Genomic DNA, 269944 nt, shown 5'->3' on the forward strand with positions numbered 1-269944 from the left:
TTTGATTAAATAAAAATTTAAAAATAAAAGGTGACTTTGGTAGCCAGGAGGAGGATGAACGCAGGCAATGAGCTTAGCGGCGAGGGGGCCAGGGGAGGCAGGGGAGGTGTGGGGAGAGGGCTCAAGGGGGCACTGAGCGAGGAGCTGCAGGTCTGGGTTCCCAAAGACTCAAGCTCTGGGGACCGAGGGGTCAGCTGAGGACAGCAACACCACACGGCAGAAGAGGCAGGCGTCCTGGGCTGGCCGCGAGTGGGACGTGGGTGTGGACGCTCAGTGCCGCCCTGGCTGTGGCAGCTGAGCCCCTCCAAGGTCTCCCTGACCGTCCCTCAGGCACCTTCGTGACAGCTGGGGGAGGGCTCCAGGTTTCCATGGCAACAGGGCAAAGAATTCCAGGAAAGAAGAAAGAAAACCACAAAATCGAAATCTGGCTCTGAAATAAAAATAGCCAATAGTTGAGATTTTTAAGAAAGAGGAAAAACAAAAACAGCGTTTGGTGCATGAGTCACACTGACTTCTCCCAGTTACCAGCTTTTCGGCTCCAAATAAAGCTTCCGACCTTGGCATGTCCGTGGTGGTGAGGACACCGAGCTCCCACCCCTCCTGCCAGCCTCACGTCTGGCTCTCTCCTGTGGAAACAGTCACCTCCCTGCTGGAGCTGCATGCCTCCTCTGGCACATGGAGCCAGGAGAGCTGGCCCAAGGGGCGTCCCCTTGGCCTCAGTTTCCTCCTCTGCAAAGTGAGCAGGCCGGCCTGACTTCCTGCTTTGACACGTCTGTCGTGCTCTGGTGTGAGAAAAGTGTCAAAGGTCGCTATGCCCTCCCCCTGACACTCAGGCCATCTTGTTAGATGTTTCTCAACAGACTACAGACAGAGCGCTGGACCCTGGCAGGCGCTCCCATTCAGAAGATGAGGTTGCAGTTTTGACTTGGGAAACTCGTGCATGCTAGGAGTTCGGAGGAAGAGAGAATGCCGTCTGTGGGCAGGGGCTGGGCTGGGAGGCTTCTTGAGGAGGAGGCTTCGAGCTTGGAAAGTAGGATGGATGACCACCTGCTGGGGGGGGGGTTCGGGAGAGGGTGCCCAGATGCAGGGAGATGGACCAGATGACCCCTACAGAACTCCTTGTCCTGTCCATGACTTCAGGACAAGCTTGGTAGCAACTTTCCCCACATATGGGTCTGAGTCACCTTGCTACATCCACAAGTGCCCTTTCTCTGTAATGTGGCTGCTTCCTAACTTCCAAGAACATTCTGATGACTGGCCATAGGTGAGAACTCGTGTGGTGCAGGGGCACTGTGGCCCTCATTTCACTCAAAGAGTACTCAGCTGGGACTGAGGGTAAGATGAGTGGCAGGAATCTCCCAGACCTTTGGCCGTCTCTGGCCATCCTGCGGAGCTGAGCACGCCTGGTATGTAAAGTCACAGATGCCACTCTCCCAGAAACACTGCCCTCAGGGCCCGGGCCCTGCAGGCTTCCATTCTGCAGAGCTGTGTGCAGAGACCCTGATGCATGCAGGCCAGGGGTCACTGGTCCTTGCTGACAAGGGGCACAGGCATGTGGCTGAGAGGCTCCTGGCAGCCAAGAGACGGACCGCCAGGATTTGAATCCTGCCTCTGCCTCTTACCAGATGAGTGAGGGTGAGCAGGGTCCTGCAGGGAACAGATGTTCGAGCAGAATTTGCAGAAGGGGCTACTGACAGAGGGGTGTGCAGAGGCGCGAGGACCCACAAGGGATGGGGCAGCCCCAGGGACTGCTACAGAGGGGACCCGAGGGGTGGGAGCCTGTGAGGGAAGTGGTGATGGTTGGAGCCCTGGGAGAGGGGCTGAGGAGGGTACCTGTGGCCAGAGGAAGAAGAAGGCAGTCCTGTCCTCCTACCAGTGCCCCCGTGGGCTGAGTCCAGCTGGGAGCCAGAGGACAAGGGAGCAGGTAAATCTGCTTGGAGAGCTCAGCCCCCTGGACATAGAGCAGGGGGCAGAAAGGTCAAGGGTGGCTCTGGAGGGCAAATACCTTTCTGTGCCTCAGTTTGAGAGGGTAAAGACCTTTCTGTGCCTCAGTTTCTTCATTTTTAAAATGGTGATGATATTAAAACCTATGGCATAGGGTTATTGTCAGAACAAAATGAGTAAATCTATCCACCCATCCACCCATCCATCATCCATCCATCCATCCACCCATCCATCCATCCACCCATCCATCATCCACCCATCTATCCATCCATCCACCCATCGACCCATCCATCCATCCATCCATCCATCCATCCATCCATCATCCATCCATCCACCCATCCATCCATCCATCCATCCACCCATCCATCCATCCACCCATCCATCATCCACCCATCTATCCATCCATCCACCCATCGACCCATCCATCCATCCATCCATCCATCCACCCATCCATCCATCCACCCATCCATCATCCACCAATCCATCCACCCATCCATCCATCCACCCATCCATCATCCACCCATCCATCCATCCATCCACCCATCGACCCATCCATCCATCCACCCATCCATCCATCCATCCATCCACCCATCCATCCATCCACCCATCCATCATCCACCCATCCATCCATCCATCCACCCATCGACCCATCCATCCATCCATCCATCCATCCATCCATCCATCATCCATCCATCCACCCATCCATCCATCCATCCACCCATCGACCCATCCATCCATCCATCCATCCATCCATCCATCCATCCATCATCCATCCATCCACCCATCCATCCATCCATCCACCCATCCATCATCCACCCATCCATCCATCCATCCACCCATCGACCCATCCATCCATCCATCCATCCATCCATCCATCCATCCATCATCCATCCATCCACCCATCCATCCATCCATCCACCCATCGACCCATCCATCCATCCATCCATCCATCCATCCATCCATCCATCATCCATCCATCCACCTATCCATCCATCCAGTGTCTGGAGCAGTGCCTGGCACACAGGCGTGGTACATAAATGTTTGCACTCACTCATGTTATCACCACGCTCCCACACACGTGTGTTCCTTTCCTCTAGGCACCCAAGTCTCTTTTCTCTCTTTTATTCCAATCTGCTCCCAGCTAGCCAGCTCTTGGGAAGGGCTGAGTCATCAGTCCTCACTAGGGTGCGTGTAACTGACAATGGTTTCGGGAGCTACCTCCGCCCATGCACTTGCGCTGTGGAGAAACGCTGCGTCCTCCAGAGGGTCGGAGCTCAGGCCCGCACAGCCTCTTCTTCCTGCACTGCGAGGAATGACCAGCGGGGAAGAGGATGGGGAGCCGGGGTCTTCCTCTGGCCCCTGCCTGGGTACCGAGCACCTGACAGGAGAGGTGGCCAAGCTCTGCCAGTCTACTACTTGCCATTTCTGGAGAAGCCAGCTCTGCCCCTGAGCCTCTGTGTGAGGCCCCTCAAAGCCAGGCAGGGCACCTTCAGTGCCCAGCAGCGGGGTGCCCAGACAGAGATGGCCCAGCCCCAGGCTCCCCAGGAGGTTGGTGGTGAGTCTGAGATTTGAACCAAGAGGCCTAACCCCCAGGCCAGGGTCCTTTCTTCATTCTCCCCTGTCTACTCGGAAGTGCACACCCTTGAGTGGCCGGAGACATCCCTGGGTGGACGTCTGACCTCACCAGTTGGCCCTGGAGCCGCTCAGCCTTTCAGCCAGAGGGAAATGTGTGACCCAGGGAGGGTTCAAGTGTGACTCAAGCTGAGATGTGGACTCTGTGGGATGCTTAAGCCCCTCCTGTTCTCGGCTCTGTCCCGCAGCTGTGGCCCCCTGTCCTGGGCCGGGTGGCCTTGGCCATGACCCTCTCCCCTGTCCCCACCTATGGAGGTTCCCCCCAAGTGAGGCTTTAGCTGACCTCAAAATGCCCTTGCCTCCACCCCATGGCCTGAGCCCCCCCTCCAGGTCATTGGTCATATGCTCTGGGACACACATGTGAGCTGATTGTTTATAGAGTGTTTGTTCACAATGGCAACAAGCACCCCGTCTTCTGCAGCCCTTTGATGGCAAGATGCTGTCACACTAGGAGGGGCTACGAAGTAGCTGGCAGCAGAAAGCATCCAAAACACAAGCTCAGGCTCATGAAAGCATCTGGAAAACAAGCTCAGACTCCAGAAAGTATTTAAAAAAATAGCAAGCTCAGGCTCAAGCCCTGTCCCCAGCGCATGACTCATTTGCACAAATAGGCTTTGCTCTGTGGTGTCAGGGTCATCCCCTCTGCCACATCTCAGCCTCGTGAACCTTCACGACCCCTGACACAGCACCGCTCACGGCCCAGGTGCCCCGGGTTTCAAGGCTGAGAGGCAGAGGCTGTGGGGCATCAAGGATCTTACAAATATAAATGAAATCTTGGGACATTAAAGTTGAGAGCTTCTTGATTTTGCATGAATATGCAGTTTTTTTGTGTTTTTTTTTTTTGTGGCCTGAGTTTTCATCGGATTCCAAAGGGCCGGGTATTAGCCAGTGCAGACAGGGGTGCTGTGACAACAAACAGCCCCAGACTCTCAGTGGCTGACTCGGTGGTGAACTTTGAGAGCCACTGGTTGGAGTCAATTTCCTGTCCCTGTTCTCCTTCCTTGACATCCAGCCGACCATCTAGATAAGAACAAACTGAACAACAAGAGCCTAACATAACCGAATGCTGTATCAGGTTACCCCTGTGCGGTGAGTGCACAAAGAGCCAGGAGTTTTACGAAGCAGCACCTCATTTGCTCTTGTGAGGCAAAGGATGGAACTAAGGGTCACAGAGGGGAGCGACTTGTCCTGAGTCACCTGGCTAATTGTGCGGTCAGAAGTGGGCTGAGATTTGAACTCAAGCCCACCCCAGTGGCTACAGGGACTGAACCCAACCACATGCATCATTTCCAACCACGTCGTTACTAAGTTCTAGTATTTGTATTGGGCTTTCAAGTTCATGCAGCATTTCCATCCATTTGGCAAATATTTGTTGAGCTCCTCCCGTGTGCTGGCCACTGTTCTAGATGCTTCTTTGGTTCAGGGCCCAGGGAAGGGTGGAGGATGAATTGGGAGCGGTAAAGAGAGAATCGCTGCACCAGGGACTGGTGGAGGATGAAGCTTTAGCTGGATGGAATGGCCCCACTGGGGGATTAAGGCTTTGCAGCAGATTGGCCAGGCCACTCTGGAGCCCTCCCCAGCAGACCCAGCGACCTTGCCTCCCAGGCAGGGCTGCAGCTGAGCCACTGAGTCTGGGCTGCATTTTTTTAAACTGTGGAATAATATTCACCATAATTGTCTCCAAGAGCATGGGATCTGGTTCAGAGAAGATGTTCCCTGGATGTTTATGGAATGGATGGGATAGGGGGTGAATGGATGGACGGATGGATGGATGAATGGTGACTGAGGGTGGGCAATGCCCTTCTACTCTCTGGGCCTCAGTTTCCTCATCTATCCACCAAGGTGATGTCTAAGGGCCCATTCCCCGCTGCCATCTGGTGACTAGTGTGCCAGCAGTGTGTGGTTGGAAACTATGCTGGCCACGTCTGCCCAGACAGAGCCCGTGTGGCCGTCCGCGGAGCTGACTTCTGCATGGTCTCGGTGATTTCGCCCCAGAGACAGCTGCTCACACTGTCCGAGTGGGGATCGGTTCCAGCAGCGTTGTGGCCGCGTCTCGGGGGATTTTGCAGGGCCAGGGTCGTTGGGCTTTAAGACTCTGTGGCCAGGCAGGGTTCAGAGTCAGACGCAGGCAGGTGTGACTCTGGGAGCACAGACGGGAAATGCTTTTCCCCAAATGCCGCTTCTGCGGCTGCCACATGGGATTTATTCCGCCGGGTTCGGCATTGCCCCTTCCTTTTGGGGGCCCTCTGGATCAATGCCAAAAACCTTGGCAGAGTGACGGAGCTTGTAAATACAACTCAATTCTTGATGGCCTTGTGTGTGCCAACCTCTGCACAGAGCCACTGGGGTAGATACAAAAATAATAATAGGGAGATTGGTGTAACTACCGTTTTTAAAACTTTTAAAAATTATTGTATTGATACACAATAGATGTACATATTTTCAGAATATGTGTTATATTTTGGTACATTCACATAGTGTGTAAAGATCAAGTCAGATTCATCAGAATATCCATCACCTTAAACATTTCTTTTCTTTATGCCAGGAACATTCGAATTATTCTCTTCTATTTTGAAATGCACAGTAGATTAACATTAATTATAATCACCCTTCTCATCAATCAAACACCAGGTCTTATTTCTTCTAAGTGCATATTTGAACCCATTAATTAACCTCTCTTCATCCTGTCCTCCCCCCTCCCCTTCCTGGCCTCTGGTAACCACCGATCCACTCTCTATTTTCATGAAATCCACCTTTTAGCTCTCACGTATGAGAACATGCAACATTTGCCTTTCTGTGCTTGGCTTGTTTCACCTAACATAATGACCTCCAGTTCCATCCCGTTGCTGCAGATGACAGGATTTCATCCTTTTTATGGCTGAATAGTATTCCACTGTGTATATATACTACATTTCTTTATCCTTCACCCACTGGTGAGCACTTAGCTGGAGTCTGTAAGTACTGTTTATTGAGCATTCACTATGTAACACTCTCTGCATACACTGCCTACTTGAGCCCTTACCCCAACCCTAGGAGATACGTATTTTTTGCTTCATTTTACAGATGAGGAAATAGAGCTGGACAGGCTGAGACATTTGCCCAGTGTGACATCATTGGCTCTCTCCTGCCTGCACAACCACTGCGCTACAACCCCTGGCTCCTGGTGGCTTCTGTCTAGTGGGAAGAAAGACATGGCGGCTGCACAGAATTGATTAAGGGGAGGCAAAAGCGGTGGGCCCACGGGGGGCCAGGCGCGGGTGATCCGGAAGGCTGAGGAGATCTCATCCCAGCTGGCTCTCGAAGGCTGAGAAGGATTTTCTATACTGAGAAGCAAAGAGGGCAGCAAAGCCCGGGAAAGTGACTGGAGCCACGCCACATGCAGGCTGTGTGTTGGCATCGGGGTGGGAGAAGGGTGCAGGAAACGGAAGGTGAGGCGTGACCAGTGTGGCAGGTCCTGGGAGGCGACGGGGAGCCAGTGAAGTGTCTGCAGTGAGAATCCGCGAGGTCTGTTTTGGAGCATTTCCCCTCCTGAAAAACTGTCACAGGCCAGAGGGAGCTAAGGAGACAGGATAAGTCAGTGTAATAAGGCATCCTGGATGGATTCTGGAACAGAAAAAGGACACGAGGAGCAAAGCTAATGGCATCCTAATAGGTGTGGAGTTTAGCTGAAAGTAATGTACCAATGTTGGTTCAGTAGTCGTGACAAATATATCGAAGCACGTTAACAACACGGGAAGCCGGGAGAAGTGTCTATGGGAAATCTCTGTACCATCTTCGGGACTTTTCTGTAAATCTAAAACTATTCTCAAATAAAAAAGTTAATTTAAATAAAAAGTAAATTTAAGTAAAAAAAATAATCGGCTCCCTCTGCAGGAAGCATGGAGGATGGAGTTGAGTGGCGGGTCCGGCTGTGGGGAGGGTGTGCAGGAACTCACTGGCATCTGCCAGTGGCAGAGGGGCCGGGCCGGGGGCCTGGGGCCAGAAATGGGGGACACACAGACAGCGGATGAGACAGGACTTGGCAACTGGTTGGATGTGAGGGCACTTCTGTCCCCAACCCAGTGACAGGCATGGAGGAGACTTCTTGAAGGGAGAGATGAGGTTGCCACAGACCAGCCTGCGCCCCAGGTCCCACACCCCTCTGAGCATGCCCGTGTTCTGCTCATGATGCTGTTTATTGGGCAGCTAGATTCCTCACAGTGATGCCGCCCCAGCTATTGGCAGTGAAGGACCGGGATTTTGGATTTTGGTCTTAAATGTGTTTCCAGTCCAGTGAAGATCAGTATTTTGCTCTGCACCCTGTTCAATGAGACAAGGCCATGGAGCATGTGCTTGGATGTCGGGCATTTCCAAAGTGCTGTAAAAGCTTCTGAATGCCTACTTCTCATTTCCATCTTTATCTCACTGCAGACCAGTAAACACCAGTAGTTTATGGACCGCAGGCACTCTCTACTTTAAACCTCATAACTATTCAAGAGTTAAGGACTATGATTCTCAACTTGCAGATGAGAACACTGAGACTCGAGGTCTATAAGCTATCCGAGAGCTCACAAGACGGTAAGTTGCAGAGAGCAGGAGTTTAACCCGCGGCCTGTCTGCCCCTAGCAGCGACGCTCCTGCTCCCCCCATGAGCCCCGGGCATGCAGGCAGCCCTGTCGCCTGGCCTCCCACCTCTCGCCCTGCAGGTTGTTTCCAAACTGCTCTTCCCTCCTCTTCCCTGGAGGCTGAATCATGGGTTGCTCTGACTCAAGGAGAGGAGGAAGCAGAGGGGAGTGCCTGGAATAGCCTTTGCCAATGGTGACCTCAGGGCCTGTCTCCCCGGGGCCCACGGGCCGGAGCATGCAAGTAGCTCTAGCCTTGGAGACCTCGCAGAGTGGCCAGGAGCACTGGCCCTCACCCTGGCATCATTCCCAGTCTCTGCTACTGACAGATTGGAAAGGGAGGGTGGGTCACGCAGGGTCCCATCCAAGGACAGCCCGTCAGTGAAGCCAGGCAGCACTTAGCAGCAGCTACTAATAGCAGCGATGGGAAGATTGGAGCAGCCATCACATGCGGACAAAGGGCTAAGTGCAGGGATATTCATCTGTGCTCTCTCTTGCTCTGCGAAGAGTCAGGCGGATGAGTTCTCCTCCACTCTGAGACCAAAGCTGGGCTTTGGGGCCTCTCCAAAGGGAAGGGAAGTGGGTTCGAAGCAAGCTCCTTTTCAGGCTCCTGAGGCAGCCTAAGCTTGTGGAGAGGATGGTGCCGGAGAAAGGGACAGGCAGTGCCTCTGGCAGGCCCGCGGTGACATGGGCTGGGAGACTCCCCCGCCTGGGGAAAGGGCTGGACATCTGTGGTTTTGTGAGTCGGGGAACCCTCCCTGGGATCCACTCCCCGGGCAACGGCTGTGCCATGTGCCCAGGGAGGCTTCCAGCCTCTTCAAAGATTTAGTCATCAAACAGTCACCAAAACCCCACCGTGTGCCTGCACCCACCTAGGTTCTGGGGGTACAGAGATAAACAAGGCAGACTTCTAGAAAACAACACCACATTTCTTGCACACTTCACAGAGGCAGAGTCTACCTTCTGGCTCCTGGCTGTGATTGTCCCTCTTTCTCCAAATTTGCCCATTCAACCTCTGCTTGCATGGCCTGTTTCACAGCAGAGACACTCTCTTGCCCAAAACTTTGATATTCAGCGGCTCCATTTCAGCCAAGGATAGAGTGCATACTCCCTGCCAGAGCACGCAAGGCCACTAGCGTAGCAGGATCGGTGTCACTAGCGCTGGCACACACTCCCAGCCCGGCAGGTGCACATCCTAGCCCGTTGCACACTCTCCCAGGTGCACCTGGGAGAGTGTGCAACGTGTTCCCCTCGCTCTTGGGGCCAGGCTCAGCTCCGGCCCTGCCAGGCCCACCAGCACACACGTTCCGCCTGCCTCTGCCCGGGCAGCGCACGCCACTGCTTACCTTCCAGTCTCTGCTCCTTTCCTCGTGCTGTTTCCTCTGCCACAGATGAGCTTTGGATTTTCCATTTCTCCGCGTGTTGAAATCTTACTAATCACTCAAAGCCCAGGTCACCTGTCACCTCCACTGGGGACCTACTCTGATTTCCATGGTCAGTGGAATGCCTACCTACCCTCCATTCCCTGCCAACCGGCTTACACACACTCATTGTAATCGCCTAACCTCTAGCCAACACCTTCCGTTTCTTCTACTAAGTGCACTGCTGGTAGCCTGCCCTCTAGTCAGCCCTCACACTCTGTTCCCACCAATGTGGAGTCTGTTTATCAAGGCAGGATATTATCGTTCTCCAGAGAAACAGAACCAGTAGGGTTGATTGATTGATTGATTGATTGATTATGGGGAATTGGCTTACACAATTTCGGAGGCTGAGAAGGGACACAATCTGCTGTCTGCAAGCTGGAGACCCAGGAAAGTGGTGTATAGCTCAGCCCAAGTCCAACGGCCTGAGAACTGGGGGAGCCAATAGTGTAACTCTCAGTCCAAGAGGCAGAGAAGATGAGATGGGATGTCCCAGCTCGACAAGCAGGCAAGGAGCAAAAGGGGCAAACGCCTCCTTCCTTCAGGCCCTCGACAGATTGGACAGTGCCCACCCACACTGGGCAGGGCAATCCGCTTTACCACGTCCACTGGTTCAAATGCTAATCTCATCCCGAAACACTCACAGACAGGTTCGAATATAATATTGAATCTGGGCACCCTTGGCCAGTCAAGCTGGCACATAAAATTAACCGTCATGTGCAGTTGTTCTCAAACTTGTTTATTTGGGTTGTTCTTGTTGGTGCCCAGGATGACAGAGCTAGACAGGCTTAACACATAGCCAGTTCAGATTGGAGCAGGAGGACAGAAGACTTCAAAGGGGATGGCTCCAGGACAGAGGAGCTGAAGCTTACACAGTGTATTTCAATCAATAGAGAAATGTTTATTGTTCTAGCCAAAAGTCAGGGGCTGAATTCATCATAGGTTCATAGAAAGTAAGCAAATGAAAGGGAAAAGTAATTATTAACTCCTGAAACAAAAAACAAAAGCTGTTCAACGCAAAGACTATATAATCATAGTACATTAGGTGGTCAGCTGTGAATAATATTTATTAATCATAATCATGTCAATAGAGAATGGAGATTTAAGTAAAAATTTCCATGCAATCCTATCGAAAGGATAGGAGTTTGGGAAATGTGTGTGTGTATGTTATGATCAGGGGAGAAGTGTAAGACAGCTGAATTGTCATCTTTCATAGCTAATGGCTAATGTCTAAAATGGAAAAATCAAGAACCGATGCCGAAGAGATGCCTGCACTCCCATGTTCAATACAGCTTTACTCACAGTAGCCAAGAGAGGGTGAAGGGGAGAAGATATAATTTGTTTTCTTTCCTTCATAGATTCTTAGCTGAGACACTCTCCTGACAAACAAAAGTCAGACCAACAAGGAGAAAACAGACAGAGGTTTACTGATGCCCACTGTCCCCGCCACCCCGGAGAGGCCTCACTTCAACAGTGTTTCTCCCTCTGGGCCGTGGCTGGGGGCCTTGCTTAAATGGTATTTTAACAAAGGGCCATAAATCCTACAGTGAGGGACGAGACCAAGAAGAGAGCGTCTTTAGCCTCCAAAGGGTGGGAGAAGCTGGGAAGGTAAATCTATGGGAAGAGCAGAGCCTGCTCTTAGCTGTCCTGGTGCGGATGTCTCTGAGCCGATTAGTGAGCAGCATAAAGAACCTGCCACTGGGCAGGAAAAGGCGGAGAGGAGGGCAGGAAGACCTCCTGTCCTTACAAGCCACTGTCCTGCCCTCAGGCAAGTGAGGGAGGGGCAGAGTGTCCCCCTGTGTTTTAACCTTCACCAGCCCAACAATCCTCAGTATTTTAGAGAGGAATATGTTGGTTTCCTTTGATGGAATCAACCTAAGTGTCCATCAATGGATGAATGGATGAAGAAAATGTCGCATATATACACAATGGAATACTATACAGCCTTGAAAAAGAGGGAGAGCCTGTCATTTGCAACAACATGGATGAACCTGGAGGACGTTATGTACCAGCCAGGCACAGAAAGACAAATACTGCATGGTCTCACACGTGAAATCTAAGAAAAGTCCAATTCATAGAAACAGAGATTAAAATGGTGGTTACCAGAGGCAAGGGGGTGGGAAGATTGGGGACACATTTGTCAAAGGACACAACATTTCAGTTAGGAGAAATAAGTTCAAGAGATCTATTGTACATCATGGTGACTACAGTTAGTAATAATATACCGTATACTTGGAAATTGCTAACAGAGTAGATTTTAAGTGTTCTCATCACAAAAATATAAGTTTGTGGGATAATGCATATGTTAAACAGCTTGACTTGGCCATTCCACAATGTGTACATATATAAAAATCATGTTGTATACCATAAATACATGTATTTTTTACTAGTCAGTTAAAAAATAAATAAACAGAACAAAAGAAAAATCAAAAATCAGAATTATGAGCTTGGTATGTAGAAACACGCAGGTAAATACAATCCGAAAAATGGTTGTCCCAGGGGGATGGGAGGGGTGGGTCTGGAGACTGCTGTTTTTGTTGTAAACTTCATGTTGGTATTTGACATTTTGAAACTAAGCCTATAGCATTACTTTATTGGGATCAAAATTAAAATTAAAAAATTTAGAGATAGATAAAAGACAAGGTGGCCGCTGTCCCTCCTGGGTCCCGCCAGGAAGCAGGGCTGGAGCTCCGCCCCGGCCACCCATCCCCAGGGAGGGCATCTGAGCGCCCGCTCCAACACAGCTGCTGCGTGTGGCGGTGTTTTATTTTCACGTCTCAGAAGCACAGGGTAAACTAGCTCCTCATTAAAGGCGACTCGTCTCATGTTAGGTGGGGCGGTGGAAGGCATTGGGCGGAAGGATGTTTGGGAAACACTTGCAGCACGGGGTGAGGGTGTTTGTTTTTCCTCTGAGACCCAGACACTTCTGGTAACCATTGTTCCCAAGTGTGGTTTTTTGAAAACTCATTCTTTGCAAATTCCACAGGCAGCCCAGACTGATTCGTCCGTCTAGGAATTTGAGGGGCCAAGAGCAGAAATAACATTTTATAGGAGAAGGGGGATCAAAGCCAACAGGCTCTTTGCAGAATCCACCCAGGTCTAGCACTTTCGGGATCACACCTCGTTAAGGGCGGCCCAAGACTCACCAGGTTGGTTTTTAATAAGCTGCCCTTCAGTGTGCTCTGGCTCTTTGTCAACATTTTCCAGGCAAACTGCTGTTTGTCCTGGAGCTGGGAGAAGTCTCCGGTGAGCCCAAGCAGGACCCGCCACAAGAGGTCTTCTGCTTCGCCTGCCCACATACACGGCTCCTCTCTCCCGATGTCCTTCTCTCCCTCTGTCAACTGCTTCGATTTCCCTAACACTTTGCAGTTCATAAAGGACCTCGTTCAACCTACTTAATATCAATGTGGGATGGACAAGGATTGTTGACTCCATTTTGCAGGTGGAGAAACTGAAGCTCCCAGAGGTTTACGGACTTATCACGCAGCTAGAAAGCGCAGAGTTGGAAATTAAACCCGGGTTTCCAAGGGCTCAGCCAGTCCTCTTCCTCAACACCAGACTTCGGAAGGTGCCAGCCCCGATCCCGACGCCATGGCCATGCACGTTCACCCTGGCACAGCACCTGGGCGAGATCGCCTGCCTGCCGGCCTTAGGTGGAGCCGGGTGTCCAGGCCTCTCATGCTCTTGTCCTCTCCCAACCTTGACCTCTTTTCTAGAGCCTGAGTTTCAGCTATAACTATCAGACGGACAGAGTCTGAAGCTAAGTCACTCTAGAGCATGAATGAATGTCACTCAGTCCCCCGCAGGTCAGAGCAGACAGAGCCCTAGATTCGACGTCAGGTACAGATCCCAGCTCTGCAACTCGACAGCTATGGCCTTGGCAAACCTTAAGGCACGCTGGGCCTCAGTGTCCTGCCTTTGAAACGAGGGCAGTAACTCCCACCTTCATCGTAGCATCTTTATAGATCAGATAACCAAAATGACGGCTCAACTGTACCAAAGGAAGAGGTTCCTAATATCAGCAACACTAATACCGTCGACCCCACACCTTTCCTGTGAACGATGTGTCATTCTGCTCAGAAAGCCAATTACTGAGACAACAAGGACAGCCAAGGAAGAGAGGCAGTTTATTGCAGATGACGTCACCTGGGCAGGAGGCAGAAGAAATGCCTCGAATCCATCACCTCGACCAACTGCAGGGAGGGGCTTTCATAAGGGGCTCAGGAGGGTGGTTACGCGTGCCGGGCAGGTCGTGTTGAAAGCAGCGTGTGCGGGAGGTCTAATTCGGGAGTCGCAGGTTGGTGATGGGTGGTGAGTCTGGGCACTGTTATCCTGGGAAGAGTCCGCTGTTGCTGGCAGACAACTTGAAAGGTAAAAGGATTGGTTAAACAGAAAGATTATAATGTTCTGGTCATTGAGGGCTACAGGCCTGGGAACCCAGCACATGAAAAAGCTACAGGAAACATAGACGGGTGCGGGAGGCGTTCTGTGTTTGTTCGTGGAGCCAATCACACAGGGCTACGCAGTGACTTGGTGGAAGGGTCAGGTCTAGCTCTTAGCTCTGCTTGTTCCAAGTTCAATGTTCTTCCATTTGTCAGAGTCAAATATTTGCCTCCTCGTGTAAATACCCATCGAGTGCCTGGGTCGGTCCTTAGCTCTGAGCCTTCAGAGAGTAGCCAATAAATTCTGTCATTAAAAACTTGTATTTCTTAGGATGTTTTTGGCTGCAGGTAACCATACATATCTAAGACATGAGGAAAATGTATGGCATCACACAACAAGCAGTCCAGTCCCTAGAATCAGTGAATTCAGCAGCGGCAGGATGGCTGCAGCAGTCCCAGGGGATTCGTGTCCGCAGGACCGAGCTCAGAGAAGAAGAGGGGCTTTTCCTGCCGTGTGTGTCTTCTTATTAGTGAGGAAGCTTTTCCAGGAGCCAGCCCCTTCCACCAGCAGAACTCCCCTTAAGTCTCCTGTATCACGCGCCCAGATTAAACCCATCACTGGCAAAGGGTAAAGAATGACCAAGATTGTTTAGTCTAATCAACATCCACTCCTAGGGTGGGCCTGGGGCTGGGCGTCACCTTCCAGAACACATGGGAAGGTGAGCACCTGAGCAAAATAAGTGCTCTGGCAACAATCTAGAGCAGAGATACCCAGTAGAACTTTCTGCAATGACGCAAAAGTTCTATATCTGTCCTGCACAGTGGAGAGTAATACGCCTACTCTCTTGGGTATTGCCGGTCTAGAGGGTGTGTATTTGCGTGTGCATGTCTGTCTATTGTGTAGGTAACCGAGTGTCTGCTGCAGAGTTAATTGAGCTCTACCTTCCTGGCAATACTCATATTCTGGACAGGGAAAAATATCTTAAAGGAAAAGATGGAAGATCTAACAGAGACTTCTGGGCTGGGGCGTGGGGATGAGAGGCGGGGGAAAGAGCTGTGGAGAGAACCATCCACCCGAGGACAGCTGCTGCTCTGGGGCAGCTGTTCCTGACTTGAAATTGCCTCTCTCTGAGCGCTTCCCAAGTGTCTGCGAGCCGGGAGTCCCGGCAGGGCCTACTCAGCTCTTGGGAAGGAGGAGTGACTTCATCAGAATTCTTTCCAGTTTCTGGTCTTTACTGTATTTTTAAGGGCAAAATGCCATCATGCAGATCCTATCCATAGGTCCAGATAGCTTTGAAACGGGACAGAAAGGGGCTTCTGCTCTCCAGGAAAATCCTCTATCCCAAGTCGTAAACAGCCCGGGTAACCCTACCCCAGCGCGCCCGGGCTGTGAATGCTGGCTTTGTTCCGGACGGGCCTGCTGGAGGCATTAAGGCTGAGGGAGTGACTGCTCCCTCTCCTGGGTGCTGCATGGCGGGGGCGCCAGTGATCCTGTGCCGAGCAGTGCAGCCCACCCAGGTGGCAGCGCACGGGGCTGTGAAGCCCACGGGCCCCGAGTTCACAGAGACGGGGCGCTGGTGAGCTCAGCCAAAGCCAGAGGGTTTCATCGTAAACACCCTGTTCTGCTACCAGGCAGCCCACCTCTCTGAGCAAACTCTTCTAGGCTCCTGGGGGTCTCTGCTGGCCACTGCGAGTTCCTCCCCTGCTCCTTCCTCGCTCCGCTCTTGTCCCAGCACTGACCCTCCTCTGGTGACAGCTAGGACCCCCTTACTTACCTCTTTGCCTCTGATTAAAACGTCTCCACCTCATCTACCCACATGGCTCTATCAAGGTCCAAGTCAAAAACGACCTCTTACTCGGAGCCCTTCCAGATTTCCACCCGAACTGAGCAATTTCCCCTTTGTCTCTGGCGACCCATGTGATAGGTTTGTTACACTAAATCATAGTGTAACAAACTCTTGCTGCAGAGTCCACAGTGAGTGTCTGCTATCCCGCCCGTGTGTCTGTGGGTCTGTCCCTTCTTCCTGCACCCCCACCCACTGCCAGGCACAGCGTCCTGTTAGAACAGGGAACTCAGCCCCTCAGCAAAGACTCACTGTCTTTCACGTTTTGCATCAGCGTAATACTGATAGCTAGCAATACGAATCACGTATTATATTTCTGGCCAGAGTCTGAGTATTTTTTTTTTTTTTTGAGACAGAGTCTCACTTTGTTGCCCAGGCTAGAGTGAGTACCGTGGCGTCAGCCTAGCTCACAGCAACCTCAATCTCCGGGGCTCAGCGATCCTACTGCCTCAGCCTCCCGAGTAGCTGGGACTACAGGCATGCGCCACCATGCCCGGCTAATTTTTTGTATATATATTTTTAGTTGGTCAATTAATTTCTTTCTATTTTTGGTAGAGACGGGGTCTCACTCAGGCTGGTTTCGAACTCCTGACCTTGAGCAATCCGCCCGCCTTGGCCTCCCAAAGTGCTAGGATTACAGGCGTGAGCCACCACGCCCGGCCTAGAGTCTGAGTATTTTATGGGCATTAATTCATGCACCCTCGTAATGGCCCTATGAAGTAGGCACTAAAACCGCTCCGTCTTACCAATGAGGGAATGAAGGCACGGAGCCATTAAGTGACCTGCTTACAGCCAGCAACTGGCAGAGCCCAGATTTAACTCCGGACAGCCCGGGTCAGGGCCTGTGCCCTTTAGCATCCACCCCCCTCTCCAGGTGTTTGTGAACTTGAGGTCTGACGTCTGAGGTTCAAGTCGGGGTTGTACCTTCCCTGGCCATGTGACTGTGATGGGGTTACCTGACTCTCTGTGCCCCAGCTTCCTCATGTGAAATACAGGTGATAACAGCACGTACCAGCATGGCAGCACAGTCGTGTGATCCAGTGCCGACGTGTGCAAAAAGGCTTTGCACGGCGCCTGACACGTAGAAACTGTGCTCAAGGGAGTGCACCGTACTTACTATTCCTGCTGTGACACTTGGCTTCAGAATGGCCCCAGCCAGTGGGTTGCAGCCCAGGCGCTGAGAGCTGATCCCAGGGAAGTGCCTGGCAAAGTGGCATGGAGCAAGCCCACAGGAAAGGGTCATCCCTGCACAGGACGCCAGCAGGACGTTGTGTGTCATGGGGTGGGGGGCGGTCCCAGCAGCGCCCGTCCTCCCCATCTCAGCTCTCCAGAAACACCCACCCTCATTGCCACACAGCTGTAGGGCAGGATCCCAATACCAGAAAACAAGCAAAGCGTCCCAAACACCCAGCACACAACAGTAGGGCTGCATCTGGGGCCCAGAGTGACAAGATTTCTTCCTGTTGTTTATGAAAGGAATCAGCCACACCCTGCCCAGGTGGACCGTGGTCTCTCAAGGTCTTCCCCGAGGCAAGAGAATTGAACTAGCATCTGTAACTGCCTCAAAAGATGTATGTGGGAGCACAAGGCCTAGAGACAACAAGCAGGAGTAAAAAGAGTTGCTGTGTTAGGCTAGTGGCATGGTGATGGGGGTGCTTCTAGAACATTCTTTAATGGTGTCGTTAGATCACCATAATTGAGCTGATATACTTAGAGCCAATGCAAGCACTACGTGTGCTGGTTATCAATGTCTGTTATCAGCAGTGAGCTGGCTTCCCGCCATTGCAACTGGAAGAGTCCTCGCTGCTCTGTGGTCTTCTAAGGCCGGTGTGGGGAAAGGCTGGACAGTTGGCTCTGCCAGGATGGAACTATCCACAGGGCCAGATCCTGTGGCCACCATCCCTCAGACCCCAGTACCCGTAACATGGGCCAAGTCTGACCCAGACAGTGTGCCTTCTAGGCTCCCCACTCTGCAGGCAAGGACTGGAACTAGCTGCCCTGCAGGGTGCAGGGTCCTGCTGAGCCTGGACACAGAGGCACCCACTCACCCGGCCTCAGCTTCTTTCTTCCTTGACCCATTGGCCTCACTTGGAAGACGGCCACTGACTCACAGTCCTGGCCGGCCTCGTAGTGCCCTGTGCAATCAGCGCCTGCCTCGCCCAGCAGTGGACTCTGTCCATGCACTCTGGGCTTGCTCCAAGCAGCTGGACCTTCCAGAACCTACAAAAACCTGATACCTTTTTACCAAAGAAAACCCCCAGGGGTGCCAAAACTGAGAGCGTGGCACTGTTGGTTATAGTAACAGCCACTCTGTATTGAGCACAGGACAGGAGTTCCTTGACCACTGAGGGGTGACATGAATTTGAGCCCCAGCGAGGAAAATGCTCCACCCACTCAGCCAGGGCCCTCAATCCGCAGGGGCCACTGCCATTGGACAGGAACAGAGCCCAGACCCGGGGCTCTTTCTCCCCAGCCACCCCGCAGTCCTGTCAGCACCGCCTCCCCTCCTCGCCTCTCTCCCTCCCTGCTGCGGCTGAATGTGAGGTCCCGACAAACCCAGAGCCCTGCGTTAGCTCTGTGTTGCTGCATAGCAAGGTGCCCCAGAACTTGAGCAGCCTAAAACAGCAAACAGTTATTGTGTCACCAGTTTCTGAGGGGCAGGAATCTGGGGGCGGCTGCACTGGTGGCTGGACTCGGGGGCTGTCACAGGGCAGGCTGCCATCTGCGGGCTGCAGCTTCCCCACGGCCGGGCTGCGGCTGGAGCTGCTCTGGTGTCTTGTGGGGTCAGCTCCTCCTGCCCCGTAGGGCCACTCGCAATGTGGCAACTGGCTTTCCCCGGAGTGGGATGACCAAGACAGACGGACAGAGTGACAGAGAGGCAGGGAGAGAGGGAGGGCCACTGGGACAGAAGCTGTGGTGTGTTGGAGGTGGTCCACTGTCCCTTCCACCATCTTCTCTTTTCACACAGACTGACCCAGGTAGCGCCTGGCAGTGGGAGGAGACCACAGTGACTGCGACTGTCGGAAGGCGGGTCATCGGGCCATCGGGCCAGCTTGGAGGACGGCTGCCACGAGGCCAGGAGGGTTTGGAGTTGGAAGAGAGGCAAGGGAAGAGTAGAACTGAGAGGCGTGAGAACTGTGCATGGTGACGTAGTATTTACACCTGACTGGAGGCTCCCTCAAGAGACTTATTTGAATAAGGCAATGGGATCACAGCTCCTTGACGTCTACAGGAACAGGTGAGGAGCGTGAGTTTGCGCTGAGCAGATGAGGGTGGGGGTGTCTGGGCACCAGGACAAACAGCATCTGTAGATTTGAGTGGCGTGGGCTGGCCCTGCAGCCTCCTCAGTGGCGCCGGCCACGCAAGTCCTGGGCTGCCTCTGCTCACGCAGCGACTCACTCCCAGGGTGCCCGTGGGGTCTGGGGAAGTGAGGCCGGTCTTCTTGCAAAAGGGGGTAGCTTTGGAGCAGCGCCTTGCATGGGGGGAGGATTTGGCCAGAGACAGCGAGGACAGCGGAGCGGAGGGAACTGCAGAAAGGCTCGGAGAAGGGGAGACAGCAGGCAGCCTTCGGGACACTGCTCTGCTGTGCAGGCCCTGTTCCCGCACCCACTGCCTCCATGCACCGTCCCTCGTCACTCCGCCCCTCCAAACTGTAGGTTTCGGCACATTGCCAGCAGGCTTTTTATTTATCTTTTCCAGGTGGATGTTAACGTCTACTCTGGGCTCTGGAGCCGTTCCAGGCCTCGGAGGCTTTGCCCAACCCCCACCTAGTTCACTCCTTGACCCACCCACTCCCCACCCCTCCCGTTCATCCGCAGCTGCCCCACATCTGGCCTGGCTCTGCTGGAAACTCTGTCCCCAGGGAAGAAGCGGGAGCGGCTGCTGCAGCCAGCAAATTCCTGAAGCGTGAACAGGTTGGTTTTCATCAAAAGATCTGAAAGTCCTGGACAGCCAGACACCTCTCTTTGGGGTAATGACATTTGCAGGCCCCGAGGCTGTCTTCCAGCTCCCGTGTGCGGCAGCCCTCTGCCTTCCGACCCCGACACCTCAGAGTCCCCGGATCCCCACGCCAGGCTCTCTGAGGCCCTTCCCACCCTCCTAGAGACCTCCAGGGCCTAGGGGCTTAATAGATGAGACAGAATCAAGTTCCTATAAAATAGCCAAGAAGTGCCAGCAGGTCCCAGGCTCAGATCCCAAGCAAATGAAGCCCAGCCGCAGGCCAGGTTCTCCAGATACAGCCGGTATCCCACTTCACTCTCTGCCTCCCATGACAACACACCCATGGCCTTCCCTCCTGCCAGGCTGGCCAGCAAGCTCTGCCCCTTGGGGTCAGTAATGCTTGATTTCATGTGTCAACTTGACTAGGCCACGAGATGCCTGATGTCTCCATCTATTTTCTGTTGTTATAACAGAGTACCTGAGATTGTGTGATTTATAAAGAAAAGAAGTTGATTTAGGTCATGGTTCTAGGGACTGGGAAGTCCACGAGCATGCCTTCCTGCTACATCGTAACATGGCGAGAGGGCAAGTGCAAGAGAGCCAGAGACAGCTCACTTTGATGACAAAGCCACTGCTGAGATAACAAAGCCACTCCTTTGATAGTGAAATTAATCCCTTCACAAGGGCAGAAGGAATAAGTTTCTAACCCGTGAACTTTTCGGGGACACTTTCAAATCATGGCATGAGAGATATCTGGCTAAATGTTATTTTGGGGTGAGTCTGCAAGGGTGTTTCCAGAAGAGATTCACATTTGAATTGTTGGACTGAGTAAAGCGGATGGCCCTCCCCAGTGTGGGTGGGCATCATCCAACCCATTGAGAACTTGAGAACAGAAAAGTGGAGGAAGGTTGAATTATCTCTTTCTGCCAGATTGCTTGGGCTGAGACTCAGAGCTGAGCCCTTGGATTAGGACGTACCCTGTTGGTGCTGGTTTTCAGGCCTTCTGGCTTGGACTGGAATTCACACCAGTGGCTTTCCTGGGTCTCCAGCTTGCAGATGGCAGATCATGGGATTATTCAGCTTTCATAATTGTGTGAGTTAATTCTTCTAATTATCTATCTATCTATCCATCTATCTATCTATCTTACTGGTTCTGTTTCTCTGGAGATCACTGACTACTCCAGTGTCCCTTGCAAGGGTAAGCAAATAGGACCTAGGAGATCAGAGTTCAGTTCTACCTCTGACTTGTGAGCCAACTTCTAGCAAGTCAGCTCACTTCCTGCTCCTGGGGCTCCCTGCATGCGATCCTGCCCTCCTACCTCACAAGGTTGGTGAGAAAATGTAACAGAGAGAATGGCCTGAAAAAAGGTAGAAATTTTTTTGTCTCTTCAAAACCCCCTCATCCTTTTTGAGAACTAAAACCTGCATCCCTGTCTCAGGCCATGGTCGGGAGGGCCAGGGGAGTGTCCTTTGTTCTTTGTGTCACAGGCGATGGCTCAAGGGAATTCTCCGGGTAGAGGTCATGAGATTGTCTTAGCCAGAGGTGGGATGAATCAGAACCATCAACTATAGCTGAACAGCAGTAGCCTGAAGCTGAAAAATGCCCCTGTAAAAGCTCTGTATTCCTGCTCGTAGGCAGGACGTTGGCACTTTAAAAGGGGGGCCTGCCAACCTCCTCATTTGCTGGCAAATTAATAAGCTTCTCTTTCCTTCCCCTCAAACCACTTGTCCTTGTTCTTCTGATATGGCCACAGGGACAAGTGCCAAACTTTTGGTAACAAAAATGAGTCGATGAGATTATATAACTGTAAGTATCCACCTCCTGCACCAACTATTTGCAGGACTTTGTTCTTCCTTGGTCCAAGACTCCCCACGATGCCAGCATTTGCACAAAATTCAGTGCAGGCCACACTTTCAGTTCCTCCCGCCAGTAATTTGAAGGGGATGATGCTTTTAGATCAAGAGGAATAATCAGTCTCGTTGACATTTGCAGCGTCATGAAGGAAGTCCAAACCCCTTCATGCAAACCCATTTAAAAAGTTGACACTTACATGGGACAGGCTGCCTTCCCCCTTGTTCTAAATGTCACTTTCACTCCCTACAGGTGACATCAATGAGAGTAACTCGTGGTTTCTAAATGAGAACCAGGTAAAAGGGATCTGCATTTCCCCACGTTTCTCTCCTACCACGTTTCATGCCAACCCCACCTCTGAAGCTAGTGAGGAATCTTTCCTCTGAGAAGCCAGATGACTGTTTTGGGGTGCTGAGGTGCAGCCTTTCCGTTCACCCCTCAATAGTGAGCCTGTGCAGCTCTGATAATATTATAGAAGCCGCACAGGGCTCCCTGTGCCAGCGGCCTGGCCGCCTGGCAGGGTCTACAGCGCCGGCTGCAGGCTCCAAGTGAGTGTGCAGGTGGGCCGGTTTGGGATGGCCATGCAGCACTGGCCTTTGCAGCCCCTGCTCCTGGGTTGCTGCCGGGCGGGACTGGGTTGAAATCACAGGAGTTGCGCTCTGTGACCACTACTGTCTACTCTTGCAAATGAAGACTCTGTGGTGTTAAGTGGGTGTGATCTGGCGGATCTACCAGGTCTGGGCAGTCAGATCCCTGAGGTCACTAAGGCAAGAAGCAGCAAGCAGGGACAGTAGGTGCAGCAGTATGCCCGCATTCACTCATTCAGAACGTATCTTATGTACTCTACACCAGGCCCTGGATGCACAATGGCGAGTGTGACTGCTGGTCCTGCTGTCGCAGAGCTTACATTCTGCTAGGTGAGATGGGCAGTGGACCGGCAGTCGCAGCACAGTGTGACAAGCACTGATGTGCTGTGGGATCCCATGGAAACGGGCACTGTTATGGGTGGAATCGTGTCCCCCAAAAGATATGTTGAAGTCCTGATCCCTGGTACCTGTGAATATGTCGTTATCCGGAAACAAAGTCTTTGCAGAAGTAATCAAAGTAAGATGAGGTCATTAGGGTGGACCTGAATCCAATGTGACCAGAGTCCTTAAAAGAAGAGGAGAAGAGACACACACAGAACTCAGGGAGAAGATCCGTTATGCGGGAGGCAGAGATCACAGTGGTGTGCCTACCAACCAAGGAGCACCAAGAAATGGCAGCAACGCTAGAAGCTGAAAGACATGGAACGGATTCTTCTCTGAAGACTTCAGAAAGCACGGCCCGCCAACACCCTGATTTCACTCTTCCGGCCTCCATAACTGTGAAAGAACAAATTTATTTGCCTTAAAGCCATCCCCAGTTTGTGGTGTTTTGTTACATTAGCCCTAGAAAACCAATATAAGCACTGACCCCAGAGTGATGCGTCAGGGAAGGCTTCTTGGAAGAAGTGACATTTAAGAGGAGATCTAGAAGGTGCTGTTTTAATTGAGGCCTTTTGTTTGTATGAACAGTTCTTCAAATTAAATCAAATAAAAGGGTTGGTGATGAGGGTGGGGACTTAAAAGGATATAGGGCATCTCGTGGAACTGAGCACAGAAAGAGCGGCTGGGTCTCACCGCACCTGAAGCCCACAGTAGGAAGGCCATGGTTTGCACTGGTCAGGGGTGTGTGACTTCTCTGTCCTCCACTTCCCTTTTTCTTTCCACCTCCTGTTTCTCTTTGTGGTCGCTCCACCTTCTTCTCCCTCCCTGCCATCTGGCTTCTTCCACTTTGTAGGTCCGAGTGTCCGGGTGACCCGCAGAAGGGCTTCCGTAACCACACTGGGCAAGTGGCCCCTGGCTGCTCCATCCCACCCCCCTGCTTATCTTATTTATAATACCTAGCAAAAGCCACAGGTATCGTGTCGGTTTATTTGTAAATTCATTTTTCATCCACCTTTCCCATGAAATTAGAATAGTGGTCCACAGATGTAGCCAATCACACACAAAAAAAAAAAAAATAGAATAGTGCCCGCAGAAGAATTCAGACATCTTCCTAAGAGTAAGGAGTGATGCGACCTGAATTGTGGTTTTTAGAGATCCAGGGCTGCAGGTGGAGGATGGGGGAGGCCAGGGTGAGACCCGCACACGCGAGGCACAGGGTCAGTGTGAGCACCGAGTCTGCAGGCCCGGGAGGAGTCCAGTCGAGAGGGGATGGACGGAGGGCAGCTGGCGACCCTGAGACACTCAGGAAGAAGAATGGAGGGGCGTGGTGCCTGAGTAGATGTGGGGAAGACGCTTGGGGGAGAAAGCAGGAGGGGCTCCGAGGTTTGCGGAGTGGCAGTGGGGTGGCTGGCGGAGGAGAGACGGCTGCGGTCCTGGAAGGGGCGTCTGAGACATGGGGGGGGCGCGGGTGGCAGAGTGAGATGTCGGTGAACAGCTGTCACATCTGTGCCATGTTTCCCCGAAAATAAGACAGGGTCTTATATTTATTTTTCCTCAATAAGACACCCTAGGGCTTATTTTCAGGGGATGTGTTATTTTTTTTAAGTATGGTACAACAATCTACATTTTTTCAAATACAGTTGTCTTCTTCTGGAACATCATCATAAGTCTCCAAACCCCGAATTCCATCCTGAAATTCTTGCGACTCTATTCCTTTAGAACCGTTGGCCCCAATGTCTCATGTCCAGCAACAGAGCTCTCATGGGGCAGATGAGAAGGGCTGCTCATCTTTGTCACCTGTCCACGATGAAAGGCATGGGTTATGCAGATGCGCTGCGTAGCCACGCCCATCACTAGGGCTGATTTCGGGGTAGGGCTTCTATTGTGCAAATGCTTAGAAATCCTGCTAGGGTTTATTTTATGGGTAGGTCTTATTTTTGAGGAAACACAGTAGTTGGCCTGGAGTTCCAGAGGGGGTCTGTCTGGGATCCTGCTGTAAAAGTCTGCCTGGAAGGAGTGACAAGGCCCCGGAGGTGGCTCCCAGGGAGCTCGTTCCTGCAGGGAGAGGAGCCAACGGTCTGGGACGGCAGCCTGAGGAACGTCAAGCGGCAAGGACCCAGGGGAGGAAGAGGAGCCGCAGAGGGGACGGGGAGCCGAGGCTGGAGACGGAGGGAAACCACAAGGGGGTTCAGGGAGCAAGCATGGAGAACCTGACAGGAGGACGTGGCCAGCGGTGTCAAATGCAGTCTGGGGGCCAAGTGAGATGTCTTCCCAGAAACGGGGCTGGGGTGGCAGGGGAGGGGTTCACAGCTGGGGAGGAATGAGGACTGAGGGGCCGGTACGTTTGTGCTGGAGATGCAGTGACACGAGCACGTCACAGGCCAACAGAATAGAGAGCAGAGGCCGGGCTCTCGGGCTCTCGGGAGAGGCAGAAGCACAGGTGCGGGGCTTGAGCCCGCGCCCGCAGGAGGAGGTGCCCCCAGAAAAGAAGAAGGGACAGAGGAGCAGAGTGGGGGGGTAGCTTTTCTGGGGAAGGTCCTCCGCCCAGCAGTGGGGACAGACCTGTGTGCACACGATCCCACCACAGCAGCTCGGGGTGGAGGGGAGGGGGCGAAGGGCGTGGGAGCGCAGGGGCTGGATTCTCGCAGCCCAGGGGCCCTGCGCATGTCCCCTCGTCCTCCAGACATCTGCGCTAGTCCGCACCCTCAGGGAAGCCGTCCTGAGCCTCCTGCAACATACTCGCCAAGCACGCCTCGCTGCCCGCCGCCACCAAACACTCTTGCATAAAAGCCAGCCGCAGAGAGTGAAGCGCGCTAGCCCCACCAGCGTCCGCCTGCCACGGTCTCTCACAGGGCCTCCGCCCCGGCGCGTTTAATCCGTGCTGTCTTCAGTTGCGTGGGAAACACGCAGTGCTCTTCCGTGTGTGTGTGCTTTTAGTGGACACAAGCGTTACCGTGTGTTAGCTCTCACATCTGACACTTTTCTCTCGAAGCCGAGTTTTGAAACATCTGTCCCTATTGCTCTGTGAGCCGCACCCACCTATCACACAGATCCCACTGTGCACATCAACCACAGTCAGCTTAGAAGGCTAAGATTTCTGCCAGAGTTCTGCTGCTGCCAGCACTTCTGGGGCAAACATCCTCGTCCATCTTCCTTGCGGACTGGCGAGACGGTTTCTCTAGCTTGTATGCACAGAGGTGGGGCTGGTGGCCCATGAGCAAGGCAAAAAATTCTTTCCCTAAGTACTGCCAGGGCATCTTCAGAGTAGATGCTCCCTGTCTATGGGCCCCCAGCAGGACCCGAGTTCCCCCACTTCTCTAACAGTGTTTGATATTATCCAGGTTTCCAGGTTTTCCAGTAGTTTGGGTGTAAAGAGGCATGCCATTCTGTCTGAAGTTGCATTTCCCTGAGGGCCAGGGGCTCACACATCCCTTCAAACACTTATTAGCCATTTGGCATTTTTCTTCCGTGAATTGCTTATGCCTCTCCTTTGCCAATGTCTTGATTGGCATTGGGTTGTGTCGTCTTCACTTGTGGATGTGCAGAAGTTCCTTAGGTCTTTTTCTATATCTACTTTGTTTTGGTCATTGAAACTGTTTTCCCCCTAGTTGTTATTTGTTTAATTTGCACATTGTGTTATTTATTGAACACAAATTAATAACTTCAGTGTAGATAAATCACCACTTTATCCTTTTAAGGTTTGTGCATTTGGAGCCCTGTATGCAAAATCCCTCCCTATCCGCCAGTCACAGATACTCTTAAACTGTCTTACTATTCTTAGCATGTCTTTTATAAGTTTTTTAGATTTACCTTTTGCATCCAGCTGGCATTTGTCCTTGTTATAAAGTTTTACAACTGGATCCACAAATGTTTTGTTAACTTTATACTTCCCTAGATAATTTATAAATTTGTTGCTACTGTGACTAGACATTTATTTCCTACATTTTCTAACTTACTGTTATTTTAGTAGAGTACTAATGAATTTTGTAGGTTGATCTTGCATCCAACTATCTTGAAGAATTATTTATTTTAGTTGTATTAGTTTGTATGCTGATTGTTAGTTTTTATTTGTAGATAATCAGATTGTCCACAATTGATAGTTTTATCTCTTCCATTATAATAATGATATTATAATTTCTTTTTTCCTATGTTATTGCATTGGTCAGGCCCTTCATTACTATGTTGAATAATAATAGTCACCCCTGTCTTGTACCTAAACACAGGAAGAATGTGTTTACAAATTTAAACATTTTCTTAAGTATATTTGCTATAGGATTTTAACACAGAGCCATTCTCAAGTTAAAGAAGTCCTTTTTATTTTTAGTATCTGAAAATTTTTATCATAAAGAGATGTCGAACTTTTCAAATACTTTTTTATTTTGCATCAATTGAGGTATTGTGATTTTTTTCTTCCTTAGTTTATTAATGTGCTGAAATACATGGATAGATTTCTTGGCACTGGATCATCCTTAAATTGCTGGAATTAACCCTTCCTAGTCATGATGTGCTAATTTAAAAAGTAATTTACTAATATTTTATGAAGCATTAAAAGTAGGGTAATAAGTGAAATCATTTATAATTTTCTTTTCTTGTATTGTCCTTATAAGGTTTCTTGGCTCTTGTAAAGCATGTAATTGTTACTATGAAAGAAAATAGAAAAATTGTAATCATTCTTCTATTTTCTTCAACTAATATCAAATTGCCATCTGCTGCCTCTTACTATGCCTTTCTGTGTGTACAGTATATTTTTGTTTCAATGTCAAATCATAGTTGTTGCTTTTAAAAGAACTTTAAATAGCAAGTCAGCTGAATGCATATGATACAGACAATGCAAAAACAATGCACAGAGGTGCCAGTGACGTGAACAGCCATGACCAGGCTCCTGCACGTACAACTGCATCACAGCAGCCACCAGCCGACAGCAATCATGGGGCTCCATTGATTATAAACACATCCTGGTTACAGAAATGTTAAAATGTGCTTCTTACAATAGATGAAATACGGTAATATAAAGAAGGAGGCAATTATTGTCCAACAGAAGTGAAGCACCAAACTGCCCAGTACTAGGTACTACTTACACTCATGCTTGCAGAGATGACCTTGGGCCCCCCCCACCCAGCAGGCTCATGGAGGTCTGAGTGTTCTGCAGGGAATTTGCCCTGGGCGGATGCACCTGTCGCCTCTTACTTGTACAACCAATGGCACATGCTCGAGATCTGGCTGTTCTAGGGTCACTAGAACATCCAGGGTGCAATAAGTCACTCTGGGGCTGAGGTCAGAGGTCAGTCTGTGGTCAGTGAGTGGTTAGTTCATGGCAGTTAGGGGTGGCCCTTGAGGGTTGGGGTGAATATTGAAGTATGGTTCATGCTCAGATCAGTCTCTAGGGGGATTAACTCTGCAACTGGTTTGTGGTCAGCCTGTGACTGAGGTTTGGAGCCGGTTTGTGTCTGGTTTTAAGAGTTTATGTGTGGCCGGGGTTGAGGTCCATGGCCAGTGTCAGGAGTCAGCGTGTGGCTGGAGCCATGGGTCAGAGAGCAGCCCAAGTGGGGCCTGAAGCTGGCCTTGGCCCCGTGAGCAGCTCTCACTACACCATACGCTGCAGGGAGCCCGTGTGGCAAAGCAGCATCTGATCTGGGAGTCTGTGCAGCATGTACCGTGGCCAGACCTTCCTAGCACCCTGGGCCATGGCAAACCTTGGCACCCCCCCTCACAGGGGCTCTGCTCAGACCTCTGGGGCTGCCCACCACTCTGCTTGCAAGGTGGTAGCCCTGCTGGGAGTCAGCACCGCCCAGCTCACCCGGAGCCAGGCGCCCCAGCCTTCCTCCCCAGAGAGGCTGGGGGCTAGGCTAGGAAGACAGCAGTGGCCACCGAGGAAACGTGGCTATTTGGGGCAAACCTGAAGGTACCCGAAGGTGCTAGCCATAGCCCTCATGGCAGGGCTATGAGGAGGCATGGGACCTGGGTTCAAGTGCTGCTTTTCCCACCACAGAGTGAGCAATCTTTGGTAAGTCATTTGCCTTCTCTGAACTTCAGGTTTTTGGTCTGTAAAATAGGAATCAGAATTTCTGTGATGATGAAGTGACATAAAATGCTGAAATGTATTGTGAAAACTGTAGAGTGCTGTTACAAAGTAGGGGATGGTTGTGATGACAATGATGATGGTGATGATGATGATGATGATGACAACTACGAAGGGTACTCATTACGGAGCGCTCGATCTCACAAGGGAGCTGGGAAATGTCCTTCTACTGGGAACTCAGGCAGAGGAAATGGCACAGCGAACACATGGCCTTGTCTCAGCCACGGAAAATATCATCATCTCCATTTTACAGATGAGGATGCTTAGACTTGAAGACTGTATGATTCACCCAAGGTTGTATGACTCAGAGCTTCTTTGACTCCTGTTGTAGGACTTGTGCCATGACACCCCGGCCTCAGTTTGGAGTGTTTCTGATCGCTGCTTCTTCCTTGCTTTCTCCAGGAACATTCTCCCGTTGTCCACATCCCGGCACGATGAGGCACAAGACAGCAACAGGGGGCTGAGCACTCGCCATTGGCCATGCACCGTGCCAAGCTCTTTAGACAAACCGCTTCATCTCGTCTTCATGACAACCTTTCAAAATGGGGTCGATTGAGGCCTAAAGTTCCTAGAAGAAGTTGTTACAGAGGAGGAAACTGAGGCTGAGAGTAGGAGTGACTTACCCGTAAGTGGCTGATCCAAGACCTAATCTCAGACCTCTCTGGCCCCAAAGCCCACACGCATGCCACCACCGTGTGACCCTGAAACTTTGCCTGAGTTCTGGGCCTCAGTCAGCCTGCTAGTGACCTTCTCTGTGTAACTTTGGACTTGTTCATTTTCATTTATAGAAAATGAAAATGCCCACCAAGCCTCCTTCCGGGGGTAGTTGAGGATCAGATGAATGGGAGAACATATTAAAAAGGTCAAGAAGCTGCATAAATGGAAGGGATTTTTAATATCCTCAAAGCTCTGCTTCTCTCCACTCCTTCCCCCCAGTATCCCCACTCCTCCTCAGTAACAGAGTCAGGACACAAGCCATGATTATTTTGAGGGGCACAAGCAGGGTCTGTCCCTTGGAGGGGCCTCCCCTCCCAGCCTTTGGGGGTTTTTTCCAGTTTTTAGGCTGTTTCCAATGACCCCAAGAAGACAGCCACTGTCTCCCTGCACAGCAGTGGAAATAATTAGCTCCATTCTTCCTGTTTGAATAGTCATGCCTAGTTGGGCTCTTAAATATGATCTTCGCGGGCGCATTTGCAAACCCTCCCAGGTTCTATTTTTACTTCTCTTGCTGGAGGAATGCTGTGGAAGGCCATTCCAGCACAAAGAGCCCTAATTAATTTCCCCTGCCTTTAAATATTTTTTCAAAGTGTGCGTTTGAAAAGGACATTTGAAAAATAAATCCCGTGACTCTGGAGGTGGCTTCCAACATGTTTCTCAGTGCTGTCCACTTGGAAAGCAGCCTCCCCTGCGCCCGGTGGCCTGGCCGGCGCGGTGTGGCAGCTGGGCAGCGCTCCCCGCTCCTCCTCCAGTCACCTCGAGGACAGCGGAGGGCCACCACTCGGGCCACAAACCGCCTTACGTTTCAGAGTCTGAGGGCCCCGGGAGAAGACGGTCCGGACAAAGGCCCGCAAAGGTGAGAAGGGGGAGAAGGGAGCTTCCGAGGGCCGGAATCACGAAAACACAGCACTGGGGCCATCGGAAAAACCATTAGGGGAGATTCCTTTGCCCTGAATCCCAATTCCCAGAATGGCCGCAGAGCCAAACCATACATGCTGCACGGTGGTGATTTATTGTCAATCTGGCTGTCCTGGCTTGGAAATGGTAGTTCTCAAACTGCCTGTGTCCTCATAAGGCCAGGGGCAGTCTGAGCCCAAGATCCCAGGGTAAGAGAGAAGCTTTCGTGATCTAGAACACAGGGCTGGGGGCAGGTGGCTTTATCCTTGGGGAGTAATTCTGCTTTTTAAGGCCCTCATTGAAGAAAGAAGTTGTTTTGAAAGAGCAGATGCTTCTGGAAAACACACAAGAAAAGTTTCTCCCGTTTCCATCTCTCAGCTGCCAGCGGGTAGGCTCTGGCTCCCTGGAACGCATCCTCATCCTAGAGGGGAAGTTAGAGGCCTCCAGGACGCCAGCCGAGGGGCGGTGCCCGCACCTGGGAGCCCTGCGCCTGAAATCCCATCTGTAGTGCTTCATGCCTTAGCGTTCTAGGCATCCCTGGCAAGATGTAAACCGTCTCTAGGCAGCACGCGAGAGGCGTGAGTGGCAGGAAGGAGGAACAAGTGCCTCTGCCCTCCTCCTCTTCTCTTCTCCTCCCTCCCCTCCCCTGTCTTGGAGATTGTATGATTTACTCAAGGTCCTCTCCCCTCTTCTCCCCTCCTCTCCCCATCCTCATCTGCTACCCCTCTGACTTGCCCACTCCCACCCCCTTTTCTGCTCCCTCCCCATTTCCATCTCCAGCCTTTCTCTCTTCTGCCTAGTCTCTTCTCTCCTCTTCCCTGTGCCCCCCTACCCCTGCATCCAGTCTCTTTCCTACAAGGTGAGTCCAACCAGCAGCACTGCAGTCTTGCTGCTAGAATTGCGGCCTTCTGGGCACAGTTGTTCTCAGCTGTGGCTGGAGAAACACCCTTGGGCTCCCAGGGGCCCCCTGGTAAAGCTGTGATGTCCTCTCCTGCTCATTTCTCATGGAGTGGGGATGGGGCACTCCTGGAGGAAGGAGAGGCCTTGACTTTATAGCCATAAACACTGAGCAAGACACAGACCAAGCCAGCTGTGCCTGGTCCTTCAGACCCCAGGCCTCCAGACCCCTAGCTCAGCACCCCGGAAAGACCACCAGTGCAGGAGGAGGAGCCTGGTCTCGGCTCTGCTCTGCAGCCGCTGACTTCAGGTAACATGCACCAGCTGCCCAGCTCCAGCCCCAGGCTCATGTATGTGGGGGCACAGGCAGAGCATTCAGAGACCGGGCAGCCCCTCACCCTGCGGGCCCTGACCTTGATGCGCGCTCCCGGACACGTGCACAGGAGCCCTTGCCGCAGACCTGCTCCGCTGAGGCTGAGCCACACCCCGGACAAAAGCATCCTGCAGGGCACCTCGGGAGAAACCCAGTCCCAGTAGCCTGCCGAGAATGTGGCCAGGACAGACAAGGGCTCAGAACACTGACTCTCCAGAAATGTGCAAATGCACACAAGCACACGTCCATAGCATATGTGGTCTAGAGTCACAGAAGGAGAAAAGGAAATAAGAGGAAATAGGGCAAAAGCCATATTTGAAAAGACAATAGCCAAGGATTTACCAAAACTGTCAGGCAGGTTCATTGTACATTATTATAGGTAATTCTATCCTAATATTTCTATTGTAAACTCCAAAGACCTAGGCAGTCTGATTTCAGAGGGTACAGTCTTATCATTTTGATATAAATTTTGTATAAATTCATTTTATATAAATTCATTATGAATATTTAGCTTTCCATTACTGGTACTGATCATTTGTGCTCTTTCTCTGTGTTCCTCGATTAGTCTTTCTAGAGGTTTCTCAATTTCATTAGTCTTTCAAACAACCAACTCTCTACTTTGTTGATTTTTCTTTATTGTTTATAGTCTATTTCATTAATATCTTCTCTTTTTTCCATTATTTCCTTCCCACTGTTTTCTTTGAGTATAATTTGCTATTCTTTTCTAATTTCTTGAGATAGATAGATACTTACGTAAGTGATTTTCAGCATTTCCTCTTTTCTTTTTTTTTTTTTTTTTTTTTTTTTTGAGACAGAGTCTCGCTTTGTTGCCCAGGCTAGAGTGAGTGCCATGGCGTCAGCCTAGCTCACAGCAACCTCAAACTCCTGGCTCAAGCAATCCTGCTGCCTCAGCCTCCCAAGTAGCTGGGACTACAGGCATTCGCCACCATGCCCGGCTAATTTTTTGTATATATATTAGTTGGCCAATTAATTTCTTTCTATTTATAGTAGAGACGGGGTCTCACTCTTGCTCAGGCTGGTTTCGAACTCCTGACCTCGAGCAATCCGCCCGCCTCAGCCTCCCAGAGAGCTAGGATTACAGGCGTGAGCCACCGCGCCCGGCTCATTTCCTCTTTTCTAATACATGAATTTAAGGCTTTACATATCTCTCTAAGCATAGCTTTAGCTATATCTTCTGATGAATATTAAATAAATTGATTCCAGCCTTTAATTTTCTCTAATATATTGTGAATATTTAAAGTTATAGATTTTGATATATAATATTTATCATACCATTCAGTTCAAACTATTTTCTAATTTCTATTGTGATTTTTTTTAAATCCATGTATTACATGAAGCATAATGCTTAAGTTTCGAACATTTGGTTATTTTCCAGTTATTTTTTTCATTATTGATTTCTAAATTTAGTCTGCTATGGTCAAAGAATACATTTGAATGATTTCTTCCATTTGAAATTTGTTGAGATCTGCTTTATGGGTTAGCATGTGGTCAATGTTGAAAAATGTTTCATGTCCATAAGAGATGAATGTGTTTTCTATTGATGTTAGGTGCAGGTGCTGTGTATGCAATTGAGTGAATTTTGTTACTTACATTATTAATATTTGTGTCCTTACAGATTTCTTTTTAATCGCTGTTTCATCAGTTACTGAAAGAGGTATAGCAGAATCTCTCTTTATAATTGTGATTTTTGTCTATTTCTCCTATTCTGTTAATTTTTGCTTTATATATAATAATTTGAAGCTATGGCATTAGGTACATACAAATTTAGGAGAATTGTATCCTCCTGATGGATTAACACTTTCATTCTTATGAAATGTCTCTCTTGGACTCCAGAAATGCCTCTTGACTTAAACTCTACTTTCTCTTGGTTACTGTTTACATAGTATATTTTTCTAGCCATTTACATTCAGCCTCACTATGCCCTTATTTTAAGTTGAACCATATGAAACTGCTCTTTTTGTAAGTCAAAAATGGTTGAATATTGGCACATTCATGTGGTTCAACTTAGTATTTAAGCTAAGTGTCTTGTAAGCAGCATAGTTTTTTTTTTAAATTCTAGTCTGAAAAGCTTTGCCTTTTAAAAGGAATATTTAGTCCATTTACATGTAATTGAAATTTTAGTTCTTTGGTTGGTATAGTTGGTTTTATATCTACCATCTTTACTATTCATTTTATATTTTTCCTATCTGTTTTATGTTCATTTTTCTTGCTTTCTTTTGGATTAATATTTTTCATTATTCTATCTCCCCTGTTAGTTTGTCAATTTTATATTTTTTTACTATTATTTTAGAGATTGCCCTAGATTACTTTATTTACTAGGGTCTAACACAAAGTGGTACCTTTCTAAGTTCTAGACAATGCTAAAAACTTGGAACATTTTATCTCCATTTATTCCCCCTTTTTGTGTTGTTATTGTCATTCACTTTAGTTCCATGTATGTTTTGAACTTCACAATACATTATCGTCTTATGAAGTCAATATTTATTTGGATGTACCCATGTATTTACCCTTTCTGTTCTTCATTCCTTCCTACATTTCCTTGTTTTCAATCTGGGATCATTTTACTCCTGCCTGAAGAACTCACTTTAGCTTTTATGTTAATGTAAGTCTACTGGTGCTGAATTATCTTGGTTCTTTTCTGTATGGAAATAATTTTATTTTGCCTATACTTTGGAAAATACTTTCACTGGGTATAGAATTCTAGGATGTAAACTATTTTTATTTTATAAATGTGAAGATATTATTCCTTTGTCCTCTGGCTTTCATCTTTTTATTGTGCTTTTGAAGGTATGCATCTTTTTACCATGGACTCCTTTGAAGAATATTTTCTTTATCTTTGGTGTTCAAAGATTCACTATAATATTACTAGGTGTGATTTCTTTCCATTTATCTGCTTGGACTTTGTAGCACTTCTTGAATCTCTAGCTTGATGTTTTGACATTGTTGGAAAATTCTTGGTCATCATTTCCATATTTCTTTAAATACCATTTCTCCACTTCTCTTGTCCCCTTCTGAGACTTCAATTGTATATATATTTGAACTTTTTACCATGTGCTGTAGGTCTCTTATATACTTTCTAAGTACAACTTAACTAATCCTCTTCAGTGTGCCAATCTGTTGCACCATCTATTGAATTCTTAATTTCATGAATTACAGTCTTTTTTAGTTTTAGAATTTCTGTTTGATTTTTTTTATAGATTGTATTTCTCAAGTAAAATAGTCCCTCTTGTTATATCTTTTTATGAACATACTGTCATAGTTATTTTAAAGTTAATATCTAATAACACCAATATCTAGGTCACCTGTGGATTTGTTTTCATAGTCTGTTTTTTCCTCTTGATTGTGTAATTTGGTATACCTAGTATTTTTCATTTAATATTGGGAAGTTTATATTAAAACTTTGGATGATATGATCATCTTCTGTAGAGGATTCACCTATTCTCTGGCAAGCAGCTAGAGTAGGAGCTGTCTCTCTATCTCATTTCTATCAAGGCTGAACTGACTTGAAGCTTGGTTTTGTCTTTGTAAGATTTGCTCTTCCTGTGGTCAGTCTTTCCTCCCAGAGTGTAGTCCTCCAGTGGTCCCTGGTCCACGAGTGTTTCTTAGGTCCCTCATTCTTAGAAAACAGTAAATTCAAATTTTTTCTCCCAGGGACTATGGAATTTTTTCAGCCACCTTTTGCTTCTTAACCTCCCACCCCGCACAGCTAAGAGCTGACAAATACTACACCTCAAAGAGAAGGATGCCAACTGTCAGGCGTACTTCTCTGTGCCACTGTTGTCTCTTGGGCCTTGCTCCTCAAGTTCTAGCTACCTTGCAAGCCTACCAGGGGTGGGGACCTTCGGCCTTAAGACCACATGTGGCCCTCCAGATCCCCAAGTGTGGCCCCTTGACCAAATCCAAACTTCACAGAACAAATCCGTTTATTAAAAGGATTTGTTTTGTAAAATTTAGATTCAGTCAAAAGGCCACACCCAAGGATCCAGAAGGCCACATAGGCCCCCAAGGCCACCGGTTCCTCACTCTGCTCCCTGCCTCTTTGTGGGTAACCTCTGCCAGGCCCCTCGCCCTCTTGTCCTACACCAAATGTCCCAAAAAGAGAAGCGATGGCCAAGTGTTAGGATCTTTCAAAAAGCTTTCTTTTTTTCTCCCAAATCTTGTCCCCTTGAATAGTGGCTGCCTTGGGAGTACTACAACTCTTCAAAGAGATTTTTAAAAAATATTTTATCCAGCTTTTTAATTTGATCTCAATGAAAACTTCGGTCTGACACAAGTTACTCCATCATAGCCAGAAGTCTAACTCTTTGTGTTTTAAAATGTTATTTTAATGATTTTCAAGTTAATAGAATCTATTATTTACCCTAATCTGTTTTTGAGGAAATAAATCATAAATACTTTTGTGTACTTTTTGCTGAGGTTTATCTCCCCAATCATAGTCTAATAATTGAATTTGTAAATTGTAAATTACAAATGTAATTTGTAAGTTACAAATGTAAACAAATTTACAATTTTGTTGCATTTATGTTTTAAAAAGTGCCATCCAAAGCACTATCTTCTTTGAACCTCACCCCAACCCTATGGAGTAATGCAAATGAAGACACTGAAGTTCATTAAAATTTATTTAACAAAGAAGTTAAGTAAATTCTTCCAATGCTGGTAATTAAATAGAGGAACCCTAACTAAAATGTAGCTCTTATGGCTGAAAGTCTAGCTGCCATTCATGCTTCTTTTTCATTGTAGGCTTTCCGGAGCTAGAACTTTTTTCTGAATCCTCCACAGAGCTCACTAAAATCCAAGCATACAGTAGATGCTCTGGTAATACTCGCTGAATTGATTTATTTTGTGCAGCAGCAGCTAATCAGACGCGGTGGAGCTAGCCTGACACTGGCCTTTAACTGTTGCATCAGATTTTATTTAAAAAGGAACAGAGAATAATAAATCAAATTCTGGTGCCAAAAGGAACCCACAGGAATTTATGAGAAATACAACATAAATTCGCTAAAACTCTTACTCAGTATTTATTCTCCTCTGTCTTATATTTAGGCACATCTGGGTATAAGTAAATCAGACAAATCTCCAGCAGGCAGCTTAAACCCCCTCCCCTCCCCGTCAACCACCGCCCCCAAAACAAAAATAAAGCAAACTGACATCATATAACAGTTGATGGGGCCTATTATGGTCTAAAATGACAGGCATGGAAATTGAAACCATTTCTGAAATAAGTCACTCAAAATTCCAGGAGTGGGAATATAACCTTTATTTTCAAAGTAAATTCTGAAGCATTTTGAAAAGAATAGAAGAGCTGCCCGTGGAACGCTGCTGCAAAAGTCAGGAAGAACTGCAGATGTTTTGAAGCAAATTACTGGTGAGCTTGTCAAAGTTTGGAAAAGGACGGCTTCCCTCCTTCTGGGTCACGGGAGGCCTCAGCGAGGCTTTGTAAGTTACCCCGCTGAGACCAACTCAACTCTTGACAGAGCCTTTTGCAGGGTTGGGGAAAATATTTTTCATTTGTTAAAAAGCGCAAATGCAATTTCTCTTACTTGCTCACTCAATAAAAATATCCAGACTCCTGTCACAAATTCAGCCTAATTCCCATGTGTTGCCAGCACAGAAACCGAAAAATCTGAAGAGGGTCAAAATTATCAATGTTGTTTATAGAATGAGCTGCTGGCAGAGAGAGTCAAACTGGGTGGCTGGATTTTTTTAAAAATTGTTTTAATCCATTTTTATTAACTTTAGTGAGGTATAATTTGTGCATGTGTGTGTACACGCAGGAAGATATACCCATTTAAAGCTTACAGAGCAATGAGTTTTAACAAATGTATACAATCATGTACAACCTCAAAATCAAGGTATGGGACACTTCTGCACCTCCGTAAATTTGCATATGCTCTGTCCCAGTGAGCACTCTGGCAACCGGCCCTAGGGAACCAGTGATCAGTTGTTTTTTGTTTGTTCGTTTCACTGTAACATAGATTTGTTTCTGGAGTTTCAGACAAATGGAACCGCACGTGTGTATTCTTTTGTACTTGGCTTCTTTCATTCAACGTAATATTTTGAGATTCATCCATGTGGCTGCACATATCAATAGTCATTTCTTTTTATTACTGAACAATATTCCATTATATGCATGTACCATAATTTATTTATCTACTCACCATTTATGCACATTTTGGTTATTTTTAGTTTTGGGTTTTTATGAAGCTGTTATGAACATTTATGTATGGGTCTTTGTTTAGATATATGTTTTCATTTCTCTTGGGTAAATGCCTAGGGGTAGAATTGCTGGGTCATGTCATAAATGTAGACTTAACTTTATAAGAAACTTCCAGAATTTTCTGAAAGAGTTATAACATTTTCACTGTCACCGACAATGCTCCACATCCATCCCATTCTTGTGTTGTCAGCTTTTAAATATTAACCATCCTAATGGGTTTGTAGTTATATCTCCTTTTGGCTTTAAATTTTCATTTCCATAATGACTGATGATGTTGAGCATCATATTTATTGGTCATTCATACATCTTTTGTGAAGTGTCTCTTTGGATGTATTGAACATTTTTTTGTTACTTTTGAGTTCTAAGAGCTCTTTATAAATTGAGGGTGTACGTCCTTTTTCAGATATATGTAAAATGAATATTTTCTCCCAGCCTGTGGCTTGGTCTTTTCATTTACTGAAGATGGTTTTCAAAAAGCAGAAGTTTTTAATTTTGATGAAGGCTGTTTTGGACAGAACTGTGTCCCCCTAAAATTCATATGTTGAAGCCCTAGTCCCCAATATGGCTGTGTTTGGAGGTAGGGCCTTTAAGGTGGTGACTGGGATTAAACGAGGTCATGAGGATGGAGCTCTAATTCAATAGGATTGATGTTCCCTCAAAAAGAGGAGACACCAAGGATGTGGGTGCATGGAGAAAAGGCCGTGTGAGGGCACAGTGAGGAGGTATCTGTCCACAAGCCAAGGAGAGAGGCCTCGGGAGAAACCGAACCTTGATCTTGGACTTCCAGCCTCCAAAATTGTGAGAAAATAAATTTGTTGTAAGTCACCCAGTCTGTGGTATTCTGTTAGGGCAGCCCTAGCAGACTGATAGAAAGACCAAGTTATGATTTTTTTCTTTTGTGGCTTTTGATTTCTCTTTTTCAGCTAGGAAATCCCTATCTATCCCAAAGTTGTAAAGATTTTCTCCTGTTTTTTTAAATAGGTTGTATAGTATTATCTTCTACCTTTATGATTCTTACCCAGTTTGGGTTAATTTTTATGTGTGATTTTCAGTGGTGATTGGGGGTCATTCTTTCCATATGGATATCTAGTTATTCCAGTGCCATTTGTTAAAAGATTGTCCTTTCCTTTATTGAAATATGTTGAAAATCAATCGACCATGTATCTGCAAGTCTATTTTTGACCCTTTATTCTGTTCCACTGAGCAATATGATTACTTTGATGCCAGTACCGTACTCTCTTGGTTACTGTATTAAGTATGGAAATCAGGTAATATGAGTCCTCCAACTTTGTTTTACTTTTTCAAATTTGTTGTGGGTTTTCCAAGTCATTTGCATATGTAGTTTAGAATGAGATTGTCAATTGCTTTTTTTAAAAAGCCTTCTGGGATTTTATTGGTATTTCTTTGACTATTGGTCAATATGGAGTGGATCATCATTTCAGCAGTATTTCAACTGTGAGCAGACTATAGCTCCCCATTTATTTAGGTCTTCTTTAACTTCTCTCAGAAATGTTTTGTAGTTTTTTAAAAGTACATGCCTTACCTATATTTTGCCAAATTTATGCCTAAGTATTTCCTATTATTTGATGCTACTGTAAATGATATTTGCTAAAATCACTAAGTCACTTACTAGTTCTTATATCTTTCAAAAAATATATTCCTGAGGATTCTCTATGTACATATTCATATTGTGTGTTAATGAACACAGTTTTTCTTCTCTGTTTCCAATTCAGATGCCATTTATTTCTTTTTCTTGCCTTATTGCACTGAATAAGCTCACTAGGACAATATTGAATAGACGAATAAAAGCAGACATTTTGTCTTATTTCTGACATTAAAAGGAAAGTATACAGTCTTTTTTTCATTTACTGACCCTCTTTATTAGGTTGTAGGTCTTTCACGGATTCTCTTTATCAGGTTGAGGAAGTTCCCTTCTATTCCTAGTTTATTGAGAATTTTAATCACAAATTACTGCTGAAAAATTTCAAATACTTTTTCTACATCTATTGGAATAGATATATGAATTTTATCCTTCATCCTATTAATGTGGTTAATTACATTGATTAATTTTTGAATGTTAAAACAACCTTGCATTCCTGGGATAAGCCCTACTTTTGCATGGCATATTATCTCTTAAAATATTGCTAGTTCTATTTTCTTACATTTTGCAAGGATTTTTGAGTATATATTCATGGGTCATATTAATCTATAGTTTTCTTTTATTGTAACATCTTTAGGTAGTATTAGATTTGGGGTATGATGGCCTCATAAAGAATTGGGACACATTCCTTCCTCCTCCTTTTTCTGAAAGAGGATTTTTAATTTTTTTAAAACTGGTATTATTTTTTTCTTAAATGTTTGTTGGAATTCACTAGTGAAGCCATCTGGATCTAGAGTATTTAGTTTTGTTGTTTTGTTTTGTTTTGTTTTGAGGGGGGAGAGTTTTAAATTATGAATTCCATTTTTTTAAAAAAAATATGCTTTGTGTTTGAGTTTCTAATTTAAGTTTTAATTTCAGTTATACTCAGATTTTAGCAGAAACAGAACTGAAAAACTGTACAAATTACTTTATTAAGCATTTATTAATTCAAGCACTTATGTTCTTTAAAAGCTAAGTGGCTAAAGCCAACTTGAAAGTAGAAATGGGGTATACAACCTGAATCCCTGAATTAGTCTTTCTCTCTGCCTCAACCACTGCTAGATGTCCTCTGACCTCTGTACAACTCACGCACAGGGAGCCAAGGACATGAGTTGCTCTGTGGAAAGTGGCTTGATGGTTGTGTGACATGCTGGCTGCGCTTTTATTCCCTGGCTCTCTGTGGGTGTGCCCTTACTGTGACTAGTCAGGAGATGCAGTGTTTTTCATTAGCATGCTTCAACATTTAATCTCATGGAAAGCATAACTCTATTTACTGCTTTTTATGCTACATGTGCTTATCTATTTAGGAGTAAGTAGCCAAAGCATTGTATTTGCTCATGTTCTTTGCAAATCATCAGTCAAAGCAGATCACAGCATGTAATGCCAACAACCCTAAGGATGAGATACCATTGACAGAGTTCAAGAAACACATTCATAACACGCATGAGGCTATTTAGGTTTTTCTCTTTCTTCTTGAGTCAGTTGTGCCCTCTAGAAATTGTCCATTTCATCCAGGTTGTTGATTTTATTGGCATAAAGTTGTTCATTGCTTTTCTTTACTAGGCCGTTATTTTCTCTCACATCCGTGATTATTAGGCCTTCTCTTTCATTCGTTTTATTAGTGTGCTCTCTCACACGCTCTCTCAGATAAACCTCTCACAAGTTTTTCAATGTATTGATCTTTCAAGTCAGCCTTTGGTTTTGTTGAGTTTCTCAGCTGTTTGTCCATTTTCTATTTCATTGATTTCTGCTCCTTATTATTTCTTTAATTCTATTTACTTTGGGTGTAGTTTACTCTTCTTTTTCTAGATTCTCAAGATGGAAGCTTAGAATATTGATAAAAAAAAATTTCTTCTTGCCTAAATGAAACACTTAAAGACAGATATTTTCCATTAAGCACTACCTTACCAGTATCCCCCAAATTTTGTTATGTTGAATTTTCACTTTCATTTAGTTGAAATATTTTTAAATTCTCCTCATGATTTACTCTTGGAATCAGGATTATTTGGAAGCATATTGTTTAATTTCTACATATTCTGGGGTCTTAGATATCTTTATGTTATTGATTTGTGGTTTAATTCCATTTTGGTCAGAAAACATACTTTGTTTTCAATCCTTTAAAATACATTGGGAATTGTTTATGGCATAGAAAATGACCTATCTTGATACATGTTCCCTGTGTGCTTGAAAATAATGTGCATTCTTGCACATTATTGTACTTGAAAATAATATGGCTGTTGTTGTGTAGATATTCAATAAGTGTCAATTAGGTCAAATTGATAATATTGCTCAAGTCTTCTCTATCTTTGATGATTTACCCACCTACTTGTTCTAGCAATAATTAAGAAGGATATTGAAATCTTCAACAATAATTTTGGATCTGTCTACTTATCCTTGTACTTATATAAGTTTTCCTTCATGTATTTTGAAGCTGTATCAGTAGGGATATACATATTTAGGATTTTTGTGTCCTCTTGATGCATTGTATGCTTTATTATAACTAAATATTTATTTTTATCTCTGGTAATATTCCTTTTTATAAATGGTACTTTTTTATACTAATATAGTTAAACCAGTTTTCTTGTGATTATTGTTTCCAAGTTATATTTGATTCTATCCTTTTACATGCAAACTATTCCTGTCTTTATAGTTAAAGCAGGTTTCTTGTAGACAGCATATAATTGTATCTGCCTTTTTATTCTAGCTGACAATCTGTGACATTTATTTATTTATTTATTTATTTATTTATTTTAGTAGAGAGTAGCAAGTCTCGTTCTTGCTCAGGCTGGTCTCAAACTCCTGACCTTGAGCAATCTGCCCACCTCAGCCTCCCAGAGTGCTAGGATTACAGGTGTGAGCCACCACGCCCAGCCCAATCTATGACTTTTAAATTTGATGTTTAGACCATTTGTAGTTAATGTAACTTTTAAATTTATAATTAACACATAATAATTGTACATACTTATGGGGTACAATGTGACATCTCAATGCATGCATACATAGTATAATGATCAAATTGGGATCCTTACCATATCCATCACTTTAAATAATTATCATTTATTTGTGGTGACAACATTCAGAATCTTCTCTTCTTACTATCTTGAAATATACACTACATTATTATTTGCAATAGTTACCTTAATGTGTAATAGAACACCAAAACTTATTCTTCTTGTCTAACTATAACTTTGTACCCATTGACCTACCTCTCTCATTCCTCCTTTCTCCACCCCCTAGCCTCTGGCAATCAGTAGTCTACTCTCAAATTCTATGAAATAAACATTTTTTAGATGCCACATATGAGTGAGATCATGTGTGTTTGTCTTTTTGTGCCTGGCATATTTCACTTAACATAATGTCCTCTGGGCTTATCTATGTTGTCTCAAATGGCAGGATTTCATTCTGCTTTATGGCTAAATAGTATTCCATTATGTGTGTGTGTTTTGTGTTGTGTGTGTGTGTGTGCACAAGCTCACAGTTGTGTGTGTGTACAAATTATATAAAACATTTTGTTTATCCATTCATCATTAGATGTGAATTTATGTTGATTCCATACCTTGGCTATTATGAATAGCACTGCAATAAACATGAGTGTACATATGTCTCTTCAACATACTGGTTTCATTTTCTTTGGATATATACTCAGCAATGGGATTTCTGGATCGTATGTTCTATTTTTTGATTTGAGGAACCTCCATTCTATTTTCCATAATGGCTTTACTAATTTACATTTCCACCAATAGCATATAAGAGTTCCTTTTTCTCTGAGTCTTTGTCAACCAATGTAATATTTGGTATAAATCTTGTTGCTTGTTTCCTGTTTGTCCCATTTACTCTTTGCTCCTTTTTTTTCTTTGCTTTATTTTTTGGTGATTGCTCCATGGCTTACAACATATATCTTTAGCTCATTATAGTTTACGTATAAATAAAATTATACACTTTTACATAAAATCTAGGACCCTTAAAGTACTATACTTTCATTTTCTCCTTGCCATTTGTTGCTCAATTATTATCATACATGTATTCCATTGTCTTTTTTTAAACTTTCAAAATAAGAAAAATTATTTTATATTTACTAACATAGTTACTATTTTGGTGCTCTTTATTCCTTTCAATAGACTCAAGTTTCCATATAGTATCATTTTATTTCTGCCTGAAGAATTTCCTTTAACCTTTCTTATACTAGAGGTCTGCTGGGATTAGATTCTAGCAACTTTTGTTCATCTGAAAAAGTTTTCAATTTGTCTTTGTTTTTGAAGAACATTTTCACTGAATATAGAATTCTAGGTTGACAGGGTGTTTTTTTTTTTCTTTCAGCACTTTAAAAATTTATGTCATTGTTTCCTAATATGCATCGTTTATGACAAAAAGTTTGTGGTATTATTGTCTTTTTTTCCTCTGACATAGAGTATCCTCTAATTCTCTAGCTGCTTTTAAAAGTTCTGTCACTAATTTTCAACAATGTGATCATCACGTACCTTTGTATTTTGTTAAAGTTTTTGTTTTTGTTTTGTTTGGGATTCATTGAGGTTCTTGGATCTCATCAAATTTGGAAAAATTTTACCCAATATTTCTTTAAATATTTCTGTCTTTTCTCCTCTCCTCTAGGACTTTAGCTACATATATATTAGACTGCTTGATGCTGTCCCATAGGCTCCCACCACCTCTGCCAAAATCACCCTACCTAGCAGATTTCTTTTTTCTCATCTTTCTAGATCCAGCCCAACATCTCCACCTTATTGTTTGGCCTTTTTTATTTCTGTGTTTCACTGTAGATACTTGCTATTGCTTTGTCTTCAACTTAACCAATGTATTCTTCTAATCTGTTCTTAACCCCATCCAGTGAATTTTTCATTTTACATATTGTATTTTTTACCTCTAGAAATTCCCTATTGTTCTTTTTTCATATATTTTCATATCTTCTATTTTTCCTTATTGCATTCATAATTTATTTAAGTTCTTGGACTAATGAGCATATTTACAGTAGCCGTTTTAGAGACCTTGTTTCCTGATTTTGGCATCTCTGTCATTTCACTTTCTGCTTCTACTGACTGATTTTTCTCTTGGTTTTAAGTCTCCTTATCCTGATTCTTGCAGTGTCTAGTAATTTTTACTTAAACTTTAACTTCAATGTGAATATTATGCTGTTGAGTATATGCTGTTGTCTATTTGTAAAGAGTGTTGAGAATTTTATATCAGGAGGTTAAATTGCCAAAGAATTAGCCTCCTTCTTGCAATGCTTGTTCAAACCCTTGTTAGGGGAGACCTAGTGAATGCCCTGGGTGATCAGTAAGAACTTTTCACTCTGTCTGTTGGAGCCTAAACATCTCCTCACCTGTATTAACTCTAGGAACTATCCAACTTTAAATTCCACAATTGTTCTTTGCCTCAATTCATGGAGTTTCAGCCTCCACAAGCATGGCTTATAAATTCAGCAAAGATCCAAAAGGAATGTTATGCAATTTTGGGGGGGATCTTTTTCTGCATAATATTCCTTTCTCCAGAACTCTAGCCACATTTCCTGCTACTTCAGCATCTCTGAACATTGACTTCTGTCTCCTCAACTCAGCAAAACCGCTGTGCTCTACTTGATATTTCTTGCTTACATTGCCACCCAGAATGTGCCTCTAGACACAAATTCACAAGGACCACTTGGCTCATCTTTTTGTTTCCATTGTCTCAGGATCATACTCCAAAAATACCTGTTAATCAATCTCTGAAAACAGTTTTTAATTTGTTTGGATCAGTTTACTTACTTATTATGATGGAAAAGTGTGAACTCTGTTGGTCTATCATGACCAGAAGTGGAAATCCTGTGTGCTGAATTTAATTCAGAAACTCTCAACTAGTCTGAGGAGAGCAGGGTGGATTAAAACATTTGTACATTAATCAGACATGTAACATATATTCAAAATTGTTATTTGAAAGCATGAACAAATCAACAAATAAACCTGACCAAGAGGGCCCCGGTGTAGACTCACCAATGGAGTTGATGGACTGTGGATCCAGATGTAGAACAGATGGATCATTGAGTATCAGCCAACTAGTAGTGACTGCCACTCCCTTGGGGTCAGAAGAGAGAAGTTAAACCTGGGGCTTGGCCTCCCCTGGGCAGGGGCCATGAGAGAATAGGGTCAGAGAGAGGAGTAGCCATGCCTTCCCAACCACTGTCTGAAAAGGCAGTGTCTTCAACATTTTCAAAGTTTACATTTGATGGGACAATTGTTAAAGTAATAATAACAATGTCTTAGAGTGATTGTAAAAGATACTTCATTGAAACATCTGTACCCGAAATAAAAGAGCCTAGAGAAGGTAATTAAAGAGTGGGGCCCTTTTTGTGCTCATTTTTCCACCACACCCCACACATACTTGTGCCCAGCCACCCATCTTACATCCTCACATCCAATGCCTCTCTATGGCCTACAACTGTAGTCCCCAAGCCCCGGGGACTGGTACCAGCCCGTGGCCTGTTAGGAACTGGGCCACATAGCAGGAGGTGAGTGGTGGGCGAGAAAGCTTCAGCTGTATGTACAGCTGCTCCCCATCACTGGCATCAGCACCTGAGCTCCCCTCCTGTCAGATCAGCAGCAGCATTAGATTCTCATAGGAGCACAAGCCCTAATGTAAACTGTGCACACAAGGGATCTAGGTTGCCTGCTTCTTATGAGAATCTAATGCCTGATGATCTGAGGTGGAGCTGAGGCGGTGATACTAGCTATGGGGAGCAGCTGCAAATACAGATTAGCATTAGCAGAGAGGTTTGACTGTACAATAAATGTAGTGCACTTGGATCATCCCCAAACCATCCTCCTTCCCTCCCCAGTCCATGGAAAAATTGTCTTCCATGAAACCAGTCCCTGGTGCCAAAATGTTGGGGACTGCTAAACTATAGGATAGATCCAAACGAGACCCAGTTTGGCCCTAATCTCCCCACCCTCATCCTCAGCTTCCTGACATGAGCTCTATGTCCAAGGCATGAAGTGCTCCCCATAGTCCTGCGTGCACACTGCTGCCCTTTCCCCTGGTATGTTCTCTGGCTGGAAGGGCCTCTACCACCTCTGCCTAAAACACTCCACCTAGCAGAGTTCTTTTTTCTCATCCTTCTAGATCCAACCCATCATATCCACCTCCACAAAGCCTTCTTACTTCCCACTTCTCTGTGCATGCACATAAATATTTGCACACACACATGTGCATACACACACCCTGCACACGTGTGCATACATGCATGTGCACACCCACATACGCACAGTCACACACGTGCAGCCCTTCCACAGCTACACTTATGTTTTATCTTTCCCCACCTGTTTCTCCTGTTAAAGATCTGCCTTATACATTTTTATGGTATATTGTCTCCAGACCCAGGAACGTGATAGAAGCTCAACAAGTAACTGCTGAATAATGAACTCACTTCTACCTTAGGAATTTATCTGCCAAATGGACCAGAGCACTCATGTTGGCCAGTCCAGTCATCCTCTTTTCCCTACTCACTGCCAATTAAAGATGCCAAATTACCCTTTGAAAACTCAGTGAAAGCTATAGCCTCTTTGCCAATGCCTCTGTTCTTTCTACACATTCCAGCACAATGGGTTGTGCTACGTGGTTCTCAGTTACATGGGAATGCGCTTGAGCCTTCACCCTAGGCACATTATTTAGATTTATGCCTCCCCAAGTCTCCTAGGCTGCTCACCTTTTGCCCCATTTTTAAGAAGCATCATTTCTTCAGATGGCCCCTTTCATCATTTGCCTGTTGTGAATGGGTTGTTTTGATACCAAAGGGTGGGACACCCTTTTCCTATGCTCTGTCCCAGTGCTGGAGGCATCTCCCTAAAATCAACAACCAGGATTATAAGAGTGAATCTACTACTCATAGTTGTCGGACCTTCATTAAGTTACTTAACCTTTCTGAGATTGGTGTTTTCATCTACAAAATGAGAATATTGATGACAATTAATTATAATGAAACTTCAATCATAGGGTTGCTGGGGTGATTAAATGAGATGAAGTATCTAAAGAACTTAGTATGATGCACATGGCAGGTCATTCAACAAATGTGTCCTAATCATTATTATTATTATTATGCCTTCATACACTCTCATCCTGGTCTCTCACTGGACATTTCTAGAATCTATGATGGGTTATGAAACAGTTGGAGGTACTCAGAGAGAGAGAGAGTGTGCCTGCCATGAACATCGCTCGGGTAATGTCTTGTGAATTCTAACTTGGGGACAGACACAGTCAACTTCATTTGCTAGCTTAGTGGGGAGACTTAGGAACCAGAGACCAGGAATGCAATCTACTAGGTCATCAAATATGAAATGTCTGATTTCAAATCAAAGGTTTACTTTACTATATCTCAAACAAGAAGCAGTACAATTAATCAAAGTATGCATCTAAGCTATGGACACAGTTTTGCCATCTTAATGGCAGCTTGTTCATGGAGAGTGAGTGGCATCACGAAAGGCATTTTCCGCAGCTTGTTGAGAATCGAATATTTTCCCTTGCAATTAGTGGTCCAAAGCCTGGAAGAAGTGGGAGTCAGTTGGTGCAAGGTTTGATGAATACAGTGGATGACAGAAAGTTTCCAAGTCCAGCTGCTATAGTTGGAACAGTGCTGTTTGTGCAACATGTGGTCCAGCGTTGTCTTGCAAGGCAATTAGCCTGTCTCTATTGACGAGTCCTGGCTGCTTAATCGCAAGCATCCTCATCATTGTGTCCAGTTGGTTGCAGTAGACATCTGCTGTGATCGATTGACCAGGTTTCATGAAGCTGTAGTGGGTAGTACCAGAGCTGGACCACCAAACAGACACCATTAGCTTTTTTTGATGAGTATTCAGTTTTGGACTGTGTTTCGGTACTTCATCTTTATCCAGCCATTGTGCTGAACACTTGAGATTGTCGATAAGAATCCATTTTTCATCACATGTCACGATACGGTGTAGAAATGTTTCGCCTTTATGTCGTGATAGCAAAGAAAGGCAAGCTTCAAAACAATTTCTCTTCTGATGCTCGTTTAATTCACGTGGAAGCCATCTATCCAGATTCTTTACCTTGCCGATTTGTTTCAAATGGTCTAAAATTGTTGAAATAGTAATGTCAAACCTTGCTGCTAATTCATGCGTAGGTTGAGATGGATTCGCCTCCACTACAGCTTTCAGCTCATCATTGTCCACCCTGGTCTCAGGTCGCCCACGTGGCTCATTTGCACACGAATAAAAGCACCAGAACTGAACTTCTCAAACCATCATGTACTGAGTGTTCATTAGCCACATCCTTCCCAAACACTTCGTTGATATTTCAAGCTATCTGCATAGCATTGTTTCCATGACGTAATTCATATTCGAAAATAAGACAAATTCTCAATTTATCCACGGTTGCACAAAAATTGCTCTAAAAGTATTTGAAAGATAATCACAAGCCAAACCATGAATTTGTACCTTCACAATAAAATAAAACAAGAAGTATCAGAGTGAAATGTCAGAGATATCAACTGTCAAATTTAGTACTTAATGAAAGCGGACAGTTCATACTTGATAGCCTTTCATACAAGAATTATATGGGATTCCAGAACTCAGGTCAGTTAAGAACACTGCATGATTCTGGAAACTTGGTCTGCAAGAATTGGATGGTTTATACAGAATATTAGGCTCTAGGAATCCTGCGTGATTCTAGATACAATGGCTTGAAAGAACTTTTGATGATTCTGGAACATTGGCCCATAAAAATATTATATGATTTACAATTTTGGCTTTTCATAATATTATGCCATTTTATAACCTTGTGTGTTTCTGAAAACTTGACTTGTAATAAACTTATGTGGTTCTGGAAACTTGGTTTATTAAAACATTATGTGATTCCAAAGCCTTGGCTTGAAAGAAATATGTTTGATTCCAGGATCCTAGCTGTCGGAACAGTACTATAATAACACTATGATTTCAGAAACTTGCTCTACAAGAATATTATGTGATTCTGGAAGCCTTGTCTACAAGACATTCAGTGTAATTCTGGAATCTTGATCTCCATGTACCTCGTCCTGTAGGAATCTTACATGAGTTTTAAAGCTTGTTCTGTAGGAATCTCGGAATCTCATGTGATTTGAGAAAGTTGGTTTACTGGGTTTTGTGATTTTGAATCTTGGCTTATAAGAATCTTATGAGAACCTGGAATCTTGGCCTAAAGGAGTGTTATCTCATTCTAGAACCTTGGCCAATGAGACTCTTCTGTGATTCAGAATCCTTGGCCCATAGGCACAGCATTTCAGAACTCTGGCCCATAAGAATATCATGCGAGTATGTAATACAGGCCTGTAGTAATGTGATGTCATTTCAGAGCCTGAGCCTTTATGAAGTGTGATTGTGAAACTTTGGTATGTCAAAAACCACGGGTTGCCTTTTAATATCTGTTCTTTCTTCCTTGGTTACAGACCACCTCCTTTTTAGCTGTGCACATGGCGCCCTGAAATAAAAACTAAATTTCTCATCCTCTCTTGCAGCTAAGTTTGACTAAGCTCTGGCCAATGACATGTAAACAGAAGTAGCAGAGACACTTCCTGGAAAATATCCATATATGGAGGGGCTATGCCCTTCTTCCTCCCATCCTCCGTCCTAGTGCCTAAATGTGGACCTGGCTCCTTCACCCACCTTGAACCATAAAATGACCTTGGCAGGGAAGCCACGAATGGTGGAAGATCAAGATTGCAGGAGCCTGAGCTCCTGACACTGTGGAACGCCATCCCAACCCTACCTGATAGGCGAGAGAATTAAATTGCCTCACTGGGGCACTTTCGTGTTAGATTTTGTGTCACTCACAGGCAAGCCCAATCCAGTGTTTTAATCCAAAGAACAATATGTGATTCTGAAGACTTGGTTTTTGTCATCCTGGCATCACCGCCTATGAACCTTACAGAACTACATTTCCCGGAACCCCCTTCAGTATGTTTCTGGGTTATAGTTCACCTAGGCGGATATTCGTGTAGGATTTGGAAGGTGAAGGAGGAGAGGCCATTATTTTTCAGAGATAGTCCTGGGCAATAGCACGGGTAGGCTCTGGTTGCTATGCCTTATGGTAGAGGTTAGCAAACTATAGCCCATAGGCCAAATTGGCCTGCTGCTTGTTTTTATAAATAAAGTTTTATTGGAACACAGCCATGTTTACATATTGTCTATGGCTGCTTATAAGCTACAACAACAGAGTTGAGTAGTTGCTACAGAGACCATATGTGGCAAAGCCTAAAATATTTACTATCTGGCCCTGTACAGAAGTTTGCCAACTCTTGCTATAGAGTGCATGGTTAGAGTTTCATAACTTCAATGTAATAAGTATGTATTGAGCATCAGTTGTCTGGGGTGGGGGTAGTTTATAGACTGAGTATCGTTTAGGTGGAACAATAAAGTATATCCAGGTAACAAGGTCACAAATTTACTTATGTTACCTTTAGATGTTTGGAGAAATATATAATTTTATTTTTTCTCCAATAATTGATCTGATCTCATTTAAATCTCTATCTATTGGGTAACAGAGGCAAAAAAAACCCAAAAACCTCCAAAATCCTACAATTTAATCTATCACAATAACTTTTTTCTTTTTTTTTTCTACCTCCCCCACCACACCTGGGGTATAGAGGGATGAAAGGGGAGCAGCCACAGCCTCCCAGGGGGACCATGTCTCCCAATAACTTTTAATTACATACAATAATTTATCTTTCCAAAGCTATGCTTGGTTTCATTCAGTAAAAATATATGGTGTGTGGCAGTACAGGGGAGAGATGGTTCTTCAGATTGGCACAGTCTGTGCCTTCTGGAATTGCTGACCTCGGCTTCAGAGGGGCTGGTCCCAGGTGCTCCGGAGCTAGTGACCGTGAGGAGGGCCTGGTGCTGCCCTGGTGTCCACTGCTGGAGTCGGTGGTGGCCGTACTCATGGACTGCTCTCCCTTCTGCGCTGCGTAGGCAGAGTCCACAATGTCCCGGCTGGTTTGGCCCCACTTTGATTCTTTCTGTTATTTTGATGAAAGCCTAGTCTTTAATAGGCCTTTACCTAGAGAGAAGAAACTCACAAGCTTATGCATATAACAAAACAGTCAGCTTTATTGACATCTCCCAGCCTTCCTAGACCCAGCAGGAGAGAGGAAGAGGACCCATTAGGACTTCTCACACTCGAGGTGGGCACTGAGTCCCCTAAGAAGGGAGCCAGGTTTCCCCCAGCAGCCTATAGACTCTCACGGATCTGGGGCTCACTCTGACCAGGGGAGGAGAGATGGCCAGCAGGGCCTCATTTCTAGGTCAGCTGGCTAACGTTGGGAGGTGCTGATGGTTTGGAAAACCATTAATCCTTTTGTTTCATCTCAGAATGGTGTCACACTGTTATGTTTCAGTTTTTGTGTCTAAATTCAAACATTTGCATTGTACTTGAATTGTATTAAGCTATTTAATGCCCACAGGTGTCTTAAAACAAAGGAGACAATCCAATGACCAAAGGTAGAGTCTAGTCACAATGTAAGAGAGAACACAGTAGAACTGGGAAGGAAAACCCCTTCCTTCTGCTACACCCTCTATCGACAAAATTTACCTTCCTGCCAGTTGGCAGAAGAAAAATATTTAAAGGACCCACCTCCATTTTTACAGAGCTGGCAGTGAAGGATGAATTGAGAACTAAGAGTCAATAAATCGATAACTGGAACATCTGAGGTATGTCTATCCATAATTATCGCAGAGAAACTAAAAATTTTGAAATATTTATTAATTAATTTTAAAATGAGTGCAATAAATGTATTCTGTATTAACATTTTATAAAATATCTGTATTTTTCAAAACAAAAGTAAAAAGAGTGGCATTGTTTTACATTTCTTAAAATTTCTTTGATGTTTGGCTTAATAGAAGATAGTTGGATTCTTCTATCTGCTTTTGCAGTCAATCTATTGTGATACGGTGCTTTGGTTAAAGTATATGAAGAAAATCTGGCTTCACACAAGTGTGTAGTTGGAAAAGGAAAGAAGTATTTTAACAGCTTTTCAAGATAGTTGTGAATATTTTTCTTTGACCATGCACCAAAGCTCGACAAGTGGTAGTTTCTTAAAGGTTACTTGCAATGTGGAATCTGAAATCACATCAATAAACTTTTCATGCCCTGTGACATTAAAATCCATTCATCAACCTTGTACTTTAAGTGGATCTGTGCTTATGCATTATTTTGAAACATCATGCCTTGATCATTTGGGAAACATTGATTCACTGAGTTGTAGATCTTCTGAATGTTGACATATTTCACTATACAATATCTAAAAAATACCATTCCTTAACATCACAGCCCATCACAATGTATTGGGAAGCTGTCAATCCCCAAAACCTGTATTTGCCACAGTGCCGAAAACGAGTTTTTAAAAATTCTAATTTGCACTTGAAATCTTGAATTTTATAATTGGCGACAATTATTATCCATTATTTTCCTTGAAGTAGTGGGCTCCCTTCATTTGTTTTCAAGGTAATGTCTGCCAAATACCCAAGTGTGAATAACCACTCCTTATCTTTTCCAAGTAAAAACGTTGTTCAATGAAAACAGTGCCTAGTTTAGCTAACAACTCAAACAATCGCACCAACCCCTTTTCCTCTAAACAACCGCCATACTTTTGTCTGCAGCAGAACTGCTGTTTGCAGTTTCCCTGTCTTGTCACACTGAATCAGAATATTAAAATGGCATGTACTCAAGGATCAATATTTAATAAAATGAATAATTTTTACTGCTTCATCAAGAACATTCTTAAGTAAAATTGGCTTTTTTTTACACTTCAAGTGCATGGTGGTAAGAAACACAATCCCTGACTGTCAGCACAGTGGGGCTTCATTGCCCCAATTCACGCTAAAGACCAGCAGTTGCATCTTCCTTCCCTTTTGTATCATGGGTACCAATTTCAACACAGTAAAAAGATAAAATAGTGTTTTAGGATCGTTACAAAAAACAGTTGTGACTTGTCAGATCCCCTGAAAGGTCTCAGGAACCTCCAGGGTTCTGTGGACCATACTTTGAAAATCGGTCTATTTAAACATGTTATAACTAACTATCTTGTATTCCAGGGCCCTCGTGTTCCTTTGAATGAGAGTCCTGCTGGCACCAAGTAGTATTATTTTATTTTTAAGGGCTAGTGGGACTAGCACAGAGGAGACACAGTACATAAATGATGCGTTCACACCAAATGATGTCAAAACATGTTATAGAAACCAAGATTTTCGGTAATTTGGATAGAAGAAAAAGTGATGGGAGAATTGGATCATTACACAACACAAGATATTGTAAGAATAAGCTGAACTCAAAGGAATCTATATCATTGTAGCCAGTACCATAATCATCATGCCAGTAGTGATTTGGTTTCAGCAAAACAACCTCATCTGTCCAGAGCTAATCATTTCCCACTACTAAAGCAAGACCCTCCTGAGCACTCTGCCCAGTGCCCAGTGAAGTATGAGGTTTTTCAGTCCTGCTGCATAGCAAGTGTGTTCCTGGCCCTGCATGAGCTTCTGGTACTGTTCCCTCTAACCCTTCCAGGTGCTTCTTTCCCTGCTCTGGGAGCTTCCTCACATGCAGGTGCTGCTCAGGATCCTGCCGAATAGCTGAGGGGACCCTGCGTGGCTCTTTGGAACCCTGTCCTTGCCAGCGCTGTGCCTGTGGACTCCCGCCCCCTTGGTCTCCCCAGATCGAGTTCCGTGTCCCCAACTCAGGAGTCCAGTGGGATCCACCTGTTCCCCTTCTCCCTGCACCGCGGCCTGGAGACGCCCTGGAGGCAGCAGGCTGGGCAATCACAGGACGCACCTCGCTCGTCCCTTGTGTCTCAGGAATTCCTTTATTGCTTGAGGTCTTGCATCTTCAAAGTTGTTCCATATTTTCGGTTGTTCCAGGTGGGCCAGTAAATTCAATCCCTTACTTCTTCTTGGCTGGAATCAGAAGACCCCAAATGACCCAGATCCCATCCTGCCACAAACACCCACGTATTAGGCTGACCCACCCTTAACCACTTAATCTCTGGGCTCATCTCTCGCTTGCAGAACCTCGCCAAATGCGACCACTAGCAAGCAAACACTCCTGGCTTTCTGTCTTCAAACTTCGTTCCCTAGAACAGATTCCAAGTACTCGCAGGCCCCGCCCGAAGCTTCTCCACTGCACGGAAGGCCTCTGCGGCCACCGGCTTCCTCACTGCTGCCACTGAACCCCCAGAGGACACTGCATCTTGTAGTTGCTTTCTTGTTTTGTTTGTTTCAGTGGTACCCTAATGCGAAGTACACATTTCTGCATCAGTCAGGAGAGGATAGGCCAAGCTGTGCCAACAGTGACCCCCAAATCAACAGGCGCTGACTGCTGGCTCCCGCCAGCTGTCCAACGCAGGCCGGGAAGGAGGGAGGCTGCCTCATGGTGGCCCCTCAGCGCCCGGCCCCCTGGGGCGCCATGGCAACGCCTGCTTTCACAGCTGCGAGCAGGAAGGGGACACAGCCACTTGTGTACTGGCTCTTAACGTTTCTGCTCAAAAGACTTATTCGTCACCTCTGCTCACATTGCACGAGTCAGGGCAAGTTGTCTGACTTTGCTCAACTTCCAGAGAGAGCAGAGGTGCAGGCTGCCGCCATGCGCCGAGAAGGAGGGGAGTGGGAATGTCTTTGACCCACCCCAGTGCCGGCTGTGGCTGTGCGTGCCCTCTCTTTGCTATCTCCGCTCCCTCTTTGGTCATCGGCAACCAATATGTGACTTGTTGAGTAACGCTTGGCTACCCAGACACATTTAACAAGACATGCCTTGTTCCAGAACTCCCCTGGGATGTCATAGTTTATTGAAGAACAAAAGAGACTTTTAACTACCAAGGCGACATGAGTCCAACAAGCATCAGGTTGGACGGATGGAGGCGACTTGGGAAGGCTTCCAACGGGGGGAGGCCTCGTAGAGCCAGAAGTCGCCACAAACCACGGTGACCCTGGGCTTAACGGCGGAGGGAGGCATTCTCCAGCAAGCCGCTCACTTCCTGTCTGTGCGGCCTTGAGCGAGTCGTGTCTGCTCTGTAGCCCTCGCCTTTCCCCCGTAAGAGGGGGATGATGTGAGTGGAAAGTTCCAGAACAGTGGTTGACTTGTTCCCTTCCCCCTGGCTGGGAAACGTCTCTCTCCTGGACGGAGGCCTGGGGCTGATCCAGTCTCTATCAGCGCCCGCCTCAGCCCATCAGTGCGTTGTTTATCTTGGTGTCTGAGCCCATTCCTGACATTGCAGAGACGAGAGGCTAGGAGCAGGAGGGGCGGAGGGGCCGACCCTCATCCTTCTCCCCTCTGCCCTCCTTCCGCCTCTCACGCCGGGGGGCTTGTGGGAATGACTACAATGTGACTCCAAGGCCAGCAAGGCCAATTTCCCAGGACAGATCCATGATTCCCATAGAGACCCTCCTGCTTGCTCCCAAGCAGGCTTCCCTTGCAGTGACTCTTAAATAATCAGCTTCTCTCCAGCTCCTGCGCCTGCCTCTGAGCTCAGGGCTCCATTCCTCCCCGAGACAACTGCAGACGTCTCCCCTCTGCCCTCCCTGCCCTAGTCCTCCCTCCACCCTGCTCGCCCATTCTGCCAGGGTGGCCAGCCCAGGCTTCCCAGTGAGAGCGCCCCTTCCCGCCTGCCCAGTGACGGGGTGAAGCCCCAGCAGGACCCCAGATCCTCGTCCCTCGCCGCTCCCCAACCTTCTATTCAGACCAAACAGTCTGCGGGCCAAACACTCCCGAGACTTCCTGCCTGGAAGAGCCTCCCATCCCTTTCTCTGATGATCCAAAGGGCATCTCGGACCCTGCCTTGGTGACCACCCCAGCCCGCCCAACCCTTCTTTTTCCGACAGGCAGCTGCGCAGACGAGAGATGAGAGCAGAGGTGCTCGTAGCCCACACTCCAGCTCTGCCTCTCCTGAGCAAGTGTCTCTCTCTATCTGGGGCTCAGTTTCCCCATCTGCGAAAGGGAGATTCTGATGCTGCCTTCCTCAGAGGGCTACTGGGAGGGGTGACTGAGAGACGAGGTGGAGCAATGTGCAGTGTGTGTGTGTGCACGTGTGTGTGCACGTGTGAGCCACTAGTCATCATGTAATCCCTCTACGGACCCAGCCACCCACCCCTTCGTTGCCGGGCTCTGAGCTAGATGCCCACTCCTAGATGCCCATCCCATATGTCCCCAGGACCTGGCTCATGCCCTCAAGGATCCCTCCTTCCGTGAGGGGAGAGAACCAGCTGAGCACATGTTCGGACACCGTGTGACGCGAGTGTACAGAACTGCGTCCCAGCAGTGGGAGCAGGGAGCAAGGAGTGGTCCTTCTGCCCAGGAGACCACACCTGAGCTGCGTCACCCTGGCTGCGTTCCCAGGTGGGCAAGGGGGAGGGCACCCCAGCTTGATCCTAAACTCTGAGAGGACGGGAGGATGGCGCCAGCACCCTGGTCATCTCTGTGCTCCCTGTAGCACTCGGCACAGGCCTGCACATTGCAGGAGAGCAGTGATATTTGTTGAAGGTGATGAAGCAAAGGTTAAATACCCTAATAGTTTGGTAACTTCTCTGTGCCTCATTTTCCATGTCTATAAAATGGTGGAAATAACAGTTCCTTCCTTGTGGGACTGTGACGATTGAAAGAGTCACTATGCCCTGGCACGTATCAAGTGCTTAATAAATGCATGAATGGATTCTCTCTTATTTGTACCTTCCTCAGTGGACACTCGCTGGCTCAGCAGAAGCAGCTTAGGGATGTGGAATCTGTCCAACCCCTGATGGAATTAAGCCTCATAGACCTTTGGGTTCATGGGGCCACGTAGCCCTCCTATGCTGGGAGCGTAGGACCGTGTGGAGGTCTCTGATTTAATAAATACATTGCGTCCTGGAGGGAGGCACCCCGTTCTTTCAGAGCATCTCCCCAAGCTGGGCTTCCTCTGAGCTTCGGGAGGCTGTTCCAGTATCCTGCAAGGCCAGCTGCCAGTGTGTGGAGACACATGAGATACGGCGGTAGACCCCACAGCCATGGCCACCCCTACACCTCCTTGGCTGTGACATGGGTCCACGCTGGTCACGTGCTGTGCTGGGTGGGAAGCCATGCCCGTGGGTCAGACTTTCTGCAAGTCCCAGGCAGTGGCGCCAGTTGAGGCTCTTTAGGCAAGAAAGGCAAACCTGTACCCAGCGCAGGTCTCCATCCCTGGGAGCATGAACTGCTGGACCTCCAGGATGAGGGGGTCCTGGCACAGCCAACTCAGCACCAGGTGACCGGTTGGTCTCCTCAAGGGAATAGTGCCACACCAGGACTTTGGTGTTGGCCTTGGTTGCTGACAAGTTGGACATTCAGAGGCAGCAGGAGCTAGCTCGGCCTTGGTGAGTGCGAGTCCGTTCTGTTGGTCCCATAGTAGCCCCAGGTGTCTGCCATGATGGCCATTCTGCTCCCGGGCCTGTCATGCTGGTTCTGGGGTGGCTAATGATGAAGGATGGCCAATGTTGATGGGCCAAATCATTTGTCCACGTGGCTGTTCATGCCTCTTCCATGGTGGGTATTTCCTGGTGGGCACTACTAGCCTTTCATATGGGAATCCTCATGCTGCATGCCCACTCCTAGATGCCCATCCCACATGCCACTCCCCAGGGCTCCTTGTCCTCAGTCTTTCAAGTGCTTGACCAGATAGATGGCCAGGCCATTGGCCACTGCCCAACAATCTATACAAATTCTCACTCTGGACTGCTTCTCCCACCACACAAAGTGGACCAGGTGCACTGACCACAGCTCACCCATTGGAAGGTAGTCCCTCTCCACTGCCTTCCAGGGTCACCTTGAATGTGACCATAATGCAGCCAGTGTCTCTTTTCTCTTTGCACGTATTAAACTGGCCCATCCTTGACCAAACTCAGGCTATTTCCTCCCTTTTCATCTGGTTGCTGATCTTACAGGAACAACCTCACACACACACACACACACACACACCCACACACACACGTGCACGCATAACCATAGATGCCACCTGGGGGAGGGACACTGGTACAGTTGGCAGGTGACATGGGAGTCTGGACTGCCTGCTCTTGCCACTCACTCCTGCCTCTGGGCCCCCTCAAACTTGATGTGGAGGGACTATTTCCATCTTACAGTGGACCACTCCTGGTCTGACTTTATAATTTGGAGGGTGGAACAGAACCCAGGTTGCAATGGGCAGTTGCAGACAAATGGTCACTTGGTGTCCAATGGCCAAGTGTTCCATCTCTCCCAGGCCAGCAGCAGGCGGCCAGGAGCTGTTTCACAAAGGAGTGTGGTTCTCTGCTGCGGCATGCATGCATCGCTCCGAATTCCAGGGGCCTCCGTTCTGATTCTCTCTTGGAACTCGCCGTGGAAGCCGCAGACCGCATCTTCTCCACTGTGGCTATGTCTCCAGCACGCGGATCTGCCAGCTCACGGGGCCCAAGCGGGAGGGCTCGCCAAACCGTGGCCTGGGCCTGCCGCAGGGCCCTCTCCCGCCCTGGGGCCCACTCCTCGCTGCCGTCTCAGCCGCGCAGGGGGTGGGCTGGAGCAACATTCCCCCACCTGCTGCCTACACCGCGCAAACAGCCCTACTGGGCTACGCGTCGTCCTTTGCACTAGAATGTGCAAGGTGCGGCAATCTGTCCTTTATTTTGGAGGGGCTGCCTCGGCACGTGTCCTGACCACTGACCCCCTCAAACGTCACTGAAGTGGCAGGTCCCTGAGTCTGCGCACGGCTTATCTCCCACCCTCAGGAGTCCGCGTGTCTTACCGAGGCCCCCACTGTGCTGCCGCCCCTGGCTTGTCCTGTCCAGCCAGCCCGACGTCACCGATGGGATCCAGTGTGTGAGCCGCTGGCGAGGACCAGCTGATGCAGTCGTCTTCAGACCGCGCCATGGCGGGATGGGAGGGGCCGTGCACTCAGGGGCAGGGTCGTAAACGAACGGCTCGTCTCTCCCATCTGAAGGGGGGCTGTGTCTTATCTTCTTTTCTAATTGGAACGAAAAGACATGCATTCCCCAAATCGATGGCTGCGCCGTGAGGCTGAGGTCTTGCTAAGCTGCCCTGACAGTCACCCCCCGGAGGTGCGGCAGATGGGTCAGCTGTGTCGTCCGCGGTTCGCACGCAGTCTGCGCGGCGCGTCCTCACGGCCACCGCGGGGGCGTCTGTCCGCAGGTTCACACCCGCACCCGGGCCTGTCCGGAGCCTGGCCGGGACAACACGTGCTGCGGGGAAAGCGGGCGCTGGTGGACTTCCCTCCTCAGAAGACCCTGCCGCTCAGCCCGCATGGTTCTTCCCCCTACTTTTTCAACTTGAGTGTTTAATTCATTTATTTTCACTTTTTCGTTTTTATTGCAAAGAAAGGGCATTTGGTGCCATAAATGTTAGGTCTCTAGTCTGTATGACTCCAAAGTTCATGACCTTCCTACCCTCCTTCACCTCCCCCAAACACCCGCTGCGGCCTCCGTCCTGCCGTAGGTGGTAACTTCAAGTTCTTTGACTTGAGCTGTGAATCGTGAGGCTGCTCTCCACACTGGAAAGTTCTTGGGGGAGAGAAGGGGCTCCTGGTGGCCTTCCCACCGTCCCAGAAGCTCCATGAGGCTAGGCCCAGGGCTCCCCACCAGGCCCACACCCCCCTTGGAGCCCTGCTGGACCGGGAGCAGGGGTGGTGACACTAGGGAGGGGACCCGAGCTGCAGCCAGGGCAGCATTTGAAGGAGCCAAAGAGGCCGCCCTTCCTTGGGTCCTGGCAGAAGCATTCCTTGGAAAGAAAACTGCCACTTCCAGTTCAGTGGGGTAAAGAGCCAGGGCGAGGAAGGAGGGCCTGGGGGCCAAGGGCGCCCTGCGGGCATGGCTGGGGCTGCTCCCGGGTTCAGTCCGGGCCATGCCCAGCCCAGCCCCAGGGGACGCAGGAAGCAGCAGACAGCTGCACCAGGGCCCAGAAAAGCTGTCAAGGCCAATGGCCACGCAGAGGTGTGGCCTTTCCTCCAAACGGTTCTTGTTTGCTCCTCACGGGTTCTCCTGAACCCCCAGACCCCACCTCACTCTGCTCTCCCTTTTCCCCCCAAGTCGTATCACTCATTTTCCAGGACAAAACACCAACAGTGGGTCATACTTGCCACCTTAGTTCTTTGGGTAGAAAAAGGACTCCACTCTGTGCTCTTTTCAGAACAGAAGCCCGCGGTCTTGCTGACCGTCTGCTGTATTCCAGTCCTCTCCCCTTCACGTTCGCTGCCTGGAGGTTGGTCAGACAAGGAGTCATGGAACTCATCTAAGAGACAGCGAGGGGTTTGCCCCAACACTTCCCAGCTGTTGGTTTAAGAGTCCACCACCCAACTGCAATCTTTCGTGCAGGTTGTGCGTGCAATGAGTTTCTGTACTATGAATCCTGGCTTAGCCACCCCGGGGTCTCCAGGGACCTGCAGTGGGGGCTGCCAAAGTGGGAACAACCAGCCACCTCCCGCCCAGATCGTTCAGCTGCTCCGTGCTGGTTATGGTAATTCTAGAACCTGGAGTGTCCAGATGGGCCACCAGGAGCTGCTAGTGGCCTCCTGCCTTCCCTGCCCCGTGCAGTGTATTTGCTTCCTCCCCTGCAGCCTGCCTGCCTCTGACCCAGTGCCTGGTGCTCAGTAGTTATTGAATGAATGAATGAGTGAATGTATGAATGAACTAATGTGACCTTGTTATGCTCCTGATCTTGCCCCTCTCTGGTCTTATGATGATCTTTCCCTCCACTGACTTTGGTCTTGACCTTAACCTTGACCTTGGCTAGTATTCACAACCCTCTTCCACTCCATCCTTTGGCCCTTTAGAGGAGGGGATATTCCTCTAACACCAGCTAATATTTTAGGCAAGTGCTCAGGATATTTCTCCCTCTCTCATTGGATCTCATCTTATGTACCTGATGAATTTAAAAAATAAATTAATTTATAACCAGCTTTATTCCAGAAAAGACTCAAAGCAGTTTCTAAATTAAAAAAAAAAATACAAAATGAAGTAAATTACAAAATAAATAAATACTGAAATCACAACAAGGGGAAAGTGAGGGCAAGAAAGAGAAGGTAAAACAAGGAATGAAGTAAATGCAAACTGGGAGGTCTAGTGTAATTGCTAGAGAAACGCCAAATATCTGCAGTTGAGCTTCCTAGCAGCCAATGCAAAGAGAGCAACCTGATCAGTTATAGAATTCCTTAGTGTCCATAAGATAAAGACAAATAAAGTACAGAAGCTCAACTATCCTTGGAATTATGGTTCCTCATAAAGGCACTCTGTGTGAATTAACTGCACTGATAATTATAGCCTCCATAATTATAGTAACCATAAATACAGCAAGAAAGTTTATAGCACTGTACCTTTTATTTTAAAAATACAGAAAATACAAAGACCATCACAAACACACACAACTCCACCATCTATAATGACAGTTAATATTCTTTTCAGAAACACTTTAATCAATAAAAGAAATGAAACACCCCAGATAAAGTCCTCTATCTTCTCCCTATAACCTTCCCCTCCCCAAGGGCAACTGCCATGGTGAATTGGTATTTATCATCCAGTCAATTTAAAAATTATTTTACATACAGACATGTGTTCCATAAATAATATTAAATATTGTTTTTAATCTGCATAGCCATATTCTGCATAACATCTCAGTCACTTGCTTTTTTAGCTTAAAAGTATGTTTTTTATATCAGTCCATGCTGATACACGTCTAAGTCTTTTAAGTTCTGTACACTGTTTCATAGAATAATCATGCTACATTTTATTTGCCTATTCTCCTATCAATAGACACTTAGACCAGCCAATGTTTTTCTAATAACATCAAAGCTACGAAGAACGTATTTGCAGTGGCGTGCTGGTAAATGTTTAACCATCGGCTCTCCTGAAACACTTTCTGCCATGACTGATTTCAAGCTACCAACAGGACGTCACTGAACGCAGAGTTGGGAAGGGTTCGACACTGTCAGTCTTGCAAGCTGGTACAAACAAGTCAGCTCCGGGACGCTACCACATAACATCTCCCTGTGCATCCATATGAGCCTTTCTCTAGGGATATGTCTCAAAATGAAATTGCTGCGTGCATTTTCAAATTTACTACTTCTTACCAAATTTCTCTGCAAAGTGACCTTGCTAATTTATACTCCATCCAGCAGCATATGAGAGTATTTGTGTCTCCATATCTTCCCCAATACTCAATACTTTCAGACGTTTCCATTTTTGCCAACATGAGGGAGGAATGGTACAACCGGTGAGGCTGGGAAACCTATCACATGCTCGTTGATAACTTGGATCTCCTCTTCTGCAAATTGCCTAGTCATAGTCTTAGCTCCTTTTTTTTTTTATCTTAAGTTATATATCTTTTTTTATTGATTAATAGGAGTTCTCCATATATCACAATCCTTTGTCAATTATATGAATGGCAAATATCTTTAACTTGCCAGTTTTTTCTTTATTGGTTTATGCTTTTTGTTTAAGAACCTCTTCCTCTTCTTCCTTAAATCATAAAGATACTCTACTTCTTGCTTCCTTTTTACAAATAACTTTTTTTCTTATTATGTGAGCAATATGGATTCTTTGCAGAGAAACTGGAAAACATATATAGTCAAAGAGAAGAAAAATCACTTACAATCTACTACCAGAAACAACCACTGTTAGGATATTGGTATATTACCTTCTGGTCTTCTTTCTTTAATAGCTGTTTACAGGGTCCCTCAAAGTCACAGGGCTTATTGCTATGCAGTGTGCAGCTCACTCAGAATTTGCTTTAGCACTTTTTAATTTTGTCAGTCTTTCTTCTGGGCATTTAGATCTGGGTCTTCCATGCTTGTTTTTTTGTTTTTGTTTCTTTGTTTTGTTTTGTTTTTTGTCTTTTTATTGGTTGTCTGGTTATTTTAATGTTTCTGTTCTTGCAGCACCAAAACCTGCTACTGTCTTGAGCGTGGACTTCTAGCTCCTTCCCGCCTGCTCCCACTTTGGTCCTTGGCTAACTCCTGGCTGAACCAACTCAGGCCTTCTTTCGGGGCAGGATGAGGGGGCCACGGGAAAGATGGAATGGGAAAAGCCTCAAGCTGGTCATTGGGTCACTCCATTCCAGTCCCGGCCACTCCGTAAAATTGCGGTGACAGTGAACAAGCCACTAAGCTTCTCTCCACCTTGGCAAGCTCTGGGAAGGATAAGACAACTCCATCCTGGGTGCTCATCTGCCTTGTTGAATTCTAATTAACCCCAGCTCCAGGAATGCCTCTAAGATTTCCTGCCTTTAGGTCAAAGCAACCTTGACCATAAATCCTGCCCTTAGGCAGATTCCCATTGCATTCTTGCCTTTCCGTGAGGGGTCAACTTCAATTGTCTCATATTCCTTCCCTATGGCATGGGGGGGGGGCATGTAACAGGAAGGGAATCTGCCATCTCCTCTCGCTACTGCCCAAGACGTGGCTGCTGTTCTTCTGTTTATAATGTTACCGCCCAGCCAGGTTCTATTGCCAGCTGCACAGAGGGACGCCGATACACTGAGTCAGCAGGTGTCGCAGCAGAGAAAGAATTTAATATTGCAGGGCACTGAGTGAGGAGATGGAATTTCTGAAATCTGTCTCCCTGAGAATTTGGGAGCCAGGGTTTTGTTTTCTTTTTTGCTGTTATTATTGTTTTTATATAAGCCATTCAGTCTATGGCAGAGGCCAGGGTTCTTAAAGGTAGTTTGGTGGACAAAGGGCTAGGAAATTAGATCTGCTGATTGGAAGCAGAAATTGTCTTTTTGCGCTGCGAGGAGCAGCGACAGATAATTCCTGCGTAGAGAGTCACAGGACCTGTTGCGTCAGTCTGTTCCCAAGTGTGCCGGTGGTCCGGTTGGCATCAGTTGGTCCCCCTGATGCTGAGCCTGCAAGATATCTCAAAGGCCAGCCTTAGGTTTCACAATGGTGATGCTGCGTATAGACGTGATTAGAGAGGCTGTGGATCTCATGGCAGCGGGGGATGCACCGCTCCTAAGCTGTAAGCGACTGCAGGAAGGCAAGTGATGAAACAATGGCCGGCTAACCTTTAGCTTTGCCTGCACTGCTGCCGAAATCCTAACGATGTTCTTGCCGAGTGGATCTGCGTCACTTTAATATAGGCAGTTTCAGTAGGTCCCTATTAAATGTTTCCTTTTGAGAAACTGGATCCTTCAGCCTCTTTCGTTGGCCTTTCAGCTTCCTTGGCATTGGAGGGTGGGTTTGCATAGACCTGCCCACCACAGAACAAGCTCCTTTCTTCCTGCTTCCTGGGGGAACAAGCCACACTTGCAGATTTTCCAGAGCTGGGAGAAGGCAGAGCCGGAGGCACAAGGTGGATGGAGCGGGGTCAGGCCTGAGTGTGCTGGGTTCTCTGGAGAGAACCCTACTTGCCTGAGGCGGATTTGAAGCCAAGTCTTTCTTACCAGCATGAGCATGCAGAGGGGCTCAGACCCCCAAAAGCAAACTTGGAGGACCCCTCTGGAACACGATGCTCCGGCGGGTTGATTTAGGTACGTTCCCAGCTTTGTCGCTGACTTGCCGGGCAGCTTTGGCAAGTCGCTCACCCCTGGCCTCAGGACCCCTTCTGCAAGCAAGGGGGCTGGTTAGTGATAGGAACACAGCACTGAATTTCAACCACAGCCCTGACCAATTTAAGCAATTTAGCCTCTCTGAAGCTCAGTTTTATAATCTATAAAACTGGAACATGATAGCATCTGTTTCATATGGTTTATTGTAAAAAGTTAATGAAGTGACCCAAATGCAAAGTAAAAAGTGCAACGGGTACTTTCTGACCACCATTCTTGCTGTCACAGCTGAGTTCTGGGATTCTGGGGTCGCCGGAGAAGAGGTAGGTGTCCTATCCACAACGGCCAGCAGGTGGCGCTGTCTCAGAGCAAATCTCCTCGCAGACGCCTGCGGGCAGGTGGAATCCAGGAGGCCGGGCGTCCGCTTGGTGCCAGAGTACGTCTGAGATGACAGGGGCTCTGGAGAGTCCAACCCCCTCATTTCTCAGATGGGGACACTGGGGCTAAAAAGGCCATACTACTTTCCCACAGCCATGACAGAGCCAGGACTCGAACCCCCAGCTGTGGGCTACTCCCAGCCCAGGATAAGCGCAGGCTGTCCCAGAGGCCAGGACAACTGGCCTCCTGCAGCGTGCTGGGTCCGTGCCGGGCGGTTCTGTGACTCGGGGGGTTCTGTGACTCGGGGCGGACAGGTGGCCGTTTGGGAGTTCCCCACCCAGCCTTTCCCAGCGCTCATTTGCCGAGGTGGGCGGGGAGGCCTGCAGTGGGAAGACCGGAAGGCATGACTGACAGACAGCTCAGGGCGCTCGGGGCCAGGTGCTCTCAGGGGACCCATTCTTGTGAGGGCCTGACCCCCAGCCCAACCCACCAGGCACCTCGCCCTCAGGGGGCCGGAGACCAGGGCGCCCAGCAAAAGACCCCCAGGGGCACTCCTGGCAGGCCAAGGCCCGGCGGGGAGCTAGGGCTGGCTCACCTAACCCTAGATCCTTACCCTCAGAGTCTCTGGCAGAGTAGAGGGACAGAGGCACCTCGGCCCTGGCCAGCTCCGCCTCCCTCATGGCTTCCCTAGGCGCGAGTCCCAACGCTCAGACCCCACTGCCCCACAGACCTGGGCCGAGACCCGCCACCTCACACCCTCTGAAGGCCCCGTGTCGTCTCCTTCTTCCACCACAGAAGGGCAGCCCAGGTCCCCAGACCCCTGGGAGGGCCCCTGGGCAGCCAAGGAGCTGGGGAGCCAGGGCCCTCAAAGAGGGACAGAGGTCCCGGCCACCCCATTTCTTCCTTAGACCAACATATATTTTTTAAATGAAAAATGACAAATAGAGTTACAAAGACTGAAGCTTATTTTAAATGTTTATGAGTATAGCTTAATACTTTTCACATATGTGACAGTGACTCTTTATAGCTTTCTTTGGTGATGACATCCAAAGTTTAAATTTGGGGCTTTTCATGAATTTGAGGCCCTGAGCCAGGTGGCTGTCCTGCCCCCCATCCTCCCTCAAATCAAGACCTGAGGCTGCTGTAGGGCCAGGTGGGGGTGGGGTGCAGGAACCCGCGAAGCTGTCCGCTCCCTCCCTGCCCTCAGGCTCTGGAATCACAGACCGCCAGGCCCAGAGGAGGCCTTGGTCACCAGGATGCCCAAACTCTCCTCTCACAGATGGAGAAACTGAGGACCGGGGAGGGGAAATGCTCAGCAAGTGGGAGTTAGATCCAGGCCAGAGAACCAAGCAAGGCTCCTGACTCCCAGACTGTGTTCTTCTGGCTGCACTTTAGGACAAATGGAAAAGAAAAACAGCCAGGGAAGACTTAGGCCAAAACACCCCCTTGTTCCCTTCTCCTCACCTAGGCCACCTTGGGTCTCCTCTCTTCCGATGCTTAATCCATGACCCTTGACTGCGACAGTCACAAACGAACTCCTTTTCATCTGCTCACCCTTGGTATTTGGGCACAGAGGAAACCTGGTTCCATCTAAACACTGGCACAATCTAGAAAGGGCATCAAGCTCCCAAGGGGCAGAAATGGCCATAGGAGGGATGGGGGGGGGCAGGGCCTTGTTGCTGGGCAACCAGCTTCATCTGTTGCCTCGGTGACAGCCCCATCAGAGGGAGGCCGTGTGCAGAGTGCGTGCCTACGAGTCTCCAGTCTTTTTAGCACCAGCTGGCAGGAGCCACCTCCTCTCCCACGGCAGACAGACTGCCTCTTGCACATATTCTCGGGCCCTAAAACATGGTTAAGACCTTTGCTGCCTCACTTCCTGCCTTCCCCGTCGTTCTCAGCACAGAATCTCATGCTTCGTTCAGCCACCCCAAATCGTCAGCCTCTCTGATCACAACATCATTGATCCTGCCCCCAGGCCTTTGCCAGAGCAGATCTCCCAACCTCGTGCATTGCCGGGGTCACTGCCTTCTAGAGGAAGACAGGCGAGAAGGACCGTGCCCACCCGAGAAGCTTGGTGGTTGCAGAAGCTGTCCCAGAGCTGGGCTTCCTGCTGTCCGTCTTTGGGTGACTGAAGGAGCCGGAGAGATAGACATTTGCTCCTTTCACAGACATCCAGCCCACGCTACTTACACATCAGGCACCGTGCCAGTCCCCAGGAACACGGGGCACAGAGGACAGCCCAGCCCTGCGGCTGGGGCTAGCAGAAGAGTCAGACAAGCCAAAGGACATTTACACCCTGGGGGGTGTGTCCAACAAAGAGGAGATGTCAGGAGCTGTGTCAGCACAGAAGAGAGGCATCTCACGCACGCTTTGGGGGAGATGGGAGCAGTAGGGCAAATGCTCCCCCCAAAGATGTCCACGTCCTAATGCCCAGAACCTGCAGGCGTGCCTTATGTGGCGAAAGGCGCTCTGCAGATGTGACTGAGTTAAGGATCTAGGGAGGGGGAGACTATCCTGGGTTACCTGGGGGCCCTAAATGTGGTCGCGCGGCCTTTATCAGAGGGAGGCAGGAGGGTCAGAGAGAGAGATGTGAGGGCGGAAGCGAGAGGTCAGAGTGCTATGGGGAAGGGCTACGAAGCAAGGAACGAAGGTAGTCTCAGAAACCAAAAAGAGCAAGGATTGGATTCTCTCCTGAGCCCTCCAGGAGGGATGCAGCCCTGCCCACACTTTGGTCCCCAGAACACTCGTGTTTGACTTCTGACCTCCAGAGAGGTGGGAGCAGATGTCCGTGCTGTTTTAACCCACTGGGCGTGTGGCTGGTTGTCGCAGCAGCCACAGGAAACTCAACTCACACGAGGTGGAAAGCTTCTCGGAGGAGCTGATGTTTAGAAGTCTTAAAGAACCAGGAGCGAGGCCGGCAAGGAAGCAGAGGAATTGGCTTGTGCGGAGGCCGAGGTGAGACTGCTCCTGTCCTTCGGTGCCCGCCGGTGCTACGATGAGGATTTTGCTGGGGCCGGGGAGGGAAAGGAGATGAGGCAGGAGAAGAGAGCAGGGCCACTCACGGAGGCCTTACTCCTTACCTGGGGAGGAGGCTGGATGCCTCCCTAGAAGCAATGAGGAGCCATTGAAGGTTGTAAGCAAGGGTGTGGCTGAGTCTTTTGGGAATCTTAGGAAGGTCTCTGGCTTCCGCCCGGAGAAAGGATTACAGGGCCAAGAATAGATGGGGGAAACCATATTGGAGGCTGAGCAGCATTCCAGGAGGGAGATGAACATGGGGGTGACAGGCTGGAGAGGTGGTGACAGGGGCCAGGGCTGGAGGACCTCAGCAGGTGGATTGGTTGCCCTGGCACTGCCTGAATATGGGGGACAGAGGGGACAGAGCCAAGTAACACAGAGGTTTTTGTCTTTGCCAGTAGGTGGCGCCATTGGTCATATTTGGGGAGCTGGGAGGAGTGGCGGGCTGACAAGGCGACTGGATTCAGGCACCTGCTGGAAGGATCCTCCTGGGGTCCCTGGCTTGTGATTTGGGGCAGGTGGGCATACTGCTGGACAGAAATCCCATCCAAGCTCTGCTGAGGCCCCCAAGCAAAACCCTCAAGAGGCCAGGAGATGTTTACCCAGAAACCAGGGAATCCCCCCAGAGCACCTGCGGCTGCCTGGGCAGATTTCACCTCCTCCTGCGCACAGCCTCCAGCCTGGGAACCTGCCTTTTGCAGACCTAGCCAGAAGGAGGGTCCCAGAAACGTGTGCACTCTGAGATCCTATGGCCACCGTTGCTAACACTGGGGCATTGGGTTGGGTCAGGTCCTGGGAGGCACCCCTGCCCTCTGATCGCCTTTCATTCCAGACTTCCTTCTAAACACAGCAGAGAGTCAGCTCTGGTCTTGGGGCTGTGAACTTGGCCTCCCACGTCTCCCAATTCCCCCACTGTCAGGGAGAGTTGAGGGGCAAGGTGTCCTCTTCACCCCCTGTGGGCCCTGGTCTTGGGTTAGGGGCTGTGAAGTCTCCATCAGCCAATGACTAGGCAACGGACGGGAAAAGATGCTCAGCTTTATGAGAAAGCAAAGAAATGACAATGAAACTGCAGAACGTCCTTCTATCCGGCGATGGCGCGTGTTGGATGATACGCTGGGGTGCGAGTTTGTACGATGTGTCTGCAGAGCAACTTGAGACTCTGTAGCCTGCAAAATATTCATTCGCTTCCACCCAGTACTTCTTCTTCTAGGACCGTATCCTAAGGAAATTAGCAGAGATGGGAAATGAAAGATTTATGTCCAAAGATGTGTATCACGGCAGAGTTTATGACTGGGAAAATGGAAACAATCTTAACTGTTCAGCAACAGGTCCATGGTCAGAATTTAGGACCCCTCATGGAAAGGAACATTGTGGGGCACTAAAATAAAGAAGTTTGCAAAATAAATTTAATGATGCTAGAAAATGATCATACTATAAAATATTTATATAATGAAAATTTGTCCCTTATTGGTATAAACTCAACTCTGCCAAGAAAATTGCAAAGACATTTTAAGGCAATATGCCAAAATGAAATTTAATTGGCAATAAATTTGGTGCTTTGAGTGTTTTGGCTTGTTTTGGTTTTATCATTGTTTCTCTATAATTTTCTGAATTTTCCACATTTTCCACAATGTAAGTAAATTATGACTTTAATGAGCAGGAAAAAAGTTTAATTAACCAAGTCTATTTGGAAATCGAGAGCTGGCTGGTCCACTTTATAAGCCTGAGGATTTTCTAGAACAGTTGACGGTAGTCCCATCTAGGAGGGCTAGATGCTCACAGGCCCGCACCCCGTCCCCGAGGCCCAAAGGGGGGAAGTGAATGAATGGGCCAACAGTGAGAGTTGGTGATGACCATGACAAATTGGTCACCTGGGTGCTCCTGGCTCTGATAAGTCACCCCGTGCCCCGAGGGAGCGAGTTGAGCTCCACAGGCCGATTTCTCCTCCCCTGCGGAATAACAGGCATCGCTCTGCCCTGCCATTTGCTGCCCACGCCCCACGTGCCAGGCCAGCGCCAGCACTCATCTCCATCGTTGGTTTATCTTCTCACCCACTCTACGAACAGACGCTGTTCTCACTTTATAGAGAGGAAAGTGAGTAAGCTGATAGGTAAGTTGCTCAGGGTCCCATAACTGGGAAGGGGAAGAGCTAGGGCTCCTTCCCCAGTGCTCTAACTCCAGGGCCGCAGTGTCCAGGGCCGAGGTCAGACAAGGCCACCCTTGACAGCCAGCGAAAGGCAGAGTTGGGATTTGAAGCCAGTCCTGTTTAACTCCAAAATACATGACACTGAATAGAGAGGCGTGTCGACACAGAAAGGAGTGGACTGCACAATGGTGGCACTGCCAGGGCCACCCGCCGCACTGCTGGGGGCTCGGGTGGGCAGCCCCTTTCCCACACTGTCAGCCTCCGGGCAGGCCACGCTCTTCACAGGCGCCTCTCCCGGGCCTGGGGTCTCCCCGTGGCAGCCGCTGAAGACCTCGTCTCAGGAGGGCCCTGGGGCGCTGTCTGTGTGGGGGATGGACGGGCAGGACAGACTCATCCCTTCCTCCACGTTGCCCCTCCCGCCAGAGCTGGACAGGGTTCCAGCCTGGACCTTTCTTTTTGCAAATGAGCAAACACAAGGACCGAGGGAATAGATTCCCTATTCAAAGTGGCCCAAACCACTTATGGCAAAGCCACGGTCAGAGCTCACAGTCCCTAACTCCCAAATCAGTGCTCGCCCACCCTCGGGGCTGGAGGCTGGGCACCCGCTCCCGGGCAGTGGCAGCCGCAGCTGGGACTCACCTCCTTACCTGGGCTGCCGCCGTGCAGGTGTCCGGGTGCAGGTGTTTGTGGGTGCGAGATGCTGGGAGAGGGGCCCAGCTTACCTGGCTGTGGCAATAGGAGATTTCCGCTTTTCCATCTTGGTAATATTTGAATATTAAGTTGTCACAGAAGAAAACAAGAGAATGCTTTTGCTTCGCAGTTGATTTGGTCACATTCCAATGGAGAACTCTGAGAAGCCAGGAGGAGGGAGCGATGCTGCTTTGATTGCGTGTGGCAGAGCCCAGGAGGAGGGGGGGAGGGGCTGGGGTCCCCCACAAGGGTCCATGCTGAGGGCCAGGCTTCAACACGAGTGAGCTTGGTCTTAGGGGCTGGGGACAGAGAAGGGAGGGAAGTCCAGAAAAAGGAAACCCACTCATCTTAGCATCTTCTCACAGTGCCTAGTAATAACAAGTGTGCCAGGCAGGAAGAAAGATGGGGTGACAGGAGCTGGGGCCACCAGCAGAGCCCGCGTCTCTCTGAGCCCCAGCCGGTGGCAGGGGAGGAGCGTGGCAGGGCTCATCCAGGCTTCCAAAGAACAGCTGGGCGGATCGTTGCTGGGAGGCACACCCCCCTTTCCCAAACTAACTGCAGGTCCCTACTGTCCCCACTCACAGCCCCCGAGGATTCCCTCTTTTGACATAAATGGGAGCCTTTAGGGCAGTCTGCCTTCCCATCTAGAAGGACTACCATGCTCACAAGTCCTCAGATTGAAGGGTGACAAAGCCAGGACCCACAGGGCTCAGGCCAGAGATGCTGGGACCAAAAGGACGCCCACGTGCAGCCCAAGAGCTCTAGAGCTTTGTGTGTGGAGTGGGCTGCACCCCAGTCCCCGAGCTCGGGTGGCTTGTGTACTTTCTTTCTACTATGTCGTCTGCAGAGCACGTCCTGCCAGATCGGTAAGAAAGTCCCTTTGGTTGCTTGTTTTCGGTCCCCTCCGCCTCCCAAGATCCCACCAGGACTGAGGCATTTTCTTGTGACAACGGCTGCTGGCATCCTCCCAACCCTTGGGCCAAGGGGATGATCCTTGGCACGGAGCCACTTACGTCCTAGAGTGCACCTGTGGGCCCTGGCCTCTTTCCCCTTCCTTGTGACGGGGAACTCACGAGAATCTTCTCCCCTTCCCCCTTCCTCTCAGACTCAGCCCGCTCAAGACCTTGCTCAGGGACTCCCGCTCTTGGAAGACAAACCCCAAAGGGCAGGTATGGGTTTTGCTGGCAACTTCTGCTTTGGTCTGGCCATAAACATCCCCTAGGGCAGGCATCCTCAAACTACGGCCCGCGGGCCACGTGCAGGTATTTTTGCCCGTTTGTTTTTTTACTTCAAAATAAGATATGTGCAGTGTGCATAGGAATTTGTTCATAGTTTTTTTTAAACTATAGTACGGCCCTCCAACGGTCTGAGGGACAGTGAACTGGCCCCCTGCTTAAAAATTTTGAGGACCCCTGCCCTAGGGTAAGGAAACGCAAAACATAGTTGCCTCACTGCAGTGAGGCCACAGGAATATGGGAACACATCGCCCAATAAATGATCTCTCCGGCTGCATTTTCCTCCAACACTCGGAAGGGGATACATAAAGAATCACAGTGTAGGACTGAGTCCTGAACAGAACCCTCGCAGGGTCTCAGGGGAGGAGCTGAGGTTCAAGGGCTAGTCCAGCCAAGGTCACACATCTGCAGAATGGCAGTGCCGGACGGGACCCGGCCTGCCCCGGGCATGCCTGCTTTTATTGCAAAAGGAAAGCAGCCTCGAAGCCAGCGCAGCAGTGAGGGCTCGCGACAGGCTGCGCACTGTGCTGAGTGCTTCCATGTAGCCTGATGAAGTAGGTGCCATTCTTTTCACTGTTGCTTTGAAGCACAGAGAGGCTAATTGTCCAAGGTCACAGAGCTGCAAGGTGGCAAAGCCAGAACTTGAACCCAGGCAGTCTGACATCAGAGTTCGCACTGCTAACCAGGACTCCACAGGCCTTAGTCATGGTCTCTTAGGAGTTAGGCAAGGGCAGGGTGCAGGGAAGGCGGTGTCGAAGTTGCCTGGCATTACACACCATGGGGCCCTGGTCGTGTTCCATGGTAATATGTCTGTCCAGTTAGACTTCGGAAGGCCCCGAAGACATACCTTAAGATAAGTGGGGGCATCTGGGCACTGTGATGGGCCTTTGGGGTGTGCTGAAAGTTAGAGGACCCCTGGCCCAGTGGCAGGCAGGACAGCCCGGCAGGCACTCATGGGCACCTCACGGAGTGCAAAGGCATGGGCACAGAGGCTTCTGCAGGGGTGAGTAGTGCGCTGGGCTGGCCAAGGCCTGGGGAAGGGCAGATGAGGAAAGCTGACCGGGGAGGCGGGTTCCTGGACCTACTACAGGGGTACACTGTGGGACTCGGGGGACCCTATGCATAACTCATTCCTCTGCCAAGCCCGCTCTCCCGGGAAGCTGTCTGCTGCTGCCACTGCCTGGAAGGCCCAGGGGTCCTGCTGGAACCCTAAATGGCTGGGAAGGTAAGGGGGGAGGGGTACAAAACCCCCTTCCCCTGGACTCCAGACAGACGTGGTCTGTAGGATTCAAGGGGGAGTGTGGATTTGTGGCCACCACCTCCTTCCTAGGCTCTTGTCAGAGCTGCAAGAGAGGTGCAAGGAGCCAGACGGATTTTAGGGCAAATCCAGCTCTGCCTTGACTTGCTGTGTGACATCGGACAAGTTACTTCCCCTCTCTGAGCCCCAGTTCCTTCATCTCCAGGTGCTAGTACTCACCTCATGGAGGTGTGGTGAGGAATGGTGTGAGACCGTGTATGAGAAAGTGACCTGTGCAGGCCACTACGGGATGGACTTCTTTCTCTCTCGCCACCGTATCATCTTCCATCTTCGCCAGTAAATATCTACTGAGCGATGCCCACAGGCTGGACGTCCTGCTGCCTGCTCGGGAGGAAGGGTGAGCAGGTGGGGACGCCAAGACGTAGCTGGACGTTACCGGGAGAGCAGCAGCCGAAGAAGCAATCCTGACCCAGTGGCTGCTCACGGTGGCAGGGGATTTTATGAACGCTTCGGTGTAGAAATCGCCCTGTGCTGTGTTTTGCCTCCACTCAGCATTTGCAGGAGAAAATGTAATAACCCGGTAAAATTCCGGGCCCTCCGGCAGGGAGAGTGGCAGCGCCTGGGGACTTTGAGGCTGGCTTGTCCCCAGAGAACCCAAGCCCCGAGGCACCCACGCTGGCAGCGGTGGGCGATCTTCCTCGGCGTGCGCGCGGCCGGGCGGGGCGAGTGCCGGGGGCAGACGCACGGCGCTCCCGCCACCAGGGGGCAAGGTCGCCGGCGCCACGCCGCCCGCGGGACGGCCTGCAGGGACAAGCGGGAACCCGGAGGAGACAAGCTTGGTGGTGACAGGATGCAGATGCCCCCCAGCCTTTTTTATCTTCCATCCTTTCCCTCTCTGGGCCTCAGCTTCTGGCCTGGTGCGGCCGGCCGTGGCTGCGGGTGTCACGGGACCGTCTGCGGGCCCAGGCGCCCGACCGCCACGCGAGGTGCAGGTCCAGGGGCGGCCGTCAGAGGGCGAGCCGCACCCTCCCGGGGCACTCGGGCCGGCGGAGGGAGCGCGGTCGCCAGGCGCGCGTGCACACACACGCACACCCACGCACGCGCACACACACACACGCACACACGCGCACACACCACGCGCGCGCGCACACACACACGCATGCATGCACACACGCGCGCGCACACACACGCGCATGGACACGCGCACACACGCGCGCACACACACACACACACACTCGCAGGACTGTGGCTCCCTGGCGTCTGCGGCATTTTAGTAAAAAGACGTGGGAGTTTCAGGCGCGCAAGACAGTCACTGGGGTTTCACCCGGGAGCGGAAGAGGGTGGGCAGGGAGAGCTTCCGTCGGGGATGCGGGCCTGAGAAAGTCGCCAGCGCGCCGGGGGACCCTGGGCGGGGACGGCCGGCTCAGAGGTCCAGGCACTCCTCCCCTGCCGCGCTCGCTCGCCCGCCGCGGGCTGCCCGGCGGTGCCCGGGCCGGTGCAGGAGACGAAGCGCGCGCTTCTCCTTTCTGCTCCTCGCAGACCAGGCCCTCTCCACTGTCCCGCCCAGACCCTCACGGTCGCAGGGCCTAGAGGACAGGGCGCCGGGCACAAGCAGGTCTTCCTACTCACGGATTCCGCGCGAGGGAGAAGCCCGGACAGCCCGGGGCGCCCAGGGGAACGGGAGCCCCAGCCCTGCCCTCGCTGTTGTGGCACTTGTGCAGATTAGCGCCCACTCTTCCGGGTTTCCCATGGCTCATCAGAATGACCTTTCCCCCTGGCCCCCAGGGACAGGATCCAAACTGGGATGTACGAGGGGCCCCATTTCCGCCACGGGAATGGGGCACAGAGGGCGAAAGAGGCCTGGTGGTTGCTAAGGGATTTGTGCCCCAGCACAGCCTCACTCTGAGGCTGGGTCCCAGGAAAGGGAGCTCCGAGAGAGTTCTCCCTCACCCCACCCCCTTCCACCCCAGAATCAGTCAGATCTGAGGGTGCTCAGGGAGGTGAGGTGGGAGAGGGCTGGGATGGGGCCTGGCGGGCTCCTGTATGTGCCACACTGGGCTGTCCCCTCTTCCCAGCTCCTCTCAGGCACCAGGACGCCCCCTTGGCCATTTTGGAGCACTTGGGCAGCACTTCCCAGCTCCACTTCCAGGTCCAGATGGTCACCCAACCCCCCTTCCCCACTGTACCACTGCCCTCTCCCCAGCCCCCGCTCAGGCTCAGAGCAAAGGCCGAAGCTGCCTCCCAGCACCTTCTCCTTCCAGCTAACTGGTGCCCAGTAGGACAGGGAGAGGGTCCCTGATTGTCCAGGAGACCAGGCCTACCCATCCTCCCAGCCCTCCTGCAGGGAGGGAGGCAGACAGCTGGGTGGGAAGGTGGAGGCCGGACACATATCCAGATACAGATAGTAGGAGAGCATGCAGAGACACACAACACACACACACACACACACACCCCTACAGCCTGAGAGAGGTGGGCAGAGTACAAAGTTTGTTGTGACTATGATCTGTTATCACGCACAGGAGTGGGAAAGTGTAGACAAGTCTGCACGTGTGTGCAGGGCCATGTGTCTGTGTGTGGAGCATGTTTCAGTGGGTCTGAGTGTATGAGACCATGGTCATCCTGCTAGTGTGTTTGGTGACCCTGTGTGTATAGTAGTGCACAGAATGTGTATCAGTAAAGGGGTGCTTGTGAGCATGAACAGGAGTGTGTGTTCTGAGTGTGTGCACATGCATATGAATGTGGATAGGGGTGGCTGTGAGTGCCCTGTTCCCCCACAGCCCTTGTCCCCTTTCCACCCCAAAAGCAGGCCATTGGGACAAGCTCCTGCCCAAGAGGTATTGGGCCTCAGGGACCAAGGAGAAAGACATTAATGATTTTCCCCTCCAGCTGCCCTTCCCATGCCCTCATGTCGGTCTATCAGGGCAGTCTGGCTGGTCCCCAGGACTGCACAAGGGTGAACTTTGAGTGCTGGGCACTGGGTGAACCATGGGGTGGGGGTGAAGGAACCTTGGGACACCCAGGAAAGAGCAAAAGTCCTGGCACAAACACCCTTCACCTCCATGATAAGACTGTGCTGCCCCTTCCCCCAAGACTATATGCCTCCTCTACAAAGATTATATTTCCATCTTGAACTGGGAGCCTCTCTGGAATAGGTCATGGCTTTTCCCCTTAAATCAGGAGTTCCCAGAATGTGGGGCCTGTGTCTTTACATTCTTATTGGAATAGGGTTCCCAGATGAAATATAGGAGGCCCAGTTGCATTTGAATTTCAGATAATAAACAAATAATTTGTAGTATAAATGAACCCAAAATATTACATGGGAAATACTTATATCAAAAAATTACTCATTGTTTCTTGAAATTGAAATGTAACTGGGAATCCTATGCTTTTATTTGCTAAATCTGACAACCCCATACTGGATGCCCCTCAAAGACACAAATAGGTTGAAAGTGAAAGGATGGATAAAGATATTCCATGAAACTAGTAGCCAAAGTAGAGCTGAGGTACCTATACTAATATCAGTAAAAAATAGACTTTAGGTCAAAAATTATTACAAGAGATAAAGAAGAACTATATATATATATGTGTGGGGGGGTGTCAGTCTATCAAGACTATATAACAATTATAACATTTATATATATATAAATATATAAACATATATATATAAATCTATATAACAATTATATACATATCTAACAACAGAGCCCCAAAATACATAAAACAAACATTTACAACACTGAAGGAAGAAATAGACAGTTCTACAATAATGGCTTTAATAGGTTTTAATAGGTTTTATAGGTTTAATAATAGGTTTTAATACCCTACTTTCAATAATGCATAGAAAAACTAGACAGATCAATAAGAAAATAGAGGACTTGACCAACACTATAAACCAAATAGAGGTAATAGGCATCAGAACACCCCACCCAACCACAGAATATACATTCTTCTCAAGTGCATATGGAACATTCTCCAAGCAGACTGTATGTTATGCCACACAAGTCTCAATACGTTTTTGGAATTTAAATCATCCAAAATATCTTCTCTGAACACAATAGAATAAAATGAAAAACCAATCACAGGAGGAAAACTGGAAAATTCACAAATTTTCTAATGTGAAAATTAAACTATATACTCATAAAAACCAATGGGTCAAAGAAAAAAAATCACAGGAGAAATGAGAAATTATAAAATACTTTGAGACAATGAAAACAAAAATACAACATAGTAAGAACTTCTGGGACTCAGCAAAAACAGTGCTTAGAGGGAAATGTACAGCTATAAATACCTACATTATAAAAGAAGATCTCAAATCAATAATCTAACTTTACACCTTAAGGAACTAGAAAAAGAAGAGCAAACTAAATCCAAAGCAAACAGAAGGAAGAAAATAATAAAAATTAGAACAAAGGTAAACAAAATAGAGAATAGAAAAACAATAGAGAAAATTTTTTTAAAAGTTGGTTCTTTGAAAAGATCAACAAAATTGACATACCTTTTGCTAAGAAAAAGACTAAGAAAAAGAAGGAAATAAGACTCAAATCACTAAAATCAGAAATGAAACTGGGGATATTACTACCCACCTTACAGATTATGAAAGAATATGAATGATCATATGCCAACAAACTAGATAACCCAAAGGAAATCAACAAATTCCTAGAAAGACATAAACTACCAAAACTGACTCAGGAAGAAATAGAAAATACAAACATACCTATAAGAAGTAAAGAGATTCAATAAATAATCAAAAGTCTCCTGACAAAGAAGGGCCCAGGACCTAATTATTTCACTGGTGAATTCCACCAATCATTTAAAAAAGAATCAACACCAATTCTTCTGAAATTCTTCCAAAAATTAGAAGAGAAGGGAACATCCCAATTCATTCTATGAGGCTAGCATTACCCTGATATCAAATCCAGACAAAGATATTACAAGAAAAGGAAACTATAGGCCAATATCCTTTATGAACTTTAGATGGTCTAAGTTCTAAACAATTGCTATATTTATTGTTGAATGTGGGGGGAATGGAATAAGGCAAATTAACACTTTTTATTACTTATTCTTTAATAAACATTATCTTCAACATGTGAGTCAATTCAGAAAACTTCCAATTACACAGTGGGCTCTGACACACCTAGACTCAGCTGTTGTATGGGATGTTTAGAGAATAATTTCATAGCAGTGTAATATTTCAAGTTTTTTTTTTTTGCATAGTTTGCATCTTGGTAGATTCAGAATTATCAGTGATGACAGACTGTGTAAAAATGAAGAAATAGAACTTGAATTGCTCAACTTGGTTACTCCTACCAAAGCAATGGGTCAAATCATATCAGTGTTCTCCATTTTTCAGGCATTTCTCTGATTTTTGTAGAAGAAAAACTTCAGAAGCTGCCTGTCTTCCAAATAGAGTAAAAAAAAATCTTTCAGTGAAAATATTTTGTTTTATTTTTCTGGTGAGAATACTTCATTGGAAATTTTTGACTACAGAAACTTGTGAAAACTATTATAATTGATCCTAAAGAAAGACATAAACAGTATCAAAATTTCTGGAATTTTCTGTGGAGGGGAATTTTTAGAATTTCTACCAAACTTATCCTTACAGTTAAGATTGTCCTAATTATTTCTATATCTGTTGCTTCATGTGAGAGTGACTTTTCAAATTTAAAATTAATTTTAAAAGTTCTTCAATTAATTATGAGCAAAGATAGATGAACAGATATGACTTTAACTGTCTATCCAACATGAATTTGAGACCAATTTTTACATTGTCATTCATAAACTTTCACAAGCTGTAATGTTATTATTTGGTACTGTGGCAGACTAATATAGATATAAGTTTTTACCTGTTTTCAAAAACACATTAATGTAATTAAAAATGTATTACTCTATTATGATTTTCCTTCTTTGCATATTTATTTTTAAATTTTTATTCGCATGAATGTGCATATATATAGATGGAGTTCAACAAAACATTTTCTCTGCCTGCATTTCTTTTCTAGCCATTTGTTTTATTTCTTTTATTGCAAGATTATGACGGAAAATAAGTTTGTTGTATACAGGAAGGGATGAAACTACTCCAGGTGTCAGATGCACCAGGAGGGACGTGACTGGGAGAGGTGTCAGTCTCCACCTCCCCCACCCCCGCCCCCATGCTCCATGATTTCATGCTCCCTTCTGGAGCCTTCCTGCTGGGCTAATACCTGCTTGGCTCCTCTGGGGCACCCCAGCCCTCACTGATGGTGCCAAGGTTTCCCCCTCTCCCCTGGGCCTGGCTGCTTCCTCTGCCATGTGGTTCCCAACCCCCGCCAGCAGGGAGGCAGACCAGGGTGAGAGCAGAAGGGAGCCTCAGGGTGTTAATTGGTGCTAATGAATTCCTGCAGCCCCATCTTTCCTCTGCCTCTGTAGGGAGGCATCTGACAGCAAAGCCATCTTTGCACTGGCACACTCAAGTCCAGCAGCCCCCTTCCCTGTACCCTAGGTGCCCTGCCTGGATTAGGACAAGGGGCAGGGGAGAAAGAGGATGTTAGTTACAATAAAAACAGTCAGCACTGTCTCTGTGCCAGGATCCTTTCTACGCACTTTTCATATACTTACTCATTTAACCCTCATAACGCTGTAGCTCCTGCTAGAAATCCTATTGAACAGCTGAGACTCAGCTAATGCGTGTTGAGTCCTCACTTTGTGCTGATCTTGGCACCAGGCCAAGGACCTTCCCCCGTGATGTGGCTGCCACTATTACCTCCATTTGATAGAGGAGGAAACCAGGGCTCAGAGAGGCTAAATAATTAAACCAAGATCACACAGCTAGGGAGTGGGAGAGGCAGGATTTGGACTCAGATTGGCTGGTTCTAAAGCCTCATCTTCCCGATCACCACCCAAAACATCCTCTCTGAAAGGACTCCTATTTGAAATCAGGTCTCTGAGCTTATGGGTACCAAAAAAGGAGGTGCTTGCAGGGATGCTAGTGCTTCCTCTCCCCTCAGCCTTGGGTCACGCCTGCCAGGAGTCCACACACTCGGGGGCGTCTCTTCCTGGCCCCAGGTGCTTTGCTTCCCTGGGCTGCTGCCTGTCCCCTGACTGTGACCTATGCCTGCTCCACAGGTCTCCTCTGTGGTCCATGGGCAAATGAGGCTCCACGCTCCTGACTTTCCTTCCCTGGCCTGGAGTTTGGGACAAAAAGCCCTTCTGGGTGGGGAGGAAGCTTGTACTGCCAGACACCCTTGGGGTGAACTTGGCATGAGACAGGGCTCTGGAGGCCCAAGTACGGCCTTTATTGACTATTGATTTGTGGGTTCCAAGGGGAAGTGTTGATTCAACAGCACAGCATTATGTGCATCACACACACACACACACACACACACACACACACACACACTCGCCTTGACCTGACCTGCCTTACAGTAGCTCAAGAACCTGAGATGTCTGAGAAGAAGAGGCAGCAAGTCCAATAATCGACTCAGACGAGCTGATTCCCACAATCCTTCTTAGATCTGAAGTTCTCTATTCTCTGAGTTCTGAAGTTTCAGTTTTCTCCTCTGGGAAACTGGCATGACAATAGTACCTATCTCCTTGAGCTATTGTAAGAATTAAGTGAAACAGTGCATGCCACGTGCTTAAAAATAGTGCTGGCTCACCTTAAGTTGTAGGGGAGCCAGAGATCCCCTCCAAGCCCCTTTAGCTCTTAGTCACAGCTGGATCCAGAAATTGAATTGACACCAGGCAAGTAACAGGAGAAAAGCACACACATTCCATTGGTTTTACATGGAGATCTTCATATGGTTTTACATGGTTTTACACGGAGATCTTCACAGGAGTGAAGTCTGAAGTGGCCAAAGCAAGATGCTTTTATACTTTGTAGACAAAGAATGATGAGTTTGAGAAGAAATGACGGGAGAAGCGGGATCTGGCTAAGGGCAGTAAATTCCTAGGGGAGTCACTAGGAGACATATGGGGGCTGTAGAACTAGTGGAAGTTCGGTGTTACTTAGGTAAGTCTGTGTACTCAGTCCATTGCAGCCCCCAATTCTCAGTCTCTGCCGATAGGGCTGTTTTCTCAGCCCGGTGCAAGGAGGGTACTCCTCCCAGAGGAATCTTTATTGCGTGCTACATGCAGGCAGCATCAGTCAGCTAGCCCTTTCTGAAACTACAATTTCTCCAATGAAATAATCAATATACCAGTTTGGCATGTTTGCAGATGGCACAGCCTTCCTGAAGTCCTATGGAAAAGTTGGCCATGATCAGCATTTGTTGTTAGGAAGCCAGTCCTGGGTGATCTGGCAATGGGGCCACCCTGTGGGGTGCCCTGCAAGGTCAGCGGGGAGCCAGGGGGCAATGCTGGAAGTTGAGTAGAGGCCACTGAGTCTCTCAGAACCTGCTTTGCCACTGCCCAGCGGTGTGACCCAGGGCACTTACTTCTCCTCTCCCCTTCCCCACGCTCGCCCCACCCCCTGCTTCAGTTTTCCCATCTGTAAAGTCAGGGTGGCTATAAAAAATTAAGTGAGATAATGTGGATAGAGAGCTTAACCCAGCGCCTAGACGTAAGCTGTGGCTAGCATTGTCATTACCATCATTATCGACATTTACCTTCCGAAAAGCTGTCATTGGCGTGGGGGACAAAGAACAAGTATTATTATTGTGGTTTGTAGCTGAGGACAATAGGACCCCAAAAGTCAAAGTGACCCACCGGAACTCCCACTGCAGATTTCTGGCACAGCTGGGATTTGACAACATAATAGTACCAGTCCCTTATGTCAATAGACCAACCTGCCATCTACCAACCGTTTACCCCAGCCTGATACCTGGGTGTCTTTGCTCCCATTTTCTTTCATAGACTTTATTTTTTAGAGCAGTTTTCGGTCCACAAGAAATCTGAGCAGAAAGTACAGCGAGTTCCCGTATGCGCCCGGCTTCCATGCACGCACAAACTGCCCACGCGGGTGGGAGAGCGGCGCGTTTGTGACAATGGATGAACCTACACCGATGCATCGCTGTCGCCAAAGCCCACAGTCTACACTAGGGTTCACTCTTGGTGTCACACATGCTATGGGTTTGGAAAAATGTATGAGGACATGTGCCACCATCACAGTGTCCTACAGAGTGGTCTTACTGCCCTAAGAAACCATTCGTCCCTCTCTCCTGCCAACCCCTAGAAACCACCGATCTTTCCACTGTCCCATAGTTTTGCCTTTTCCAGAATGTCGTACCATTGGAATCACACGTATGTAGCCTTTTCAGACTAGCTTCTTTCACTTACTAACATGTGTTTAGGGCTCCTTTGTGCCTTGCCATAGCTTCATATCTCATTTCTTTTTGGCACTGAATAACATTCCATTGTCTGGATGTATTAATACCACAGTTTATTTATCCATTCATCTACTGAAGGACATCTCGATTGTGCCCAACTTTCAGTAATTCGTCATAAAGCTACCATAAACACCTGTGTGTAGGTTTTGTGTAGACATAAGATTTCAACTCCTTTGGGAAAACACCAGGGAGCACAATTGCTAGATCATATGGTAAGAGTATGTTTTATTTTGTAAGAAACTGCCACACTGTCTTCCAAAGTGGCTGTACCATTTTGCAGCCCCACCAGCAGTAAACAAGAGTGGCAGTTGCTCCGCATCCGTGCCAGCATTTGGTGTCGCCTGTGTTTTAGAGTTTGCCCTCGTTCTGCAGATGAGGAGTCTGGGGTGCAGAGAGCTGAAGGCCTTGCCCAGGGAGTGGCACGTGGCCCTCCCACCCCACCTTCCTCCCGCACACAGAGCCCTCACAGTGCAGACTGATGTGTGTCCCCTGGCTGAGGAGTCATTGCCCATGGGGACTTGTGGCATTCCCAGCAGACTTTGGGAAAGGTCTCACCTGCAGAGAGGCTCCTCCGGTGGGTGGCCCAGGCAATAGGCCTTCCAGAGCTGATACCGGAACAAGGGTGAAAACATCCGGGCTCTGCTGTTTCTCCAGCCTTCCGTGGGTGGCTGGGTGGAGTGGTAGGGAGAGCTGGGCTTGGGGTTGGACACGGGGTTGAATCCTGACTTTGCCACTTACAACCTGTGTGACTTCATGTGAGTCACTTAGCCTCTTCCAGCCTAAATGAGTGCAACTTCATGGGTTGCGGGAAGGAGCAAAGGAGACTGCATCCGCAACGCCTGCATGTAAACACAGCGATCTTCAGAGCTTAGACCACCTGTCTACATGCGTGAGGGTGCTAAGCCGTGGTTTTCTTTTCTTGTGATGTCTTCATCTGGATTTCGTACCAGGGTAATGCTGGCCTCATGGAATGAGTTAGGGGCCATTGCAGGTCATGACCGTGAGGTTGTAAGACATTGAGGGGAACTTCTGGGTGGTGCTCTCACAGTGAGACAAGACCAGGGGCTAAGATGTTGGGAACAAAGGTGTCCACAGGTGGGCTGGCAGGAGGAAGCCCGGACAAGAAAGCTGGATGCCTTCAGGCTCTCCCCTTGCTCTCCCCTGGGGTACAGTGAAGGCTTCGGAAGGTGCGGCTTGTCCCAGTTATGCGAGTGGAGGGTTCACACGTTCCCCTCCGGGACGGGAAGGGAAGGGCCTGTGTCCAAACAGTCAGAAGACCGTTGCGGTGCAACAGAAGGAGCCCGGCCCGGAGCCAGACAGACCCAGAGATGAATCTTGTCTCTAACACTGCGTCTCGGGATGACCTTGGGCTTCAACTCTCTGCGCCTGAATTTTCTCGTCTGTGAGATGGAGCAGAAACCCTATCTTGGGTGCGGTGAAGACAACTGAGACAGTGCACCCAAAGCAGCCAGTACAGGGAGTGCTCTGGTCACCTTTTGATTCTTCATCCTGGGCTCCTATTTTTGATGACGGCAGAAAGCACTTAATCAGGATTTTGTTATTTTGGAAGTAGTGCCCAGGACGGTTGACCTATAAATCCAGACCCCCAGGCTGTGGAAGAGTTTGGGACAGTGATATGGATGGTAAATGTCTCTTTAAAGATCATTTAAATCTGTTTCTTTGTAAGTTCCTGACATCTTCCTTTCCCACTCTGCCCCAGCCGCCTGGGCCCCCAGGTGAGTAACGATGTAGCCAGCATTAAACACTGGGTAGCAGGGAACTGCGGAGGCAAGAAGATCCATATCTCCATATGGTTTCAACACAAACAAGGTCTCTGAGTGCCATGGCATTGTGGGTATAAGCAGCATTGTCACCTTTCTCTCACGGTGGGAGAAAAGGAATTAGCCAGGAATGGCATATGTGATGAGAAAAGAACTTGAAGAGATGGTTCTTAGACCCTGCAAAGAATCTTTGTTTGCATTGTTTGGACAATAAAACAGTATGTTAGTACCTCTCTTCTCCCCATTATTCTAAACCTAAATCACAATACCTCATATGGGCCCAAAATTTTATATTACATTTTAAAATGAAATTGATTGTATAGACACAGGTGCTACACATACAAAACAATTTGCCCAAGGCCCTGTACTCTCTAAGGGCAGCTGTAACCAGGGAGATAAAACTTGTCCCTGGGAACTAGCATTTGGGGCATCTTTGAGCAGGAAGAGATTTTGGCAACCTGATCCAAAGCCTGCTTTTTCCAAATGATAGGGGACAGAAATGCAGCAATGACAGGTGCCTCCAGATATTTAGCCCCCAGGAGGAGGTGGGACATGCTGGGAGCTCAGTGCAGGGAGGGGCCAGTGTGGCTGGGGTAGTGGCTGAAGGTCCCTCTGGGATGACAGGGCTCTCTGCTGAGCCCTGGGGGAGAGCACTCCAGTGTGTGTGGGGGGGTGGCAGACACAGAAGGACAGGAGTGAGCAGGACCTAGGGGACACTGCTAGGGACTGGTCTGGCTCAGGGGACATCTGGGAAAGGGCTGCAAGTGGATCCCCAAGACCTTCCTCCTGGTCTCTGAGACTCCACCCTTGCTTTCGAGATCAAAGAGCATCTCTCGAGGCAATCAGGACACTTGTCATGCCAACACTGGGCACGGCACCTGGAGCCACTGAATAAATCCGCATATGACTTTAGGCCAAAGCATGAAACATCAAAGCTCCTGTCCCTTGCTGCAGCTGTTTCAGGCCACTTGCTCCTCGCCTTGCTTTTGCTCCCAGCAGTGCCTGGAACCTCCTGTCTTTGGTGGAGAGATTTGAAAATCCTCCAGCCCAAGTTAAAATTCAACTATGTTGTTCAACTGTGTTGCCTGAGAGACGGAAGGTGAAAAGGACTCCTTCATATCTGATTTGCATGTTTTATATGACAGGGCCTTTCCACGCCTTACCATGTAAATCAATGGTTCTCAAGCTGGGGGGGGGGGGCGTCAGATTGCCCCTCCGCCCCCAAGTTTCTGAATCCACAGGCCTAGCGCATAGCCCAAGAATTTGCATTTCTAACAAGCAGGTGCTGGTTTGGGGCCCACACTTTCAGAACCACTGACTAGGTGTTTAAGAACTGAAAAGACCTAAAAACTGGAAATCTGGTTCCCAAGTCCCAAGTGGCTCCACACGAGGGGCCGCTCACGCCCTCTGTTGGTGGTTGGCAGCATGGCAGTTTTTTCCTTCCGTGGGGCGCTGTTGACACCTCCTTAAATGTTTTCTAGTTGACAATTCTCAAGTCGATGGGCTTCTGTCAACTATGTTCATATGTGGCAAAGCTGGAGCTACAGCCCAGGTCTCCTGATTTCCCCCCACAGCCCCTCACCCTTGAGGAGCCCTAATCCACAGCACAGGGAAGTTTTGAACTTGCAGGCAATGGCGGCCAGGAGAGGCAAGGGTAGGAGGGAAATGGGCCTCTGCCCCAGCGAGGGCGGGCTGCCTCCAGGGGGAGGGAGGTCCTGGGCAGACGCTGGGGTTGTGGAACGTGCAGCAAAGGCGGAGTCGTACTTGGGCCCCGGCACACTCTGGCGTGCGTCAGCCGTGAGCCTGGGCAAGCCAGGTGGTCTCTGAGCTTCAGTTTCCTTTTCTGAGAAATGGAGGTGATGATAGTTGCTTATTCTACCCTGCCTAGAATATCCTGGAGACTGAACAAAAAGCAGAAGGCTTGGGGCAAAGGCAATATATGCAACCTAAACATTTGTACCCCCGTAATATGCTGAAATAAAAAAAATTAAAAAGAAAAAGCAGAAGAATTGAATGATGGGCACACATTGTTCACTTGCAACATTAATAACAGCAATTTATGGAGTGGATACAGTGCCCAATTCTTTTTGTTTTCTGTCATTTCTATGGAGTAATAGCTCTCTAAGGCCGGTGCTTATTATCTCTGTTTTGCAGAAGAGGAGAGGGAAGTGCAAGGAGGTTAACCAACTACTCCAATCACACAGACTGGCAACAAGTGAGGGAGGTGGGATTTGAACCTAGGTATTAAGGCTCCAGAGCCAGGCTCCTAGGCCCACAGGGAGGTCCTGTATAGAAGGGTACAGGGAGGTCCTGGGGCACATCTGCCTCTGGGCTGCACACACTCTCCCTGCAGTGATGGGGCCTATTTGCCGTCATGGCCCCAGGGAGAGCTGGGGGTGCAGAGGCTTCCCTGGGGTCCCCTCACTGAGCCAGGTCTGTGGCTCCTGCCTCCCTGGTCCATGTCTGCACACGGCACGTGGGCACACACATATCTGCACACACAGCCCCGCACACTCATGGGGTGGGGCAGGACAAAGAGCTTGCTGCTCAGCTGAGGGTGTCCCCCAGCTAAAGACACAACCCTCAGAGGCCCCAGACAAGCCCGCCCTCAAGTGGCTCATGGATCAGCCCCTCAGACACGTTTTGAAAGATGACACCCAGGCCAGGGCCCCCACCTGCCCCGGCATCCCTCAGGCCAAAGTCAGTATCCATCCTGTGTTGTGTGGGGCCGTGGAGAAAGGGCAAGAGGGACAGAGAGAGGAAGAGATCAAGAGTGAGACGAAGAGGAGAGATAGAGAGAGATGCACACAGACTGGGAGACGGAGACAAACACAGAGAGAGAGAGGGGAGACGAGAAGGAGGGCAAAACTAAGTGGCCCAGGTGGGGCGGGTGGAGAGGAAAGAGGGCAGAGGGAAACCGTGAGTGTGGGGGAGGGAGGCAGAGAAGAGAGCCCCTGCTGGCATGGGGTCTGTGAGGAGGACAAGGCGGTGGGAAGCCAGCACGGGGTGTTGGCGAGGAAGTGGGGGAGACACAGCTGGGCAGGTGAGAGGTGTGGAGGGGAATGTGGCAGAGGAACAGGCTGGGGTGGCAGCAGAGACGTGTGGCGGGGGACAGAGGCCAGGAAGACAAAAAGAGACAGAAAGGGAGGAATGGGAACAGGAGAATCGTGTGCGGGGAAGGAGGAGGCAGACGCTGACTGAGCGAGGCCCTTGTGTGCTGGAATGACCAAGAGAAAGTGCCAGTCCCTGTCCTCCAGCAAAGGGTGCCTCACTCCCGGAAGGCTGGAAACACACACACACAGACACACACACACGCACACACACACACGCAGGAAGTGTTAGAACTACGCACAAGTGCAGGGGAAGGAGGCTCGGGGGTCATGGAAAGCAGCACAGGTGCTGGGCATTAAACCGTCCTGATCATGGGCCTGGAAGGCTTCCTGGGGGAGGTGACATCTGAGGAAAGAATGAGGAAGGGTCATCTAGGTGCTCAGAGGGAGAGGAGGGCCAGGGTGTGGTGAGACAGGGAACTTGCGGGAGCAGGTCTTGCAGGATCTTGCAAGTCTCGCAGGACCCTGTTTGAGCCTCATCCTGAGGACCGAAGGCAGCCCCCGATGGGTTGCCGATCTGGGTGTGCATGAGCTGCCGGGGCGGCGGGTGGGGAGAGTGGACTGAGTGGCACAAGGTAATAGGCAGGAGGACGAGTCAGAGAGTCAGAGTGGCCCAGCGAGGGAAAATGCTGCGCTAGGGCAGTCACGGTGAGACAGAGCAGAGGGGAGAACTTGAGAGCAACAGGACAGCATGTCTACAGGGCAGGGCACCTGGGGAATCGAGTCGGCCCCAGTGTGGGCATGTCCTGGGTGGCACGAGGGACGCAGCCAGGGAGGCCAGAGGAGCACCTCTCTCTGAGGGAGCTCCACGCTGTGGGAATCTGCTCCTGCCCCCTGGGACAGTGGGGCACCCACCCACGGTCTGGAGGTCTTTCCCAGGAGAATGCAAGGATCAAACCCTCCTCACTCTGTATGGGGCACCCGAGACAGGACCTGGGCAAATGCTGGGCACAGGAGCACTCTGTGCAGGGCAGGGCCTCGTGCCGAGGGGCCCTGATGCCTTGCAGTGGGGAGTTGGGACTTGAGCCAGGGGGTTATTAAGGCAGAAGCTAAAGGTGCCCGTGACAGCCTTGTGGGATTGGCTGGGCAGTTAGCCAGCATCCCTTATGTGTCAGCCTTGTGATTAAAAAAAGAGAAAGAACACATGGTCACAGCCCTTAAAAAGAGACAGGAGCAAATGCATTTCATCATGATTATAATACAGCGTGAACCAGGCCACCATGGAGGTAGTGCCAGGAAAGCTACATAGAGGAGATGACAGCTGAGCTGGGCTTTGAAAGATGAATAGGAGTTTGCCATGCTAAGAAAGGCAGGTAAAGGCCCTGGCAGTTAAGGAAAGAGCCTGGCCTAAAGCACTGATGCAGTATCTAGTATCTAGAAGAGACCAGAGCTCATACTGCAAACTTTTCCTACTCCACAATTTGTGACACGTCCTTTCAGCCTGTCCAACCTCTCCTTTCACCTGCAGCTCAGAGGATGGTCCGAGACAGCTTGGACTGGAGCTGACAGCACCCCCGCTCCAGTAAGAACTGGAGGATTTCCCCCTTTCTGCCCCAGGACAGAAGCTGAGGGACCTGCTCTGCCCCACCAAAAGCACAGCCCTTTAGTGCACGGAGGTAGTTCCCCCAGAGGCAGCCCTCGAACAGTGGGGAAGCGGGGTGTGGATAGACATCCCTCGCCTACGACAGCCAATGCTGTACCCATCCCAGACTCTGGGGACTGAGGCCCCTCTCCTGGGTGCCTCCAGCAATCACCTTGAGAACACACACCTTTATTTTGGCTTTTTCTCCTTCCCAACCTCACTACCCATTCCCACCCCCGTCTTCCACTCCTGGGATTACCTTCCAAGTAAATCATCCGCATCCAACTCCTTTCTCAGGCTCTGCTTCGGGGAGGGAGAGATCTAAACTAGGACGGGCCATGTTGCTGGGGACCGAGGGAGGACGGTGTTGTGGTGTTGAGCATCGCATCATGGAAAACGCGCATGTTTCTGAGCATCTCCTATGGGCCAGCCCTTGACGGGGCACATGGGACCCCGAGTTCTCTGAGCAGGCTCTGGCTCTTATCTCTTATCTCTGCTCCGCCTGCAGAGATGCCAGCAGCACATGAGGGATCAGACACATTTTCTCTCTGCCTTTGCAGTGTGTCACGTGGGCTGGGGGCAGCAGATTGATGTTCCTAATTACATTTGGCGCAAGCTGATATTAAGTATTTGTCTCATTCTCAGAGCCCACAACAATGGCGGATGGCGGGAGAGGTGCCAGGAGGCATGCTGGGCAGCTCAGGATGACAATCTGGGATTTGAAATATCTGTGAGAGATAAAAGGAGGCAAGTTGCAGCCATGGGTGCCGGGTGAGTGGTGCTCTTGAGTTGCTCTGTAACAGCTTCCAGTGGGGGCCGAGGGCTGGAGGGGCCCTGGAAAAGTCTTGAGTTCTACCCTCTTGTCCAGAGGCTGGCCCAGATTGGGAAACTCACCACTTCTGATGCTGGACAGCTCGCTGATGGGCAATGCTTTCGTGGGCCTAATTTAAATTTCTCTGCTGTAGGATGAAGGTCTATTTTGCTTGATGCATTCTTGGTGGCAATCGTATTTTCTGAGCTCCTACTGTGTGGCCAGAGGTACACAGGGAGAGAAGGCAAGCCCCAGTGTTCAGAGGCTAGCTGGCTCTCCAGCTGTGTCCACGGAGAGCATGAAAGTGACACCAGGCACTCCGAAGTGAGCACAACAGGGAGAGTCGTGAGGCTGGAGTCCTCAGGTGAGGTGGCAAGGAGGTGGGTCTGGGGGAGGTGGGGGCATCCGGCCTAGTGCAGGAGAATCAGGAGGGCATTCCTGGCAAGCGAGCCATGTGGTCAAAGGCATGAGGTCCAACGTGGGGATATGCTTAGGTAGAGTCTGGCACGAAGGAGATGCCTGAGGCCTGCACCAACATCTGCTACCCCAGAGACCCAAGTCACTGGAACTCCTCTGGGGACACACAGCTGCCTACCTACCTCCTAAGACACGCTCGAAGGTCAGATAAGGCAGCAGGTATGAACCGACCCTGGAATTCACAGATTCAAAGCACAATGCTGGCCTCGACTTAAGAAAACTTCCATTCAAGTCCTGGCTCTGTCACTGTGTGATATTGGGCAAGTCCCCTCCCCTCTCTAACTCTTTTTACCCATCTGCAAAATGCGGGTGGCAATTTCTTCCTCATACTGTTGCATTTAGGGTTATCGGAGAAAATGTAAATAAAAATAGCATGATGGTCCACAGAGCACTTCCCCGAAGCTGGTCACTCTTATTATCACTCTGGTCCAGACAGTGGTCTCCACGGTGGCAGGCGTCGGATCTCTTTTCTGACCCCCCAGCACTTTCCCAAAGCAGGTGCCCATATATGATGTTGTCGTGGTCGTCCTGGTGAATTGCACCGTACACCCACCGAGGAGCGGGAAGCCAGCACTTGCGGGCTTGCCCGGAGTTCTCCAGGTGCGGAAGACCCGGCTGCCTCCATCCCTGCCAGCGCCTCCCCTCCACGGCCTCAGCCCTTCAGTATCTGCTGAAACCGGTTCTCTCCAGGTATTTGGGACACTCCTTTCTCAACACTTTTGAGGTCGCCTTCAGGTGATTGTCACTCAAATCCGTGCAGCAGCTCCGAGACACAGTGTGACCCCGGTCAGGATTAGTTCACCTCACAGGACGCACCTGTGCTGTTGCCCTAAGAGCAGCGCCGCGCACTCCAGGGTAGTGTAGACAGAATAGAGCGGGGCCTGTCCTGTCTCCAGAACGCACCTTTTAAGCACAAGGGGCTCCTTAGGCAGCTTGAGGCGAAGTGGAAAGAGCGGGCTCCAGGAGAAAGGGCTCAGCGGTGCGGTCCTGTGCCCTTGTCTAAGTCCCTATCCACTCTGGTCCTCAGTTTCCTCCTCTGCCAAACAGGCTAAGCGGGCCTTCGGGCAGGCTAATCGCTGCAGGAACTAGCTTCAAAGGAGTGCTTACACGAACCCGTCGGGCGACCCTGTGCCCGCGGCCTGCGCGAGGCGCGGTGCGGGCAGGGCTGGGCTCCGGCTGGCCGCTGCCACGCCCCTCCGGCCTGCCGCGCCACGCTCGGCCCCCGGCCGACTTTGCGCACCTCCAGGGGGCGAGCCGGGCCGTGTTCTCGGGCCGCGCGGCGCCTCGGCGTCCAGCCCGTGACTTCACCCGCATCCCCGGGCCAGCGGGGCACCCGAGAGCCAGGGCCGCCGCCCACGGCCCCCGCCGGCAGGTGCCAGGAGCCAGCGTCGCCCAGCCGCGTGGCGTCCGCGGGCCCGAAGGGGTTAAGGCCGCGGGCCCGAGCGCCTGCCCCGGGCTCGGGGAGCCGCAGCGCCCGGCCACCGGCCACCGAGTTGGGAGGCGCGGGGCACGGCGGCGGGCGGGCTGCGCTTCCTCCTCCTCCTCCCTCCGCCTCCTCCTTTGTAGCGAGTTCCCGGCCCCTCTTCCTCCCCCCGCCCCCCAGCCGGGCCCGCTCCCTCTCTCCCTTTCTTCCTGCCTCGCCTTCCTGCGGCGAAGGAGGCTCATCTATTATAAATGCACATTCGGGGCTGACATCAGCGCCGAGCGGCGGGCGAGCGCCGAGGAGCGGTCCCTGCGCGCTGCCCGCCCGGAGCGGCCCCAGCTCGGCCAGCCGCCGGCGGGGCGGGGAGCGCGCCGAGAGCGGCCGGGCCGCGAGCGCGCCAAGCCGCCCGGACCCTTCCCGCCGCCGCCGCCTCGGGCCGCAGCCGCCCCCGCACGCCGCGCCCGCGCCCCCGCAGCGCCGCGGAGTTTCTGCATGACTGTCACAAAGGTAAGCGCCGCTCGCCCGCCGCGCCGGACCTGGCGGCGTCCGCAGCCCCCGGCCTGGGCTGCGGGGGTGCGGGGTGCGGGCGTGGGGAGGGGGCGCTGGTGCGGGGAACGTGCGGCGTGCGCCGGTCTTGCTCCCCAAGTCGCTCGAGTCACTCCAGCCCCCAAGGGCTGCGGAGGCAAGGGGGAGGATGCCGCTTCGGCAGCCCTTGCGGTTTGGACAACGTCCCTGCGCGCCCGGCCCAACCCAGGGACTGCATTTTTAACCCGTGTTTGGGATGCTGCATTTTTAACCCCTGGAGAGCTGTTCTGGGCCGCTAGTTCCGTGGTGTCCGTCAGCGGAGCGCGCCGCGGGGAGCGCGCGGGCAGGGACTGCGCCGAGCAGGGGACGTGGGAATGGGCTCCCTCCCTGAGTCGCCGGGCGGAGGGGAACCTCACCCGCCCCACCTGCCGGCCTTTGCCGGGTCCCAGGAGCGCTGGCTCCAGTCCAAGGCCACTCTGGAGAAGGCGCTGCCCAGTCGCTACCTGCGAAAGGGAAGGTCGGCGGTGGCCGGTTTGAAGACATGGGTAGGGAGTGGAAGGTGGGCATCCCGGCAGCCCCCATTTTGGAGGAGGATTCTTGAGCCTTATCACCGGGGCCCAGGCATTGGAGAGACTTTGGGGGCTTCCCTGTTGTCGGGAGGCGAGAGTTCAGACGGAAGCAGGCGGGGCAGTGGAAAGTGCCTAGGGTCGAGGGACCAGGGGAGACCTGACTGAGTTCACTCCTCAGCTCCATCCCAGACACCCTGGGTGACTTTGTGTGTGTGGGAAGGGGCTTTGGGCCTCAGTTTCCTCTTTTGTACTGTGAGGATGATAATATGGGTCCTGGGTGGTGACAGGCAGCTGAAGAACCAATAAGATCAAGGGTGTGAACCAGCACTCTTCAAAGGGCTCACAGCCTGGCCTTGGCCTTGGCTTTGGGTTTGGTGATCCATGCACCCAAGGCCAGACTCCATCCTTTCCAGCTACCCAGCTGGCTCTCAGAACTGGAGAGTTGGAGGCCAAAGTGGGCAGCTTGCACATGGTCAGAGCAGCAGGGCCAGATGGAGGGTCGGGGTGCAGGTGTTGGAGGCAGGTTGGTTCTGGCTCCTGGTAAGCCAGGGGCTACCCGAGCCCCCATGAGATCTGCCAAAGGACAGCATGCTTGTTGGGGGGCCTGGGACCCAACTCCAAAGTTTGCATTGGCCCTGGTTCTGGGAGTTGGGAGCACTGTGGGAAGATGAAATTGGAGGCGGAGGGGCTACCTCGGCTCTAGCTACTCTGGCAGGACTGCTGTGGCCCACAGGGTAGGATGCTTAGTGTTATGAAATGATACAAATGCTATTCAGCTGGGAGGGATTACTATCATTAAGGTTATTAACGTCAAATATGCAGCCTGGCAGGGACGGAAGAGTAATGGATGGGCCTGGATAGAGAGACAGAGGGTATGGGATTTGTAATAATTAGCACTAAGGATTGACTCGGGGGCTCCCCTGTGTCTTTTTGTGTATGTGAAGTCCTGCCGCCTTCCCAGGAGGCCTGCGAGGAAGGTGTGTTTAGTCCCCTTTAACTGAGGAAGAAGCTGAGGCTCAGAGAGGTGAAGCGACTTGCCTAAGGTCACACAGCAAGTATGCAGCAGAGCCCTCAGGGCTGTCTCAATCTGTGGCCAGTGATCTTTGCACTGCTCTGCACTCTTGAGTACCCTGGAGGCTGGGGGCCTCCCAGGTGTAGGGGCACTGCTTGGAGGCCTGGAGGCAGGAGTGGGACAGGGAGTCCCTGAAGATGGGTACTTTTTAAGCCCACTGGCAGGCCAGGTTCTTGGTATCCAGCGATCATTCACTAACACCCCACCACCCCCACACCCAGCTCCCAGCGAATGCCTCCAGGTCTCTCACCTCCTGCTCTAGCCAGTGTGGCTTTGGCTTAAGCCAGCTCAGGGGATTAAATTAAATCCCCACCTTAACCCTATCTTCTCTCCCCTTGCCAGCCCTTCACAGACCCGCTGTGTTCCTGTGGGGGAAGTGAGCAGGAGGGAGGCAGGGGCGGGCCTGGGGACGGTCCTGCTGCCTGTGAGCCTGCTAGAAGAGGCTCCTCCAGGTGCCCTGGGGAAAACTGCCACTCTCAGAGCCTGAAGGCCTGGCCTCTAGTCCGAAATCAGCCACCAACGGGCTGCGTGACCTTGGACCAGTCATTTCCATCCTTGGGCCTCTGTTTTTCCATCTGTAAAATGCAGGAATGGGTTGATCTCTAGGGTCCCCTCTGCTGAGCCTTGGAGCAGCTCTGCTCTGGCCAGGAAGTCAGCCCTGAGGGGGTGAACGTCAGTTTTCCGTGTTCAGCCCTCTGCGTCATTCGTCATTCGTACCTGCAGCCCCCCTTGCTGTGAGGAAGAGCAGGGGGAGCTTCGCATGACGCCGGGTGGGAGGGGGGTGTGGGGTCTGGAGGAACTCCTGTCCCAACTGGCATTAGGAACTCAGAGCCACGCAGATTCTGCACTGTGACCTTCTAGCCTAATGGCATTTTTCCTGGTTATGTTGTAAGCTATATTTTACCATATGTATTTTAGTAAGCCACCCTAATTTCCATGGAAGGAGGAGGAGGAGAAGGGAAGGTGGGAGGAAGCAAGAGCAGAGAGAAGGCCCCAAAGAAGCTTCCCAGGCCATGAACATCCATGGGGTGAGGGGCTGCCTCCTCTCAGTCTTACTCCCGCTGTGCCCAGGGCAGCTCAGGGGTGAGGGAGCGAAGGCTGCCTTCCCAGTGACAGGTAGCTCCAGAAGATTTTATTCTCTTGAGTTTTGTGCCTGCCTTTTATATTATAATTTTCTATCTCTGTTCCATCTCAGTCATGCACCAGATTAGCAATGCTTCCCCACTTCTGGGTGTCCATTTCTAAACTGCCATCAACTAGACAGCAGAGGACAAAGTACGTTAAAATTGTGTGTAAAGTACAAGTCGAGGAGCTATGAGAAAAGCTTGTGTGGTGTCACGCAGGACTTTGCAACCCCATTTTTACTGCTCAGAGGCGCTTTGGAGTGATTTACTGGCTGTTGGCGGTGATGTGACGAGAGGTGGGGCTTCTATTAATAGGTAGAGGGGAGGTGGCGCGTGCTGACCGGCTCCCTGCTCTCGGGTGTGCCTTGTTAAGTTAGGCGCTAGAGACGTGAGTGCTTCTCAAGGTCCTCAGGCTGGCTCAGGGGCTCAGTGGTCCAGGAACAAAGTATCCAGAGCAGCAGAAATGCCTGCTGCGTCTCAGAACTTAGAAGGAGGAACGTGGCAAAGAGAAGACCCTGGATGCCAGCATCCTCCTCGCCACCAAGCTGTTGATCGCAGCATTGTCAGCTGTGCCCTGGCCCCTCCTTCTGCAGGCCAGCCTTCTCTCTGCTGCCTCAGTCCCAGCAGGGCTCAGCCCGCTGATGGGAGCCACTGGCCCCTGCTGCATTTGGAGGACCAGGGATGGTGTCGTCCTGCCCAGTTAATAGCAGGCCTGCATTTGCCAAAGACCCTGTGTCTCTAGGGCCCCTGCAGAGTCAGCCATAGGAGAACAGAATGCTGGCGCAGTCAAATCACCCGAGCCTTTCTCTTGGAAAATGAGGGAACTGAGGCTGGAGGGGCTGGGACCTGGGTCCCCTCGACTCCTGGTCAGTGCTCTTCCGACCTGGCCGCACTGTGAAGCGGACCTCCGGTGGCCTGAGCAGGCGCAGGTGTTCTGGTCCCATTCCGGTTACCCCACTGCTTCGCCCCTGCCTGTCCTGCTGGTGTCTGGACCTCCGCCTGCGGGGCAGCCTCTGCCCGTGGAGAGAAAGCGTGGGGCGGGGGCAAGGTACCTGGGGCCTCGCTGCACCCACAGTCAGGATGGCGGGGGCATTAGGAGGGCCCTCTGCCTCCAGTTCCCCACCCAGGAGAGGAGGCCTGGACCCCCGACACTCCTCTTTCCAGCCTGGCCCTCGCTGGGAGAGGAGGTGAGGCCGCCAGCGCCTCGCAGCGCACAGGTTAAAAGGCCGAGAGGTGCCTGCACAGACGGCTCCCAGACACTTGGGGGAGCGGCGGGGGCTCTGCCCACGCTGCCCACACCCTCGCTGTGCCTCCTCTCCCTCTCGGCCCTTCTGCCAGAGATCCACCCTTCTCGTGCTAGGCGGTGTGTGGCTAGTCATTCATGCATTCTGCCGGCGCCCGCTGAGCACCTGCTCTGGCCTGTGTTTGGCACTAGGGACACAGATGCATTAGCCACAGATCCAGGACCTGGGAGGAGACAGACATGGAGAGGATGTGCCAAAGTCCTGGGTTAGGGGTCTCGGGGTCTGGTGGGTACAGCCAGTAGAGGTCTGTCTTGCCTAAGTACTGTAAGCTGTGAGTGCTCAATAATTGCAGGCTCTTTCCTTTCCCTCTCCCTCTAGGCAAGGAAGCTCACTCTCCAGCAAAGCTCTGTCCCTCACTGGCCTCCTGCCTGTGCTCAGAGGCCCTGCGTCCTCTTGCCCAGGGCATTGCCACCCTGACACCATAGCACTCTCAGAGGCATCTGGGGAGGGTCGTGAGGCTCCTCAGGGCCGCGGGGCTACCCAACCGCTGGCCAGCCCTGTGGAGGTGGCACAGACTTGAGTGTGGCTGGTTGGGACCGTGGACGCTGGCTGGACCACTGGCCTGGCAGCGTCAGGCCCTGGCAGCCGGGCGATGGAGTGAGTTTTTCCACTTCTCTCCCGGGCAGGCTAGCTGCAGCAGACCGGGCCCCCGCCGGCGGCGGCGGTGCAGCGTCGGCTGCTGGAGCCAGGGCGGCCCGGATTCCGACTTGGATATGCCGGGCCACGGCGTGTGTCTGGTGTCCCGGAGAGGAGAGAATGTGCAGACTCCCTCTGGGCCCAGCCCTGTCTCTTCCTGCTTCTCCTGATCAGCTCCAGGGCCTCCTCTTCTGTTCCCTGTAGGCCCTGCAGGCTCAGGCCCAGGGCCCGGAGCAGCCTGCAGCCTTGGAAGCTCGGAGCAGCTGGCACGGGGCAGGCCCTGCCAGGGAGGGACAGATGCAAATCCACTGGCTTCCGCATGAAAAGAAGCTGTTTAGAATGAGCCTCTCCTTTGTGGGCCTGGAGTGTGGGGCCAGCTGCTAAGGAGGCACAAGTGGGGTGGGGGTGGGGAGCGAGGAGGAGCCACCACCCGCCTTCCTCAACCCACCCTCACCCCCGCAGAGGCCCCTGGAGGGACTTTGTAATTGCTTTCTGGCTGGCACCCTCCTTCCAATTAATTAAGGAAGTGATGAGAGGCTCTCGGATGCTCAGGCCGAGCTGCGCAGAACGCATTCATGGGTCACTGTGCCGAATCCCTTCAGCACCGCCGTGGCGGGGAGGGTCCCTCTATTTAAGGAAGAGTAAACAGTCTGAGTGGAGACAGGACCACACCCTAGCCACAGAGCGAATGTGGGTCAGAGGCGGGCTGCACACCAGACTTCTGCCTGGAGCCAGGACCGTTTCAGTCCAATCACATAATGGTCCACATCCCATGAAGATTAATCACCATCATCATGATGATTACAGTTATTAAGCAGGCATTGGGCACGCGTGATCGCATTTACTCTGTGCAACCGTGACGTGCTTTCTGTTACCAGTCCCATTTTCCAGAGGAGGAGAATGAGGCTCAGTGAGAGGAGGTGCATGGCTCGAGGTGATAGATTTAGCGGATGGGAGCAGCGGTTTGTACCTGGGCTGTCTGACTGCAGAGCACACATTCGTCTGACTTCCAAGTCTTGCATCCTGGGGCATGAGCCTACCCGGCTTCCCCCAGCCCACCCAGGCGGTGGGCCACTGTCTGCTGTGTCTGTGGCCCTGCCACTGAGGATGTGCAGGGCAAACGCTGCTTGCCTCGAGGGTGACACAGGTGTCCTGCTTACACTCACCTGTGGCCTTTGCTGGAGCTGGGAACCACGTAAATAATAAGGGGAAGGGTGCTGGGGGAGGAGGGTGCCCTGCACACCGTGTCTGACACCAGATTGGGCTGCTTGAGCAGGTGGCCAGCCGGGGCTGCCCTTTCCTGTCCCCTGAAGCTACCTTTGTTCAGGGAGTGCAGGTCCCTGGTCCAGGCCTGCAGCCCCAGCCAGAAGCAGCCTTCTCTTGAGGTGACCCCTGGCGATCAAGGGGTGCTGGTGGCTAGGCATGCCAGTTTTGAAGTCAGACAGATGGCACTCTGTTATTACTTGCTGTGTGTTCTTGGGCAAATTGCCTAACTGCTCTGAACACCTGTTTCCCCATCCATTGCTTGGGATTGATAATAGTAGCACTTAAAAGGACTGTTGTTAAGACTCAGCGAGCTGGTCCACGTGAAGCACTTGCCACAAGCCTGGCAGGTAGGGTTAGCTGTTAACATCAGAAAATTAAGGAGTGTCCTGGAGGTTGTGAAGTGAGCAGTGCAGGGAACCCTGGGAATGGCAGGGGGATCAGGAAGTCACTTCTAAGTGGAGTCATGGAGGATGAGTAGGAGGTGGCAGGTGAAAGGAGGGGAGCCGAGGGTAGCAGGCAGAAGGAACAGATGGGCACATGTCTGGAGTCAAGTCAGTTCAGCACGATCACTTCCTGCCTGCCAGGCGCTGATGAGAGCTTGGCACATGTATTAGCTCATTTAACCCTTAGGATGATGTCATGGTGCATGTTACCATTATTATCCCCACTTTACAGACGAGGACACAGGCACAGAGAGGCCAGGTCCCCCTCCCTGTCGCATGGATGGTGTTGAGGAGGGTAGCTTGACCCTGGGCCACTTCTTAGACTGACGCAGGCAGGGAGGATGCGCAGTTGCCAAGTTCAGCTGCCCAGCCGTCTGCCCCGCAGAGCCTCCCTGGCTGCCTAAGGAGGCCCTCCTGGCTCTCACGCAGCAGGGAGCGGTCATTTATTTTTCCAAAAGGAAACTTCGCTCTGGCAGGAAAATTTCTACCTTATATTTTTAGTGGGCTGAATTATGACTATTTCTGTTCTCTAAATAGTTCTTTTTATCTAGAGTGGGTTTGGGGCTTTAAAGTAAAACTATAGGGAGATTACACACACACACACACACACACACACACATATGTAGTGCTCAAAGTCCATGCCTGTAGTCCCAGCTACCTGAGAAGCTGAGACAGGAGGATGGCTTGAGTCCAGGAGTTCAAGTCTAGCCTGGGCAACATAGCAAGACCCTGTCTCTTAAAAAAAAAAAGTCCCATAGGTGTCTGAAGTTTGGTTTCTGCCCTGCATGAAATCAGAGAAGGTGAATGTTTTATGGGGTGTTTATGCCACAGGCTTGAACTTACTGCCCCCCCCATAAGTCAAATGTTAACACCCGAGGAGGCTCTGGCTGCGCAGAGATGGGGAGGGGGCTCCCTCCTGGCAGGTGCTTATGCTAATTCCTGGGAAGCCTCCAGGGTCAACGCTTAACTTCAGAGACGTCTGGGGTCATCTGGTCCAGCCCTCTGCCTTTAGGGCAGTCCACACTTTCTAAGAATATGAAAATTTAGATTAGCTTAATAAATGTTAATTTATTACTAGAGAGTTCCCAGCCTTTCACCAGGTGCTAAGTTCCTGGTGACCAAAAGACAGTAACAACAACAGCAATAATAGGAGCAGCTAAACCCTTCCAGGGTGCTTAACGTATGCTGGGCATGTTAAAAGAGTTTTATATGTATCAATCCATTTAGTCTTCATGACAACCTTTGAAGTCTGTGTTATTATTATTCTCCGTTCTATAGTTGCGGAAACAGAGGCCCAAAGAGGGGAGGGAGGTGACTTACCAAAGCGGCACAGCTGGTCAGGGGCTCTGCCTGCCTCCCAGGCCTCTTTCTTGCCACTTTGTCAGGCTCGTGGTAATGGCCCTGAAACATGTGGCCAGACAGGGGACCCAGAGGCAGGAGACCCAAGCCTTGCTCTTCTTCCCTCTACTCCTTACTGTGCAACCTCAGGCTAGTCCCTGAATGTCTCTGAGCCTCTGCTTTCTCGTTTGTGAAAGTGGAGCTAGTATCAGCCTCGCCGGGGTGCTGTAATCCGCAGTGACCTGGAAAGATGTAAGTGAGGCACTGCGTAGATGTGGCGGAAGGAGATGGTTTATTGCAATGTCTAATGTGTGCCCCTCCCCTCCCTCTCCCCACCAGTGTTTCATGGCCTTCAAATTTAGGCAGTTCCTTCCAATAGCTAGCCCACTTCTCCCCTGCTGCAGTCCTTATTCCAGAATTGATTCATGCTCTGTGGGTGGAAGAGAAAAGTTCATCTCTTCCAAACAGCCTCTATGTGTTTTTACTCTGTCAGGCTAGTTTGGTACAGATGAAAAGTTGCTTTTCTCCCTTCTTGTTCTGTCTATTTTGGCTGTTTTAATATGCTTGGGACAAATAATCTGGCTATAAAAATTTGGTGTCCTGCCTTCACTTTTGAAAAGTAAGCCAAGTGAAGCATGCAAGACTTGATCTGCACCATCTTGCCCCCCTGCAGGGCGGCCTCCCCATGGAAGGCTGGGGAAGGTGGGTCCCAGAGCTCAGTCCTGCCAGGGTCTCTAGGCAGAGAGACCAGGCCCCCATTGTCAAATGACCTTGACCTTTGCTCCAGATACATTGCGATGCCCCAGGGGCTCAGACCTGATTCTCCTCTGGGTTTATGGAAAGGAACAGCCTCTACTAGCTCAAGGCATTTACAGTAAGCCCCTTAAACACCTAGAATTTGATTTCAGAATTAACGGCTTTATAATCTGGAATCCGGTGGACTTTCCAAGACTTGGAACAGCTGATGGAAAGAAAGGTGTTGGTGGCAGGTGACAAGGGGATTTAATTCCTAAATGTTTTGTTTAACTTATGAAGAAAACGCTATTTGTGCCTGCCCTGCTGACCTCCAGGTGAAAGATCAATTTGCAGGAATGCACAGGGAAATTTGGGATTCTGAGAAATTTGGAATTCTGGGAAAGGGGATTTCTGCATACCTGAGGGGCCATCTGATAACTTGTTATTATCACAAATCTGTCTTCTAAAGGCCCTGAGTCTGCCTTCCTGCCTTAGTCATTAAAATAGCTGGGAACAAACTCAAGTGATTATGGACTGAGTCTATTTCAGGGCCTGAGTTGTCCCGTGAAACTGGCCTTTTCGGGGTCTGGATGCACATGAATTTCTCAACCTGCAGATTTCCTTTAGTCCCAGGCTGCATTGTGTACCACCTGGCAGGTGAAGACCTGACTTGTTGTGCTATTTGCTGAATATTTAGTGAGCACGATCTTTGGCATCCTAACTTAACTGTGAGCTTGCTGAGGCCAGAGATTACGTCTGATTCTTTTTAGTACCTGTCACAGCCCTTGAAAAAGCGCTATGCGGTTGGTGAGGGTGTGTTATAGATTTTTGTAATACATGATTTGGCAAGATTTGGAGCAATTCTAAAATATTCCCTGGATGTTGCTGCCTGGGCTTAATCCTTTACTCTGAGAGATCTGTGGCCCGCTAGAGCCAGTAGCGGTGCTAAAGATGTATAGGAGACTCGTCTGTTTTGCAGAGAAAACAATACCGAAGGTTTCCCCAAGGGGACACAGGGAAGACGGGGCTGAGTGGGGACTGGAGCTCCCCCAAGTTAACGGTGGGCTCAGGCTGGATGCGTTTCAATTCAGTGGGCTTTTCTAGGCTTCTCGTAGTTGCCTGATATTGGCAGGCCAAGGACTGATTCGAAGTGAGGGATGGGAGCAAGTTCCAGAAAGGAGACTTTGAGAACTTAGGTGGGAGGAGGCACCTGAGTGGGGAGGCTTGGCTCCCCGGTGACCAGCCAGAAACGCCCTGGCCTGAGGCCTGGTCACAGGGGAGGCAGAGGCGGGAGGAGCAACTGCTGGGGTCTTTCTGCCCAGCCTGCAGGCCGTGATTGGCGAGGTCTGGCTGTGTGTGCCCTTTGCGCCAGGCTGCCGCTGGCCCTTGGCCCCCACAATCTCTCCCTCCTTTGTCTCTCTGAAACCGTGAGAAGGGCCCCTGGTTGGGAGCCTGGGTTGCTAAGAGCTTTCCTCTGGCCAGACCTTATCGGCTTGAGAAGTCTCCTGGCCAAGCATTCCCTGGAACTCTGGGTTGGAGGGAGGGAGGGAGTGAGGGAGGGAGAGTGGGGGCAGGGAAGCAGAGAGGGTGCTCAGGGGCCATAAAGCCTGCCCCCAGCACCGACTACCCCCCACCCGGCCACCATAGCCCAGAGCGCTACAGCAGCCTGGGAGCCGCAGGGCCTGTGGGCCTTTGCTTTTGAAAAGCTGCAGAAACGAAGAAGCTCTCCGGAGCCTCTCCCACCCCCCTCCCCGTGCGCAGCCCTGCACAGCCCTTCTCTCGTGTACCCCTGTAACTCTACCATCCCCATTTGCCACGTGGGGAACTGAGCCTCAGAGGGGATGGCACTTGCGCTGGTTGCCCTGCCCCTCATGTGTCTGTCTGCGCAGCCTCGCACACACACTCGGAAGCGCTCGGCCACTGGCCTGGCAGCGGCCGGCTCGTGGTGCCGCGTGGTTGCCTTTTTCAGAAAGCCCTCCCACATCCCCGTTCCAGAACCCACTATAGATTCAGTTCGTTTGGGTCTTTTAGATGTTATTAAAATATAAATTCCCCTGAGAGGGATACTGATGCCTTAAGTAGTTGTCATTCTCTGGGCTCAGTCTACAGAGAGCAAGACCCTAGAGTAATGGGACTCAGGAGAGGTTGCTGAGGGGGAAACTGAGGCAGGAGAGAGAGCTTCTTACCGTGAGCGAGCCCCTTTTGCCAGGGTAATAAGGGTAGAGTGGAGAGGATGGCGGACCTTTCTCTGTGTGCCTCTCCACCCTGGCTGCCCTGGTCTCCCGGGCAGGGCACTGACCACCTTCCCCACCCCCACCCTTGTGTAAGTAAAACGAGACCCAAGATTTGTCCAGAAAACGTTTGCTGAGCCCTGTGTGCCAAGCCCTAGGATGAAGGGATCATGCGGGGATGAACCAAACCTGTCCCTCCCCCCTTGGGGATCCCAGTCTAGTGGGGTCGTAGGCCCCTCAGAAAGACACATGGCTGCGGGGTCGTTGGGGAAGGGAGGCTGGTGGCAGAGGCGTGCGCAGAACCGTGCAGCTGTGCGGGCTGGGGAGGCTTCTGGAGGAAGAGGTCTGAGGTCAGTCTTCCAGGAGGCAGATGAAGGGGCAGGAAAGGCGTTCCAGGCCGAGGGGGCAGCATGAACACGGGTGTGGAAGGGGAACATGTTTGGCTTATTCCTGCAGAGGTAAGAGTTGGGTGCTGCAGGGCGGGAAGGGGCAGGCAGTGGGTGGTTGGGAAAGGCTGGAGAGGCAGGCAGGAGCCACAAGGAGCTTTGGGTGCCAAGCCAGGGAGCCGAGCTGCACCCTGTGGTGGTGCTGGGGAGCCCAAGAGGGGTTTTAAGCAAAGGAGTGATGCGACCCCGTTTGTACTTTAGGTGGTCTGCCCCACGCCTGTTGCCCGAGTGCAGGGAGGCAGAGCCCATGTTTCCTGAAGGTCTCTCCTTGTGCCTGGGAGCTGAGTGCTGCACACGTCCCTCTCCTCTACAGAGATAGCCCTGGCCAGGACCACTCCATGGTGCAGGCCTTTCCCATCTGCCTGGGCTGCCAGAGTGGCTGGATCTGGGGGTTGAGAAGATCGGAGGGGGTAGGGGTCCAGCAGGCTCCTTCTAGGAAGATGAGATTGTAGCATGGAGACAAGAGCACTGGAATGCCAATTCGGAAGCTCCTGCCTAAACCCCAGCCCTGACACTCCCCTGGCTGTGTGATCTTGTGGTGGTTACTTGCCTTGCGTCTGGTTGGGACTCAGTTTCCCTGATTGTCTTAGGATAATATCACCTGGTTTGAGGCAGGGGATGGGAGCGAGCTCATGGTGTGAGTTTATGCCCTGTCACTGCCCGGCCTCAAGCCCTGCCCCACCCTGCTCCCTTTGCCGGCGTCCCCAGACCCTGCAGCTAGCGTCTCCCTCTGAGCCGAGCCCCCCAGCACGCACGTGCACGCCAGGCTGCCAAGGCCTGTGGGGAGTTCATGAGACTTAGAGGTTGAGGAACAGAGTTTGAGTCCTGCTGCCAGTTTGCTTTGTGACTTTGAGGAGGTCATTTATCTTGTCTCAACCTTTGTGTTCATTTCCATGTGTTTGGTGTAAATGCCAGCTCTTGGCACACATAAGGGGATTTCCTGAGTCAGCATCTTTCATGCCCCTGGGATGTACCCTATGTGTGCCCACTGCCCCTCTCTCAGTGGGAGAGCCCTTCGCTGATGAAATTCTATCCAGCTTTCAGCAGTGCCTGGGGTGGGGGTAGAGGTATGATGCTAATTAAGATAGGGCATAAGAGAACCTTCTGGAGTGATGGTTGTTACATGAATATATACATGTGTAAAAATTATACACCTGTAATAATTTATCAAGATAAACCCTTAAGACTTGTGTACTATGGGCATATTGTATATATTTTACAGCTCAATTTAAAAAATAAATGGAAAAATGATTCTCTCTAGCTTTCTGGTTCAAGCTTTACCTCTCTGCATCCATTCATGTATGTTTATTCACTCTACAAATATTTGTTTGTGCTCCACGCAGCCCAGGCATACAGGGCTGAAGGAGATGCAGGTGTGTGCACTGTCGTGGGAACTCAGAAGCAAAGAACCTTCAGTGGCTCCCCATGCCCTCGGTGGTGGTTCTCAACCCTGGCTGCAGATCACCTGGAGAGGTTTAAATGCCTGTCTCCAGGGCTGATTTCATGGGTGTCTTAGTCTGTTTTCTGCTGCTATAACAGAATACCACAGACTGGGTAATTTATAAAGAAGTCTATGTGGCTCATGGTTCTGGAGGCTGGGAAGTCCAAGAGCATGGCACCAGCATCTGGTGAGGGTCATGTCATGGCAGAAGGTGCCACGTGGCCAGTGAGTACATGAGTCAGGGAGCGGAAGCTGGGCTGAAGTCATTCAGTTATCCTTTTATCAGGAGGGTTCCTGGGATAACAGCATTAATCCATTCAAGAGGGCAGAGCTCTCATGACTAATCTTTTTTTTTAGAGACAGGGTCTGGCTCTGTCACCCAAGCTGGAGTGCAGTGGCATCATCATAGCTCACTATAACCTTCAACTCCTGGGTTCAAGCAATCCTCCTGCCTCCATCTCCTGAGTAGCTGGGACTACAGGTGTGCACCACCATGTCTGGCTAATTTTTAAATTTTTTGTAGCAATGAAGTCTCGCTATGTTGACCAGGCTGGTCTTGAACACCTGGCCTCAAGCGATCCTCCCACCTCAGCCTCTCAAAGTGCTGAAGTTACAGGCGTGAGCCACCATTCCTGGGCTCATGACCTAATCTTAAAGTCTCCACCTCTTAATACTGTTACAAAGGCAATTAAATTTCAACATATGAGTTTTGGCAGGGACGTTCAAGCCATACCAACAAGTGTGCAACCTGTGGGAAATGCTTGGTTTAATATTCTCCTGCCACTGTCTGGAACTTCTTCATAATCTTCTTAAAAGGGGACCTGCAAATTAAATATCAACAGTTGATCCTCCCTGTCCCCCTTTCCCAAAATAATAGAATCAGAATCTCTGGGAGGTGGGACCCCATCATCCTTATTTCTTAAGATGTGAGCTTCTCCTCTGGAGCGGCCAGGTCTAGATGCAGCTCTAATCCTCGGACACTTGCTGAAACAAGCTGGAACCTGGCTCTCTAGAAGCTCGTAGCTGGACTGGAAAACTGAGACCCCATGTGCAAGTGTGTCACAAGAGCAGTTCCTGGCCAGCAATGGCAGAGAGCCGTGAGGGAGCTCAGGGAGTGGGGGTATCATTGTGGGATGATCAGGAAGGGGAAGGGTGGGATGGTCAGGAAGGCTTCCTGGAGGGGGTGGCATATGAGCCATCGTGAGAAGGGCTAGAGAAGGGGAGAGGAGAAAAGACAGAGAAACAAAAAAGCATTTAGGAAAGGGAAGGAAGGACTCAGCTGGGGGAAAGGGAGGAACCGGGCTAACAGGAGAGTGACCTGAGCAGAGAGAGATGTGGTTGGGAAGGACAGGAAATGAGAGCCTGAAAAGTCAGAATCCTGTCGGCAGTGGGGAGCCATAGAATATTCTGGATCCAAGAATAATGTGCTCCATAAACGTTTGAATGAATAAACAAAAGGGGTGCGTGGGCGGTTTAGAGGGGCTTGGCCCTCGGCACTGCAAGGTTTCCAGCCAGGACTCTGGTCCTCCTGCCCTGGGAGGCTCGGCATCCTCTTCCCTACAGGCCGTGCCTATCGGTGCAGGGGCCGGCGTCCTCTGCAGTGTGGCCTCTGGGCAGCAGTGACTGAAGTGTCCCCAAGAACAGCAGACATGGAACGGACCATTTCCTTGAATTTCTAGGAACAGCAAGCAGCGTGTGTGTGTGTGGGAGGGGGTAGGTGGGGGGTGCTTCTGGCAAGATCTGAGCTCTGCTGCGTGGCTCTGGCCAGCTGTCCCCGCCCAGGTGAGCAGCCCCTGCAGGAAGGTGCTGTCTTGTGTCTTCCAGGGCTGGTGGACACTGTAATGCCTGGAGGCAGGGGGGGTTCCTGCCTAGACTAGAGGAGCCCCCATTTCCGAGTTACCAGTGGCAGATCAAAAGCAGATATGTTTGTTCCTGTCTCCTGAAATATTTATGCAGGAAGATGAGAAAGGGGCTCTGTTTATTGAACTCATGCTCCAGGGAAGAAGCCACAGGGAACGGGCCACTTCCCGAGTCTGAGAGCCAGTGAGCAGAGATGGAATCACTTTGGATTTCAAGCCAGACGGAGCTTGTGTGCTTGGAAAAGGGGGTGAGATTTCTGGAAAGCCCTCTCAACCTCCTGCCTCCAGGCCCAGAAAAGCCTTTTAGCACATACCTTCCTGTTGATTCCAACTAATAACCGAAATCTCAGCCTAGTTTCTATTCTGGGCTCTGCCTCTAGCGCGCTGTGTGACCTTGGGCAAGTTGCTGAACCTCTCTAGGTCTTTTTTTCCCAACTCTGAGAAGAGGGAGATATCAGTCTGCCTGCGCCTTGGTGGTGTTGGCGGGATCAGGTGAGGTGTGCAGTGAGATTGCCGTGCAGCAGTAACGTGGGTGCAGGAAGCGTCGCACCACGCAGAGGCCCCAGCTATGCACTGCTTACGGCCACCGCCTGAGTGGCCGGCAGCCTCAGCTGTGACTTGCGGGGCCAGGCCGGAGGGAGAGCTCCCTTGATCCAGGCCCCACCCTGCCTCAGGGGCTCCTCCTCCGGCTGAGCCCCCCTGTTCCCTGTCCCTGAGAACACTGGCAGGATTTCCTCCCAGGAAGAGGGGTGCGGGTGTGCGGTTGACACCCCCAGGATTGCAGGCACCGCAGAGCAAGGCAGCACTTCCCGGCCATGGCACAGCCTCGCCTTCAGACGCGGAAGCCTGTGGCTGCGTGCCCTGAGCCGCGTGGTGGGCCTCAGGGCACCTGCTGCCCACGCTTAGGGGGCTTCTCCCAGGGCCGGGCTCTGTTCTCAGCTCCGTGGCTGGCTCGCTGTCCCTCTTTCCCGTGGCGGAGCTTGTGCGTGGTAAAGTTAATAACAGTGATTATCATTAGGCCAATGCGAAGCTTAGCACAAACCCCCATCCATTAAGCATCTGCTCCATGCCGGGCACCGTGCTGGCTCAGGGGATTCTAAGAGGGGACCAATTTCCCGGGCCTTTAAGGAAGTTAGATTCTGCCCGGGAGGCAGACAGGCGGATGAATATAGATGAAGCGTCAGGACCAGAGCTGAATGCAAGTCCCTTGGCCCTGGGGACAGCGGGCAGGCTGGGCCGGGCTTCTGAGAGGAGGCGGGGGTGTTGGCGTTCACTCTGCAGGGGAGGCTGGGTCTGGGAGGAAGAGCAGTGGGCGTGAGGCAGCGGCAGCTGTGCTCGGACTATTCCAGAAGCACGAGGGCATCCACTGAGGCACGACTGTGGGGACGGGGCTGGGAAGGCGGCTGGCAGGGAACTGAGAGGGGCCGGGCCAGCTGTGCAGGAGCGCTGCCCCTGGGCCTGCACGCCTGCCTCAAAGACGACGGGGCGACCGAGAAGAGCCTGTAGTAGGAACAACGGGATGCGACCACGTCACTGGTTCTGGTTTCCACGACAGCAACTGTTCGCTAAGCGTGCACTGTGCCCGTGACCCTAGGTGGTGGGACACAGCCACATCGGTGAGCAAACAGAAAAGGTTCCTGCCCTTGCGGCCAGGCCCCAGACAGCAAGGAGACAGGACAGGACACAGAGACACAGATGCCGGGACACCAGGTGGCGGGCAAACACTCTTAAGGACAATACAGCGGCAGTTCTGATAAGGGGAACCCAAGTGATTGAAGGGAGGGATCTGGAAGCTCTTTCTGACTGAGAGAGCTGCAAGCTCAAGGTAGCAGGAGGGGCCACCTGCCATTTAAACCACAAGAAGCCCTGGTCTGGGGGGAGCAGGAGGGGAGCAGGCTGGAAAGGAGGTTGAAGAAGCAGTGGGGTCCTGCCTCCTGCAAGGCTGGCCCATGCTAGCTGCTCACTAATGTTTGTTGACTGACTGTTTTGGAGGACAGATAGGAGGGGATGAGGCTAGAGGCCCGGATCCCAGCAGCTGTGTTGAGGTGATGAGGGTCTGAGCCAGGGCAGAGGCAATCAATGGACACGGGGAAGACGAATCTCCAGGCCTTGGTGGGAGGAGAGGGAGATGGCACCACAGCCAGGGTGTTTGCAGAGAGCCTCAGAGAAGAAGTGGATCGCACTCTATGGGGGCGGATGGCTGGGTATTGCCACAGAGCGCTCCCCACGCCCCTCCCGCGGGCCATCTGAGCTGGCCCGGCCCCTGACCTGGGGCCTGCGGTGTGAATCTAGAGCCTCACGTCCCGCCTGCTCTCTTGGGGATGCTCCAAACCGGGCCGAGTCCTCCTGCAGGGTCAGCGGGGCTCGGTGGAAGGCCTCGGGGCTGCCCTTCCCTGCCAGCCTCTCGTCCAACCTCATTAGTATTTTGAGCAGAAGCATATTTATTTATTTTTTCTCCTGCAGGGAATTGGTGCCCTGCTCATTGCAAATTGAGTAAAACCAAAGAGCAATTAAGAGGCAGAGCCTTCTCAGGTCAAGGAGAAATGGCTGAGAGAAGTGGCTGAGCCGCTTGCCTGGCTGCCGGGCACATCTTTTGCAGGCTGGCCTGGTTTGGGGGTGGCAGGGATGGGAGATGCCTTAGGATTTAAATTCCTCAGTAACAAAATCTTAATGATTAAGATAGAACCACTAATGCTTATTCAGCACTTACTGTGTTCCAGGGACTGTGCTAAATATTTTGCATGTGTCTCACGGTCCCCTGTAGCTTGTGAAGCATCGGGAGATGGGTTATTACGTCCATTTTGTGGATGAGGAGACTGAGGCTTGGAGAAGTTAAGTAGCTGCCCAAGGTCACATGAATAACAGACTGAAATGGAACCAGGCATCTTTCATGCCCTGCAGAGTCTATGCCCTTAACTGCCTGGCTGTTTCTCCTCTCAGAAGCATTGTGCTTAGCCAATCGCTTCTTCCCAATGTCTGTGTCCCTCCCATCAAAAATATAAATAAACAAACAAATCCTCAGTTGTGTGGAACTCAGTGTTCCCCAGAGTTACTGTGGTGAACGGGGCAGAGTGAGCACAGGCAGAAGTCTAGGCTGTGGCTTCTGTCCCTGTCCCGGGGGCCTGCACCATTAGCCCCAGTGCTCGGGGCCGGCCCAGAGGCAGCTGACAAGTTAGGGGGGCACCGTGGTGGTCCCCTCATCGTAGGGAAGCAGCGTGGGCTGGAGAAGAGGGCAGGGTGCAGGGTGACTTTCTGGAAGCTGATGAGTTTATAGGGGTAGACACAAAGTAGGAGTCGTCAGTGGAAGCCGTGGCCCCTGACCACGCAGCGGAGGGCCGTGGGGCATCCGGGAGGAAGAGGTGACATTCATCGGTTGACCTTTGTTTCCGACCGAGGCTCCCTCTACCACCTGGATCATCTACCTTGCTCACAGACTGGGCTCTGAGAGAGTTTTCACTGTTGAGAAAACCAGGTCCCTCGGAGGAGGCGGACGCCGAGGGCCCTGGGCTGTGCAGGCCGCTCCTGGGGAGGAGGGCCGGCAGCGGGGCCGGAGCCAGGTGCTGGCTCCGGGGTGCTGAGCTGGGTTCCTGGCCCCAGACAAAGTGGGGTTTAGGATTTCTGCACTGCTAAACCTTTCTAGAACTGCTGTGTATGTGTGCACGTGCACACGTGTGTGGGGGAGTGGGGTGGGAGGGAACAAACTGGAAGTTTCGCTGTCTCTGCTGCTCTGTCATGCACTGTCAGTGATTTCTGCTAATAGCAACCTTCTGGAAAAAAATTGATTCAAGGACAGCAATCTAATTTTCTCTGGAGAGCAGGCCTGCTTTCTAAAAAGGCCTTGACCTTGGGGAAGCCAGGGGGACTTCAGTGGCCTGGGGAGGCCAGTCCCTGTTGAGCATGGGGCTGTCGTCTCCAGACTCTGTGCCTGCCCAGGAGCCCGCCGGCCGGCCGCCCTCTGCAGCTCCTTACATTGGACTTTTAACTCTATGGCAAACTTGCCTCTCCTGCTCCTTCCCCTCTCTTTGCTGGGCACGAGGGGCTACTCTGCCAGACTGGTCTGTGTCTAGAAATCTGGGGCTTTGTGCAGGAGCCTTGCCAGAAGAAAGTTTCTATTCCGGCCAGACCTTCCTGAGGCCTGGAAGAGTGACCCTGCTTGAGCGGGGGATGGGAACCCAGGTGTCCTGGGTCCAGGCCCAAGCTGGGCCTGGGGCTGGTGTGGATTAGTGGAGTGGGGCTGGCGGTGGACGTGGGGCATCTACCAGCCTTGTACTCCTGTGTCCTGTTGCCCCATCCTTTGGCTTTGCATTGCCCAGGCCCCTCAGCTGGACTTTCAAAGCCTTTATTCTCTGGCCACCATTTGCTTCCTTGACCCCTGCCCAGCCCGGACGCTGGTCTGTTTGCTGCCCCCAAACTCAACCTCTGCTTCTCCGTCCCTCTCTACTTGAGAGATCTCCTGATCCCCACTTTCAAAGCCCAGTCAAAATGCCACCTCCTCCATGGAGCCTCCTCTGATCTCTCCTTGCTCTAAACCCTGTCACTGCGGTGATAAGATAGTTATTTCTGAAGATGTCTTATCTTCCCCGCCAGAGGGCAAGCCCCTGCCCTGCGTGGGAGGGAGTGTGGACCCCGCAGATCTCACTGTGCGCTCCCTCTGCGCCTGGCCCTGAAGATGTTCAAGGAGAGATTTTTGAATGATATATTTGTATTTTTTGTACAGATATAAGAATCTATTCTGTGCATGTAGCAGAGCTTCAGCCATGCGATATGCATTTGTTGGCAAATCCATCGGAGGGGGCACAAGAAAGCCTCCCAACGCTGTCCCCAGAAGGACTCGGGACAGATATAGGGAGCTTATTCTTCCTTTCTCCCATCGCCCCACCCCCACCCGCTCAAATGGAGCTGGGATCCCCTGAGGAATTCTAAAGGAGGGAAAGTGCTCCCCCTGCCTCTGGGCCCTCCCGCCCAAGAGAGGCAGTGCCCTGGTGACCTCCTGACAGCAGTGTGCCCTCCCCAGGCTCTGCCTTCCCCTGGGAGGCTGCCATACGCTTTCTGGACATCCGGGTCTCATTATGCTCTGACTCAAAAATTAATCTTGTCTAATTGTGCTCGAGGCCCGAGTGAATTCAGGAACGGTTAGCCAGGCTCTGTGGGCCTGGGGTCTCCATAGCAACGCAGGATGCATCCTAATGAACTGCGTCCTGGGAGACTGGCTGGGGGGTGCCCCCCACCCCTTAGTGTGGACCGCTGCTGTCCCCGCCTAGAGAGGCCCCTCCAGAGCGGACCTGGGGCTGGGGGTAGGGGATGGAGACAGCCTCTGCCTGTAGCCGTGCAGCCCCCAGTTCGTCTCAGCGCTGCAGGGATAGAAGATGCAAATAGATGGCCCACAGGCTCATTGTTGGCCAAGGGTTTCTAACGAACAAACGATCTTTCATCTAAAATCCACGCAACACACACACACACACACACACACACACACACACACACACACACACGCAGCACAGTAGGTTAAGTGCCGCTTGTTTTGCAAATCTTTCTAAAATGTGAAACCTGTACTCGTCCATGGAGGCGTGGCTCCAGTGTCACCTCCTCCAGGAAGCCTTCCTGAATGTTTGTCTTTCTCCCACTCCTGTTCTGCCACTATGCTTGGTTTATTCTCTATTGCCCTTTTCCGGCACAGTCTGCTCAGGAGTGACTTAGAAGAAGAAAGCGGTCTTTGCTAGCAGCCTCTCCCTGACCTCAGTCCCACCCCTGGGCCCAGAGAATGGCTTCTCTGCAGATGTGGCTTCTGGGCCTCCAGAGATGCTGCTGCCTCCTATGACTATGGTGTGGCCAAGGCCAGGCACTTGGCCTTCCGGGAGGAAGAAGGGGACACCCTGAAACCAGGCCTTTGGGGAGGGAGTGAAGCAGAAGAGGAGATCTTAGGAAAGGAAATAGCCAGCCAGCCCTGGCCCGCCCAGCCTCCCGGTTGCCGGGCCCCCAGACTCTGGCCCTCCAGCCGTGGGCCTGGCCACCCCCAGGAAGACATGCAGCGTGGGAGGAGGATGAGAAGGGGGAGACGCAAACCCAGCAATTTCCCCACAGCCACCACACCTCCCGCCCTGCTGTCCTGCTGATGCTCGGGCTCTGGAAGTGGCCTGCAGAGAGCAATGAGTGTGCAGGAGGCCACCAGTCTGACTTTTAATTAAAAGGGACAGGACACCTCCCAGCTGGCCTTTCGGGCAGGGGCACTCCTGCGGGGGTGTGTCCCCACCGAGGGGATGAGGTGGTGTGCAGTGTGTGGGTGTGTGAAGGGTTGACAGGCGAAGCAGAGATTGGAAAATCTCCCCAGGAAGCTGCGTCTTCTCCTCACTCGCCCACACTCACGCCCTCAGTGCTGCACGCGTCTCCTGGCTCGAGCGCCCAGCCCTGCGCCAGGCCCTGGGGTGCAGAGATGGGCGAGACACTGCCCAGGCTCCGGGTTGGCAGGCTGGGGTGGGGCAGGGTGTGGGCACTGAGGGGTTGAGGGGCGGCGTGTTCCTGGCCTTGTTAGCCGGCGCCCTGAGCCCTGCCCACGAGCGCCATGCCGCCTTTCGGCGGCCCCCGAGATAAAGCGGTGCCTGTGGCCCAGGTCCCCGCCTGCGTGGCAGAGGTTGTGGGGGGCAGCACAGCCCCTGCCACGCAGTGCGAGGAGCGCTGGGATGAGGACAGCTAGCAGTGTCCAGAGACTCGGACGGCCTGCCCGGGACAGGGGCCTTGAAGCAGAGACCAAAAGCAGGAGGAAGGTCTGGCCGAGTGAACACTGGCAAGAGCACCCAAGGGAGGGAACCGCCGTGTGTGCGCAGAGGCCCAGGGAAGGCCAGCAAGGGCTCCAGGAGCAGAGAGAAGGCGAGCGCTGTAGCAGCTCAGCTGGGCCGCAGCAGGGCCCAGGCCGGGGAGGGTCACTGTGCGTCCATGCTGGGTTAACAAAACACCTGAGCCTGGGCAATTTATAAAGAACAGAAATTTATTTCTCACGGTTGTGGAGGCTGGAAGGTGCACGATTAAGGCGTCCCCACGTTTGGTCGTCTGGTGAGGGCTGCGTGCCCTGGAGGGGAGGAAGTCGGACCACATGTGGCAGAGGCGGAGACCAAACAGGACCAGAGGCTCCTTCATAGGGGCCTTAATCCCATTCACGGGAGAGGAGCCCTGTGGCCTAAGCTGGCCTGCAAGGCCGCGCCTCCTAATACTATCCACTGGCAACACCTGAATTTTAAAGGGGCCACCCTCAAGCCACAGCAGCCATGCCCATCCCGTTTGTGAGGACCGTGGGCTTGATCCTGAAGGTGGGGACGGAGGGAACCGTTGTCTGGCTTTATGCAGGGGAGTGACACCAGATTTATGTTTCAGAAGACCACTCGTTACGTGGGTTTTTTTATGATTAGAAAATAGAAATGTTCTAAGTTTACTTTCGCAGTTACTCTTGGTGCGGTGGAAGGCAGCAAGTAAGGAGCGGAGAGGTGTTGCCATGTTGGAGCTATTGGACCTGCGCGAGTTAGAGGCTGACCTAGATGTTTTAATTCACCTTGACATGGAAATTTTAGGCCACGAAGGGAGAGATGAGCGAAAGGGCTTTTGCTGTGCCTTTAACCACCTCTCCCTACCATGCACCCCGTAACATGGCATTCGGCTACGACAGCCCTGGTTCCCGGGGTTCTGATCAGCTGGCTGGTGGTAGCCCCACGGCTTTGCCTGCTACGGGCTTTCCGCTTCTTCTATTTCCAGGGTAGGGACGTAGATGTGAGGTGTGACTGCCAGTTCCATGGTTTCCTCTCTCCAGAGAAGAAAGTTCCATGTGACAAGCAACACCCACCTTCTTCCTCTCGGAACACCGAGAAGCGATTCCTTTCCATTCGCTAATAGAAATGTTTCGTGGAAGCTAGCCTAGTTCCTGGGCAAAGAGGGACTGCTTGTACGAATCTTGCAAACGCACGTTTGTTTCCTTTGTGGGGGCATGGGTAATTTTATTTTCTGGGAAGGGACACATAGCATTGCAATCCCTTGGGTAGAAATAGCTGCCACACTGGATTAACACCATCTGTTTCCCCTGAGCGGGAAGGTGTCAAAGAGCCCCCTGTTCAAGAAGGGGTTTCTCAAAGGTCCGTTAGGATAGGAGGTGAGAGACATTGGTAGCCTGAGGTTAGGGAGTATGACAGAAAGGGAAGGGGGTAGGTTGGCCAGAATTAGGATGCAAAATTGTCTGCTGTATCCTGTGTACCATTGAAGTCCCAGGGATAACACAGTGCCTGGCTCATAGTAGGTGCTTACTAAACTAGCTGTTGGATAACTGAGTGGCTGATCAAATAAATGAATGAATTGAATAAATGGATGAATGGGAGGGTATGCACAGTTGAGTAAAAGTTGGCCTGTATCTTCTAGATAGTCATAATCTAATTTTAAAAAGCATGCTTATTGGTGATACTGATATGAGGCATGATGGCAGGAGAGCCTTCATGGAGGGCAAGCTGTAGGAACGGTGCAAGGTCACTGACAGATATAAGGGGGTCAGTGTTGTTCATTGCAGAATTGGGTTGACATGGTGTTATGGACTGAACTGTGTCCCCCAAATTCAATATGTTTGGAAGTAGGGCCTTTGAGGAGGTAATCAAGGTTAAATGAGGTCATAATGGTGAAGTCCTAACCAAATAGGACTGATGTTCTTATAAGAGGAGAGACACCAGAGAGCCCGCTTTCTCCATGTGTGCACAGAGGAAAGGCCACGTGAGCACACAGCAAGAAGGTGGCCGTCTGCAACCCATCGAGAGAGCCCTCACCAGAAACCACCCCTGCTAGACTTCTAGCCTCCAGAGCTATGAGAAAATAAATACCCGTTGTCTAAGCCACGCAGCCTGTGGTGCTCTGCTAGGGCAGCCCCAGCACATCGGTACATGTAAGGACGCTGGATCTGAGCTGGGAGGTCAAGGCGGACAGAACTTGGGGGCAGGTACGCTGCATCCTAGAGTTGAGAAGGGCCCCTGGTCTCCTCGGGAGGCTCGTACTGGAACACGTGCACCAGGAGAGTCGGCGTAAGAGCCCGGGCCGTGGAGTCAGACTGCTGGGGTCCAGATCCTGGCCCTTTCCCCTGGCTGGCTGTGAGGGCCTGGATGTGTTTTCAACCCTTGATTTCTTCATTTATACATGGGGGTAATAATAGTAGGTACCCATAGAAGTGTTGTGAGCTCTCAGTGTATTTTATGTAGGTGAAGCTCCTGGCACAGGGCTGGGCACACAGTCAGTGCTCCGTGAGCAAGAGCTGTCCCTCGTCCCTCCTCGTCCTTATTACGTTTGCTTGTCGGCATTGTCCCTCTGGGTGCCCCTCCCCTCAGCGAGCATTCCAGGGCTCCAGCGCTGCTCAGCGTGTTTGGGGACCTTCTTGAGAGCAGCTCTCAGGACCAGCTTCCACGGTCGGGGAATTGGGTCGGCTCTCCACGGCCAGCTCCCCGCCCCAAACCGTCTTGCCCTCCACGGCAGAACAGGCTCATGCCTGAGTGGGTTTAGGTTACTAAGGAGAGGGGCGCGTTCACGAAGGGCAAAGACCTGCCGGCACTGAGGACATGCCCACGCATGCCTTGCCAGTCCCAAGTGGGATTTCATACCAGGAGTTTACAAGGCTATTATAATTATTTTCAAAAAGTTGATTTGATCTCAACAGTGCAGATAGAATATGTGCATGTCCCTGAGACGTCTCTGGAGAGGCTGGGATTCTCTCTGTGTATAAGTCGTGATTAAAAACAACTTCACTTTTGTAAATTCAGCCCCAGTTCCTCATCCTAGCATTCCAACAATCAGGAATCATACCTTCTGAGAACCTAGGGAAAGGTGGGATTATGGGTACCTTTGTTTTACTGGGTTATAGTTTTCTGTTTGCCTTTCTATAGTGTGCATTTATTACTTTGATAATTAGGAGAAAGTTAAGCAAGCTTTTAAGAAGTTTTTAAAAAGAGAGAAAAACCTCAAACTTCCAGCTGCCCAGCACTGTTCTGGGCCTTGTGGCAGCACAGTCCAAAGTTGTATAAGCCATTATCAAAGACTCATAACATAAGGTAGCATCACCCTATTGGAGGGCAGTTTGGCAACATGCATCATAAGCCATAAAAATGTCCATATCTTGTGACCTAGTAATCCCACTCTGGGAATCTGTCCAAAGGAAATGATCCAAAGGCAGGGAAGAGCTCTGTGCATCAAGATGCTCATCCTGGCATTATTTATGACAACTACAAACTGGAAGCAAAAATAAAGGTCTAACAATATGACACTGGCTAAGTAGGCAGCATGTGTTCAATGGAATATTCTGCAGCCATTAAAAATTATGATACCAAAATGAGATGGCAATATGGAAAAAGGTTCGTGCTGAGTGAGAAAGGCAGAATACAGAGTTTTGTGTACAAATGATTATCACCGTGTAAACGTTCTTTGGAAAGTACAGGTGCTCTGAGTCTGGAAAGTGAAGGGAGAATTGACAGGACCTAGAGGCGGACTGGGCAGAGTCACAGGTGGCTCTCAGGTCTGGGGCCGAGCAGCCGGGTGGGGGAAAGGCCCACTCACTGGTGGTCACGGTGGTGGAGAAGCACGTTGGGGTGTGGAGAAGATCAGTGGTCCAGTTCCCAGCGCGTCAGGTCAAAGATGTCTGCAGGAATCCAAACAGAGGGTCTGAAGTTCAGAAAAGAGACCTGGCCAGGAGCAGGAATTTCACAGCCATCAACTCACAGATGGTGTTTAAACCCCTGATCGAGGGTGACCTCAGTTAGGGAAGAGAGGGTGCTGGGTCTCAGTCAAGCACACGTGTTACAGTCACCTGGAGGTCCCTCCAAGCAGGTGAATCACACCTCTGGGGTGTGGCTGGGCATCGGCATGTATCCCAAGCTCCCCAGGTGATTCCAGTGACTCTAAAACTGCACTGACAGTCCCTGCAGTGCCCAACATGGGGCCTTACACGTGGGTGGCATGCTGTGTCTGTCCTGTTGAACTGAATGAAATAGTTCTTGATCAGTCACTTTCCTTAAAGAAAACATTTTCATACCCCAGATTCTGGCACATGGTCTGAGAGATTTTTGAGCTGCTTCTGGGTGGAAGAGGCCATGTCAAAAATGCAGTCTGGCTACAGAAACAGTGGAACGACGAGGATGTTTTGATAGCTCATGAGTATATCAGGGCAGAATATTTGAAACTGGGACAGACAGAGAAAAATCCGGAGCGTAACTGAACACGGAGTTACATTTCCTCAGATACCTTCCGTCAGCCTCTGGCGGCTGCAGGCAGAGGGTAGGTTTCTTGAGCACAGAGGGGTGGGCATGGGAGACACAGTGGCATCTCCTGGAGATGCTGGCACAGGGCAGGCACTGTGCAGGTGCTCAGTGTATCCTCCTCCCACCATGGAGTGGCTTGGAGCTGGAGAAAGGGCAACGCAGCCAGGCAGTGCCTGGGCATCTGGAGCTGGAGGACACACGAGAAGGAGCCTTCCCCAGACGTCTCGAGTCCCTCCTGCCTTTCTCCCTGGCTCCCCAGGGTCAGGGTAGATATTGGGCTCTTGAAGTAGGCAGAGGGGCTAGCAAGGGGCCTCATGGATTTCGTGGGTCAGGTGCAGAGGGGGTAGCTTGTCTGCACTCTACAATATCAAGGGTCTCCTCTAGGAAGACCCAAACGATTAGGGTGACTCAAACATCTGAGGGACTGGAATCATCTGGCAGTTTCTTCACACTGATGTGTGGTGCCTGGACTGGGATGGCTCAGAGGCCGGACTCAGATGGGGCTATTGACTGAGTCATCTGCACATACCGTCTCTGTGTGGCTTGGGCTTCCTCATGGCATGGCAGCTCAGAGCAGTCGGATGTTTTGCTCGGTGACTCAGGGCGCCAGGAGCAAGTGTTCCTACGAGCGAAGAAGATGTATGAGCTCTTTATGACTTAGCCTCGGAAGTCACATAGGGTCACTTCCACACCCAGATTCCAAGCGAGAAGATATGGAACTTGCCTCAGAGTCCTTTTCAAAAAGAGCTTCTTTGGCTCTCACTTTTAGCTCCTAAGATAGGTCAGACCAGATCTGGGGACAGATACCATCTAGTGTTCCTGTTCCTGACTTTCCCAAGATTCCAGGCCCTTTACCCTCTTTGAGTCAAAATCAGATGTCCTTGCACATGGCATCCCATGAAACGGGCTTGGGAGGAAAGGCCCACATGCCCCCGGGCTCAGCCGCAGCTACGGGAACACAGCTTTGCAAAGGGTTGTGTGGCCTGTGAAATGCCACCAGGGTGAGAGGACTTACTATACTTTCCCTGCTGCCCACCTCTGGGACAAGGTTTCCTTCCCGTGGACCTAGGCAACCCAAACCGGACCTGGTGGCCTGACCACCGCAGGCCCAGAGTCATCTTTGGAAGGGCCGGGCAGTGCCGCAGGGTGAAGGGATCGAGGTTTGGCCCCCATGGCTGGCTGCGCCTGGCCAGGCTGAGAGTGGTGGTTACCGTTTCCAGGCCTCCCGGGAGAAGGGCCAGCAAGGCAGGCTCTCCCTCCCTCTGCGCTCCGGTCCTCTGGAGGACTCTGGCCTTAAGGACAACTCCCCTGGCCGGGCCAGCCAACACAGACTGACCCGCTGGCTGGCCGGGAGCCCAGCTCTCTCCCCCAGGGAGCCCCCAGCACTTCCTGGTATTGCTGTGTGTGTGTGCACGTGCGTGAATGTGTGTGTCGGGGGACATTTCTGTTTTTCAAGGATTTGGCCGTGTGCAGTGAAGGGATTTGTTGGAGAATGATGTGAGACCTGTGGGTCAGGGAACATCCTCCCCTCTTCTTCCCAGTTCCTCCTCTCTAAGGGAGGGAGCTCCCCCGGGAACCAGAATTCCTGAGTCTTGAATGGCTGGAGCGTCATGGCTTTGTTCCCTGCCCCTGCCCTGCCGGACTCCCTCATGCCCTTTCTCAGGCTTCCCACAGCTGGCTGTGAAGAGCTGTGAGGCTGCAGGAGGGGACTTGATTCTTCATCGTTGTCTTCATCATCATCATTCCCCTCCCCCGCCCTTGCCCGCTACTCCAGGCCTCCCTCCATCCATTCAACAAGTATTTACTAAAACTCCCGCTCAGTGCCAGGAAGGGAGAGAGAGTTCAAACTCAGAGCCTCTCGGGGCAGCAGAGAGGAAATCGACTTGCAAATCGCCGCCATGTGCAGCGGGAGAGGACTGCTGAGGTCCCAGGATGCCTGCCTCGAGGTAGAACTGGGCCTCCGGGGATGGCTGGGCTCTGGGCCTGGCACTTGGGCAGGGAGAGAGAAAAGGACTGCAGGTGACAGGAACAATATGAACCTGGGGCCTTGTAAGCACTGTGGGTGGAGCTGCCGGGCAGGTGGGGGCACATCTGCTATGTCAAGAGAATCTGTCCTCATCCCCCCTTGTTCTGTCTCTCAGCCTTTTCTGGCCGAGGAGCAGAGGATCTGGTGAACTGAGTCACACGAGGCTGTTAGGAACGGTCTGACTTCTCCCGGCAGGTCCGTATCTAAGAAGGGGGCTAAGCTCCGGGACAGTGCCTCGGTTCACGGTGTACGTGAGGCATCCAGGCGTGAGCTGATGAGGGTCTGCACCAGGCTTGGGTCGATGGAGAGGAGAAGGAAGGGAAATCTCTGAGCTCTGGGCAGGGCTTGCCTCCCGAATCCGTATCTTCTTTGGAATTGGGGATCGAATGGGGTTTTCATCTCCTCTTTGCTGCCGGTCTCCCAAGCTCCCTCGCCAAGCCCCTCCCTGACTCCCCCACTGCCGCTCTTTCCCCAGAGCACCCTGTTAAACACCAAAGGTGTACAGGCTACCGACAGGAGGCTGCTACTCTGGCTGCCCAGGGTTGAGCCAGGGCCAGCTGGGGCCGTGGGCTTGGAGGGCTGCATTTCACCACAGGGCTCAAGAATGGCCCTTCTGGGCCTCCTCTCTGACTGTGATGTCAGACAGGGTGAGATGGGGTGGGGGAGCTCAACGCGGTCCGTTCAGCACAATCCTGGACCTAGAGTCTGCGTGAATCATCCAGATTGGCCAACTAGCCCATCCCTGGGGGCCCTGTAATTATGCAACCAGCCCCTCGCCTCCACCCTGTGGTTTTCTTGGTGAAATGTGGCCAGAGACTCAGGCACAGAGAGAAAATGGACACCGTGGTGATTCCATTTGTTACTCAGAATTAGCCAGGTGACTGTTGATTGAGCACCTCTTAGATGCGTGGCATTGAAGGGAGCAGAGCTCTCTGGAGGTGGGCTCTGTCCCCAGGGACCCTGCGGCCCTCTGGCCCCAGGGCCACCAGCCCACACTAAATCTCCATGCAATGCACCCAGAAAAGGAGCTCGGACATCATAGGATGGGGCTAGATCTCCCCTGCCTGGTTTACAAAGCAAGTGGTGGAGCCACTGCCTGCTCTAACGTCCTGCACTTTCCTCAAGACCCGATGGGCTCAGGGCTGGCTTAGGCTCTGGGTGCTTCTCTTCATTGCCTACCCCTGAATTTGACACCCAGGACCTCTCTGCCTGGCCCCTCCTGTCTCCCCAGGCTTGTCTTCCCACTGATCTCCAGACCCCTGTTCTGGGAACAACAGATCCTTCCTCTTTTCCTCAAGTCCTTCTCAAAAATACCCCTCCACTCCCACTCTCCCATCCCTCCCTCCCTGTCTCACCAACCCCCCTCGCCCAGCACCCTGCACCTTTAAGGTCTGTGTGGGGAGACCTGGTATCAGACAGATCCTATGTCTGTCTTCTATACCTGATGTGCGTTTCTCACAGGTCCCGTCTCCCAAGGAACTGAAGTGTTGATTTCACTTATTAAAATGGCCTGTCGCCCTTGCAGCCTAAGAGACTCTGATGCCCAGTGGAAGAATTTCAGTTTCTGTGAGGCGGGTTTGGGAGGCCAACACAGCGGCAGGCCAGCCTAGAATGTCCACATGCAGAAACAGTACCAGAGTGGAATGAACCTTCCACACCACACTGTCCCTTGGCTCCAGCTCACAGACGCAAACTGACACCCGGAGATGTCAGGTAGCACCTTCCATTCCACACCTTGGAAGCGGCCAAGGAAAGAATCCAAAGGGGAAAATAAAAGGCGTAGTTTGTACAAAGCTTTGTTTGTGTTAGCAAAAAAATTGGGAAACATTCCATGTACTGAACAACAGCTAAGCTAAGCTAAGCGGTTCATCAGCACGAGGGAATGCGCCCGCGCCACCGAGCATGACTCATGGGAACCGGCTGTCAATACGGACGGACGTGCTTGTTGGTGAGAACAGAAAGGAATGCAGAGTCCGGAGTGATATGCTCACTGTGATTCTACCTGCTGTGTTGCGTTCATTTTTACATTTATTTTTTAAAATAGCAATGTTGTAGCCGGGCGCGGTGGCTCACGCCTGTAATCCTAGCTCTCTGGGAGGCTGAGGCAGGCGGATTGCTCGAGGTCAGGAGTTCGAAACCAGCCTGAGCAAGAGCGAGACCCCGTCTCTACTATAAATAGAAAGAAATTAATTGGCCAACTAATATATATAGAAAAAATTAGCCAGGCATGGTGGCGCATGCCTGTAGTCCCAGCTACTCGGGAGGCTGAGGCAGAAGGATTGCTTGAGCCCAAGAGTTTGAGGTTGCTGTGAGCTAGGCTGACGCCACGGCACTCACTCTAGCCTGGGCAACAAAGCGCGACTCTGTCTCAAAAAAAAAAAAAAAAATAGCAATGTTGTTTTCAGATTATAAAAATGACACAGGTTAATTCTAGAAAATTTGGAAAATCAGAAAAGTATGAAGATGAAATAAAAAAAAAAATCAACCTTTATTCTACTTTCCCAAGACACCACCCTTTGTATTAATATTTTGGTGCTTTCTTTTCACTTTTTTTCCCCTAAGAGCATATATGAATATATTCTACCTTGTGCATTTAATATTACAACATTGTATCAGGGACACTTCCCCATGGCATTATTTATACCCTACTTCATTGATTTTAATATTTCACATTAGTGATCTCTGAAATTTGGATATCTCTTCAACTGATAGCTTGTCATAGTTAATCACTATCTGTTTTTACTTTCCTAGAGGAATATAAAATAATGGTCAGTGCTACAATTGATTGAATTAGATATAATAAAATATGTATGTGCTTCAAAAGCATGATTTTATGCCTATACAATAGTTTATCCTATAAACATAAACATATTTTATCAGCCTTTCTTATTTTTATTTTTAGAGACAGAGTCTTACTCTGTTGCCCTGGGCAGAGTGCAGTGGCATCATCATAGCTCACTGCAACCTCAAACTCCTGGGCTCAAGTGATCCTCTTGCCTCAGTCTCCAGAGTAGCTAGGACTACAGGTAGGTGCTATCACGCCCAACTAATTTTTGTGATAGAAACAGGGTCTTACTATAATGTCCAGGCTGGTCTCAAACTTGTGGCCTCAAACGATCCTCCTGCCTTGGCCTCCCACAGTGCTGGAATTACAGGAGTGAGCCACCATGCCCAGCCATATAAACATCTTATTATTGGGCATTTAGGTCATCCCCACTTTCTACTTTTAAGAAGCATCCCTGTACATGAAATATGTCCACATTGCTCATTTTTTTTTATTGGAGTAGTGTCTTAGTCCATTTATGGTACTAAAAAAAAATACCTGAGCTTGAGTAATTTGTAAAGAAAAGAGGTTTATTTAAGCATGGTGCCAGCATCTCCTTCTGGTAAGGGGCCTCAGGAAGCTTGCACTCATGGTGGAAGGCAGAGGGGGGCAGCATCACATGGAGAGGGGAAGGAAGCAAGAGAGTAAGGGGAAGAGGTGCCAACCTCTTTTTAGCAATAGCTCTTGCAGGAACTAACAGAGTGAGAACTCACTCATTATCAGAGGACAGCACCAAGCCATTCATGAGGGACCTGCCCCCATGACCCACGTCCCTCCCATTAGGCTCCACCTACAACATTGGGGATCAAATTTTAACATGAGATTTGACAGGGCCAAACCAACCATATCCAAACCATAGCAGGAGGATTCCCAGGAACAGATATACTGAGACAAATGAATGAAAGTCTTAAAGGCTCTGGGTACAGATGCATGTACATGTTGACAAGGACCAAACGTGAATATGTGAATACAGAAGAATAAAGGTGGTCATTACACCTATCAAGTTCTTATTTTCTATGATGTTATTTGTGTGTAGACTTTGAAATGATGATCACAAGGACAAATCAATAGTGAATGACACCGTTTATTTATGAGGATGTGTGTGTGTGTGAAAGAGAGAGAGAGGAGGGAGGAGGAGAGAAAGAGAGAAGGAAAATGAGAAATGCCCAGTACCGCAGAGGAGTCCTCACTGGAATGGATGATATGGGAGTGAGTACCCTGAGGTCTGGGGTAGAGGATGAGAGCTGAGAGCTGTTGGGGGTGAGAGGAGGTTGTTTGGTAAGATTTTGAACACTCCTGAGTTCCTGGGAGCTAGGCTGTTCTAGCAGTTGGAACACAGAACACAGAAGAGCACTGAACTGAGAGGGGCCAGGTAATCTGAGGTCAAGCCTTCGCCCACCTACGGTATGCTCTCTAACCGACCTTGAACTCATGACTTTACATCCTCACACCTCAGTTCCCTCCTTTGTAAATGAGGGAGTGGGATTGGAAGGTCTTTTGGATTCCTCTGGCTCTGCAGATCAATAGCTTGGGAATTCCCAGCATTTGGGAACAGAAAGGTGGCATTGACCCCAGCTCCCCTGCCCTTTATGGCATTTGTCCTTTGGAATTACTTTCTTGAGTCCCTTTCCCAGCTCCAGAACTTCAGAGCTATTAACTCCCCTGGGTCAGTACAGGAAATCAGTATGGCCAGGTTTAGCAGGACTTGGGACTCCCCTCTCTAACTTCGCCCAACTCCCAACGGCCCATCAGACAAACCTGCTACTCTCCTGTCTTCCCCAGGAGTTCTAGAAGAGGCAGGTGACGGGAGCAGCCTTAGTTTGTGTGCTTTTCTCTTAACTGGCTTCTCTCAAAATCAGGAGTCAGACACCCGGTCTGCCTGCCCCCACACTAAGGGTCACGGAAGGGTGAAAAATGGGAGTTAGAAACAGTGCTTTGGGGAGGACATGGCTTTGGCAGCTCTACTAAAGACCTAAAGTGGTATAAACAAAATTGAAATTAATTTTCCTCTCACATCACAGTCTAGATGGAAGGATCCAGGCTATGAAGGTGGCTTTTATTTTCAAAGTTGTTCGGGGCCCAAGTTCCTTCTCTCTTATTCTGTCATCTAAGATGATTCCCTACCATGCCCATGTTTCTACCTGTGGGAAGGGGGAAGGGAAGAAGGAGAGTGCTTCTCCTTCCTTCATGGATGACCAGGAGCTGCCACATGACACTACTGCTCACATACTATTGGTCAGAACTTTATCACGTGACCATACACTAGGTTGCAAGGGCACCTGGGAAATGTAGTCTTTTCCCCACTGAAAAACTAAGACTCCATTGCTGTGAGAGAGAATAGAACAGAATCAAGAATAGAAGAGCAGGAAATGAGCAATCTTTGCAAAAAACAGATCTTCAAACCCAGAGCTTCAGGGCTCCACATAGCTGTGATGGTAGCAGCAGCTTGTTAAAATGGATTACCAAATTGAGGCTTATCAAAATTAATTGAATCTGACTCCTGCCCCATCTCAACCCTCTCAGGCCTTCCCTCCTTTCTCTCTATGCAGCGAAATTTGAACAGCCAGTTCAGTCCCCTGGCGGGCGGCAAGGCTCTACCTGAAGGGTTGAGAACATATTTGGAATCGTAAGCCCTTCCTTGGCTTCTTAAGAGCCAACAATGGACAATTGCGTAGACTTTTTATTTTAATAACCAACAGGTGATTAGAAATATCCTCCTGCATTAAATAAGGGTTATCAGAATGGCATTTGTAAACCTAAATTAGCATATGCCTAGAGTTTATTTGGGGCCTTTAAATCAGCGTTCTGCTAAGACATCTGGCACCTTTGCAGTCCTTGGCAAATCTGTGTGTACCTGTGTGGATGGCTGTAACTCCTGAAATTCTCAGTGAGGACACTTTGCCTTTAGTGTCATCTTGAGGTTGGCTGCAAAGTCCCATTGCTGCTATTCCTGCTTTTGAATTATAAATTGCTGGGAGCTTAGCTTCATCATTATAGATTTAGTTAGCTGTGGGTTGTTTAGTTAACCACAGTGTGTGGTACCCATTTGTGTTTTTGAACCCTTTAATTTTTCATTAACCTGTGTGTCTTAAAGGGGTCATCTGTGTACCAACTGTGTTGGCATCTCTTGGGTGCTTGTTAAAATGCAGATTCCTAGGCTTTTACCTAAACCTCCTGCATCAGAATCTTGGGAGTGGGCCCCAGAATAAGTGTCTGTGTGCTCTGGACACAGCTTTAGTGTATTTTGCGGGGTGGTTAAAAAAAAAATCTCCCAGACCCTATTGTTAAAGCAGCTGTACATGTAATTCCCCAATTCTGCTTATATAGAGATGGGCTGCATGAGGATTTGTTCTATTTAAATACTTTGCAAGAGGAGGGTGCTACATTATCACATAAAATTGTGCATAGCTTCTTTTAGGAAGTACGTGGTAGGTGATTCATAATGTCCCTCTCTTATTTTTCTTTATTGTTTTCCCACTGCTGTGTGGGTACAGGTAGGTGAGGAGCTTCCGGGCCAGTCAGGATCAGAAACCACCTCCTAAGACAGCCAGGAGCATGCCAGAAACTGCTGGGGCAATGAGACCTGCTGAAGAAACTCTTTTCTGGAAGGAACATGGGGGCTAAGACAAGGAGGGGCCAGAAAGACTTCAGAGGGTCATGAGGGGAAAGCATCTAAGCCTCAAGGTCAAGGACACGGCTGAGGCTCTGCTGCAAAGTGACTGGGAGGATTTGAGGACTCCTGGGCGGCTGATCCTGCCTGTGCTCTGGGGGAGGGGCTGGCTCCGGGGCCCCAGCAGGCCCTTTATGCTGCTCTCAGCTCTGACTGGAGCGCATTGTGTCCCGGCGGTGCCCCGCACAGCCTCTTAGTGACGGGCCTGTTGTCCAAGATGGGCCCGAGGCTGGTCCGGGCCTGCGCCCATGTATTATGCAGCAGCCGAGGGACAAAGCTGCTGTGTGTGGGAGTCGGGCGGGTGGGGGCTTGCCGCCCACAGAGTCCTGTTCCTCGGGGACCAGGATGCCAGAGGGTGGGATGGTGGGGGTGCTGTGAACAGGAGGCAGGCTTTTCAATGGGGCCTCTGAGAGAGAGGTGAGGGCACTGTGGGTGCCACTGCAGGCCTTCCTGGCTGAAGCGGGAGCCATGGCTTAGTTCAAGGTCAGGGCAGCCAGGGAACCTGTCCCTCCGCCCCCCAAGGTTCTTAGGGATGCACTGTTTGGTCATTAACAGGCAGTGAGTAATTCCCCGGAGTACCTGTGGTGTGGCCTGAGGGCCTCAGGCACCCAAGACCCGGACTGATGCTGACCTTCCTAGCCGGAGTGGACCACTGGACCGGGAGTCCGTTGAGGGGTGCAGTGGTCTACTCCTCACTGCACCCCCTAACCCTGGGGCCTGCCTGCTGCAGGACAACCACACAATGGATATTTGTGTTAAAAGAGACTTCAGACCTTTTTAATGTGCCCGGTCCCCAGCTAGTGGCTGTGGCTGAGGCTCAGGCCAGAAGCAGAAGTGCTATGGTCTGCATGTGGCCCCCAAAATTCATATGTTGAAATCCTGCCCCCCGAGGTTATTAGGATGTGGGGCCTTTGGGGGTGATTAAATTCTGAGGGGTGAGCCCTCATGAATGGGATTAGTGCCCTTACATACGAGACCCCCTCGAGACCCTCACCTCTTCCACCGTGTGAGGACACAGCTAGAAAGCTCCGTCTAAGAAGCGGAGAGCCGGCCTCCCCAGACACACGTCTGCCAGTGCCTTCATGCGGGGCTCCCCAGCTCCTCCGGAACTGTGAGAAATAGATTTCTGCTGTCTAGAAGCCACCTAGTCTATGGCGTTTTGTCATGGCAGCCAGCAGGGACTAAGACCAGAAGGAAGACCACAGCCCTCCTTCCTAGATGCTTACTGCTTAACGGAGACACAAATGTCGCCCAGGTGAGGAGGGTGGAGGAGGCTGCCATTCACAGAACACCTGCGTGGGCCGGTGGTTTGCACTCGGGCCTCGCTCCCTCCTCCCAGCGGTCCTGTCCTGCACGGGGCTTCTCTCTGTCTGCGGTGGAAGAACCTGGCTCAGATCGGTTAAGTGCCCGAGGACTGACTCTGCAGCCTGTGCTTTTGTGGGAAACGGCACAATGACGGGCGTAATCGGCTGCTGTTGGGACATGGCGAATCAGAATTACCATGGGAGCCTTTTCAGAACAGTACCCCGCCTCTTCTGCACCACCCTAGATTCCCATATGCACTTGTTGGGGGGAGGAGGGTTACGAATCTTGGACAGGGTGTGTGTAGCTTTAAAAAGCTCTCCGGTCACCCTAGTTTCTTCTCAGACAGGCATTTAGCCTTATTCTTAGTCTTATTTATAGGTTTCAGAATTTTACTGTGACTCCAACAGAAGGGGAAAGCCTTGCTCAAGGTCACCCAGCCCCCACGGGGCTCTTGCTGTCTGGCCTGCTGGCCTTCTGTCATGCCACCGTGCTCCCTTAAAAGCAGGCGGCCGCCCTGGATCCGGACGCGAGCCGCCCGCCGGGCGCCGTGGGCACGCGCGCAGTCTTCCCGGCCCGGCTGAATGATTCTGACAGGCACGGCGCGGCAGTGTCAGCACGTGGGCCCCTCAAGCACGGGCCACCCCGTGCCGCCGTGGTCTGTGAGGTCTCCATGGGCGAGGGCCTGGCGTGACGGAGGGCCTGAGAGCTTGGTGTTACCTCTTGGGGGCCTGTGGTCTTGTGGGGGAGGCAGACGGGCGCACGGCTGGAGGGACTGACTGCATTGGTTCTGGAACCAACCTCACATGACAGGCTAATTCTAAAAACTGTGGATCTGAGAAGTCTTTTGGAATGAGGTTTTGTTTTATTTGGAAGAAATCTCTGAGGATGAAATAAATGGTTTTTGAGGGGCAAGGGGAAGGGAAGGAAGTAATGTTTACAAACTTATTAGGTATTTAACTTGTCTTGTCTCATCTAATTCTCCCAAGAACCATGCATGTGGAGACTAGTAACCCCAGCTACCAGGTAATGAACCAGGGCTCTTGGGGGGTTAAAAAATGGCCCAGGAATGGTTGGGACTGAGATACAGCTGGGTCTGTCTGCCGCCAAGCCTGTGCTTTTCAACAGCACCTCTCTCACCGGCTCCATGAAGCCAGGTGCCAGCCTGGCTCAGGTGGCTGGGGAGTGGCGGCTGGCTGTGGGCAGGAACCCAGAGGCAGCAGGAGAGGAGAGAGTATGTCAGCCACCGTGCCCTCTTATCTCTTCGGACCCTGGAGTTGGGCATTGACCCCACCTCTCAATCTTAAAACAGACCTTCCACGTCTTCTAAGCACTTTTCTGTTCAATGTGTCATTGTCCTCCCTTCACTTTTGGTCTGGGAGCCAAGGGACTTGGTTCTAGTAGCAGCTCTGCTATTACCTGGCCACGTGACCTCGAGCAAGTCATTTGCCCACGCTGGGCCTCCACATTCCTACCTGCAAAATGAAGAGTAGTGTGTGTGTGTGTGTGTGTGCATGTGCGTGTGTGTAAGAGTGTATATGTGTGGGTGAGTGTGAGCATGCATGTATATATATGTGTGTGTGTGTGTGTGTGTGTGTGTGTGTTCACTCTCAGCAAGCTCAGCGTGAAGAGTAGGACCAGATGGATGATTGGCCTTTCGTTGCTGTGTTCTCTCCCTGTGGGGTAGACAATGCTAGCATCAATACTCCCGTTTTAGAGAAGATGAAACTGGAATCTTAAGAGGGGGTCCTGGGAACGCAGGGGCAAAGCCATACTCTTCTCTCCCACCCACACCCAGCAACATCAACTGGAAATCCTCAGTGGGTGGCTGTCATCCCGCTGGGTGGGCTGTCATCCCGCTGGGTGGGCCCTGTGCCTGAATGGGGCCCTCGGAAGCTGTGGCCGCCCGTGGGGTTTTACAGTGGACTGTCAGGCACTGGAATGCGGATGCCTTAGTAAACAGACACGCTGTTCCCCATTACTGGATTTTTCAGTTCACTTCAACAAATGTTTATTGAGCATTTGCTGCGTGTCAGGCTCTGTACTCTAGAAAGTGCTGGGGACAGAGGTGAACCAGAGTCAGTCCCTGCCCTCCAGAAACACATATTTCAGACTTTTTTTTGACCACAACTGCCAGTAAGAAAATCATTTTGTTATGACCCAGTACACACACGTACACACACACACATGCAAAATATATGTTAGATGTACAAAACCAAATCAAAAGTCATGCCATGCACTTCACTGTTTTCTAGTCTCTTCCACTCTGCTTCATTTTTAAAAAAATGCTGGTAGCAACCTACCACTTTGATTTCATAACCTACCAGTAGGAGGTGACTCCCCAGTGTGGGAAACACCGGTTGAGTGTTGCATGTATTACACATATTGTATTGCATATGCATTATGTGCTGTGGAAAAAGAGAGCCAGGAATGGGTTGTTTTGGTGGGGGAAAATCAGGGAAGGCTCACAGTTCAAGTGGCACTTGAGCCGGGTCCAGATGTGTGATAGGATTTCAGTAAACAGAACAAGGAGAAAGGCGGCCAGACTGAAGCAAGAGCAGAGCAGGGGCCAGGGAGGGCGCGCGTGCACAGCCGACGAGCCAGCACTGGTGTGCCTGCGTGTGAGCAGTGTTCTTCCTGCATTCTCGCGTTCAGCTCCCAATAATCCTATAAGACAGGCACTGTGTTTTGCTTCATGTTACAAATGAGGAAATTGAGACTCAGAGAAGTTATGTAACTTGCCCAGGGTCACATGGCTACTAAGCGGTGGGGCCAGACATTGAATTCAGGCAGTTACATCGTGATCTAAACATGAGGTTGCTAGGGACGTGACCCTAAAGATACTTTGGGGCTAGTTCATGGGGATGTTTGAATACAAGCCTGAAAAATTTTAATTTCATTCTATAGGTAAGAGATAAACATTGTAAAATTTTGAGAATGAGAAGTGATCAAAGCTTTGCTTGGGGAAGATCAGAGTGGCATTGGCACAGGAGATGGGCCCCAAAAGAGACAGGGACACCTGTCGCGAGATGGGAGTGGCATCTTCCTAGCCAGGTCAGCAGCCCTGGAGACCATCGTTACACTATGTTTATCCTAGGGGTGCAGTTGGGGATGATGCTCTCATTATCACATACTGATAAGAATGAAGGGAGAAAGACTCATGTTTCCCTTTTTACTTGGACTACCACGAAGCTCAGAGCCCCACTCTGTGTTATTCTTCCAGGGAATATTCAAGAGCTCTAATTAGCCTTTCATATATTCATTTTGCTTTGCCTTTGTTCTCCTACCCTCACATTCCTTTAGTCCGAATTTTATCACTTAGATTTTCATCCTGCTACAATGTATACATTTTAGTACAATGTCTTAGAGCAGGCTTTAAAGAAAATGCAAATAAAACACACTGAAGCAACTGAAAAGCATTTTCCTCCCGGCAAGATTGGAAGGTATTATTAGAAGGTGGGGTTTTCTTACCATCTCCTGGGGCTTCTGTCCGGGGACTGGGTGCCAGGTGAGTGCATCACATAGATGTGAGCCTTGGACCGTTAGGTCTGGAACTGTCCTGAAGCGTCCTCTCTCCCTCGGCTTCTCAGGGGTGGTGTGGGCCACCAGTGGTGCACAAGATGGTCTCAGTGGGGCCTGCGTGCACATGGCTTGGTGTAATTGTCATATATTTATTTGATGCATATTAGAAGAAAGGATAGCTAGCACATCAAACTGGTGATGCTGTGGCCAAAGCTGCTTAGAATGAAGTTAATACAGATATTTAAATTTTAGGAAGTCAATTTAAAGAAAAATTTTAAACAAATATGGTTTGGGTGATTTGTAGGAATGGCAAGCATGCATTGGCACTAGTACTCAAATTATGAAGTTTGGAAAACACTGATTCCCTTCAACCCCTGGTTTGACAGATGACAAAACCAAGGCCCAAAAGGAAGAGCACTTGTCCTGGAGTCTTGTAGTTAATATTTTAAGCCACAGGAGTACAAAGGGCCTTCCCCTTCTAACCTTATTCAAATGCCTGAGTTTAGGGATCACCTGGCTCTGTATCTTGCTTTTGAATCATTTTTATATTTCCAAAATGCCTCCTCTGTATTGCTCACTCATTCCCCTTCATATCGGGCCTCAATAGGCAGACATAGTAGGGTTGTTATTTCTCCAAATTGCAGATAAACAAACTGATCCCCGGAGAGACGTGCTTGCCACCACTGAGCCGCCATGGCTGGACCAAGGTCAGGACGTTTCCAGGCCTTTCCACTGTGCATGTCTGGCAGGGCTGGGCGGGGGCCAGTTTCTAGGATGAAATCCCCCAACAAAGGGTAAAAAGTCTGCTGGGGTGAGCTCCACGGAGCGGCAGAGAATAGTACATGGCCCATCACACTCCCTTCCACTTCCGGGAAGTGATTACTTTCTGCGGGAGCCGCAGATGTTCTCCTCGCCTGCTTATTAATGGGCTGTGTGACCTGGCTCGGAGTGCACGGATGAGATCAGCAGTGAATATTCGCAACTCTGTGAGCCCCCCGTAAACCCTGCCAGCACTGGTGTTGAGACCCTCCAGGCCAGAAGAGGTTGAGCCACAGCATTTAGTGAGCAGGTGGGCATCTCCGAGGGTCCCGGCCCTGTGCTCATGGTCGGAGCGGAGGCATAGATGGATCAGACACTGCCCCAGCCCCAGGGGACTCACGGTCTGCGGGGGAGGGCAGACACATAAACAGCCAGCCAGAGAACAATGTCCTATGTGTTAGCAGGAGGTCTGCACAAGCATGAAGGAGGGAGCACCGAGTTCTTTCTCAGGGAGCAGAGAGGCGTCCCGGGGCAGGAGGCAGCTGCACTGTACTTGTGCCGTTTAATAGGATTTGCCAGGAGGAGAAGAGAAGGCGTTTCTGACGAGGGCACCTGCCCGGGTCCCATGCTTGCATGAACCCGAGACCAGAGCACGCTCGCCTGGGGTGGGCACGTGCTCCGCCTCCCAACTCCGCCTTTGCAGAGGGCGGCCTGGCCGGCTCCACTGGCAAGGTGGAGGGAGATCCAACGGCCTCGCTTGGGTTTAGTTGTTGGTTGGTGTGAAGGAGGCAGTGTGACTCAAGAGGGCAGGCTTTGGAGGAAGACAACCTGGGTCCAAAGCTCCACCCTGTTGCTCGACAGCCGTGTGACCTTGGGCAAGTCATTTCACCTTCTGAGCCTTGGTTTTCCATCTTTAAAATGGAAATAATAATTAAAATTTACCTGGGTGTGAGCTGACCAGGCAAGACCAGCCCTTGCTTGAGGGCTGTCGGGGGCTTGGAGGATTTGGGATGGGACCAGTCAGGCTGTCATTGACTCTGAGTTGGAAAGGACTCCCAAGTGTCACCCGGGTCAACCTGAACCTGCTATGTGAGTCCCATCTCTGACACCTGTGCCAAGTCATTTCCTAGTTTCTTTAATTGCCTTCCGTGATGGGGAGCTTACCCCCTCCCAGCATAGCCCATCCTATCACTGGACATCACCATAGAAACAAGAGCAGCTCAGCCCTATGCAGTGACTTCAGAGTCATAAGACTCATCCCCGGCCGGGCGCCGTGGCTCAAGCCTGTCATCCCAGCACTCTGGGAGGCCGAGGTGGGAGGATTGCTTGAGCTCAGGAATTTGAGACCAGCCTGAGCAAGAGCGAGACCCCGTCTCTACTAAAAATAGAAAAAAAAAAAAATTAGCCGGACACGGTGGCGCATGCATGCAATCACAGCTACTCAGGAGGCTGAGGGACGAGGATCGCTTGAGCCCAGGAGTCTGAGGTTGCTGTGAGCTAGCCTGACGCCACGGCACTCTAGCCCGGGCAACAGAGCGAGACTCTCCCAGGAAAACAAATTCACCCCCACACTCCATTCGTTCATTCATTCGTGTTTGCCGAGCACCTCTGAGCACTGCTCTGAATCCTGGGGATGCAGCAGGAGAACAAGGCAGACACAGGCTCTGTCCTCAGGGAGGTCACAGTTTTGTTCTCCTTAGCTCATGTCGCCCCAGTGAGGGAGGCAGGCGGGGATTAGGGCTGTCCCCATTCACCAGCCTGGGAACAGGACGGTGATGGGGATGGTGACGGCTAATATTTATAGATGCCGAGAGCGTGTCAGGTGCCTTGTGTACTTTGGGGAGTCTGATCTTCACATCAGCACTGTGAGGTAAGCCCTGTTAACATCATGCCCATTTTGTAGATGAGGAAATAGAGGCTCAGAGAGGTGATGTTGTTTGCTGGGGGCCGCACAGCGAGGAAAAGCTCTAGCCGTTTAGCCGGCAGCCTGTACGGCCCCTTGCTCGAGGCGCTGAGGCTTCCCGAGCAGCAGAGCAGGGCCAGGACCGAAGCTGCTGCACTCACGCCCCGCGTCCTTCGTGCCACCACTGGGAGGTCACGTGGGGGCCCCGGCAGTGTCCACACATGTGGAAGCCCGACACGAGTGACCTCCAGGCCACCCCACCCACAGCTGTGTTTACTCCGGCTCCGCACCCCCACCCCAAAGGGACAGAGCGGGTGAGGTCAGCCTCTCCCACCCTCGGTGTGAGCCGAGGCTGCCACAGGACCAGGAGTCATCTCGGGGCAGTGGGTGGACTCCTGGTGGGAGACGCCAAGGGCGGCCTTGGTCCCTTTGCTCAGGAATCCTACTGCAGGTCTCCATCCCGGCACCCGGCATCCTGCTGCTGTCGCGTGGGGCAGCGGCGGGCGGGTGGGGCTGGGTGCGGAGCACCGATGCTCCATCCCAGCTCCTGCGTGCTCCCCGTTTGTGCCACCTGCTGGGCGTGAGGTTGGAGGTGGGGGCGTGTGAGCAGCCCCAGGCCCTCCGTGGTCAACGCCCCGGGTTACAGCAGCCACTCTCTGGAACTGAGCGCAGGGACATGGCCAGGTGCCCGACCGCTGTGTGGACGGGCAGCCCTTCCCGATTCCTCCCGCACTCTGCCCACCACCCAGCTCAGCCTCCGGTGGGAAGGAGGATCTTAATCCCTGGAGACAGGGTGATGGGAAGAGATGAGAGACGGACTCAAAGGACTGGGTTGGCTGGTGCTGCCACTGTGCCATCTTGAGCAGGTGAACTGACCTCTCTAATGTCGTTTCCTTATGCCACACGTGGGCTAAAACATAAAGCCGCTGCCCGGCTCGAGTGAGGCCATCCACATCCATGCCAGGGAGCCGTGTGCACAGGAAGCACCTCCCAGCGTCGGATATTGGAGTCGGCAGTGAGCACAGCTGCTAACACGGACAACAGTGACACGCAGGACCACAAGAGCCTTTGAAAGGCGCCATTCTCGATGTTTTCCCCAGCCTGGTATTTCCCCACTAGTAGTCGGAACTACTGTCTCTAGGGCCTAAAACCAATATAGTATGTGCTAGTTGTGCATTCAGATCACCTGAGGGGCTTTTCAACCAGCTGTGCAGGTTCCTGGGCTCCATTCCCAGAGATTCTAATTCAGTGGACCTGGGGTGGGGCTGGGGGAGGGTCTCTATTTTTTTATTTTTTTATGTCTTAGAGATGGGGGTCTCACTATGTTGCCCAGGCTGGTCTTGAACTCTTGGGCTCAGGCGACCGTCCCAGCTCAGCCTCCTGAGTAGCTGGAACTATGGGCACATACCACCACACCCAGCCCTCTGTGTTTAACTCCAGTGCTAGTGGTCTAAGCCACCCCTGCCCAGAGTCAAGGACACTACGGGACAGTGGCAGCAAGCCCAGGGACCGCTCCTGTGCGCTGCGTGTGGCTGTTCCCAAAGCCCCCTTCGGTGAGCGTCCAGAACACGGCGCTGTGTGTGAGGGACCCAGCTCTGCCCCACCAAGCAGGGCTGAGGAATCTCTGAACTGGAAGCTTTTCCGAAGTTTCTTGTATGCAGCTTTCTGTATCTAAAACCAGGACAAAAATGTCTTCAGGTAATTTTCTTTAAGTCGGGTTTCCTTAGGTATAATTTACATGCAATAAAAGTCATCCTTCTTGGTGTCTAGCTCCATGCATTTCAGAAACGCACAAAGCCATCAGGGCCATAACAGAACGTCTTGGTCGCCCCCTGAAATGCCCTCCTTCCCTTTGTGGCTAGCCCCTCCTTGCACCCCCAGACCTGTCACCACTGCTCTGTGTTGTGTCTGTGTAAGTTTGTCTTTTCGGGGTAGCATATAAATGGAGTCATTCGGTATGTACCCTTTGAGTCTGCCTGCCTCACCGGCATGACGTGTCTGAGGGCCACCCATGCTGGCATGCGTGCCAGCAGTTTGCTCTGTGCTGCTGGGGAGCATATTCCACCACGTGGATGTGCCACAGCTTTTCTTCTTGGGCGAATTTATTTGTGCTTCCCTTTCTTTTATTGAGACAGGGTCTTGCTCTGTCACCATAGCTAGATTGCAGTGGTGTCAACCTCCAACTCCTGGGCTCAAGCGATCCTCCTGCCTCAGCCTCCCAAGTAGCGGGGACTACAGGCATGTGGTCCATATGTAAATCTTTCTGCACTGGCTGCTTCAAAAACTGAAAGACCCATTCTTCAGCAATTAAAAAAAATTGCCTACTGTGTGCCTCAAGCAGAGCACACAGTCCCAGGGCTTACAGGGCTGAGACAGAACCCTGATGAAGGAGGTGGCCCGGGCGGAGCCTCCCGCAGTGCTTCTGAGGGGCAGCGGTGGAAATGTGGGCCCAGAGTGGCCAGATTTTCTGGTTTCTGATTTTTCAAAAAAGAAAAGAAGTCTGGCCGAGCGTGGTGGCTCACGCCTGTAATCCTAGCACTCTGGGAGGCCGAGGCGGGCGGATTGCTTTAGGTCAGGAGTTCGAAACCAGCCTGAGCAAGAGCGAGACCCCCATCTCTACTAAAAATAGAGAGAAATTAATTGACCAACTAAAAATATACATACAAAAAATCAGCCGGGCATGGTGGCACATACCTGTAGTCCCAGCTACTCGGGAGGCTGAGGCAGGAGGATCGCTTGAGCCCAGGAGATTGAGGTTGCTGTGAGCTAGGCTGATGCCACGGCACTCACTCTAGCCTGGGCAACAAAGTGAGACTCTGTCTCTAAAAAGATAAAAAATAAGAAAAAATTAAAAAAAAAAAAGAAAGAAGTCTGGATTTTTATAAAGTGCCCTGGCTTTTTTTTTTTTTAATGTTTTTTTTAATGTTTTAATTCAGGACATTTTTAATCGCTGTGCTGGCTGCCGGGTAGGTTGAGTCCCTGTCTCATGACAGGGACTTACACAGTGCTAAGTGCTACGGGTGCAGAGAGGTTTGCTCTCTTTGTCTCTCCAGTGCCATCTGGGCAGGACTGGAGCAGAGGAGGGAGAAGCAGGGCTGATGACACAGATAGAGGACTCCCAGCCTTTGAGGGAGGAGGGGGGAGATGGTCGGGGACTCCATGGAAATTGCTGCCCCTAGAGTGGTGGCTCTTGGTTCTCCCTATGGGAAGCTCTTAGGAATACAGGGGCCCAGGCCCCAGGTCCTCGATTCCATTTCCTTGGCGGGGAGAGAGTCAGGTGTCAGTAGCGAGGTGGCTCAAGCCTGTAATCCTAGCACTCTGGGAGGCCGAGGCGGGTGGATTGCTCGAGGTCAGGAGTTCGAAACCAGCCTGAGCAAGAGCAAGACCTCGTCTCTACTATAAATAGAAAGAAATTAATTGGCCAACTAATATATATATATATAATTAGCCGGGCATGGTGGTGCATGCCTGTAGTCCCAGCTACTCAGGAGGCTGAGGCAGAAGGATTGCTTGAGCCTAGGAGTTTGAGGTTGCTGTGAGCTAGGCTGACGCCACGGCACTCACTCTAGCCTGGGCAACAAGCGAGACTCTGTCTCAAAAAAAAATAAATAAATAAATTAAAAAAAAGAAAAAAAATATCTCCCCAGGTGACTTTAAGTTGCAGCAGCTAGGGCTAAGAACCACTGCTCTAGAAGGAGGCCGCCCCCAGGGCACACACCCCTGCAGAGTCCCTGGGGAGTCGCAGGTCTGAAGAGCAGACAGAAGGCCAGGTGTCATTGAGGCACTCAGCGATAGCCAATGGGAGTGCAGGCCCTGGAGCCAGACCCCTGGGTTTAGCTCCCGCCCCCACCACTGCTAACTGCAGGGCCTTAGCAATATGCTTATCTTGTCTTCGCCTCTGTCCCTGCATCTGCAAGGTGTGCATAGTAGTGCCAGCCTCATAAGGATAATGAAGACTAAATTAGTTAATTCCTGTAACTGCTTCTAACATGCATTAATGATAAAACGTTATTTTTACTTGTTTGTTTTATTGTATGTTTGTGTATTCATTTTTATATTTACCCTGTGCCATTCTCGTACGGGGGATTCAGAGATGACTGAGACATCGTCCTAACCCTTGCGGAATGTAGAAGTAAGAGCAAACACGAGAAAAGCAGTGCACCAGGCAGGGCAGCTCACCTGGGTCCCTCAGCATGGTGTGCCAGGACCTTCAAGTGCAGGGGGGTCCCCACGAAGGATGAGGTATGTTGGGGTGAGGGCAGGGAAGGAGTATGCTGTGGGGAGATGGGTAGGATTCGGGGTGCGGGGAGAAGAGGGAATGGGCTGTCTTGGGGTTGGGGAAGTGGAGGTAGCCACGTGCCTGGGACGATGAGGAGAGTGTGGCCGTAGCAGAAGGAGTAGTGGGAGAGGAGACCGGGTCGTGGTCTGGTGAGAGACACTGGGCAAGTCTGGTCTTGATCTGCAGGACAGGACGGGGATGTGGCAGGCAGTGGCGTCTGCACGGAGCCACGAGGATGTGAGAGGCGGCTCCGCTATCGTTTGCCCGGCTGAGTCTTGCCGGGCAGCTTCCTCTCCCCAGAGACGCTCCGGCTCACGGGCACAGCCTCCTTCCTGCCCCAAGCGCCCAGGCGTCCCGTCTCCACGCCTGCCCCTGTTGCAGCCAACTTCCCGAGCTCTGGTGTACCAGCTCCAGGAGGCTCTGTGCTGAGTTTACTCACTCAAAACCCTCCCTCCCCGTTGTTGTCGCCAAACTGGAAACCCAGCGGGAAGCCTTCCATAGAGAGTGCCCAGACCCCCTCCTGCCACCTGGCCACCGCTGAACCTGGGACATCAGAGCTGGGGGAGGGAGAAAGGGGAAGGAGGGCCAGCTTAATTTGGGTGGGCGCTTCCCATCTGCCAGTCACAATGGTGAGAAGCATTCCACGGCAATGCTTCCCTGCGTGATCTTGGGCAAGTTACTTAATGCCTGTGCCTTAGTTTCCTGCCCTGTAACAAGGGGCAGATAATAGCTCCTACCTCACTGCGTTGCCATGGGGATTCAGTCAGTTAATATTTATTTGCAAAGTGCTTAGAACAGTGCCTGACATTTAGCAAGTCCAACACTAAATGTCAGACACATGAAAACATGCAAACACATTGCTTTTATCCATCTTATAAACAAGGAAACAGACGCAGTTGAGTTTAGGAACTTTACAGTTCCTAATGTGTTAAGCACGTAGTATGAGCCAAGTAATGCGACAGTCATTTTGTGTGCATTACATCGGCCCCATGAGGAAGCACCATTATTATCCTCATTTGACAGCCAAATGGGGCCCCGGAAGTGGAGCAGCTTGCTTCTGGAGGGAGCTGGTAGAGTTCCTCTATCCATCCTCCTCCAGGGTCTACACTCCTGCTACATGGGCTCAGCCCGTCTCTGTCCACTCCCCGAGCCTTACCTACCTGCAGCTTGCTGGGGACAGGAGACATTCTGCCGAGAGGGGTCCCATCAGTTCCCGAGTTGTGGACAGGGGTGAGCTGGGCACAGGGCGGGCTGAGCTTGCGGGAGGGAGGGACAGCCGCTTTCCTGGGGCCGGTGGTGGTTCAACGCCAGACGGGGCCGGGAGGAGTGAGCTGTACTGGCCGGCAGAGGTTCCTTAGCAGAGGAAAGCCTGGGTGGTAAGCCCGGCAAGGACCTGCTGGGAAGCTCTAAAGGGATCTCGGAGTTTCGTAAAGTTGCTGCCCCCTGAGCTGGGCTGCTCCACGTTGGAAGTTCTGGAGTAGTTCTCAGGTGGGCAACGTCCAAGAACAACATTTAGGTCGGAAACACAGGAAGGTAGTTGGGAAGTCTCCACTGCGGTCTGCCGTGTACACTGTGTGAGTGGAGCCCCGTGCAGAGGCGCCCGGCAGGGCAAGTGGGGGCTGAAACCCACCCTGTGTCCGCTCACCGAGCCCTGGACTCCGGCCTGGAGCTATACCTGCCGGAGGAAGAGGCACCTTCTTCTGTTCTCACCAAAGTGCCCTGTGGACTGGGGGACCCTGCCTCCATGGGGACGGAGGGGGGGTGACTCGAAGACTTCATCCACAGAGGTGAGCCTGCAGAGGCCAGGCCATGCCAGTGTTCTGACACCGGGCAACCACAGCTTTGATTTTTTAGGGACCAGGAGGGCTGGAAGCAAAGAACCCAGCGTGAGATCGGGACTGGGATGAAGCACGGTGGGTGGAACGGCGGGGCCCTGAGCAACTCCCAGGGCTCTGTTGGTGCTCACGAAAGGGACAGGCCGGCAGGAGTGTCCTCGATGGGAGTGGCCTCAGTGCGGTTGGATCAGGAGGATCTGGATGAGGCTGAGGAAGAAGCTAATTGAGGAACTTGACCCTGGGACTATGACCCAACCCACTATGGAGTCAAGAGGTTGGGCTCTTGAGCAGCTGGTGTGTGTGCACATGCATGTGCACCCACATTATATCTGAGTGACACCGTGAGGGAAAGCACCCCAGGAGAGAGAGTACTTCGAAACCCAGGAGTCCAGAAAGGATAGCAGGTGCGCCCCTGCCAGAGCAGTGCCAGCCCTGGGGGGCTGCCCAGTGGCCATGCTTCATCTCCCAGCATTGCCATTATGTTGGCAGGGAAAGGACAGGCTGGTGTTTGCCCAGTGCCCGCCAGGCCCTGGGCCAGATGTTTGCATACATTCCCTCATTTCCCTGTCCACCCCGTGCCCTCATGGTCTCCACGGTATGACAACATTCAGTGGAATAAAGAAAGAAAGGGGTGCGGAAATCTCCTTCCACGCCTCGGCAGTGTTGCTGGACCCAGGAGGTGCCTGGAGGTGGTTACGCAGCAATGGGTGCATGGACCTGATTATCACCGTCCCCCACCGGTGGTCATCCTCACTATCCCCTGAGCTGCGCAGCTTTTCCAGCAGCTGCGTGGGCGGCTGAGGCAGCTGCAGCAGCCCACCCTGAGGAAATGAGGGATGAGAGAAGTCCTGGAAAGGAAGGGGGGCCTTGGTTTTCTTTGGCCCTGGCAGGGGCAGGCTGCTGGGCTTGGGGGGGCTGTGTGGTTTCTGGGCCTCCTTATCATGTCTAGGTGCTTGGCTGTGGGGGCAGAGACGTCTCATGGGGACAGGTGTCCAAAGACTCAGACATCTGCTACTCTCTAGTTTTTCTTTATTTCCATCAGCTGGAGTGCTTTTGGCTGTAAGTAACAAGAAAAGCAACCAAGAATGACCCAAGCTATAGGGATATTCGTGGTTTATCAGACAAGAGGTCTGGAGGGAGGAGGGGTCCCGGGCTTGGTTTGGTGGCTCCACGGTGTCATCAAGGAGCCAGGCAATTTCTGTCCTTTGGGTCTGCCTTCTCATCATAGTGGCTTTTTGGTGGTAGGCTTGTCACCTTCTGGCCCCAACATGGCTGCTACAGCTCTAGGCTTTATTTGCATCCTGGAATGCAGACAACGGCAGGAAGCAGAGCATGAGCAGTATGCCGAGAAAAGGCTTTTCTTGTGTGTCTCTCCTCTGATTAATGAGACAAAAATCTCTCCCAGAAGCCCTGCAGCAGACTTCCTCTTCTGTTTCATTGGCCAGAACTGGTTGTGGGCCCTCCCCCGAGAGGGAGGGGTGCTCCTGTAGAGAGTGGGTGGGTGTGGGGTGGGGGATAGGTGGTATGTGTCCAGTCCGCAGTACCTACTACCTCCCTGGCCCAGCACTTGACCCACTGTTCCCAGGGAGCACCCAGAGGCCAGAGTTCTGAACTTGCGCTCAATTCCCCATCTCCCCCCCAAAATCAGTCACTCACCCAACAACTGGTTATCAATGGTCTGCAGGTGAATGACACTCTAAGGAACACCAAGAGGATGGGAACTGTCCCAAGACGTAGGGAATGTCATTCTCCGTGTTTCTAGGTGAGAACACAAGCTCCAAAAAGTTAATAAGCGTGTCCAGGGTTTGTCTGGTCAACAGCTAGTTAAGTGCTGGGACTCTGAGCCATACCTGTCTGCCGTTAGTGTCCGTGAGCATTCCGAGCATCAGAGCTGACAGGTAGGCCCGTGGGTGAGGCCCGGCTTACAGCCTTATAGAGAAGTTAAGCTCCACACATGTAGAGAGAAGCGATCAGCCATGGTATACTCTAAATGCCAGGTGGAGGTGGCAGCCAAAAAATGCTTGCAAGTGCTCAGGGGAGGGTAGATCCCTAGGGGCAAGTTGTTCAGGGACCCAGTGGGGACAATTCATTTACCTCTTGCCACCAGCAGCCACATCGGAGAACATGCAGACACACCGGGGGGAGGAGGGCCCTTCCTCTTAAGCTGTCAGGGACGAGATGCTTCTACTGGCCGAGTGAACAGGCTGCGGGAATGGCCCGGGCGGCTGCCAGGGAGGCGTGCCAGCCCTCAGCGATGCTGGAGGGGTCTCTCCTGGTTGCTACAAACAAACTCTCTCTGACCTTTAGCAACGAAGGGAGAGGGGAGCAAGAGGGTGACTGGCAGCCAGGCCTCCAGGCTCCCAGGCCTCTGACGCCTGGAATTTGGGAGCTAGAAGGTGCTTGGCGCCCCTGGTTATCTTTCTGGTGATGTGAGTCCCTTAGGCCACCCTCCCGCATCTGTGGTCCCTGCGTGGCATAGCTCCGGGGGTGCCGCCTGCCCACACGGCCCGTCTGCACAGCGCACCGCCTTCGCGGGCTTACGTGCCAGGCCCGGCAACTTGCATACGCAGAGAGGATACAGATTCGTTATCTTCACTGAAGCTGATTGATCTCGCTCAGGAGCCCCACCTGGCAGAGTGACGGTGATAACACGTTCGGCCGGGTCCAGTGGAGTCCGTCTGATTCAGTGTGCGTGATGTAAAGGCTCAGCCAAGGGGAACTTGGCATCTGCTCGAACGACTACAAAGGGCTCATCTTCCAGAGCGCCTCCTCCTCTGGCCTCCGAGCATGTAGATGGTGGAGGCTCACGTGACCTCAGGTGTCAGGTGTTGGGGGCAAAGGGGACCTCTGGCTTTACACTGCACCTTAAACATGTCCCAGCTGACATCCCTGAGTTGCAGCTGGTCTGTCCTGTACCAGCGCATTCTTTGGGCATCTGCAACTGGTAAACTCATAGTCCATTTTTTTTCTTGGCCCTGACGACAGGGTCCATCCCTGGCCTTGCAGGTTGCAAAATCCGAATCTCTCTAACCATCCCGCCCGGACCTGGGCTGGCTTCCCCCTAGCCTCTGAGGCAGTTGTCTTGGCAACCTCTCCATGGCAACCTCAGGGTGGCCTGTGGCTCTAAGACCCCCCCATGTCCCACCTCAGGGGTGTACGGGGACTGCTGGGTCCTCCCCACCAGCCAGGAGCTGCAGGAGCCTCAGTGGACACACCGGGCCACCTCTGGCCAGGCCTCTTGACGTCCTAACTCAGGGCAGCACCTCCTGTTGGGCCCACCAGGAAATTGGAGAGAGACTTCTCCGCTCGTGGACCATCCTCACCTACCCCTCGAATTTCCCCCTCAGATTTTTGGCCCAAAGTACAGGAAATCGGCCCTGAACAGCCCTGAACACTCGCTTCCCTGTCTCTGTGCCTTCTCACTCTCAGTCCGAGGGCTGCAAGGGCTGGGCCTTCCCGCCTGGTGTCTGCCCAGGCCCTGCAGGGTGGAGGCCGCCTGGCGGGACTCTTCCTTCTCTAACGGGGAGACAGGGACTGAGAACAGCCCTCTCCCACAGTGCTGGCTCTCGGCCCACTTCGCTGCTGCAGAACCCTATTTTGGATGTTAGAACCGGGTTGCTTTGCATCCTGCTTGGACAGCTTGAACAGCACCCGCCCTCCCTGGGCAAAGGGATATTCAGAGGGAGAGGGAGGAGGTCACAACTAGTAAGTGCGGAGGAATAAAGTGCACTGCGATGTTCTTTGAATGACAGATGCCCTTTGCGGTTTCCCTCTGACCTCTCCCCTCCCTTTCTCTCCGATTATGGCATCTGCCCCTGCCGCCAACCACCCGCTCAGCTTAGCTCACATTTGAACCCTTGGAGATGCCGGTGGGTTGAGCCATCGCGCCTGGTCCCTCCTGTGAAGCAGAGCTCTGGGCCAGAGGGTCCCCTGGGAGGCAATGCGACCACCTAGAAGGAGGCGGCAACCCCTGGGGGTGGGGGTGGGGAACAGAGGCTGCTGTCGGGGGATGGTTGGCCGCAGATCCAGATCCTTTCTTTGCAATGTCCTAAATTAACGAGCGGATTCTTTTTACAAGGTAGCAAGAGCGAGAGGGGGAGGACATCGTGAGACAGTCGCCAGAGGGGTTTCAAACAAAAACCCTTTCATTTTCTCAGTAACATTAAGTTCAATCAAAAAGTTCCTGCTCTGGCTTCTAGACCCTCAGCTGGTGAGGCCACTTGAATTGTTTCCAAAGTCCCAGAGGAAATGGTTACTCCTACACACACACACACACACACACACACACACACACACACACCCTGGGGACAGTGTGGGGTGGACAGTGCAGAGATTATCCCCAAATAAGCTCTGTGCGTGTGGCCTGGCATCTGCTTCTCTGCGGGCAAGTTAATGCCCGCCCTCTTTATACCCCAGCGGATGAACGGTAATGTAAAGAATCCAGCTTTCCCTTTCCCATTTGGGGCACTGGGAGATGGGCTCCCTTTTCCTCTAACAGAGACACTCGGGCGCAGCCAGCGGGCCGTCCTCTTCCGTGCCTCCCGGCTGCAGTTTAGGTAGGTTATCTCTTGGGAGGGGGCAGGCCCAAGCTGTATTGCCACGTTCCCCCAGGGACAGTTACCAGCCCGTCTTTTTGTGCGCTGCCAGGTGACAGGGAGCAAGGTCTTGTCTGTGAGGTGGGCGGTATGAGGGTCCCCTGACTACAAGGGACCGACAAGTAGGACCCGCTGCTGCTCCCTGGGGCCAGAGGGAGACAGCCGCCTTTCGTGAGGAGGCCAGGGGACTCCATCCCATGGACATGTCAGATTGCTCCCTTGCCCGGCAGTCACACTTGGCCATTGTTTCAGGAGGTTTCGTTGACAGGAAGTGCCATCAACCCGTGCTGGGGCTGCAGGAGCCCCTCAGCGCCCGGCCCGGTGCCTGCTGGGGAGATTGCGCAGAGGGGAGGCCCCTGCATGGAGGGGCCAGGCGTGCGAGGGCAGGCCGGGCGCGCTGAACCCGGGGCCCAAGTCATCCTGGGAGTCTCGCAGGTCGCTGCTCAGGCCAGGAGCCTCGGTGGTGGCAGCTGTGCCCGGTGTGTCCCCAGCTCAGCCTTTGTCCCCTCTGTGAAGCAACTTCTTTTTAACAGCTTGCTGAGCCACGAGCGGGGCGGGGCATGGGGGAGGGTGTGAGGAGCAGAGACTGCAGTGGACAGAGAGCTGGGACGCGAACTGGAAGTCCTGGGTTGAATCCCACCAGCCCTTATTGAGCTCTTACTGTGTGCACAGTCTTGTGCGCGGCTGTCTAGGAATGCGGAAGAAAGCCCTTGAGGGGCACGTTGGGCCTGGCTCTCTTACTGACTCGCCGTGCAGCAGGGTGGTTGTCAGGGGCAGGTGGGGTCACCGACAGCACTTTTGACGGTGCAGATGGATTTGTATTAGAATTTTGGTCGAGCAGTGACAGTTCACAAAGCACGTTCGCACACGGAATCATTTCACTGGATCCTCACAGCTTCCTAGGAAAAAGGTGTGAGTTATGCCCATTTTACAGATGGAGAAACTGAGGCTTGGAGATGTCAAGGGATGTATGAGAGGTCACAGATCTAAAGCTTCGGGGAGCACCGTGCTGCTTGCAGCGCAGCTCAGGGGCCGAGGTCTGGCTCCAGCATCAGTAGCTTCAGCATCGCCCGGCAGTGCGTTAGGAATGCAGACTCCCAGGCTTCCCAAATCAGAAAGGGGGTGGGCTCGGCGAGTTGTAGCTTTTCGGGTCCCCCAGGTGATGGTGGTGCACACTCAAGTGTGAGCCGCAGGAACCCCCAGCTTTAACAAGCATGGGATCACCTGGGGAGCCTGTTAGTTGTAGGCTCTGATTCAGTCATGCCAGTACTGCTGGTCCGCAGCAGTGCCTGGAAAAGCGAAGATCCCAAACAGGAGTCACCTGGTGATGGGTTCGGTTAAATGCAGATTCCTGGCCGGCTCCCAGAGAGTGTGATTCTCCTGGCCTGCAGCGGTGACCGGAACCTGCATTTCCACACACACCTCAGGCGATCCCGCAGCAGGTGACATGGGGCTCACGCTCTGAGGTCCCTTCTCTGGAGCCTGTGCTCAGACCATCCAGCCTGGCCTCGTGTCCACACCCCTCCACGCTGGCCTCGAACCTCCCAGTGGATCTCCTGCCAGACTGTGGGCTCAGGGGTGCAAGCTGGAGGCATCTCTGAGCCAGCAGGGCTCTCAGTTCCTCAAAATAGGTCAGGAGTCTGGCACAGACCAGCCTCGGTGGCCGCAAATAGAAACCATGTGTTGGGCCTGCGCTTTGAGCTCCGCTGCCCCTCTCTTCCTGGCCAGAGGAACACACAGCTCAAAACCCCGGTGGGGGCTTCCCCGGGTGGGGCTGGGGCTGCTCTCCCCCTGCCTCCCCGACACTCCCGCTGGGTGCGCCTGCAGGGGCGCGGCGGCAGCACCAGTTCCTGCCACCCCCAGGCCGCAAGGCTTGCAGTGTGCACTGGTCGGCAGGAGACACTGCTGTGTGACCTTGGACAAGTCATTTCCTATCTCTGGCCTGTCTATAAAATGAGAGTGGATTTTAGTGGACCCCCAGGTCCTTTTCTGCTCTGGGGGCAGGCTATAGTTCCATGAAAGCCACCTTGTTTCAGAGTCACAAGGAGGAAAGATTGGGCCCGGAGGGAGGCAGACACTTCCTTTCCCTGTCTCTCTGCCCAGACTAGCCGCCGTGGGATCTGCCGTGTGGGTGCGGTGAGGGACAAGGTCTGGCTGGGAGCACCGAGAGGGCTTTTGGAGGCCTCGTGGGGCGGAGCTGGGGTTGCTCTTCCTTATCCCTAATCCCCGTCCCTTCACTCGTGCATTTAGTAAGCATTTATCAATACAGTGTTAAGCCCTGGAAAACATCAGCAAGGAGACGCAGTTCCGGCCTTCGGTAACATCCGTAGCATAGTAGAGGCCTTGGTGTCAGATCCGAGTTCAGGTCCCGGCTCCTCTGCTTACGTGACCTTGGACAAGCCCGGCCACATCTGGAAATGGGGAGAATAATCGTACCTACTTCTTGGGGTTATTTTAAGGATTACAGGATATAACGAACGAAAAATGCTTAGATTATAGTCAGCACTAAATACATGTTGGCTATTGTTATTAGTGTGGTGAGCTGGGAGGAAGGGGGGCTCAGCGTGGAACCTGGGGGCCTCAGGAAAGATTTCCAGCTCAGGGACCATCTTGGAGGAGGTGGGAGGCTCTCCCCAAGAGACCGAGGCAAAGGAGGCTGCAGCCTTCTCCTCATGTGTCTGGCCTCGTTCCGCACAGCTAAAGGTTGTAAGGATCCCGGGTAAAAGCCTGGTCCAGGAATAGGCTTGGTCTCTGGCTGGACTTGCGTTGGGTGCTGGGCAGGGGGCAGCATTGGTGGCCATGGGCTTGCATCCTCCCACCTGCAGACTGTGGAGAAGGCACCATCTGACCACTGCTGTCCCCGACTTTGATGCCCTGCCCGATAGCATGAGGGAGGCAGGAGGGAGCTGGGCAGCGGGGAGCAATTCCCAGTTCGTGGGTGAGAAGGATGCGGGGCTTGGCCAAGAGCCTCTGAGTTGGTGAGAGAGCTGGCCTGGAACCCAGGCATTCCGTGTTGGCTAGGGCAGAGAGGACAGTGGTGGGACTCCAGATGAGGGCCTTCCTTGGTCCCTGTGCACCCCACCCAGGAACTCCCAGATGTGGAGCTTCCATTTGAAACTTTTCTTCTAGGATGTGACTTTTAGGGGCCAACTGATGTCCTACCAGCACTGTCCAATAGAATGCTCTGCAGTGATGGAAATGTTCTGTAATCTCTGCTGTCCCATATGGTAGCCACTGGCCACATGTGGCCATTGAACACTTGAAATGTGGTTAGTCTAACTGCAGAACTGAACTTTTAGTTTAATTTTAATTATCCCAAATTTAAGTGGCCACATGTGGCTCGTAGCTACTGTATGGCACGGTGCAATTTTAGCCTACTCTTGGGTGCACAGACAAGAGCAGATATTCTCAAGCTTGGTGTCCGCAAACACATGCCTTCATAATATGCTCTCAGATGATTCTGATGCATAGCCAAGTCTGAGAATGACCAGGCCAGGAGTCTTGAAGATGCTAACTGTGGAAAATGGCAAAAACCATACAGTTCATCCATCTTCCCATCACCGATCTGTCTGTCTCTGTGGCCATGACCTCATTTTCTGTCATCTTATTTCCATTACTATTTAACTCTAGCCCAACTACACATTTAGTGATGTCACATTGGTACCTTGAAATTGGCCATAGTGGGAGTATTTACACCATGGAAATTGGCAAATGCTACAAACCAGGGCTCTGCCTCCCTCAGAGAGTTGGTCGTTAGACATGTACTACCACACCCTGCCCTAGACCCACTGCCAGGGACCTGCTCTGAGCATTTACTAGGCACCAAGCACAGTTTTAGGCACTGGGAACACAGCTGTGAATGAAAGGGACAGAATTCCAGACTCTCTTGGAGGTGACATTCCCATGGAAGAGAAGGACACAAAACTAGATAAGCAAATATGTAGTATTAATGTAATTGATCAAGACACGTACTTAGGGTGTGTGGGGAGAGTCTCATTGAGAGGTGACTTTTGAGAAAAGACCTGAAGAAGGTAAGAAAAGAAGGCAGGTGAGTACAGGGGGAGTGTCCATGAAGGAGGAACAGCATCATGTTGCGTGTAGGAATTGCATCTCAGGGGTTTGGGAACTCGTCCAAGGTCAGCCTGGGCGAGGTGGACCCAGGGTTCTCATGCTGGTTACCTGGCTGCAGAGCCCACTCTCATAACCATTGCAGTGCTCTGGCCTGAAGGCAGGACAGGGTCAATGAGTCAGCCCCCCTCGCCCTGCACCCCTGCCGACATGGGCTGTGTTGCAGGATGCAGAGAATTCAAAGGCTGACCCTCAAGGAACCGCCAGGATCCCTGGAGGCCCAAACCCAGTGGGTTCAGCAGTCTCAGAGCAAAGTAAGAGAGAAAATGTGTGGTCCAGCTTTTCTGTGCTGGGGATTTCTTGAATGGCCATGACATCGTCTCCATAGTCCTGGGAGCCAGTGAGAAGCTAGCATCCTGGGCTAGACCAGCAATGGCGAGCTAGGTGGTGGGTTTGTGAGAGAGAAGGAGGGTTCTGCCTGAGTGTCCCCAGGGAATTAGCTGAGCCAGCTGGAACGCAAGTTTCCACATCACGCCTGCCAGAGGTTCTCAAACTAGGTTCCGTGCAGCCCCAGGGTTCCACAGTACAGTCCCAGGGCCATTGTTTGAAGGTATTCTTAGCTTCCTTCTCGACTCTGATGAAAACAGCTCTAGTTTTGCCTGTTCTACATTTTGGAGTTCTGAGTAATATTTTATTTAGAGAAAGAGTTCTCTTGCTAAAAAGAATAAGACTATGCCCCTTCATTTTACAAAGGAGGAAACTGAAGCTTGGAGTCCACTGGGAATTGCTTCCCAGCCTGGCGAGCTTCTCAGCACTCTGGGCAGGTTCACTTCTGCTCTAGTCTGTAAACGTGCACTGTGTCCCTCCTGTGTGTCCAGCTGTCCTGGGCTTGGGAAAGCAGAGCTGGAGGAGGACCAGGTGCCCAAGTCTCACTCACAGAACCGGAGTGCTGTGGGCGGATGAGACGCAGCTGTTGGTAACCGTGTCTTCCATTCGTTGCAGTGTTGTGTGCACCATTCACGAAGCCCCTTTCTCCCGTGTTCTCGTGTTCCATCCCCATACAGATTCCAGGATCTAGTCGCAGTTGATACCACATTTCACGGAAGAGGACACTGAGCCTGGAGTAGAGAGGTGGCTTATCCCAGTTCACACGGCTAGTGACCAAACAAGACAGAAAATCCCAGTCCTTACCATTCGATCCAGTAATCCCACTACTGGGCATCTACCCAAAGGGCAAAAAGACATTCTATAAAAAAGACATCTGCACCCAAACGTTTATAGCAGCACAGTTCACAATTGCAAAGATGTGGAAACAACCCAAGTGCCCATCAATACATGGATAGATTAAAAAAATGTGGTATGTGTATACCATGGAGTACTACTCAGCCATAAAAAATGATAGACCACCTATTATATTATCTTGGATGGAGCTGGACCCCATCCTTCTAAGTGAAGTAGCACAAGAACGGAAAAGCAAACACCACATGTGCTCATCATTAAATTGGTACTAATTGATCAACACTAATATGCACATATGGGAAGTAACATTCATAGGGTGTTGGGCAGGTGGGAGGGGGGAAGGGGTGATGGGTAAATCCACACCTAATGAATGTGGTACAAGCTGTCTGGGGGATGGGCATGTTTGTCCGGTGGTGCAAAGGCAATTTATGTAACCAAACCATTCCTACCCTTGTAATACTCTGAAATAAAAAACAAAAATAAAAATATAACTAAATAAATAAATAACAGAAAATGTCAGTCTTTCTCTGATGTCCAGCAGCCACCAGGGCAGATCTGGAAGGTCTCCTGGGCTCCCCGCCAGGGGCTCCCTCCCCAGCCCTTTGATGTCCATGTAGCCACCAGCTCCCCTGTCACCTGAGCCAGAGACAAAGAAAAAAACCTGCCCTCATCTGTTTTTGTGTTGCAGTTAGAGAGCTAAATTTTAGTTGTATCATCATCTAGAAAACGTACCCACTGGCCACAATAAATCATTTTTGAGATCCAAGGAAAAGATACATTTGCTTTCATGTGGAGTGTACGTAGTGATTATCTCAGAAGAGAACAAAGTCAACCCTCCATTTCTTGAGAGGCTATAAGGGCCATTCAGCTGCAAAATGAATACTTCCTCCTTCCGGCCCTCCCCGCTCAGAGGGAGAGCAGGATGGCCCTGGGCCCAAGGAGGGGCTGCCAGGGAGCAGGCCCAGCAGCTGTGCACATCTGGAAGCCAGAGCCTCTGCCTCCCTCCTACTGATCCTCAGCTCAGCCCAGCCCAACCCTCACCCCGTCTCCTCCTGGTGGAGCTGCACCTCCCCGACTGAACACTTGGTTCTTTGAAGTCAGAGACTGTCTCTTACAGGAGGAGGGGAGAGAGGGTAGAACCGTGTCTGGCAAGCACCCATCCTGTGCCAGACACCTTGCCAGGCACTTTGCATTTGGTCTCTTCATTGTATCCAGTGAGCTGGGTGACATTATTCTCATTTTATAGTGAAGGAAATTGATACTCAGAGAGGTTGAGTAACTAGTCTAAAGTCACACAGGTAACCAGTGACAGAGCCAAGGTAGAAATCACTGGATTCTTTCTGATTCCTGAAATCCTTCCTACTGTATAGTTTCTTGACCCTTTTGTGTAGTGCTCAGTATTTGCGGAGCAAGTAGGGAGGGGTGAGATCGGATGGGGAGGCTGAAAGAGAAGTGTGTTGTGTTGGAAAGAGCAGTAGACTAAGAGTCAGAAGTTCTTGGCTGAAGTCCTAGCTCCACTGCTTTGAGAGATTGTGACTTTGGACAGGTCTCTTAAGCTCTCCGAGCCGCAAATGTGTTACACATACACCCCATATTGTTAATGGGATCGTAGCATCTGCCCAGCTCTGCCCACTGGCCGCAGGGCGGCCACACAAGGTGGCGTCTGGCAGTGTCAGAGCCACGCTTGGGCCTCTGGGTGGTTCCGCACCTGCGGTGCCTGGCCTTGGCCTCTCGCCATGCTGAGAGATTGCTCAACCAGGCTGGGGAGGCTCCTGCTAAAAGGCAGCGCTGGACCAGGCTTGGGGTAGGGCGGGGCTGTGCAGGGGCCGGGAGGGGTCGGATGGCCGGACAACTTACAATGTGGTAAATGTGGAGAGAGAAAACGTGTGCATCTAAAGCTTAAGTGGCCAAGTCAGCTCTGTGGGGAGGAGGTGGCACTCACCACGTGAGAGCTGTTGTCACTCAGGGTCACAGCAGCCCCGCTGGGGTGGGGGAGATGATAGAGGAGGAAAGCCCCCGCCTGGGTGGCAGAACCAGGAGGGTGCTGTCGGACCCCAGAGCCCCTCCCTGTTGTCATGTAATGTCTTTACTGAAGTGGAGGAACTCTGTTATAAATCTTGGGACTGGAAGGCCACCTAGTTTCATCCATTGACGCACACTGCCCTTGAGCAGAGATCATACACCTAAGACCTAAGTCTTGATCCCTTCCAGGGATGGGAAGCTCGCTACCCTTCAAGGCAGCTTCCTTTTCCATGTCAGGCAGCTCTAACCATTAAGAGACTCCTTCCTTTTAGAGAGCCCACATGTGTCCCGGTCTTGGGCTCATTGGTCCTGAGAGATTCAGGTAGACAGTGTGGCCTGCCCGCACTAGGAACAGCTGGGGGTGGGGGAGTCTACCAGAGTCTGGGTCGGGTTCTGGGGGTAAATGACATGGGGCCGGATGTCCAGGTCACCTTGTGGCTCCCCACCCCCCCACTGATTTTTTTTGAGGTCTGGGCAGCTCCTCCGGTTGCAGCCGTGGCATGGCGTCCTCCCGCCGGCCGAGCAGGGAGGAGGCCTTTCTTCTCCCTGCCCACACTCTCATGGGTCTGACCGCAGCATGAGGTCAGCCCCTGCGTAATGCGGGGTGGAAAGGTCAGACCTCCAGGGCCTGCAGACACCGGCTCTGGCCCAGCGTGTGCTGGTGCCTGACCGGGCCTCCCAGGCCCCCAGCCTCTGCCCACCACCCTGCAGAACAAACAAAGCCTTGGCACTGGCCAGCCGGCCACCTCACTGCCACCAGCCAGACCAGGAGCACACTCCCGCGTCCCCTCCGCCCTCTCCTCCCCTTTCTTATTCCCTACCAAAGCCAAGCCATTAATGATGAAGTCAATGCCATTAAAATAAAACATAGGTGGTGGGAGTGTTCTGGATTAAAGGAGGCAAAAGCAGCGAGATCACAACCAAATGCACGACATGAACCTTTCACTGAATCCTAGTTCAAAACACAAAACAGCTGTAAAGGACATTTGGGGGAAATTTCAATATGGACCGGACTTAGGTGGTGTTGAGGAGCTGTCCGTGTTCTTAGATGCGCTGACGGTGACGTGCTGAGGCAGGAGGTTGCCCCCCTTTGTAGCAAACGTGTGCTCAAGTAATAACAAATCAGGAGTCATGATCTCAGCAGGTTCCTTTCCAGTAAATCCGCGAGAGAAGAAAGAGAGGGGCGGGGGCGAGAGGGGCAGCAGGTGCTCAGGGAGGCGAGGTGTGCTTCCCAGGCTGGCAGGCGTCTGCACGCAGCCCAGCGCACAGACCCGCTCCGCGCCGCCTGCCGTGACAGCTGCAGGCCCGGGCATGGCGGAGCCATTGATTAGCAAAGCCCCTGACCTCCTTCCTCTGGCTGTTCCCCAGCCCCAGCAGGGAGAATCTCCATGGAGACCCAGCCCCAGCCACGGGGACAGCCCGCCCAGGCTCGCTGAGAGCAAGCCCTTGGAGAGACTCCGCACTGTGCCCAGGAAGCCGGCCTGCCTCGTGCTGGGGCCTGCCCAGGCCCACCCCAGGGGGCGTGCTCGCTGGAGAGCACACTGCTGGCCCCGAGCCTGAGGGCTGTGGCCCCCAGGACGCAGCATCCGGTTCAGAAATGCTAGCTGGGCTGCGGGGGCAAGGAGGAGATGGTAGGGAGTCCCTGGAGAAGAATGCCAGCGCCACCAGGAGCTTTGGCCATGAAGGTCCCTCTCCCCGTCTGCCCTGCGGACCGGGGAGGGCAGAGGCAGAGAGTGGGAGCAACAGAAGGAGCAGGGAAGGGAGAGGAAGGGGCAGGGTGGAGGGGAGGAGGTGAAGTCAGATGGGAAAACAGACACAGGGTGGTGGGCAGCTGAGGGCTCCCCGTGGGGGCCCTGGGGGAGCTGCCCATCAGGTCAGGTCAGTGTGCCCTGTCCCCTGTGCCGGTGAGTCACGGGCAGCTTGGCAGTGACTCCTCCGGAGCCCCTGGAGATGGTGGGGATTATCAGCCGCCTGCATATGGGAGCAGATGGAGGTGGCACAGAGAGGTTAGGTGGCTGGCCCAAGTCACACAGCTAAGCTGCAGCAGGGGCAGGACTTGCATCTAGGTCTGCTGTGTGGCTCCCAGTCTGGATCCTGGTGCCCTTCTCCTCAGATGCCCCCAGGCGACCCCTCAACGAAGTGAGCACTGGGAAGAGCACAGGGCCGGGCCACTCAGTCTGGAAACAGACCAGCCCCGGTGCCCAGCCACAACCCGTGATCCCTGCCCACAGACGTGGGCAGTGAAGTGGCTCCCTGAGCCTTGGGTTCTAGGGGAGGCTGAGCTGCACCCATCCGTCCCCCCACTAGGCTGGCTGCCTTCAAGCAGGGCCGGGCCTGCCACCGGGCCAGGTACCCAGCCGGTCTGCCCAAGCCTCCAGGACCCATCCAGGCTGCCCAGGAAAAGCACAGACGAGTCTTCAGTCCTGCTGGGGAGGTCTGGTGTCACTTCCTGCCATCAGGGTGGAGACCAGCCCCCACAAAGGAGAGCCTGGGACAGGGTCTAGGGCGGAGGGAGAGGTCAGAGGTGGGGCAGACCCTGATGGCTGAGGTTCAGCGGGCAGAGAAGAGAGAGGACATTCCAGGCTAGACCTGCACCAGCAAGGACCAGGAGGGTGGAAGGGGCAAGCTCAACATGTCCTTTCTCTTCCGTGGAAACCGTAGAATCTAGAATGTTCTGCCTGGAAGGGACGGCAATTTCCAGCATTCCCACCTTAGATTATACTTTTTCCAGGTCCACAAAGCACCCATACTATGTTGTTTCATACTGTATTTTTCTTTGAATCGATTCACTTTTTTTAAGTTAGCCTCATTAGCAATAGTGTCCGTGAAATATGGATTTGGCCTGCAAATCATATTTTTTCTAATGCACATTAAAATAAACATGTGACTCTTAAAATTAAAAGCTTCACCTCTGTCCCATGTAGAGGAACTTTGAGTGACTACCCGGGATCCCGCTCTGGGACTTGCTGATGACATCACGATGAGCAGGACGCCGCCCGGAGAGAGAAGGGGCTCTGCTGAGGTCACGTGTCAGCAGCGGCCCGCCAGGCTCCGGCCGGTGCCCCTGCCTGTCCAGCTTGACTGCGCCCCACAGTCCTGGGCAGAGCTCAGCAGGAGGGGCGGCAGGCAGGGAGGTAGGGGGGAGGGGGTGGGAGGATATGGGTGGAGGGCCTTGGGGGGAGGAGGCCGGGCAGAGGACAGGAGGCCGGGCAGAGGAGAGGAGGCCGGGCAGAGGAGAGGAGGCCGGGCAGAGGAGAGGAGGCCGGGCAGAGGACAGGAGGCCGGGCAGAGGAGAGGAGGCCGGGCAGAGGAGAGGAGGCCGGGCAGAGGACAGGAGGCCGGGCAGAGGAGAGGAGGCCGGGCAGAGGAGAGGAGGCCGGGCAGAGGAGAGGAGGCCGGGCAGAGGACAGGAGGCCGGGCAGAGGAGAGGAGGCCAGGCAGAGGAGAGGAGGCCGGGCAGAGGAGAGGAGGCCGGGCAGAGGAGAGGAGGCCGGGCAGAGGAGAGGAGGCCGGGCAGAGGACAGGAGGCCGGGCAGAGGAGAGGAGGCCGGGCAGAGGAGAGGAGGCCGGGCAGAGGAGAGGAGGCCGGGCAGAGGAGAGGAGGCCGGGCAGAGGACAGGAGGCCGGGCAGAGGACAGGAGGCCGGGCAGAGGAGAGGAGGCCGGGCAGAGGAGAGGAGGCCGGGCAGAGGACAGGAGGCCGGGCAGAGGACAGGAGGCCGGGCAGAGGACAGGAGGCCGGGCAGAGGAGAGGAGGCCGGGCAGAGGAGAGGAGGCCGGGCAGAGGACAGGAGGCCGGGCAGAGGAGAGGAGGCCGGGCAGAGGAGAGGAGGCCGGGCAGAGGAGAGGAGGCCGGGCAGAGGACAGGAGGCCGGGCAGAGGAGAGGAGGCCGGGCAGAGGAGAGGAGGCCGGGCAGAGGAGAGGAGGCCGGGCAGAGGAGAGGAGGCCGGGCAGAGGAGAGGAGGCCGGGCAGAGGACAGGAGGCCGGGCAGAGGAGAGGAGGCCGGGCAGAGGAGAGGAGGCCGGGCAGAGGAGAGGAGGCCGGGCAGAGGAGAGGAGGCCGGGCAGAGGACAGGAGGCCGGCGTTGGGGCCCAGAGAGCTGGAGGAGTTTTCCTTGGGATCCTCCTTGCTGGATTCTGGACTTCTCCCTCCAATAAAGAGGCCTTTGTGGCTTAGCTCCTGGCTTGATTTAAATCAAATGCAAAGTTTTGTGTTCAGACATATTCCCAGCGTTGGTTTCCTGAGCCTGTGGCGGTGTTTCCTCTTCTTTTTTCTCCCCAGGGAGATTTCAGTGAAGAAATTAGCTCGTCCCTTTATCGGTGGGAGACTTGGGGCACATCAGGAGATTTGGCAGGAAGGGATAAGGGCAAAGGCTGCTGGGCCAGAAGCATATTCATTCAAAAAGCATTTATTGAGCATTTATTTACTGTATGCCGTGTCCCAGGCCGGGCACTTGCGTGTGGCCCACGGTGCTTGGATGTGTGTCTGCTGGGAGCGCAGGCCCCTGGGGTCATGGCAGTGGCGCCCGTTTGCGGGTTCCCTGCAGGAGACACCGTCCCTCACAGAGCTGGCTCTGCTGAGGGCTGCCATGGGCCCCACGCACCCGCCGAGCGCGTCTGCGTCCCGCTGCGCCCGGCTCTGGGCCGGCGTGCCGTGCCGTGCCGTGCCGTGCTGTAGGTGCCAGTGAAGCATCTCATTGGCCGGTTGGAGCCTGTGTTGTCAGTAGCAGGAAGGGAGGGGGAGAACAGGGGCTCGCAACCCTCAGTGTGCTGCCCTGTCTTACCCAGGGGCAGGCAAGGAGATGGATCAAAATGCTCATTTCTGGGCCCCATCCCCAAAATATTGGATTCAGTAGGTTTGGACTGGGCTCAGCATTTCTAATAAATGCCATAGGAGGCTCAGAGACCTCCCCCACCCCAGGTGACTTTGATACAGGTGATCCGTGGGCCCCATGCTGATAAACTTTGCTCCAAAGGGTAGTCTGGCATAGGAAAGAGTCTCAGATTCCCAGTCAGAAGACCTGTGTTCATGGCCCTTCTCAGCTGTGTGGCCTTAGACAAGTCGCTTAACCTCTCTGTGCCAATTGATGATGACGATAGAGAAGCTATGGTGATGATACATAGGCTCAGGGATTTCTGAGGGTGCGCCTGTGGATTAGGAACTCTGGAGATCAGAGGAGGGGATGGCAGCGGGTGACGGGTTGCCTTGTACACAGAAGGACGTGTGCTCGTTCCTGCTGCCACTGTGGTTCTCGATCTCTGTGAACACCCAGCCACCGCCGCGCAGAGCGGAGCATAACTGCAGACCCTCAGGAGGCAGTCCGTCCATCCCTGTTGTGGGTTTGTTTTATCTGTCACATGGCACGTTCCCTCATGGGGAACGAGCCTTTTGGAAGGCGGGTTTGCGTGTGTGGAAGCCCACCCCGGTCTTTGCTCTCGCGGGGCTTTATCTAGCATGGCGGTGGGCACGCAGTGGGCCCTCACTTCTTGGAGGCTCCTTCCCCTCCCACGCTTCCTGCGGGCTGGCGCCAGGACCTGCGTCCCCAAGGCACCTTCCCTCCCGCAGTGCCCAGCCTGACCCTCGTCTGTCCTGGCCTCTCGCAGATGTCCTGGCGTCCGCAGTACCGAAGCTCCAAGTTCCGGAACGTCTACGGGAAGGTGGCCAACCGGGAGCACTGCTTCGACGGGATCCCCATCACCAAGAATGTGCACGACAACCACTTCTGCGCTGTCAACGCCCGCTTCCTGGCCATCGTCACCGAGAGCGCAGGGGGCGGCTCCTTCCTGGTCATCCCCCTGGAGCAGGTAGGCAGCCCTGCACCTCCCTCCCCAGCTGCAGCTCCAGGGCAGAGAGGAGACCTCCCAGGTCGCTGCTGGGCCTGTCTCGCTGCTTCTCCTGGCTTCTCCCTGGCCACCTTTGCCTTCCCCATGAAACACCTAGCGGCTGCACTTCCCTGGGGTTTTCCTGGGAGTCAACAGAACAAGCACAGGCCTGGGATCCAGGAGACCTGGGATCTCTTTCCAGACGTGCCCAAACGCATGCACGTGGGTTCCGTTACCTGAGGGACTGGAACAGCCTGGTCTCCAAGACCAGGTCTAGCCCCACAGTTCTGCCTCCTGGACCTCCCTTTGATTTGGAGGAGGAAGGGAGGAAGGCCCATTGAGCATCCACAAAAAATGGTACACTCGTTAAAAAACTGCTCTCCACCGAGAGACTGGAAATAACTTACCTTCCTTCTCATCCCCCACCTCCTATCTAAAGATTTCCCCCTTTCTGAGGCTGCTTTCATGAATATAGCAGATTAAATCTGCAAAGCCTAGACCATGAAATTTTTAAGCTGTAGCCATTCAGGCGGCGTCCCTGGGGCCCGTGGGAGGTCACGCGCCTCAGAGAGAGTGCTCGCTGTCAGTCCCACTTGTTTATGGCTGAGTTCCCCCTTCCTGGCCTGACTCATCCCCACTCCCAGCCTCGGCAAACCACTCGGGGGAGGAGGAGGTGCTTGTGGAAGGGAGCCTTGCTTCTCAAAACTCACTGTCAGCTGGTGGCGGAGGATGGATTTTTCCAGTCTCTCCTACCCGAAGTGGGGGAGCACATATTTGGAAAAGGCTCAGGCCAGACCCTCCTTTCCCCCAAAGGGAGCAGCTCTAAGGACAGAGCTGGACATGCAGACGGGTCCAAGGAGCATGCGCTTGGTGGCAGGAGGTGAGGACTCTGCCCTCTGCCAGCCTGTGACCTCGAGCATGTTGCTTCACCTCTCTGCCCCTTATTTTCCCGTGATGGCAAAACCAGGGTCGTACATCCTCCTCTGCCTATATCTCCCTTGTTGGCATGAGGTGGATGACAGACATGAACTCCTTGGGAACCACACGACATGTTAAAGATGTTTGATTACTTTCTTGGGCAAGTTGTCAGCGCTGCTGGTCGACCTGGCAAGGCCCATAGATGTTCTAACACATTCAGAAGGATCCTCGAGTGTAGCTTGCTCCCCTCCCGAGCCAGATGGCCAGGTCTCTGTCGCTCTGCTCCACTGGCCCAGTCCGCAGCAGGCCTGCAGGTCCCAGGAACAAGTGGGCTGGTCCTTGTTGAGACTCAAGCCTGTTGCCAGCACCCTGCCCTACTCCACTTTATGGCTTGCAAGGCTCAACACTCAATGCCTCACACGATAGCAGAAATTAATTCTAGATGGATTAAAGTTCTAAGCATTAAAAAAAGAAAAGAAAAGCTACAGTGTCTTAGAGGAAAATGGAGTGCATTTTTAAAATCATGCAATGAGGAAAGGCTTCCTAAGCAAGGTAAGAATCCTTAAAACCATTGAGAAAGTGATTAATAGACTACAATACCTTTTTTAAAAAAGATAAAGTTTCTGTATGGCAATGAGACACCTAAACAAAATGAAAAGGCAAGCCACATACTTGAGTACAATATTTGCAATATATAAAAGACAAAAGATTTGTGCCCGGAATATATAAAGAGTTCCAGAAAAATCAATAAGAAAAAGAAGCCAAAAGAAAAATGGACAAAAGATTTAAATAAGCAATTCACGGAAGGCAAAATGTATCTTTTCACCTACTGGTTGGAAAAGATTTAAACGAGCAATAATCTGGAGCGTTGCGGGAGGCGGGAGAGGTTGGTCGCTCAGCGGCACTCCTGGTGAGGTGTGAGGAAGGCCTCTCGGTGACGGCTCTTGCCATCCGGCCCCGGCGTCTGCAGGCCCGGCAGTTCCACTTTAGGCCTCCATCCTACAGAAGCATGCTCAAGTGTATACCAAAAAATGTTTGCAGCATTTTGTAGCTCTTGACTTTTTGTACAAACCTCAATTTTTATTATTTTCAACAGAAATAAAATTTCTCTGTCAAATTGCTTAAAAGTTCCTAAACTCTTCCTCTCAATTTCTGTAACAGCAACAGAGAGTTACTGTCGGTCACACTGGTCTAGATTATGATCCGATTTTGTAAACACTTCCTGGACGGCCGGGAAAAAAAGTACTCTTTGCCGAGTATGAGTCTCTCTCTATACAGGTGCGTGTGGTATGCGTGTGCTTGTATTTGATATGCACTTTCTCCAACGGTATTTGTTCACACTCTGCATACCTTTTGTTTAACCTGACTAATCACGGACTGCTAGTGATGACTCACATGACCAGTTGATTGCTCTTGTTTTCTCACTTCAAGGAGTTTTCATGTGACATGAGTACACGATGTGTGCAGCATTTCTGAAATAGTGCAAAGAAACAACCTGTAGGTCCATCAGTAAGGAAATGGTAAACAAGTTAAGGGACACCATACAGTCATTAAAACGGATGGATGGCGTCGAGCAGTTGCTCTCAAACTTTCAGTCTTAGGATCACTGTACACTCTTAGAAATCACTGAGGATCCCAAAAAACTTTTGTTTCTGTGGGTTATAGCTATAAATCATATTCAAAATAAAAATGAAGGAATTTTAAAGGTATATATTTACTAACTCAATAAAACTATTTCGTGTTCTCCTGAAAAACATATTTTTATGAAAAATAATTACATTTTAGAAAACAAAAATATTACCAAGAAGAATGGCATTATTTTACACTTTTGCAAATCTCTTTAACATCAGTCTGGCTGGATTGGCATGCCACACATCGTGCAGCCTCGGGCAAACTCCACTGTACACTCATTAGAGAATGAGAATGAAATGGCAAATACTGTCTCAATATTATTATGAAAATAGTTTAGACCTGATGGACTCCCTAGAAAGGTTGGGGATCTCCAGGAGTTCCCAGACAACACTTTGAAAACCGCTGATGCGGAGGACTATTTAATGAGGGAAAACTATTTATGATATGCTATTAAGTGAAAAAAATATGATATGATTAATCACATGGAAATATGATTAATCCCACGTAAAAATATCTGTCCATCTGCCTATCTCAAAGAGACTGAAAACATATAAGTACACCCAGTGTCACAAATGGTTCTCTTTGGCTAATGGGATCACCAGTGCTCTTTAATTATCTTTTTCTCCTTACCCATATTTTCTAAATTTTTTTGCAATGAACTCTCAACATTTGGTACTTTAGAAAAAAACAATAGAAGCCATTTGCCGACGTGATGCGGGAGCCCCTGAGGTTCCAAGGCCCTGCCGCCCAGAGAGGGGCTCCGTGCGGTGTGCTCGCCTGGACGCCCAGCCACTCACCTGCTGCCCTCCTGGTCAGAGGATGTCCTTATCGACCGCGAGCATGAGCCCTCTGTTACCTACGTTGCTGCTTCCTCCCAGAGTAACACATGACGTGAGCTCCCTGTAGAAAGTTCAAGCAAAACTCAAGTACCCAGAGCAAGGGCATGGGGGGCCGGGTCCTGACTGGGTGGGAGGGTGAGCTGAGAGGTTCATGTAGTTTGAGGCAGGACCCTGGTGTCTGAGGGCTATTGTGGAATAGGGACCTGCCCCCACAGAGTGCCAGCCTTTCCCTGCTGCGGGGGCCAAGGCTGTCCATCTGCCACCTGCTGCGGGGGGGCAGGGGAGGGAGGGCTGAGCCTGCAGGCATGGGACACCTGGCTGGTGCTGGGTGGGGGCAGAGGGAGGCAGGGCTGTCAGACAATCACAGTCAGGCCAAATTCAGAGCCCCCTCATTTATCCGGCCAGAGAGAGGGGCTGCTCCACGTTGGTCAATTTTCTAGGAAGGAGAAGGTTAAATTATTTTAGCTCCAGTCTCTTCTCCCCGCCCAAGTGTGATAGAAATCTCCCCCATATATATATATATATATATATATATATATATATATATCCCCTATATATTATTCAATACAAACACAGAGTAGGTTTTGGTCATTTCTTGGTGACTCCCAGTCGTTGCTGTCAGCGTTGGTTATGAGCTGTGTACGGATTATTGTCCTGAGCAACCTCTGCTGTGGTGGCACTTCTCTAAATTTTTTCCCCTCTACTGTCTGGCGTCCCTTCTCGTTCTTTTCTTGCTTCTCCTAGAGGTTTGGGCCAGCACAGAATAATAGCACTTCCCCGGGACCCCGGATCTCTGCCCTGAGACCTCGCCTTCCAAGGGAGGCTCAGAACCTCCCAGGGAGCTTTTCTCTCTTTGCTCAGTTTCCCCGCAAAGCCAGCTTGCTTGCCATCTAACCATTGTCCATGTCCACAACTGTAAACAACCACCACAGCGATGCTTTGCCTCCGTGCCACGCTCCCTCGGGCCAACAAACTCTGTCCTGGCCGCCCCTCTGAGCAGGCTGATAGCTCCATCCTTGGGGAGACTGAGGCCGCAGAGACAGGCATGCGCGGTTTTGCAGAGCTGGACCCCAGGCCAGCCCTCTTATTTCCAAATCCACTATTCTTTCCACTGCCCCTGAGGCTGGCGAGCAGATCAGTGCTGACTGGCTGGCAGATCTGGAAGGAGTGGGTTTGTCTTCCCCGGGGCTGTTGTTCCGGCTGCTGCTGTGAAGGCCAGAGCCTGTTTTTCCCTAGTTAGCATTCAGCTGCCAGCTCCCTAGAGTGGAATGTTAAGCTGCAGATGGGGGAGCAATCAGCACCCTGATTGCCTGGCACAGCTGGAGGGGCCTTATGAATATTCCAGAGACCAGGCACCGTGCCCAGCGGCCTGATTAACCACTGAGCCTCCCAACGTGCACCCACGAGGCTGCTGCCACCTCTACATCCAGGCCACCAAAAGACCAGGACTGGAAATAGACCTACCTGGTACCCCAACCTCTCTACCTGGTACCCCAACGGGCACCTGGTAGAAAGAAAAGAAACCTGGCCTGGATCTGAGGAATCTGGCTTTTCCCTATAGCCCAGCCGTTCTCAGCACTGGCTGTATACCAGGTCTCCGAGAGTGGGGTACACTCTTCTCCCCTACCCCGGTCATTGTGGCCTGGGGAGCTTTCGAAGGTCTAAAATGCCTGCTCTTTTTGAATCTCATCTCAAGTTCCATGATGAAAGTACAATTATTCTCCCCATTTTACAACAGAGGCTCAGAGAAGTAAAGTGATTTCTTCAAGACTGCACAGCACAAAGTAACAGAGTCAGAAGTTAAATCCAGGGCTCTCCCAGCTGCATGCCTGCCCACCTAACAGAGGGTTAGAGAAGAGCATTTCCATAGATGTTCCTTGTATTATTAGTACTGCCATTCAGATGACTTCAAGGATTTCCTTGAGCATTAATTCAACCAGTACTTTACCCCTCTGGTGTGCCGACACCACCCGTGTCCAGCTCTTCTGGAAGCCAGGAGAGTGGGTGTTCCAACCTCCATGCAAGTGCAGCAGATCTTGGGGAAGCTTCTTCTCTGAAGGAAAGGAGCAACAATTCCAGTTGGCAAGGAGAGGCTGGGGAGGGGTCCTGGAGCAGGGACCAGACAAGATAGCACCATTCCTGCAGTCAGGGGGCAAGCACTGTGCCTCCAGCACCAGGCCAGGCACCGTGGACCCAGGTAACCTCAGGCCTAGTGTCCAGGAGGCCCCAGGATCATGCTCATGTCTTGCTCAAGGAACCAACTCCAGGTGGGGTTGGCGGAGCTTTTGAACATGTCCGTGTTATGTGTTCCCTGCCAGCAGTTAAAAATGACAGGGCACCATTGCTTCTTTAGAAACTGGGATTGATCATTTATGCTCAGCTTTGGCTGCATATAATGAAGTTAACTAGTAACTTCACCTTAACGCAGCTGCTCAGTTCTGGGATTGGGGTCTGCAGGTGGGGGTCACTCCTGCAGCCTCCCCCCTCCAGCACTGCCCAGTCTCAACCTGGTGGCAGACATTCCCCTGGGTCTCCAGGGCTGGCCAATGCATCCTCCTCCTTCTCCCCACTCGGTGTGGTCTCCTCTTGCTTCTCTGGTCTTTGAGGGGGGAGGCCTAACCAAGGCTGGCCAGTGACCCCAGTTCTCCCGGGCCCTGCAGGGGTGGGTGGTGGAGATGGGCAGAGACAAGAATGGGAGCAGAACTCCACGCGGCGTCTCAGCGAGGAGAGCAGAACAGGGTGGTGGCTAAAGAGCTCAGGCACTGGAAACAGACAGACCTCGCTTGACTCTGCCTTGCCACTCAGGTGCTGTGTGACCTCGGGTGAGTCACTTAACCTTCCTGTGCCCCAGCTTTCCTTTCTGCAAAATGATGGGGTTGGGCCATGTAATCTCTAGGACTCATTTTAGCTTTCACATTCTGTTCCCTTCTGACAACCTTTTATTCAAATGCGTCCTCGCCAGCGTGCTGGCAGACAGTGTGCGGAATACAAGACTGGCTTCTCCTCCCGCAAGGCCATCGCAAGCGGTGTCAGCTCGGTGACGCACCCACCTGGAGGCATTTGTGCCTGTTGCTGTCGGAGCACTTGCCACCCGCTTCCTTATTTTCTAGGTGGTTAGTCCTTCCATCCATAAATCCAGCCACCCACGCACCCAGCCCTCCAGCCAGCGGGTGGGTACTGAACACCTGCTGTGTTTCAGTCACACTTCCCGGGCCAGGGCTGCAACAGTGAACAGGACCAAGCCCCTGCCCGCATGGCGTTCACAGTGCGCTTAGCTGCCCCTCCTGGGCTGACAGCCCCGGGAGGCGGGGACCTTGTCTGGCTGCAGGGGCCGGCTCACAGTGGGTCCTCAGCAAGGGGGACCCGGAGACGGGTGCCCCATCTCCCCCAGCCGGGGTTTCCTCTTCACTGGTCCTGGCTGCCCCTCCCTACCAGGCCCCAGGGAGAATGTGGTGCCCCCAGGGGCCGCCCAGACTGAAGGGGGCTGCATCCTCCCCTTAAAGCCCCTAGGACAGTACGGCCTGACCCAGCTGGGCTCCCTCGGGAAGCCAGTTGGTGGAACAAGGAGCTCCATGGCTCACAGCCTAGTATTAAAAGAAGAGGGGCAAAGGTGCCCAGCCCAGTGCTGAGGACTGTAATAACGTCAGACTTCCTTGCTCACCCAAAGCCTTCGCTCCCATCCCAGATTTCTGTATCGCCCCATCACTCCCCCAGGATCAGCACTGAGCTCTCAAACCTTCTCTCCCCCATGAAAAATCCAGACTCTTCAGTAGGGCTCCCCTCAGCGGTGAGGTCTCCCCCTCTCTGGGGAAATTCAGAGAGCCTTTTCCAAATCCATTTTCCAGATCTTTCCTCAATTGCTCTTTGTTCTTCTTGCTGCCTTCTGCTTGGTGCAATTTGCATCTCAAAGCCCATGACAGCCTGAAGTACAGTAAGTGACTCGGGAAAGGGAGGAGAGTTGTGCTCTGAAAGAGAGCGAAGTTGCAACTTCGTTCCATTTGTCTGAGGCCTGAGATTGACAGCCTGGCTTTGTGTTTTCCCTTTTTTGGAAGAATGGCTGCTTATTTTGAGAAAAGCGAAGGCAAACCCTCCAGCAGAAATTGAAGCATTGCTTTCTTGTTTTATTTCAAGGTCATGGGACGGGAGTTCTCCGGGTTTGGGGCCAGGGGCCCAGAGATACAGCCTGGCTGGTGGGTAGAAGGGGAGGTGAAGGAATCCATCCTTATGCCTCAGGCCAGGGCCTCCAGACAGTGAGGCCAGAAACGATAATTCCTGGGCCCAGGACCCTGTGAACTCTGGCCATGTCCCCAACTCTGCCCCGGGCACCAGCCTGGCCTCCAGAGCAGGGTGCCAGTCTGCTCCATCTGCTCCCTGTGTTCCTTCTACAGCCTGAGCCTCCCATTCCTTCGGAAATGAAGCTCCATCCCTTAGCTGGGAAGCCTTGGAATCTAATTTGCCTGTGCCTCGGCTTCCCTATTTGTGAGATAATAATGGTACTTGTTTCTCGGGTGCTGCATAAAGCACTTACTTAGCACATAGTACGTGCTCACTAAGTGGGAGCCACGTGGATGCCCAGTTCTTTGCCCACTCCCCTGCCTTCCCAGTCCCAGCAGCAGCCCGTGAGCTTTGGTGGGCTTTGGAGCCTGCAGCCGGCTAGGGGGAGGCTTGTCTTCGGCCTTCCTGCTGCTGTCTCCGTTGTCTGGTACAGTCCCTGCATATCCCTGGCCCTGAGCGCTCGCCCTGCCTACCCACAGTATAGTCATTTGTGCCTGAGAGGGGATAGGGCAGTGATGAGGGGTCTCCAGGGAGGCCGGAGTGGTGTGTCTGTGCCAGGCTGCACAGACTGGGGCGCGCTCCCCCTGGGGCGGGGAGAGAGGCCTGGGTCTGCGCTGGAGCCGGGTGGGGCCGCCCCAGTCGGCCTGCCCGCGTGTCCGGAGTGGGCTGTCTGCCAGGGCTAGATGAGGTAATGCACATAGGGGTTTTGCCACAGCGGCTGGCATACAGCAAGTGCTCAATAAACCCGAGCTACGTTGCTTCTGTCATTGTTACTACAGTAAGTTCCAGGCTGGGGGGAGGAAGAGGGTGCTGGGGTTGGGGACGGGGTCTGTGGGGTCCCGCTGGCTCAGATCCGGGCACACGCCCACGCGCACGGAGGGGGCCTGAGTTGGAGCGCCTGTGCCCCGAGCTGGCCTGGGCCGAGCGGTCCTCGCAGTCCATGCCCCTCCCCGGCCCGCCTTCCCCGTGCCCCACTCCCAGCCGCATACTGACACGAGGCCAGAGCGGAGGGGACTCCCGCGATCGCGTGACCCCAGCCCAGCACTCTGTTGTGCCCACAACACGTCCCGGCCCCGAGGCGGAGAAGTGTCTTACCCCGTCTGGCCCCTTCCCAGGAATCTCGCTCTCAGCCACTTCTCAGGGTCCAAAATCACATCTACTAAGTTGTCGAGGACGACAGTGGCTTTCCTTTACCAAGGGAGTTTGCATGTGGTTAAGGCTAGGGTGAGATTTAAGGAGACCAAACTCTTGAGGCCCGAAGGAACGTGTTGCCAACGGTGGGCTCCCAGCCCGCAGGACCCTCTGTCCCGGCGGGGCGGCCGCCGGCCCCAGCCCGCAGCTTTGGAAGCTCTCTCCTGACGTGTCCCCGGCTCCCAGCACTCCAGGAAACAAATGATCCAGGTGGTGGAACTAAGGTGGCCTGACCTGAACCAGGGCATCTCCCTGGGGGCCAGTGGGGCCCGAGGCCTTGGCCAAGACCCCTACCACTGGCCCTTCTCCCTCCGGCTTCTAGAACAATGGCTGCCTGTTTGCCTTGCCTGAGAAACTCCAGGCTGGATGTAGTCCTGAGGGCAGTTTCCATTTCTGGACGGCCTCTCCCAACTGCCTGCCCCACCCCCATCCCAAGGCTCTCGCTGGGGCGGGTTGGGTGGGGGAGAAGAGCTGGTCACAGCATTCGCAGCCTCTTACCACAAGACACGGCTCTGTGGCATCAGCGTCAGGCACCGCACTTCTCATCTGTCCTTCCCCTTTCCATTCCACTCACCCAAGACCTTGATTTTAGTTGCTAAGCAACCTGCGCCTGAGTTTCCAAGTGGGTCGTCAGGTGAACATGGGCAGGGTGGAAGGTGTGGGGCTGGGTGCTTAGAACACTGCAGTTTATAGATGAGGCCCAGAGAGGGCAAGAGACTTGGTCAAGGTTGCACAGCTTGTTAGTGTCTCATGTGTCAGATGACTGATCCAGGCAGCAAACCCTCCAGGATTCCATTCCCCCACCCGCTACCCCCACCAAGAGAAGCACCGGGCAGCAGCGACACCTGAGGGACTTTCTGTGAGCAGCTTCCATCTACCCAGACAGGGAGGCAGTATGTCCGGTGATTAGTTGTGCAGGGTCTGCATCAGCTGGCCTGGGTTCAAATCCCCGCTCCAGGATTTACTGTCCATGTGCTGTGGGCAAGTTACCTAACTGGTCTGTGCCTCAGTTTTCTCACCTGCAAAATAGGAGGAACGCTAGTCCTGACTCCATGGCTGTTCCGAGGGTTCGGTGAGGGGCCATGCGCCTGGCACAGAGCCAGCCTCCTACTGCACGTCTGCTGGGGTGAGCCTGACCTCCCGGGTCCTGGTGCACCCCTCCCCTCCTAGAGCACCAGCCCCACCCGGACTCGTGCGTTCATCTCATGGCAATTCTGCCCCAAGTCTGTGATGTCACGGACACAGTACAAACGTTTTCAAGCTTGAGTTTTTAACACTGGAAACTTTTGTTCAAATGCAGCATGTTCTTAACTTTTTGGGGAGCCAGGCAGTCAGACCTCTTTGGCAGTCTAGAAAAGCCCACGGTCCCCCTCACAGAATAAAATTTTTGGTCTATGGTCACACCACCCTGAACGCGCCCAATCTTGTCTGATCTCGGAAGCTAAGCAGGGTTGGGCTTGGTTAGTACTTGGATGGGAGAATAAAAATTTTAAATACATAAAATAAAATATATAGGCTTACAAAAGGACACAATTATACTGAAATACAATTATCCAAATGTGTAGTAGAATTGTGACATAGCAGTGTAGTGCTTTTATATTAATACATTAAGCAGCATGATCAAGTATCAGGCCCATAACTACTCTGATTCCACAGAACGATGAGCCCAGATAACGTTTTGAGATAGCAGTAGCAGATGTGATCTGCAAATATCTGTGATGTCTATTGGTGAAAACATCGTAGGTTCAGCTAAGCCTGTTGGGGTTCGTTGCCTATGTTTACAAAGAAAATGTGAAATTTCAGTTAGAGGCTAGTGAAAATATAGACTCAATTTTTTTTCCTACCCAAACTCACGCACCTCCTGAAGGGGCCTGTGGACCCACTCAGGTTAAAGACCCTGGAAAGAAAGTCAGAGGACAATGTCATTGTATAAAATCAGGCGAGCAGAGCTGCTCTGGCTGAAGGTTGGTGGGGAGGGGGCACAGCAGCCAGCCTGAGCACCCCCACCCCTGCGGGGTGCCCCCAGAAACCTAAGCTTCATTTCAATGCTAAGCTTCACCTGACTTCTGTGCCCCGTTGTTTGTAACCTTAGGCAAGTCCCTTTGCCTTTCTGGGCCTCAGTTTCCCCATCTGGAAAATGAGCTGTTGGGCCTGTTGTCCTCCGAGGCCCTGCCAGCTCTGACATTCTGGGACTCTGTGTTTCTCCTCCCTGGAGACAAAGACCCCAGAGGCTTGGGTCTGTGGGAGCCCTGGACCAGGGAGAAGGAACAGCTGGGGCCAGCTGGCCGGCTCCCAAGTGTTCAAGGGGGGAGGAGGACGATGAGATGCATGGTGCTCTCCAAAGCGACAGCTGGGTGAGCCTGGCTGCGGGCCTGTGCTCGCCTGCCATCTGTGCCCCCTTCCTGCCCTCGACCGCGGGCCGGTGGGGGTCGTGGATGGGGCCTAGGCCAGACAACAACCTGGATGGAAGGGGGAGGGGCTGGCCAGGAAAAGGCCAGGGAAGAGCCTGGTCGCTTACTCTTGGGTGCTTAACTCTTTCCAGCCTCCCTCTCCCCACCCTGATCTTGTAGAATTCTGGAAAGGATACACAGCTGTAGGTCCAGCTAGGCTACTTAATGGCTCTGTGACCTTGAGCAAGTTACTTAACCTCTCTGAGCTTCATTCCCCTTCCCTGTCCAGTAGAGGTCATCCCTAAGATCTCCCGCTCGGGATTGGAACAAGGTTTAAATGACAGGGAGTAAAGTACCCCAGCACCGGCTGGCAGCAGAAAGGACCTCCCTGTGGGCTGGGTGCACAGGCCGGTCCAGAGAGCGCTCGTACCTGGACCTTGAGAGTGAGGTGCCCTGCCGGTGGGAGTGCAGCACTGAGGCCTGATCAGACCTGAGCCAGGGTGTGCGAGGTGCTCTCACTGCCACCAGGCACGCGGGACTCTGCTGCCAGCTTTCTCTCCTGCACACCTTTGCTCTAGCTCTTCCCTCCCTCTGTGTCACCCTTACCCGCCAATGTCCACATCCATAAAAATTCTACCCACTTCGAATACTTACCTATTTATAAGCACTTCTTTTCAGATAGGCAAAACCTCCACACAGGTTAACAGTTCGAACTTCAAAAGCAAAGGACCTACGGTGAAAGCCTCCCTCCCTTACCCCTCACTTCTAGTTCCTCAGCTCCGCCCCGAGGAGGCAGCTGGCGTTAGCAGTTGCTCCAGAGTCTTCCCTAAAAGTCTACGTAGACATGTGTACAATGCAGGGGTGAGGGGCGCCGACCCCCTGCATAGTCGAAAATCCACAAATAATGCTCAAGTGCCCCAAATGTAACTCCTAATAGCTTACCATTGACGGGAAGTCTTATCAATAGCAAAACAGTCAATTGACATGTATTTTGTGTGTTCTATGTATTGCATACTATATTCTTACAATAAAGCGAGCTAGGGAAAAGAAAATGTTATTAAGAGCATCATAAGGAAGAGAAAGCGTATTTCCTATTCGGGAAGTGGAAGTGTGTCATCATGTGCCTTCAGCCTCGTCTTCATGTCCAGGAGGAGGAAGAGGAGGAGGAGGGTCCTGCTGTCTCGGGGGTAGCAGAAGTGGAGGAAGTGGGAGGGGAGGCAGGAGAGGAAGGCACACTCGGTGTGACTTTAGGGAAATTCACAGCAATTTTTGTCTGGCTCTGTCATCTCTCTGAACACGCTTCTGTACAGTCCTAATCCTGCTTTGGCGTCGGTGCCCGCGGTATCTTGTCATGAAGAAGTCAAAAGCGGTGTTGAGCAACCGGAACGCGTCTGCCACATTGTCTCGTGCCAGTCTGTTTTCTGACACTGCTGCTCTGCGTCTTCTTCCTCACCGTCCGGCCCTGGTCGAAAGCACTCATCGCCGCCAGGTGCTCTTCTGCTCATCCTCCTGTGCGGCGTCTGTGACCTCTTGGATTTCTCCAAGCCCCGTATCTGGAAACCCTCCCACACGCCCACACCTGTTTTGCATCCCCCCAGTCTCTGCCGTGATTTCCTTGACTGGCTCTGTCATGAACCTGTGAAGTCATCACATCTGGACACAGTCTTCTCCAGAAGAAATGTATTGTTTTGAGCTCGATGGCTTTTCTGTAACCACAATGGCATCTTCCATGATGTAATCCTTCCAGACTTTCAAGATGTCCTCTCTACGGGCGTTCTCTTCCATAGCACCGGCAATTCGTTGCCTAGAGCACTGTGTGTAATGACAGTGAAAGGCCCTTATGGCCCCTGATCTAGAGGCTGTGTTAGAGACATTGTGTTTGGGGGCAGGTAGACTACTTCTGCACCCTCAGGTTGACCTTACAGGGCTCTAGGTGGCAGGAGCATTGCTCAATGTCAAGAGAACTTTAAAAGGCAGCCCCTTGCTGGCAAGGTACTTCTTGACTTCAGGGACAGAGCATTGATGGTACCAATCCAGCAAAAGCATTTTCCCTGTTGACACCGGGTTGGGGGTTAGCAGCTTTATAGACAAGGGCAGTCCTAATCGTAAACCAGACTACATTTGCACAGAACAGTGAAGTTAGCATGTCCCTTCCTGCCTTAAATCCTGGTGCTTGCTTCTCTTCCTTACTAATGAATGGCCTTTGTGGCATTTTTTTTTCTCCCAGAATAGGGCACTTTTGTCTGCATTAGGGCACTTTTGTCCGTTCAGCTTTTCTTTTTGATTTTTTAATATTGCCTGGGAACTCGTCTGCTGCCTCCTGGTTGGCAGGAGCTGCTTCTCTTGTTATCTTGATATTTCTTAAGCCAAACCTCTTCTAAAATTATCAAACCATCCTTTGCTGATATTACATTCTCCAGCTTTAGATCTTTCACCTTCCTTTTGCTTTAAGTATAATGACTTTCCTTTTTCTTGGATCATATTAGAGTCAATAGGTATGCCTTTTTTTTATAGCAATTCTGTACCTACATACAAGCTGCATTTTCAATATGAGATAAAAAGGTATTTCATAAAAAATGCAAGGTATTTGAGCCTGTGGGCATAGCTGCGGTGATGGCTTCATGAATTTCTTTTTCCTTTTTTTTTACAATGGTCCTCAGACTGGATTCATTTATCTGCAAATGGCGGGCAACCACAGCTGCAGACCTCGATCTATGGTCACAGCAAACACTTCAGCTTTTTCTTGTAATGTCATGAATTTTCTCTGCTTCTTGGGAGCAGTGCCAGCATCACTGTTGGCACTTCATGAGGGTCTCATGGTGTTATTCAAGTATTGCTCTGAGCACAATGAAAAATATGTGAGAACTGTGAGAGATCACTTTTTACTGTGATACAATCGTACTGGGGAGAAACTACTCATACAGAGATGATTTGTGTCATGCAGCATTTTAAGCAGATACTTGCAACACTTGAGCTCACTGCAGTAGCAACAGGAGGTGGCTATGAAATTATCACAGTGGGACAGTAGTTCTGCAGTTAATTTTATGCAGTTATGATTTAATACTGCATCATTACATTTGTTTACATTTTTCTAAACTGCAAATGTCCCTATGTATAGTTTGTGTGTACATAAGTTTTGATAAATTTTAGCTTTTATAATAGATTTGTATATGTTTTATAGTAGTAAATGATAAAATACCCTAGTATCTACATATATTTTATGCATTCATGACATACCTCTTTCTTAATTTTTTTGATATTTTTAGACTATACAGGTCATCTGTGAGTTTTTTCAAATTGTCACTAAGCTCCAAAAAATTTTCCAGTATACTGATTTAAAAACATCCACATATAAGTGGACCCATATAGTTGAGAGCTGTGTTGTTCAAGGGTCAACTGTACATCCCTTTTCACACAAAGATAGCCCCACCGCCTACATTGTTCTCTCTTCATCTTGCTTCTTTTCATGTGATTGTGTATCTTGGAGCACTTTCCACATCAAATATAGAAAGAGTTCCCTTGTTCATTTTTACAGCTACACAGTAGCCCATTGTTTGGATGTACCATCATTTCTCAAGCCATGTTTCTCCTACTGATGGGCGTTTGATTGTTTCCAAACCTTCACTCTCTCAGACAGTGCTGCCGAGAATAACTGTGGACGTGTTTTGTTGCACACATAAGCAGGTATGTCTGTAGAATAAGTCCCTAGAAAATGAATTGACAGTTCAAGAAGTATGTGCTTTTCTTCCAGGAAAAACACACACATACACACAGAAGAATTTCTTCTTAACATGGTAGTAGGCAGAGGTTTTTAACAGGACACAGAAAGCAGCAACTGTGAAAACAATTGATAAATTGACATTAATCAAAATTTAAAACTTTTGTTCATGAAAAGATTCATTTAAAAAGTGAAAAGGCAAGTTACAGACAGGGGAGCAATATTTACATTGCATATATCTGAGAATGGATTAGTATCTAATATATGACTGAATTTAAAAATGGGCAAGAAAAAAAAAAAAGAGCAAGAACTGAATGGGCACTGCATGACAGTAGATGTCCAAATAGCCATATGCCTGTGAGAAGGCATTAATTTCTCAGAGTAGTGTCAATTAGTCAATTTATTAAGACTGAGGTTAAAATCTCTTTACATATTTAAGATATATTTGCTTTTCTTTTTTACATGAATTGTTCATATGCTTTGCTCATCATTATTCATTAGGAAAATGAAAATTAAAACCATGAGTTACTATTATACACCCACCAGCAAGGCCAAAATTTAAAAGACTGACGATATCAAGTGTTGATGAGGGTGAGGAGCAACTGGAACCCTCATATTATGCAGGTGGGAGAATACAATGTTACAGTCAATTTGGAAAACTGTTTGGCAGTGTCTATTAACGTTAAGCAAATGTCTACCCTATGATCAAGCAATCCCACTTGTAGGTTTATACCTGAGAAAATTGGGTTCATATATCAACAAAAAAAGACATATATAAGCCAGGAACAGTGGCTCAAACTTGTAATCCTAGCACTCAGGAAGGCTGAGGCAGGAGGATCACTTGAGCTCAGGAGTTCAAGACCAACCTGAGCAAGAGCAAGACCCCATCTCTACTAAAAATAGAAAAAATTAGCCGGGCATGGTGGTGCATGCCTGTAGTCCCAGCTACTTGGGAGGCTGAGGCAGGAGGATCGCTTGAGCCCAGGAGTTTGAGGTTGCTGTGAGCTAGGCTGACGCCACAGCACTCTAGCCCAGGTGACAGAGTGAGACTGTCTCAAAAAAAAACAAACAAACAACAACAAAAAAAACTTATATAAGAATGCTGGTAGAAGCTTTATTCATAGTAGCCCCAAACTAGAAATAATTCAAACATCCATAAGCAGAAAACAGAAATTTTGGAAAATTCATAAAATGGAATAGTACACAGCAATAAAAAAGAATAACGATTGATGCACGCAACAGCATGATAAATCTTTAAAACACGTTGAGCAAAAGAAGCCAGACACAAAATAGCATATACTGTATGAGTCCACTTATTTGAAGTTTAAGAACAGGCAAAATTTGTCTATGGTAATGGAAGTTGGAAGGGGGGTTGGTGGATATGAGGAAACATTTTTTAGAGTGACAGAAATATTCAATATCTTGATCATGGTAGTGGGCATGTAAGTGTACATGTATGCAAAAATTAAATGAACCTTACAGCTAAGATCTATGTGTTTTATTGGATATAATATACCTTAGTTAAAATTTTCAGCTCAGGAAGAAAAAGGTCTGTGTTTCTGAAATGTTGATAGATACTGACAAAATTGCTTTCCTTTAAGATTTTATAACAACAATTTACATTCTCACCATCAAAGTGAGTGTGCCTGTTTCCTTGTTCCCTTGAAAAGTGAGTGTTATCATACTTTTTTGGGGGGTTTTTTGTGGGGTTTTTTTTTTTTTTTTTGACTAGCTGATGGACAGGAAACTTTCTTAGAGTAGTTTCAATTAGTATTTTAATTAAAAATGAGGTTGAAAATAGCTTTATATGCTTAAAATCTATTTGCATTTCCTTTTGTGTGAATTGTTTATTCATATCATTTGCCAATTTTTTCTATAGGGTCTTTGATTTTTTTCTTATTAAGAAATCCTTTATATATTAGGGAAATTATCCCTTTGTTTGGAATTTGAGTTCCAAACATACCTTTCAAAGGGTGCTTTTTGCAATGCAGATTTATTCTTTTACATTCAAGTAGTTTAGTTTACCATTCTTTTATGGCTTCTGGATCTTGGGCCATAGATAGAAGGACTTCCTTTCTCTAAGGATATACAGTAATATTTCCACCAGGACTTCAGTACTTTCATAATTTCATTTTTATATTTAAATCTTTGATGCATTTGGAATTTATCTTGGTATAAAGTGTGAATTATAGATTAACTTAATTTTTTCCCAAATGGCTATTTGGTTGTAATAATAATACCATGTGGTGGGTAATCCATTTTCCCCCCAGTAATTTGAGATACAATCTTTACTACCTTCTACATTTCTGTATGTATTTGGGTTTGTTTTATGCACTGTCCATTTTTTCCTACTGATTTGGCTCTCTATTCATGTACCGGTATCACAGTGCTGTGTTGCTAAGTCTTCATTAGATCTTTTAATATCAGCAGGACTAGTCACCACTCATTATTGTCTTTTCTCAGACATTAGTCAGCTCTTTTTGCTTATTTATTTTGGTATTTAATTTTAGAATCTGTTTATATAGATACAAAAATCCTCTCTTGATGTTTTCGTTGGGATTATGCTAAATTTATAGTTAAATTAAAGAGGATGGCAACTTATGATGTTGAGTCTAATTATCCATGAACATAGTTTACTTTTTCTAGTCTTTTGTGTCCTTGCAGTGTGTGCTAAAATTTTCTTCACATAGTTCCTACACATTTCTTATTACATGTATTTACCTTTTTTTGTTGTATTATATATAGAACCCTTTTTAAATAAGATTTGCTAGTTGGTGATTTATATTAGGAAGCCATAGATTTCTTATGTTAATATTCTGCTGTGTTAGTAAATTCACAACTTGTTTATAATAGTTTTTCAGTAATTTCTCTTGGGGTTTTTAGGGATACTATCTTATCATTTGCAAGTACTGATAATTTTCCTCTTCATTTATAATTTTTATACCTCTGATAGCTCTTTGTTTTTAATTGCATTAGCTAGTACTTCCAGGAAAGTATTAAATCCTAACTTTGGTGGCAATTTATCAAGTATTTACCCATTAAATACTTTGGATTGAGAAAAATAGAATATTCCCCTAACATTTTATTATTAAACTTTTCAAATATACGGCAAAGTTTAAATAGATTTGCAGTGAACACTATGTAGATTCTACCATTAACAACTTATTATGCTTGCCAATACGAGGTGCCCCATTTGTTCGAGGCGTGAGACTTGTTTAGGAATATTCTGTGCAGCTGGGACTAGACCTGGCACATGGCAAGTTATCAGGTGATGCACAGCTATACAAATACTGAAAGTGAGGCCCCAGACAGCTTAGTGCCCTGCCCCACATGGGTGTGACATGGGGGTCAGAAATAGAGGGGAGCCCAGATTTAGGACGTGAGGTGGGTGGGGCGGTGCTGAGATGAGAGGAGCAAAGGACAACCGCCACCCCATCCCCCAGTGCCGTGAACTCCTGCAGGATCCAGGCAGGGCGATGGCCTTCCAGGAGACTTTCTTCCCTGACAGCTGGGGGAATTTCTTTTCTGCCTTTCTTTCTCTACGACTCCTGCCCAGCTGACGACTCCTGGCAGAGTCCCAGACAAAGAAAAGGAAGTGGCCAAGAAAGTGCTTCCGTCTTCCCCTGAGTGAGCTCTTCCTGGACAGCTGGGGTGGGTAGTGGGAAGCAGGGGTGGGCACTGGGGGTCAGGGGTTGGTGTTGGGGGATGGGTAAGGAAGCAGCCAAGGGAACTTTGTGCTTCTCTCAACCCTGTGCCGGACAGGGGGCCTCTGTGTTGTCATTTTTCATCTACACAATTGCAATCGCCACACTGAGTCAAAAAAAAATGCATATATAGGCCGGGAGTGGTGGCTCACGCCTGTAATCCTAGCACTTTGGGAGGCCGAGGCGGGAGGATTATTTGAGCTCAGGAATTTGAGACCAGCCTGAGCAAGAGCCAGACCACATCTCTACTAAAAAATAGAAAGAAATTAGCTGGACAACTAAAAATATATAGGAAAAATTAGATGAGCATGGTGGCGCATGCCCGTAGTCCCAGCTACTCGGGAGGCTGAGGCAGGAGGATCGCTTGAGCCCAGGAGTTTGAGGTTGCTGTGAGCTAGGCTGACGCCACGGCACTCTAGCCAGGACAACAGAGTAAGACTCTGTCTGCCCCCTCAAGAAAAGCCAGGCAGGAGACAGACAATAAACAAGGAAACAGGTGGTCATTAGATCATTTTGGACAGTGGTAGGCGCTGTGAGCAACACCCAGCAGGGACGCGATGGAGCCTGGGGAGGGACGCGTTAGGTATGGTCAGGGAAGACCTCTCTGACAACGTGCCTGGAAGGAGCCAGTCACGCAAGGACCCTGGGGAAGCGCATCCTATGAAGAGAGGACAGCCCAGGGTCAGAAGAAGGAGCCTTGTGGATGAGCAGGAGGGGTGGGGCAGGTAGGCCGGGCTAGGAATCCCAAAGCCCTGGAGACCACGCTGACTTGTTTGCACTTTCTTCCAGGGGCCCAGGGAAGCCCTTGGAGGGTTTCAAGCTCAAGGTTACCTCTTACTTGAGCTAAGCAAAGAAACACAGGTAACAATACGCCCCTGAGGAAGCCTGAGGCGGGACCTGGCCCCGAGAAGCAGGTGGCCCTGTTCGCACTTGGCCCGTGGCCTATTCGCTGTCCTGAGGGAGGTGAAGTGGACTGGGGGCCGTCAGGTGTCAGGACTCACCGGGAGTGAGACCCCCCATGGCATCGTGGCCTCCCTGCAGGTGGGCAGGCTCCTCCCTGCAGGTGGGCAGGCTCCTCCCTGCAGGTGGGCAGGCTCCTCCCTGCAGGTGGGCAGTCCCTGCAGGTGGGCAGGCTCCTCCCTGCAGGTGGGCAGTCCCTGCAGGTGGGCAGGCTCCTCCCTGCAGGTGGGCAGGCTCCCAGTGGAACCGCAGCAGAGCCTCTCTCTGGCCAGGGCAGACGGGGGAAGTAAGGAGGAAGAGTGTGGGAGGAATTGCGTTGCGTTGCAGAACTCGGGTGGGCCTGGGCTCAGGACAGCTCACAAGAGGGCCCCGTTCCGTGACTGCCCCTGACTGTGGGCCCCACTTTCTTTCAGAGCAGTGGGTGAGGCTACCTCTGAGTTAGCTGTGACTTGTGTCCCTGAGCTTCAGAAATAAATCTGAACTTACGGACAAGATCATTCCAAGGGTGGGTTTGAGGCTCCGCAAAGAAATCCCTGACAGTTTCCGCTAATGAGAAGATTGTTTATAGATAACCAACTAGGTAGAGGACTGGATCAGAACCAAGAAGCCAAAGTAGGAATATTAAGAATCATTAGCTTTGTAGATGGATCAAAAGTGAAAAGGGACCAATAAAAACTGAAAGGGACAATAAACATGATAAAGAATGAATAGGGTGTTAATATCTCTACAGTACAAAGAGCTCTCATAAATTATTAAGAAAAAGATAAATACCCCTTTAGAAAAAAATTGAGTACTTCATATGATCGGGAAATTCACAAGCAAATAAATGCAAATGTCCAATAAAGCAGATGAAGATATAACCAACCTTACTAGGCATCAAAGACTTGAAAATGAAAACAATGAGATATTATTTTTCATGTACAAATAAGGACATTTTAAAATTCATAACAGAAGCATTTTTTAAAGTGCAAAACTGTTGTTACCCACCATTGTCACTTATAAGAATCTATCCTTTGACATATTCACTTATGTGTGGAAAGATTCAGCTACAATGTTGACCTCAGCCTTTTGAGAATACTGGAATTTATAAAGCACTTATGGATCCCAAAGTGAAAGATCATTTAATGTGTCTTAGTACAGCCATGCTGTGGAATACAACGCAGCCATGAAAATGGTGCTGCCAAAGACATTCAGTGGCGTAGGAAAAGCAACAACGGCAGCTCTCCAGCTGGGCAGAAAGTGGAGCTGGTACTCACCAGGACTTCATAGTAGTTATCCCTCATCTGTATGTTCCAATTTCCCTATTTTTTCCTTTTTTATTACTTTTTTTAAAAAGTGAGGAGAGGCCCTCTGAAATGTCCGGGGTGATGCCCACAGTTTGGGACCCAGGGAAATTGGTGCATCTCCTCCACTCCCTGTTGACTGTAGACCCATGCAGCTTACCTGCCTCAGTTTCCCATATCAAAATCTGAGATGATGATGCCTGTTCTGCCTCCCTCACAGCAAATAGAAAGTATATCTGCGTTAGCTTTCTACTGTTGCATAACAAATCACCCCAGAACTTAGCTGGGTGTTTCTGGCTCAGGGTCTCTGCTGAAGCTGCGAGCTGGGGCTGCAGTCATCTGAAGGCTGGGCCGGGGCAGCACGTGCCTCCAAGCCCATTCCCGCGGCGGCTGGCCGAGGCCTCTGTCCCTCGCCACCCGGGCCTCTCCACAGGCTAAGTGTCCTCACTCGTGACCACCGGCCTCCTCTGAGTGGTGGTGCGAGAGAAAGCAAGATAGCCCAAGGCAGAAACCAAAGTCTCGTATAGCTCTAGCTACGTTCTGTTAGTGACACACATCAGCTCTGTGCGCCGTGGGAGGGGCGACACAGGGTGGAGGCGGGGTGACAGGGCACCATCCCCGGGTTAAAGTGCTCAACAGGTAAAGGAGGTGCTGTGAGGAGCCGTGAGGAGCCGTGAGGGCCTGCGTAGCCACTCACAAAATTCTGACGTGCCTGACGTTTTCAGGAGCCCTGGCGAGTGTGACAGGGACCCCCAGAGACAGGGCACATGGGGTGAAAGGACCCCACTGCACCTGTCCGCTGGGGGCAGCTTGGGGAAGACGCAGCAAAGCCACGCGATCGTCCCGGGCTGGCAGGCCAGCGTGGTGGTCGGGGGTTGGCGTGTGTCTGCGTGCGGACTCTCTTGGTGCTTTTCAAGTTTTCTTCTCTGAGTATGTATAATTTCGGAAGTTAAAACAAAAATGTCTAAGGACAGTGAGTTCACCTGACTCTTAAAAGTATCCGCAAGGGATGCAGGGGCCCAGGTTTGGAAGAAACGGGGCTGGGAGGACCGGGAGGCATCCTGGTCTAGCACTGAGAGGCCTGGGGACAGGTGGGGTCGCACGAGATGAATCAAGGCAACAGACCAGGCCCTCTGGGTAATGCGGCAGGGACCTGCCGCCCTGTGAGCCTGTCCCGCCCCTGTCCCCACAGAGTGGCCCGGGGCCGTGTGTGGGGTGGCGAGAGGCACGGATGGGCTCTGTGGCCGTGGGGCCGCGTGTGCGCGGGGGATTGGATTAGACGCACTTAGTGGGGACTGGGCTGAAGGTGAGCCGGGGTGGGGGAGGATGCGAGGACACAGCCAGGAGCCAGGGGAAGGTCTAAGGACAAGCTGCAGCTCACACCTGTAATCCTAGCACTCTGGGAGGCCAAGGCGGGCAGATTGCTCAAGGTCAGGAGTTCGAAACCAGCCTGAGCAAGACCCGTCTCTACTATAAATAGAAAGAAATTAATTGACCAACTAAAAATATATAGAGAAAAACTTAGCCGGGCATGGTGATGCATGCCTGTAGTCCCAGCTACTCGGGAGGCTGAGGCAGCAGGATCGCTTGAGCCCAGGAGTTTGAGGTTGCTGTGAGCTAGACTGATGCCATGATACTCAATCGAGCCTGGGCAACAGAGTGAGACTCTGTCTAAAAAAAATAAGAGGAAAAACAAAGAGGAAAAAAAAAAAAGAAAAAAGGACAAGCTGCAGCCTGAAGGGGTGGTAAACCCCGGCCACCGTGAATGCTAGAACCCCAAGCCAGGAGGTGGGGTGCAGGGTCTCCCTGTTGCGCCCCTCCGCGGTAACTGTGAAGGGGTTGCCATTTGGAATGTGACAGTTAAAAAGAGCGTCAGAATTTATCAGGACCCATCCACCTTCTTGTGGCATGATAAGTGTCACACGGGGAAAGTGTCACACGGCACGTGGGTGGCCCACTGGGAAGGGGACTCCAGCAGCTCCCAGGGGCTGGCAGATAAACGGCGTTTGACTGTTTTGTGGCCCCAGAAACAGAAGTGGGACTTAGGGCCACGCTACAAGTGAAGGACATGTCCGTGAACGGATGGCACGGCCTAGCCGGCGGGCGGGGCGGGAGTGCGGACGCCGCGGAGAGCAGGGGCCCACCGCCCTCTGCTGGCGGATGGCGGAGGCGCAGCTCCCCGCCTCGGCCGCAGTGCCGCCCCCTGGCCGGGCCAGGCCTTCCAGGTAGGAAGCAGCCGCTGGGGGCTGAGCTCCGCGCTGGGGCGGAGGGATGTCCTCTGCATCCGTGTGCCCAGGCGAGGTCACCGGAACCCCCCTCCAGGGTCTGTAACACGGAAGTGAAGCCGGTGACTGCCCCCAGGTGATGGACGTATGTCCCATGGCTTCTCAGGTGACCTTACTGCCCCTTCCTACGAGCAAGGTCTCCAGAACAGGCTGGGCCTGGGCACTGACCTGGGTGTCTGCAGACCGGGTGTGGCCCTGGCATAGCCGTCACCCACTTGCTCACTGGGCAGGTGCCCTCCCGACCTGGCCTCACGCTGGTGGTGGGTGTGGGACACGGCACAAAGACACCAAACTCAGCAAGGCCCAGTGTCCTCATCGGCAGGGCTGAGGCTAAGAGTTCGCACTGACCCCAGCCACATTATTCCCGCCCTCTCACCTCCCCTTGTTTCCCTGCCACCAGTGCCCTCATGCCCTTTCCCCTCTGACCTGCCTTCAGGAAACCCAGAGCTCATTCAGAATGGGTTGACAGTGACCAGTAACATCGCCCCTGTGCTCTCCTCGATGCTCTTTATATATGAAGAGCAGCAGGGTGGAACGCCAAAGGAGTGACTCTCTAATGGTGGAATTACAGGTATCAGTCACCTGGAGAGTCAGAGATCCTTTTATAAGGCAGCAAGACCTGAGAGTTAAGAAAGAAGGAGAAATGTTTCCCCGTCCTTGCTGTGCTGGTCAGACCACAGGCTGGAAGCACAGTATTGTTCTCAGCTCCATGAGCCGCACTTTAATTGGGAAATAGAGCAGAAGGTAATGTGAAGAAGGCAGCCATGATGGCGAAACACTGCCAGTGCGGCATGAACTGGGGTGTTCGCACCACCGCCTCCAACAGGGGCTGGCGTCCCCCTTCCAGCAGCTGCCTGCGCATTGCTGTCTGTCACTGGTCGGGATGTCACAGTAGCTCTGAGGGCGGGAAAGAGGCTCGCGTCAGTTCCCCGACCTCGGTCAGCACAGCCTCTGCTCGGGCCTTTGGACATGTCCCTTCCACTGGTTCATCTTGGGGAAAGCAAAGCCTATGAGGGCAGGACAGCACCTTCTAGACAGAGGAGGGGCGTCCTGTGTCTGGAGAGGGCTGGGGACTTGGGGAGGTGGGAGGCGATGTCCTAGGTTCTGCTTTTAGCTCTGCCACTTAGCTGCTGCATGGCCTTGAGCAAGCCCGTTAGCCCTCTGAACCTCAGCTCTCTGATCTCTAAAATCAGGGAAGTAATACCTCTCTCGGGGAGGTGATAAGACTCAAATAAGATGTTTGTAAACTTGTCCGTAAACCGTAGAATCCAGACATTAGTAAAGTGGGACACCCACCCCTGCCGCTGTGAGACACCTTGGCTGTGAATTCTGCCTCTCTCCCGTGTGGCCTTGGGCAAGTCACCTGCAAAATGGGGATGTATTCCCTCAACAGGTTTTTACGGAGCATCTACTGTGTGCCAGGCGCCGCTGGAAGCACTGGGGACCCAGTCGTGAACAAAACGGATAAAAATCCCGGCCTTTCATGGGAACTGTGTTCTAATGGAGCAGACATAATAAATTAAGTAGATCATAGGGTATAACAGAAGGTAAATAAACCTGGAAAGAGAAATAAACTAGGAAGGGGAGTATGGGAGAGTGAAAGGTAGTTATAACTCTAAGTAGGGTGGTCAGAGAATCCGATTGGCTCAGCTTGAATAAGATGTTCATCCTGGCCCAATCAGCTGTGTGTATGTGTGTTGTGGGGGGGCAGGTGAGGAAAGCCGATTGGCTGAGCTTGAATTAGATGCTCATCCTGATCCCATCAGGTTAGTGTGTGTCGGGTGGCCCACACTTGCACTGCGAACATGGCTGCCAGCCTCCACAGCTGTGGGTGAGGGACACGGTCAGGGGGTCATCCTGAGCTGCACAAACACTCCAAGGAGCCCTGAATTCAAGCAGGACGTCTTCCCTCGCCTCCTCCTGGCCCGCCCTGGCCTTTGGCTTCCAGAGGCCAATCTCGCTGAAGGTCATCTTCCTCACCCCTCCGGACTGAGGTGCCAGAGGGTGAGGGTCTCTTTAATAGCAAGATGACCACTGTCCAAACCACTGAGTGCCAGACACCTCCACACACAGTTTCCCGTTCCCCTGTGAAATGGGGCTGTGATTCCCAGGAAGCGGCAGAGGCAGGACTTGAACCCAGGCCCATGAGATGCCCATGCTGGAGCCCAGGATGCTGCAGCCCTGGTTCCCTGCTGCCTGTTGCCGCCTCCATGCTGGCGTGGGGGAGTGTTTAGAATGCTCGTTCCACAGAGACCCCGATTCAGGAGGTCTGGAGATGGCCCAAGATCTGTTCCTAACAGCACCTCCGGGACTGTGACCCCTGCCAGGCCTGGCGCCCTGGGGACACGCCCTCCCATTCCTCTGGGCCATCTGTCCACGTCCGCCTGCCCGCTTCTCTGTCCTTCTGCACAGCTCCACGCACTTCCAATGGAGGGGCTCCTCTCCCCCTGCCCAGCCCCTCCTGACACGTCTCCCCCACTTCCTCCTCACTCCCCCCTGGTCGCCTGGCTCAGCTGGCCGCAGGCTCCTGGCAGCCGTGGGAAGACATGAGGCTGGGCCAAGGGTCTCCTCTCCTTCCCAGGCAGCGATCAGGCCTTGGTGAAAAGGCCCAGGGCCGAGTGAGGCCCAGCCCCTTGGCCCAGGAGGCCGGCTCTGCCCTTCCGTACTGGACAAGATGCCCCCCCCCAGCAGGTGGGGCTGCCCTCCCTGGTGAAGGCCTAATGTGCAGCCGACCCCCCAGGACAGTTGCACAGCGCCCGTGCCACTGGCTGCTGGCTCATCCTGCAACCCCGGGTGGGCGAGGTCCCTTCTTACCGAGTCTGGGAAGAGGCAGAGCCAGGTGCTGCCGTGGGAGAAGGCGTCAGGCAGTGGCCTAGAGCTCCACGACACAGAGTGGGGGCTCTGGAGGACGAGGAGTCCCCCAGTGTCTGTGCCAAGGGGAGCCCTTTCTGCCCTCCTGACACTGAGCCCCAGAAGGGGGACACAGGCCACCGGGCAATGATGGAGAAAAGACCACAGTGGAGAGTGCCCCGGGGTCAGCAGGTGGGGCAGCAGGCCCATACTGTGTCCCCAGAACCCCCCAGCACACAGGCACTGGGCACCTAGTCCCCAGCCTTAATTGCTGGTCCCCTCGTGCTGTTCAAGCAGGCAAGAATTAGAGGAGAAAATGTGGCCCCAGGTCACTGGAAAGATAATGGATCTGGCTAGAGGCCAGGTGGCAGCCCTACCCTGGCCCTCTGGGCTGGCCATGGGAGTCAGGGCCTCTCCAGAAATGCCACCTGCATCTCACTCATGCGTCCATTCAGCAAACATTTATTGAGTCTCTACTGTGTGCCTGGCACTGTTGTATTGTGGATACAGCAGTGACCAAAACAGACAAAATGCCATGGAGATGGCATTCAGGGGAAGCATCCCATCTTACTCATCTCTAGGTGGCCAGCGGAGGCCCAGGTAGGGTCCTTGTCTGTGTTTGATGAGCAGGTGGCTGGAGGACTGCCGGGGCTGGAAGGGCCCTGATATTTCAGCTCTGCTCAGCAGACCCTTTTTGAGCACGTGCTCCAGGGCTGTGCTAGGTGTGGGGTGCAGGGATGGGTGGGACACTCGCGCTGCCATGGAGAGCTCGCCCTCCGAGAGGCCAAGCACAGGGCACGGGAGGGGGTGGTCACAGAGGTGTGTGCAGAGCTCAGGGGCAGGGGGAACCTAATCTGCACTTTGCAGATAATAATAACAACTAACATTTATTGAGGGCTTATTTCGTGCCAGGCACTGTGTGTGGTGAGCTTATGTTTATTGGCTCATGAGGAAATCGAAGCCCAGGGAGGAAGGAACTTGCTCAGTCACTCCTCAGTGTGAGTTGAGTCAAACCAGACCCTGACTTCCAGGAGCTTGGAGTGCAAAATATTCCCTCTGCCACCCCCCAGCCCCTGAGGGTCAGCCAACCCCAGCAGATGCAGCAGAGAAAAAGCTTGGGATGGGTGGGCCTGGTCATCCAAGGACAGGGCTGCTCACTGCAGTGTAAAGGAAATCGTCAAGGCCATTGATGTCCTGGGGTCCTGGCCTCGGAGGTGATGCAGCCCCTTCTCTGACCCTATGGATGTCCCTGATGGAGCAAGGCTGAGGTCCTGAGCCAGGGGTCCGCTGCCCTGCCCACAGATCCCATGGCTTCCGTGTGGGCAGTGATGGCCCAGGGCTGAGTCTTGACAGTGCCCACAGGGGAAGATGGTGGGCACTGAGCCCCCGCAGAGTCTGCATGCTCTTCATGGACAGTGGGTTCTCTCAGTGGACACCTCCAAGAGGCAAGGCAGAGAGTGGCCCGGCTCGGGAGCGCATGGGGGTGCCCTGTGACCCACTCCCCTGTGCACAGAAGCAGTATCTGTGCAACTGGCAGCATGCAGTTGGGGAGCATTTGATCCCGAACAGAGACTGACATTGTGTTCAAGGCCAGAGGGCACAAGAAGCAAGCCTATACTTCTGAGGTTTCATTTGTGTCCCACATTCTGCTGCAGACCCTCCATGATTACCTCATTGAAGATGAAAATGCTGATAATCTCTTGGGGAAGGCAAAAAACACCCATGAAATAAATAAAGCAAGCAATACAAGACAGTGCTACATTGAGAAGCAAGGCAGAGTCATGATTAGGCCCAGAGCATCACGGAAGGCCGTGCACTCTGTGAATGGTACCCCTTGAGTTGTATAGTGCACAACCCATGCAACTGTACAGGGGACTCTGATCAGGTCCACAGTTTATGGCTTTGTTAATACAACAAAGATTTACTGACAGCTTGCCATGTGTCAGGCGTGATTCCGGACACTGGGGTTACAGCAGAGAACAAGCACTAACCCTCCTGAGGCTTACATTCTCTCTGGAGAGTCAGAATAAGGCTTGAGTCCTGGCTTTGCCACTGTATTAATTAATCTCACGAAGCTTCAGTTTCCTCATCTGCAGAATAGGCACAATGATATGTGCTTCATAAGGTCATTGCGACGAAAACTTGAAATTACACTTGGTTTTGGGTCTGACACGCGTGGAAGACCCTCAGGAAGTGACAGTCCGCATTATCACAGCTAGCGTGGGGAGAAAGGCACGTGAAAGTCAAGGGAAAGGGAAGAGCACAAGGTGTCAAGGGGTGCCCCCAGCAGGAGCCCAGCGGAGCAGCCTCTCTAAGGACGGAGTCCAAGGAAGTCAGGGACGGGGAGTGGGGCTGTTGTGGGCCAGTGAGGAGCTCCCTGACTTGGGAACCATGCTTTCCCAAACCAAGGGTTAGGACACACATGAGCTGGCAGAGAAGTTCTGTGTTTCTTTCAAATGTGAGAAAGTCAGTCTGCGACAAAAGTTGGTCATTGAAATACTGGGCTTTGGAGAGATTTCAGCATTATATTAGGACCTGAGACACAATTATTGTTTTTTCTTGAGAAAAAGTCTTGGTCTGTTGCCCAGGCTAGAGTGCTGTGGCATCAGCCTGGCTCACAGCAACCTCAAACTCCTGGGCTCAAGTGATCCTCCTGCCTCAGTCTCCCGAGTAGCTGGGACTATAGGCACACATCACCATGCCCAGCTAATTTTTTCTATTTTTAGTTGCCCAGCTAATTTTTTTTTTCTATTTTTAGTAGAGCTGGAGTCTCGCTCTTGCACAGGCTGGTCTCGAACTCCTGAGCTCAAGCGATCCTCCAGTCTCAGCCTCCCAGAGTGCTGGGATTACAGGCGTGAGCCGGGGCACCCGTCCCTGAGACGTAACATTTAAAGTTGGGTCTGTCTCTTGACGATTTGAGAAGTGTGACCCCCCAAAGCCTCGTTGGGCAAACTAAAAGACAAGGTTAGAGGGTAGGCAGAGGTGGGAACAGGGTGTGTGGGCCCCTCCAGGGCCCAGCAAATAAGCTGATGTGGGCAGACGGAGCTGAGGGAGCGACCCCATTAGGGTTCCTGGTTGCTAGCAACAGAAACGACCCCCAGCCTCTCATGCAGAAGAGGATGTGGGGCCTTCACAGATTTAAGGGCTCGGGCTGGGGGCAGTGGGGAACGAGACTTGGAACATGCATCAGCACCAAGACAGCTCCTGAGGGCCCGGGCCCTGCCCGCCCTGCGGGGAGTCTGATTGGCCAAAGCCAGTGACAGGCCCCCTTCCTGGGCAGCCGGGGACCTTGGGCGGGAGGAGCCCCTGCTTCAGCTCTCGTGGTGGGAGGTGGGGCGCTGCATCCACCAGGACAGCATAAGGGGGGCGGGGGGAGGAGGGGTCCTCCAAATCAGGAAGGGGACTTGGGTGCCCAACTACCAGAAACTTCTACACATGGTTACATACACCATGGAAGATTCTGGAGGAGTTGCACAATGAAAGTAAGAATTACAGAGGGCCGATCCCGCATTGGGGTTCTAGAAGAGACCAGTTAGAAGGGAAGGCGGTGGGCACGGGCCCAGCGAGGAGGGAAGAGATGTAAAGGCATTTGTGGGGATTAACTTACCAGAGGCCCCTGGGAATCCTCTCTGCATACGGAGAGGTGCAGGGAGTCTCCGAGGCTTAGCAGGGGGCTCAGGATTTTTACAGCTGCCAGAGCGCCAGGCGGTCGCGGTCACGTGGTGGCCCAGGCCACCAGGCAGGCTGACTTCATCTCCTCTGCATCCCGGTGGGCAGGCGGGACGCCCCAGACACTGCGCTGAGGCCTGCGGGGCTCAGGTGGGCCCCAGTGAGCAACTGGCGGTGCCTGCTAGGCAGGTGTGCCAACGCTGCGTTATTTCTGCCCCACAACAAGGTCTCCACTTTTCCGAGGGAGAAACTAGACCTAGGGAGACAGAGACTTGTCCAAGGACACTCAGCACAGAGCTGAGATGAGAGCCCAGGTCCCTGGCTCCCAGGCTGCATGGTTAACTCCATGCTAGCAGGGGTTTGGTAATGCTCCCCGGACCCCAGGGGCACCGGGCTAAAGTGACAGCCCGAATGAGTTTCCCTGCACGCTGCAGGAGGAGTGTGCGGAACCGGGCGTTGCAGGAAGGCCAGCAGGTGGGAGAGTCCCCCTTCCCGTCCTCTGTCACTGGGCAGATGGCAGTGGAAGGAGGGGTGGTCATACCCTTGGCAGCAGCCCCTGAAATCAGAAGCTGTGACGGGTCATCTGTTGAGATGGCCCTGGTATAGCAGAAACCCAGGCCACCGGACCAAGAAGTGGAGGGTTGGACCTGAGCACTGGCCCTTGACCTTGACAGCTTCCCCTGCTTGGGGTCATTCATGCCTACATCTCCTTCCGGGCGCCCCCACTTGGGGTGAGTTCCCCCCGGGGAGCCCCTAGTGCTCAGGCGGGCTTCTGGGGGCGCCACTGTGCTCTGGGTCCAGCCTGAAGGATGAAGTGCTTGGGGCCAAGGACCGGGAAGACACTGAAGCCCCCAGAGTGAGTGCCACGTTGGTGCAGTCCCCACGCCCCCACCCATTTGGGGAACACGCTCTGTGGCGGGGGAGGAGAAAGCCAGTGCTGGCGATGACAGCTTCGAGAGGGTGCAAGCCCTGCCTTTTCCTTTGATCTTCTGCCTGAACCCAAATGTGCTTGTCCACTCATTGTAAAACAAACAGAATGAAGACTTTTCCCACGATTTGCATAGATGCTGCCACGTATTTTTTGCCACTTCTTTCACATCTCCAACAGTTGCAGATTTTTGTGTTACTCCCCCCCATTCCCCACTGGGGGACACTGGGACACAGTGGCGGGACCGGGACGTTGGGAGGCTCACCTTCCCTCTGCAGTCTCCCCCCATGACATTTAAGACCAGTGCCAGGAAACAGCAGTCTCTCCATCTCAGGGCACACCTGCCCCACCTCCCTTCTCTGAGCCCTAGTATTCGCATGTACAAAGTGGGACTGACAGAGATATTTGTCAAAGCACTCTCAGTGGTTTAACAGAGCACCATACTGCGTATTTGTTTATTCCTATGGAAAGACACACAGCCCAGGAAAGGTCTGGATGAATCGGTGGTAGAGGGAGTCATCCAAGATGGCACGGGGGCACGAGGGCTCTGGTGCTACGGAGGCGGTTACTCCAGCAACCCCCCTCAGGGCCCTGCTCCTGTGGGGTCGGGGCCCCTCCCTTCCCCCCGTGGGCCCCTGGGCTCCCCAAGCATAGTGTAGTCCTCGCCCTGCTGTCGTTGCCTGGCACTTCTGGGTCCCTCTGCAGCCCATTCGCCTGCATTAAACCTATGGGGGGGGGCAGTCCCAGGCGCAGCTGGCTTGCTGGAGACAGCACTGTGGCCACTTCTTCCCACCCCTTCCTTCCAGAAATCCGGTTTGGCAGACCTTGCTGGCTTTCCTGTTGAATTGAAGTAACCTCCCAGAGCAACCTCTGGGCAGACCCACAGGGCTCCTCCACCCCCATCCACTCTTTGTTTCCAGCAAACCCCTTGAATACTAAGGGACTGGAATTCCTTTCCCAGCTCCTTAGGCCCACTGTGAACTCCAGCTCCTCCTCTGAGCTCTACAGCTTGTGGGGCCAACTGTTTTTCTCAGGCATGGGTCAAGTGGAGCCAGTCTCCTTCTCCCAGTGAGGCACTCAATGGTGTCAAAAGCAGAGAAGTTTCGAAGATTAACTCATGTGTCTCAGTGTGAGGATGAGAAGACCAGGCCCCAGGAAGGAAAGTGGCTGGTATCAAATAAAGCAAGTCACCTCTCTCCCTCTCTGTGGTCCCCTGAGCCCCAGTCTCCTTCATGGGGCCACAATTCCTAAATAGTCTGACCCCGGCCTTCCTCTGTGGCCTTGTCTCTCGCTACTTGGTTGGGTTTCCCAGGTGGACCCAGGTCTGCAGGTGCTGGTCCCTCTGTGTCCTAAGCATTCCCCACGCCCTACCACCCTCCTCCCTGGCCTTGTGCAGCCCCCTGAGGGAGACTGCCCTGGTTCCCAAGTCTCCAGAGCCTGCACCTGCTCTGTGCTCTGTGGCCCCTCCAAGCACGCTCCCCTCCCCGCCCCCCGCCCCCCCCCCCCCCCCCGGCCTGCAGGAGTCTGGGTCTCTGTCTTCTTCCCCTGACGGACTAGAGCAGCCAGGGGCAGGGGCACACCCCGCTCAGGACCCTCCTGCAGATACCCCATCCTGTCACTGTCCCTGCAGCGTGGCAGGCGCAGCAGGTTTGCAGTTTTCTTATCTTCTTTGTGTCGTAGCACAGGGCTTTCTAACAAAGAGCCAGTAATCTGGACAGGGCAGGGACAAGCGTGAGCCCTGAGGTCTGCAGAGAGTGGCAGGAGTCCTGGGCCCTAGAGACCCAGCGGCCCTCCGCAACACGCACGCTCGCTCTGCCCACCCGAGGCTCAGGGAGCCTCGCAGCCCTTCTTCTGGGGTCTGCGAAAGAACCCCGACGGGACCAAGGACAGAGGTGGCCCCGGGCCTCTTCCTGCTGGCGCCTGGGAGAACAGGGCGCGTCTCCAAGAGCTGAACTACGGGAGAAACAGAATTCCTCCCGCTCTTCCCCGGACACAGCCGCCAGCACGTCTGGGGCCCTCCCGCGCCGTCTCAGGAGCACACGCACGTACGCACCGGGCATTTTAGCTGGAAAAACCGGAAAACCCTTTTCCATCTGGGCAAACGCAAAAACAAAAGAATGGGGAGAAAAGTCAAAACAGGAAGTTGGGAAGCTAGGAGGCCTTCTGAGGTTCAGTCTGAATTTCCCTCTGAAGAGGTGGCAACTCTGGAACCTTCACAACCTTTATCGCATAGTTTGACTCTGAATCCAGCCCTGAAGCTCAGCCCTACGTCCAGAATTTCTCAAGATGAGGAGGGCAGGATCCAGAATGATCTCCCCCGTGGGAGAGGGAGGGGGTCGGCGCGTTCACAGAATGAGCCTTTCCTGGGCGCCACGGTCGGTCGGACATGTGCACAGAAGGAGGAGGGGTCCAGGTGGAGGGGAGCACCGAAGGAGGAGGGGTCCAGGTGGAGGGGAGCACAGAAGGAGGAGGGGTCCAGGCGGAGGGGAGCACCGAAGGAGGAGGGGTCCAGGTGGAGGGGAGCACCGAAGGAGGAGGGGTCCAGGCGGAGGGGAGCACCGAAGGAGGAGGGGTCCAGGCGGAGGGGAGCACCGAAGGAGGAGGGGTCCAGGCGGAGGGGAGCACCGAAGGAGGAGGGGTCCAGGAGGAGGGGAGCACAGAAGGAGGAGGGGTCCAGGTGGAGGGGAGCACAGAAGGAGGAGGGGTCCAGGAGGAGGGGAGCACCGAAGGAGGAGGGGTCCAGGCGGAGGGGAGCACCGAAGGAGGAGGGGTCCAGGCGGAGGGGAGCACAGAAGGAGGAGGGGTCCAGGTGGAGGGGAGCACCAAAGGAGGAGGGGTCCAGGCGGAGGGGAGCACAGAAGGAGGAGGGGTCCAGGCGGAGGGGAGCACCGAAGGAGGGGGGGTCCAGGCGAGGGGAGCACAGAAGGAGGAGGGGTCCAGGCGGAGGGGAGCACAGAAGGAGGAGGGGTCCAGGCGGAGGGGAGCATGTGCAAAGGCCCAGGGGTGGGGAGGAGGGTGACAACATTCACCCACCCGTCCACCCACACGAGTTGCTCTGAGCCAGTCACGGCGTGAAGCTTTGGAGATGCCTCCGTCAAGACCACTGTCTTCACGGTGCTCACAGCCTGGTGGCAGGAACGAGTCAGGAACCAAAGGTCACCCAGTGTGGAAGGAACACGGGGGCTGGGAATGTAGCTATGTGTGTGGTGTGGGCAGTGGGTGAGGACAGGGCAGGATCACCTGGGGCTGCAACAGCTCAGATGCCTGCATGGGGAGTTTGCCCTTTAAGGTCTAGGCAATAGGGAGTCATTGAAGATTTTGGAGCAAGGGAGTTATTTCAGCAGAGCTATACTCTAGGAAGATTAGGCAACAGTGTGTAAGGTGGATTGGAGAGAGCAGTGAAGAGGATGGACACTAGAGGCAAGGAGAGAAAGCAGTGTGCCCACTTCGGAATTCCTGCAGAACAGTCCTACCAGCTCTGGAGTGAATACAGCCATCGGCCCAAAATAGATCTCCTAGCAGTCTGCCTGAGAGTCCGCAAACCCCAGGAGACCACACTTTCGGGCCAAGCAGCTTTCTCTAAAAGGCTCCTGTCGATATGTACGACCAGGCACCACAGCTCACACCTGTAATCCTAGCACTTTGAGAGGCCAAAGCAGGACGATTGCTGGAGGCCAGGAGTTTGAGACCAGCCTGAGCAAGAGCGAGACCCCGTCTCCACAAAAAATAGAAAAATTAGCCAGCTGTGGTGGTGCATGCCTGTAGTCCCAGCTACTCGGGAGGCTGAGGCAGGAGGATCGCTTGAGCCCAGGAGTTTGAGGTTGCTGTGAGCTAGGCTGGTGCCACGGCACTCTAGCCTGGACAACAGAGTGAGACTCACTCTGTCTCAAAAAAAAAAAAAAAAAAAAATATGTAAGTGACCAGCAAGGAGAAATGGACTGACACTTATGCCCCAGTGTCCTTCGTAGAAGGCATAGTTCACTGGGGTCACTGGCTGAAGAGGGCAGAGTCCTGAAGTAGGGACGTGAGATAAGGAAGTTTTCGTGGGAGGGAGGAAGCAAAAGAACAGAGTCAGAGGCCTGGGCGGGAGTCACCACGTGTGTGCGTGTGAGTGTGTGTAGTGTGTTGGGGACAGTCATTGGCAGGCGGGGAACACCCTGGGGTGGGGCAGCCAGCACTTTGGGCACAGGTTGGTGTCTTGGAGCACGAGGTGCCCTCCCACCCGCGTGGTGCCCGGAGCTCTGAAGCTGCACACACTCACCCTGGCTCTGTCACGGCCAGGTCGTGTGCCCAGGGTCAAGTCTTCTTCCCTGGGAATATTAATTCAGCAAATGTCTCTCCAAGCGTTGAGCCTGTGTGAGTGTGAGTCGGGGCAAAACTGCCTGCGGCCCAGCAGCCTGGGACACGGGGCGCAGGGGGGGAAGGACTGCGGTGCCTGTTCCGTAGCGACTCGCTCTCATTTAGCGGCAACTTCTGGCCACGGGAGAGGGCCGGGAAGGCCGCAAGACCAAGGCGGGTCTGGGATGCACGGGCAGCACAGGGGGGAGGGAAAGTGAGGACAGGTGCCCCATCCACAAACATCCCCCACACTGAGGCCTGGGGGTCCAGCCGAAGGTCTCCCCCCTCCTGAGTTCAGCACCGTCCCTTGCCCTGGGCCCTCCTTTACGCACTCATCACCTACGCGACTCGTCTTCCGAATTGCCTTGTCTGTGGCTTGTACAAATGAGCCCAGAAATGTGCGTGATGACGTTTCCTGCTGGCTCTCCCGCCCCCCGCTGGGGTGAGACTGCCCCTCTCTGAGTGCACACGTGTCCGGGCGCTTGCGGAAGCAGGGGCCCAGGCCCCAGCAGGACGTGGAGCCTCTACGGGTAGTGGTTTCCCGTCTTTGCTGCCCGTGGAAATCAGTTGGGGAATCTTAAAATACTGATGCCTGCCTCTCACCGCTCAGGTATTGGGGTTAAATTGATACTTAATTATTTGATCTAATTGATAATTAAACTGATACTGCTCAAGTGCAAGCTGGGCACTGGGATGGCAGAGACTGAGTGAGAAAGGAGAGAAGGCAGGGCGGGTCTCCACGAACAAGTTTAAGTGGCTTCACAACTGGGTTGCCACCAACCCCTGACGGGAACCACGCTGGAAACACTGAGGTCCCACTTCTGATTTCTGACGCCGTTCCCCTCTGGTTTTACTTGGTGTCTCATCTGCAACCTGAAACGGGAGCCGGCATAGCAGAGATGCCTTAGAGGCAGAGAGAGCAAAGTGCAATCCCAGCTCCCTGCTTCCCAGAGCTCAGTTTTCCCATCCATAAAATGGACTGTTACTAGAGGGTTATAAGGATTTAATAAAACTCTACAGGGTGTTACAAGGATTAAATTTTAAAAATGTATATATATATATATATATATAAATTGCTTAGCGCAAGCAAGCCCTCGTCCTTGGTAAGCACTCGTCAAATAGTCTTTTATTATCATCAGTTTTTTCACGGGTGTTACTGGTATCGCCAGCCCCGTCTTTCCAACAGTGGACTTGGGGTGCATTCCTGCGTCTGTCCTGCTGCAAGCGGGGCACCCTGTCTGCACACTCGCCTCGCTTCAATTTGTGAAAAGGGCGGCTGGGAAGAAGCAAAAAGGGTGTTGGAGCCGGGTCTGGAAATCTGGGAAGCCCCGAGAGGCCTGGGGCTATGTTCAAGGTCACTGAGCCAGCGAGCAGCGCCAGATCTGAGTGTGGAAACCCTACCCCCTGCTCAGTCTGTTCTTTCTGCCTTGCTAAGCTGATTCTCCAGGTAAGAAAACATTTTGCTTCTGTGTACAAAATTCAGCTCTGCAGTGATGGGAGATTCTAGGAAAGCTGAAGCCGCAGTGCGGGTTGTTTTGAAATTATCTCGTTCCCAGTCAGTTCACTGGGTTCAGATAAAGCCTGGATGGGGGCCCAGACACCCACGGCTCCTCCTGCCAGCTGCTCGCTGAGCTGCACCCGCTGACTCCACTCGGCCAGCCTGTCCACGGGCGGGCCTGGCCTTGGCTGCCCGTGTGCATGCCACACGCATGCTCCATGTGTGTGCACCTGCCACTCTGAAACGCACTCTCAATTAATTATATAATTTTATTTAATTTCAAAGATTTATTTTCCCATCCTATTCTGTTTTATGCTATTATAATAAAATACCACAGATTGAGTAATTTATAATAAACAGAAATTTATTTGGCTGACGGTTGTGGAGGCTGGGAAGTCCAAGAGCACGACTCGGCACCTGGTCAAGGCCTCTGTGCTGTGCCATTCCTTGCCAGAAGAGGGAGGGCAAGACAGGGCCGAACTTGCTTTTATAACAAACCCACTCTCACATTAACTAACCCACTCCTGAGGAAATGGCCTGAATCCATCCGTGAGGGACAGTCCTCATGACCTAATCATTTCTTCTTAGGCCCCATCTCCTGACACTGTTGCACTGGGGATTAAGTTCCAAATACATGAACTTTGGGGGACACATTCCAACATAGAACTCCCAAACCATTCAAAGGGTATAAGGGAGTAGAGAAACTGCTTTAAACAAACATGTTTATGTTCCACAAAAGTTTTTGAAATGTGAATCTGGTAGATTGCATCTCATGTCTTTCAGACCTGTTTGCCTAAAACCAGAGAGGAATATTTTTCAATCAAGGCTATGAGATGTGTATGTTTGTTAAGAATAATGTCTATCTTTTCAATAAAAATGTTAAATGTTTGTTATAGAAGAATTACAAACCGCTAATAATATCCAGTTATCCAGAGGTTGCCACTATTAACATGTTGATGTATTTTATTATAGATTGCATATTTTTAATAGAGATTATTTTATATATATATAGGTTGGGCATACCAAATCCCAAAATTCAAAATCCTAAACACTCCAAAATCTGAAACTTTTGAGCACCAACATAATGCTCAAAGGAAATGCTCTTTGGAGCATTTCGAAGTTTTGATTTTTTTGGTTTGGGATGCTCAACCAGTGAGTATAATGTAAATATTCCAAAATCTGAAAACAAAAAAATCCCAAATCCAAAATACGTCTAGTCCGAAGCATTTCTGATAAGGGATACTCAGCCTATATAACTTGATTCTGTTTTACTAAGTCTTGGATCTTTAGCAAGTCTCATGTCACTAAATATTATTTGAAAATATGATTTTAAATGACCTCATAATTTTCCATTATGGGGCAATGCCCCATTGCTGCCCCTATTATAAATAACACAGCAAGTGACTGTCTTAGTGCTTGTCTATTGATTTCGCTGGGGCAAACTCCCAACGTGGAATTACTGGTCAAAGGCCATGTACCTTTTAAAAGTTTTGGAGAGATTCTGTCAAATCGACCTCCAGAGAAGCAGCCCTACTTCACTTTTCCACCCACCCCGGAGCAGAGGGCCTGCCTCCTACCCCTGCTCAACCCCGTCGATTGGCAGATGGGGTGCATTTGAGATACAACCTGATCTCAGCACCGGCTCCTCCTTCAGAAGACTCAGGGTCCCAGCAGCTGCCATCTGACACTTGCCGTTGAAGGTCTGTCCCAAGGGGGGGCTGGGTTTGTTCTGTGCATCCTCAGGACAAGGCCCACACCGACAGTGTGACCATCTCCTAGTAATGGGCTTCCCAGCCCCACACAGCAAGTCTCTGCCCCACTCCGTTGAGGCGGGAGCGCTGTGAGATTCAGGGACCAGACGGCAGGCTAGATCCCTGGACCCCTGAGAACCTCACCACCGGACAATTCTGTGAGCTGACCACTTAAACAGTTATTCCAAAGGTATGTAACATTGAAAAACCTGGACTCCTTAGAAGGTCTCTAAACCTCTGTTTTCTCAGCTGTAATACGGGGCTGTCATGAGAATTAAATTTGATTATATTTGTAAATCAATATAAATTTGATTATATTAATAACAGCTACTAGTGTTGGCGTTTGTATTAGTATGAGTAATACTGTGTCGTATTAAGCACGAGAAAGCAGTGCTGTGCGGCGGGTAAGAGCCAGGCTTTGCAGACAGACAGATGCAGGTTTGGTCCCTGGCCACACCCCCTATAAAGAAACAGGAACTTGTACAACAGAGGCATTTATTTGTGGGGTTGGGAGGACAGGACTGTTCACATGTTTTAAAAATTTAGAGTAAGCGTTCCTTAGACCATCTGGCACAGGTGTTTTATGTGTTGTTTAATTTCTATGTCTGTGGAAGCAATAAATGTGCAGAGTTCAGAAAGTCTAATAGTGCTGCAAGGCCTGTAGCGCGACAAGTGACACGTGCTGGATCGGCTTGTGCTGGCTCGCAAGAGCCTACTGTTAAATTTTTAGGAGTGTTGCAAGCTGGTTGTTAAACACAGTCATTATTAAAAATTAAATTGCATAAACTTACAATTAAATTATAGTAAAAACAAAGATACTAAATATTAAAAATTCATTAGCTACTAATTATTTTACTCCTATCTGCGTTCTTGAGGTTATTTATGTCTATTACGTTTGTACAGTGGAAATATTATACAGCAGTGCACTACTGAGAATCTCTAATAACTGTCTATTCCGTGACAGCACCTCTTCAGCTTAAAATTAGCAAAGGTGGGAATCCTTATGCCACCAAAACTGGTACACACTACAGATCAGGGAGTTTGTTCCCTGAAGACCCAGTTGCTAAACACGTACCAGCCCAGCTCTGCATATAACCTGAGCCTCTGTCCCACCTTGCTACACACACCCGGTTTCCTGCTCCCTGAAGGTAGCTACTTTAACTGCTTTTAGCTGTTTCTTTTTATTCTTTCCCCTATGTTTCCTAATTACATGCTTTTACCACAGGACTTTCTTTCTTAAATTTTGGACATTGTATATTTAACTTTCGGACATTGCCTGTTATGGAAAATGAGGCTCTAGCTCACGCACATACGTACATACACGCACATCCATACACATGCACATACATACACACACGCACATACATACACACGCACATACGCTTTCCCTGCCTCCATCCTCCCAGTACATTTTAGCACAACTCTTGTTGAGAGAAATATGTGAATATTCAGGTTTTACATTATTGCAACCATGTAAATATTGTGCATAAATCACTAGGCACTATGATTACATTAGCTTTCTTATACAACATTTTTTTCCTGCAATTAATAATTGCCTTTTGTTTGTTTGTTTGTTTTATTGAGAGAGGGTCTCACTCTGCTGCCTGTGCTAGAGTGCAGTGGCGTCATCGTAGCTCACAGCAACCTCCAACTCCTGGGTTAAAGTGAGCCTCCTGCCTCAGCCTCCTGAGAAGCTGGGACTACTGGTGCATGCCACCACACCCAGCTAATTTTTTTTTTTTTTTTTTTTTGTAGAGACAAGGTCTCACTGTTGCCCAGGCTGGTCTCGAACTCCTGGCCTCAAGAGATCCTCTCTCCTCAGCCTCCCAAAGTACTGGGATTACAGATGTGAGCTACCACGCCCAGACTAATAACTGCCTTTTTAAAAATTTGATTGATTTCTTTAAAGAAAAGTGGTTTACAAACTTTTCTTTTTAGCAGTGGAACTCAGCTCTCAGACAAAACTTTATATAGAACCCCACTGTCTAAAACAGGAAAATCAGAATGCGGGGTTGCAAGGGGTCCTTTGCTTCTGGGCTGCTGCATACAGCCAAGCAGGTTGTGCACTGCAAAACTCCCGGGGTTACCATCCGCATAAACCGTAACGTGATTCAGTTGTGAAAATCATGTTGACTCCGTTGGGGAACGCACCCACTGTGTGCCGAGACGGCCACCTGGAAAAATATGTTACAGCGGGATCATTCTCTGCCTTAAAAAGACTTGCTCCCCTCTGCAGTGCAGGGCTCTGGCCACATCCCGCTCCGCATAGGTTCCCTCCCTGTTCCGAAGAGGATCCTGTGACGCTATTTAACCTGTCCCTCCAGCGTGTCACCACACTGCTGACTGGACGATCCTGTCATGGCCGCCTCTTGGCTGGTGCATGTGGGCCTCACATGTGCCTGGGCCGGGCTGGGTGCCAAAAGCTTAGTGCCGACAGCCGTGCTCAGGGAACACGCGAATGCAGCCTTCGGGGTAAGGAACGGCTCTGTCAAAGCGAGTGAGCGGTGGAGGCAGACAGTGTAGGACATGTCTCCCCTGGAAAGGTCTGAGCTGGAGGAGGGGAGCTGTGAGCAGCAATGAGCAGTGGGGTTCAAAAAGCTCACCTTTGAGAATCACACCTATGTGGGAATCCCAGCTGGTTTTAGCTGGTTGACTTTGGGCAAGTTGCTAAAACTCTCTGTGCCTTAATTGCCCCATTCCCAATGCACAGGGTTGTTGTGAGCGTTAAAGATAATGTGTAACCCTAATAAATTCCAAGTCCAGTGTGGCTCAGTCTCTGCTTACAGTCTCATTTTAAAAATCGGAGTCTAGGCCTGCGTAGTGGCTCACTCCTGTAACCCTAGCACTCTGGGAGGCCAAGGCGGGAGGATCACTCAAGGTCAGGAGTTAGAAACCAGCCTGAGCAAGAGTGAGACCCTGTCTCTACTAAAAATAGAAAGAAATTAATTGGCCAACTAAAAATATATAGAAAAAAATTAGCCGGGCATGGTGGCGCACGCCTGTAGTCCCAGCTACTCGGGAGGCTGAGGCAGGAGGATTGCTTGAGCCCAGGAATTGGAGGTTGCTGTGAGCTAGGCTGACGCCACGGCACTCACTCTAGCCCGGGCAACAGAGTGAGACTCTGTCTAGAAAAAAAAATTTAAAAAAAAAATCATAGTCTAACAGCCCCAAAATAATTGGAAAAGACATCCCACACCTAACTGCACTGCTCACGGAATGCTGGGGGAGCCCGTTCATAGCTGGTGCAACGCTCTCCACTCCCTCCCTCGTCTCTAACCTTCCTACAGCGTGCCGTGTCTGTGGAGCCCCGCGTTCCCGCAGCGTGCCACACCACTCTCGGGGCCTCCCTCTCTGTGTCTGCCTCATGTCTCACCTTCCACGCCACTGCTGTCTCCGCCGACCTGTTCTTCCTCCACCCATCCTGCCACTGCTGTGTCACAATGACCAAACGACCTGGAAATGAGCTGAGAGGGGCCGGCAGAAAGTGGCGGGGGAGAGGGCACGCGGGACCCGCGCTCCGAGACAGCCCTGGCTTCACGTCACTGGGAGTGGTAGCGCGTGCGTGGGAGCTTGGCTAACGCTGGTTCTCCTCCTCGTTACTCAGGAGCCTGAAGGAGGGAGAGGGACGGCTTGCCCGGTGGACCCCCGCTTTTCTGACCGCCCCCCCACTGTTAGTAGATGGGCAGTGACCAGCAAACCTCCTTGCCTTGCTTCCTCCAAACTAAAAAAAAAAACTGGCACTAAAAAGACCTGCGGGAGGAGGCGCAGCCTCTGCCTGTATCCCCTCTCCCTTCCTTCGCACCTTGGTAGCCGCTGAGCATGGAACAGCTCTTCCCACGCCTGTGCACGTCCCTCGATCCATCCTTTTCTGGACCCTTTCCCCTCCCTGATGTCATGGACTGAGCACCTGCTGTGTGCCAGGCCTGAAAGGGGCTGCAGATTCGGGGACAAGGAGAACCTCGGTTGCTCACAGACCAAGAGAAGCAGACTGCAAATCAGATGTCGTTGTGTCGTGAGAGAGGGAAGACAGCATGCTGTGAGAGCACAGAGGAGGAGCTCTTAACCCACTGAGGCATCAGGGAAGACTTCCTGGAGGAAGTGTCATCTAACCTGTACAATAACAACTGACATCATACGATGATAGTCTCTACACTAAGTACTTTACTAAGCACGTTAGCTCATTTAATCTTCACAGCAATGCTAAGAAGTAGATGATACTGTTCTCATTTTAGAAAAGAGGAAACCAAGGCTCAGAAAAGTTCATTGACTTTCCTAAGGCCACATAGCTAAAACATGGCAGAGCTGTGATTCAAACATAGGCCTGTGGACTCCAAAGACTGTGCTTGCAACCACAGGGCACTGTATACAGGTGTCCAAGATGCACACTGCACAAAGATGCCCATTCACAGGATAGAATAACTCATATAAGAGTGTATAGGTGGGGCCAGGTGTGGTGGCTGACGCCTTAATCCTAGCACTCTGGAAGGCCACGGCGGGAGGATCACTTAAGTTCAGCCTGAGCAAAAGCAAGACCCTGTATCTACTAAAAAGGCTAAAAATTAGCCTGGTGTCATGGTGTGTGCCTGTAGTCCCAGCTACTCGGGAGGCTGAGGCAAAAAGATCACTTGAGCCCAGGAGTTTAAGGTTGCTGTGAGCGAGGCTGATGCCACGGCACTCTACTCAGGGCAACAGAGTGAGACTGTCTCAAAAAAAAAAAAAAAAGATGGTGTACAGGTGGGCCCAGAGAGTCAGGCCTCTGTGCTGACTCCCACAGCAGCAGGAAAGAGCCTCTTGCTGATCCAAGCCTGGTTGTGTCACCTGTCCTGGGGCCGTGGGTGAGCGTGGGCACCGAGGAGAGCAGACGTACCCCGGCGTCTGAGTGCGGGAATGTGGGCTCGCGTGTGTGCTGCCAGGGCTGCTGCCTGCCAGGCTGTGGTCGTCCCTGCGGGTAGTAACATCTGAAATTCAAGCATTTCTACTTGAGGAAGGGGCACCTTTTGCCGGTTGCACAGAGGCGAGTATGGAAGCAGTGGCCCTGCCCACCTCCATTCGGAGTGCTGGGGAGGATGCAGCCACCAAGCAATTGGGCCCACCCTGACTTGGCCCAGCAGGGACCCGAAGTCCAGAAGAGGCTCTCTTCAGGGCCACCCCAGGGCCATCAAACTAATTCTCTTCTCTCTCTGTTTCTCCTCTGCAGACAGGCAGGATTGAGCCCAACTACCCCAAGGTCTGCGGTCACCAGGGCAACGTGCTGGACATCAAATGGAACCCCTTCATCGACAACATCATTGCCTCATGCTCGGAGGACACGTCGGTGAGCTCCCCGCGGCCGCAGGCTCCTCCCCGCTTCCCCCTGCAGCTCCCCTTCTTCCGCTCCCCCTCTTCCTCTCCTTACCACCTCTCGTCATCCTTCAGGCTCCCAGCATGGGGAGGCACGGAGCCAGGAAAGGTCGGAGGGCACAAACCCATGGCGTGCTTGACAGGTCTGTGCCTTTAGTGTGACTGAGCTTGCAGGTGTTGATTTCGTAGGTGAGAATTAGAATTCAGAACTGCAGCGAGTGGCTCGGCCTGTCTGCGATGGCAGGAGGAGAGGGCTGGAGGAAGAGTGTGGACAGGAGCGAGGGAAGGGAGGACATGGAGGAACAGGAGGAAAAGAGCTCTCGATCCTTACAGGCTGGGCTTGGGGAACGTGCGCCCGGCTCCCTCCGTGAGTCATGGGAAGGACACTTGGCCGAGAGAACTGTGACTTGTCCAAGGACCCACGCTGGTGGCCGAAATTTGAACTCTATGTGTCCCACCATTCCGTGGGAAGAGAGAGGGACCAGGGAAGGGAAATGGGGAAGAGAGCGCAGGAAGAGGGCAGAACAGGGAGAGAAGAGGTCGGAGCAATGAGGTGGGAGGGGAAGGGGAAGAGAGAGGGGTGCCGAACCCAGAGAGAGGGAAATTTGAAGCTGCTTCCTGGCTGCCCCCTACACAGGCCCTGCTGGCTTCGCTGGGTGGAGGCAGGGTCAGCGGCGCTGGCAGGAGCCTCTGGATATCTGGGGAGGAGCCCCTCCTGTTCCCCACAGCGCCCCTGAGCAGCACCAACTCACAAGCTTGGGAGAAAGGGGGTTTCGGAGCCGCAGCTGAGCTGGTGAGGAGGGCCCTGGTGTACCCAGGTGGAGTCAGGCCACGGCACACCTCGTGGCCACGGCATAGCCTGAGTACAGGTCAGACTTTCAGGGTACTGGAACTGGAAGGAACTTCAGAACTCTTGTCTCCCTGTCTTCCCAGACTGGACTACGAGCTCCTGAGAGCAGAGACCACGGCCTTTTTGGCTGTGAACCCCAAGCATCCAGCACACGGCCTGGTGGCTAATAAGTAATTAGTAGGCATTGGATAGGATGGATGGAAGCATGGACGGATGGGTGCATACACGGATGCATGATGTGCCGGTGAGCAGTTAGATGGATGGATAGATGTGTGTTGGACAGATGGACAGACGGACGGATGGATGGATGGATTGTTGGACGGATGACTACATTGAGGGATAGAGACATGAATGAATGGATGGACGATAAATAGATGAATGAGTGAAAGGAAGTATGACTAAATAAACAGATGACTAGATGATGGGTGGATGGATAGATGGATGAATGGAAAGATAAACAAATGAATCAATAAGTGAATGAATATAGTCCAACTAATCAGTTATCCAAACAAAGAGAGGGATTACGGCTACCAGTCTCAATTGGTTGGGGTGAGGTCAGCTGGCACAGTCCCCAGTGCCTGGGAGAGAGGTGGGGGGGCTGGGAGGTGGGGTGACCAGCCCTGGTGGCCGAGCCCTCAGTCGGTGGGGGAGGACTCCTGAGAGCAGCAGCAGGAGGGCAGGGCCTGCGTGGGAAGGGAAGTTTGGTTACTTCCCTCGGCAGCTCCAGATCCGACGTGGGCACAGTGATCAGGGTCAGGGCACAGGCAGACCAGCGCCGCAGAAGGAAGGGCACGAGGGGATGGTGCCCAGAAAAGTGACGAAATGGGCGGGGGTGAGGGGACAAAGCGTTCGCTGGTTGCCTCCTGGGCTGGGAAGGAGGCGGGCGAGCTGGTGGGGGCTGGGGGCCAGTGCCGGTGCAAGAGGCCTGGGCTCAGTGGGAGAGAGGGCAGGTGCTACCCACCCTGTCCTGGATGCGGGGAGCCCAAGAAGGAGTGCAGTGACCACAGCTGGCCCAATCCCTGTCTGCTGAGGTGTTGAGTGACTGTCGCCAGCCAGCAGGGAGCACACACAACCCTGGAACCCCGGGCTGCCTTTTGCCGAGCTCCGCCCCCACTCTGAGCTGGGCACTTTACACACATGGAGCCCTCATGGCCAGCCGGTGAGACGGGCACTGCCACCCCAAACTGAGGGCACAGCAGCAGGCCACACGGCTGGAAGTAGAGGAGTGAGGGTTTCACGTGGGGCTGCCGGCCGCACAGCCCATGTGCTCTTCCTGCTCCGCCAAGTGTCACCATTACAGTCAATGCTGCACGCTCCAGGCCCTCCTCCTGTCCCCTGTGTCACCAGGGGCCCAGCTGGGTAAGGGAAGAGCAGCATCCATCTGATGTGGGGGAGGGACTGGTCAGGCCAGGGCTCTTGGAATTGCCAGCCACCCTGGCTCCTCTTCATGTCACAATTTCTTCTGCCTGGATCAGGGCAAGAGGGACCCACTCACTTCTAGCTCAGCGTCTTATTTCACCTGATGGGCGCCTCGTGCTCCAGGGCCCCAGTTTATAAACAGAACACCCATGGTGTGTGTTGGAGAAAAACGAAAGCCCGCACCCCCAGTCACACAAGCCAGGTGACCCTCTTTAGTTTTGCACACACTGATGGGGAGTCCGCAGTGCGCCCAGCACCCTCCTGGCTGCTGGGGTGCAAAGAGTGCAACGGTGGCCCTGGGAGACCTGGGACGAGGTCTCAGCTGCACCATTTGCTGGCTGGGTGGCCGAGGTAGTGACACCCCCCTGGGCACTTGAGGATGAGAGCGAGTCTGGCACCTCATCAGCCGGCTCCTCTCAGCCCTGCTCCGGAAGCGGAAGCGCCCCCAGCAGAGAGGAGGGCCACCCCAGTCCCCCTCACTGAAATGCAAGGCAGGACCAGGTCCCTGCGCTCACCAAAGGCCTAACAAGGGCTGATGCACACAGAGGGGAGAGGGATTAATTCTGACCCACACAGGAGCAGAAGAGAGGGTTAGGGAGAGCTAGACTCTGGGGAAGCAGGACTTCCACACGTAGAAAAGGGGTTAGCAGAAGAGCCCCTGGAGGGGACTTGCACAGGCAGAGGCCTGGAGAGAACATGCCCGTCTGGCGTTCTTGGGAGAAGGAGTCATCTGGTTGGCTGGAGCCCTGGGGTGGTAGCTCGTGAGGGAGCAGGCAGGAGAGGGGCTGCAGGAGCAGTTGGGACCAGAGGGAGGAGGCCTGGGACGCAGGGTGAGCAGCTGGACTCCAAAGGAAGACCTGTGCTTCGCAAGCGCTCTGAGCATAAGCCGGATGGCAGACAGTGGTGTGCAGGGGACACTCCTCGCCCAGGCGATCAGGGAGGGAGTGCTGAGGACAAGGGGTCACGGCCAGCTTTATGGTGAGGCGGGCGGGCTGGCCGGACACAGGCTGGGAGGCGGCGGATGAGCGGGGAGGAGGGAGCGCCCAGCGGTGTGGCTGGGAGGCGGGGAGGGATAGGGCGCAGGCTTGGAGCACGGGGAGGGAGGGGCTGTCCTGGGCCGCTGATGCAGAGACAAGGAGATTAAGTCCTGGATCAGAGAGGTACTAAGCCCTTGCTCCGGCTGCCAGGCCAGCTGCCCCACAAGCCGGCTCAGAGCGGGTCTTCCCCGTGAGTTGTCCGCCCCTCCCCAGTGTGGGGCCGAGGATCCTGGCACTGGAGCCAGCAGGCCCTGAGGCTGGAGCCAGCCCCTCCTGGAGAAGGGCGCCCTGGGGCCCTGGGGGGCATCCTCCTCCGCCTGCACTCTCAGCCCCCTACCAGCATCCCTGGTTTAGCAAGGCAGGAAACTGAGGCTCAGAGCCATGATGGGTCTCCCCCCCACACCCAGTGTTCACATCCCAGGTCTCCTCTGTGCAGGCCCGGGGCTCACACGGGGGGACGGGGGAAGAGGTCAACTGCATGGGGCGGCGGGAAGGGCACAAGGGACCCTGCGTCTGTGACTCCCTAGAGCTGGGCCCGGAGGCTTCTCCCCCTGCGTCCACCAGAGCGCCTTGAGGCACAGGCCTGCCAGATACCCGCTCTTGCCCCATTCCAGCCCGATGGTCCACGTGCTGCGCGTCCAACGCAGCGCTGGGGACCGAGGCCGGAAGCCAGGCGGCAGGACTGTGCGCCGGGCACCTGCTGCAGGAGTGAGGGCGCAGGGGGCCTGGCCCTCCCCCTGCCCCCACGCCCTCTGCTTGTCTCTCAGAATGGAGGACACGGTGGGATTTAGCGAGCCCCCACTCCCCCAGCGCCTTCCCCATATCCTCATCCCCGAAATCTGTGAAGTTGTGAAGTCAATCTCTGGTCCCTGTCCCTCAGGACCCGCCCCCAGCCCCGGGCCCTGGCGTGAGGGGGGCTCGGAGTCTAACCTCCACACGGGACCCAGTGGAGCATACCCAAGCCCCTCCCGAGGGGCTGCAGTCCTGAGGGAGGGGTGAGGGGGCCATAATTCTCCCTGGCATCTGGCAGAATCCAGTTCTTTCCGCCGCTGGGTGATGTCACCTATTGTTGAAGGGCTGTGCTTTTTATAGCTTCTGCCGCAGCTAGGGAGGGCGGCTGGCAGGCGGCAGGGAAGGGTGCTATCCGTTTCCAAGCCTCCTGCTCCCAGCCCTTCTGCGGGCGGGCGGGCGGCAGCAGCCGCAGAGAGAGGTTCTGGCATCTCCAGGAGAGGCGCGAGGGTGAGGGGCAGGCCCTCTTGCTGGTGGGCCGGCTCAGCGTCCTTCCTTCGCCTTCCATTCAAGCTCCTCCGCCCAGCTCTGCCCTCCTCCCCCAGAGAGGTGGCGCCCCTGCCTGGGGAGCTGGGGCCAGACGGGCAGGACGTGAGCCCTGGGGAAGCCGCCCACCACCCAGCCTGGGTGCAAGCGCGCACTCGTGCACACGCCCCTGGGAGCTGTAAGGGAGCAAGGCGCTCTCAGAGATGGGAGGTCCTCACCAGCAAACCTGGCAGCCGCAGAGGAAGTGGTGCTGTGACGTTGTGGCTAAGTAGCTAGGTTCAAATCCTGGCTCCACCACTTTGTAGCTCTGTGAGCTTAGACCGGCTTTTTCCCCTCTCTGGGCACTAATTGCCCTACTATAAAAAATAAGGATCACATTGGGCTCTGGGAATAAATGAGCATAAAAGTCTTTTGTGTCTCCTAAGAACCCCATAAACATTGACTGTGACTTTCTCCTCTTTAAGTAGGGACCCAAAAGAGTTTAAATAACTCCCCCCGGGGAGGGTTGGGTGGGAGTCAGAGAGCCAGGCATCCAGGCAGTGCTCTTTCTACCACATCTCTTTCTTATTTGTGGAGCCCCCAGATAGGCCTTCCATCACTGGTTTCCAAAAAAGACTAAGCCTAATGCTGAGCCTCCAACTCCAGGAAAGAAGTCCCCCACCGTGTCCTCCTTCCTGATCAGGATTAAAGGGGTGACTCCTCATCTGCCTGGCCCCCCACCAGCCTGTTTCCCCAGGTCGGGAGGGGTCCGCTGCTGGACCTGTTGGTGACAGGAAGGTTTCTGGGTTTCTTGGGTTCTTCCATTTGTTCATTACTCAATAAATATGTCTTGGGCGCCTGTGGTATGTCGGGCGCTGTTCCCTGTGCCTGTACTAGGGACAGACAGGTGGATTGAAAGAGCCGAGCCCTGTTGTAGTAGAGCCGACCATCCAGGGGGTGGCCTGGAGGTTGTCTGTGCCCAAGAAGGGTGATTTCTAGATACCTGGAGCCAGAGAGCTGCTACTCCCTGACATCTTCGGGTTGTTGGATCTGAACCAGGGGAGGGGGAAGGCATGGACACGGGCGGGTGCTTGGAAGAGAGGAAGAGTATGTCTGCCTGATTCAAATTCCGAGTTTGAATCCCAGCTCCTCCCTTCCTAGCTGTGTAGCCTGGGCACGTCTCCTAACTCTGTGGGCCCCATGCCTTATCTGTGTGAGGACAATCACTAGTAATAATAATGATGATAAATACAGCATGTAGCACTTATCCTTTCACGTGTCCGGCCCCACAGCGACCGTTTCCTCCAGCACCTCCTCCCAGGACGCCCAGCTCCCTCTGGGACCTCAGTTGGCCTCTCCTACCTCCCCGGGCTTGGTGTGGTCTGTTTCGCATATTGGGAAAAAGTAAGGTGGACAGAAGACAGTAACATTAAGGCAGACTTTTGAGATTCTACCGCTGATTTAGATGAGTGACAGTAAACTCAGATTTTAGTAGTAAATACAATAATGGACCAGAAATGGAGAGCTGGGGGTTCTAGGAGCAAGACTCCCACAGTTTCTCGTCTCAGTGCAGGAGACCTGAGAGCTGCTGTGCTCCTGGCCCCAGGCACCGCGGCGTCCGTGGGTTGATGAGATGGGAATCTGGGAGCCAATGCCTGTGTTCTGTAGAACAGCTAGACTGGGGGCTTCCAGAGAGCAGAAACCATATCTTATACCTTCCTCTCCCCCCATGCTACCCAGAACAGTTTTTTTTTTCTAAGTAGACACTAAGGCATTGGACTCCACATTTCCCCGGCTACATAGGCCCACTGTGAGCTCCCTTCTTCCTCTGAGCTCCTGTATCACATGCGCAGGTGGGAAGTGCTGTGTGCTGTAGCTGTGTGACATGCAGATCCCCCAAATAGAGTATTCTCCCCCCGGGGTCATCAGAGGGGCTGACGAGCCCCCCACTAGGCCCCAGCCCTAAGTCACTAGCAGCAGTCAGCAACCCCCAATACGTCAGAAAGCTGAGAGATCCAACCACATGCCTCCATAATCGTGTAAGCATTTTAAAGATGAAATTTATGCTGTGTTCCGTAAATGGAGACAAACTTCATGTTATTTTTTGCTGTTGCTTTTTATTATTTATTTATTTACTGAGATAGCGTCTCACTTTGTTGCCCAGGCTAGAGTGAGTGCCGTGGCGTCAGCCTAGCTCACAGCAACCTCAAACTCCTGGGCTCAAGCAATCCTTCTGCCTCAGCCTCCCGAGTAGCTGGGACTACAGGAATGCGCCACCATGCCTGGCTAATTTTTTCTATATATATATATTTTTAGTTGTCCAGCTAATTTCTTTCTATTTTTGGTAGAGACAGGGTCTCGCTCTTGCTCAGGCTGGTCTCAAACTCCTGAGCTCAAACTTCATATTATATGTTTTGACTGCATGGGGGCGGGGGCAAAAAGAGACCATGAAAACTACAATTCAATCACATCTAAAGTTTGACTTATATAAAAGGTGCATATAATGCTTGTTTAATATGAAATAAACATCCGTAAGTGTCATTTAGTCTTTGGTGATCTGCTCGGGAGTGTACTTATTTTATCTTTGGTCTTTGCGGCAGCTCTGTTATGCGTGTATAATTGTCCTTACAGATGACAAAACTGGCACTCAGAGAGGTGAAGTAACTTAGCCACAGTCTCACAGCCAACAGGGTCAGAGCCTGGATTTGCAGGGAGCTAGCCGGACTGCACGGTTCTTGCTTTCTTGGCCATCTGCCCCCTCTCCAGTGTGCGGGGACATTTGGCTTCGCAGGTTTATGAACCTCCCGTATCAGCTGCCTCACCTTAGCCTTGCTGCCACCTCCCTTACAAGGCTGCAAGCTATTTGAGACCAAGGACTGTCCCCCAACATCTCATCTGCGTGGCTCAGGGAGGAGCTGAGCATAGTTTGTTGGACTGAATGTAAATGAATTAAACAGGGCTCTGACCCAGGGACCTATGGGGGGGCGGTCCCAGGCGCAGCTGGCTTGCTGGAGACAGCACTGTGGCCACCTCTCCCCACCCCTTCCTTCCAGAAATCCGGTTTGGCAGACCTTGCTGGCTTTCCTGTTGAATTGAAGTAACCTCCCAGAGCAACCTCTGGGCAGACCCACAGGGCTCCTCCCACCCCCATCCACTCTTTGTTTCCAGCAAACCCCTTGAATACTAAGGGACTGGGATTCCTTTCCCAGCTCTTTGGCCCACTGTGAACTCCAGCTCCTCCTCTGAGCTCTATAGCATGTGGGGCCAACTGTTTTTCTCAGGCATGGGTCAAGTGGAGGCAGTCTCCTTCTCCCAGCCGTACACTCAAGGATGTCAAAAGCAGAGAAGGTTAGAAGACTATGTCTCAATGTGAGGATGTCTCAATGTGAGGATGAGAAAACCAGGCCCCAAGGAGGAAAGTGGCTGGCATCAAATGGGGATGAGGCAAGGCACTTTTCTCCCTCTCTGTGGGATATTCATTCATTCGGGTCCCCTGAGCCCTGCCTGGGACCCTACATCTGACACTTACTGGTGAAAATAGCTCTTTTGGTTTCCACCTGCAGCCCTTTGCTCCGTGAGACTGGCATCCAGTCCAGGGGCTGCAGCCTGAGCACAGACACTACCTGCCCGCCCTCCCCTTGGCTGAGCCCTGGGGTTCCCAGCTCGGGTGGCTAGAAATCTTCAGATGCACGAGGACTCTAAAGCCAGTTCAGTTTAACCCACACACCTCTGAAAGGTGTACGTCTCTGTTTCCTAGATGAGGAGGTAGAGTCTCAGAGAGGTTAACTGGCTCGTCCCAAGTCACCAACTCGTAAGTGGGATTAGAGCCTGAGCAGAGCCTCAGTCCACAGCTCCCCGTGCGTCTCTACCTTAACCGGGCCTGCCGTGTAACCCAGGGATACCTCGGTTGGCTGGGCTGCTCAGGACTTAGGTCGAGCCACAGTGACAGCGTGTGGCACACATGACCTCTGGCCCCCTCTGTCACCTGCCCCACTGCTCCACACCAGCCAGGCTGACCTGCATGCAATTTCCCCACCCACAGTGCCTGATCCCCTACCCCACGACGATGGTCATTTTCTGTCTCTTCATCCCTCTTCACACCCCCAACCTGTCTTTTAAAACTTGGTGCAACATCCTCTCTTCTAACCCTGCTCCTCCCAGACCCTCCCGCCCTGGTCACCCCCAAGACTGGATTTGGGGTTTCTACCTGCTCTGTGTTCTGCAGGGCTGTCTGCCTGTTCTGCCCGGTGTGTGCTGCTCATAGAAGGCACGGGGCAAGTTCAATGCTGCATCCCATTGGCTCACAGGGGGCCCTGGGAAGGTATTTGTGGAGTGAATGAGGCTCAGATTTTGGTTCCAGGGATCTTTCCCAAAGAGCAGAGGCAGCTCTTCTGCCCTGGTCAGTGTGTATGCACGGCAAGGTACAGTATGAGGCTTCAAGAAACAGAATCCTGCCCCCAAACGCCTCCCCACTGGCCTGTCATTCTACCCCTTAAAGTATCATGCTTTTGAGTCTGAAAGCTTCTGGAGCTTTCTATTCGAGTGCAAACATGGGTGGCTAGGAGACATGAGAAAAGATGCCAGTATTTCTACGAATCAAAGGTATGCAAATCCAAACAATAGGGAGAAGGCATTTTTGACCTATTATATGGGTTAAATGCAGTTTTTTAAAAGGTGTAGTTTTAGAGGCATAATGAATCACTCTCAGACTCTGTGGGTAAAAACTGGGACAGCCTTTGGGGACAATTTTACTGTAACTATTAAAAAAATGGAAACACTTTTAGGCATCTGTCCTACAAGAATATTCACACTGGTGCACACACTTGTATTACGAGCAGGTTCATCATAGAACGAATTGTATTAGTGGGAAAAAAGTAGACAGAACTCAGGTGTCAATTAATAAAGGTTGATTAAATTCGTCATGGGACAGTCATACAACAGATGTCTCTCTGGCCGCTTACGAAGATAAGGTAGATCTCCATGTAGTGGTGTGGAAAGATGCCCGCTGTCTGTTGTTACATGAGAAAAGAGGGTTGAGGAAGAACATGTGTAACATTATCCTTTTTGGGTAAAAAAGAAAGAGGTCTGTGTGTGCGCACGTGTGTGTGTGTGTGTGTGCGCGCGCGTGTATGGCATGTACATGTCTAACCCAAGTATTAGTCTCTAACTTCAGGGTCACCTTCCTGCAGTACATTTGGGGACAAAAGGATGTGCGTCCTGTTGGTGACTACTAAGTCATGCATCCAGCATCTTGTCCCCATTGCAGCCTCCTTGCCATTTGCAGATCAGTCCCCACCCCTGAACGCCTTTGTGAAGGGGCTGTCGAGGAAAGACTGTCCCAGGGCGTGCTGGGCCCCCACCGCCCACCCCCACCACGCAGGACTCAGGTGGAGTGTTGGGCTTTACTGGAGGGCTGGAGCCACCAAGGGGATGACAGGGGGATGGGAAAACATTTCAAACTGTCCCCTAATCATCAACGTTTTCTCAAGTGGGCTTTTGAAACTGATTTACTGACACTGAGAATGGTGCACCTGGAAGTCCCCCCAAATCTGTGATTGAACCTGAAACCTCCCAGTTGCTGGGTCTTTAGGGGAACACAAGTGTGGGGAATGCTCGTTTCTGTAGTCTGAGGAAGAAGCACCGAGAAGGGAAACTTGTCGGAGAAGTTCCTTTAGGGGCACCAGCCTTGCTCCCAGGCCCTCGGGTCTGCCCGTGGCTCTCTTTAACACGCTGTCCGCGTTTGTCCATAGCCTTCAGTGTTACAACCAAGGGGCCAGTACTACATGCTGATGGAACAAGGTAAATTGTTCCCCTAATGTTGGTCACTTACAGCGTTGCCACGTTTTCCATATAGATGATGCAATGAACATATTCATGCATGGACATTTTGCTTACGCCGTATTTTAAGAGGGAAGTTACTAGGTCAAAGAGTACAATATAAATGTCTTTATGGCTCCTACTAAAAATTGCCAAATTGCCTCCAAAAGAGTTACTCTGATTTATAATACTACCAACACCAATAGAATCTACGAGTTCCAGTATAATCTTGCCAACACTGGCTCTTTTTTTTCAGTTGGCTATTTTAGCAGATTATAAATGGTATCTCAAAGCTGTTTTTCCTGTTTTTCTCCTTACTAGCAAGGGTGGAGTTCAGATTTTCAAAAGATTTGTTTTCAAGGTGTCCTAAGTTGTAGTCACATGTGCTGTCTCCTCTATTATCAATAATAGTCACACGTGCTGTCTCCTCATATTATCAATGATAATATGATAAATATTACCATTATTAATGATAATAATAACAAGAATTATAATGCCTTAGGTCTTTAGAGCACTTTACAGTTTATGAACTGGTACACCATTGTGTCATCTTATTCTACCAGTAGGTGAGGGAGGCAAGGATTTTACCCCTTTATAGACCAAGCAGTTGAAACTATGCAGAGCGTGTTTGGTGTGAGTGACAGATGCCCGCCAGGGCTAATGTAAATAATCCGGGGAGTATTCAGAGATCGCAGAGAATCTGCTCAGCCTCTCTCTCTGGGGCCACATGGTCTCTTCTCCCTGCTTCTCCCGGCGTGTCCCATCCTCCTCTCCGCAAAGCATCTTTCTCCGCTTCTTTATCAGCACCCACAGACTGCAAATAGCAACTATCCCCGGGCTCTGCCCACCCTTTCTAGTCAGTCTCTGCCCCTGCGTCCATCGTCTCTCAGGACAGACCCAGGCCTTCCAGCCTCCCACATACGCCTCCCTCTGCCCAGGGGTCCCTCCTGGTCAGGGGCCGAGTGGGGGGCAAGGCCAGGTGGTTAAAACAGCAGGGCTGGGGCTGAGGAGGGTAGGAGGAAGGCAGATTCTCATAGAAGGGTGTGGGATGGGAAGCAAAGATAGGCTTTTCAGTACAACGTTTGCTGGATGCTGTTCGTGGATGGTCCTCCGGGCCTGGCCAGACCACAGCAATAGCAACTTGCCAGTTACAATAGTTCTTGGGTCTACAGAGATGTCGCAGAAAAACCCCTGCCAAAGGCAGAGAGAGGAGGTGGTCCCTTTCCTCTCTAACCACACCCCGGGACCTCCCTGCAGGCCTCGGTCAGGCTCTGCCCGCAGCCTTGGCCAGGGGGTGCCTCTCCAGCGGATGGGGAAAGCCAGCTGTCCGAGGGAGGGGGCACTTGCGTCAGGGCGAGTCCTGGCCCTGCCCACCCAGCCTGGCCCCGTCCCCTCCGCAGGTGCGGATCTGGGAGATTCCCGAGGGCGGGCTGAAGCGGAACATGACGGAGGCGCTCCTGGAGCTTCACGGGCACAGCCGGCGCGTGGGGCTGGTCGAGTGGCACCCCACCACCAACAACATCCTGTTCAGCGCCGGCTACGACTACAAGGTGCGCGGCGGGCAGGCGGCTCGGCGGGGAAGGGTAGGGAGCGACAAGGGGTCTTTGGTGGGCCCACGGGAGCACTGCTGCTTCCCAGGCAACCTGCGTTGGCTCACCCGTTCGTTCTCTCATTCACGTGTTCATTCATTCGCTGCACGCGACTGAGCATGTCCTGTGCACCCGTCATTCCTGGGGTCCGCAGAGGCTAGAGGCATCTTTTCTGCCCTCGCTGGAGGTCTGTGGACTGGAGAACGCCCACTCTACGCCACACCCTCCCAGGCGGGGCTGGGATCTGGCCAAGGACATCAGTGGATCTAGTGGATCAGCCTTTCCATGTAGAACGCAACCGCCCCGTCCTGCACCCCACGTCCCGCACGGGGCGCTTCTCCCAGGGCGCCGAGTGCGGACAGGGCACGGATGGCCAGGACTGCCTCGGTGGCTGAGACCGCCTCCTGCGTGTCTGTCCCGCAGGTCCTCATCTGGAACCTGGATGTGGGCGAGCCGGTGAAGATGATCGACTGCCACACGGACGTGATCCTCTGCATGTCCTTCAACACGGACGGCAGCCTCCTCACCACCACCTGCAAAGACAAGAAGCTGCGTGTGATCGAGCCCCGCTCCGGCCGTGTCCTGCAGGTGGAACCCTACATTTTTTGAGGGTGGGGGGAAGGTACTGGGGCCTGGAGCTCAGCTTTCAGCCAGGCCTGGAGGAAAAGGCTGTGCCTGGGACCTCCTCCCCCACGCACTTCTGTTGGTCAGCCTGTCTGTTCAGGGCCCTTCTCAGCGCACAGGAGCCCTGCCTTGTTCTGGGTGGGAAGGGCCCTCAGGACCCTTCCCCTAGGTAGGATTGCCTGGCCTGCTCTGGAAGCTGCACTGGTGCCACCTTCCGTGCACGAGTCCCCAGGTGTTAACAAGTCCCGTCCCGGGCACAGGAGGAGGAGACTCACTGCCCAGCCTTCTGCATGGGACGAACCTGGGGAAATGGCTCAGGGTACCAAAGGTCATGGCGAACTCACCTCCACTTTTGGTCTTTGAATCTGTTAGGTCTTGGGTATGAGGAAGAGGTAGGTGCCATTTGAGAGCAATTAACATTTCTTGAGCAACTACTGTGTGCTAGTTTGGGGGCTAGGTGAGATGGAAAATGTGGATGAATTTTGAGGTTTGCCTCCTACACAAGAAAGGATTGATGCTTGGCCTGGGTGTGTTGTCTTGGAAGAGTCCGTTATTGCAAGACCAGAAAGCCATCTGTGACTACAGGTTGAGCATCCCCAATTCAAAAATCCAGAATGCTCCAAAATCCAAAACTCTTTTGAGTGCTGACATGATGCTCAAAGAAAATGCTCATTGGAGCATTTCAGATTTCAGATTTGTAAATTTGGGAAGCTCAACTGGTAAATACAATGCAAATATTCCAAAATCTGAAAAAATTCTAAATCGGGACACTTCTGGTCCCGTGCATTTTTAATGCGGGATATTACATTATACGCTTCCACAGATATTGTTAATAATAAGTATGGTTGTTAGTATCATTGGTATTAACCTTTCCTAAGTGCTCGCCGTGTGGCACGCATGGTGTCCAGGGCTCTACATCATCTCATTTCGTCCTCGGGACAGCCCTCTGGGGTGGGCACTGCCACTGCTCTCATTTTACACGTGAGAACACTGAGCCCGGTGAGGTCGGGAGGCTTGAACCTCACAGTTCCAGGAGGAGCTGCACTTCAAACCCAGAGCCCACGCTGAACAGAGAGGACGCTGGAGAGCAGAGAACCCCATGTGCAACTCACACGTGGGGACACGAGCCCAGAGAGGGTGAGGGACTTCTAGGCTATGCTTTTTTGGCAGAGCTGGGACTAAAATCCAGAGCAAGCGACACCAGCCTGGATCTGTGCACTGCCCCACTAGCCTCTTTTCTGACCCGATGCTGACTCACCTGGCGAAGGGCTGGGTCCCTTAGGAGGAAAGCAAGTGTCATGCGCTGATGGACAGGAGAGGAGCCCAGGACAGCTCCACTAAGGGGGAGCCTCCTGATGAAGTGACTTGTCACACAGGGTCCCAGCATGAGTCTGGTGTCCCCCTGGGCCTCAGTTTCCTCATCCTCAAAGTGGGGATAATGATGTCTTCCAGTAGATACTGTTATGGCCATTAAAAGAGATGCCCCGGTGAGGTCAGCTCCCTTCCTCTGCCCTGGTGCCACGCTCTGGGGGATGGCAGAGAGGCCTGGGTCCCAGTTCCCAGGGCTCCATTGCTCTCTGGTCCCCACAGTAGCGTCCTGTGGCTGCTACAACAAATGGCCACAAACTGGGTGGCTTACAACCGCAGAATTTATTCTCTCCTGGTCTGGAGGGCCACGCTCCCTGCAAAGGCTCCAGGCACAATCCGTTCCTCAATCTCCCAGCTTCTGGTGGTCGCCGCCTCCTTGACCGGTGGCCACGTCACTCCATCTCTGCCTCCACGCTCACGCCACTCTCTCCTCCGCGTGCCTAGACAATCTCACCTCTCTCATTCAATTCACTTGTGTGACATTTAGGGCCCTGCCTGGAGAATCTAGGGCCATCTCCTCATGTCAACATCTTTAATGTAATTACATCTGCGGGGACCCTTTTAAAGGAACATTCTCAGGGCCCAGGGATTAGGACATGTCTTTTTGGAGGGGAACCATTTATCCCACTGCAGCACTCAGGTGTTAGGACCCGGGCTCAGCAACTCTTTCCGTTCCTCCCAGGAGGCAAACTGCAAAAACCACAGAGTGAACCGGGTGGTGTTCCTGGGCAACATGAAGCGGCTCCTCACCACAGGGGTCTCCAGGTGGAACACGAGACAGATCGCCCTCTGGGACCAGGTCAGCCCGGGGAGGCGGGGCGGCGGGCAGGAGGGAGCAGGCAGCCTAGGCCTGGGCCCACGGGGTCTCTGCTTCCAGGACGGGGCGGGAGCGAAGTGGGGTTTTCGGTCTGGGGTCCCTAGGGCCTCTGATCCAGGTGCAGGGTGGCGTGATGTGCCAGGGAAGAGAACTGCTAGAATGAGGCTCGCATGATGTGGCAGGGTGGAACCGTGCCCGGGTGGCGTAGGCAAGGCAGGGCCATCCCAGCTGGGGCCCAGACACAGGCGTGCATTTCCCTGGGCACCATAAGCCCGTGCTGGGATTCTGTCCTGGGACATGGGGCCCATGGGTTTGGAAGACTCTGAGGCCACTCCTATGGAGGCCCCCAGGTCCCAGGGCAGCATCTTCACATGGGCAGCGAGCTTGGCTCCCCTGCCCCTGGCGCTCTGCCCCCACCAACGTGCACCTGCTCCCGCACCCAGGCAAACCACGGTTGGCCTCCAGCCAGACCTGGCTGGACTCCTGGCTGGGTCAACAGCATCGTGGGGACCAGTGTCCGGTCTCTCCCCACCCTCCATCCTCGCCCCGCCACCACCTCCCCCAGAGCAGAGGTGCAGGCCAGTGAGCAGGCCCTGGACGGCGGCAGCAGGTGTGGGAAGGGGGTGCTCAGCTCTCTGCGAGCAGCAAGGCCTGTCTCCCCGTCAGTTGAGCAAGGGGAGCGAAGAGGGGCATTTGTTAAGGTCCGTCCTGCTGCAAACTCCCGGTTCTTGAAAGAGCTGCTGAGGACACAGCAGGACAGAAGCGGGAGCGGGGTGGAGGGCAGATCAGAGGGCTGGAGGAGGCATCCAGCCTTGGTGGTCACTTCTTCAGAAAGCCAGCCTGGGCCCGCGCCGGCTCTGCAGCAGCCCCAGCAGAGAAACCAGCCAGGGGCACAGAGGGCTCCAAGGGCCGACGTCAGCCACACCTGCAAGACGCTCACCCTCTCTTTCGAGAGTTGGGCGCTAAGCCCCGGAGAGATCAAGGGACTTCCTGGGGGCACACAGCAAGGAGTGGGTTTGGGGAGGGGACACTAAGAACGAGTCCCCTGCCTCCCACTGCCACCGTCCTCGGCTGCTTTCATGACAGGGAAGTCCGTGTTGCCCCCACTCACAGGACAGGCTTTTTAACGTCTGCGGAGGTCTTGACGCAAAGGGGTGTGGCTCTGGGGGCCCTTGCTGGGATTTGGGAAGGTGGCCTGCCGTCCTGCCTGGGCACAGGCTGAGACCAGCTCCCCTCCCGCAGGAGGACCTGTCCATGCCCCTGATCGAAGAGGAAATCGATGGGCTCTCTGGCCTCCTGTTCCCTTTCTACGACGCTGACACCCACATGCTCTACCTGGCTGGGAAGGTAGTAGGAGGTGGGGGAGGGCCTGGAGCAGCCTGTCAAGCCCTGCCCCACCCCTGCCCCACCCTTGCCCCACCCCTGCCCCCTAAGAAGCGCTGCCTTATCCTCCCTGCCCCCCTACCGCCACCCAAGCCAGGCTTCCCTCCCGGGTCCCACCCTCCCCGCCAACACCTGCCCTCAGGTCTGACACCCAGTCTCACTGAAGGCCGAGGATTCTTTCCAAGGTGGTTTGCGGTGGGGCTCTACACTGAACAAAGAGCAGAGCCTGGAGTGTAGACAGTGACAAATGATGGATTTGAGGTTCCTGCCAGGAGATCTTTGCTGCATGCAAACTTGTTTGTCGGACAGCCTTGTCTGGGCTATCTGTACACACGTGCACACACACACGCACACACGCACATGCATACGCACACGCACACATGCACATGCATACACACGCACACGCAATCCCCACCCCACCCGCCTCTCCAGCCCCACTAAGTCCCCTGCGGCGGACTCCCCGGGAGCCAGGGGCCAGGTGTCCCTGGGGGTTTGGGCACCTCCGAGGCACAGGGAGGGGCTCTCTTCAGCGGATGCCTGGGACCAGCCCTCCCCACCTGCCGCCCTCCTCACCTCCGTCTGTCCTGCCCAGGGGGACGGAAACATCCGCTACTACGAGATCAGCACCGAGAAGCCCTACCTGAGTTACCTCATGGAGTTCCGCTCCCCGGCCCCGCAGAAGGGCCTAGGTAAGGGCGGCCGGGGGCGGCCGTGGCCGGTTGCTCTAGAACAGGAGACGGGACATTTGGCTGGGGGCCACCCTTCCTCCCCTAGATGGAAATCAGACTCAGAAGGCCGCAGCTCGTGGGCAAGTCCGAAAAGAACCTACAGGTGCTGCCCCTGGCGAGGGTCAGCCGGCCCTTCCTCGGCCCGCCTGGCACTGCCTGCCCAGCGGCGCTGTCATCCGTGGTCCTCGCGTCCACCGTCAGCCCTGCTCGTCCAGCAGCCTGCAGGGCTGGGCCGTGTCTTCACTCCCACTACAGATAGGGAGCCTGAGCCCGAAGTGGCAGTGACGGTGGTGGGAGGTGGCTCAGTAGCTAAAGGTCAGAGCAGAGTCCTCTAGACCCAGCCCCTTCCTTCCCGAGCCCCTGGGGAGCCGCGACCCCCGAGCCCTGCCGCAGCCGTGTGTGCCTGACAGTCCAGGGGGAAGGAAGCTCCAGGTGCAGCCCTGGGCAGAGCCCTGGAGAGGCCGGGGTTGCCTGCAGTGAGTCAGGCAACCTGTTCTTCACAGCCCACGCTCTCCCTCCACCAAAGTCTGCATTCCTGTCCACTAACCTGGCGGTGCGTGTGATTCAGCGCTTCCACATTTGGGGTCTGAGTCACCCACGAAGCAAACACCTTCATGGGCCCCCTGTTCCCACCTCTGTGGGTGATCTTCCTCCTCGGGACTTGAGCCCAGCTTGTTCCCTCTGGGCATCTGGTAATTCTGGACACAGCCTAAGGCCAGCTTAGGGGACATCAGGACTGAAAAAGCCCGAGCTCTCGTCTCAGTGACCAACAGCAAAATGGAGGCAGGGATGTCTGAGGTCCTGATGACCATCCTGTCATCTTCGTCCTTCCCCAACTGTCTGTCATCCCCCACCTCCCTCACCGACACCCCTGGGTCAAGCAGTGTAAACACCACCCTGGCTTTGGAGGCAGACCTGGGTTTACATTCTGGCTCAACTGTGCACTTAACCCCTCCAAGTCTCAGTTTGCTCATCTGTGAAATGGGGATAATCAAACCTACCTTGCAGAGCTATTACAAAGCTTAGAGACTATATGTACAAGGCACTTGGAAGAGCACTTGGTGCCTCCTGCCCCTTCACACAGTTGTCCAACAAACACTTGTTGGGCACCAGCTGTGTCCCAGACCCTGGTCTAGATCCAGAGATACAGTGGGAAAGAAAACAGAACACGACCTTACTCTCACCGGGTTCACATTCTGCTGAGAGGGAGACAGACAAGAAACAAATAAGTGAGACAATATCATATGGAATGGGTTCTAGACAGAGAATGCAATGGGGTGAGAGAGCCGAGAATGGCTGGGGGCTACTTTAGACCAGGTGGTCAGAGGTGGCCTCTCTGTGGTGACGATATTTTAAGCTGAGATCTGAAAGGCAGGAAGAGGGAAGAGTAGTCCCGGCAAGGGCAGTAGTTAGTGCAAAGGCCCTGTGGCCAGAATGAGCCTGGCCTGTTCTAGGAACAGCAGGGAGGTTAGTGTGTCTGATCATGGCTTAGACTGTGTGATGTAACAGGACATGGGACAGGTGGGCAGAGATCCATGGCATGCATTAGCCCCCAAACCAGTTTGGATTTGGTTGGGAAATCATTGGGGGGTTTTCTTTTCCTTAGGTGTGTGGGTGGGTAGGTGAGAGATGGGGCAACGTGATAGGATCTGAAATGTTATGAATAGTTTAAGATCGCTCTGGTTTCTGTAGGGAGAATGGATTGGGGAGGGGAGGGGAGGCAGGGAGACCACTTAGGAGGCGATTATGGACTTTTAGGCAAGAGAGGAGAGAACTAGGTGGACAGCATGAAGATGGGGGAAGAGGACGAGCCCAGAGGTGTTTAGAAAGTAGGGTCAGCAGGACTTGCTAAGGTGTCAGGCGTGGGGTGAGGAAAGAGGAACCGAAGAGGACTCACCCTGTCCTCGTCCTCCTCACCTGCGGCCACTGGTGGGCATTTACCATGACCTAGGCACTTTTTGCAGTTTCAAAGAAGGTGAGGAACTCACCCAGGGCGGTCATGTAGCTGCTAAGTGACAGAGACAGAATTCAACCCAGATCTGCTGGCTCCAAATCCCACTTGGGTAACCACTGCACCGCCTCCCTCCAGCTCCGGGCTCCTCTGTCGGGGAGAGCAGCCTTGCGTTCCAGCCCAGGACAGGCAGAGCCTCGGCTACGTTCACGTTACAGGGAAAGAAACTCACGTTGCCTGTGCTCGCCGCAGTGCCCGCGGTTAATGAACATCTATCTTCACGCTTTCTCCCCGCCCCTGTGGTGGGGCCACCACTGTCCCCCTCCAACCAGCCAAGGAACTGGAAGCTGGGGCAGTTAGTGACTGGCCCCAAGACTCCCAGCTGGGAAGGGGCAGAGTCAGGGTTTCACCCGGGCTTTGTCTGCCCCAGGGCCGTGTCCTAGCACCAGGCTGCCCCACCTCCCTGTGGCAGGCGCTCGGTGGAGGTGGCTGTTGGGGACGTTGTGGCTAGCGGACACACGCAGACAATGCTTGCACGTGTTGCTGGCTGTGAAAGACGTATGACAGAACAGCAGCCGTAGGCTGGCTTCAAACCTAGGGTGTGTGGGGAATGGCTTCTCCCTCTTTTCTCTCTGAAGACTGGAGACACAGAGGCTTAGAGAAAAGCATTTATTTCAGAAGGGGATGTGCTCCGTGGCCCAGCCCCTGCCTGTTCTGTGACCTTGGACAGCCCCTTGCCCCCTGACCCTCAGGAGCCTCATCTATAAAAGGAAGGGCAGGATTCAGATTTTTCTGCAGTCCCTTCTAGCTCTAAAGGGCCCCACCTCTGAAGTGCACACCGTGGCGAGGCAGGTCTGGCCCAAGGGACTGATTTGAGAAGTGACCACCCCGAGACAGAGCCGCCCTGTGCCCTCTGCCCTCTGCACGCTGTTGCCTCTGAACCTAAGTGCCCGGCACCTCAGCCTCCCCCTGGCGGGAACATCGGGGGTAGGGGCCCCGAGGGAGCGTCCCCAGGGCCCCATAGAGCGGCGTGTGCCTGTCCGCAGGAGTCATGCCCAAGCACGGGCTGGACGTGTCGGCCTGCGAGGTGTTCCGCTTCTACAAGCTGGTCACGCTCAAGGGCCTGATCGAGCCCATCTCCATGATCGTGCCGCGCAGGGTGAGTGGGGTGGGGCTGGGCTCTGCGGGGCCCCTGCCTTGAATCCCAGCCCGCTCACCTGTGACCACCAGCCTGGCAGAGCCCAGATGCGGGCGGTGCTGGGGGCGAGGGTCTTCAGACCCCATGTGGGGTGGGGGTGGGGGCCCTTCCCAGGCGGGGGCCGTTCGGCTTGTGCATGAATGCAGGGGGTGGGGGCAGGGGTGGTTCGTGGTGGGGGCACCGAGTGCAAAGGCTTGGAGGCGGGAAAACAGGCCTCCTGGCTGGGGGGTCAGACTGGAGGGCAGGGGCCTTGCCAGCAGCCCCCGCTGTCCCCACCTCTGCTTCCCCGCTGCAGTCGGATTCCTACCAGGAAGACATTTACCCCATGACGCCAGGCACGGAGCCGGCCCTGACCCCGGATGAATGGCTGGGAGGCATCAACAGAGGTACCGCTGGGGTGACTTGCGGAGAGGCCGAGAGGCTGTGGCCGCCGCCGTCGGCCCGTCTCTCCCCAGTCCACTTGGTGTCCTCCTGCCCGAACGTCCCTCACTCCTGGCCAGCTGGCCAGCATGATGCCAACGAAGTGCGGCAGCGCTTGGCGGGCCGTGGGCGCGCGGTGAGACGCCCCCTGCCTTTCTCAGATCCCGTGCTGATGTCTTTGAAAGAAGGCTATAAGAAGTCCTCGAAAATGGTATTCAAGGCTCCTGTCAAAGAGAAGAAGAGCGTCGTGGTCAACGGCATAGATTTATTAGAAAATGTCCCACCCAGGACGGAGAACGAGGTAAGGGATATAAGTTATCACCTCCACGGGCCCAGCAAGAGCGCGACCTTTACATTGCAATTATGGGCTTCGGGCCTTTAAGCCGGCTGCATTCTGAGGCATTTTTCTTTTGGTGACAAATACCATAAGTAGCCTGCTATGGGCTTCCGTTGCCTCTGACCCCAATAAATAGAGGCTGGGACGCTGTGCAGATACTGGCTCCCGCCCCACCCCAAAGCCTCAAATTCTCCAGCCCACAGAGTTGTGTGTCGCCTCCTGAATCCACTTCAGAATGTCGCTGTCATTTGGTGTTACGGGAGCCCTAAATTTCTGACCAACAGGGGACCCCTGGGCTCCTGCATCGCGGCCCCCCCTTGGTCTCTGGCACTGAGGCGGTGACAGGGACTCCGGCCTCCCGTCTTAGGGTTCTGGAAGTGCTGGATGGGCACAAGCTCCTTCGGGGCCACTCAGGCCGGGCCTTGTGCCCCAAAGACAGCTCCTTCCAGCGCACAGCCCAGTCCCCGGAGCCCCCACGGCTCAGCTGGGCCGGGATTGGCAGGGGGCTGCCGTGGGCCAGGCCGGGGCCTGATGCGGCTGAAATAGAGACGGCCGCGTGGCCCCCGCCCCCACAATTGAGTCCCCGCTCTGCCATTTCCTGGCTGGGATCTGAGCAGGTTTCCTGACCTTTCTAAGGCCATTTTTTTAAATGGTAAAATAAGGCTACGAAATGCTGTGAGCATTAAGAGGTAATCCGTAAGTGTCTAGCACCCTTCCTAGCTCTTGTGAAGCCCTGGAAGAAAGCATCCGATTTATTAGCTATCTATCGCTGTGTAACAAATCACCCCAGAACGTAATGACTTAAACCCATAAACACTTAGTACCTCGCAGTTTTGGGGGTGCCTGAGGCTCGAGGTCTGTCACGGAGGTAGTTGTACTGTCCCCTGGGGCTGCAGTCACAGCTGAAGGCTCAACTAAGGATAATCCGCATCCAAGTTCGCCTGTGTGGTTGCTGGCAAGACCCGCGTCCCCAGAGCCTACTGGGCTGAGGGTCTCAGTTCCTGGAGGGCTGCTGGCCAGAGGTTCCCTGGGGTCCTGCCGAGTGGACTTCCCCCCCACAGGGCCGCTCGCGGCGTGGCTGCTGGTTCCCGCCGACCGTGAGAGCTAGAGAGCGGTGGGTTCCAAGGTGGCAGCTGCAGCCGCCTTGTAACCTCATCTTGGAAAGGAGACCCCCCCACTTCTGCCCTGTGTTATAAGTTTGAAGCAAGCTATTAAGTCCCGCCGCCCTTGGGAGAGGGGGTAACGTGGGGACCATCTTAGATGCAGCCTGCCTGTCCCACCAACTTATGGTGTCACAGTTGCTAATGAAAGTAAGACCCTTCTTGGCCTCTGGGGCCCTGCTGTCTTAAGGGAAGACTGACAGGTGTCCTGATAATTGCTATAAGATATGCTCATGACATTGTGGAGGGATGTTCAGGGCTGGACGAAATGACGTCATAAGTGGGATTTGCTCCCAAACAGTCCCTCATCGGGGTGGTGCCGGGGAAGTGGGGAGCAGTAGACATGGAGTAGGAGTGGTCACATGTCATTAGTTGAAGCCAGTGATGGGTACTTGGGGGTTCATGGTGCTATACTTTTCTATTTCTGTATATATTAACATTTTCCATTTTTTCATTTAAATTTTGTGTCCTTTTTTGAAAAAGTGTCCTTTTTGAAAGGTGGAGATACATAGGTTGCTGTGATAGCCCAGGTGGGCAGTAACAAGGACTTGAGCCTGAATGACAAGGTTCTGGCACAGAGTAAGGAGGAGACAGGTTTGAACATTAGTTAGAGCAAGCTTAACATTTAGCTACAGAGTTGCCTGTATGAATCAAAACTGAGAACATTGAGGAAAATCATAAAGGATCTCTGAGCAGAAAAAAAAAGATGGCGCAGCCTCTCTACACTAAAGCTGCAGGTCTTCCTCGTTGGGGAGCAGCTTCCTCATAGCCTGCTGACTCTGGCTTTGCACATAGCTTTAATCATCACAGCACGCTGGAAGCAACCAGTTAGAAAGTAGGGCTGTAAGAGGTGGACGCGTTGATCTACGTGTGAGGAGACAGCTGATAGCTGGATGCGGCAAAGGGTCTTACGGTTGTGCAACTCACTAACTTTACTAAAACTCACTGAATTGCACACCTAGCATGAGTGAATTTTATGGTACGTGAATTACACTTCAATAAAGCTGGGCTGTTTTGGGGTTTTGTTTATTTTTTTTTTTTACCAAAGCTGCCCAAAAAACTATGCAAAGAAAGTTGGAGAACTTGGAAAACACAAGAGCAGTAGAATCATTTAGTATAAGGGTAAATAGCAGGTAAATGGCTCACGTCTGTAATCCTAGCACTCTGAGAGGCCGAGGAGGGTGGATCACTCGAGGTCAGGAGTTCAAGACCAGCCGGAGCAAGAACGAGACCCTGTCTCTTCCAAAAATAGAAAGAAGTTAATTGGACAGCTAAAAATATACAGAAAAAATTAGCTGGGTATGGTGGCGCATGTCTGTAGTCCCAGCTACTCGGGAGGCTGAGGCAGCAGGATCGCTTGAGCCCAGGAGTTTGAGGTTGCTGTGAGCTAGGCTGACGCCACGGCACTCACTCTAGCCTGGGCAACAAAGTGAGACTCTGTCTCAAAAAAAAAAAAAAAAAAATGGCCAAATAGCATATCATCCCTCTGAACAGACGAAACCATGACTGGTGATTTGTTGGTTAGCAAAATTTTATTTTAAAGTCAGTTAATGGAGGGAATCCTAAAAATGATACATACATTTGTTAAGACATTTATTTCACTTAAAATGTAAAACATATACGTTCATTCAGCATATTCTGACGCAGGACCAAGACCTTTTCTTTGAGGAGGCCTCCCCTGGCTGGAATCTGCCACATCTTTCTCACACCAATCGTGCCTTCCCTCTAAGGCCCAGCTTCAGTTTCTCTAAGGTGGAACCAGAACTCAAAGTCAATCTGAAAGCAAAGCCCTGGTTTTTTACAATGTTTTATCTAATCCTTTATGGAGACAGGTTAATCGAGGTATAATTTATCTATGGTAAAATTCATCCTTTGTAGTGAATAGCTCTAAAAGTTTTGCAAACACACAGTCATGTAGCACCATCACACAATCAGATACGGATTATTCCCCAATCTTTTTGCTACATCATTCGCTCCTAATTCAGCTGCAATTTTTTTTTTTTTAGTATTGCCTTTATCAAGAATTTCTAAAGCATTTAACTAAGTTTTTATAGAAATAGCAACTCTCTTTTTGTGCTCACCTCATCAGTTTATATCATATTTAATTAAATTATGCAGTCACAATAACAAATGTAATTCACACCAGAAAGTTCGAGAGCACACACAATTCGTAGCAGGTAACTCAAGCGTACGGGGGTCCATGAGTAGCCTGCTGCCTTCCAGGGCTCGGGTTTGGTGTCAGCATATTTCACAGAAGTGGGAGCTGGTTCATCCGGGGAGTCATTTTCGGGAAGGTTTGCCCCGGTGCCTGTCCTCTGCCCGTGCCCACCCCAGGAAAGATGCCCCTGCCCGGTGCAAGCTTTGGTGTTCCTGTCACAGCTCCATGTCAGCAAGGAAAAGGCTGGATTTCATGCAGTGTCCCAAGCCTTCCGGGGAAGAAGATACATCTTAGAAAGGTTTCCATCTAGGGTGGTAAAGAAAAGCATTAGGTTAGGCCCCAGAAAAGGGTAAACTTAGCATGTTTGGAAAACCCTGTCAGGTCCCTCCTTCCTCAGTGGCCCTGAATGGGCGGATGAAGCAAGTTTTCTGCCAAGGCAAGGTCAGAGCCGGGGGCGAGCCCGGGGACGGGCGGGCACGGCGCGGGGTGTCTGGAGGCCCTGGGGTCCTCTTCTCACCTGCTCTCTCCTGGCCCTCTGCGGCCCCTCTCTCCCCCGCCCCAGCTCCTCCGAATGTTCTTCCGGCAGCAGGATGAGATCCGACGGTTGAAAGAGGAGCTGGCCCACAAGGACATCCGCATCCGGCAGCTCCAGCTGGAATTGAAAAACTTGCGCAACAGCCCCAAGAACTGTTAGCTCCCCAGGTGGGCTGTTTTCTACGCCGATCTCTCCGTCGCTTCTACTCGTCCCTTAACGTCCCCTTATCCAGTGACCCCAGAGACAGAGCCAGGACTGGAGCCGGGGGCCAGCCTGAGGACCCCACCTGCCAGCTCGAGAACTGGAAGCCAACCTTGGACCTCCTGACCTCATGCTAATGAAAGTCCCAGGCCTCTCCTGGAGACCCCCTGCTGGCAGCCCGTCATCCCCCCCCCCCCCCGCCCGGCCCCCCAGGAGCCAGGCTTCCCCTCAGCTGGGCGAAGACCACGTCCCCCCGAGGGGGTGCCCTCAATGGACCAGGGAGCAGGGAGGGAAGCAGGATCCCAGCTAGACTTAGACGTGAACTTTCCCCCTGTGCAGGGGGCTGCCAGGATGTCTCCGCATGCTCCCTCCCGGAGCTCTCAGCATCCCTGATGGGACCACGGGGCAATGGCTGGGTCACAGGCTCCCCTCCCCGCCTCCCACCTCCCCCTGTGCTCAGCAGCCCGGGAGCCTGACTCACCTGACGAGGGCAGCCAGCAGCCCCCCCGCCTCCTGCCCCCGCCTTGTCTTCAGGGAATTGAGAGGATTGCTCTCCAAGGCCATACTGACCCCTTCGCCTTCCCGTGACTCTCCTCAAAGCTCTTGCACACCCTTCTCCCATCTAATTTATGAGCCAGGCAGGGTCGGGATTAGCATCCCCGTTTGACAAATGACAGAACTGAGGGCTGCAAGGGGGAAGCGACTTACTAGGTCGCCCAGCAGGCCTATGGTGGACCCGGGGCTGGGACCCTGGCTGTCCAGACCCCAAGGCCAGGGCCCTTCCCGCTGCATCGAGATGCCAATCCCATTGTGGGCTTCGCGGTGCCCAAGTCTCCGTGGAGAGTGAGAACTGGAAGCCATCGCCCCCTCTGCCCAGCACCAGTAGTGCCCACGTGCCACACTGCCCGGCCAAGGCCCTCCCGCCAGTGCCCCACGTCTTCCCGGCCCTGCACCCTCGACTCCCAGCCCCCAGGGACTCCATCCCAGATGAGGCCTCTGCCTCTTGGAGGCTGAGGCCGAGGAGGGTGGAGCTGGGCTGGGGAGGGCAGAGCGGGGCCGGTCGGTGGCTGCTGGGGTGCTCTGCGTGTCTGGCCACCACTCGCTCCGCCACGTCCAGCCTTATGCACGTAGAATGACCGCAGCCACTCGCATCAGCATAGCACTTTAAGGTTTACACAGTTCTTTGACACACAGGATCTCCTTGAGCCTCACACCCACCCCATTTTGCAGATGAGGAAACAGAGAAGTGGCCCAAGGTCACGCAAGTCTGCGACGCCACGTTTCATTTGGTCTTCTCTACATTTTCTTTCGTCCCTTCTTTTCTCCTTTCATCTCCCACTACCCACACAGGGGTAACAAACACTGTTCTCAGAAGAGCCACAGTTTGGGGGTGAGATCTGGGATCAAGAAATGAGGTGTCCACTCCTCCCTCTCATTAGCTAGGGTCTGCTAGACGCATTGTAGCCACACTCGCTTCTCCGTGGCCGCCCTACAGAACATACCACCCGCGAAGGCCGGGGCCACCCAGGCCCCTCCGGGTGAGCTGGGCAGGGGAAAGCCTCCACCCTCCGGCCTTTGCTCTCAGAACCTTCCATCCTCCCAGCCAGCTAGGGCAGGGCCACCTCACCTCCACCCCTGCAGCCAGACAGTGTCAGCTCTCATCGCCTCCCCACATTTCTGGAGCTTTTTTTTTTTCCTTCCCCATTGACCTTTGTGGTCTTCTGTGATTATTTATGCTGCCTCCCAAGGATAGAATTGAAATAAAATGTTTTCAACTTATCCAACCTGGACATAGCCATCTCATTTAACCTCAGGTGGTTCCTTCTTTTGGTCACCATGGTATCTCCATGGTCAACTCCCCACCCACAGCTCCTTTGCCCTTCTGGAATCACAACCCACATCTGTATCTATAGATATAATTTCATACTTTCATTCATCTCAGCACTATGGACATTTTGGGCCAGATAATTCCTTGCTGGGGGCCACTTTGTACATTGTAAGATGTTAAGCTGTATCCCTGGCCTCCACCATTCGGTTGCCATAGCAACCTCCCCACCCCCAGTTGTGACAACCAGAAATCTCCCCAGATATTGCTCAATGTCCTGCGGGGTGTCAGAGTCGCCCCCCAGTTAAGAACCACTGTTCTACGGTTATTCATTAGGTACCTGCTCCATATCCAGCCCTGCGCGCTGGGGTCTGAGGAGACCAGTGTTCTACATTGGAAAGGTTTTTAGAGTTTGCAAATCTCGAGTCCATATACTTGACTCATTTGATCTTCACGCCAGCTCTAATGGGCAGGTCCTATTATCATTCCCATTTTCAAGAAGAGTATTCAGGTGCAGAATGGTGACAATGCTCAAGGTCACTGAGCCAGTGTAGACACATGGGGGGAACACGCATGGGGACGGGGACCTTCTGAGTACAGAGCCAGAGGAGATCCGTGCTCCCGGTCCCCAGCCAGGCTCAGAGCTGGTGGAGTCTGTCCTGGGAGGACTGCTGGGGCCTGCCATGCGACCAGGGGTGTTGGACACCCTCACTCCCTCACCAGTCCAGGGTTGTCTTGGAGAAGAGTTGTCAGGCTGCAAAGTGGACAGGGACATGGCTAGGTCTCGGCTAGGCCCCTGGCTAGCTGTGACCACCCACTGTCTAGCATAAGTGGCACAAACAAGAGGTTTATTGGGAAAGGGAAGCAGAGGATGGCTTCCTATAGAGGCTGGGTACACAAATGTACTTGTGCTGAACCAGAATTTGGACAAAGACACTCCTGGAGTTTCTGCTCTAGATCAATTCACAAAGCCTGGGTTTGAATGAAATTCTCATTTCGCTGAAGTCTGGCCTTCATAAGCTCCCCTCTCCTGGGTTGCTGGGAAGAGGGAGCTGGTTGCTGGCTGAGACTGCCCTTGCCTGGGCCCTGGGCGACAGGTGAAGGGACAGGCGATCTGTTTCATCTGCACCTCCGTCCCATCTAATCCCCAACTCTACCCTGACTGGGCAGCCCCGAAATCATTACTTATTATGGTGGATTGTCCAAGGTCAAGGTCAAACTTGATTCCTCCCCCATCAGTTCATTTTCCCAACTGCTCTTGTTGAATAACCTATCAATTCCACACTGGTTATCTGTGTGTCCTCAAGTTCTTCCTTTGCTAGGATATATTCCATGCCTGGTCAGTTATGCTGACCAGTTACCAGCCTAGCCCGACACATTGCTTCAATTATTTAATCATGTAGGAAAGTGAGCACGTCATGGCTCTTTGAACCCATCCCCACTGCCATGCTCCTCACCAGCTGTTTGCTGCCTGCTTTTCTCCAGGGAAAGATACCTTAGGCAACTCCAGATCCTTCTCTTCTATGAAGAGGTCCCCATGGCCCCTGCCATCAGCCAGGGTGCCCTCCTGGGCATACCTAGGACTCCTTATCCCATCCCCAGCACCTAATTGGATTTTCAACTCAGTTTGACACACACCAAGTAGCTGGACCTCTTTAGTGCCAGGTGCTGGGAACCAAGAGAGGGGAAAGAACAAGGCTGCCCTGGAGGGGCCCGAGCCAGCGGTCCGTGCATGGGCTCACAGCACCCAGCAGGACGAGGAGCCCCTGGAAGCTGTTAGGAGCCTCAGCCATGGCTGATTTCAGCGTGGAGTGGGCAGTTGTTTTGGGATTGGCGGACTCCTGGGTTGTCTTCCAGGCAGCCTCCTAAGATCCCAAGATGGGCTTGGGCATTTTTAGACTCTCTCCTGGCGCTGGGCAAGCATCCCAGACTGCCAGTGGACCGTGCAGAACGTGGCTGCTTCTTCACTGTGGGAAATGACTTCATACTGACAACACCCCCACTGCACAAGGCCCCCGCCCCCCAGCCTTCCTGCTTGGAAGGGCTGCGGTGGCAGGGGCAGCTGCCTGGGGCAGAGGCAGACACTTACCTCGGCCACAGGAAGCCTGACCAGATCCTTCTCCTCCCCCGGGTTGGCCAGCCTGGCGCTGCCAGCCTGCGGTGCGGGAGGGAAGAGGCCCCTGTCTGGGCTGTTGGCAGAAGCTCCTCGCTCTCTGGGTATGTTTCCTATTTGGGAACAACCTGCAGCCTGTCTTTCCTCGGAATTTTAATTCAGTAACAAGCACAAATGGGTCAGCCTCGGAGAGAGACAGTGGCATCTACAGGATTGGGCTGAGGGGTTCTAGGAAGCTCCGGCCTCAGAGCCCCTCCCCATACCTGGCCCGTGACACTGCCTGGCATCCCCCCGTGGGCACATGGGCCCCCAGGTCCAGCGCTGTCCTTGTCAGAGCCGTCTTCACAGGCCGAGCCCCCTGGGAGCGGGACCCTGGTGCGAGCAGGCTAACAGACAGAGCAAGAGGACACGGGAACAGTGGCAGGGCTGGGCCTCCAGTGGGAGGCGGGAGGCAGGAACATGAGCAAAGAGATCTTGGATTTCAAGGTCACAGGGATCACAGCCAGATCCACAGACCAGGAAGAGTTTGCTAGAAACTCAAATCCAGCCAGCAGGTGGCAGATTATGGCCTTCCTATCAGGCCCATTTTTTCTGATCTGAGTCCCTTCTGCCACCTCCCACCCCACCCTAAAATTGATGACCCAACCCTAGGCACCGGGGCCTCATGGCGGAGCAGGCACACAGAACAGCCAGGGTCTGAAACACCCCAAGTCTGGGAGATGGGAGGCTCTGGAGGGGACAACCAGGACCCCTCACTGCCCTGGAGGCCAGCTGTCTCCAAGGCGTGGCCAGGGGAGGACACTCGCCTCACCTTCCTCCCTCTGAGACTGCAGAGACACCGCCCTGAGGAGCTGGAAGAGGCTTGGTCCGGGTGTTCCTGTCCCAGCCCAGCCCCTGGCCTGCTCTGTGACCTTGAGCGGTTTCCTCATGGGGACAGTGAGAGGGAGGGGCCCTTTCTGCCTGGAGAGTCTGCAATTCAATGAGGCTTGGGCTGAGGAGGTGGCTTAAGAGCCAGAAAGTGAAGAGCGGGCAGAAAAGGAGGGGCGAAGAGAGGGATCCAGGCCAGACCCCTGCAGCCTGGGTGGGCACAGCCCAGCCCGGCCCTGGAGCTCGCCAGCTCCAGCCCACGCAGTCTCCAGGAAGGTACTGATGGCAGAAAAGGACCAGTCACCTGCGATCTCTGCTTCTCATCACAGGTACAGCCCAGGACACAGAGGAAGAGGTTGGGGACAGCCCAGAGAAGCCCCGAATCTTTGCCCTGGGAGGCTGGACTCCACCCCAGGCAAGGAGCCACAGAAGGGCTTGAAGCAGGAAGGGACACCTCCCTCTGGCTGCTTCATGGGAAGGGATTGGAGGGCAACATTCAAGCTGGGACATCAGGACAGGTCCAGGACATCAGGACAACCCTGGTGGGCTAAGGGTCCAGGTGGGGCATGGGGTGGCCTGGACTTGGGTAGAGAGCTTGCTGAGTTAAGGAATTGACCTTGATTGTGGGGGAGGGGCAGACATGTTAGGAGAACCCTCAGGAAAGGAACCAGAGCCGGGATGAGAGACGACCCACCTCCTACTGTCAAATGGACGCTCCACGAAGTCAGGCAGTGCTGTGTACTTCCCTTGGAAACCAACAAGAACAGGGCACCTACAACAGAGCTGGCTGCACTTTGCCTAGCAAACGTCCTTTTGGCCTCCTGAAACAGGAAGGCCTGGTCTTAGGAAGCTTGTTGGGTCCTTTTATCAGTGAAAGACCTGGCTGCCCCTCAGGGCTCCTTAGCAGTGTGATTTGAAAGTCTTCCACTCCCAGGGGTGTCCCACCCTACCTTATCCCTGCCCCAACCTCTCAGTATGTCTGAAACTCACACACAGTGGTCCAAAAGTCATTTGTAATAATGAAAATAGGTTCTTTTTCTTTGCCTACTGAGATTTTGAGACAGTTTTCTTTCAAAAATTATTTTATCGAGGCCGGGCGCGGTGGCTCACGCCTGTAATCCTAGCTCTTGGGAGGCCGAGGCGGGCGGATTGCTCAAGGTCAGGAGTTCAAAACCAGCCTGAGCAAGAGTGAGACCCCGTCTCTACTATAAATAGAAAGAAACTAATTGGCCAACTGATATATATATATATAAAAAATTAGCCGGGCATGGTGGCGCATGCCTGTAGTCCCAGCTACTCGGGAGGCTGAGGCAGCAGGATTGCTTGAGCCCAGGAGTTTGAGGTTGCTGTGAGCTAGGCTGACGCCACGGCACTCACTCTAGCCTGGACAACATAGCGAGACTCTGTCTCAAAAAAAAAAAAAAATTATTTTATCAACTACTCTTTCTGCATCAGGTATTGTCCTAGGTGAGCTAAAGCAATGAGTAAGACGTGGTTCTTGGTCTCAGGAAGGTTCCAGTCTCGTTTCTAACTAACACTCATCCTCAGTGCTGGCAGGACTCGGAGGAGTAGCAGCGATTCCTCAGGGAAACGGGGTAACAGAGACGCACGTAAAGGCTTAGGATTGGCCACCATTGTTTCCCTTGGGTCAAATTTTAGGCTTGTTCTGTTCAGTTCGCCAGGTGTGGGTGCTGTGGCATTTCCTCCCTCATCACCACTGTCACTCTCCGTCAAAGAGGGGACTGCCCGTGTGCGTGGTTGGATGGAGAGGCAGACTCGGGGCTGGCCAGGTGTCACTTCTGTTGGACACTTGACAGTGGGGTCCCTCCCAATGAGATGCATGCCTCATGCGGATCCCAAGACAGGCGGGCACTGGCTCGGCCTCTCCAGGAGCCTCTCGCCTGTCATCTCTGCCTCTGCCTTGCCTGAGCCCTCGGGTCTGGTAGCAGGCACCGACCACCTTCTACTCCACCTGGTGGCCCCAATCCCTACTCTCGCCTTTAGGGGGAGGGCAGGGTACACTAGCTACTCACCCACCCTCATTCCAACCTGCTGCTTGGGGCACAAATCCTATGACCTGCTTTCTTGGCATTGAGCCTTTCTCTTCAAATCAAAAGCCTTGACTTTATTGCCTTAGCCATGAATTTTTGCAAATCTGTTTAGAAACTCAGAAGTTGCTGGTTGACTATTCACGTATGTGTTTGTGCATCCCAGCTAGCAGCAGCCTGATTCTGCCTCTGGCAATGAACACTGCTGGCTGCAGTGGGAAGGCGGTGCCTCGGGGACCACAGAACCAACAACTGCATTATCCTAACCACCCCCAACCCCCCCATATACATATAGGACTGCATCATTAAAATGACCAGAGACATTAAGACCATGTGGAATGGAAGAATTTTAATTAATGACCCTATGAAACTAGAGAACATTGTTCTATTGCTAATTTTCCACTAACATCTGCTGGACAGTGACACTATATAGTAGGTGCCAGTGATATAAAACCTGAGATGCATGAATTGGTGGCCTTGGGAGCTCGGCTCAGTAAAGCGATTACAGCTCAGGAGAGTAGTGAGTGCTGTATCGGAGCAAGCGAAATGCGGAAGACAGAGGAAGGACCTCTGGGCCAGGCATCCCAACTCGTCTGTAAAGGTCCCAACAGGTGTGTAATCCGAGTTCTTGAAGTGAAAGCAGTTTCCGTTAGAGAAAAGGGAGAATGGCATTGCAGTCCAAGGAACAGCGCGTGCAAAGTCAAAGAGCAGGGAGACAGGGGTGCGTTGCACAAGCAAAGGGGAAGGCCGGCGGGTGGACAGTCTGCGAAGGGCCTTGGACGCAGGCCGCTTACCTAGAATGCAGTGTTAGGCAATGCAAAGCCCCGGGAGTTTTAAAGCATCAGAATGACCAGATGAGATTTGAAACATTTTTCAGTAGAACACACACAGTATTTCTTTCTGTGTGTGTGAGAGAGAGAGAGATTGCAAGAGAGAGAAAGTGGTGCAGTGCTACACTGAGATGCAAAGTAAAATGTGTTTCTAACTATGGGTAGAATCAAAGAAGTTTGAAGGCCACTGGTCTAGAACGTGCTAATGGCGCAGAACGGAGAGCAACTGCCAACGGGATTCCCAGGAGAGAGGAGTCGATCCTTGCTGTCCGGGGCGGCTTCCCAGAGGAAAGTCGGGAGTGTGGGAGCTGGGCCTTAAAGGGACAAAGCGTGAGATGAGGGGAGAGCACAGGGAGAGGCAGGGCAGAGCGCAGGCCCTAAGAGGAGGCTCCCGAAGCAGTCCCACTGGGTCCCCTCAGCCCGCCCAGCAGCCTCAGATGGCTATCCTGCGAGATAGCATTTCTGCCTCAGCAGGGAGAAGTGTCTGCTGACAGCTTATCTTTTCCTCCAACTCCTACGTACAGCCTCTCTGCCAGATAACCCGCGTCCCTTTTGACCTTCTACATCAGGGCGCCGAGTTCATTCTCAAACAGCTCCTTCGACTAACAAACAAGGAACATTTTCTGTTTTTGTAAAAACTCCTGAGAGAGAGAGAGAGAATTGAATGAGCTGAGACTTCGGGTTCAAGTTCTAGCTCAGAAGCTCAGTCATCCAGTCATTTCTAAACCATTTCCAAGCCCTACTTTCTGACCATTTCTAAACCCTGTTTTAGCCCATCATAAAATGCTTTAATAAGACCTCCCCGCCTTCCTCCCAAATTTGTGAGCATTAAATGCAGCGAAATAACAGGTGCGATCCTACATCGCGGGGAGTGATGGATGGGTTAGTCCTACTGGCCGGGAGGCCCGGCTCCTGTAGGAGCTCCCTAAGAACAAGAGCAGTTTGGCAACATTGTTGTAGCAAATAAGAGGATTTACTATTTTATCAGCTGGTACCAGAGTTCCTTTTAAGGAAGGAAGTGTCTTTGTTTAGGAAAATACCTTGATAGGCCCCTTGGGTGAGAAGGTGAGGCCCCAGAGATATGGGTTGGGAGGAAAAAACAAAGATAGCCAAATAGCTCAGCCTAAGAAAGGAACAGGAATTTGAGGATAGGGAAAAACAAAGGAGACGAAAAGGGAAAGCTGAACAGTAAGATCAGAAGCTAAAGCCCTAACGGGGGGAAATTGGGGAAGCTCTTTAAGAATAGAGATATCTCAGATTTAGTTTTAAATTACCTGGACAGTGATTCTGTAATCCAACCTTTCCCTTCAATGTAATCCGTTCCCCAAGTCTCCAGTAAATGTCTCTTACCCGAGCTGCCTTGGGGAGCAGGGTGAGTGGTTACCCTAGGGGAAGGGGCGGTGTCCAGCTTTTAGGGCAATTCTGAGACGGAGATAAAGGCTTGGCCGCAAGACAGCACACAAGGAAGTTTGGAGCTGCAGATGGCATTGAGGAACTAAGCCCGGGAAGTTCACAGAAATCCTGGAGAGGCTGGGGTCTCCCTAGCTTGTGAGGGGGGTTCAGACCAGTGTCATATAGAGTTGAAGTAGGAGGATTACACCAGTAGATGCCTGAAAAACTATTTTCTATCCAACTCTTGTCTAATATCAGGGTAAACATTGTCTCCAGGCTTCTCTTTGGCTGGAGCCAATATTATTCAGCTATTATTGATTGAACTTCAGTCATAACTTAAGAATCAAGATAAGAGAGAGTACATCAGCTTTTTACGGCTCTGCCTGCATCCCGACCAAAATACGCTCTGGGCGGGGCTCACCTAATGCGGACAGGTACTTTCTTCACGATAACAATCTTTTGCATCTGTGTGCTATTTAAAGCTTCTTTGCCCCTTATCTTGGATAATGGATCTTCAAAATAATCCTACAAAGCAAAAAGATGCCTGGATTCCCCAAGCTAGCAATGAGGAAACTTAGGCCCAAAGAATCAAAAAATTAAATTTGGATCGAGTGTGAGATACAATCTCCGATCCTAGGGAACACTGGAGAGACAAAACGTAAATGCAAGAAAAGACAAATAGCACTAAAGAATAAATATAACAATAAATGTTTTGAGGGCAGGCACAATGAATTGCTGATAGAAATTGTAGAGCATTCAAAACCAAAGGTGCTGGGTCCACCTTCCTGTGACTCCACCTACTTCTTTCCACCTCCGGGGCCACCCCCAAGATCACCACCTCCCTGATTGTCACAGCAGCTTCCTCCCCAGTCTCCCGGCTCCAGGTTTGTGGAGTTTGTCAGTTCTTCACAAGGCCACCATCTTTATAACATGCAGATCTCGTCACCTACTTAAGCCCTAGTGGCTCCCTCTGCCCTAATCCACCTGGTCCTCTCATCTCTCAGGCCTCATCCCTTGGCTTCCTGAAACTCTCCGCTCCTTATGCACTATGGTGTAATAAAATAAATACTTGGTCTTTGTCCCTGGTTCCCGACAGAAAGCTCCTAAGACCCTTGGAATTTCCTGAGAGATAGGAGTGTCTTTTGTTATTTATAAGGAGCCCTTGGATCATACCTGATTTTATGCTAATGAGGTAACCAAGATGACAGTCCCTAGATACTGCCTATGGGACTGGCCACCGGAAGGACCCAGTGATTAGAGGATTGGAACTTTCAGCCCCACCCACTGACCTCCAAGGAGACTGAGGTCTAGAAAAATTTGAAAGAAGATTCCGAGAGCTTCTAGGCTGGTGAATGCACCCCAACTACCAAGGGACAAGAGCTGCTGTGCTCAGGATCCTTCCAGATGTCACCTTATGCACCCCTTCATTTGGCTGTTCATACGTGTGCTTTATGATATTCTTAATAATAAATCCTTGGGACTGCAAACTAGTGCAACCTCTGTGGAAAGCAATATGGAGATACTTTAAACAATACAAGTAGATCTACCATTTGATCCAGCAATCCCATTACTGCATAATCCCAAAAGAACAAATGACAAATGTTTATAGCAGCACAATTCACAATCGCAAAGATGTGGAAACAACCCAAATGCCCATCAATACATGAGTGGATTAATAAAATGTGGTTTATGTATACCATGGAGTACTATTCAGCTGTAAGAAACAATGGTGATATAGCACCTCTTGTATTTTCCTGGATAGAGCTGGAAGCCATTCTACTAAGTGAAGTATCCCAAGAATGGAAAAACCAGCACCACATGTACTTGCCAGCAAATTGGTTTCACTGATCAGCACCTAAGTGGACATATAGGAATAGGAATAACATTTATCGAGCGTCGGGCAGGTGGGAGGGGGAGGAGGGAATGGGTATATACATACATAATGAGTGCGATAGGCACCATCTGGGGGAAGGACACGCTTAAAGCTCTGACTGGGGGGGGCGGGGGGCAAGAGCAATACACGTAATCTTAACATTTGTACCCCGATAATATGCTGAAATTAAAAAAATAACAATAAATAAGTAAATAAATCCTTAAATATAAGCAAAGTGCCTGCCTGAGTTCTGCAAGCCATTCAAGCAAATTATCAAGCCTGAGGAAGGGCTCGTGGGAACCCCTAATCTGTAGCCAGTCAGAAGCACGGTGGCCTGAGAGGTGGCGACTGGCACCTGAAGCTGGGGTGGTCTTGTGGGACTGTGCGGTCTGCACTCTTCCCGCTGGCCTTTGTACACCATATATCTTCTGAGTGGATCACTCCTGTCCACTCTCTTGGTCTGGCTAGTGTCACCTTATCCTTCAGGTCTCAGCTTCAGTGCCACCTCCCAAGAGAGGTCCTTGCCATCACTAGAATAGGGTAGAGGCTACACTCAGCCACTTCCGCAGCACCCTCGACTTCCCCATCCGACCACTCACCACACTTCACTGTTGTTACTTAAATAATTGTCTCTTTCCCAAGAGTGCAGGCCGCTTTGTAAGCTCACTGAGAGAGGGGCCGTGTCTGTCTTGTTCACCATTGTATCCAGCACCTGGCATAATGCCCAGCAGGTCAAAGACATTCAACACAGGGGTATTGAGTTCACGATGAATGAATGAATGAATGTTGTAGGAATTCAGAAGGAAAAGAAAGAGCAGTAAAACTGAAATGGTGAGACAGCAAGAAAGAAGCTAGGGCTCTGATAACAAGTCTAGAAGCTTCCCCTGTCACCTAATGCATCAGTGACAAACCTCACCAAACCACGGCTCCTACCTCCAACCCAGGAAGACTCGATAATATGGAGTTTTAGGGCCCCCAACGATGAGACAAGAGAACAGGCTCTAGTCCCGCCCCTGTGCCTCACTGTATGACTGTGAAAATGTCATTTGACGTCTCTGAGCCTGAGTCTCCTGGTCTGTAAAATGAAGCCTCTACAATCTACCTAGAGACGTTTCTAGCTGGTCTGGTGCGGTCCTGTCTGTGACACTCCTCGGCACAAAGTAGATTGTGGATTTCTTTTCAGGCACCGCAGCCTCCCCGTCCAAGATTCCCCAAAGCACTGGCTGAAAGCCTGGGAAAAGGCCTGTACTCCCAACCCAGCCCCCTGGCCCTGAGCAAGCCCCTCCCTGCCCAGTCTGAGGGGCCGCCTTCCCCGTCCACCCCAGCAACGGCAGGCAGCACCCAGAGCCTTCCTCGCACCTGCAAGAACCACGCTCTGAAGAGTACCGCCTGCCAGAGCCAGACTTGAGGGGACTGCCCTCCCACAAGGTGGTAATGTATTTGCTTCTGTCAATTTCTAAATGAAGAATATTTTTTAAATTAAATTTTCAGGAATTTTAACTCTTCCCTATAATCCCTGGTGCCAGACAACAGGACCCCCAAATTCCTCCAGCAACGGAGTTTCTTAGGCACCAGAGCTGTGCCAGCACCCCAGTTCCTCAAGGAAATTCCAGACTAGTCGAGGGATATGGAAGGCCAAATAATGTCCCCCCAAGGATGTCCATGCACTTATCCCTGAAACCTGTGCATATATTCTGTTACATGGTAAAGGGTCTTTGCACATGTCATTCAGGTTTCAGACCTTAAAACAGAGAGATATGCTGCATTACCCAGGTGGGGTCAATCCAATCACACGAGCCTTTAAAAGTAGAGAATACTTTTCAACCTGGAATCAGAGACTCAGAAGGAAGTCAGAGGCTCAGAGCAGGAGAGGGTTCAGCTCACTGTTGCTGGGGTAAGTTGGGGACGTTGAAAAAATGAGAAAGAATGAGGGAAGCCTCTAGGAGCAAAGATTGCCCCCCTACTGACAGCCAGGGATGAAACAGGAACCTCTGTCCTGCAACCACAAGGAACTGAATTCCACCGACAACCCAAATAGCCTGGAAGTAGGTCCTCCCCTAGAACCTCCAGATTCTAGAAGAATCTAGAATCTCCTAGAATTCTAGTCTAGGCCTAGTCCTGCTGACACCCTGATTTCAGTCTTATGAGAACCCTACACAGAGAACCCAACCTAGCTTGCCCGGACTCCTGACCCATAGAACTGTGAGATATAACATTTGTGGTACCTTGTCACTACAGCAATGGAAAACTAACATAAGGAGACAGGACCTGTGTATTAGGGTCCCTTGACCCAGAGCGTAGCCCTAAGCTGCCACAGCTGTAAACGCCTATACATCTGAGCATGTCTGGAGAGTCGGGGTGTATGGAGGGGTAGGACAGAGACAGGAAGACTAAAGCAGGGAGAATCATTTTCTGTGAAGGCCAGAAGAGCTTTTCCCAGGAGAGAAACCCACCCTACACGCCTGGTGCAAGGGCCCAGCCCTGTGGGCGAGGAACAGGAGGGCCCCGTCACACACAGAGGGCGTTTAGGACGTAAGGGACAGGATGGAAGGCCCTCCCCAAGGCACGCCCGGCCAGTTGGCCACAGGCCCACAGAAGGACAAATGGGGGAAGAGAAACCTACTGAGTGGGGTCAGGGGACTAACTGGGAAGCACATACGGGACCCCTGGGGGCTCCCCGGGCTGTCTGGGAGGGACTTGAAAGCCCGTGAGATTCCTGCAATTCCAAGGCAGAGGCTGAGTCAGAGAAACGTTATTTTATACACCTTATTTATGATGTAATTATACCTTCCCCAAGCTGGTACGGGCTGGAGAAACAGAGTACCCAAAGTCTGCTAACCCCCAGGGGTGAAATAAAAGGTTTTGAAGAGTCAGAAAGGAGAATCACGGTAGAGTAGGAAGGGAAATATTAATAGAAAGGGGATGGCTTTGAGTCAGACACAGCTGGGCACAAACCCTTCCTCCCAACTGCTGCACAACTTACTGTATCTTTCTAAGCTTTCGTTTCCAAACCTAAAACTGAAAGATGATAATGTGACCTATATCACAAAGGGCTAGGAGGAAACATTAGACAGGTTACTGATCATAGCACCACACGAGGAAAAACACACTCTGTGCTACCCCAATTCAAAGACCCCCGCTTTCCCCACTTCAGCATCTCTGACGCCGGGATGTGTCTTATATCAGCCGCACGGCTGTCCTGAGGTGGTTTTGTTGCCTGCACTTGCAAAATCAGTGTCACTGGGCTGGGCACAGTGGCTCACACCTGTAAACCTAGCACTCTGGGAGGCCGAGGTGGGCAGATCGCTCGAGGTCAGGAGTTCAAAACCAGCCTGAGCAAAAGCGAGACCCCCGTCTCTACTATAAATAGAAAGAAATTAATTGGCCAACTAATATATATATATAGAAAAAATTAGCTGAGCATGGTGGTGCATGCCTGTAGTCCCAGCTACTCAGGAGGCTGAGGCAGCAGGATTACTTGAGCCCAGGAGTTTGAGGTTGCTGTGAGCTAGGCTGACGCCACGGCACTTACTCTAGCCTGGGCAACAAAGTGAGACTCTGTCTCAAAAAAAAAAAAAATCAGTGTCACTGGTTAGGGAAAAAAATTCCAAAGACAATAGTGAAGTACCCTTTTAAAAAATGCTGCCTCTTCAAACTCTTATTGACACAGAGTGCAATATTTTGTTGGAAAACACAGATGCGGAGCCATGGTGACTCAGAAGAGCCAGACTCTTAACTGCGGAGAAGTTTTAGGGCTGCTGCACCAACTTATTTTACTCATATTTGTCTTTGTTATGTTTGTGCAAGGAAGATGTATAATAAAAGAACATCTATGTCTAAATAAGCCTCAAAGAGCCCTTCAACAAGTACAAAACTTTTTAAAAATTCTAAGCAATGAAAAGGTACTGATAAAATACAAGAATTATTTATTATGGGAAATTGAGGCCCAAAGAACATTTATGGTGTGACCAAGGTCTTTCAGCAGCAAATAGCGGAACTGAGAAGTGAAGCAAACAGACCCCAGCTTACCATAGACAACAGTTTGGTGTGGCTGCATCTATTAGCTACACCCTAAATCCTTCACAAGGAACCCAAAAAGTGTGGCCTTCTGCCCACCAGAGATATTACACTTAAATTTTGCCCACTGAATGTTACGTGTGTATTCACACACATAACATTTCAGAAGAGTTGGTCGAGAAATGCAAAAACTCTAGGAAGAATAATAATCTGAGGGGGAAAAATATAAAGCCACTTGTATTTGGCCCTCCAGGCCAAAGGTTGGAGAGATAGGCTTGCAGACTATTATAAAAGGGTTCATGAGCTGCAATGCAAACCCACTGTGTGCACAGCATCCAGTGATTGCTGTGTCACAAGTTATAAGCTGCTTTGTCTGTAACCCAAGATGCCCAAGTCCTGAGTTTTCTACCAATATCTATGAAATAGTGGTAAGCTACTTTATACATTTGCAAGTAGCATGCTAGGGTATTATCTCAGAACGTTTCCAGTTCTTATTATATATGTGAAGTTTTATACTATTATTTGGAGTTAGACTATGATAATTTAAAGATGTATTATGGTAAACTCTAAGCAACCATTAAAAATTAAAATAGACATATAGCTAATAAGCCACAAGTAGTAGTAAAGTGAAATCATTAAAATATTCAATGAATGAAAAAGAAGGCAGGAAAAGGAAACAAAGAACACATAGAACAAATAAAAAGCGAATAGCAAGGTGGTACTTGAATACAACCATATTTATAATTACATTAAATATAAATGGCTTAAACTTTCCAACTGAAAGGCAGAGATGTCAGATTATATAAAAAGTCTATAAGAACAAACTCTAAATATAAATGCATAGGTAGATTAAAAGTAAAAAGATGGGCCAGACATGGTGGTTCATGTCTATAATCTCAGTCCTTTGAGAGTCTGAGGCAAGAGGATTGCTTGAGGCCAGGAGTTTGAAATTAGCCTGGGCAACGTAGCAAGACCCCATCACTACAAAAAACTAAAAAATTAGCTGGCCACTCTGGTGGATGCCTGTAGTCCTGGCTACTCAGGAGGCTGAAGTGGGAGGATTGCTTGGGCCAGAAGTTCAAGGTCGTGATGGCATTGATCATGCCACTGCACTCCAGCCTGTGTGGAGCAGGACTCTGTCTCTAAAAATCTCAAAAAGTACATGAAAAAAGAACTGAAAGACAAAATAGACAAATCTACAATTATAGTTGTAGATTTCAAAACTTACCTCTCGCTAATTGATAGAACAAGTAGATAGAAAATCAGTAGATATATAAGACTTGAACAATACTATTAAATAACCTAACATGTAGTTATAAAACACTATGCCCAACACTGGAAGAATACATTTTCAAGGGAACATGGAACATTCACAAATACGGACATTGTATACTAAACCAAAACAATCTCAATACATTTATAAGGAATGAAATTATATAGAATATATTCTCTGAGTATGACATAATTAAATTAAAAATAAAAATATCTGGCCGGGCGAGGTGGCTCACGCCTGTAATCCTAGCACTCTGGGAGGCCAAGGCGGGCGGATTGCTCAAGGTCAGGAGTTTGAAACCAGCCTGAGCAAGAGCAAGATCCCGTCTCTACTATAAATAAAAAGAAATTAATTGGCCAACTAATATATATAGAAAAAATCAGCCGGGCATGGTGGCGCATGCCTGTAGTCCCAGTTACTCGGGAGGCTGAGGCAGTAGGATTGCTTGAGCCCAGGAGTTTGAGGTTACTGTGAACTAGGCTGACGCCACGGCACTCACTCTAGCCTGGGCAACAAAGTGAGACTCTGTCTCAAAATAAATAAATAAATAAAAATATCTGAATAATTCCCAAATATTGAGAAATTATCCCATCTCCACATTGCTTTAAAAAAAATATTGAGAAATTAAAGAGTACATTTCTATGTAACCCAAGAGTAAACGAAGAAATTATAATGAAAAATAGAAAATATTTATTGCTGAATGAAAATAAAAACACAACAAGCCCAAATTTATGAAACACATTGAAAACAGCATTTACAGGGAAGTTTATAGATGTAATTGCTTATATTAGAGAAGAAGACATGTCCCAAAGCAGAATTCTAAGCCTCTAAACAAACAGCAAAATATACCTAAATTAAGAAAGAAGGAAATTATAAAGAATAGAATCAGTGAAATAGAAAATGGACAAAGAATAGAGAATATCAATTAAACTAGTACAAAACTGGGACTTTGAAAAGATGAATAAAATTGACAAAAGTAGCTCAACTGATCGAGAAAAAAAGAAAAGACTGAAATTAACAATCACAGGTCAATTTAAAAAGGGAAATTACCACAAATACTGCAGCTGTGAAAAAGACAATAAGGGACTATTATAAATAATGTATACCCACATATTCTAAGACTTAGATGAAATGGACAAATTCTTTGAAAAAAACAAGTACAGTTCTTACTCTAAAAGAAATAAAAAATCTGAACAGTCCCCTACTTATTTAAAACATTGAATTGATAATTTAAAGTCTTCCCTCAAAGAGCACTCCAGAACTTTTGGCTTCACTGATAAATTCTAGAAAACATTTAAGAAAAAAATACCAATTCTACAAATTTTTTTTAATTGAGAAAGGAGCCCTTCTCAACCCATTTTCTGAGTCTAGTATTACCTGATACTGAAGCCAAACAAGTGCATTACAACAAAAGAAAATTATATACCAATATTCTTGATGAATATGTATGGAAAAAATTATTAACAAAATTTTAGCAAATTGAATCCGGTAATACATAAAAATGATAATACATCACAACCAAGTGGTTAGGAATTCAAGCTTAATTTGACAAAATAAAGGATAAAATCCATATGATGATAAATATCTATTCTCAGCACTCCTATTCAGAGTTAGACTAGAGGTCCTAGCCTGTGCAATAAATCAAGAAAAAGAAATGAAATGTATGCAGATTGAAAAAGAAGAAAGACTGGGCACAGTGGCTCACACCTGTAATCCCAGCACTTTGGGAGGCCTAGGTGGAAGGATCACTTGAGCCCAGGAGTTCAAGGTTACAATGAGCTATGATCACACCACTGCACTCCAGCCTGGGTAACAGAGTGAGACCCTATATCTTAAAAAAAAAAAAATTTAAAAGTTTGAAAAAAAAGAAGAAAAGCTGTCTTTGTAGATGATGTAATAGTACCCACAGGAAGAAAATCCAAGTGAATGTATTTAAAAGCTACTGGAATTATTATGTGACTTTAGCAAAATTACAAAATATAAGGTCAATATACAGATATCAATTGTATTTTTATATAATGCCAACAAAATATTAGAAAAATAAATTAAGAATCACTATTATTTATGATAGCATTAAAAATGTAATACTAGAGATAAATTTAATAAAAACTGTGTAAGACCTATGTACCAAAAATTATAAAACATTGCTGAGAGATATAAAAGGCCTAAGTAAATTAAGAGACATATTATGTCCATGGATTGGAAGACCCCATATTTTTAAGATGCCAATTTTCCCCATATTGATTTATAGATTTAATTGAATGCTGATCAAAATCTCAGCAGGCTCTTTTGAAGAAATTAACAGGAATATATATATATATATATATATATAAAATTATAATATATTATATATAATAAATATGTATTATATATATTTATAAATACAAAGGACTTATAATAACCAACACAATTTTGAAAAAGAACAAAGTACAAGGATTTACATTACCTGATTGCAAGACTCATTTTAAATTTACGGTAAACATAACAGTATTGACATAATGATAGGCATTTAGATCAATGGAACTTAATAGAGAACCCAGAAATAGAATAACATATATGAGTAACTGATGACAAAGGTGTCAAGGTAATTAATTTAATGGTCAAAAGGATGGTCTTGTCAACAAATGATGCTGAACAACTGGATATCCAAATGGGAGAAGTGGACTGCTGTGCCCCCCTGAGCCCCGGCACAATGATGCAGAGAGCTTCTTTCTGGGCAGAGGCAGAGCCTGGAGATATGCATCTCTTCCTAACTTTATTTGGGATGGAGCCCGGGGAAGTTCATGCCTGAAGGCATTGTGGGAAATGACATAGGTTTGGGTGGTGAGTAATTAAGAGGGGGCTAAACTATAGACCAGGTAGAAATTTAACATAGAGAATCAGAGCAAAAGAAAAACAAAAAACAAAAACAACAAAATAAAAGAGAATCAGAGCAAGAGAGGGCTAAGAGCCCTCCTAGGCTAGCATCAAGCCTTAAAGCTGGGCAACACACCGCCAAAGGGTCCCAACTATTTTATGTTTTTGGAGACAAGGTCTCACTCCGTCATTCAGACTCGAGTGCTGTGGTGCAGTCACAGCTCGCTGCAGCTTTGAATTCCCATGCTCAAGCGATCCTCCCTCCTCGGCCTCCCAGGGTGCTAGGATTACAGGCATGAGCCACCATGATGGGCCAAAGGGACCCAACTTTAATTGGATCAGACTGTAGAACAATTTATACCCTAAAGTACTGCCAAAAACAGCAGAGCAATTAGTGGAGACTAACAGCTCAGAATGATACCAGGAGTGGCAACCTACCTTTTCCCATATTAGGAGTCGCCTTCTAAGTTATTACATGATTTACTTGTTTCCAATGATTTACGTATTTATTGTATGTCTCCCTCTGTTAGAATGTAAACTTTGCAAGGGCAGGGATCTTTCTTTTTATTCACTATGTGCCTGACCAAAAAATAATCTTTCAATAAATACAGCAGTGAGTGAATATGAAAAAGTCTCCCTACTTATCAATAAGAAACAACACCTCACTAAAAAAGTGAGATACAAGAAATGAGCATACTACAGACGAGAAATAGTTAATAAACATGTAAAAGGATGCTACATGTCATTAGTGACAGGGAAATGTAAATTAAGACCAAATTAAGATCATTTTACACTCACAAGATTGGTAAAACTAAAGAAGTTTGCCAGTACTAACTGTGGCAAAGGGTGTGATTGAATGGCAACTCTCGGGCACTACTGGTGGGAGTATAAATTGGTACAACCATTTACAAAATAATTAGTCATTGTCATGTAAAGGTCACCATGTCCAAACTCTAGGCAGTGGTTCTTGTACTTTGGTATGAATCTGAATTACCTGTGAAACTTAGTTAAAAACAAAAAACAGGCCCAGACACTATGCCAACTCTGTGAGCCTGGCTCTTTGTAATCCCTATTGGCCTTCCAGTTGATACACAGCAAAGTTTTATTTTATTTATTTATTTATTTTTAATTAATTAATTATTTTTTTTTTATAGGCAGAGTCTCACTCTGTTGCCCAGGCTGGAGTGCAGTGGCGCTCCGCAGCTCCAGGGCTCAAGTGGTCTTCCTGCCTCAGCCTCCCAAACAGCTGGGGCTACGGTTATGCGCCACCATGCCTGGGCAATTTTTAAATTTTTTATAGAAGACAGTGTCTGCTATGTTGCTCAGGCTGGTCTCAAACTCCTGGCTTCAAGCGATCTTCCCACCTCAGCCTCTCAAAGTGCTGAGATTACAGTCACGATACATAGCAAAGTTTGAGAACCACCATTCTAGAACCATTCCTCATGGTAGTACCTACCAAAACTCCTGCACTCGTGCACCAGGAAGCACGTACAAGATTGTGTGTTGAAGCAATGTTTCTAACAGGAAAAGAAAACCATGGCAGCAACTTCAACGTCCATCGAGCAGACAATGTAAATTACAGAATATTATACAGCAATGAAAATCAATGAGGCCCAGCTACATGCAATGTCTTGGAAGAATCACAGAATCACAGTGTTGAGGGGGAAGAAAGAGGCCAGGGTATGTACTTAGCCATGGAATAGGATTTTTATAGAGCCCAGAAACAAACAATATTAAACAACATACTATTTGGCATCCATACATATGATAAGAACTATATGTTTAAAAAGCAAAGAAAAATCTCACAAAATTTAGGACCGTGAGCAGGAGGTAGGAGAAAGGAACAGAAGGGGAACTCGGAGAGATCGGGTACTGGCAATGCTCTAGCTATGGCGAGATGACAGAGGAAGCAATGACCAGGGACTACAGCCGTGAGATGACTTCCAAATAACCTGTAGGCAACAAGGACAAAAGCGAGTAGAGAAGTTGTGGGTTCCTGGGGCTCAGTGAGAAGCTGGACTCCAGGACGTGGCATCATCCAAGAAATTACGCATTCGTGTCAAGATGCTATGCAAGAAGCGTGGTTTGCGTTCCTGTTTTTGGCGGGCAAGGCAGACATCTCTGTTGAGACTCTGCAGGGGACTGTCCTGAGCTAGCCGCTCCCAGGCAGATGCAGAGCTTTTCAGGAGGACTGAGGGCTGCACAGAAAAGAGAAGAAAGACAGGGCGAGTTGTGCCACCGCTGGGGAGGTGGCCAGCCCCGGGGAATGCATGGGGCTCCCCATGGAGTAGCTACTCGAGATGACACAGGACCAGAAAACAGGCTTCTTCCAAGATCCACACTTGCCCCCTTTCTTCGTGAGAGAGCAGCTGAAAAGAAGATGTGTTTTGAATAGTTCTGTGAAGCAGAAGAAAATCAAGACAATGTTTTAGTTAAGGAAAATAAAGAAAAGGAGAGGGAAAAGGGAAAGCGGCATAGACACCAAGCACCAGTAGCAAATATGCAGCAGCTTGGATGAGCACTGCCAGAAACCATCTCAAAGATGACAAATTCCCTCACTTCTTGCTGGAAAGCCCTAGGTGTGGCTTACAGCTTAGGGACTGCAATTATGGCCAGACGCTGCAGACTCCTCTGGCTTCTGGATGAAAAGGGAGTTTACAAGCTCAGGAACCGTATCAGATCAAGAGGCCCCTCCCAGTCACCCCCAAGACACCAGGGAGGAATAGCAAGGGGAAGGTGAGTAGTCACAGGACAAGATCCCCAAGATAAAACAAGCATCCCATTTTAAGATAAACAGGAAAGGGGGCAGAACCAAGAATCTTTGTCCTAAAAGAGATGTCTAAATGGCCTATATTCCAGAAAGCCCTCAGCAAAAGAATGGGAGCAAAAAAAAAGAAAAAGAAAAAAGAAAAAAATGCAAAGGTGAAGGAGGAAGATGAGCTGAATATCTCAAAATGTATGAAAAGGATCATAAAAAGGAAAGGAGGCTTGGAAAATTAGGATCCTCGGAAACCTGACCGAGAGCCTGAAACCAGAAGGGGCAACACCTTTGCCCTCGGAGGATTGGGTGTCCTGAAATAGATGCTTCCTGTGACAACTTCGGCAGCACAGCAGTTCCTTACTAGGAGACCAGACTTCAGCCATTCTCTTCTCAGTTTTTCTGGTAGAGAACAGATTCCTTAAAAATTCCCTTTATAAGTTCAAGACCAGCCTGAGCAAGAGTGAGATCCGATCTCTACTAAAAATAGAAAGAGGCCGGGTGCGGTGGCTCTTGCCTGTAATCCTAGCTCTCTGGGAGGCCAAGGCGGGCGGATTGCTCAAGGTCAGGAGTTCAAAACCAGCTCTGAGCAAGAGTGAGACCCCGTCTCTACTATAAATAGAAAGAAATTATTGGCCAACTAATATATATAGAAAAAATTAGCCAGGCATGGTGGCGCATGCCTGTAGTCCCAGCTACTCGGGAGGCTGAGGCAGGAGGATCGCTTCAGCCCAGGAGTCTGAGGTTGCTGGGAGATAGGCTGACACTACAGCACTCACTCTAGCCCAGGCAACAGAGTGAGACCCTGTCTCAAAAAAAAAAAAAAAAAAAAGAAAGAAAAAAGAAAAAGAAAAGAAAAAAAGAAATTCCCTTTATAAGATTTCAAACAACTTTCTTCAAAGACCAAGCCCTCATTTTTCAGTGGTTCTCATAGTTTCTTGAGAGCAGGTCTCTCTTTCTCAAAAACCCTGGGGCTCATTGTGTATAACCTCCAAGGGTAAGGGCATGGTTCATTCATTCATGGGTTGAAGGTGGGTTATCTTGGTGGCTGACTGCCTCCCTGTTTAGGCAGCTGCACCTTGTGTTCCTGAAATATCATTGACTTTCCTCTCACCTGTATGCCCAGGTCTACTCCACCACCTGAGCCTCACCTGGACCTTTCAGAAAAAGGTATTCCCTTTAGAATCATCCATAGAGATGTCCTGGTGTAAATTATCTTAATTTTACTTTAATTGGTAGGCGCTGTATTTTGAATAATTGTGCCCCCTCCAAAATTCATGTTGAAACTTAATCCCCAGTTCAACAGTGTTAAGAGTGTGTGTGGCCTTTGGAAGTGATTAAGTCATGAGGCTCCACCATCATGAATGGAATTAGCCCCTTATAAAAGGGATCAGGGTAGAAGGGACCATTTTCTTGACCTTCCACCTTCTACCTTTTGCCATGTGGGGACACAGCAACAAGGCTCCATCTTGGAAGAGCAGCCCTCACCAGACGCCAGTGCCAGCACTTTGATCTCCGACTTCCCAGCCTCCAGAACTATAAGAAATAAATTTCTGTTCTTTATAAATTACCCAGTCTGTGGTATTTTGCTATAGCAGCACAAGTGGACTAAGACAGCAGGTGTTTAGGGTGAGATTCAATTCAGCTTGGGAAGATTCTAGGGAGTAAAAAGAACTTAGAAATGGAGGGAAAAAATGTAAAAAATGCTAAAGAAAATTAAACTATTTTTAATCATTTAAAAATATTTGTATGTGATAAATGGATGGGGCCTACTTTCATAGGTGATAATGTTGGATCATTTTCTAAGTAATGCAGTAAGTAGCACAGGCTAGTGCTATTGATCTCTGCATCTGGGTTGTTTGCTTGTTTATTTTCAACGCATAGGTTCTATAGTGCCCTTTTATATCTTTTATTTCTGGGCAAAGCAAAACTGGTATGGGGTGAAATGAAATTTTAGGAATGAGGAATTGAATGCCCATAAGATTCACGCCTCTTAACAATAACAAGCTCACTACAAGAACAAATTTATCACAAAGATTCAAATAACTTAGAAGTATATAAAGTACCCTTCTGTCACATCCAGAGATAATTGTAGTGAATATCCTTAATTGTTTAACTATCCTTCCAGACCTTCCAATATTATCTATTTATCTGTGTGCTTAATCATCCATCCACTCACCCATGCATGTAGTTGATATGTCACACACACACATATGTTAAGATATACTCATGCTGTTCAAATTGCCTTGTAGCCTCCTTTTTTATTTTCTTAACCAGGCAACATATTGTGGACATAGGTTGGTGTTGGTATATAAAAACTTACTACATTCATTATCATGGTTGCATTGTTTTCCACAGTGTGGGTTTATAATCATATTAACTAACTCACTTTGGGATGTTTAGTCTTCTCAATTTTTTTTTTACTGCTGGATTTCAGCATAGTATATTTATATACTTAAGAGCCTATGCTCTTAATATACTATTGTATATACTGTAATATAAAATATACTATTTCAAATTTGTGCCAGGCTGGTTGGGTCCAAACCTATCTCTTTAGCTGATTAGCTTTACCCTGTTTCAAATTTCCATATCTACAAAATTGAGATATTAGTCCCCATCTCAGAGTGCTATGAGAATTAGATGCGTTCATATCACAAAGCACTTAGCACTGTGCCTGCCACATAGTAAGTTCTTGCTATTATTATTACATATGTCTTTACAACTTGTGCTAATATTTTTGTAAGATAGCTTTCTAGAAGTAGAATTGAAAAATGAAAAAGTGCCAAAATGTCTTTCAAAACCAGTCTACATGGCTACAGCAGTGTAGTTAAGAGTGTTCTTTCTTCCATACCCTCGTGGTGGGACTTCTCTAATCCAGCTCTCTTTTTTCACTAGGCTTGTCCTTTTCAAACATTCATGATCCACGATTTTCTTAGTTTGAAGTAGCCTGGAAATTTAAAACTTGAGCTTAGCATAGCTGCCAAAATATCAAATATGTGTACTGTCTGACCCAGCAATGCCAATTCTGAGAATTTATCCTGCAGATATACTAGCAGACTTGCAAAATGACACTTCAACAAAGTTATTCATTGCAGTATTGTTTGTAACAACAACAGACTGGAAATTAACAGGGGACTGGTTAAAGAATTTATGGTTCATCCACACAATAGATTACTATAGCCATTTAAACAAAAAAAGAAAGAAAGAAAAGGAAAAGCTGTCTTTGTACCAGTACGGAACAATATCCAAGATGTATTTTTAAGTGAAAATAAGAGTGGAATGGCTAACACTTATATCCCATATTTCATCAAATCTAAGGCATGCATTTTTTTCACTTCGTAACATATTTGAAATGAGGATATGTTATAATCAAAAGCATGTTGTAATTTAATTGTAACGGTTTTTCTGTCTTAGTACATAAAATAATGGTGTGTCTTACAATCCTTGGCATCTTGCATTTGATGAAATACAATAGTGATTACCCAGTGCTAGGCGCTATCCTAAGTGAGATATGTATATTTTTTCATTTCCATCCCACAACGACCCTATGAGGGTAAGCACTGTTATTATCTACATTTTATTTTTTTTTATTTTATTTTATTTTTTTTTTTTTGAGACAGAGTCTCGCTTTGTTGTCCAGGCTAGAGTGAGTGCCGTGGCGTCAGCCTAGCTCACAGCAACCTCAAACTCCTGGGCTCGAGCGATCCTTCTGCCTCAGCCTCCCGAGTAGCTGGGACTACAGGCATGAGCCACCATGCCCGGCTAATTTTTTTTTATATATATATCAGTTGGCCAATTAATTTCTTTCTATTTATAGTAGAGACGGGGTCTCGCTCTTGCTCAGGCTGGTTTTGAACTCCTGACCTTGAGCAATCCGCCCGCCTCGGCCTCCCAAGAGCTAGGATTACAGGCGTGAGCCACCGCGCCTGGCCTATTATCTACATTTTAGAGGTGAGGAAATGAACTTGGCCTTGGGCAATCTTGCTCTAGAGCCCATGTTCTTAGGCTCATAAGAGCACACCTAACTATGATCACAGTGCCACACATAAACAGCTCCGCATCTGCCAGGCCCTGTCTTAAATGCTTCATACATATCATTTAGTTCTCAAATAAACGTATAAGACAGATGCTATTATTATCCTCATAATACAGATGAGGAAATTGAGCCATTGAGAGGCTATGAAACTTGCCTACAGACACACAGCTAACGCATGGAAGAACCGGGATTTGAACATTGTCATTTGGGCTTTGGAGTTCGTGCTCTTAATGCTGTTTATGCTAGCCTTGCATAAGAAAAAAGGGGCAAAGGGAGTTATAATAAAATATTCATGTTTGTAAAATGGAATCTTGGAATAAAACAAGAACGATGCATCACTTGTAGGGTTAGGTACGGGGTAGGAACACAGTGATTGGGGGATGGGTGGGAATGAAATATTTTATTGTACACCCTTTTATGTTATTTGATTTTTGGCCCATGTGAATGTATTAAAACAAAAGGGAACAAGAATTTTAACTCTGCTTCAAATTAATGTAACAATAGTGTGAGAGTAGTCCTAGATTTTCAGTTCATGAAGTTTCTATACCCATTTGTTCTTTCAATATTTTGATATTTACCTTTTAAGCCACAGAAGGATTTTGTTTTGCTTTAAAGTAGCAAAGGACAGCAGATAAACATTTCCCTTAATCCTGATCACAAATACCAGGATTTCAAGGCTCAAATCCCATTACAGTGCCTGCCTCTCCTTCGGATCGGCCGGCCCAGGCTGCGGGAAGGACAGCAGGACGTGATGGATGGTTACGAAGTGCAGAAATCACGCTTCTCTTGACCACTGTGCTGTCTCCGCCTGTTGCCTCCAGCGAGTGAACAATGCAACGCCATAAACACCAGCTGTGTCATGTATTTACTTGTTCAGTCCTTTAACTCACTGTGGTGTTCAGTTTAGCATGGCCATTGACTCTCCCAACATTTTCCTCCACCCTATTTCAGAGGATCTGAATCTCTTGAACAGCTGGATTCCCAAAAAACCCCACCTGGAAGGACTGAAACTTGGGCTACCTGTATTTAAATTATACAACATGGCATCAGCTTTCAGGTAAATTTTGAAAAAGCTAAATCTCTTCCAGCTTTCCAGAAAAGATTATAGAATATTTGTTTTTAATTCGTGTTTGGTTTGCAAAAATCCCTTTCTATTACTTACACGAAGGACGTGATGTGACACATTTTGGTTTTGTTAAACGTTTATTTGAGTTGGTAGATCAGCAGCCCCGCCTGGTGACTCACAGGTGGAAGGCAACCATCCTTCTACTGTAGATTCTTTCAATGTGCTGAGGGAGAAATATCTGGATTCTGTCTCTTTCTAGATAAAGGCCTATAAAGGTCTAGACCAGGGGTCCTCAAACTTTTTAAACAGGGGCCCAGTTCACTGTCTCTCCGACCATTGGAGAGTTTGCACTGTGGGCCCGGGACGAGTCGGCTGCTAAGCAGGACAGGCAGCGGGGGCAAAGACACGCGGAGGGCCGGATAAATGTGCTAGGCGGCCCGCATGTGGCCTGAGAGCCATAGTTTGAGGACGCCTGGTCTAGACAGTCAGCTAATGTCAACCTAGCCATCCTAGATCAGAGCATGCTATACTCCAGGGATTCAGGACTCACTGCAATCAGATTCTCAGAGCCATCAAAAGAGATCCTAGCTAATGTCATTTTTTTAGGGCTCTTAGTAAGTTATAAAATTTTAAAAATGCCCAAAAGGGGCCACAAAAATTATGGCATATTTATATATATCTACATTTTTAATTGGTCCTTTTAAGCTTAAAATATAAATAATAAAATTCATTATATTTGTGCTAATCTGGAGATGACTACAGAATCCATAAACACATTAGTTCACAGCCACGATCAGCAGTGTGGCATGGTAACGGGCCACAAGTTTAAAGTTGCTGAATAAACATCTTTCAGTTTTGTTGGTGGATCTCTGTGGTTACATGTATAATCTCATTTGGAAATAGGATGAAAATTCTATATTTAAGATTTTCTGTGAATGTGAGGCCTAGGGGAATCCAGCAAAATTCTAGAGGCCAGGGGAGAATTATTCTAACAAAATACGAGTTAGGACAAGACGTCTGACTGTAGTTCTGCTCTTTGGAGTAAGTTCTACGGGGATCGGCATAAACCAGCTTTGATTCAGGCATATAAAAGATTTATTCCTATATTTTTATTAATTTTTTCTCCCACAAGAAGGTACATAGGGAGTAAAGTAAGTGAATTCAGCAATGCTAATTGATCTTTGCACTTCTAGCTTATTTTCTTTATGAATAATTAAGAGTTTACTACATCTAACATTTTTAGACTAGAATTCTCATCATCCGGCCGGGCGCGGTGGCTCACGCTTGTAATCCCAGCACTCTGGGAGGCTGAGGCGGGCGGATGGCTTGAGGTCAGGAGTTCGAAACCAGCCTGAGTGAGAGTGAGACCCCGTCTCTTTCTACTGTAAATAGAAAGAAATTAATTGGCTAACTAATATATACAGAAAAAATTAGCCGGGCATGGTGGCACATGCCTGTAGTCCCAGCTACTCGGGAGGCTGAGGCAGGAGGATTGCTTGAGCCCAGGAGATTGAGGTTGCTGTGAGCTAGGCTGACGCCATGGCACTCACTCTAGCCTGGGCAACAAAGTGAGACTCTGTCTCAAAAAAAAAAAAAAAAAAGACCAGATCCTAGGCCACAAAACAAGTTTCAAAACATTTAAGAATTAAAATGTTCTTTGAACATAATGGAGTCAAGCTAGATGTCAATAACAAAAAGATGGTAAAATTTTCAAAGAATTGGAAATTAAACAACACACTACTAAATAATCCATGAGTAAAATAATATATCTCAAGAGAAAAATTTTTAAAAGTACATTGAACTGGATTAAAATGAAAATAAGGTGTATCACACATTTGTGGAACACAGTTAAAGCAATGCTGGAAGAGGGAAGTTTTAGCACTAAATGAATACGTTAGAAGAGCAGGAAAAATCTCAAACCAACAATCTAAGCCCTTACTTCCAAGAACCTACAAAAAGAGCAAAATGAAGTCAAAGCAAGAAAGAAGGAAGTAATAAATAAGAGGAGAAACCAATGAAATTACAGACAGAAACTAGAGATAAATCAATAAAACAAAGAACTAGTTCTTTGAAAAGATCAGTAAGACTGATAAACTTCCAGCAAGATGGACAAGGAAAAAATGAGAAAAGACTTGAATTACCAACATCAGAAATGACATTGGGGATATTACCACATACCCTGCAGAAATAAAAAGGAAAATAAAGGAATAATGTGAACATAAATTTGACAACTTAGATGAAAAAGATCAATATAAATTGCCACAACTCACCTAATATGAAATAAATAACTTGAATAGCCCTACAAATATTAAGGAAATTGAATTCTTTAAAAAATTTTTCCTCTTCCAAAAATCTTAAGGCTCAGATGGTTTTATTGGAGAATTCTACCAAACATTTAAATAATTAACACTAATTCTAAACAATATCTTCTATAAAATAGAAGCAATGGGAATACTTCCTAATTTATTTTATAAAGCTAGTATTACCCTGATACCAAAACCAGATAAAAATGGTACAACAAAGAAAATGACAAACCCATATCCACAATGACTATAGATGCAGAAATCCTTAGCAAAATGTTAGTAAGTACAATTCAGCATATTATGATATATAAAAAGATTCATACATCATAACAAAGTGGGATTTATTCCCAAGATGCAAGACTGGTTCAACACTTGAAAATCAATGTAGTCCATATTCACAGGCTAAAGAAGAAAAATTATGTGATCATGTCAATCCTTGCAGGAAAAGCATTTGACAGAATTCAGTACCCATTCCTGATAAAGCCTTAGAAAAACAGGAATACAGAGGAACTTTCTCAACTTGATACAAAAAACCTAGAGCTAACATTATATTAATACTCATGGAGAAAGACTGCTTTCTCCAAAACTTTAGGCACAAGGCAAGGATGTTTGCTTTCACCACTCTTATTCAACATGATGCAGGAAATTCTAGCCAGAGCATTAAGACAGGAAAAGGAAATCAAAGGCAATAATTAAATTAATAGATTATAAGGAAGAAATAAAACTCTACTTACTTGTAGGTTGCTCACATAGAAGATGCCAAGGAATCTACCAGAAAACTCCTAGAACTACTGAGTTTAGCAAAGTCACATGATACCAGATCGAGATAGGAAAATCAATTGCAGGCTCATTGTGGTGGCTCATGCCTGTAATCCTAGCACTTTAGGAGGCCGAGGTGGGAGGATTGCTCGAACTCAGGAGTTTGAGACCAGCTTGAGCAATAGTGAGACCCTGAGTCTAAAAAAAGAAAAATTAGCCAGACGTGATGTCACATGCCTATAGTCCCAGCTACTGGGGAGGCTGAGTCAGGAGGATCACTTGAGCCCAGGAGTTGAAGGCTGCAGTGAGCTGCAATGACACCACTATACTCTACCCAGGGTGACAGAGTGAGACTCTGTCTCAAAATAAAAAAAAGAAAAGAAAAATCAATTGTAATTCTATATACTAGTAATGAACATGTGGACACAGAATTAACAATAAAATACCATTTATTATCACTCAAAAAAATGAAATACTTATGTGTAAATCTAGTAAAACATGTACAAGACTTGTACACTGAAAACTACAAAACATAATGAATGAGATCAAAGAGATCTAAATAAATGGGGAGAAATAGTCTGTTAATAGATTGGGCAACAACATAGTGTCACTTCTCTCTAAATTGACATATAAGCTTAATATAATTTCTGTCAAAATCCCAGGAAGTTTTTTTGTAGACATATACAAGATTTTTCACTCTTTTGCTATGATAAGGAGTCCAGTCCTCATCTGTGGCATATGTAACTTGCTCTGTAAACCTATATCTTCGTCTTGCTCTATAACCCTATTTGCTCTCCCTCATTAAACTTCACCTTGTGCTTGCCTAAAAAAAAAAAAAAAAGATTTTTTTAAAATTTTTACAGAAAGGTAAAGGAATCAGAATAGCTAAAAATAATTTGAAAAAGAAGAATAAAGTGGGGGCAATCATTCTATCCAATTTGAAGACTTATTTTATAGCTATAATAATCAAGACTGTGTGCTATTAGTGCAGGGATAGACGTATACATCAACAGAATAGAGAACCCTGAAATGGATTCACACATACATGACCAACTGATTTTCAACAAAGGTATGAAAGCAATTCAATGCAAGAAAAATCGCTTTTTGAAAATATGGTGCTGAAGAAACTGGACATCCATAGATTAAAAAAAAAAAAAACAAAAAAAGAACCTCAACTAAAACCTCATATTTTATACAAAGATTAACTCAAAATGGATCATGGACTTAAATGTTAAATGTAAAAACTATAAAACTTTTAGAAAAAAATAGGAGAAAGTCTTCTGGAAATAGAGTTATTAGGCTTAGCACTAAAGCATCATCTGTAAAAGGAAAAACTGATACATTGGACTTCATGAAAATTAAAAACTTTTGCTCTTCAAAAGACCATGATAAGAGGATGAAAACATAAGCTACAAACTGGGAGAAAATATTTTCAAACCACATATTCAACAGTGGACTAGTATCTAGTAAACATAAAGAACTCTCAACATGGAACAATTTTTATTTTATTTATTAATATTTAATGTATTTCTTTTTCAGAGATGGGGTCTCGCTCTGTTGGTCAGGATGGAGTGCAGTGGTTTGAGCATAGCTCCTTGTAACATTGAACTCCCGGGCCAAAGCAATCCTTCTGCCTCAGCCTTCTAAGTAGGTGGAACTATAGACATGCAGCACCATGCCTGGCTAATTTTTTTTTTTTTAAATATATTTTGTAGAGACAATGTCTCACCATGTTGTCCAGCCTGGTCTTGAACTCTTGGCCTCAAGCAATCTTCCTGCCTCAGCCTCCCAAAGTGCTAGGATTACAGGTATAAGCCAACATGCCCAGACTCAAAACTCAACAATTTTTTTTTTAAAGAAACAATCCAGAGCCAAAGATATACAATGTAACCAAAATGTCAAAAAACAAAAAAAACCTTTTTATTGGGCGGTGGGCAGGCGGGAGGGGGGAGGAGGAAAGGGGTGTATGCTTTCATAACGTGTGTGGTGCACACCACCGGGGGATTGGACATATCGGGGGGAGGGGGAGGGGGCAGGGGCAATATTTGTAACCCTAACAATATTTGTACCTCTATAATATGATGAAATAAAAGGAAAAAAAGAGAAACAATCCAGTTAGAAAATGGATAAAAGACATGAGGAGGTATTTTACTAAAGAAGATATACTGATGGCAAATATGCACATTAAAAAGATGGTCAACATCATTAATTGTTAGGGAAATGCAAATTAAATCCACTGTGAGCTATTAGTACACACCTATAAAAATTTCTAAAATGAAAATAGTGATGACACCAAAGGCTGGCAGGGGTGTGGAAAAACTGTGTCACTCATATATTCCTGGTGGGAATGTAAGATGGTATAGCTACTCTGGAAAAGAGTTTGGCAGCTTCTTTGAAAACTAAATGTGCAACTATCATACAGTCCAGCAATTGCATTCCTGTGTATACATCCCAGAGAAATGAAGACAGGTTCACATGGAAACCTGTACATGAATGTTTATAGCAGCTTTATTCATAATAGCCAAACATGGAATAACCCAGATGTCCTTCAATGGATGAATGGTTAAACTATGACATATCCAAATCACAGAATACCACTCAGAAATAAAAAGGTACAAGCTTCTGATACATTACATACAGCAGCTGGGATGAATCTCCAGAGAATTATGCAGAATGAAAACAGACAATCCCAAATGCTTACATATTGCACTATTCCATTTATATAACATTCCTAAAATAACAAAATTATAGAAATAGAGGACAGATTAGTGGTTGCCAGGAATTAAGGAGGGATTAGGGGCAGGAGGGAAGTAGGTATGGATGTGTAAAGGCAACATGGGGATGTTGATGCTGATGGAAATGTTTTGCGTCTATTTTATTTTATTTCGTTTTTTTATAAAATAGAGGTGGGGTCTCGCTTTGTTGCCCCAGCTGGTCTCAAACTTTTGGCCTCAAGGATCCTCACACCTCTGCTTCCCAAAGTGTTGGGATTACAGGTCTGAGCCACCACGCCTGGCCTGTTCTATGTCTTAACTGTATCAATATTAATATCCTGGTTGTGATCTTATACTGTAATTTTTCAAGATCTTCCCACTGGGGGAAACTGGGTGAAGGGTATGCAGAATCTCTGTATTATCTCTTACAAGTAAATGTGAATCTACGATTCTTTCAAAATCAAAAATACCTCCCCAACCCCAGAATGATAGGGAAAAGGGTGTAAATAGATAATACAAAGAAGAAATACAAATTACTAATAACAATTTGGAAAAAAAAATGTTTAAATTTAACAGTATTTAAAGGAATACAAAATAAAGTGATAATATGATACAATTCCCCCTTATGAATTGCCAAAAATAAAAACTAAATTAAAAAAAATACCCTAAATGACCAAGTTACAGGAAAACAAACACTCTCATATACTACATGGGATATGTAAAGTTGTATAACTTTTCTGGAAAACAATTTGCTAGTATTAAATGTTAAAAATGTTCCTAACCTTTGATCCAGTAAACCAAATTCAAGGAATCCAACCTAAGGAACAATCAAAATGTGCTCAAAGATATATGCACAATAATCACCCTAGCTTTGCTTTAGACAGAAAAACTTGGAAACAAGCCAATATCTAACAATAGGGAGTGATTAAACAATTTATATATAGTATATACATACAATGGAACACACTGCTATCTAAAAATCATGCTTCTGGAGAATATTTAATAAGGGGAAATGTTTAACAAGGGGAAATGTTCAAGATATGTTAAGGAAAAAAGAAATATACTAATACATTGTAAGTGATTTTCTATGGGTTGTGAGATTACAGATTTTAAAAATTTTATTTTATTTCTCTGTATGCTCCAAAATTTCTATAACATAATGAGCTTTTTTTCTTACTTTGGCAATAGAAGAATTATGTTAAAGTATTTTAGTTGAATTTTAAAATACAAAGCTAATGTTTTAGGTAATTTAAAAAAATTAGCCACAATCTTAATTCTGTAGCCTATCTTTGTTGTGCATGTTATCTCACACCATTATTTCATCATAAAATTTTTCATATATCCTGAAAATCTGAAAATATATTTACCACCTAGATTCTATAATTAACATTTTGCTATATTTACTTTATCATATATATGTATCAATTCATCTTAGTTCTCATGCATTTCAAAATAAAGTCCAGAAATCAGTGCACTTAGTCTCGAATAATTCAGCATGCATATCATTAATGAAAGTTCAATATTTATGCTTTGTATTTTTTTTAGTGTACCCACAGTTAGATGCGCAAATCTTAGGTGTTTGAAGAATTTTGATAAAGGTATATACATGTGTCATTCACACCCCAATTAAGATATAGAATAATTCCATCACCCTGGGTTGTTCCCTCTTGCCCATTTCCAATCAATTCCCATTCCCCTGTTCCCAGGGGCAAACCAGTGTTTGATTTCTATCACTGTAGATTTGTTTTGCTTGTTATTAAATTTTATTTAAATGGAATCATATGATATATACTCTTTTCTCTCTGGTTGGTTTTGTTCAGCGTAATGTTTTTGAGATTCTTCTGAGTTGTGTGTATCAGTAATTCATTTATTTTTATTGTTGGGTATTGTTCCATTGTATGGATATACTACAATTTGTGTTTACATTTACCTTTTTTTGGACGTTTGAGTTGTTTCCAGGTTTTGACTATTGTAGACAAAGCTGCTATATAGCTGAGCATGGTGGCTGAGGCAGGAGGTCACTTGAGCCCAGGAGTTTGAGGTTGCTGTGAGTTAGGCTGATGCCACTGCACTCTAGCCCGGGTGACACAGTGAGACTCTGTCTCAAAAACAAACAAAGCTGCTGTAATTATTCTCATACAAGTCTTTATGTAGGCATATTTCATTTTTGTTGAGTAAATATCTAGCCATGAAATTGCTGGGTCAGAGGGTAGGCGTACAACTATAAAATTAAAAGAAATTGCCAGAACTTTTACCTAAGAAGTTGTACCGTTTTACGTGTCCATCAGCTCTACATGAGAGTTCTGCTTGTTCCACAATCTCACCAACTTTTGATGGTGTTGGTCTTTTTAATTTTCGTCGTTCAGGTGGTGACAGCGATAACTCACTGTGGGCTTCATTTGCATTTCCCTGATGACTGACAGTGCCGGGCACCCTGTCACATGTTCACTGGCTGTTCATACCCTCTTTTGTGAAGTGGACTGTTCAAATATTTTGCTCATTTTTTAAATTGCAGTTTTGTTCTTAGTGAATTATAGAGCATGTTATCTGTTCACAGGACAATAAACTTTACATACTATTCTCATTTGTATGCATGCTAATTTTTTTGGTTATTTTCAATAAATATTGTATCATAACATCTCCCCCTTTTATCCCTCCTAGAAAGCTGGAAACTGTTCATTTCAAAGCGTCATCCATTAGCCTTTTTGCATTCTGATACCATTCTTTTTGTTTGGGTCTCCCTCTGTTGGAGCAGAGTGGAGCACAGTGGCACAATCATAGCTCACTGCAGCCTCCAACTCCTAGGCCCCAGTGATCCTCCCTCCTCGGCCTCCTGAGTAGCTGGGACTACAGGCACGCACCACCACGCCCAGCCCTGATGCAGTTTTAAGAAGTATCATTTTTAGTGGCTGCTGATCAAATTTGGCAAAATTTAGTTTGTCATGATAAAATCTCACGAGGGACACTTCAAGTCTGAATTATGCTTCAATCTGCCGTCTTGAAACAGAGCAGAAAATGAGCCTCCTTAAATCTTCTAGTCCTTCCCAGTACCTACTGGTATTCCACGGTTGACATGGCGGTCAGGACCTGCTTGTTTAGTGTGTCCCGCGGTGTGGGCCATTTCGCTAAACACCCACCTGTCGGGGGAGATTCGACTCCACAGCGTCCGCAGAACCATCGGCCTGTCCTCCCGTTCAAGACCCCTCGGCGAAGGCTCCATACTGCCGCCCCCTTTGCCTTCTGAGGAACTGGATGGCGACAGCTTGGAGCTGGTCAGCAGTGAGGACCGAGTCAGGGACCTATATGACGGGGGTCCGGGAGACCCCGGAGGCCAGTCACGGCAGGCCCAGAGCAGGGCTCACGCAAGTCGGCAGAGGCGTCCTGGGGGTGAGGCCTGCGGGGCTCTGGAGCGCTGGAGCGTGGACGGCGAGCCCCGGGAAGCTGCTTCCTTCCACGACCCACGGGTGAGCCGGGCCGCGGCCTCTTCTGGAAGTGGGGCCGGCCGGATCCTTCTGCGTAGGCGAGAGGGCTGTAAACTAAAGCTGGAGCCCCCGGCCAGAGGATTGGAGCAGGGGGTGGCAACTAAGCTAGGACCCACGGAGAGGGGCTCCCTGCTGCTCGCCACCAGCGGGCTCAGGCAGCTCATTTCTGCCCGGGTCTTGCAGAGAGCGGCAGAGTCAACTGAATGCCTGGGGCCCTGGGCTGCCATTATATTTGAGTGACAGAGGAGCCTTTGTCGAGATTCTCCAGCATACCTGTCGTGTAGTCTGCACGGGGCTAGGATGCCGTGGGGGTGCTTCCTGGTTCCTTCCCCAACGTCTGCAGTTTCCCTAGCGATGAAGTTTGGAGCATTTGCCAAAGGCCTGCCAGCGGGAGAGGACACCTGATTTACGTGCTTTGTAAGAAGACGCTCCATCAGTGACCTTCATGCCAGAACTGGTCGGAGAAGGCGGGAGGACCTGAGGCAGCAGGCAACGCCCACCACCTGCTGCACCGGCTAGACCAGAGAAGCGGGAGGTGCGGGGTGGGGGCAGAGAGTTGGGCAGCCCCTGAAAGGAAAGGCCAGCAAGCACCAAAGACACAGAAGACAAGCAGAATGCAAGGAGACCAGCTCCTCTGTGGCCCCCGTACGCACCAGACGGGGAAGACACAGCTCTTTGCCTGCTCCAGCCCCATCCCACCCCGGGCTCGAACATGCATAACGTTGTAGCAGGAAGAACAAGGGCTATTTTCCACCCCTTTCCTCCCTTCCACCTCTGGAAGCATGGAGGGCCCATCGCTAAGCAGCTGATGGCCTCTTCTCTCCCTGCCTGCCTGGGGACCCGCTTCCCTGTGCTCTTCTTGGGAGGAGACCTCAAGGGAGGCTGTCCCCCGCCTTCAGTGCCCCAGAGCTGGGAACCGGAGCACTGTTCTTACAGTTCCCCACCACTGCTTCCATTTCTCCTCCCTCCTCCTCCACCGGGGCGACACTGCCTCTTTGTGTCGTAATGTCTCCAATGAGGAGACTTCAGCAGTTGGTTCACTATCTTTTTTTTTCTTTTTCTTTTCTTTTGAGACAGAGACTCACTCGGTGGCCCAGGCTAGAGTGCAGTGGCATTAGTCTAGTTCACAGCACCTCAAACTTCTGGGCTCAAGTGATCCTCCTCAGCCTCCCGAGTAGCTGGCACTACAGGCATGTATCACCACGCGTGGCTAAATTTTTATTTTGGGTAGAGACGGGGTCTCGCTCTTGCTCAGGCTGATCTCGAACTCCTGACCTCGAGCGATCCTCCCACCTCGGCCTCCCAGAGTGCTAGGATTACAGGTGTGAGCCACCGCGCCCAGCCTTATCTTTTTTTTTTTTTTTTTTGTATTATCATTATTCCCATTATCATTCTTAGCAATTTCAAGAGTCTCAAAGATGACTCGTCCGATACCTTGAACTCTCAGTTCTGCAACCTCCTCATCTCCCTAAGCTCTGCTCCTCGATCCTATGAGACGCCCACTCCCGGGGGCTACCCCTGCCCTGCTCACCGACGCTGCACCGCCATGGACACCTCCGCTGTCTGGTGCTGTCTCCCCTCCCTCCGACTTGCCACCCAACAGCTCTCCAATCTCCTGACCTTACCCTCTTTCCCACTATCGATCCTGACTCACTTCCCTCCTCGGCCAGCTTAGACCGCACAGTCCATCCTTACAACCTTCTGAACACGGCTTCCTCCTCACCCCACGCTTGTTCACTCTAGTCATCTGGCTGGCTAAACCCAAGTGTCCGCCTCGATGCCTGCACCCAGGCGGCTGAGCCACGCTGACCCGCCTCGAGTGGGCAGGCATCCGGCCCTCCCAGGCTGCCCTGGCGGCGTTGTTTTCCCGCCCCCAGAACAACCGTTTCGCACCTCCCGTCCCTCCTCAAGCTCCCTCCTCCCATTCTGCCCCTCTGCCCCCATCTCCCACTGATGACCTTGCCTTGCGTTTCCTTCCAAACCCATCAGCAACGCTGCCATTTCCCTCCACCAAACCTGCCCACCTACCTGTACTACAGCCTTCCTCCTCCCTGTCTCCTGTTACAAAGGATGGAGGGTCCTTTCCCCACCCAAGGCCACACTTCTATTTGTGCGCTGGATCCCGTGCCTCTGGTTTTCCTCAAGGTTCTCCCCAGCTCTCCTGCACCACTGATGCGTGTCTCTCTACTGGAGCATGCCTAGCGGCACACGCATGCGCTGTGTCTCCTGACGCTTGTGGGAGGCAGACAGTAGACAAGTGGCTTGTCCGAGGTCACACAGGCCTCCTGGCTCTGGCCCAGGAAGGGACCACCAACCGGGTGCCTCTTCCTATTTTTCAAGCGTTGAAAGGAGCTGCTGTTGAGGTTTCAAAACATCTAGCGCCCTCTCTCCAGAAGCAGAGATCCATCCTCCTTGTTCCTGAGGTTCAAAACATTTTTCTTGCAAGACATCTGTTCCCAGGGACTATGGAGAGACCGGTTTTGTCACAGGCTTGGAAGTCTGGGGAACTGCAGAGATGAGTGGGTGGACCGTGCTGGGCCTGGGAGCTGGATTCTTGAAAAAAGGTGTGAAATTAATCAAGCCAAGATTTGGGTGAGCTGAATCCTGCTGCAGTTAGTTGTAGGCTGCTCAGGACCTGAAAACTGAGGAAACACCTCCAGACTTTAGACCGGGAAGCTACGGTTTCTAATACCAGCTGGTGCCTTCCTGGCTGTGCGACCTTGAGCAACTTACATAATGTCTTTGAGCCTCAGTTTCTTTATCTGGAACATGGGTATAATAACATTAAGCACCTCAGAGAGAATTCTGCTGTGAGAATGAAATGAGATCACAGGTGTCAAGCTCTGGGCACGTAACAGGCACTCAATACAGATTAGTTTATCTCTGCGTCCCTATTGGCCCAGCTGGAGTACCCAGGCAATTGTGGGTGTGTGTGGCCCGGGCTATACTGGTCTACACACGGAGACCTCAGAAAAGTCACTTAGCTAGTTCCCCATCAGAGTGCTCCTGCCTCAGCAGAGAGGCTGTTTCTCCCACATTAACCCTTCCTGCTGCCACTGCAGAGTTTTGGCAGGAAGACGCTGAGCTTAGCGTTCAAGATAGACCCAGAGGCCTCGGTGCACCGAGGGCCATAATACAACAACCGCCTATCCACGAAGACGGTCAGAGGCTGTTAGTCTGCATCGCTGTTTTTGCAGAACATAAGGTGACTTGCCAGTGGTTACCCGGCTAGTTAGTCCCAGAGCCAGGATGAGAATCCGGGTCCCCTGACTCCTGAGCCCTGGCCAAGATGCGTGACACCAGCAGGAGGCCGTAAGATTCGGGATACTCCCAGAGGGCAAATCCATTTCTTTTTATAACCGAGACAGTCCATCAAGTGTATCAGGATGGTGGTGGTTGATACAAAGGGCGAATTTTACTGCATGTAAATTTTTAAAGGGGGGGGGAGAACTCCCATGTAGATTATCTTATTTACCAAGTGGCATTTAGAACTTTGTTTTCTCCTTGTTACAGAAAATATTTGGGCTTCTTGGGCTTCTTCATCATAGAACTGGCATCTTTTCTTTTTAACAGCAGCTTCGCTTTCCACTCTCTGCTGCTCTTTCCCATCCTCTCCGTCATCTCGGAGGCTGTGAGATGGGCAAGCAGCTAGCACCACCCCTTTCTACAAGAGGCGTGAAAGTCACGTGGACCAACTCGAATCCCAGCTCTGCCACCTGTGTGAGCTCGGGCATGTTGCTTAACCTCTCTGAACCTCACTTTCCTCAACTTTAAATGAGTGTGGCCACAGTACTTCCTCACTAGGCTGCTGGGGCGTTGGGTTTAATGCGGCATTTTCCAAACTTCCCTCAGGGTAAGAATCCTCTGGGTGTGGTTAAAACACACACACTCCCAGGCCCGATCCAGAGCTACTGAGCCAGCATTCGCAGGGGAAGGCCTGCAGTCTGACACCCCCCGAGATCCTTACCAGGGAAATTTGGGAAACGCTAGGCTGATTTTTAAAAAGCATTTATTGTTGTGTCTGGCACTGTGCAGCTAATGCTTATTGAGCACTTATGTGGGTTTGATTTTTGGAATGAAGATAATAATGATTACTGGAAAGGGTTAGAATGAAAACCAAGAAAATTAGTGTATGGTGCCCAGGAAACAGTAAGTCAAATGTGTGTGTTGGCGTCCTCATGTCATTGTCAGTCTGGATGCGTTCAGGATGAAATGGAATCATCCAGAGGTGAGCTGGCTCTGCCTCCCTCCATCCTGGCTTCATTCTCAGGCAGGTGCTGTCCAGGGGGTGTGCCCCCACAGCCCCAGGCCTCCATCCTCCCAGCCCGGCACCCTCAACAGGAAGTTCTCATTTTACAAGTTCCAGGGACCAAGCCTCATTGGACCAGCTTGGGTTCCAGGTCCTTCCTTGTGCCAGGCAGTTCCCAACACTGTGGTCAGGCGTAAGCTGACTGGCCAGGTCTAGGTCACTTGCTTACACTGGGAACCAGGATAGGGGCAGCCCCTTTGAACTTCAGGAATAAAGTTCAAGCATGTGGTTGCTAGACCAAGAGAAACCGATGCCTGGCAGGTGGCCTCACAGATGTGCCCGGGACGGCTCCCTTGTGCAGTCAGCTGGTAGCCGCCCGGTGCCCCATCAGGCCCGGGTCCGTTCTGTCTCTCCTCTGCTGGCACATTCATGGCCAGCCTCAGACCTGTCCTCGTCTGTCCAACCTCTCCAGCCCTCTCCTTGGCCCGCTCACCCCTGCGCCCAGCCTGCTACAGGGGCTGGTCCAGGGACTTCTAGCTGCTGTTGTCCAAAGCTGCTTATTAGCGACCCGCTGTGGGAATGCTTCCAACCACGAACAATGAGTTTCTGAACCAGGATAAAAACAGCCTTTGCAAGTCAGCAAATGAGACAAACTGAATTGCTCAACCACCCCCTTCCCTCATCGGCCTGGCACTTTTAACACAGTGGATAAGAACAAGGTCTCTGGTGTCAGAAAGACGCAGGTTTGAGGCCTACCACTTCCTAGCTGGGCTGGTTGTCTTACTTCTCTGAGCCTCAGTTTCCACTGTGGAGTCCATGAGGATTAAAGGAGGCAGCGGATACAAAGCATATGACCCAGAGCAGCTCATACGCAGGCATCCCCACGACTGTCCCTTCTCCAGGTACTGGTCTGCACCAGGAAACACACAGCCCTTTCAGGGGTGACCAGTGTCGGCCAGTACCAGGGAGCCAATTTGAAGAAGCTCTGATACATTCCAAAGCCACACAGGAAACACGGATGGGCCACGGCACTCCCCAGACTGTGCACGCGAGGCAGGGCCACGTTCCTCCCGGGGACATACTGCCCCGGCATCTTCTGCTTCTTACCACAGCTGGCCACCCCAACCACGCAGGACAGCAGCAAGACATACGGTGCAGAAGCCAGGACAGGGAGTCCCGGGTTTCAGGCTTGCTTGGCTGTCACTCCCTTGCAGTGTGACCTTGGGCACATGACTTGCCCTCCCCGGGCTTTGGTTTCCTCTTTGTTAAGTAAGAGTTGCACTGGGTAATTTTGAAGGGTTCGTCCCTCTCAAGGGCCTGTCCTATGGCATTTGCTGGCACAGCGAGCAGTGAAAGCTCCCCCACCAGAGCTGTGATGGTCAAGGGCGAGGAGCTACGTGTAAGGTGGCCTCGGATCAGGGGAGCAGGAGCAGGAGGCACGTGGTGCAAGCGCAGGAGGGCTGGCTCCGGAGTCAGACACACCTGGTCAATTCCTGACAGTGATCTTTTCTCTGGCTGTAAGACCTTGGGCAAGTTACCCTCTAAGCCACTTGACTAACAAGGGTAATGCCACCTACATAAGGTGGCTGTGATGATTCATAAGGTTCAGGAGATGCTGCATTTGAAGCACAAGGCCTGGCGCACAGCCAGCGCTCAGTAAAGGTCAGCTCTTCCTGTCTCCCGCTCTTTTGACGGAGCTGCCTTCCTGCACACCATCTGCACGTTCAATGGCATGGAAAAAGCCCTAGACAGGCCTGGGTTTCATGCTAGTTCCACCTCTTCCAAGTTACTCAACCTGTTTTCCTCATCTGCAAGATGGGCATGTGATCTTTCTTAAGGGTGGACGTGGTGAATGTTTGGCATGACTGATACAGAAAGGGTCCTCTTCCCAGGCTCATCAGCACTGACTCATTCATCATCTCTTTTATATTTTATAGGACTTATTTCCATATCTGTGCGAGTAAACTGATTCTTAAAGCCCCCATGGAGGGAAGTTAGGGCCAGGAAACCTGAGGCCAGACCAGAGGTCTGTCAACTTCACCCCCGTCCCATGTTCTATCAGTAGCCGAGAGGCACAGCGCGTGCCTGCCTCCTTCCTTCTCACAGCACAGCAAGTAGCCGGGAGGTCACCTGCCTGTCCTACACCTGGAGCCAGAGGCAGCTTGCTCCAAAGAGCAGTAGATGCCAGGGAACTGCTGAAGACAGTGGGGTGGGTCGCAGGCTCCCTGGGGGCACTTCACACTGCTGGAGTTAGTAACGGTAAGACACTGTAAGGAATCTGGACTTGCTGTGGCGTTCAGGGCCCTAAGGCTAAGAATGAATATATGTGTACATGCATAAACAACCACAGGAAATTGGCTTAACCCTTTTGGCACACATAATGGAAACTCGTAGATGAGCCTTGTATTATTAATAAATAACTTTTGGCCCAATGACTCTACTTCTAAGATCTTTTAAGAGTTTGTACTAAGAAATCCACACAAAGTATGAATAACTACTCATATAACAACATCCACTGTAGTGGTAAATCCATTTGGTTAGAATTAAATCAGAATATAGTTAATGGACTACTATTAATAGATAGCCATTTAACATACATGTTTTCAAAAACTACTTAGAGGTAGAGAGAAATGATTATAATAATGTTAAGTAAAAAAGTAACAAAATAAAACACCATATGTAAACCTCTGGGTTTGTGAAATAACGTTTTATACATTCCTGAGTTTTCAAGCATACATTCTTTTCACAATATGAAAAACAAAACAATGAAAGATGTTTTAAACAAGGTTCCAAGTTTGGTCCCACCTTTTGGTGATTGTTTGGGTGTTTGTT

The 269944-nt window shown here is 50.7% G+C and overlaps 1 protein-coding gene across 1 annotated transcript; it reads left to right on the forward strand.

The window, feature by feature from the left end:
- The first annotated feature begins 92211 nt into the window (after positions 1 to 92211).
- CORO2B (coronin 2B) lies at positions 92212 to 228435 on the forward strand. Its single transcript, XM_012768353.3, has 12 exons — positions 92212 to 92626; positions 158018 to 158218; positions 201663 to 201779; positions 213583 to 213732; positions 214195 to 214359; positions 216446 to 216562; positions 217823 to 217927; positions 218556 to 218652; positions 221689 to 221801; positions 222136 to 222226; positions 222422 to 222561; positions 226478 to 228435. Exons 1-12 carry the CDS (start codon positions 92612 to 92614, stop codon positions 226607 to 226609), a joined length of 1443 nt encoding a protein of 480 aa, XP_012623807.1. The 5' UTR covers positions 92212 to 92611; the 3' UTR covers positions 226610 to 228435.
- The last annotated feature ends 41509 nt before the right edge of the window (positions 228436 to 269944 follow it).

The sequence above is a fragment of the Microcebus murinus genome, chromosome 6 (genome assembly GCF_040939455.1).
Source record: "Microcebus murinus isolate Inina chromosome 6, M.murinus_Inina_mat1.0, whole genome shotgun sequence".
Taxonomy (NCBI): domain Eukaryota; kingdom Metazoa; phylum Chordata; class Mammalia; order Primates; family Cheirogaleidae; genus Microcebus; species Microcebus murinus.

What these genes read in the sequence shown, in the direction of transcription:
- CORO2B (XM_012768353.3), top strand. An exon ending in GCGCCGGCTACGACTACAAG is followed by an intron (nt 213,733 to 214,194) that starts GTGCGCGGCGGG and finishes TCTGTCCCGCAG; the next exon opens with GTCCTCATCTGGAACCTGGA. An exon ending in CCATGATCGTGCCGCGCAGG is followed by an intron (nt 221,802 to 222,135) that starts GTGAGTGGGGTG and finishes TCCCCGCTGCAG; the next exon opens with TCGGATTCCTACCAGGAAGA.